Here is a 288,358-nt window from a genome sequence, read left to right as displayed (position 1 = left end):
ACTTAGACCACAACAGATTGTGTTGTTACCACAGACGTTACCTCCTATTGCGACCGGTTCAAATTGCATGCCAAGTGCAACGTGACCTCAGGATGCGGAGAATCACCACCTCATTGAAATCTGTTGGGTGGTCCCGTGGTACCAGACACCACCGACCCATACATACACACTATGGCCCTCTTGCCAAAAGCCGAGTTCATGTACCACTCAATGGGACAAGTGGGGAAAGCGTGTCCCAATACGTTTCCAACAGAAGTGAACAATTGGAAGAGCCAATGTGGCATTTTCCAGCGACATGGTCATCGTATAGCAGTCAACCGATGCACAAGGCTGGCTGATGGGCTCCAAAGTTTTTTGTGATACCACATGACTGCCGCCTCTGTTTTCAGTGATGAGATGAGTCTTTTTTTTTTTCATGTCCGAAACCGCAGTGCAGTTAGACTGAAAGTTAGTTCAGTTGGCTTCACTTCATTGTGCAAAATTTCGCACACATGAAGCGAGGACAACACGAAAAGGACACAAAGACCAGTGCAGTCTGACAATTGAACTTTATTCCTAAACTAGCACATATGTACATCTTCGAGAACCATCTCATGATCACGGCACGTTTAACATGATAAAAACATTCTGAAATTCAGCATAATCAACACACTATCTTGTATTGTTGAGCAAGTTGATTTCGCTGTCGTTCAAAGAGACAGACGGTTGGCTAACGCATGCATCTTGCAGCCTAGATGTGCCAAGCTTCTACAAATTCTCTCGTCTGATTAGGATTAGCATGCAAAATAGCAGTTTGGTCAAAGAATGGCTTACACAGGCTCAACGAGCAATGAGCACAGTGCATTGTGCAATGCATGTAGGGCCTTCCCTTCAAGTTGGCCAGGTGTTCCCTTAACCCTAAAAAAAATCAAATTATGGGGTTTTAAGTGCCAAAACCACGTTCTGATTATGAGGCACACTGTAGTGGAGGACTCCGGAAATTTCGACCACCTGGGGTTGTTTAACGTGCACCTAAATCTAAGTATGCGGGTGTTTTCGGATTTTGCCGCCATCAAAATGTGGCCGCCGTGGCCGGCATTCGATCCCACGACCTCGTGCTCAACAGCCCAACACCATAGCCACTGAGCAACCACGGCGGGTGTTCCCTTAACCTTACATGTATTCATTGGCCAGTCTGACTGATAGAGTACTGCCCACACTTGAAAGGAATCTTATGCGCTACATTTCTTTTACGTTCTTAAAACTTGTACACATGACACATTGAGCACTTATTAGTAAGATTGTAGACCTTGTTATAGTAGACGCTGTTTGCTACAGGGCAAACACGCCCTACTTTGTCTCATGCCGAAAAAAACTATAAAACCTATAAAACATTTCTGTGCCCCAAATTAGAAAATGCCACTGCCGTTTCGCATGGTAACCGTGATAACCTTATTAATGCACTGGAATTGATTCAGAATAGTGCCACACGTTTCATACTTGCCAATTATTTTTGTACATCCAGCATAACAGCAATGAAGGCCAGTATAGATTTGGCTCAGTTATCACTACGCAGAAAAGTTTTTTCGCCTAAGTTTATTTCAGAAAGTCTACCATCATCATCATCTACATGCTGAGCTTATCCCCCACCTACGTTCCTTCCATAGCGGGTTTACCACAATTAGAAAAGTAGGGTATGCATCCTCTCGCACAAACACATTCCTACACTCTTTCATACCAAACACCTCATGGGACTGGAACCACCTTGCCAATCTTGTTTCCATCATGGATCATGCTTTGTTCAGACAATCCTTATTTGCATTTTTTCATTGTAACTAACTGTGCCATATTGCGAGTCGTTTTGCTTGCATCACGCTGTTCGTTTTTTGTTTTGTTGATATTTCTTGTATTCTGCCTTGATAGTATTTGTATTGCCGTTTCTTTCGTTATAACTTTGTATAACTTACTGTTCCTTTGTAACCACTCCTCTCTACAATGCATCTGCGTTTGAGGGTATTTGGAATAAATATATAAATACTTGGCAGCAACCTTCTTGAGTTTATGCGATAAGCTATGCGCATAAGGTATTACCAAAATTTTCCTTTTCTCTTTTTGCCGTCTTTCCATACCCTTGTCCTCCGATTTCATTCTCCTCATTAGCCTTTCACTTGCAGTTAGCAGCATTGAAGTAGGCTATCCAGCCTTTTCAAGGTGATGCTCCTGCTCAAGGAACGCTTTGCTCAACTTGTGCTTGCAAATTTTTGTTAAAGCCAAATGAAAACATGCCATCGTGATTCCATTTCTTACTATCCTAGAATGGCCAGAAGTGTATTGTAACATAGGTTTGTCAGTTCTCTGGGAATATTTCCAGCACAAGTGGCCATCTTCAAAAGTGAGCTTCACATCAAGGTCTTCAGCTGACGTACAATATGCACTGCAGTTGACGTGCATATTGAGCGAGTCTTGTGAAAGGTGCTGTAACTAATTACTTGGGGTGCTTTCATGAAATTGAGACGTCGAACGATAATTATGGAGTCGGCAGTTACCTAGAAAAGCAAAAAAGAAAAGTGAAGAAAAGTGCTTCTGTCCTTACGCCTTTAATTGGTCCAAGCGCTTGGAGACAAAAAAGCAGTCCTGTCATTGACCATCTGAAATGAACCACATTACATTTCAGGTGCTGATTCCCCACCTACAGACAAAGCTACTGGCCTCAAGGGGTAAGTGTTTGCTACCATGCTTCAATTCGTGAAGCGCTCCTGCAGCATCTTTTATTAAAGGTTCATAATGTGGCTTGTATAAAAAAAGCATCTCTTCGGAAATATTTTTAAGTGAATGTTTTTTTAAATTTGCGCCTTGTATGAACTGTGGAGTTGCGCGGTAGGCCAACATAAACCAATGGCTGTTGTGATAAAGTTAACAGATGGTGACCGCAATGTCCCACGTTGTGCTAAGCTTTAAAGCACAACTGCAGCGATTTTTTGAGATCAACAGATCTTAAGCATATAACTACCAAGCCTGAGCTGTACTCGTCGAAGCCATAGCTTCACTTTGCTTGCCAGAGAAGCGCTGTACTTGTCAACTCAGCTCGCATCGTGTATTTGAGTTTCGGCCCTCGTATACTTCAATGCTCTAGATTCCTTTCATTATCTTCTGTTCAGATAATTATGTTAAAATTCCTCAGGGGGGTTACGATAGCTTTGCATTGATTCGTCTTCTTGCTCTGGCATTAGAGCTTGCATACCTGCCAACTTTTACGGAGTTACCATAAAATACCTGATTTCAACTTACAACTGACCTATTGACAACAATACTTTAGCGATTTTTCTTTTGTGTTCAGTTTAGGGTCGACTCAACTTCAACAAAGTACAATATAGAACCCTGAATTATCTTCAGGCTGATTCTTTAAAATGTTAAATATTAAATGTTTACATATATGCTGAAGCAAAGTCCTTTATTCTAGTCAGACGTCTTTCATTGATATTACAGGTCATTATAAAGGATAAACCACACATATAATATATTCCTCAAATCCAGATGCAATGTGTAATAAGTTGCTGCAATAAAAACAAAATTTATATTGTTGTTTGCCTTTTCTCTGTTTTTATGCTGCTGCTTTGTTCAATTCTAAGTGTTTTTGGTGCCATCACCTTCTAGTATCCATGAAGAATTCTATAATGATGTTTCTGGATTTGTTACTTGTTCCAGTAAGTCAGTTCCTCGTAGTCTTATTTCATTTTGTAACCTCCCTTACTCAATCCCCATCTTGGGGCCCGTAAGGTATAATGTGTAAATTGAGTAAATCAAAACATATTCGTTTCAGCACTCTGATCATCTGCACTAAATGGCACAATTGAATGTTATTTAGTTTCACCTAAATATTCATTTTAAATATGGTAATACATGCTCCCAACCCAACTCCTGCTCATGAATGTAGGATTCTTTACAGACTACCCTGTGTTCATTGACGTCAGCACGTACTAGCTGGCAATGGCAAGCGCGGAGCGGATGCTTGCGAAGTAGTCATTTTGTGAAAATGGCTTGCCGTTGCGAGGACCATTCTTCAGCCTATAAGCATGGAGTATTAAAGCACACAAACCTTTTAATGCAATAGCCCATCCCATGCAATGGCTTCTTTGGTTTGCTTCAATTTCAACTTGGTGGAAGCTTTTGGGTTCGCAAAGCCAGACTACACTAAGCACTTGAAGAAGGACACTGTGTGTGAAGAACATCAGACGCTGACGTTCTTCACATCATGTTCTTCACAGCTACACCTTTATATTTTGGTTTCAATACTTTGTTTTTTTATTATTTGTAGTTATTTCCTTGTTTCTAAGCAAATTGACCCTATCGTATGTGTGACAGGAGGATCTATGCAACTTGAAAAACTACTTATTCTAACAGGCTAAATAAGGAAATGAGAGTTGCCCATTAGAATCAAGTTGTTTCGATTCACCCTTCATTTCGGTGACTAATTCTCGCCATTCCGATGCCAGTTCTTGCTCGTGCAGAACCGGCAGGGCACAACCTACACTGGGTGAAACCAGTGGCAGCATGCAGGTGCCACTGTGTTGAACTGGGGAAGCGAATACTCAAGGGCAATACCTCCCAAACTAGTTCCGGAGGTGCAGGCAAACTAAGTTGACCAGTCGGCATGGCCTTTGGCCTCAGTTCATCACTATGGTCTTGGAGGCCATAGTATCAGCAGCACAGTGCTGTCATAGTATGCCACCAGATGGTAGCACTGCTTAGTCAAGATGTGGGAAGAAATTCTTCCAATGGCTACAGCCTTTATCCTTGTGCAATAGCAAACACAAAAAGGGATGGCGATTTCAGAAACCTGATGGAATGAATGGCAGGCAGTCTGAGCGAAACTGTAGGTTGCCTGCTGCAGCCTACAGGAATAATATTGAGCTCGCATGTTCATCGCAACATGATGTGATGTTTCATGGCAAATTTGCAGCCCCTTCAGAAGGCATAGGAGGTTGTTGTCCTCGCCCCCGTGCACAAGTCTGTGATCTTCAAGCACACATGCTGACTAAGCAGGTTTGTTTAACTCACAAAAAAAGTATTGCAGGGCTCTTAACTTTTGTGAGGACCTGATCACATGTTACCAGAGTCTTGGAAGCGTTGTCTTATGGTATTTCCACCGGCTGTATAGGAGGAGCGACCCGAATGCTTGATCCCACACTCAAATTTCACAAATTTGAATCTGTGTGATGATAATGTTATAGTGCAGGGTGTCTCACATACCCATCAGAAATATGACACTGTCAAGAAGCTCTGATTGAAACCACGCTCAGACCTGCCTACCTTAAAAAACTATACTGTCGAAGCAAAAAGTTAAAGAAACGAAGAACAAAAACATTTTGTTGCTCTAGATCTTGACTGTCCACACGCAAAAGCAACTGGAGTGTTTGTTCTGTAGGGACACTGTAAATAGTAACTCTGATCTGCAGTTGCAGCAAGAATGATCTGTGCCACAAACGGAAATGTTCTTTAAGTTCATTCTTGAAACATTTACATAACGGTGGCCAGAAATGAGGTTGCCCTTACACAGTAGTCCAGTGAGTGGGTGGGATTACTGTGGGTAGGATTGAATAATCCACCTGATTGAAAAAAAAATAGCCTGAAAATTATTCGTGGTTCTTTGTTGCATTTTGTTGAAGTTGAGTTTACCCTAAACTGAACGTAAATGAAGAATCGCTGAATTATTGTCAGTAGGACAGTCATAAGTTGAAATCAGGTATTTTATGATAATGCCATAAAAGTTGGTAGGTATGCGTGCTCTAACGTCAGAGCAAGAGGATGAATCAATGCACAGCTATCTTAACCCTCCTGAGGAAAGCATGATCTCACTTCAACTTAACTGGCGGGAAACATGTTCTGCTCTACAGAAAAGAAATACGCACTTCACGTCAACCTGTGGTACGCAGCTATAGAAGACAACTCTGCCTGTATCAAGAAAAAGCATTTATGCTAAAATTGTTTGTAGGAGCAAATTCCAGACAATCCCAATGCTGTACACATTAGTGAACGCCCCTTGACAATGGCAAAGAGTACTTAGGAACGAAAAGCTTGGTGAATTCGGTCCCTGGTTTTTAGACATGTTCAATGTACCCGCCGTAGTAGCTCATTGACTGTAACATTCTGCTGCTAGACCCAAGGTTGAGCGTTCAATTCCCGCTGCGACCGCATTTCGATGGTGGTGTAATGCATAAACGCTCGTGTACTGAATGCGTGTCAAAGAACCACAGGCAGTGGAAACTGACACAGAGTCCTCCCCCCCCCCCCCTCACCTCATAGCCCCTCATAGCTCCAGCGTTGCTTCGAGCGTTAAACCTCACGAATCAAAGAATCAGTGGAGAGAGTTGTCAGATCATACACAGAAAGTGAACTGTAAGAGAACCTTGGGTTCTAAACGTTTTCTACACTTGTGTAGGAGTGAGTCCAGTTGTCCCCACTGCCTGGTTCTTCTAGTAACACTGAATTCATCTGTGCAGGGAGACATGGCTCAGCATGGCCCCTCTCAAGATCCGCCCAGCATTGATGAGGGCCTCTATTCCAGGCAGCTGTAAGTTGACACCATCTTGGCTGGCAGGCAACTATTAATTTGAACAAGGCATTCCTGGAGCTTGTAAGAGGGGGTAGGGGGACCAATTGGCGGACCCTACAAGCACACCATATTGATGCAAGTTTGTCTTTCCTTACCTTTGTATGTAGTACTAAGTGAAATAACCTGCCCATTTATTAATGTTTCCATCTCTCACAACATTTGTCGGCAGCATAGATGGGCTCAGGGGCACTGTACTCCTTCTTACCAATGTCATGCAGTGTGATGAAAGCTGTGGGTTGGGCCTGCCAGCTGGAAAATAGATCCACATGTAGAGCTCCTGGATAGTCCGCTTCTGGTCACATGGAGTGATGCCAACTCAACGGAAGCTTAATGGAAGGATTACTATTGTACAACAGACTGGCCCTCCTCGCTTTTCCGTAACATGCAGCACAAGGCTCTTGTTCAACTTTGCTGTTGCTGTCAGTGCTGCTTTGCCTTTCGGGTGAAAGCACCAGCTTTTTTTTTTTTCAGCCTAATGCACTAATAAAAACAGAACCAGAAAAAGTTATCTCCACCTTGCGGGTTTCTGCAGAACTATTACGTCAAATGCACTCCGCACGTGTGCATTGATCCTCTGGCCTCACGTGTGCCATTGTAGCGGGACAGGCATAGCGATGGCGAGAATGCACCTCGAGCATCCATATTATTGCTATTGCAATAATAACAAAACCAGAAAAAGTACTCCTCCATTGTCTGGCTCTGATTTCCATCCAGGCAATGCAGACTTAATGGGAGCTTCATGATAAAAGGATTACTAGTGTGCAATGGGCGAGCACTCCTTGATTCTCTGGAGCATGCAGCAGCCAACTTTTGTTACTGATTGGCTGATGAGAGCCCTAGTCTTCACTGCACTGCACCCATTTTGTGACACGGAATATAGGGGAAGCCTAACTTCAAGGTGATTCTTCCTTCCTATTCTTTAATCCTTTCTTTTTGACGAGCTCACGTTACCTGCATGGTAGATAACTAAAAAGTCTGTCAACAAAATGAAAATGGATAAGAAACTGTTGTGCATTATTCGGCACCTTTAACTTCAGTGCACATAATGCTGTTCCATATTACCTGCCTTTCCTGGCAATCAACAACTCCTGAGAAGGCCTGATGCTACAAGCGAAATTTGCAGCCCCATCAGAAGGCATGGGAGGCTGTTGTCCTCGCCCCCAAGCACATGTCTCTGGTCTTCAAGCACGTCCTGAGCCATTGCATATGCATGAATTGTGAATGCGAAATGGACAAATGTGGCAGCTGATTTGAGACGCTAGAAGTAAGAGTCGAGTCAGACTAGACTAGACTAGACTAGACCATTACCCTATTGAACTTCTTTCGACATGTGCACCACAAAAAAACTTCATTGAAGAATTGCACATGAAATCCAGAGTTGAGATTTTGCTCGTGCAAATGATGAAAATGTTCATGCAATTGTCATATCAACAATGATAGTGGCCATCATTCCTTAATTCCTTCCACACATCAAGCATAGGGACAAAGCACGTACAAAACCGTATTGCTTGTGGTATGTTATGCATTTTGAGGTGCAGACCGTATGCACGGAAGGTGAGTTGAACGCAACATTGCCGGGAAGCCTTAATGGTTTCCCAACCGTTGCTTTAACTGGAAAACATGGCCTCAACCTTTCCTCGCAGCTATGTGTTGGGACATGAGGCTATGCAGCGGATGGCCCGATCTGATGTGCTCATCTGTGGGATGCGAGGCCTTGGCATTGAGATTGCCAAGAATATCATCCTCAGCGGAGTCAAGTCGGTCACCATCTACGACCGAGGAGACTGCACCTTGACTGACCTGTCTTCGCAGGTTTGGGTGCCCTCTCACTTGTGCCATTTTGTGTGCAATGCTGGAGGAAGCTTGTGCAATTGACTGCGGCTGGCTTTTGCAAGCAGATATCTTTGACCTATCGCACTATGAGGAAAGAAGGCGATACAGTCTTCTGTTAATTTGACTCTGGTTAATTTAATTTTTGGGGTTCAATCCCTGGTGAATGTCCTGGCCAACACCCTTTCATCTCTATAGACCTGAGCATAAGCTTTTGCAACTCGGCTGTGCAAGAGCATGTGCCCTTTGCATCGGTACCTTTTAAGTTTAAGGTCTAACTACCACTAACAACGGTGATAGTTGAGAGAGCCAGGAAAAGCAATTTGCCTTAAAAAAGAGCTTTATATAGACTAATTAATGCCTCTTTTTGCATGTGCAAAGGCTGTGATGGTGTTTGACGACAATTGTGTCCAGTGATAATAGGTGATCTTAAAATAGTCACCCCGAGCTGATGGTATGCCAACCAGCATCCGTTCTGTATTCTAGGGGTACACCACCCTTTGGTGTGGGGTTCAAGACCTGTGTTAAAGTCACACTCTTGCAGTGCCCTATTGGCTGCAAAAGTAAATTCTAGAAGCGGTGCTCCAGAAACAAAATTATGCACTACTACTGTCTGTTTCCGTTAATCAGACTCTGGTTAACTAGATTTTTCGCTTGACTTGATCCCAGCCGAAGATCTCGGCCAGTGCCTTCGCATCTCTATAGGTCTAAACTTATGCTATTTTGATCCTAAAATTAGCCTTCACCAGATAATTTTAACTTCACACTGTCAGAACACACATACTTGACCCCTATGGTAACCTTAATAGCGCGACCCCTTTAGTGGCTGTGTACATCTTGGTGGAGCTTAGGGTCGAGTGCATTGAACACAAGTCATCTACCTCCAAAATTGCTTCTTTTTTTGGTCGGCCCTAAGAAGATTTTCAAGCAATAACTGTAGCTCATAATGTCTGATTATGATATTCACCCAAGTCTAATGCGTTTCTTTTTTTTTTTTTGCCCCAGAAAATTGGGCTGAGAACTGCCTGCATGGTGCGATCTGATACAAAACCAAAACCACATTCGTGGCACTTGTGTGCTTTGGTGCATAACGCAGATGTACTGCGGCGAAGTTGTCCTTAAACAATTGTGTGGTCAAGCTGACTGGAAAATCGGCCGCCATTGTGCAATACATATTAGACGCTTGCCAATTTTTCTCGCTAAAAATCGGGTGCGCACCAGACTTCCACTTTGTTAAGGAGCTTTAACATCATTTCTACATTAGTTTTCTACTTTGGGACACGCAGAAAGGGGTGGACATTTGATTTGTGGGTGTGCTAGAGTCGGGCAACTACTGCCAAATGAATCAGCAGTGAGCTTTGGCATTTTTTGCTAATCTTGTTTAATTTGATCTGCTGGATAATTTTGTAAATTTCGTCATTCCCTTCAGGTTTGAAGTAATGGAAGCCGGCTGTATTGCAGTATGTGCACTTGCTACACATTTTCACTAACTAAACAGTAATAATCAACAATGAGGTCATGCATAGCTGAATAATTTATTTTTGGGGGACACTTGCACCCATGACAATCTCGGTTTCATCGCCAAGACAATTCAGATTAGAATATGCATACTGAAATCTTCCAGCTTTAGGTGTACAAGCTTCCACATCAAAACCAAACTTGAAAAGAGCGGTAATTAGACATTCAGTATTTGTCATTTACGCTAGATGTGAGAAGGCAATAGCCCACATCATCATATATTTCATGTGAACATATTGAATATAAATCAAGTCTCGTTTGACGCAGGCAACAGCCGTTGGTTCGATAGGTACTACCATGTTTATTGATTTTATTTATTTGTTTACGCAGTACTGCTAGCCTAGAAAGGTTGTCAGCAGGAATGAGAGTAGAAAAATTTATACATAATGATACATCGTCGGAAAAACAAGGCTACAATGAGGTGCAAAGCTTTTGGTGCAGCCACACTATACGCTATTAGAAATTTTGGCTAAGAGGGGGTTTGGTTGCTCCCATTTTACAATTGCCAATGGCTTTGCATGTTTCCCGCACAGTAACCAAGTTCTTTTATGTATGTTATGAACATTGTTGCATAATAAGGGCTAGCTGAAGCTTGAGATTTGACCTCTGTGCATCTCAGTTTGTCCCACCTAAATTTGATACTGGTAAATATTGTTCGGCAAGATACCTGAAACTGACTGTAGTCCAGTTTTATCTTTTGATTGCATTTTGATAGTCTTAAGACCAGAGCTCGGCCTTCAAGTGCAACATTTTTGTGCCTGCAGTACTACCTGAATGATCACTGCCTTGGTGAGAACCGTGCCGAGGCCTGTGTAGCTTCACTGGCCGAGCTGAACAGCTATGTGACGGTGATGGACCACTCAGAGCCCTTAACCAACGACTTCTTGAAGCAATTTCGTGTGAGTTTTTGGATCATTAAGCATTATTGTACAGTTAGAATGAATCTGAGGTGTTCTGTCACCTGGAATTCAGTTTCCTAAATTGTAATACAATATTAGTGTTAAGGGGTAGTTTCCTCAGTATCGTGTCCACATGTAGAAAAAAAAACTCACCATACGCGATGGCTCCAGCATCGTCGTCTTCCACAACTGGCTTTTGGCACCCCTCAGCACTACTGCATGAACACACTCGTGCCACTGCTCCCACGTTTATTGTTGTCACTAATCAATTGATTAATTGCTTAATTAAGAGACACAATGACATAACCAATAATTGAGAAAGACTAATGAACTGTCAGGATTTTGCCAGTGATAAACAGCGGGGCTGCACATTTCAGCTTCGCTGGATAACCATCTGTGCAGAGTGCTTGTGCTGATAGTTTTCTCTATGCAGTACACTTCCAGCATTGTTTGCTGCTGAAGCTGTTAATTCTTGATATTTGACACCTTAATTGCCATGCATGAGTAATGCTTGTCTGGCTTTCAGTACACACCCACGGCCATGCCTAAAATATTTTGTCAACGTGAAACATCCATAGACTGGTGGCGCCATCTACTCAAAAGTTTGTCAAACTAAAATTTTATGGTAAGTGTGTTATTATGTGGCAGATAGCATGACAAAGCTAATCGAATGTCTGTGTCACATGAGTCTCGTTTTCCGGCATGACGAATCAGCGTAAGAAGCCTGCGCATTCTATTTTAACAATGGAGACATTCAAGAACTCTTTACGTTCTCTTGTTCAGAGTACTTTGATGTCGGTCTTGAAAAGACAGTGACGAAGAGGCCTGAGAAACAACTGTAATTGTAATTAAAATTGTTTATTAACAGCATGTCCTAATATTTGTTTGAAGTTTTGAAATTGGTAAAATGTTCGGCTTTGTGTCACCGCTAAATGGTGCTTGACTTTAAAGCCTACTAATGTGCTGCTTAGATTGCACTTTAATTTGTTTCACATAAGAAAAACACCTGGCACCCATGAACGCCCATCTTCCCGCAGGTGGTGGTGCTCACTGACACTCCCTTCGAGGAGCAGCTGTCCATCTCTGCCTTCACGCACGCCAACGACATCGCCCTCATCGTGGCCGACACGCGGGGCCTCTGTGGGTGCGTCCTAAGCACTTCTTTGGTCGGCATTGAGCGTCACTCTAGCGGCCACCGTGTTGACGCGAGCATGGAGTTTTAAAGCGAAGCTCTCTTTGCCTCTTCCCTCCCACTTTGCGAACGCTGGCCACTGCTGCCTTGCCGACTAAACAACTTGGGACTTTGGGTATGTGCCCAAATTGACGAGCAGAGCAAGAGGAAAGTCACGATGTCGGCAACGTAAGCAGCCAAGCGTAGAAAAAGATGTCAACAAATAGGGCGCAATGTTTACGTCTTAGGTGAAATTGAGACACTTTAACAACATTTTTGTAAACATAGGAAAAGGGTTCGCGTACCCTTGATTTCCACATATACGGGGGATCCGCAGATTTTATTTAGTAGGCTGATCTCGCTGCATTCAGAGTACCTGCTTATCTGCCTTCCTGGCACTGCGATTCATGCAGTACACACTGCTTGCCTGCTCTACCTGGGTATAGAGCTACCTTCAGGGGAATGCCAAGCTGAATGTTATTGTGGATTTTCCAGCAAATTTTAGGGAGAGCTTGAGGGATTTGCTTAAGCACAGCAAGCATCGGGGCTTTCTCAACACATTGCACACACATTGTACTACTGGCCTGGCACATGACCAACATTAACAACAATATTCAGTGCACTAACCAAGAAACCATAGAAATTGCAGCAATGGTTGACCGGCCGGACAAGACTGCAATGTGAGCCAGCGCGACGAAAGATGGCAAGGTTTAGTTGTCCCACTCATCCTCCTCCTTAGCTGCTCATGCCTTGTGAAAAACCATTAGGCAATGGTGCCCTGGACAAGAGGATCATGATAAAAAAAATTATGTATTTTCTCAACCCCTCTCCCATTGTTAGAATCTTCTTATCCTCACCTCTCTGCCTTTTTACCTCGAAAGCTAATCCATTGGGATGGCAAAAAACGTCTCTGTGCTTATTACCATAGTTGCATACCTTCCAACTCCCAAATTTTCTGTAACATTGAGGAATTTGGGCTTGTTCTGTGGTTTTACGATTGGTGCATTAAGTTTTACAAAAGAAAAAATTTATATCCTCTGCGATAAAGTTCTGAGTGCAACCTTAAATGTCGGTGAAAGCACAATAGAAGGGTACTTGCCTTGAGCAAGTATATCCGCGAAAGTTCCTGAAGCAGAATAAATTGGCAACAATTAAGTTACTGAACATCTCACTGTGATCTAAGCAAACTGTTCCTCTTCAATATCCCCTGTTCCAAGCTTGCTGCGGCCTATATGCTGCATGTAAACGTAAACCTTTGTTAATAAAGTGTGGATGTATCCCACAGACACTGTTTGATCAGGACAAGCTGCATTGAAGCTAAGCTAGACATTGGATTGGTACACAGGATGGGGATACATTGACTGTCACCTATGAACAGAAGAACTAACCATAGGACAAAAATTTCATATAGCACAAATACAAAATGCAATCTCGGCATGCATTGTAATCAAGGCTAAATAGACGTTATTCTAAATGAATACTTTTTCTCAGTTAAATTAGCCACTATTTAGCATGCGATGGGCAATGATAAGCCTCATCCTGGCACTTTCTGGTCATGTGTTAGTCAACACCTTGCTGTAAGCTCCCCTAGTGTGTGCACAACTGGTAGCAAAGTCTCAAAAACTGCTGGAGTAACTGTAGTATAGCTGAATTCACACGATGGACTGAACTGGTATTTGAGCTTGCGGATTGTGTCTCACAGTACCATGTGTCAGCCGTTCCTGCAACGCTCACTTTTGGCAAAGCAGTGCAAAAGGCGCCCATAAGCTAGATCAGCATTGGGACTTTCGGCGAACAAGGCCACAATGCTGATGGATGAACACCTTGGTCTGGCAGCAATCATCTTCAATTTAAGTAGCTCGTTGATTGGAACATGTGAAACATACATGGCTGCAAATGGAATAGCACAGCATTTTGATGCATATATCACGCTGCTGCCCGTGTTTTTAGGGGGTGAATATGGTTTGATCGTCTATTTTGTTGGGCATGCTGTTTCGTTGTGTGAATGATAAACACGAACTGGTCCGACATACTCTGTATGTCAAGGGACTTGTTCAGTTTCGATCATATCTGTCGTGTGGACCCAGCTCAAGCGTGACCGCTCTACCTGTTCTTGCTTTGTCGTATTACAGGCAGATCTTTTGCGACTTTGGCGCGAGGTTTCGTGTGCTGGACACCAACGGCGAGCGGCCCATCTCTGTCATGCTTGCCTCCATCAGCAAGGTGTGTGCAGGCATTTGGGAACAGCTCCTTCAATCTGTTTCCCTTGTAAACTCGGAAAGTGTGAAACAAAGCCTGAAAGTTTAAGAAACATGCCTGACCATGGTAATAATCCAAATGGCTGCAAGTGGTGCTATGAGACAGTGACAGTGTCAAAGTCATGTCATCCAAGAGCACCTACTTCCAGCCTGCCCTAGGAAGATTTTATAGCAAAAGCAGCAGCTCACAATGAATGATTACAGTGCTTACACAATTCTAACACAAGCAAATATTTTTCAAAGAAAATTCGTTCAAAAATTGCCTGCACGGGGCGATTGGATTGGGCACAAAACCAAATCCTCGTTCTCAACAGCCTAACTTCAGATCCTGCATAGGATGTATCACTGTCATTACCATCACAAGATGGCAACAAACCATGTTCTTGCAAAGTAGGACGATGATGTGCCGCTTTCAGTCTTTGATTACAAAAGCTCATTCAAAATATAAGCTAGCGACAAGTCATGTCAAGCATTCTTGGTGTTCTGGAGAATTGCATACTTCGCAGGGTTGAACTAGCTGATTGGTTAGTCTAGGCGTGGACAACCATCATGTTTGAAATTGTTGCACAGTCATTTGATAAATGCAGAACACCAAAGGCTCAGTTTGCCGTATGGAGAACGACAAGTGGTAGTCTTTGCGGCAGCAATAAAATACTGTCATTTCGTCATTTCTGTCAGGGCTGAATTAACAGAAGTCAGCTGTATTAAGTTAAAGTAATATGGTTGTGTTACTAAACTATCGCTGCTGTCAGTGTTTCACGACTCTCATGAAAGTTGAATAAATGTTTATACAACTTCCACGCAGCTACCCAAGGCAACTGCGGAAAGAATATGCAGGGTTTATTGCTGTTACAGACTGCTCTCATTTTTCATTTGTGTAATTGGGCAAACACCTTTGCACATCACTCTCTATGCCCCATTGCAGGACAAAGAATCAGTGGTGACTTGCCTGGACGAAGTGCGGCATGGTCTGGAAGATGGTGACTTTGTCGTCTTCTCCGAAGTCAACGGCATGACTGAGATCAACGAGTGCCTCCCCATGAGAGTCAAAGTGCTTGGTGAGCAGCTGTCTTTCATAAAGAAGAGCTTAAGGAAAAGGAAATTCCTCAAACTCCAGCAACATCTTTTTTCCCTTTAACTAAATGACTGTGAACAGGAGTTATGTGCTGCTAGCTCCTTGATACGTTTAGGAACTTGCACGATCTGGAGAATTCTATGCTGATACTGTCTTAGATGTCATCGGATAAAGTATCCTCATGATTGTAGTCATTGTTGTTGCCACGCTGCCGCCATTAGCAGCATTGGTGTACCGTCATCTTTGTCATAGCCCTTGTTCTGCCATTATTGTAGTACTGCAGTTGCGCTGTTAACAGTTTGTTAAAGTATGTGTCTCCTTTTTTTATGTGTTGTGCTGAACCTAAACATGATGAGCAAATGAACAAGATCAAACCATTTCCTGGCTTATAATTTTAGTTTGCAGTGAAGAAAGGAAAAGTACACCTGCACAGCTTCTTTCAATAGTTGCACGTTAAATATAGTATGACCCAGCTACCAGTATAACTTGACTTCTTGAACCTCGTTGCTGTTTTACGGCTGCATCAACACCATGATGCAGATATGGCAAGACACAATCGCTCAGCTGTACTTCTTTCTTGCTTTAAAGGGACACTAAAGTGAAAATTGATTTCTTCTGCATCAGTAAATCACCATTCTACAACACCAAAAACACCACTCTTGCAACGATAAGACGTTTGGTAAGCCAGAAAAAGCGCAAGAACGAAATGCGGGTGGCGACGCCTACTTGAGTTCCCGCACCTGGGGGCTGTGACGTCTTGGATTTTTGATGGCATCTTCTAGGGCCTACTAATTATATATACCGGTACAAATTGACTACATTGTGTTCTAAAAGAACCAAATATTAAACATGCCAAGTTTCGGGAACCTTTATTCAGCCAACGCGGCCCAAATGCGAAAACAAACTTTGGAATCCCTGACGTCACGCTGACGTACCGGCGCTGGCGTTTCGGCGCGAAATTCGAATACTGATTCTTGGACCTTCATTTTCTCATCAAATATTCAAACTATTTTCTTGAAATGACTGCCTGCAGGTTTCTCAAGCAATGCTTTATTAGTCTAAACTGATTTATTGTTTCCCTTTAGTGTCCCTTTAAGCGCAGAGGCGTGAAGAACTCTAAGCCTCTGACACAAAGTGGACAGGACAAGCGCCCATTCTCTGCTTTATACTTAGCAGGCAGCAGTGCTGCAGAAGCTACGCAAGCTGTGGGGTCACAGAAGTACTACTCCATGCATTTGTCAGTGCAGTTGCTTTGGATCTACGATGCTTCCTACAATATAACTACACCATATGCATAGACTTTCGTTAATTAGACTCTGGTTAATTCAATTTCTCGGTTAATTCGATACTGACCAAAGGTCCCGGCCAGCGCCCTTACATTTCTTTGGGCCTCAAATTTTGTTATTTCAATCCTAAATTTGGTCTTCGCCGTATAATTCGAACTTCACCAGTCAGCATGCATGTGCCTGGCCTCTATGATTGCTCCATCTGCGACCCCTTTAGTAGTAGCGTACGTCGTGGCAGCGCTTATGGTACAGTGGATGGATTGAGTGCATGTCATCTCCCATCGAAACGACTGTTTTTGGTCTGCTCCCACTGTCTGATTATGGTATTTACGCGATTCTAACGCGTGTCTTTTTTTATTCTCTAAAAAAATATAAGGCCGCAAACCGCGCTCACTGCATTTGTTTTGCCACATAACACTTCTGTTCAGCGGAGAAGTTGGCTTTAAAAGCTGTGCGGCGAAGCTAAGAAACAATTGCACGTTTGACCGGCAGAACAGCGCGCACTATGGATGGTAGTATCGACAGCACACTATCGGTTATGTAAAATCAGGTGACTTAACCCACATAAACACAGCAAAATAAACATGGCGACGTTTTCCTGTTCCTGATTACATGAACTGAGTGTTACGTATGGTCATTTATCACAGTTCAGGGTGTCTACCAACCGTGAAAACACAGAATTTTCAGGGATCTTGAATAGCCTGGAAATACTTAGGGAAAACGCAGGGAGTTTGTGCTTTTATCAGGGAAAATGAGCACCAATTTTGTTGAAAGGGGACCAAAGTTGAGGTAATGCTGGCTCAAGTAACAGAGAGGAATCCTAACAAATCCTCTTTGAGGCCATGTTGTTCACTGGAAGAGTTGCCAGTGTCCAAACAACGACCAACTTTCCGGATGCCCGATAATCCGGACGGCTTCGCGGCACCACACATGGGGTCATTGTATAATACCGTCTAAAATTTCCAATGCGAGAACTCTTCGCCGTCCGATTTTCTAGATTTTTTTTCTCTGACTGCAAGACCTAAATGGCATTAATCAAAGCCACCACCACCACCGACATTTTGATTACCTTGACACCTTGAGCCATCGCTCCCGCACACAGATCTATTGGCAGCCATAGCTACCACCGCGGCAATACTAGGCCTAGCTGCTTCGCCATTCGCTATTCAGCTTCATGCCATTCAGTGCTGCGTTTTTTATTGAAATAATTAGCCACTGTCAGCATTGGCACCAACTCCGTCTCTGTAATCCACGCGATTGGCTTCAAAGCTCGCAAAGCACGGCGTCGTTGCATAATGCCAGTTCCTGAAAGTCAGCTTTGCCTCAATTGTTACATGGAAAAGCATACGTGAAGTATTGCGGTGAAGCATAACAAGTGTAGGAAGGGCAATTGTCACGGGACACAGTATGTATTCCTTAAATATACACACATGCACCCGCCACCTCCTGTCACAGTACTAGCAACATTATGCCTAATAAGTCTCCTGGCAGACCTTCAGAGCTTTTCGGATGTGCCTGTGGCGATTTGAGCCTTTAGGGGCAGTCAAAGACATGCATTCTTTTTTTCGAACTGCCTGAATTTTTTGACATTTTCGAGGCCCCTAGGGAGTCCGAAAAATTGGATGTTGACTGTACAACTGACTAAGAGGATGCTTCAAATGGTCCGTAGGGCAAATGTGTGGCGGAAGGAGAACGAAAACAGAGAGAACTGACGCATTGAGGAATGAATGGGAAAGGAAGCATGCCGCTGCTTCTTTGAAGGAGCTTGAGCTCAAAAAACAGTGTTGGCTGACACCGAGATGCATGTGTCCCTCATCCAAACCACAATAAATTCTTTAAAGCAGTGAAACATCCCGTAATCTTTCTAATCATCACAATAAAACCAATTCTGCTTCTGAGGCATTGTGCAAGGGCTGAGAGTATGTCAGGACAGTTGATATTGTCACCGGTGAGATTCTCTCTCAACAGCGGTCGGGTCAAAGTTCAGGCCTCATACCAATGAGCTTGCTATCGGTTGATGGAAATAGCTCATATTAGAAAATATTTGCTTCTGTATGCATCTTCTTTTTATTTGTATTTGAGAATGTTTGACTCAATTTTCAATGGGTTTAACCATTTCTTTCAAAGATATTTTATTCGCTGAGCATTTTACTAACCCTGCCCTTCTGTTTTCTTTTTGAACAAAATAAACACTACTCCTTACTATACTATTCAAACTAGATTAGGTAGTTTGTTTATTTTTTAACATGCTTCCTAGAGAGTGACAGCGTCGGGCTACATGGTGTCAACCCGTCTTAACTATAATGAAGTTCTGTGTCACTCAGGGAATTTCTAAAGGCACTAGGGAAAAACCTGGAAAACTCAGGGAATTTGGAAATGTCCACTTGGTAGATGCCCTACAGTTTCTTGTAATATCACTAACCAAGAAATGAAAGAAGCTATTGTTTGCACTTTCAATAGCTAACTATTGCAGTACTTTTGATACTACAAGGTTGCTCATTTTTGCTTTTTGGTTGAACATAGACATACTGAACAGTGCAGACATCAGGACTCTAAGAAGACAACAATGTGGGCTTCTTTTGCCTCATTCGGTGCCTCGTTACTCGCTGCTTTATTCTGTTATTTGTCAACTTGGCTACCTTTACTGTTTCCTGCCTTTTTCTTGTACAATTGCGAACCAATTTTCCAGACCTCGCGGGGACTAAAAAGTAGTCCAAAAAATCGAACACACCAAAAAACTTGTTCACCCCAAAAAATAAAATTTATTAGGCTTAGAGTGGCTTCAAAAAAGTCTAATGCCCTGCCTCATACTACACTTTGAGGCGATCAGATTTGCTTGGATTTCTGCAACAGTCATGTCTTCATTTACAGTCGACAGAAACGTCACCGTATTGGCGATCTTCGTTGCAGAGATCACTATAGAAATCGAAGAAACGAACGACGTTGCTTCGTAACCACTTGGCTCTTGCAAAGACACAGGAGGTGGCGCCGATCGCACTAATGCGAAGCCACACAAAGACGCAACGTCTCCAAGACACACCTGCTCTGTGGACACACCCTGTGCAAAATTGCAACCGAAACTTATAAAAAAGAAACTGATCCCGTATAAAGTGATCATGACAATAGTGTGCCGAGAGAAAAAATAAAGAAAAAGTGCCGTCCCCTGGAGCGTTTTGTCAGCTAACATAAGGAAGAGTTGGCATGGCCTCCGAAACAGGAGGATGGCACGCGCTCTCTGTTGATAGCTTGCGCCTCCCAATCTTGAAGGCTATAAAGTGGGCCACTGGAAGCCAAGCCAGTGGAAAATTCTATATGGTGGCCTCCACGATTGAGTAGCATGGCTCGGAATGAGCAATTTAGTTTTCGTACTTCGGGGCCTAAATTCATCTGAAAAATCGGTTGCAAAAATACATTAGCTCTATAGGAGCCCTTATGGTGCATTTATAACGTCCGGAATATTGATCAAGTCCGAATTTCATTAGTCCAAAATATTTGGCGGCTACTGTATGTATTCCATTCCTCGCATAAAAACACTAGTTCATAATCAGCTGCCACATTGTTGTGTTCTTGTAGCCCTGTTGTCTGCACTGTTTGTCCAGTATGCCAATGTCAATAGGGCTATTGCTAGTAGTATCATTCTATCAATAGTGGTATTGATAGTACTAATACTAACAGTAGCCTTTTGTGCACTATTGGTACTTTCAAAAGCATATTGATACTGTTGATAATCAATTTACCAATAGTTTTTGATCGCTATCATGGTGTCACTCTAACCTGACTCTTTTTCTTTTTGCAAGTAGACTGCATGTTTTCATGAACTAATGAAGGGTCAAATATTTTTGTTGAGGCAGCTTTCAAGCATACATCACCTTTAGCTTTTATGCAACCTGTTGCTGTTATCGCTGTTTATTGTTATTATTATTATTATTGTTGTTGTTGTTACCGCTGTTTATTATTTATTATTTTTCCTGCACAGAAATCACTAGGAAAGAAGGCTCATATTTTATTTCTCCCACCCCATTTATTCAGATTTAAGTGATCCCATGTAAACATTGTTATTAGACCAGCTATCACTCTTTCCGGTGCCACTCAAGTCTCTCCTTGGTATTGTCCTCTATAATATTTATGGACAGGGACGATGAACCTGGCTCCAACTGCCATTACTAATGCACATGACATACACTCATACCATCGCAGAATGCCACTTCTACAGCACTACATTCACTCCAGTCTTATTTTTGTTTTGTTTTCCTTCATGCTTCTGCTGGTTTGGTGAAGAAATGAAACCTGGGTGAAAAGTTGGTTTACATTCATCTTAAGAACAATGTATGCTGTTGTACCTGTTGACAGAAGTGTGTACAGTTTTTCATTAAATGGTTGTTAGTAGTACTGGTGGTACTGGCAGTACTAGTAATGAGTTGTGCTGGTGTTTGGTTTTCTGCATTCCCGGTTGTCCTGCAGGTGAAACTAGTTGGGAGAAGTTGTGTCTGTAAATTTAAAAGTACGATTTATGTTTTACACACCTCTGGGTTCTGTTCATAGAAGCAGACAGTTAATTTCTAACACGAATTTGCTGAAATGTCTGGGTCATTTCATTCTCTGCATTCATCAGCAAACCTTAAACTTCTTTGTAGGCGCTGTTGCTAACTTTTTTTTCTCGTTCCTCACCTTCATTTAGGGCCATACACTTTTAGCGTCGGAGACACAACTCGCTTCAATGACTACGGACATGGTGGCGTTGCGACGCAGATTAAGATGCCGAAAGACATCGAATTTGTGAGTTTGCTTTCACTGTGATGGCATTCGATCCCTTTGTATGCACACAAACTACTTAACGTAGCGTGTGAGAATATTAACCTTGTAAATTTAACCACATTTATAATTAGTTTTCTGTTTTTAGCTTAAAAATAATTAGAATAGGTGATTTGTTGTATGGTTTTCTTAGCTTCATTGTCTGTTGATCTTTGTACGGTCATAACCCCCTTCAGTCATGGTGTATGTATTTATGTATGCAAGTTGTTTTTGCCACTTCTGTCCAGTCGTGGCGAGGAAGAACACGCGGACACTGTTTTCTGGGTAAATTGAACACTGTGCTTAGGTAACATTGCTCCAGTTCAATTTAGAGAGCTGTGTATTATTACTAACGATCACTTTGCTGAAGGCACTATAGTAGCATGTTTGACAGCACATTAGACGTGCCACATTCTGTTAGCAACAGAATTGTACACGTTGCTGTAAAGGTATCTGATTGCAATTACTTCATTCAAAAACGTGACGATTACATCTACCAATTACTGCCCCACAAAAGTGATTAAGCAATTACTCACAATTGGTAACTTCTATTTGAGTTTCCTCTGAACTTTTATTAACATTTCACAAATACAGTAAACAGAACAAGCTTGCCTGGCACTTTCAGTGTGATCTTGGCACCCCCTCACACACTGTTTATCTTTACTAACAATTGCTTCTCAAAACTTTCGTCGGTCATCTTCCCTAGCTTTTGTTGTGAAGTCATCAGTAGCGACACCAATAACTCACTAAATGAGCACGTCGGGCAGCGTTATAATGTACATTTTATATTGCGTGCAATGTTGAGGGGTTACTTAATGTCTAGGTCCTCCATGAAGCGCAGCATGTCGTTGTTGCTGGCACTTAAAAAATACGCTTCCGGTTAAGCCATTGAAGAGCTGAAAAATTGTCTAGGTGTGATTTCCTGGCATTAACGCCCCAAGTGGCCTATCGCTATCGAGACATACCAGTTCAGTTGTTTGGGCAACATCTGGTGGAGCGTTAACATAAGGAAAGAAATACTAAGCTCCCGATTTTATCTGTCTTAATGTGCGAATTCACGAAGATGCTGCCTGCCACAATCTCAATCGTTTTGCTGTAGTTCTCGCCAAATTAAGGTTGTTAAATCTGTGTTGCCTGTTACAGCAAGTCTCGTCAATAAATTAACTGGTCACATGTAGTTAGTTGCTGAAGAAATGTAATTGAATTACAGTGAGCCTTATCGAGTAAAGAAGGTAATTCTTACATCAAAAAACTACCAAACTGTGTCATTGATTACATGCACTAATTTGTTACGTTCAAGTTTGGCCAGCAATGGTAAACGTATAATTATCCCTGTCACGACTTGCTTGCGGCCAGTAATTAACTTGCGCATGCACTGTTGGCAAAATGACTGACCACAACAATGATTGATACTATGCAGTCAAACCTTGCTAAAACGAAAACGGTTGTAACAAATTATGGGATATAAATGAAGTAAATATTAAGAAATTTCTCATCTATATTGGTGTGAAAGGAATATATGCTTATAAGGAATATTGGGTACTGTGGAGGTATTTTTGGGTCAGATCTGGCTTCATTAAAATGAAGTTCAATTGTATTTAATTACCCTGCGAATGTGAAGACTCACTAGAAGATGCATGAACCATCATCCTGCAACATTCACTTACTTTCAATGCAGTCCCCAACGCTTTAGAATAAAATTACGTAAATTTGACGCACTTATTGACAGCCTGTCATAATTCGTGACAGAAGGAGATAAGAAAAGTTTTCAACTGTCAGGCATAGCTGGTGGCTGATTGCGGTAGCAAAAAACCTGGCTCGTTACGGACTTCCAGAAATCCCTGGAGGACTCGTTGGTAGCCCCCGTGTTCGTATCATCGGGCTCTGCCAACCCGGATCGCCCAACCTTGTTGCACGTGGGATTTCAAGCTCTGCACACTTTCGAGAAGAAGCACTCGCGTCTGCCCCGCCCTTGGAACAAGGTACGTGACTTCGACCTATATGGCGTCATCCACGGTCACAAAAATTTATAGAACACTTATCCCCATATTTTAGCCTCTTACCTTGCCTTAATTCAGGAAAGGGCGTTGCTGCACTTTTATCAACTGATGTGGTCGCTATACTTCGGCTAAGACATTTAGTCGAATCCTGCTACAATGAAATTCTGTGGTCGCACATAAAGCTTAGTTGTTTGGCAAATTGAGTAAAAGAAAAAAAATTCTGTGCATATTTAGCGATAAATGCGAGAGAGATGCGTTACCTTAAAAAGTGCTACATCATGCCTCTTTGAGGTCTTGGATCCATGATTTAAACCACGTTGCGAAGTGTTGTTTAGTAGCTCACTTAACACATGTCCTGCTTCTTCGAGAAGCAAAGTGCGACTTACGGTGGTCCATAGCAGACTACTGTCAGTTGCACTATATACAGTAGAACCTCGTTTGTACGGTCTGGAAAAAAATGCAAGAAAAATGTACTAACTGGAAAAACATACAATCCGAAGTTGCAAAAAAAATTTGCCAACTCAAACATAATTGGCACTTAGGTAATGTGAAGTGTATCACGAATCGCTGAAGCACGGTATGCCTGCCGAACAGGTGGAGCTTAATGCGTGTATTGTCATTCTTGTGGCTTAGGCAAGCTTAACGTGTCTGCTCCTCAAATTTGGCCTCGCAGGAAGTTTTCATGTGCCCACTCGGCACAAATCGTTGGGGCACGAGAAGCCAATGCTCGAAGAACCGGTGTGGCCCAAGCGACCCGAGACGCAAGTTGTTGTTTTCCCGCTGCGTAGTGTTTTAACACGGTGATGGGAAACCTAAGCGAAATTGAGCTGGTGGGCAACGCTGGAATATGATGCTGCCAGAGCAAAACATGAAGCTTACTTTACACCGCCTGCAGTAGGGAACGGCATACAGTGTGCTTCCAACGGAATTACGCCCCGCGCACTGTGAAACCAAAAAAGGTGCATATCGCAGAAGGGTTGGCAACGATAGCTGTGAATGCAGCATGCGACAACCCGGGAGGAGATTTGCTGGTACTGGAAGAGGAAACCGAGTGTGCGCTGGCGTTTTCATGGCAAGGCAGCCGGGCAAGTGTTGGGGGGGGAGCTGTTGAGGCAGGCAGCCACTGTTCTCGACTGTGCACACCTCCAGCCTTTTCTCGTTTACGTAGGATCTAGCAGCCGGAACACGATTGATACGATTGCAGCCTGGCGATGTACCGAAAGTTGGTTCCAGGGACGTATAAACCAGTAAAGAGTGAGCGTGACTGTATGGGGTCAGTGCCCGTGCCGAGCAAACAATGTATCGCCTTGTCAAGCTTTCCCAGGTGCACCCATGTGCATGTTTGTACAACACTCTACTGAGTGAGAAGTGGCGCCGCTTCCTTGAAATGCAGTATCTTCTGCTGCAAGGTTCAAATAATTCCATGTGTTACAGTCGAACCCACTTATAACATTACCAACCAACAAAAATTTGCAAGTGCCAAGAATTAGAAACATTTGTGCGTGTGACCTTGATTCTCTGGCACGAAGCAGATTGTATGTGCTCTTACTTGAAATTTGAGCTGATTTTGCACTGTACAGCAGTTTGGTGCTTTGCAGGCACTATCATCAGTGCACGATCTGCGCACATTGCTTGTATTTACAATGCCCAAACCTAGTGAGAGGCTTTAAGTCGCGAAAATTTTTATATTAAACGCACCAAGTGTGCCTATTTCATTATTGCATCTCATTTGATAATCACTTCTTTGACCACGCAGCTGTGTAGCTGTGAAGCTGTGCAGCCAATCTTATGTTCTTGTTCGTAGTTTGAACACCTCTCTCTGTTTCCGTGCTTCCTCGCACCGCAGGGGGATGCAGCCGAAGTGGTGAGCTTGGCCAGAAAGAAGAATGCCTCGCTGTCCACTCCGCTGGCGAGCCTGGACGAGGCTTTCCTCTCCACCATGGCCTACGTGTCGGCAGGCTCCCTCTGCCCCATGCAGGCAGTGATAGGAGGTATTGCTGCCCAAGAGATAATGAAGGCAAGCTCATGTGCACCATGTCTCGCGTATCAATTGTATTGTGCACGTATCTCAACTCACTGTGTACAACTGCATGGCTAAGGAAGGTTTCTCCCAGGAATCGGACTTTCCAGTCCTTGCCTGCAAGGACCAGCTGTGGTCTGTTCATGTACAAAAGAAAGCCAGTCATTGCATGTCACTGAATTGACATCTCATCGCGAGATCGCAATTATTCCAAGGACTTTCATCATACTGTGATTGTAATGCCATCATTTCAGACACACAGCTAAGAGAATTTTAATTCACCATCCTGATGCCACCAAATCAGTTGCGGTTGTCACCAAAAACAGTATGATGTAGATAACAGGAGGGGGAGGGGAATGTGCTAATACATGGCCTCCAAGATCTTTGGCACCGTGCTTGCACAGCTTTTCAACGCGTGATCAGCTGTGGAGGCCATGCCTGATGCAGAATTTCTTCACAGCATCCTTGCAAATGGCAGCACTGGTATAGTAAGCGAATGTTTCAAAGTTTATATGGCCAATGAAAGTACTATCCTTACTTCGTATAGCTGTCTACTAATTTGTTATCACAATTGATGGTTTGCCTTTCTGGCAAAGCTGCAACATTTTTTCGCATTATTGATTTTGTTATTTATGATAATGCACAGACAAGTGATTATTTCTATTTCTTTCTGCAATGCAGCATGTGCCATAAACTGTGTCTTCATGCAAACGAAGTGTTGGATGCACAAAAGCTTATTTTGTTCTTTGCAAAGAAATGTCACATCTCAGTGACAACAGTGGCATCCTATGGATATCGCATGGGCATCCACTGCCAGAAAATGGATATCCTAGGAACATGTCGAATAGTACGTCCTGCGAACATCCCTTGCATGTACACGAGTGACTTCATGGGGACATGCTGCGTACATTTTACAGACATATGCTAAGGCCTTTTGCAGTTTTTGCTATAATCTCTAGCTATTTCATTTGCAGTGCATGATGTGTGACAGACGCAACAGGCAGAGTGCCTTTGCGTCAAGAACAGATAAATTGCATGCACACATTACACATGCAAGCGTACCGAAGTGCCATATATTCCACTCTTCGAGGCATTTTACCATGCACAATTGGCTCATTGAACTAACTTGAACTAAGTTTTCAAAATAAATTACATCATAAAATTTGCAAAGTATGATGTATACACGAGCTGTAGACCTGATAGGTACGGATTGCGATTCTGACATGCAAGAAAAAATAATTCTATTTCGAGGAAACTCAAAGACAAAGCCTCTAAGAGGACAAATATTTATGTGTATGCCAAAAGAGGTCCATATGCGATATCTTTGGGACGTCCGTGGCAAGATATCTGAAACTGAACATCCGGTAGATGTCTTCCTTGTCTCCTAAATGGTACTGGGGCATGAGTTGGATTCCTTGCAGAAGGATGTCGGCAAGCTTCGCCTAAAGCATGCATGGCTGATGGACATAGGCTTTTCTCGTGCAAGTAATGAGATGCTTGAGGCGATCTCTCCTCAGCGTTTCTTCTGTATTTCTCAAGCTGACAGGCTGCCGTGGCAGCCTTCTCACAATTCTTAAAAGGCCCCTTTTGGGGCCACCAGTGTGATGCCTCGGCAGTGCATGCATATAGCTTGCCACCCATGACACCTCTTTGCAGCTGTTATAGCAGTGTCATTCTTTGACGCCGACAGCCGCGGCTTGTTACATGCGATCGGAGCACCCAGGAAGCAGTTAAACGAGTGAACACAATCAGCAGCCAGGCGGAGGAAGGTGGTGGGGAGGGGCATTTGGCCTCCCTGCCTATATAGTTTTCTCATGTCAGCTCTGTCATCCCCCTATTTAGATTTTTTTCATGCAACCTGGTTATAACAATGGAATTTTTGTCGCACTTGAATATTGTCATAAGTGGGTTCGACTGTATGCCATTCGTGGAACCCCTGTGTTTCGTGGTACCCAGTTTCAGAACCTTTGATATGGAAGGACTAAGTATTGCATACTTGTTAATCTCCTCTACTAAAGTGCAAGCTGCTATGCTGAAAAAAAATTAATTATGGCGTTTTACGTGCCAAACACTTTCTGATTATGAGGCACGCCGTAGTGGGGGACTCCGGAAATTTCAACCACCTGGGGTTCTCTAACGTGCACCTAAATCTAAGTACGCGGGTGTTCTTGCATTTCGCCTCCATCGAAATGGGGCCGCCGTGGCGGGGATTCGATCCCGCGACCTCATGCTCAGCAGCCCAACACCATAGCCACTACGCAACCACAGCGGGTAGCTGCTACGCTGAAACAGATTTCATGGATTGGTGACAGAGGAGTTAAATACATATTTAAACCACCCAGGTGGAATCGTAATACTACATTCTATCATCTCGAATACCTCATGCACCCGTTACAGTGCCTTCTACCTCGATAGCTGCCATATCTGATGTGGACTGACTCCCACCATCGCACAGTAGTTCCATGGGGGAGGTCAAAATTAAGGTTTATGACAGAGTTGAGTGTTTGTACATTTTGTGATTGTGTTCTTTTTTACCTTCATCAGGCTTGCAGTGGCAAGTTTATGCCAATCCAGCAGTGGTTCTACTTTGATGCCTTTGAGTGCCTTCCCCAGTCAGGCAACGTTTCGGAAGAGAGTGCCAACGCATTGGTAAGTTTGTGAATGGTTTTTTATATTATTTTTTATTTTATTTTTTATTGCACCTTTAGCATTTGCTTAGCAAGCTACTAGAACACTCGTGTGGCCCTATTTTCATCTTCACTCAGCTCTAATTTACACATTTTTCCCCCCAACAAGGTCCTCAGAGTGGTGTGCTTTGTGATTGAGTGCTATACAGTAGTAGAACCTCATTGATACGATCCTGTTTCACATGATTTATCAGCAGCAACGTTTGCAATCAAGAACATAAAAGATCCCATATGAGCAAGATAAGGTACGAGACATGCACGATCGAGAACAGTAGGTACGCGCCACGGCAGCTTCTCTGCAGTACTCAACCACCCATGTAAAGTCAGAATGCCAGCATGCACCCAGTTTCCTACTCCAGTACTAACCAATCTCGCGGGTCATCGCAAGTCGTATTCACAGCTATCGGGGCCGAACCTATTGCAGTAAGCATCTTCACCTATCTGTTTTACATTTAATAGGCGATGACATTAAGGCGCTGCCATTACCTGGCGCAGGCAGTGCGAAGTGAGCGCCATGTTTCACTCTGGCAGGAGCGCATTCTGGCATCGTCTACCAGCCAGAGTGACCCAAAACACGCATTGTCGTTTTAAGACGGCGATGGCAAACCAAAATGAATTTGAGCTGGTGGGCAATGCTGGAACATGATGCCATAATGCCACCGGAGCAGCACATGATGCTCACTTCGTGCCGCCTGCAGCAGGAAACGGCGGTGTGTTTGGGTTATCTCCTATTAAAAGAGTGCATTCCGCTTTTCTATGCCACATGTACATGTTGTGAAGCAGATAAGTGAATCTTGAATCGGTTTACTGTAGCATGAATAAAAGACAGGACAAAAAAAGACACACAAGGATACACACGGTGCATTAGCACCGTGTGTGTCCTTGTGCGTAGAAAATGGGATTGTATGAACAAGTTTCTACTGTATTGGGCTACGGGCAGCCCATAAAGAATGGGAAACACATGGCTTGTGAAGTTGAGGTGATGCACTGCCTATGAAGACTGGGGTACGCGTCACCCATGGATATGAAGTTATATGTAATCTATAAAAATTGGGTACACATGACCCATAAAGATAGGGCTATGAACAGCCCATGAAGATAAGGTGCTTGTTAAGATCAAAGATGGGTTAGAATAGACTAAGTATGGTGTTTCATGCTTTGTAGTAGCAAGCCTCATTTTCACTTTTGCCCAGGCGAAAACACGATACGGAGCTCAAGCATGTGTCTTTGGAGCTGATGTGCAGAAGAAGCTGGCATCACAGAAATACTTCCTGGTGAGTACTGCATATGCTCAAAAGTAGATTATAATGGTGTCTTTTCTTTTTTAACCACACTGTGTATTTCTACTAAAAAATCCTGATTTGTGTAAATCAACGCATCCTTAGATGCATATTGCTTGCTACCTGTAAGCTGTTCTTTTTTTGGATAAGTGATAAAGAAAGATAAATGTGTGGTGTCGTAGCTTGAAGTGTTATGCGAGACTCGGCGGTACTTGGCGATTATCATGCGCAACACCACGATAATCGTCGAAGTGCAGATTGACCAGTTCGCAGATAAGCATGTACATGCGCAGCAACATGCTGACTAGTTTTGTCGGCTACTTATAAAATAAAGTCACTTACGTTCTTGGGAATCCTTTATTTCAGGCAAGCCGATTATTTGGGCTTTGAAGCAGTCCCCGTTTAAGTTGATTTGTTGGTCGAAGGCTGCATGTGCAAGTGTTATTGTTTATACTGCAGCTGACATTCTATTTTACACCCACTCCTGCAGTAGCCCTGAAGAGGACGTTGGTATTTTGAACTGTAATACATAAACGCAGGTTGGTGCTGGGGCCATCGGCTGCGAACTGCTCAAGAACTTCGCTATGATGGGTCTGGGCTCCAAGGGTGGCTGCATTTACGTCACGGACATGGACGTCATCGAACGGTCCAACCTCAACCGGCAGTTCTTATTCCGACCCTGGGACGTTGGTGTGAGCAGCGATCTTTATCGCTCTCATTTGTGCCTGTGCGGGGGCCTGGCTGTAAAGCCGTCATAGTGCCAGTCTGGTTTGATCATAGTAGTGTTTTGTGCAGACCTAAAGGCCAACTGCAAGAAAATATTGGACCGCATGAAAAGTCTAGTTTGAGACAGTGTATATATAGAGGCGCATCCGTGCAAAATTTGACATTTGAAATACTAGTGGGAGCAAAATGAGAAGTTGGCAGAAATGGGTGTTCTTGACACCGAAACAGGAAAAAATAAAACCATAACTACTACTCTTTGGTAGTGGCGCATGACATAAAACATGTGGTTCTTCGACATGGCACCCACGGCTGCCCACGGTACACCGAAAAATCCCAGAGGCAACGATGGCAACGCTAGCCGCTGGGTGCACATGTCATCTGCTATTTAGAGGCTGATAGTTGGAAAATTAGACAACTACCAGCTCTGCAGCTTTGCTATGATTGCTTCAGTAGTATACGCTACTGATTTGTAACCAGTTTAGCCTACGTGAAATTTCACTAAAGTTGGACAGCTTTAGCGGCGTACTGCTGTTTGCCAACCCAGCCATTTGTCAGCTTCGAACGCAGTACACAGTAGCTATGTGCTAAAACTGTCTCAATGGGGGCAATTGCAGCCCCGTCACTGTTCTTCCACTGGTCAAATGAACAGAAGTGGTAGCTCTAAGTTGTCTGCAATCAGGGGAAACCTGGAATTTTGGAGGAATTTGTCAGTTCAGCGAAATTCAGGGGGGAAATGGGGAATTTTCACTTTGGTTGCTCAGAATCGGAGGAATTAGTACCCAAAGTAGTTACGGTGAGGCTAGTAGCATGCCAAGATGAAGTGAATCTTTCAAGTGAATCTGCACCATCTGCAAATAATGGTGTTGCTTGCTGGTTTTGGCTGTTGAAGCTGGCTATCAGTTGGTGAAAATGTATGGGCGGGCATAGCAACTTGGCAAGCTATAAACAACCATATTTTTCCTTGCTCCTGAACCTCCTGTGTCATAAAATGCTAAGAAACTTTCATAAGTACAGTCAGGGAAAACCTGAAAAAAGTCAGAGAATATAAAAATTCCAACCTAGTAGACACCCTGGGCTTTGCATTGTCATTTATGTGCTGTAGGGCTTGACTAAAGCACGAAGACAAAGCAGTTGATCACAACACCTGTTACACAAAACTCTAGCTTCGCGTCAGTTTTCCAAAAAGAACAAAATTCAATGAGGAAAAAACTAATTAAATTTTGTTTGTCTTTTACAACACCACAGCTTGAAAGTTTCATTACCTTTTTCATCGTCGTCATCAGCCTATTTTTGTGGCCACTGCCCCCAGAGATCTCCAATTACTCCTGGCCTGCGCTAGCTGATTCCAAGATGTACCTACAAATTTTCTCATTTCATCACCCCATCCACGTCTCCATCCTCGACTGCACATCTTTCCCTTTGCACAAAATCTGTAACTCTAAAGTCATACTGCTGACTGGCAGCAGTTGTGCAACCAGATGCAAATGCTCGCTTTTCTTAAAAGGTGGCCATGTTGAGCCAGTCGCTTCCTGCTCAGTTTATTAGTCGCACGACCGCATTCACCACACTGCTGAATCAATCAGACGTGAAGGAACAGGACATCTGTATACAGTGATACTTATTTTATGTGGGGATGCTATTGTGAGCAAATAGCGACTGGCCGGTTGTACTCGCCGTTGTGAGCGTAGGTCACGTTCAGTCACTTTTTGGTCGCCAGTCGCAAATGGTTGCACAACATCCTCAAGTCGCTGGTGTGATTGAGCCTTAATTAAGGCATCGGTTATGGACCCTATGCATTAAATTGTCAACTAGAATATCGACTATATCCCCATTTGCTCGCTGATCCACACTGCTGGCTTCCTGTCTCGTAACATTACGCATAACTATTTACGTTGTATTTCTTGTTGCACAGCTAACTTCTCAATCTTCTTTCATAGCCTTCAAGTTTCCGCCCCATATGTTAGTACCTGTAGAACACAATGATTGTACTCTTCCGTTTCCAAGGATAGCAGTTAGGTCCCAGTCATGATTTGGTAATGCGTGTCATATGCAGTCCTACCCATTCTTATTCTTCCGTAAATTTCCTTCTCATGACCAGGGTCCCCTGTGAGTAATTTCCCTAGATAAACCTACTCTTGCACAGATTCTAGAGACTTACTACCAATCCTGGTTTCTCGTTTTCTTGTGAAGACCTGCATTCTGCATATTAATTTTCAACCCTTCTCATAATTTTCTCGGCTGAGGCACTCAGTCATCTGCTAAAATTCATCTCCAGCGTGCTGAGCAGGACAGTGTTATCTAAAACTGGATGCTGCTGAGATAACCGCTACATTATTACAGTTGTCTTACGTTAATTCGATCCTGACGGGATTGACGAAACTGGTCGGCTTATCAGGCGGGTCGAATTAAACAAAAGGCAGCACAAACGCCGAAACACGCCATTGACACACCTAACAGTGTTTGCCTTTAAAGTTAGCTTCGCCTTTGTACAGACGTGTTATGCGGTGAAGCATACCAAGCGAGGAAAGGAGCCACTGCTGCAGGGCATAGCATGTGTTCCTTAATTTGCACACGCACATGCGCCATCTCCGGCCGCAGTATGAGCACCGAGGCGGCCAATAAGTTCACCAACAGGCATTCAGAGTTTTATAAAGTCCCCCTCTCTTTTGTTGGCTTTAAACGTCCCCTCAACTTTCTGAGCTTCTTTTTTCTTTCACCTCACTGCCTTCCTTTCAAAACGATAGCATCAAGGGCCCTGTGTCGCAAAAGATTCGGCGTCGCCACTGGCTTCCGCGGCCAAGAAAATCGTCCCGAATTATGCAGGCCCTCCACATGGCGCAGAGGCGTTACTGAACTAACTGAATTTCTCAAAGTAAAATGCATCACAAAATTCGTAACGTACAACTTGCACACAACCTACAGACATACAGCATAGGATTGTAATTTGAATATATGAGACAGCATAATTTCATTATGCAGAAACTTAAACACAAACTCCTTTTCCACCTGCTGTGTGAGGTCTGTCTTAGTAGAAGCAGTGCAGCCCGCTTGCTTCCTTTCAACACCATCAAAAAAGAACCAGAAAGCTTGCCTTCGTGCATAGCGTTCACCACCAGCATTTCCAGGAAAACATTATCATTACATAAGCTGAAGTTGTTGGGAAGCGTGAGAAGCAGTCAGGCATCTTTGAATGCTATCGTGCTCCACTCTTAAAGGCAAAGCTTAAGTGTCCTCCCAAACATTTTGCTAGCTTTTCCAGAACACAGATGGTATTCTTCCGCTTCACAGTTCAAGGCACATGTGAGCGCATGTAATTATGGAGTGCATACTAGGCCCCGTTCTGCATATTAGGCCCCCCGACGGCAGAAATGCGCCTACAGTGCATATAATTGCTATCGCACTAAAAAAAGAGTTGCACTGAAGTATATGTATATTCCAATTCAGCATTTGGGCAGTAGTCGGCATCGGAAGTATCGCCGCTTGACTCACTTGCAGCAGACCAGCCGGCGTGTGCGCCCACAGCATAATCGAACCGTGCATGTGAATGCATGCAAGCAAACTAGGCGGTGGCGCGCGCCTCAGAAAAACCAAACAAGTCAGAAAGTTGCAGTAAACCTTGATCCCATTGCCAATGAGGGGCAGTCAGTTTCTCGACTTATGATTGGGTGGTTGATGCGTTTGATTTTGTATGTGCTTATTTTCTAAAAGCCTAGTCTACTTCTATGACAGAGCCTGCCCCGTTTCAGCAAAGCCTCTTGAATTTTCACACCCTTGTTGGCGTAATCTTACCTCACGATAATAACTCTCATCAGTCTCCTGCATGTTTCCTTTGTTGAACACTACGTGCCCAGCACATTCCTGACAAGAAAGGGTTTCCCATGCACTCTGCAAAAGTGCTCGTGCACTTTGATTTCGATGCACGTTAGAAACCCCAGGTAGACATATCTCATTTGTTGTCCTCCATCAGAACTTGTGTATGTCCTCACCATTTTTTGTGGGTCCTCGTTTTTTCAAGAGCGCTGTTTAAACAATTCGTGAATTGCCGACAAGCCCATCAGTAGTTTCTAAGCAATGCCACTGCAGCCTGCGTAATAGCCCCTATGTTACTTGGAGATGTTGAACCCACTAAATCAAAATTTTCGCTCCATACAAGGTATGGTGCGCAAATGTTGGTATGGTTGTATGGTATGGTGGTGGTATGGTATGGTGGTGGTATGGTTGGCATGGTGCGGAACACAACAAAGCGTGTCGTGTTCTTTGCCAGACCTTCACACGATATTGTCGGCATTTTTGTTGGAAGTGAGAAGAGCGCAGAGCTGCAGTTAGAAAAACATGCCCGCTGCATGCATGTGACTATCAGCACCAGGAGCGTGCTGTCAAGATGCACAGTGATGAAGTTCACTCAGCATTTGTGTGCATATAAATTATTTTGCAAGTGTACACATTCAAGCACCCATTGGAAACTGTCCTTCAGTATGTAGCTACTAACTGTGCAGCTGTGATCAGCAAAGCAAGAGTGATTGAAAGATAGACTACAATATTGACTAGGAGGAGAGAGGACACCAGGCACTAGCCTTCCTTGTACCTGTTAATTTTATGCTCGTATCGTTCAAGCATGTACCAGTTCACCCATTAATGCACAACAGGGAACTGCGTGTGTGAATAATTTATTTTGGTGCAGTATATTATTAAATATATAGGTGTTTAGGTATGATGCTACCAGTTTTGCTTGCTTCTTTCGTGGGAAGAGTAGGGCTTTATATCTTCCATGTTGTTATCCTTGAAAATAGGATTTTCTCCTTTTTTCTTTCTGAGATGCTTGTTGTCATGATGTGTGTATTATACTGCGCTATTTCTTTTTCCTTCCTCTTTTTTCTTTGTCTTTTCTCTACTTTTTAAGCTCAGTTGCTCTTGGAATGCACTACTTCTTTACTACCTTAAATTAACACTCTTGTAGTGAAGAAGAAATGGTGGGGCTGTCGCTGTCCACGAGATCAGTGCTTGGGCTTGGCTGGCACTGCTCGGCCTTTTATTGGTGCTTCATAGCCTAAAGAAATCGCATGCAACGTTTGGTCACCACATCTTGCAGACAGTGACAGCCATGAAACACTTCTACACTGCTCTTATTTGTCTGCTTGCATGACTGTATTGAAATGGCGAACTCCCCACACAGTATTTGACTGCGAGAAGACTACACTCTTGTAAAGACTTATGTGAAGACTCGTGTGAAGACTGCACTTGCGTAAATATGTTAAAAATTATTGATAAATTTTTTAGCACTGCAGCTAAAAGCTCTTTTGGGTCTTTAACCTTTCTCTCTGTGTGTGTCTCTCTCTCTCTCTCTCTTCCTTCCCCAGCAATTGAAGTCGCGTGTTGCTGCAAGGGCTGCGGGCAATATGAACCCAGATGTCGAGATTTTGCCGCACTGCAACCGAGTTGGCCACGACACCGAGAATGTCTACACGGACGACTTCTTCAACTCCCTCAATGGAGTGGCCAACGCCCTCGACAACGTTGAGTCGCGTGAGTTCCATCTCGCTTGCATCTGAAGGAAACTTCTCAAAGCCTGGCTAATGAAGCTGGTGTGCTCTATCATCATTTCTTCTTGTTCTGTTAAAGCAATTAACACTCTTAGCCTACTTCACCCCCCCCTCCCTTGGCATGCTTATGCTGTTTGCTATCTAAAACCAAAAACATTGCTGTCGCTAGCAAAACAGAGAGGGAAATTGCCATCTCTGACTGATGAAAGTGAGAATCTGCGCTCTCCTAGCTGGCAATGAAAATTAAAGTTGCATGCCTGAAAAAGATGCCTACGCAATTGTACCGTAGTTCATTCTAAGTCAGATATGCTGAACTCCGATTCTACAGTGCCAGCAGGACAAGACTGGCTACAGTTTGGAGACTGCATTTAAAGAAGCTTTCTTTGTGCCATCCGCGAGCCTGGAGCAAGGGAGATCTCAGAATGACCTCTACAGGTTGTAAATGAGCATATCTTCAGCCATACGGTGTGTCACTACATTGCTTGAGTGGTAATCGCAGTAACATTGGCAGTTGTCGTGAGATGGGCTCTGTCAGAATTACAATAGAACCTCATTCATGCAATGCCGTTTCTTACGATTTGTCACCACCAATGTTCGCAATTGAGAAGGCAAGAAATTACCCAGTACAGTTAACGTTTATCTTTTACTGGTTAATACATTCCCAGAAATCACTCTTTTGGCACCAGTGTTCAGTATTTCGCCAGAGTGTGATCGTACGGTGCATTTTCCAACCACTAAATCCCGTGTAAACAAGAAAAGGTGTTAGCCACACGCGGTCCAGAGCAATAGACAACCGTAATGGCAGCTTTCCCGCAGTACTCACGTGTGCCTGTCACGAGAATATGGCGCCAAACACTTGGTTTCCTATTCCAATAGCAGCAAATCTCCTCGCGGGTCTTTGCATGTTGCCATTGACAGTTATCACCGCCAACCAATTGCAACAGACATCTTCACTTAACAACTTTGCAGCACGTACGTGTAGTGTAGGAGAGTGTAATGCATGCTTTTAGTAGGCGATAATCCAAGCATGCCGCCTTGTCCTGCTGGAGGCAGCGCGAAGTGAGCGCCATGTTTTTTAATGGTGGCAACGTGGTTTCATGTTCCAATGCTGCCCACCAGCTCGATTTTGTTTTGGTTTCCCATCACTGTCTTAAAACGGCAATGAGCGTCTCGGGTCGCTTGGGCCCCTAGAGCTCAACACACCTCGGCTTCTCGTGCCACAACGACTCTCATCAAGTAGGCGTGTTGAAACATTCCTGCCGAAATGGTCCATCCAAAGAAGCTGCTGACCCAGTCCACATGACCCAGGCACAAACGCAAGCTTGCCAAAACCGCAAAAACGACAATGCACGTCTTGGGCAACGCCAGCTTGGCACCAGTCACCGTCGCCTGCTACAATGATTCGCGCAAAGTTTTGCATTACGTAGATGTCAACTATAGTTGAGTCTGCTGAATTTTTTAGTGACGTTGGATCATACTCTTTCCCTGTTAGTATGTTTTCTTTCTCGCATTTTTTTTTCCAAGATGTATGAACGAGGTTCCACTTCCTTCCTTTCTTTCTGTCTTTCTTTTTAAAGAAATACTGTTGAATGGTGCTAAGTACCCACCATGGTCGCGGGCTCGAGCCTGACTGTGGTGGCATTTCGATAGGGGTGAAATGCGAAAACGGTTGTGCACTGTGAATTCGGTGCACATTAAAGTACCCCAAGTACTCAAAATTAATCCATTGTGACCCCTATCAGAGTCCCTTATGGCATGCCTCGTAATCAATAGTTGTTTTGGCACATAAAACCCCTGGTTTTATTTATTCATTCATTGTACTTAAAGTAAGTGGTGGCACATTTTTGAAGTTAGAAATCCTACAACATGCTTTTTTTGCACATAAAAGGATAACACTTGGCAAGTATGAATGTTGGTAAACACTTATCAACATATTATGCTAAAGTTGGTTAGTGACCAGTGACTTTTTTGCGACTTAACAGCACAATTTGGTGGCATCTCAGCAAGTTAGAAGTTAGAAAAATTGCTTTCAAAATAAGTGTCTATAACCACCTTTATAATTCAAAAGCTGCAATTATATTGTGCCGTACAATTAGCCAGCTAGAATTAGCTGTACGATGCAGCACATAATCACGTTTGCCGCTTTAACAACATGAACAAGTCTACGTCGCAGAATTATTTCTGTGTTCATGGACGCTGTACACTGGAATATTTGGTCATAACATGTACCGAATTGTTTTTTGGGTTGACAAAATCGGGCTTCACGTTTTCTTTTTTTCCACCTGTGCTGAATTTGTCAACTCAACATATGAAGGCAAACAAAATTTTAGTTGTCATCGTAGTTGTCATGGGATCAGTGCCTCCAGAAGAGGCACTGATCCCATGGCATTGGATAGATATGTTAAGGCAAAGCAAGAACTGAATCTTATGTTGCGAAATGCAAAGGATTTCTTTTTTCGCGTTCGCCTGCACAATTTGTTAAGAACTAACCCACGAAAATTTTGGTCTTCTATTTTACCTCGCGATTCTTCATCCACTTCTTTCAGAATAGATAATGACGTCACCAACGACCCGGCGGTGATATCCGATGCATTCAACAAGTATTTCCAATCCGTGTTTGTTTGCGATAACAACTTCATCCCGACACTTACCACTATAGTTTCTTCTGAAGCAATCAGTGACGTTGAGATAAACTGCGAAGGCGTCCTCAACCTTATATTAAACCTGGATGTTAAGAAATGCACCGGTCCGGACGGGATACACAATGCGTTCCTTGTTCGTTATTCGTTGTGGTCATCAAAATATCTGTCCATCATATTCAGAAAGTCCTTATCATCCTCTACTGTACCTTCTTCATGGAAGTTAGCCAAAGTGCTCCCTCTTTATAAATCTGGAGATAAGCAGTGCTTGTCGAGTTACAGACCAATTTCACTGACGTCACAGTCATGCAAAATGTTGGAACACATCATTCATAAGCACATCACGCTCTTTCTGGAATCAAATAATTTATTGTCTAACAAGCAACATGGGTTTAGGCGCGGTTTTAGTACGCTAACGCAGCTAGTTGAGTTCACGCATGACATTTCATTTAACCTTGACGTAGGCAACCAGGTCGATGCAATTTTTATAGATTTCTCGAAGGCATTTGACACCGTTTTACATTCTAAACTTATTGCTAAACTTAATGCTGTACTGAATAACCCTCATTTGGTTAACTGGATTTTAAGCTTTCTCTCATTTCGCTCCCAGTTCGTCTCTTACAGTTCGACTGACTCCGCTACTGTTGATGTGACATCAGGTGTGCCCCAAGGCTCCGTCCTTGGGCCACTTCTTTTTTTATTATACATAAACGATTTGCCACTTCACTGCTCTTCTAACATCCGTCTCTATGCTGATGACTGCGTTTTATATGAAGTGATTAAATCTTCTAATGATCATTATCGCCTTCAAGAGTCGTTTTCTAGGTTTTGCGATTGGTGTAACACTTGGCAAATGAACATTAATTTCAATAAAACCGTTCTGATGTCTTTCTGCAACAAATCTTCCCCCTCCCTTTTCAGTTACTCGTCCAATGGCCGTACAGTAGATAAGGTTTCTGAGTATAAGTATCTTGGTGTCATTTTTACGCATAACATGTCATGGTCCAAACACATCGACTACATATGCAGTAAAGCACTAAAAAAATTAGGTTACTTAAGACGAACGCTAACCCGATCTCCTAAAGACACAAAGGTACTAATGTATAAATCTCTAATCCGCCCTGTTCTTGATTATGCATCTGTAGTTTGGAGCCCGCATAAGCAGTTAGAAATTAATAAACTAGAGGCTATACAGAAAAAAGCTGTGCGATTTATATGTCATCGTTACGATCGAGACTTTTCGCCCTCTTTAGCACTTTCTTCCTTGAACCTAAACACGCTCTCTTCGCGTCGCCGCGTCGACTCATTAAAATTTTTGCACTCCATTGTCAATTCTTCAGTTAGGCTCTCAAATGATAATTACATTAACTTCACGCCGGGATCATCAACAAGAAGACATCATGACCTAAACTTAATACCCTACTACGCACGTACTAACATGTTCAAATTCAGCTTCTTTCCCCGCTCAATCGAAGACTGGAATTCATTACCTGGATCCATTCGCTCATGTTCATCCCAAATTTTTGCAACCGCCATCCCAGATGCATAATTATGAGTATGGGTATGGGCATAATCAGGCATGGGTATGCCTGGCAGCATTTGTATAACATTTGTATAACTTGTGTATTCTTTCACCAGTGCTCTTTTGTAAAAGTGTTCACTTGTATTTTTTTGTATTTTCCTTTTCATCTGTGCTCTTTAATAGTGTTCACTTGTGTTTACCGCTGTATATTCCCATGCATTTTCTGTACATTTTCTTAACCCACTCCTGCTATAGCGCAAATTGCGCTGCAGTATGTATAAATAAATAAATAAATAAATAAAATGTAAAAGGCCTCTACACCTTGCCAGTAATTTCACTATTCACCACCTGCACTATACGAATGGGGCACTAACAAACATGAAACATTTCAGTAAATACTTTACGTCATGCCAGCAAACATTACAGTAAACCAACTACAATTCTAGCAACTTTGCAACAAAATTTAGCAAAGCTTTAAGGAATCCTTGGTCTCAGTTTAGTGACATGTTCAAACAGAGTTGGCAACACTGTAATTTGCTGTGGTTTGGGGGCACCAAACCTTATTTTATTACAAGGAAAATTGGAATTTTAAAACGCCCTGTCAGTACTGCTTTAGTTGTTCTTGTTTGTTAGGTCAGAATATTTGTCATTCTTTCCACCCTCTTGGTGAACTTGCGAGCTTGTTGCAAAAGAAAATCTGGTAGAACCCATCCCACGACGTATGTTGACGTTACTGCTATTAGCATTTAAGCAACGTGTCAACACACCGTATTACAGCCGCCAGAACGCACCGTGTGTAAGGCGTGTATGTAGCTGGGATACTCTGTCACGCTTGACCTGGGGAAACGCTGCGCCAGCCAGTGCCACTGCAGTGAAGTCTCCGCATGGTACATTTGCGAATTTCAGACAAGACTGTCTGAATATTTGATGCGGGACCGACTCTGCCTACCACCCATGAAATTTATATTATTTGTTGTCTTTGAAGAGTGGCACGTAAACAGTAGCACATTCCCAGTGACCCAACTTGGCATCAGTGGCGCTCATTGAAGGGAAGAACGTACCCAGTTACACATAGCTAGTGACCCAAGTCGACATACCCAGTTACACATAGCCATTGCCAAGTCGACGTAAAAGACATTCATTGAAGAGTGGCACATAACACGTAACCCAGGTTTGTGGTGACCCGTACCCGCCGTGGTTGCTCAGTGGCTATGGTGTTGGGCTGCCGAGCACGAGGTCGCGGGATCGAATCCCGGCCACGGCGGCCGCATTTCAATGGGGGCGAAATGCGAAAACACCCATGTGCTTAGATTTAGGTGCACGTTAAAGAACCACAGGTGGTCAAAATTTCCGGAGTCCTCCACTACGGCGTGCCTCATAATCAGAAAGTGGTTTTGGCACGTAAAACCCCAAATATTATTATTATTATTATTGGTGACCCGTGGTTGCTTAGTGGCTTTGGTACTGCGCTGCGAAGCGCAAGGTCACAAGATCAAATCCCAGCCATGGCGGCCGCATTTCTATGGGGGTGAATTGTAAAAACACCCGTGTACTTAGATTCAGGTCCACGTTAAAGAACCCCAGCTGGTCAAAATTAATCAGGAGTCCCCACTACGGCAGGCCTCATAATCAGAACGTGGTTTTGGCGTGTAAAATCCCATAATTCAATTAAAATTTTAAGTTTGTGGTAACGAGGCTCGTTGAAGAGCGGCACATAAGTAGTGGCACGCACCAGTAATACAGGTTGGCAGGAAACGGCTTGGTTCCTGGTTCCTGGTTCCCTAATCACAACAGTGTGATGCTCTAACCACTAGACCACAGACTACGCAGTGGCGCAAGTTGGCAGGCAAAAAAGGTTATAGGCATTGGCAGACAGGCAGACAGCTCCCAGAAAGTACCCTAATAATGCTAAATGAATTAAAAGTCAAAGACGTGCAGCAATGCCTGATGCGACATCATCTTGGAGGCCATTAGTTTCGAGTGCTGCAATCGTTGCCGCTTGCCATCAAAGAAAAGGGGCATCCTCAAAACTTTTTCGCTACACTAAGTTGATTGCAAGTGCTTAATTTATTCCTCCACTTGAAAATTTTCGCCATAAAAGTTGCAGCCAGAGACAAGGAAACACAAAGACAACTATTCACATTCGCACACCAGGACAACAGTAAGCGCCCCTGGTTACCAGACATGCCCAAGGACATGCCATGCCAATGTCTTGGGACTTTGTCCATGGATACCACTCTGTTGTGTACAACACAGTCCAGTGTGAAAGTGAACTCATGAGCATACGGCGCATGCGAATTTTTCCCCCTGGCAATTGTACAACCATTTGAATCTGCAACATACAACTTGTGGTTGGTGCCATCTTTTTACACACAACTTTGCAGCGCACCGACAATAGCATCGGCTGGCACTGGCAGCTAAAGCACCAGCAGAACGAGAGCCACACATTAGAGGTTTTCCTTCAGCAGTGGACAAAGCTGTGCACTCTCTGCCAGTATAAAAGGGAACACCAGATTTGTGTTCAAAGCCGACAATTTTCCTTGTGTGTGCTTGTGGTGAGGAAAAGTTCCATGAGCAGAATTCTTAACAAGAGCGCAACGTAACTAATACCGTGCGTACATACTCGCTCGAGAGCCACACTTCTTTTTGCTAACTTTACGAGCTGTGTCCCTTACACAGGGGTAAGCCATTACAGTCCAGTTTTTTCCGGTTGTGCATAATACGCATATTTCCTTTGTGCAAAAAGAGCAAACACTATAGTTTCTATAACGCATTTCTTTGTGCACTCCATGCAGCTGGTGCCCATCTAGTCCTCACTGCTGTCTGTGTCACTGCAGGTTCGGTTCGGCAGGACACTTGTGAATACGGTCGTCCTCAGTGGCCTACAAATGGTTACGTATGTGTAGATATGGCTGTGATGTCAAAAGTTTTTGCAATAGTGTTTGAAGAGAGCACACACAAGCAGCAGCAACGGCTTCTTCAGTCGTCCAATCTGCATCTTCAAATTCTTTTCATCCACTTTCTTTTTCAAATCTTTGGCTGCCAAGCTGGGAGTGCACCACTTACATAAGCACTTAGTCCCTGAGTCCCTTAGCGGCCCTTAGTCTAGTACAGTTTGTTATAATGAACTGAACATATAATGTATAACTGTGCATAATGAATTGTCTAGTTCATTATAACGAAATCGCATACAACACAAAAATAGCTTTGTTTTATCCAATATGCATTATAAACAACACATATTTTACGCTGTGTAGAGGTGAGACCTGTTTTTATTTAATTCGTTATATCCAATAATTTGTTATATTGAGGTTTGACTGTGTATATGGTATCAGTGAGGTTCTGACTTGCACGCTTGCAAGAATCACTGTTTGAACACATATGATGTGGTGGTCCATTTAACATTGGTAGAGAGAGTACGTGCACTGCATGGCGGAAACACGAGAAGTGAACCACACTGGCGTCGCAGGCAACTATGTGGACAGCCGCTGCGTCCGGCTCGGCAAGCCGCTGCTCGAGTCAGGCACCCTGGGCACCAAGGGCAATGTCCAGGTGGTGGTTCCCCATCTGTCCGAGTCATACTCGTCATCGCATGACCCAGCCGAGATGTCCATCCCCATCTGCACGCTCAAGCATTTTCCCAATGCCATCGAGCACACATTGCAGGTTCGTGTTGACACCTTGCTCAGATTGAGTAGTTGAGTTTACTACCCCGGTAACTATGTGACACCCTCATAGGAACCCCAAAGGGAAACACTAAATCAGTTTCCATTGACAAGGTTAGCATTCTTTAAGAACTCTATTTTCATTGACTTGGTGGCAATATGTTGATTATTAGAAGAGGAAAGGAAGGTCAAAGTTCCATATCTTGAATTTCGCACCAACACAAGTGGCGGAACTTCAAGAGCGGCGTCATAAATTTCAAAGCATTCTATCGCGTTTGGACCATCGTGGCTCTGTAAAAGTTCTTAAAACTTCCACTGTTTAGTCTTTGGCTCTTTTGGACTTTGATGTAGTCCATCTTATCGAACAAAAATTTACTAGGGCTGAGCAGACACCGTCAAAATCATAGCATCAGGGCAAGCTGGTGCAGAAACTTCAGTGCAGCGTCACCACTTCATCTTTCTTTCTTTTTCGTATTTTCTGGCTTACCTTGCCTTCTGTCAATATAAGGGTGGCATTTTGGGGGTTCTGAAAACCTAATTCACTAACACCTCACCTAACCTAATTTACTAACACAGCTGAAATAATTTTTTCTTTGGTGTCCCTTTAAAAGCTAACTTGCAACAATGTCTCTCAGTGACTAAATTGTTTCAGCTGTGTAAGTGGTAGATAGTGGCTGACATAGCCTCATTCTGTCCTATTTCTTTTCCGGGGTATCACACCAAAATGAAAATGGTGCTTGATCAGGCCCCCGCACTCTCGCAGCAGGCTATAGCCTGCAAACTAAATTTCTTGACATTTGTCTCCTATGCCATGATTGGCATGAAGCGTGAATGATTCGATTTCTTGCATAAGTCGTAATGTGCTGATCTGTAGTACTCACAAAACAATGAATCAGCGCCACACACAATATCTTGTGTCGGTTAACTATCCGGTCCCGACGATGACCTCGAAGCAGTTGTGGTTCATTTTATCACAGAAATGTATTATCGTTAAACGTAGGTATGGTGGCATCAACATTCATACAGTGTAAATGGATATTTTACTGCCATTTACTGTGCATAAAGAAAGCATGCGCCTATATTTTGTGCATACAGAGTTCATAAGCACGGTAAGAATTCACTTGTTGCCTGCACCTGTTTTGCAGTGAAGGCACAGTTCATTCTCGCCTCAAACAAAATTTACTCGAAGAAATTTCTGGATCACAAGACAAAAGTTTGTTGCATATAATGAGCTACTTCACGTGTATTTATATGGAGTGCCTTAATTCTTAATTTATGCCTGAACATCATGATAAAGTGACTTTTTGCCATATTCGGTAGTAATTTTATGGAAAGATACTTTATTTCATACCCGAACATTATTTTTAGCATAAGTTATTGCAACAAGGAGAAATAGAAAAATATTGGGGCTGAAACATTTACGATTTTTATGTGCAGAAGTTCTGAAACCGCAAAATTTTTGGTTTTTTACTTAGCCAATGAAATGTAGAAAATTCTTAAATGTGTTCAGCTCTATGATGTCGCACAAAGGAACCAGGCTCGTAGAATATTCCAAAATAATTCTTGTCATTGTGCCTTGTTTTATACTCTAAAAAAAGAATTTATCTCCAACCAACTTTTTGCTTCTTTATGAAAACTTACACAGCTGCAGAATGCTTACGCTGCCAAGACTTCTTTTTTTTTTTGATAGTATACTGTCAGGAAACTTCATTCACACTCTCGCCAACTAGCCCGATTTTTCCTAAGAGAATCGGCAATAGTCACTTTTGGGGTCTGGGACATTTCTCGTGGAATGACCCTTATACAGTCGAACCTCGATATATCGAACAGCACGGTGATCATGAAGTAGTTCGATATAGCCAGAATTCAATATATAAAATCATGTAGAAAATGTGTCACGCAAAACACATAACAGACATGTAAAACACGCAGAAGAAAACACGTAGAACATGTAAAATAACATGTAAAAAACCAAGGGCGCAATCGGGGATCGCTGTTTGAAGCGCACGCTTGGTTGCACCACGCGCAGTTGGCCTAGGCCGCGCTGACTCCATCAGTTGAAGCAATTTGAAGCACTGTCAATAACGAGTTATTAAATGGCATCTGCCAAGGCGGCTATGAGTGAGCCCAGTGCTCACTGCACGCTCCATTGAGCCCAGTGCAACTGGGCTCAGTGACGCACTCAGTTGCCCAGTGACTGGGCAACTGCGTGCTCCTGGCTGACGAAGTCAGCCAGGAGCGCACAGTTGATCGCACTGCATATGCTGCACCTATTTCGTCAGCTGCATGAAGACGGCACCCCTATTGTGAAGCAGTAAATACTCACTTGAAGGTTCACACAAAGTACTTATTTGGCTGAAAGTACTGCAGCAGTGTAGCCAGCTTCTTATTGGCAGCCACATTCTTAAACAGAGTGCTCAACGTAGTCTAAAAGTTCCACAAGCGATAGGTTGCTGGCTTAGAAGGACCAAAGCAGCTACAGCCTCAGTTGTAGTCAGGAGTGGGGCAACATCAGCGCTTGCGGGCTCAACCTCGGCAGCGTCTTCATTTGGCTGCTACTTCTGCTGCGATCCCCACGTCCGTCAGTTGAAGCAATTTGAAGCACTGTCAATAACGAGTTAAGTGGCATCTGCCAAGGCGGCTATGAGTGGGCCCAGCGAGCGCGCGCTGTCGCACGTCTTTGCAGATGCAAACCACCAGTTCTCATCTAGGCGCGGCAGGCGCAGAGCGCGGCACCAAAGAGGAGTCAGTGCGGCAAATGTAATGCTTCTTTGACATTGTCGAACTAGCCAACTAGCCATTCAAATGGCACCCTTGACACAATCGATGTGTGCAGCTATAGTGCGCAGCAGTCGGGAATGCCTATTGTGACGCCACTATCTTTGAGGGTGTTGTGGGAAAGCTTGACGCCTGTCAACAGAGCACACGTGGTTTACGGTGGTGGAGTTTGACATATCCATTTTACGTTCAAAATAAAAAATTAAAGATGCATGCGATTTTCCAGGTGATATAGAAAGTGTTCCATATACGCAATAATTCGATATATCCATGTTCAGTATATCAAGGTTTGACTGTATGTCAGTACTGTTACCCTTATGATACTGATACCCTTATGTAATACCACTACTACGGGGTCTTTAAGGAAAAAAAATTAAATGAAATGTTATACTATGTATACTGTCAAAGCAATCAAGCATTTGCATATGTCATTATGACTGTACACACTGCATAAAAGGAGGTCCTCCAGACAACTACGTCAGGACCTCCTAATGTAGTGCTGCAAAAAATGTGTACAGTCGACTTCCATTAACTCAACGCCGGTTAGATTTTTCAGTTCATGCGATCCGGACCGAAGGTCTCAGCCCGTGCCCATACATTTATATGGACCGAAACTTTAGTAATCTTAATCCTGAAGTTGTACTTTGCCGAATAATTCGAACTCGATCAGTCAGCAGGCATGCACCTAACCCCTATGGTGACCCCAACAGTAACCCCTTTAATGGCAATGTCCGTCTAGGCAGAGCTTAGGAGACAGGGAATGCGGTGAGCACACTTTATCTTTCGTGAAAAATGACTATTTTCGGCCTACCTAAGAAGATTTACAATCAGTAACTACAGTAGCTTGCAATGCCTCATCACAGTACTTGCCCCATTCTTGCCCTCTTTGTTTTTGTTTTTCGTTTGTTTGTTTGTTTGTTTTTCTTCAAGAAAATCTATCTGTATATTGCCTGCGGGGTTCAATTGCACATTAAACCAAAACCACCTTTGTAAAGTTTGCGTGGTTTACCGCATAACAAGTGTGTGTTGCAGGGGAGGCTGACTTTAGGAAAGTGTTCACTGTGCAACATTTATTAGAACCTCTCCCTATTCTTTCTTGCTAAAAAAAATTAACTGTGCTTTAGACTTTTACTTTGCTGAAGAGCTTTAGTGTCGTTCCTACAATATTTTTCTACATTGGACACATAGAAAATGGGTGCGCATTAGGTTTGGGTGCATGTTAGAATCGAGCAAATACTGCCAAATGAAGGAGCACTGTGTTTCAATATCTTTTTCTGTGTTTTGTTTCATTCGACCTGCTAGATAATTAGATTTCATCAGTCCCATCAGAGTCTAATTAATGGAAGTTGTATGTATTTTTTTTTTCTGTGCTATACGAATAATCTTCAAATTTCAGTAGATGTATTTTTTTTCTATTCACAGTGGGCCCGTGATGAATTTGAAGGCCTGTTCAAGCAGACACCTGAAATTGCACACAAGTACCTGGAGTGAGTCTCTTCTGATGCACCTGCTGTTGACTTTTACACTATTACAGGAAGCTTTGGCTTGGAGTGAACTCGGATTTCGCTATTCAAATACAGTTAAACCTCGATACAACGAACGTCAATGTAACGAAATTCTTTATACAAAAAAGTATTTAACTTTTCATGACCTCTTGTCCATAGAACACCATGTATTTAGAACCACAATATAACGAAGTGTGTTTGTGGTTTCAATATAAAGAAATTTCGCTTCCACAGCAAGAGAATGCCGAAATAATAAAACTTCTATCAACCCAGATGGTCAAATGATTAAATTACAAGCAACTGCTTGCAAACGCACCTTTCAAATCACGCGCGACGCGACAAGAGCAACCGCCGAAGTGAAGCCACATCACATTCCCTGTAAAGTCGAAGTGGAATAAGATCCTACCGCGCCCCACGCATTTATGCTTTAAATACAAGTGAAAGTGTCCAAGGGTGAGAGAGAAAAATGGTGGCTTTACGCACAAGTGCCTCCTCCTTGCGCGAGCAAATGGAGAGAGGGGCAGGGGAGCTAGCTCACGATGATGCCATCAAGTGCACATGAGGAAGGAGGGAAAGGAAGGGGGTAAACGGGCAGGTGTCTCGATTTTTGGCACGTGTTTTCCCGTGGCTGCGCGTGGCTGTAAAGCGCGGCTTAGTGACACGCAGCCGCGCACCCTGCTTTATAGGTAATCTGCCGCGTGGGCAAAGAGTGGGTGTACCGAGACGGTGGGACATCATGTAAGCTGTCTTCGCACGCATCTAGTTTTGAAGATCGCATAATATAGCGTTTTGGTAACCCGTTGGTGGAAGAAGTAGATGAAGCCTTCGCTCCCCGCTGTCGGTGCTTTTCATGATAGCGTTGTCCCAGTGTGGGAGACGCTGTCGGCTGCGAGGGCGGAGTGCACGCGAGAGCATGGCTGGCTTCGCCTAATTCCTTCCACCTATGGGAAGATATCGTTGACGTGGCATGAAATCGTATCATTCGTCACCGGCTCGCAATTTCATGAAATTGTTTTCTCATCCAAATTTACTTTTTTCGATTGCACGATAATTTGCTAAATTCTGCGGCCCCTTTCTGTGTAAGAAAAATTGGTCGGCGATTGTACTTATTTACATAAAAAGGTCGAATTTCAATACAATGAAATTTCAATATATTGAAGCAAATTGCCAAATTTAGCCTACTTCGTTATATGTAGGTTTAACTTTACATGCAAAATACATCTCTTATGAAATAACCATTAAACCAGTTTGAAATAAATCTGCCTCTACCTCTACCTACCTCTCTACATGCCTGCCAACTCTCCCAAATTCTTTAAGTTTACAAATTTTGGCTTGTTCTACGGTTTTAGCAATGTTGCATCAAGCATTACGAAAAACAAATTCTCTTCACTAAAAAGTTTCCCTCGTTTGTCTCCGACCACATCCTTGGAAGTCGGCAAAAGGATAAAAGGAGGGTCCTTGCTTCGAGCAAGCTTATTCAGACTAAGTTCCTGAAGTGAACAAAATTGGCAGCAGCATAGTTGGCGAAGAAGTCAGTGTGATCAAAAGCTGTGTTTCTTGTCAATATCTGCCGATCTAAATTTGCTGCTGCTTGTGGGCTGCATCTTAAAGCCACTTCATCTCTAATAAGGTGCGTACGTATCTCACAAAAAGGTGTGTGCTTGAGGTAAACATTTAAAAAAAATGGCACTCTACCCTCCCCTCCAATTTTTTATCGTGTCAGCAGGATTTTTACTAATTTTAAAGTTTGCAGTTTGGTAAGTATGCACATATCAGTGTGTCACCTAATGTGTTCCGTTCAACAAGCCACCATTAGCGTTTGTGTTGGACCCTTTCCGATTTGTTAAATGTTTGCCAGAGATCCCGTATCATTTGTGAAGAAGACGCTGAGCCTCCCTGGTGACGAACCAGTAAGAATTATGGGTTTTTCTTCTACTCCTTTGTTCTTCTTGTGCAGTATTACTAGTTCGTTTTTTTTTTTTTTTTGCACCAGACCAGTCATTAGCCATTTTGGCTATCAGTCCAAATATCCCTGTATTAACTTTTCCTAATCATGTAGTAAGGTTTTCTTTTGACTGACTGATTGATTGCTTAGGTAGTTGACCATTGGTATTCCCCCAGAGGCGACAAAGATACAAGCATGCAAAGTAGCAGTTGTGTTCTTGTCTGCATTGAATACGACCATGAGGGAAGACACTAGTATTGACAACAATTACTTTATTTTTTTTTATAAATAATAATGAAGTTTTACGTTCCTGTTAAGTATGTTGCACCGATTTCAAGTGTGTAAGTACTTTCGGTTCAGGTGAGTTAGTTCATGAAAAATTGACATTTCACATCCATTGTTTGAGACCACAATGGAAATTACAAATGTCGTCTCGTATTATTTCTAAGGCATGATTGATAGCCTATGAGTAAGAAATGAACTTCTGGAAGCAGTTTTTTTTTCTCTTGTTAGCTATTTGTGGTCCATCGAAATTAGGCTTTCAATATGTAGCAGAAGTGTAAAGTGTAATTAGTAGTTTGCAAGATGAAAGCAAGAAAAAAACGCTTTCTATATTTTAGGTCTCATTTTTCGGCTGTCTAACCATGCTTTAGAAATACAACTTCCTTGTGGTGCCATTTTATTCCCCGTTGTGGTCTAAAGCGTTGTAAGTGATGTGTGAATTAGGTTAGGAACTAACTGACCTGCGCCAAACCTAATTGTATATTTGAAACCATTGCCAGAAAATGAATGCAAATGTAAAAAAAAAAGAATGTAAAGTTGACGTAAAGTAAAAAAACGAAAACTAGTGAACAGTTTCAATACCAATGTTTTGCATCCTCTATATGTTATGCAGCCCAAATTGCTGAGTCACTGGCTCCTAATGGAATCAGTGCACTGCCTGTAGCAGTGCACAAGACTGGAAGGTTAAAAGTGCATGCTGCCAGGAAAATTTACATATAAGCTACAAAAGCTTTACAAAAGCTACATATAAGCGCTGTTGAGATATATATTTAGAAAATAATGCAAGAGAGCAGAGCAGAAGCAACGGTTTTATATTGGAGCTTACCGGTCTGTTGGGCCGTTTCCAAGGTAATGATCGGATAATTGGCAGTTGCATGTAGGAATTGTAATTGCTTGTGACATATCGCATTACTAGGAACAGTTTGTGCTGTGTTGCTAATCGCTGTTTATATTGAACCAATCACTAGCTGTTTAGGCTGTTAGTCCAGACATCTGTGAGTTTTTTCAAATGAATAATGATGTAATGATGTCTCTCTTGATTAACTGATTTGTCCCATCTTTGCGCCAGCCATAGCAATATTATTGTCATGTTGCAGTGACAGGGAAGAATAAAATGCTGCAGAGAGCAATGTGTGTGTGTGTGATATGTCCACTTGACTCGCGCAATAAAATATTCCCGCTGGGAGTTTTCCTTCGAGGGCCTTCACGAGTTGCATGGGGTTGTGAGGTAAAACAGCAGTTTACTTTTTTACAAATCTGTACTCATACAAGCGCACGCTTGCAGGAGTTTTTTATCCTGCTCGTTTTTTGCATCCACGTGTCCTCACCATCTCCGTCAGCGTTCCTTTTCAGTGCTACTTTGCAATATCACTGATTATTACAAACTGCAGTGATGTGAGTAATGTGTGGCGAGGAGGAAAGTGTGTATACGAGCGGGATTCTGCAAAAGTTTGTCTGCTACAGTTCTTCTGCTACAAGTGTGCTGTCGCAAAACTAACTGCGCAGGCAGAGGTGTTTACAAGCGTGAAGAAGCAGCTCGTAGATGAGCGGCCCACGTCTTTTGCCGACTGCGTGGCCTGGGCCAGGCTCCACTTCCAAAACCAGTACAGCAACCAGATCCGGCAGCTCCTTCACAGCTTTCCCAGGGACTACGTAAGGCCCGGCCTCTTGGGTTTTCAGTGGACCAGTTGCGATGACTCGATGCCTATGGCATACTGCTTGCTGAGCTGAATGTCACAGATTGAAACGCACAGACGAACACTTTTGCACAAATTATATCAACTACACATACCTTTACACCCTGCTCTAATTTTCATTGATGATTCGCTACTCCCATGATGTGACGTCCGTAAATTGCTAGATGACACTGTATTTTTACATAAAATATAGATTATTAACAATATTTTCCTTCATAAACTGAATTTCAAAACACCTCGTGTTTGGCGCTGCATAGCCTTAGCCACTTTTGCGCCATTAAACCCCATTTAACTAACTAACTGAATGTCACAAGCTAAATTCCGGGCCATGGTGACGGCATTTTTATAGAGGCGAAAGGCAAATATCGTATTCGTTTGGTTCCAGGCCGTTCATTTTTTTGGTTTTGTTTTCTACATGTGTGAAGAAGCTCTTAGGTCGGCTTATCTTCGAGGATTTCACTAGAAGCTGTCGCAACTACAAAAATTTCACACCACTGACGTCAATGCCAAAAGCAGTACTGAAGCCATTACTATCCGTTGCCGCAGCTGTGCAATAATACAGCTTACTGTAACGGTGCGCTATTCTGACCACATTGAATACATACACACACACAAATGCATACATACATACTGTGGTGAGCAAAAGCTTGGAGACTAGGGCATCAGCAAAAAATTATAATATATTCAAGCGCAGTGCCTGCGGCGTGGAATTTGTTTATTACATTGTATTGTACTGGTCAAACATGTGCATGTAGGCTTGTGCTCATGATTTCAGCCAGAATGCCCAGGCTGCTAAAAAAAATGTGGCACCTTTGGCCCCCAAAGTTTTTCTCGCAGCTGTGCATTGATTGATTGATTCATTCATTCATTCATTCATTCATTCATTCATTCATTCATTCATTCATTCATTCTTTCTTTCTTTCACACACACACACACACACATACATACATACAAAAACCTTTATTTTCAATCAGCACAACAGTGAGGATTGTAGGCCAGCCAAAGTCTCAAGGGCTTGAAAGGCTGTGCCTGGCAGACAGTAAGGGACCACTATTCACTTGTTAAATAAAGGTGAACAGAGATTGAGATATAACAAACACATTCGTAAAGAAAGGAAAGAAACGCCAATATATGATGTGGAACATGTAATCTCCAAAAGCTATATGAATCGTCAACTAACACACATATGAGTAATCGTTTGTGCTAAAACTGACTTAACATGAAAAATGCAAGGGAGTAACAGATGAAGTTGTTGGAAGCATAATATCTATGCATATGTTTCCCATTTTGCGTAAAACTATGTGATTTTATGTAACATACCTATGGTCTGAAAGTAATCTATAAACACTCACTGTGGCATTTATCATAGGCCCACTGTCATTTTGGGACTGCAAGTTACTGCCTGCTGCAAGTTACTTCTGAGGTAGTGTATAGTTGGACGTTTGTTTTTGTCACCACTGCTGTGTAAGCTAAAGTAAGTGCGATAGACAATTTACCGAGGTGTGCTTTCACAGTGCATTCTTTTTTTCTCTTGTAGTTATTGTGTACGTGAAGAACAGCATGCTTATCTTTCTTTTTTTGTCTTTCCATGCAACTCAGGAGTGCTGTTGAATTTTGTACAGTGTGACCTTATGCTGTTTTGCCATAATTATAAGAGGAAGCTTTAGCTCGAGGATTGCTGTCTAAATACATGAGAATTGAAAAATTGATGTTTCTCGTCAACTACTTGACCAAATTTGATGAGGTTTGCTGCATTTAGTAGAAATAGTAAAAACGTAGTGACTGTTGGAAGAGAATTTTTATTTAGGGTGTCTATATTTTAATAAAATTGTCAAAAATTGCACATTTTCAGAAAGTTAAACTCTTAAGTTTACAACTCTGTGACTCAGCAATAAAAATTATATCACAGTTCAATGAATTGCATCTAATAGTACATCTCAAGCAAACATAACTGTTGTATTATACGTGGCTCTTAAATGCACCACTAATATGTGTGTAAAGCTTCTGCAGAACCCTTGTAAACATTGTAACAAATTCCCGTAAGGCAAAAATTAATATATCAAACTAGTCCTCTTTGGATGTTTTAAAGGATGCAGTTTACAGAACTGTGATGCCCATTTTCACTGCAGAGTGATGAATTTGTAAACTTCGTGCTTCTATTTCTTTTTTTAAACATACTGACTCTCAGCGATTCTTCTTATAAATTCAGGCCCTAATTCGAAATTCCAGTTGTAACAGTCACTAGAATCTAACTTCCTCTCTCAAATGCAACAAAATGTCATCTAAACTGACCCATGGATTGTCTCAGAATCGTATGTCTACTTTTTACATGTATTTGAATAGGCGGCATCGGAATCGGGCCTGAGCTAAAGAAGCTTCCTCTTAAGTAATGCAGATGAACGTGAACTGGTTCCAATTGGTTTGAACCATTATTTTTCCGCTCTAGAGTCGAACTAGACCTCAACCATTTTCTCTGAAGCTGAACAGAAACTCGAATTATAAAAGCTTCAATTCGATGCTTTTGTATAGCGGCCACTGTTTGCCAATGTAATCAGTGGTGGCAGCCAGGCGAAGGTAAGCTTTTTCATAATGTGTTGTTGGAATGGTCAGTCACATCACAGAGTGTGATTGAAAATGCTTCATGTTTCATTGGCTGCTTTTGATTATAAAACCATTCATTTGCGGCGAAATGCAAAAACGCCATGTGCTTTAATTTTGGTGCAAGTTAAAGAACCCAGGTGGTCAAAACTAATACCGAGCTTCCCACTACTGCGTGCCTTATTACAAACAGATTGTGGTTTTAGCACGTAAAGCCCCAGAATTTAATTTCACATTTTGTCTTGCTGAGATATGTTGGTGGAAAAGTTATTGGTTAGCTGCAATTGTTAGTGCTACGAGGCGTATCGGTGCTGTGATGTTCACTTAAATGCCTCCAAGATTGGCCCGCCTTACAAACCGCACTACAACCCTCCCTCAAACGCACACCGTGCCCCCATCATTGGCTTCATGAGGCAGCCTGGTCGCATGACATTTGGGACTCTCCCGTGTATGACATCACCAGTGGTGTTTTCAACACTGCTCGGTGTGATTCTCTTTCTTTCTTTTTTTTCTCTACTTTTCGCAGTGTACCACTACGGGGGCACCATTCTGGTCTGGTTTCAAGCGCTGCCCCCACCCCATTGAGTTTGATGCCAGCGAGGTGCGTACATCATTTCGGGGTCTCGGTTCTGGAATTACTACTCTTGCTGCTACTTTCACTTGAGCATAATGTAACATACCCAACATACCTGGCATGATGTAGCACAGGGTATAGTATGCGCATACCTGTCAATTGTTAAAGTTGCAGAATGCTACAGTTGAAGCCGGAAAATACTAAAATTTGGAGAATACTTCATTGTCCAATGAGCAGGAAGAATAAGGGGAGCCAAGGGGCCTGGTTCTTGTTAGTTTCAACTGCATGAAGCCAACAGGCAGTAAAGCGAAGGAAGGCATAGGGCAAATAACTATTACGTTTAATTGAAACGTGTATGTAAATGATAAGGTATAAGGGGGAATGAAAGTCAGTGAAAAGACAACTTGCCGCAGGCTGGTGCCGCACCAACATCTTTCACATTACGTGTGCAATGCTTTACCAATAACTAAAGGAAAATATTTAGTCCAAATATATTGAAATATTGGGCTTCTGTAATCATGCATTCATCATTCGTAGCCTCAACATAGCTTTTGTAAGCCACAAAATGACAAAAACGAAAAATTTCACTGCCACCACCTACAGTCGCTGACCCATAATTCTAGTTAAATGGAGCGCACTAAATAGTCGGAATAATTGGAAGTCAGAAGAACTGTGTTCACCCAAAAAAAATAAGTAAATTTATTCCACAAGTGGCATAAAAAATTCCCCGACGATTACGATACTCCCTAATGCGAATTTTGAGCGCAGCTGTTTAGGTGTTTTGAATTCGCCATATATTGTGGCAAAGAATTTGATTCTGAACGACAGGGTCCTCTCGGCGGTGGCACTGAGCCTCTGTTCTGGCAGCTCGTTTAGCAGCAGCAGCAGACAAAGCATTTCCACCGGTTGCATCGCTCATTGTTCAGAAATAAAGCGTGGACACACGAACGCATCTTCATAGTCTCCTCCTCCACTCTCCTCCTCATGTTTCCACTGCGCCCTTGTCCTCCGCTTTCCTTCTCACTCTCTCTTCGCTCTCACCGTCTTTCATCCCGCGCTGCGCTCCACGTTCCCTCTCTCATCTTTCACCGAGGACACTGAGAGAAGCCGGCGCTCAATGCACGAACAGGCACCGAAGAGCTGTACTCTAAGAGGTGCGCCATATTCTCGAATCATTACTTTCGGGGATAACTTCAATTTCGCGGGACACGCGCAAGACACATCAGCGCCTACGAGTGATGCCATTCTTAGCGCAGTGCCAAGCACGCTATGTTATCACACTGCGAGAATGCTGCTGCCTGCCAGCTCTGGTGCTAGTCATGCTAAATATTGCGAGAGTGTAAGTACCTTCCAAAGGGGTTGCCCAAGAATGCAGCCCAAGTTTGTCAATGCATTGTGGTGCGCACATGTTTCCATTTGGCCTAGATGTTCCTTGGCCACAGTTTTCTAGTGATGCCTTTTATGCTATTTCATTCCATGCTTTTCACACTTCGTCAATGGTCAGAGCAGGGCTCCGCACACATTATCAGTGAGATCAGCTGATCGAGGAAAAGGCACTGCTACAAGATTGCCACCTGAACCTCCTCCGTTTTCATGCTGTCACTACAGATAGATTAAACTACCGTCAATGCATGCCCCGAATTCTCATCGGCAACTGCTATACTAGTTATGGTTTCAAAGAGATGCTGGCATCGTGTAAAAATGATAATATTGCTATTTCTGCTCGACTTGGTGGCCAAATTATCACGGGGTCGTACAGTCCAAATAACGGCAAGCTGTAAGGTGTGTGAAATTTCGGTTGTCCCTATACATAAGGCCAGGGGGCTAATGGTGGTGCTGCGGAGGTGTCTGAATTATTAAGCTTGTCCAAATTATCGGTAGGCGACTGTATATTGGACTATGGTATCTCTCTTCAGAGAAGTCGCACGATAATTACGTCAACTTGTTTGTTTTGGCACAGGTAATTCAGGTTAAGAAACAGCAGTGGGACTTGGAGGCAGTTTTTTATAAAACAATGTCGGTGGCACAAAAAAAACGGTGATAGACTTCTAGACAAATAATCTGTTGATCTAACTTGGCGTAATATTTTTCCCTAGTGTTCCTTTAAGCTTTCATAACGGCCGTCCTTCCATCAACTGTTTTGGGTATTAGTGCCGTGTGTTCTAGATATATGAAAATAATTCATGGGCTTTGTTCTTTAGGAGTGCTTTGTACAGGCACCCTGCTCTCTAGCCACAGCTAGAATGTATAAGGGGACATTGCACTAGCGTGTAAAAAAGGACACAGACAGGAAGATGTAAAAGACACACCAAACGCCAGTATCAACTGGCTTTATCCTCAGGAGGACACAAATCTATAGGCAAAAAGACGCGTGCATCATGTTCCTGTATGTGTCCTTTTTTACGGGTTAGTGCAACGTCCCTTTATACGAATAACCACCAACTGGACCAGCTTTCTTCCTTAAACAGCTAGAATGATGGGCACCAAAGACAAGTAGAAATAAATGGTGATGAGATATCCGTGTGACGACTGGAATTTTGGCTGGCGCTTTGTAATTGTTCTGTGAAATGTGTGGCAGCGATGCAGGTTTGTCTGAATAATTGAGCAGGTTAAAAATAAATTGTGCTTGTTCTCTGTCCGAATGTATTCAACTCCCACAATCTCCCAAACCCGCACCACCCTCCAGCAAACTCTTCCTCACCTCCTCTCACCACCTCCTATTTCTTCTTACATCCCGCTTTTTGGAAAAACTAAGCCCACCAGATCGACAAGGCTTAGTTACACATGAAGAACCTTCTTGGTTTTTGTTGCCCCTACCTCTTGGAAGAACCTGCAGCATACCCTTCCCCACGCCCCCATTATCTCATTGTCACAGCTCATCACTTCCTTGAAAAGTTTTAAATGCCCTTGCTCAACCCTCGACTTAGTCTATGTCCTCTCATTTGGGAAAGGGGGAGAGTTAGCTATTTAATCCATGGGCTACCAAATATTGTATGCACTGCGGTGCCCTCCGACGAAATTATTATGCGAGCTTCTACTGTCACATTTGTGCTCTACGATGATAAATGCTAAAGAAATATGAACAGTTCAGGACCCTAACTGCTTATTTCAGATTCGTTTATGCCTAGAAAAGCGTGAAACACTCCTGTATGTAAAGAGCAGCAATGCACAGCACATTCCCACCTGCTTTCACTTCTTTTTTTTTCTTCTTTTTTTCATTGGATACTTTGCGCTGCCATAATGAATATTGTTTGCTACAGTTCAGCAGAATCTAAGGTGGGAATGCAGCCACTGTGCTGCTTCAAGGTGCATAGGTTTCGGAATGTGTGTGCAAACATTCTTCAGATATGAGCTAAAAGTGTTTAAAATCAAATCTCTAAATTGAACACCCAATGCCATCTGCTGATAACATTTCTAAACTTACACTTGCACATTGGCTGTCACATCGTTCGAAAATTGCTTTTAAATACTCCAACCTGGCAGATTTCCGAGTTTGGCAGCCATTGCATAAAACTATTCAATCTATTTGAAGCTATTTGATCTATCCTTCATTGTTTACACCTGCCCATCAAGGTCACCACATATAAAGTCAACGTAAATATCTGGGATCTCATTCTCTTTAAAAGTGCTTAGGTTAACATAGGCTAGGGCCGTAACTTCACTGGTTGCTGTGTGTATTTGTAATGCCTAACAAATCACTATATGATTTCACTGCTAAATGCCTATGCAGTCGACTTTCATTAGTTAGACCCTGACATGACCGATGAAATCGTTCAGTTTATCCGGCGTGTCGAATTAAACAAGATGCAAAAGAAACGTCAAAACACACTACTGATTCATTGGACAATATTTGTCTGATTCTAATGTGTCCCCTAATCAAATGCGCATCCGCTTTCTGCGTGTCCAAAGTATAAATTTAACGTAGAGATAACATTAAAGTCCGTAAACAAGGTAGAAATGTAACGCGCTCCAATTTTTTAGCAGTAGAAAGGAACAACAGCCACTGTGCAAGTATTGCACAGTGGCTGCCGTTTTTCTAGTCAGCTTCACCGCAATACACTTGTGTTATGCGGCAAAGCAGAAAAACGTTGCGAACGCTGTTATCGGAGCAATTTGCATAGGGGAGAAAACGTAAGAATCAGGTAAATACCATAATCAGACATTGTGAGCTACCGTAACTGCCCAAAAATCTACCTAGGCCAGGCCGAAAATAGACGTTTCCGATGGGTTGGAACATGTGTTCATTCACTGTCCCCTAATCTCTGCCGAGACGAATGAGGCCGGGGGTCACCATAGGGATCGGGCATGTGCATGCTGACAGGTCACATTCTAAATATTCAGCAAGACTAATTTCAAAAATGAAATAACGAAAGTTTCGGCCCATATAAATGCACCAGCGCCATTAAGGACTTTCGGTCGAGATCGAATTGAGAACGAAAGCTACAAATGCTTCTTTCACTGCTCGCATTCGTTCTCTCGCATGCGTCTCGCAAACTTCCTGTGACACTCCTATTCTGGCGGACAACTTTCTGTGGCTAGAAGGGGTAGCTATGGAGGCAAAGCACGCACAAGTGAGAGCACTCGTGAAGAGCGTCCTGTGTTTTAATACACGTTAGGTTAGGCTGGGGAAGAGGAAAAACATGTGCGCCTTATTAGCAACAGTTAAATAAAACAGAACACACCATTGAGTGCAAAAGATTACTTATTTTGACGCTTTCCCCTTCCACATCTGGGCAAGCATGAAACCGTCGCACATGGAAGTTGCATCCATCCAGCATCTATTCCGAGCAGCCAAAAGCACAGTCAAATGCTGCCGGACTATTTGGCATGGTAGCACATGGGCAGCAGCCATGCCCCCATAGCTTTCCCTTCATGGCCACAGAAAGTTGTCCATGACCATAGATTTCAGAGTCATACAGGTGGGAATTAGTGCCAAAGCTGACAATGAAACGGTGCCGACAGTGCATGCTCTTTACACTCGACGCTGGCTACGCCTGGAATGGTGATCGAGTTACGTGATGCACAGTCCTTTTGTCTTTCGCACAGGTGGGCCTTACGATAATTCGACAACCATAGGGTTGGGACAGCCCTTCAGTGTATTGGGAAAAAACTAGAAAGCAAAACTTTCTATGCAATAAAAAAAAGATTGCCGCAAAACACAGGTTCACTATTAAACTGAGAACCTTACTAGTATTCGATACGATGGAACGTCACGAATTCATTGGTTTCAGAGAGAAAAAGAAACCTTGATTCTTTGCAACAAAATTTTATTAACAAAAAAATATTTTCCAGACGTTCATGTACTAGAACTGAGCCTGCATACTAATTTGGGGGTCCCTTTATTTGATAGTCCCTTTAATTAGAGTAGACCGTACTGTATATCTTGATTTCTGCGTGCATTAGTTACTAATAGCTTGCTACATTCTTTCTATATAATGCTGGGAAACTCCCAAGCATGTACAGCACTGAAGTTTTCTTGCGCGAAATTTGTAAGCATTAGATTTTGTGAAAATTCTTCTAATATTCTGTATTCCATTCAATATTCGTCTTTTTTTTTTATTGATTCAATTTGAAGTTTATAATTTGGTATTCACACTCCCCTAGTAACTACATGAAGTACAAAGGCACAAAGTGTGACTTCTATGACCAGACTACTTGTGTAGCAGTCTTCCCGTGCTTTTAGCACTGAAGGTTGCATAGTCTTGAGTTTTGAATACGTGCTATTTTTACATGCTCTTTATTCATTAGTCTTATGTTTCGGAGATACGTTCAAGCGAGAGGCAGAAGTGTTCTCAACCTTCGGCCTGCATTCTTCATGCTGGCGTCATCCTTCTACAGGTGACACTATCAGCCACGGGGATGAAGTATACACGAAATTGTCATAGGCTTTGCTTTGTACTGCCAATGTGAAGATATCATCAACACGACATGAAACTGCAATTTTGGTTGTCGCTCTCAATTTCAACAAAACGATTTTTTTTCCTCTCGTTGAAATTTGTTTTTTCAGATTGCCCGATGATTCTTGAAATTTTTCAGTCCATTTCTTGTAAGAAAAGACCATGGGCAGCTGTACATATTTGCATAGAAAGGTTGAATTTCAATACGCCGAAGTAAAATACCAATTTTACAGACTTCTTCATATTGATGTTTAACCTATGTGTACGTAGTTACTATATTGATGTCCTGCTGCTGAAGCTGCATCTCTGTTAATATCATTACGGTTTTCAGTACTTTGTTTTTTTTATGTTGTATTCTATTCTCACCCTTTCGTCCCTTCCCTCTATAATGTACTGTATGCACCTTAGGGTGTCACAAATAAAATAAACTTTGCCAAAAAGTAGTTGCTCAAAGGAAGACTAGTCCCCTAATCTCGAAACATTAACTCTATACTGAGGCTGCCTTAATTCAGCCACTGTTAATCACTCGAAGTTTTCATTACCCTATGGATCTCTGCCTCATTTAAGTGTTCTTCTTTTATTTTGCATGTTTGCACTTGTGTGGTTCACAGAGCCTTCATATGGACTACATTGTGGCTGCGGCCAACCTGCGAGCAACCGTCTATGGCATTGCCAACTGCACGGACAGACATGAAATCAGTCGCATCCTCGGGCAGGTTACGGTGCCCCTGTTCAGGCCACGGTCAGCCGTGCGAATTTCGGTTACCGAGAACGACCCATCATCTGATACTGGAGGGCATGCTGGTACGTTCGCGATCGTGAGTTGTGCTCACATCTGTGGCTGCGGTTGCAAGGTATGGCTGTGTAGTGGCTATACCGCAGGGTCCTCTCATCAGCGAAAACTTTGCCTGTTATGTGCAATCAAACAACATTATACCAAAGTGACATGCCAACACGAAAATACCTTCGTTATGTCCAACATTTTTGTCTGCTTTTCAATTCTAACAAACTAACAGCTTTGGCATAAGTGTATGCACTTTTTGTGGTTTCGTTGAGGTTTTGCAGCAAGACTTTATTTTTGGGTTTGCACCATTCGATAAAATGGTCGGCATAGTTGTTTGCCAGCCATAGCCAACTAGTGTGCAAACGCACTACCAGGTGAAAAGATTGACATGAACGAAACGCTACTATCATCAAAAGTTAATTGCACGGTGCACACATGTGAGTGTAGCTTCACAGCAGCACTGCCGTGAAGCTTGCTTCACATGTGTGCACTGAACAGACGGCCGATTCATTTGGCAGTATTTGCCTGATTCTAACACGCTCTCAAATCAAACGTGCGTCCCCTCTCTATATGTCCAAAGTAGTAAACTATATAAATGGCATTAAAGGTTCTAAACAAAGTAGAAATCTAACGTGCACCTATTTTTTTAACGAGAAAATTGTTGGACAGTGGCAGCCAGTTTCCTAAAGTCAGCTTCGCCACATTGTTTTTTTCGCTGCAGCGCACTGCTGTTAAATGGCAAAACATACGAACATTGCGAAGTTGGTTTGGTTCAGTGCCCGACTGCGCCGCCCCGCAATTTCCAGCCCGGTATTCTTTGTTAAAAAAAAAGGCACTTGTTAGAATCTGGTAAATACTGACCATAATCAAACATTGTGAGCTATGGTTATTGCTTCAAAACCTTCCTAGGGAGGCCGAAAACAGGTGTCTTCAAGAAGAGATGACGTGGCCTTAGTGCATTCACTGTCTCGCTGAGACAGGTGCTACCACTTGAGGGGTCACCATAGGGGTCAGGAGCACGCTGACTGGTCAAGTTCAAATTATCTGGCGAAGGCCAATTTAGGATTGAAATGAAAAAAGTGTTGGCCTATAGAAATGCATTGGCACCAACCGGAGCCCTCGGCTGGGATTGAATTAACTGAAAAGTCTAATTAACCAGAGTTTAATTAGCACAAGTCTGCTGTATCACTTTATATTAGTGCACATAGATAAGTTCATTTTCTTGGGTCCCTCAACTGCACCATCACCTTATAATATGGACCACGGACTGCTTTATAGTAGAATAAATATGGTGTACACAGTAAGCCCTCGTTAACTTGAGTTCCTATATCTCGAAATATAGATCAAGTCAAAATTTCTCCCTGGCTCGGTGTCAACTCCGTGTATCTTTCAGCACTTATCGCGAAATACTTAAGCGCCGTACTCCGCATATCTCGAAACCCCGACTGACAAGGCCGCAAGTTTGTAGCGAATTCCATTTCATTCTGTGCCATTCTTATCATCCACCGTTCACAGCCAGCTGCAATCCCATTGATAATGCAGGCAGAGTGTCACTCTCACCCCTGACAAAGTGCAATAAAGTACACATACTTTGCAAAATACATGGAAACGTAGCTTCGTCAGCTTGCTTCTTCGCTGTGCTCTGCATTTCTGTATTTGCAGATCTGCATGCTGTGTCAAACGTTCGGTATGTTTTTTAGCATTTTCTTAAGGAACAAGTTTAAGGCCGCGATATTGTAGTAATGATTTTTTTCAGTGCCATTTCTTATAGTGCTTCATCAGCGGTCATAGCGACGCTCCGCCCACGTTGTCAATGGGCTATGTCAGCAGAGAACACTAGATCTCTGCTAGAACGATGATGGCAGAACTACGCCTGGAGTGTTGCACTAATAAACCACCGAAGTGCAGAACTCTCACTTCTCCGTACAGTCTGTTGGTGAAGCACATTTCCAGGCACTACACGCACACCGCCGAGACATGAATGAACAATGTGCTTGTAAAAAATGTCCTTGGCTACTTTTTGTAATTTCGGACCCAATATTGCAGAATGCATGTTTTTTTGTGATTGCTACCACAAGTTAAAAATTTACAGGCACTATTGCCAATATTCGCATGTACTAAGTGTTTTCAGTATTGTAATAATCAGCTTCAAAATTCATCTTAAGGCGTTGCTTATGGCAGTTGCAGTACAGCGCTGGTGTTGGTTTATTCTACTGCATCACGGTTTCCAAGTGCACTGACATATTCCTCATTCCATTGTTCCACCAAAATTCACATTGGCCTGCTCCAAGCTGCTCCAAAACGCAGTTTTATTTGCTAAAAAAATTGCTCCAAAATGACTTTGGGCAATCCCACCCCTGACGGTGACATCACTCTGCCCGGTCTTCTTCACTGAGGATCTGTTTCAACACTATTTTTATCCTTCCATTGCATGCTGTCGCGATATTCGAGCAGCCACCGCAAGCTAAGGAAGAGATGGACCAATCGCTGATGCCGGCACCGTTCTCCTTATCCACTGATCTACTTTCACTGCGCTATCCCAGCCCCACTGAAACCCTCTCTACTTCTGCATCCTCCTCACCTTTGTTGAGCCAATTAGATAAGAAAAACGAGTCAAGCTAGGCAATGCTATTCGCTTTGAAATGAAGTAAAAGTGACCTCCTATAAACATGGAGGGCACTTGATTTGGATGTTCAAACAATGTTGCATCTCACCGCCTGATGCTTGCATCGGCGGTTATGTAAATTTGACGTCAGGAGATTGGAACAAAATCAGAATGGAACAGTTTTACGTTATACGGCCACAGTGTTGTTCTTCGTTGTCCGGTGCTATGCAAAGTGGCACTCAAGAGAGGTTTGCAGATCGTTGATATAGGAAACGGATGAGGCTCGCCCACAGTGCTCCTCTACGAGATTAGAACAATTGCCCTCATATTTCTCTGTGCCAAACGCGCACCAGTGGCACTTCACAGTTCACTCCAAACTCAGTAGTTCTGCGTGGATCCAAAAGCAAATTTCCCTGTTTGCTTCAAGTGAGAAAAAAAAACCTGACACTACCCTCGCTTGCCTGATTCAGAGTGTCAAATTTATAGATAATGTTTATGCTTGCCTGTGACAAAATGTTAAGGAGATTAGTTTCTTTGCTTCAGAGCAAGTGCATATTTCTTGCGAGAGAGGAATGGGGGCTTCACTCCTTGTGCTTGTATGTCTCTTTTGCTTATGAGGTGACGAGTTTCATTTCACGCGGAGGCCCGGGTCTCCCTGATGACCTATCACCCCCCCCACACACACACACTTTCCAGAGGGGACCTTCTATCCAGACTTAACAAACGATCCCTGCTTGGCAGGAAAGGCAACAGAATTTCGTGCTGGTGTCTGGGCACCTTGACGAAGTTGCTGCTCCAGAGGGTGGTAACTGTATCGCAATCACTTCATTGTTGTGGTTGGAAGACCTGTCACATTTGCGAATCCACTTTTCATGTGCACCACAGCAGTGGCCAAATTAAGCAACAATGCCACTTTATTATTTTTTAACAATTTCCATGCCTTTGGTACACCACATCTGAAGTGTACATCAATGTGAATATGAAGAATTGAGTGCTGTTCAGAGTAGAAGCTGCCAGAGTAGTCCGCTAACACTGATCTCTCTCCCCAGTTGTCTCGCCCATGTAAGCGGGAAATGTCTACAGGGAATTTTTCGCCACAGCTGACGTCACTTGACTTCACCCATGTCTCCCGCGAAAATGTCCTTCGCGTGAATACCTCTTAAGGCGGGAGGTGACTTTGAGGCTAAGAACTTGCGGAAATAACCTCACCTTATATACAAATATAACTATGGTACGTCTGGGTTGGATACAAGCAGGTTCAACTCCAGTAATCATTTTCAAGCCCCGAGTTAATTGTCTCTGCTTGACCACTTGCTCTTCCAAGACCCAGATCGGTTCAGCAGCCTGATCGAGGAGCTGCCTCAACTGTCGTCACTGGCAGGAGTGAGTGTGACACCCCTAGAGTTCGAGAAGGATGACGACACAAACTTCCACATGGACTTCATCGTGGCAGCGTCCAACCTGCGCGCCTCCAACTATGAGATCCCGCTGGCCGACCGGCACCACAGCAAGCTCATTGCGGGCAAAATCATCCCCGCCATTGCAACCACCACGTCCCTGGTGGCCGGTCTCGTCTGCCTTGAGCTTTACAAGGTAAAGTGGGTCTGGGTCAGACGCTCATTAATTGTAACGAGCACATAGCCTGGGGCTTTTTTTTTGTTATTACACAATACGAGCACCAAGAGACTGGGCATGAAAAGGAGGGTGCCTTCATCTCGTGCCAACAAAGGAGCATGGTGCTGATCTCGCTGTGGTGACAGTGCCATGTGGTGTCATCGTCGTTCGGTGTCCCATTCCTTGATGCTAGTATCACATCACGGCAACAAATTAGCGGCACAAGCGTAAAGAGCAACACAAACAGCACCAACTTTCAATTACTGAATTTTTTTTAGATCGACATTACCTGCCCATTTCTGTGTGTTGTAATCCATATCTGGGCTTTCATGTGTGAAGCTTATTTTTTTCCATTTGATTGTTCTAACGTTCTTTCCTTGCTGTGTTAGTATGCTGAGATTGTTCCGTGTGTATTTATGTGACATCCTAAATGACTGATCACGCTTGTAAAAGCTTATGAGTAGTTAGAAGTCAGTGCTTTCTATGGCCCCGTCTCACTCGTAGTGATAATCTTTTTCTTTCAGTCGTCACATGGTAACTGAATAAAAAAATGAAAAGAACAAGAGAATGCATATCTCTGTCTAAATTATTTACGTTAGTGTGGCATTTTGCTAGTGAGGGAGAGGATAAAACATTTTATTATGTTTGTGATCTTTTCTTTTTCTATGTCCACCTAATGTTCTCCCCAATTGAGCTTTTCAATCCACCTCTTACCAGTAACAAATAATGTCTTACTAATTCAGGGGGTCTACCAACCAGGAAAACCGGGAATTCTCTGGGATTTCGAATAGTCTGGAAGTACTCAACGAAAACTCGGAATTTGTGCTTCTATCAGGGAAAGATATGTGTAATTTTATTGATAGGAAACCTAAGTTGCGCTAATGCTGGCTCAAGTAGCAGAGAAGAATCGTAATGAATTGTCCTTGATGCCGTGTCGTTGGCTGGAGGAGTTGCCAGTGTACAGTCAACAACTGATTTTCCGGACCCTTGATTTTTCACACATGACCGGTAATTTGAACCGCTACGCGGCACCACCACGTATCCCATAGGGTCAGTGTACAAGAACATCTGAAATTTCGGACGCAAGAACTCTTCGTCATCCGATATTGAGGACCTTTTTCAGTGACCGCAGGGCCGAAATGGCATTAATCAAAGCCACCACCACCGCCATTTTGATTATCTCGCCGCCTCAAACCGGCACTCGCAAGGCGCTCTCCTCTGGCAGCCGTAGCCGGCTACGCTAGGCCTCTGCTTCAATGTTCGCTATTTAAGGGACCCTGACACTGCTCGGCCAAATTTTGTAGATGCGTAGGGTACAGCTACAGTTAAGCATTCGCACCCCAATTTGTGTGAAGCATCTCATATTAAGAGGGCTACGAACGATTACAAGTTACCCTCCTCCGTAGGCATGAATTTTTTCCTGAACTTGTTCGCTGAGTGATCAGGGCTAAGCTCCACCTTCACTGGCTCTGTGTCATGATGGCACATCATGTCGTCTACTTCTGGTTGTCTAAGAGCAAGCACGCGAAGCCTCTCCAACCTCTCCGTCAGCCACTTGGCAGTCGAAGCAGCAAAGCATTGCGAGCATTCTTTCGCAGCACCAAGCGTGTCCGGTACTTGCATCAAATGGTCAGGGGCGGCTGAAAATTCAGCCAAGTCACGTGCTACGATCGGTAGCGATGTACGTTTTTAAAACCTTATAATAAATTACAGGCTTTACGCGCAGCGCTTAGAGGCGTCAATTAACGATCATAGGAAGCTACCGTAACTACTCAGTGTGTTTGTACGGAATCATCATAGTCATTTCAGAGTCCCTTTAAGCGTCTTGCCTTTCGGTGCTGTGTTTTTCATTGAAAGAATACGCCGCTGACAGCAATGGCACAGACTCCGACTTTGTAATTCTCGCGATTGACTTCGAAGCTCGGAAAGCACTGCGTTGCATAACAGAGGTTCCTGAAAGTCAGCTTTGCTATAATAAAGCGATAGAGTGTTTGAGTTGAGCGTCTTTAGGGTACACTCCACTCCGAGTGGCCCCACTAAGCCAAAGCGGAGCGGCGGGCGATTTTCATGTTTTAGTTATACGTTAAGCGGAGCGGAGTGGACCTTTCGTAGTTACGGCGCCCTCTGGCCAAATTCAGGGTAATGAAAGAAAATAAAAAAACCCATTGATCACTTTTATACAGTAAAACGTCTGTATGTGTATATATATATATATATATAAAACTTATTTGTCCGTGAAGTATCTCTGCGTGTGCTTGTAATGCGTTACCGGTCCATTTTATCCAATGGAAAATAAAGCGCCTTCTTGGAGAACGCCTTGGATAGCCAACACTAGCCAAAGCACTGCGCAGCACGCTCCTCTCAGGCAGCTTCTAAGCAAACTGTGTTCCTCGCTCCGCTAGCCCGCTTAAGGCTAAGCGGACGGCGCATGCGCATTCACGCATCCACTCCGCTCAGCTGCTGAGCGATGCGTAAACACGCTCGACTAAAACACTCTAATGTTACGCGGTGAAGCATACAGGAAGTATTGCGGTGAAGCTTGACAAGCGTGGGAAGAGGGCAATTGTCTTGGGAACAGCATGTATTCCTTAATTATACACGCATGCACCCGCCATCTCCTGTCACAGTACGAGCGCCGATATGCCCAATAAGTGTACTGGCAGGCCTTCAGAGCTTTTTTTGAACGTGCCTGTGGCAATTTGAGCCCTTGAGGGCAAAAAAAGACAGGCATTAATTTTTTCTGACTGCCCGATTTTCCAGACGTTTTCGCAACCCCTAGGAAGTCGAAAAATCTAATGTTGACTGTACAAGGGACCAATAGGATGCCTCAAATGGTCGGCGAGGCAAACGCGCGGCAGACGGGGACGAGAACAGAAAGAACCGTCGCACTGAGGAATGAATGGGAAACGAAGCATGCTGTCACTTCTTTGAAAAAGCTTGAGCTCAAAAAACAGTGTTGTCTGATGCTCAGATGCAGCTGTCCCTCACACAAACCAAATAAGCTCTTAAAAGCAGTGAAATGCAACACTGAGGCATCGTGCGGGGACTGAGAATATGTCGGGACAGTTGAGGTTGACTTACCAAATGTTGAGAGAGAATCTCACTTGTGACAAAGTTCAGGCCTCATACCAATGAGCTTGCTATCAGTTGATAGAAATAGCTCATATTCGAAAACATTTGCTTCTGTATGCGTCTCCTTTTTATTCATATTCGAGAATGTTCGACTCAATTTGCAATGGGTTTTACCATTTTTAAGAAGAAATTTCATTCACTGTGCTTTTTACTAACCCCTCCTTTCTGTTTTCTTTTTGAATAAAATAAACACTGCTCCTTACTACTCAAACTGGATTAAGTCTTCCTTTTTTACATGCCTGCTCATTGGGCGACGTGGTGTCAACTTGTCTTCACATAAAACAAAGTTCTGTGTCAGTCAGGGAATTTTGCAAAGGTGTTCGGGGAAAACCAGGAAAACTCGGGAAACATTGAAATGTCAAGTTGGTAGGCATCCTGCTAATTACTTGTGCATTCACACGTTCATCTGTATGCGTTTACCTTACTAGGAGCCACCATATACTAAGGATGAATAATATGTTTAATTATTCAGGCATATGTTCGTTTGCATGAGTGAGCATGTATATCTGTTTACCTTGTTCTCATTTTGCTCATGTATATCTGTCATTCAGAATTGCATCTTGGCCACTCAGCTACTAACTTTTCTTCTGGGATCATAGTACTGTAGTTTAATTAAAGTGCCAAATACATGACAGTTGACTCAGAAAAGGCAAACACTGATTTGATTTGTTGTTGTTGTTGTTGTTGTTGTTGTTGTTGTTGTTGTTGTTGTTGCTGCTGCTGTTGTTGTACATGCACGATTTAAAAATGGGGAATGGGGAGAGTCTTATTTTTCTGGGTTCCTTCACTTTTTTGCCATCCCATAAACTCCTGATAACAAATCAAATTGCTTGAGTTTCATTTATTCCGGAACAATAACATTCTTGCTGTTTTGTTTGTTTGTCACTACTCCGTAGTTGGTACAAGGGCACGACAAGTTGGCGCTGTACAAGAACAGCTTTGTCAACCTGGCATTGCCGTTCTTTGGTTTCTCTGAGCCCATTGCTGCAAAGAAGATCAAGGTGAGAAGGCTATTTCACCCTTCCCTCCCCCCACTCTTCTGGTGCACCTCTATAGGGGCTGTTAGTACAGGATTATTATGATTTTTAACACCACCATTTGTTTATTTACCTGCATCACCTTTACAGGCATTACCGCAAGGAAAGGTCTAGTTAACAGGATTACAATAAGCTACTTTCGTTACACATAAAATATAAGTTTCTTTGCTTAAGCCCTATTAGCAGTACTGTTTAATATAATATATAGCCAAATGAGTTGTGGCAACCACATGAGGCTGCAAATGACAATAGAGTAAATTTCATTGTCTGTTCGCGCGTGAAATGCCATTAAAACCTAAGGCATCAGGCAGTTAGGGTCAAGTTTTGCTCGTGTGCGGCAGGGTATTCGATATTTAGGCTAGCACGTGCAAAGCTTGCGAATACTAGCTAAATCTAGTGAAATTTTAGAGATGCTGCCTTTTCATGTTCTGGTTAAGTTTCTAGCATACGTAGAATGAATGAAGACATAGTATCAAGTAGTGTCAGCCCCTTAACGGATCATGATTACTTCAGGTCATCGAAGCCCACCTCTGGAGATAAACATTCTGTGGTCACCACTTTTATATAATTAGATTTATCACCCTATCATCAGGCACATTTCTGTGTTATTAGGGATGCAGACTTTTGGCTAGTTGGATTGATACAGCTATTAGGAGCATAGCGCTTGGTTGACAAGCAGTAACAACAAGGATGGGTGCTAACTTTCATTTCAGTTGAATGTTAGCACCCGTCCTTTTTCTTCCTTGTCCACATCACGTAAGCGCTACGGTCGCAATAAATATTACGAGGGCATATGATACCAAAAATAAGCCCTTAACGGGTTGGTGACAAATTAAAAAAGAAAAGTTACACTGTGTTCTGCACTGTTTGCACAGGTGAAGAATATTGGCATTAGTTTAAATGCGACAACATTGTGGTGACCACGTTGATGCACCGCCGTCGATGCAGTCCTAGCGCAGCACAGTAACTTGTTGTGTGCAAGGTGTTCATAATGGCAACATGCCACTGCATCACAAGACAGCTGTCGATGCTGATGGGAGGGAACGTAAGCGAGCCAAGGCTGCACGCGATTGACGTCCCAAGTAGAGGACCGACACATAGTAAGTTCATCTCACCAAAGCACATGCCAGATACGGCAAGATGGTAAAGCTCACAAGGCCCATCTCATCCTAATGCACGATTTGTATCATGCCCGCCAGGAACAGCAGCATGTTGAGCAGCATTTGGAGGCCCTGGTGCAAAAAAGTGGTTGCCCAAGACATACGCATGGCTACCGAGACTTGTGAAGGATACGAGGGCCGCCGGCGTTGCAGGGTAGACGTACAGTAAAACCTCGTTAAACCGTACCCGCTTAAACGGTAGTTTCGTTTTAAAAGTAGTAAAGTCAAATCCCCGACTCGGCGGCTGTTGAACATCAAGGGTTTTGTATCCACATAAACCACACCAGCTTATTGCGTACGTATTGGTTAGCACATAGTGTTTCCACTTTTTGTCGTGCAAACACGGCCGTGCGTCGTGTACATTGGGCAGCCTGGCAGAACAACAAGCCTCAGAGATTGGAACAACGGCTTCCAAGTGCCCTGTGCGTTGGCGCGTGAGGCCACATCAACATCATTTCGGCACCGTGCCAAAGAGTGTTGTGGCGTCATGCAATCAAGGACTCGCGTCATACCGAAGCTTGGATAGAAAAGATGCCGTGTGCTCAGCATAGAAGAAAAATTAGACATCGTTCGTGCCATCGAACCTGACACGAAGAAGTCGGCGCTGGCATGCGACAGGGATCTGCTGTTGACTACGGTGTGTGGCATTTGGAGTGCGAAGAAGTTGTTCGGCAGCGCTGCTGTCACCGCGAAGAGATGTCGGTTATGAGGTTCGACTTTTCGCCATCTTTGCCTCCGTTGTTGCCGTAAGTGTCGACTAGCGTCAGTGATGAGGATGACATGGAAAGCGACAGCAGGGGCAATTCAGGCCTGACAGTGGCAGAAGCTGGACGTTATGTCAGCCTCATGAATGCAATCGTCGCGACGAGAACAGCACCCTGCGATGAAAAAGGCGCCCCGCGACTTCTCCAGCACTACCGCGCTCGTGCACGAAGAATACATAACATAATGCCAACGAGGAATCTGCCATGCAAGTGTTTGCCAAGAAGAGGGGGCTGTCTGAAAAGCTGGCTCGCAGCTTCAGTAAGTTTGAGGCCGTTGTTGTCGCTGCTAGGCCGCTGCGGCATCAAACGAAAATACCACTTTTGTCGCGGGAAGTGAATAAATACTGCATCTTTTTTTTTCCCCTTTCATCACAGTCTCTCTGAGTTCTGTTTTTGACACGTAAGTGGGCAATCTCATGCTATTTTGGTTAAGCAGTACTACCGTTTAGTACATACTTTTCCCAAGCTCTGGCCAAGTACGGTTTAATGAGGTTTCACTGTAATTGCATGTGATATATGATAAAATTAAGATATGAAATAAGTGAATCAAACATGAGGAAGAGACAACAGAAACATGTGCTGTGTTTTCCGTGTATAACTCACCCCCAGTTACGTAAACCGGGAAAGAAAAGAAAAAGTCTGCAGTTATAATCCAGCATAAAAATATTGCATATAACAACACTCAAAGCTTTGCAAATGCAGTCTCTAGTCACGGACCCACAACTCGTCCACATCATGTCTTCAGCCAGCAGCTCTGTTCCCTCCCCCCCTCTTTGATGATACCTACTGATAATGCTGGATTCACACAAAAACATGATCGTGGACAAATCAGTCATGTGATGTGAATTGACTCTCGTCCCAGCTAGCATTTACACAACAGAGGATGACAGTGCGGACGAAGCAGCCCTCACATGGGCAGTGCGAATGGGCAAATGAAACCAAGCCGTTAATCCCTATGGTTTATTGACTCTCCACCATGTCGTACTTTGTCGAAATGAGGGATCGTTACGGGCATGGTTGGCGTATGATAACCTTATACGCAACCCGCAAGTTCAAATCGCGATTTGCTCCATCCTGTGAATACAGCTTTATCTTGAGCTTCTGCTGCACCTGGACCGCCATTTGAGCGCAGCTCATTGTGATTTGAGTTGTAGTTTGCCAACACCACGTGCCCTATTCGCTAACTACTGCTAAACCCGAAATCGTGACCTGCAAAGGAAAGGAGTATCATGCCACTAGGGCTGAAATTTCCGTTGCCAAGTCCAGCATGACTAAAGCAAGGACATCAAAATCATCGCAGCTTACCGAGTAACATCCCCGTTAGATTCTATGGCGGTCAGCCCTAGAAGCATGACGTTGCAAAGCGGAGTGTACAGGCCTTGTGCTGTCTGGGTGGCTTTTCTTGAAACAAGCAAGGGTCGGGAGGGGGTGGGGTTTCCTGGGAGATAATGAAACACTGATGGCAGAGAACCTTGCCTTGAGGTGGAGCGTCACAACAGTACAGTGCACGCTGCCCTGAAGACGCATCTCAAGGCAAAATTTACACATAATGCACACCCTGACTTTACTGTCAAATGTTTTTCATTTTTAGTGTGAATTAGTGTGCAAAACTGCGGTAATAGCCATTTAATCATTGAATCACTTGATCAACCATGTACATCTACCTTGTCTTCTTTAGTGTGGACACTGGGGTAACCCTTTCTTCTTATTGTAAAAGAAAGAAATGACAAATTGTTCTCCTTTTTTTCTTGAATTAGCGCAACTCATTACGAGAAAAGGGAAACAAGACACAGAAGAAAAAACAAAAACTGGAGACAGGGGAGCACCCCCCTGTCAAATGTTTTTCCTTATGTGTTATTTCTTATGTCTCTTCTTTCTTTGCTCATTCTGAGTTGTGCTAATTCAGTAAAATGTCATGGAATACGAACTTGCTGTAACGGCCATCCTTGTTCTAACTTGAAAAAAGAAAGGTTACTGCATGCAAGCCACAGTAGACTGCTGCTTCCAGCGTTTGTAGGAGTTTCTGGCACCCACAGTACAGCAATGCACAGCGTCGAAGTTGGAAGGTGTCATTCAAGATTGGGAGGTTGGGATTTCACACCACCTATAGCAGTTTTGGTTTCAGTTCGATTCTAATGCGAATTTTGTCATCTTAGTGAGCCTTTATGGAAAAAAGTGTGCATTAAAATTGAGTAAATATGGTACATTGTACATGTCTGTTAGTTCTTGCTGTTCGTGGTTGTTGTTCGAACCTGTTGAAAACTTCTCAGATGCAGTTGCTCATACGACTAGCCATGCATTGGATTGCATGTCAAATCGCACTGTGTATCTCTGCTCAACTCGAAGTGACAGAGTACGAGTGTTGAAAATAAATTAAGGCACGTATGTGTGTTTCATTTATTTCATGGTCAAACAGTTCAACGGCCGTGATTTCACCATGTGGGACCACTTTGACGTACAGGGAGAGCTCACCCTGAATGAGTTTATCGACTATTTCAAGGTGGGTGTTTTTGCGATACATATATACCGTAAAACCTCACTGATACAATCCCGCTTCATATGATTTCCTGACACCAGTGTTTGCTATAGAGAAACAAAAAAATGACCCAATACAGTTCTGCTTTATTTTTACCAGTTATGTTCCCAGAAAACACTATCGTTTGACACCAAGGTTAAAGGGACACTAAAGTGAAACAATCAGTTTAGACTAATGAAGCATTGTTTGAGAACCCTGCAGGCAGTCATTACAAAAAAAAATAGTTTGATTATTAGATGAGAAAACGAAGGTCCAAGTATCAGTATTTGAATTTTGTGCCAGAACCCCAGTGCCGGTACGTCAGTGTGACGTCAGGGATTCCAAAGTATGTTTTCGCATTTGGGCCGCGTTAGCTGAATAAAGGTTCCCGAAACTGGGCATGTTTAATATTTGGTTCCTTTAGAACACAGTGTAGTCAATCTGTACCGCTACATATAATTAGTAGGCCCTAGAAGATGCCGTCAAAATCCAAGACGTCACAGCCCCCAGGTGCGGGAACTTAAGTAGGCGTCGCCACCCGTATTTTGTTCTTGCGCTTCTTCTGGCTAACCAAACGTCTTATTGTTGTAAGAGTGGCATTTTTGGTGCTGTAGAACGGTAATTTACTGATGCAGAAGAAATCATTTTTCACTTCAGTGTCCCTTTAAGTACAGTGCCCGACACTAATGAGAGTAGTAGGCGCCCACGCCAGCAGCTTTGCAGTGGCAATTGCCTGCCTGTGTCATGTGAAAATGTCAGCACACACTTTCATTTCCTCTTGCAGTGCCAGCAAATCTCCTTGCGGGCAGTCGCACGTTGCATTCACAGCTATCGCCACCAATCCTATCAGGATAAGTGCGTGGGGTGTAGGGCCATTACATGCGTACTGCATGCTTTAACAGCCAATAACCCAAATGCACTGCTGTCCCCTGCGGAAGGCGGTGCAATGTATTCCTCTGGCAGCCTCGTATTCCGGTGTCGTCCACCAGCTCAATTTTGTTTCAGTTTCCGTTTGCTGCCTTAAAACGCCAAGCAGTATGAAAATGACAAAGCACATCTCAGGCCAACAGCTCAACGTGCGTCAGCGTCTTGTGTCATAATGATTCTCGCCGAGTGGGCATGTCAAAACTTCCTGCCAAAATTTCTCCTCCCAAAGAAGCTGCTGACTCACGCTGAGGAGTGGAAGCGCAAGCTTGCTGAAGCCGCAAGACAAGCAATGCGCAGTTCAGGTCACTTGGAGAACTGGCACTTGGATTACTGGTTAAGAAGAAGCTTTAGCTCAGGGCAAACTCCACTTACCTTATTCAGATAGATATGTTTAAAACACAATGTATGAGTCTGGATCAGTTTGAATGAAACTTGTTGCATTTGAGAGAGGAAGTTATATTTTAGTGATGTTACCAAGCAGATTTTAGAATTTGGGGCCTGAATGTCTTACAGATATTTGTGAAAAGTGGGAAGCTTAATAAAAACTGAAGCACAATGTTTACAAATCCATAACCCTGCACCCTAAACAGATACATTACAGTTCTGTAAATTCCATATTTTATAAAATTTAAGATGGACAAATGTGATATATAAGGTTACAGCTTATGTGAAATTGTTACAATGTTTGCGAGAGTTTTCGAAACCTCCTACTCACAAATTAGGGTATATTTCGGAGTGGTGTGTTGTATGATCCCCATTCCCTTTTGTTCTCACCATATTTACTTTACCAGCAGTTCTGAAACCCTCCTAGTACATGCATGTTCTGTCATGGGTGTAACCTTCATCATGCAATGCCATCTCTAGAACTTGTGAGTTGCTCCAAATAAATATCAGTTTTGTTCACTTTATATGTATTATTAGGTGCAGTGATGTCATTTCCTTGCAAGAACTTTTTTTTTTAAAGAATTGAAGGCCTAACTGAAGATCTACTGTAACTTCCTACAATAGGTACATTAAAATTTTTTTATATATATATGCAGGGGTGAGCCTCCTGCGCCAATTTTATACAAACACTTTGTTCCTGCGTCATGCTGTGTCAGAACAGCTTCAGCATGTGTGCTCCAGCAGTAGAGCACACATGCAAAGAGCGAGCGAATTCGTTCTCCAGAAAAGATTGCAGCCGTTCACATTGCGCAAACCGTACGATGGCGCCTCCCGCGCAGTTTTTCGTCATTTTTGCACTTATAACACCGGACCTTTGGGTGCTTCCGGCAAGTGGCCGTCCACTCCTGGCTGTCATCGCTGCTGTCGGAACGGCCAGGATACGGAAAACGACGAAAAGTAGACGTGAGGGCACTTTGAGCGAGCTAGAACTTTCTTTAACTGTGTTTTCCCTCACGTCCAGTGCTTCATTATCTTTTTGCCACCGTGACCTCTGGGTTTGCTCCTGTGCCGTTGGCATGAATACAAATGCGCACTGTAACGAACACCTTTTATCAGTGATTACAGTCGGCGACCGATTTTTTGGACATGTCCGGTAGTTTGAACGCCTTCGTGGAACTTCCACATATACCCCATAGAGTCAATGTATAAGGACGTCTGGAATTTAGAATGCAAAACTTTTTCGCCATCTGATTTTCTCGACTTTTTCGCTGTGACTGCAGGTCTAAAACTGCATTAATCAAAGCCACTGCCGTTTGGATTATATCACAGCCTCGAACCAGCGCTCTCACAGGCCGATTTGCTGGCAGCCACCATCATGGGAACACTAGGGCTATCTGCTTCAGATGCTCGCTGTTCGGTGCCGTTATTTTCATTGAAAGAATTCGCCACTGTCACCAGTGGTGCCGACACCACCTTTGTAATCCTGACCGATGGCTTCGAAGCACAGAAAGCATGAAAGCACAAAAGAGTTAATTATACACGCAGGCACCCACCATCTCCTGTTGCGTTACAAAAACCGATATGCCTAATAGGTGTATTGGCAGGCCTTCAGAGCTTTTTCAGACATGCCTGTGGCGATGTCAGCTTTTGCAGCAGTAAGGTGCATGCATTCATTTTTTTTTATGTTCTCGCGGCCCCTAGAGAGCGAAAAATTGGGCCGTGTGTACGTTTTAAAGTCTGAATTAAGCCACTGTTACAAATGTTCTCAGTTTTACCTAAACTGGAAACAAGATAACACGTTGGAGTAGTCTCGGAATAGCTTGCATTTTAATTTATGTTGACCGTGCCTTCATGTGATTATTTCCTGCGTAGAGTGAAACCACCTCATAAACCCATATTTAGAAAGAGAATGATAAAGTATATGACGATATGGTAGTTAAGCAAGTTGGGGCTAACTAGAATGCATTGTTTCCTATCTGTTTTCACCAATGTGTAATTTCGGCATAATTTTGGCTTCAAGCTCAGTGTGAGACCTATGCCACCTTTGTCAACCGGGTAAGTAGTGGCGTGAAATCATGCTAGCGAGTTATCACTTAAGAAAGGTGTTATACTTTTGCCATTTCCTATTCACATTTCATTTGTTCGCGATGGTACATCTGTTTATATACAAAGGTGTAGCAGTAATTACATTGTGGAAATGAAGTGATGGTGAAAGCTTTGGTTTCATGGAATGCAAAAGAATCCTGCATTAGGGAGGCAGACGCTTCAGTGGGTTCAGCGGGCGGGTGTCTTTGTCTCCCTGTCTCTGTCTGGGCTGGCGTAATGTAAAACTGTTCCAATCTGTTTTTGGGCCCATGTGGGAGAGGCTTGAGCCATTTTAACCTATTGTGCAAAGCTAGTGGTGGATTTGGAATAAAAACAGATTGCAATAGTTTTACGTTGTACCAGCCCAGGGTCGATTGGGGGCTCTCTGGGCCTGCAGTGACATATGGTGACCCAGAGATGATGTTACCGCGTCGACTGGACGGCATAATTTGAAAACCTTTTCCACTGTCATCATGAGCATTGGCACGGGGATCATATGTTCTTCCCAATCTAGTCAATAGTAGTGCCACCAATGTTTTCGGCTTCATAGTTGAGCATGCACTGTGCCGCCGCTTGACCCGCTCTTCCGTATTCTAGTACACTACAGCTACAAAGCACACTTCTACCACCCCGCATTCTGATTGGCTTTTGGCAGGGTGAAAGTATTTTTGTGCAAATAGCTTTCAGTAAACTACAGGAGTTCATAACTAGGCCTTCGTACGGTCTGCTGGTGAAGTGCATTCCCAAGCACTGTCGAGACATTACACTTTCACTACGAGACACGCTATCGAGACATTGAAGAAAAATGCATTTAAAAAAATGTATTGTTACTTATGGTAAATTTGAACTCGCTATTGCAGAATGCATGTTTTTGTTGCTACCACGAATTAAAAATCTACTTGCACTATTGCCAAAATTTGCATGCACTAGACAGTTTCAGTATCAGGGTAATCTGCATCAAAATTCAGCGTAAGAGGTTGTTCAAAACAGTTGCAGTACGGCGCTTGTGTTGGTCTATTCTGTTGCAAAATGCAATTTTCTCTGCTCTAAACTGCTCTAAAACGCAACTGTACTTGCTCCCATCATTGCTTCAGAATCACTTTTAGCATTCCCACCCCTGTGTATGCAAGAAACCTTATCATAGTCAGTGCAGTGTATTCTGAGTAAAGCAAGTTCTCCATTCCCCGTGTACAGTAGACTTCTATGCTTTTGACTCTGGTTAATTCAATTTTTTGGTGAATTCGATCCCTGCTAAAGTTCCTGGTCAATGTCCATGCATTTCTATAGTCCCAAACTTTCATTATTTCGATCCTAAAATTTGCCCTTGCTGAACGATTTGAATTTGACCAGTCAGCGCACCCGACCCCTATGGTGACCCCGATAGTGACCCCTTTAGCCGCAGCATCTGTCTCGGCGGAGCCTAGTGAACAGTGAACGTGTCCTGTTTATTTCACCTCTCGTCGAACACGCCTATTTAGAACACTGTGGGAAGTTTAGCACAGTGCAATTTAGTAAATACTGTGTGGAGTATTAAAAAAAAGAAAAATTCTGTTAGCAAAAAGAAAAGGTTCTCTTGCTGATCTCCGACCAGGCCGTTGTAAGTCTCAAGATGGAAAAACACCAGACGGTTGCTTCTAGCAAGTTTTCACAGACATGTTCCCGAAGCGGGAAAAATTGGCAACATCAGAGTCACTGAAAAAGTCCAGGTGAACTAAAAACAACATGTTGCCTGCCAGTTTGTGCTGTTCCAAGTTTGCTGCTGCTTGTGTGAATTATTTAGAGCTAAATCCTCATTAATGATATGCGTGTGTATCTCGCAAAAGGCTTGTGCTGAGAGAGAAGTGGTTCTTGAAGGGGTAAGGAAAGGTTGACACTGTTTTCTGCAGCCCTTGCGGGAGCTTGTGCTGAGGGCAAACTTAAGAAGAACATTGTGCACCATTACCCCCTCACCCCACTTTCACCCTTCCCCTCTCCTCAGTGTTGTGTGCGCAGGATTTCTTACAACGGAACATTCCACAGGCTGCCGGGTACGGTAATCGGTCATTTACTCGTGACTACCAGTTTACAAAATTGACAAGCCGTGTGCCAGATCCCGCTGTGTCCACAGTAGTTGTCTGCAGTAGCTTTTTCATCACGTTTTCATTTCTCATGCTCACAGAAAAACCACGAGGTTGAGGTCACCATGGTACTCCAAGGAGGGGCCATGCTGTTCCCGCCGAAATTTAAGGAATGCCTTGATCATCCGTGAGTACTGTCTTTGTTTGTGGCACAATCCAATTTCATTCCCACTTTATTTATGTTCACCCTCAGTGGATTTACAGCATTAAAGAGGGGCACAGGTCTAAGAAAAGTTAGATCTTAGAGAAACATGGTTGCAGGCAAATAAAGAATTCAAATATACAGAGTGACATGAAAATGACATAGTAACAGAGATGGGAACTTGCTACTAAAAAACTCTTATGTGTAAATTTTGGTGCATGTTAAAGAGCCTCAGATCAAAATGACGCTCAGATGTTTGAAATTGGCAACGTTAAAACCACTTGTGCTGGCGACACTGTCCAAATAAACAAAGATGGCTACGACGTCCAGGTTCACAGTGACTATTTCGCTTGACGCTGTGCTCAAGTTTCTCGTTTGTGGCGTCGAAACGAGGTGTTTTGTCAAAGCCGAAAAGGTCCTTGCTGCAGATCACATTATTTTGATCGGTCTCAGGAATTTCAGAGAGGAAACTACGTAGTTAAGTGGTGCGAGCAAACATCCAGCCTGTCTAGTGAGCTGCTTAAGATTCTTGATGCGTTAGCATGAAGAGTGTGAAAACGGAAAATATGTATTTGTGTGAACTGTGGGAAGCCGGTCACGTGGTAGAGGCAAAGAAGCGATGAGAGAGCTTAGAAGAGTGTGTATGTATGTATGCGTGTGTGTGTATGCATGCACGTGCGTATGTGTGTCTATGCATGCATGCATACATAGTATATACATATATATACAGATATACAGTTAAACCTCGATATAACGAAGTGTGTTTGTGTGTGATTTCAATATAGCAAAATTTTGCTTCCGCCGCAGAGGAATGCTGAGAAAATAAATGGAAACTTCTGTAGACGCAGATGGTCAAATGACTTAATTACAAGTGGCGGCTTGCAAATGCAGTTTTCAAATCATGTGCGGTGTGTGACAGGAGCGTCCGCCAAAGTGGAGCCACATCATGTTCAGTATAAAGTTCAAGCACGATAAGATCTTATCACAGCCCACACATCTTGTGCTTTAGGTGTAAATGAAAGTGTGTGGGGGTGAGACAAGAAAGATGGTGGCTTCACGAGTGCTGCCTTCCTGCACTTGCAAACGGAAAGAGGGGGAGGAGAGCTTTAGACATAATCTGCCATGCGTGCAAAGAGTGCCCATGCCGAGATGGCGTGGCATCATGTTAGCTGTGTTCCCACACATTTGTTATTGGATTTTGCATAATCTCGAGTTTGGGTGACTCATTGGAGCAAGAGGCAAACGAAGCATTTGCTCCCCACTGCCGGCGCTCTTCATGATGGCGTAGTCCCAGTGCGGGCAACGCTATCAGCTGCAGGAGCGGAGTGCATGCTGTGAGGTCTTAGGGTCTCACAGGAGTACCGACCACCGCGGGTTTGAGCTTAGCGAGCCACAGGGCCACGTCAGCCGTCAGCCTCTAGCCCCGCTGCACGTGAGCTCAGGCTACAAGGGGCTACCGAGCGACGCACGCAAGAACACAGTAATGCCCTAAGTTGACGGAAACCATTTATTGTCTCCAACGGCACCCAACACTGCACGAACGCCCGGTCCCGGGACGGCGGGGAACCAAAGGGGTCCCACACCAAGGGCGAAAAATACAGTTAAGCCTGGGATACATGGAGCGAAAAACCGGCGTCCAGGCGGCGAAAAACGCCCGGCGTCGAACGCTCGCCCCTCGGCGTCCAAAAATTTGACGCACGCCGGCTATCCGGACCGATCGGAAAAACCGACGCCCAGCGATCGACGCCGGCGGAAGTGGCGGGGGTGCCTCTCGTGTTCACCAGGCGTCGCGACGATCGATCTCCCACCGACTTCCGGTAGCCGCCGAACGTTTTTGTCTGTTTTTCCTTTTTTAGCTGGTGCCTCCGTGGGACCGTCCGTCGCGCGGCCGCGCTGGAGCGACGGAATGTAGGCGTTTGCGCTTGTTTGGACGCGCACTTTTGGTCTCTCTGCGCGTGAGAAGGACACCATCGATCGTTACAGCCGAATATTGAATGTTTCAGAGCATTAAATGAAGAGTACAAATTTGTGTATACATATTTTTCGTCTAGAAACTTAAGTGACGTGCTCACGAAAGAGATAATTATATATGCGGTACAGTTTTCTTCCCAACCCTTTAAAAAATTGCAATTACTGTGAAATATCCTGCTTAAAACCTTTATTCTGCGTAAGTGTTGATTATTACTCGAAATGCAGGAAAATAAGTGACAGCAAAGGTAAACCTTGCCCATATTTACAACGTCATTGCAAATTGCAGTAAACTCGGCGGACTCCAATAAGTACACCATGGAAGTCTAAAAAAAAAGAATTGGTGCCGATGTGCTCAATAACATTTCCTCGTTTTAAGAAGTTAACTTTCGTCGGGGGTGATGGGGTATTAAACTCTGAATTTACTGGTGACGCCAGCGTCACTATAACCGCCGCGTGGGTGCTATGAGCTAGCACTGGCTAATCTGAACAATATTTCGTCTTTTCGCAACTCTTGGTGGTGCTTGATCACACAGATTGCGCTCTTTTCTTTTCCAAGTAGTAGGCTTCCACTCATACTCTGGAACATCGGGGAAGATTGTTGATGGCACCGCATCGTTTTTCGACTGAGGCACATCGCCAGAAATGGCCGGTAGCAAGAACGAGAAAAGAAATTAAACGTACGAAAGCAAATTTAAAAAAAATGCGTACACTAAATAAAGTAACGTTTATAAATTGCTGACTTCCGCGTCACAGCTTGCACATGCTGTTGTCGGCGTACGTATAGAAAAGGCGTCGCTAGCAAAGATAGCATACAAAGGGACAACTGAAACTGCAGCATGCTACGCTAAAAGCCTAATGAAATCCAGAAGGGTACGTGGCAAGCTGTATGCCCTGAGGTGAGCGGCAGACGAAACTAATGAGAGACATATGGTGACGCACGGCACCGGGGAGCGTCCAAGGAGCGCACATGGGAAGATACCGAAGGATTTTCCACGTGAAATGCCGAAAGGCGTGAGAATAGTTTACAGAGAAAGTGGGTGTTCCAGACAAGCCAAGCGTTGGTACGAAGAGAAAGCGCCCACTCGGTATACGGTTGTCGCGGATACAAGAGGTGCGCGGAGGCTGCACAATATCCAAGTGCTCTAGGGACAGCACTGTAACCATGGCAAAGTCATCGAAAGCAGCGAGACTAGAATACAATGATAAGCTCATTACAGCAGTGCAAATGCGTGGCATAATTTGGGATTGTGGTCGCCAGGACTACAAGGATCAGCGAAAGAAAGCTGTGGCATTGGCAGAGATCATCGCCGATATCGGAACCGATCCGGGAGGTAAGTTCACAATGTTGGTACTGATGAAAACAAATTTATATGCGCAATCGATCACTCGATGATACCACCCTTTGTGCTTTCGGTACACGACCGCGTTGATTTATACATTCGTCGCGCCAACTTATTGTCGTTCTAATTGTAGGATAGTTACATAATTCTTGCGCCCTTGATGTCCCATCAAACTCATTCCTCCTGCTTTCCTGTTGTTGTTTTATTTCTTTTTCATTCCCCTTTATCTCGGTATATAGTTTTCAAAACCAGTGCGTGATCGATGTGTGCGTGCACACACAGAATGTTTTGGGCGCCAGGACTCGTGTTTGGGTGCAGCAGCTTCAGGCGCTGCTTACACCGCGCGTTTAGATTAGTAACTATTCTAATTTTTTTTTTACCAAGTTACTTTAGGATCACGCTCGGAACGAGAGCCGCCCATTTCATGCCAAATGTAGCACAAAACGCTAGTTCTTGGAGGAGGCTTTAAAACAGGAACTGACACTGAAGTAAACATCAATAACCACAATTTATTTTTACGCAAAGTAAACGTCGCTGTTGGAGATCCACAAAAGCTTCTGCAACGCCTGCACTCCGCGGTGATCGCAGGTGCCCGCTCACTCAACGTAGCCAGACCCGCCAGACGGCGCAAAGCCAGCCCGCTAAAATGCTTGCAGCTAAATGAAATGTGTAGAAATCGTTCGTAAGCGCCTCTATGAAACTTTTTTTTCGAAGTTTAGTCAGTAACAATAAATAATACAATAAAAATTCTGCTTATTCCTTTTTTGTTATCCAGAAACACATTCGTAAAGTCTGTCAACAATGCGGCGGGCGCGCGGCGGCGTCCGCCCGTTTGTCGCTGCATGTAAGCGAAGCCAGCGAACCGCCGGCGTCGTCCCGCCGCGTCTATTTCCGCCACGCGATGTTCGCCGTGAAAGAACGCTCCATGTATCCCGCGCTTTAGGGGTGCCTGTAGCACGTCACTGCGAGAGCACATGCTCAAGCTGGGACGCACCGCTAGGAAAAGTCCCGGCGGCTATGCTACTTGCTTTCGCGATAACCGATGGGCCAACTCGCGAGATCTCGGGCAATCTCCTTCGGCTTGGGCCTCCGATGAGTGCGGCTCGGCGTGGTACGACCTCGCTAGCACTAGGCACCCGTTCTTCGTCTTAGCATCGGGATAGGAACAACACGAGGTACGCGCTCCCCGCACGGGCAAAGGCACTGTGCGTGAGCTCAGTCCTAGTCACAAAGGCGTCGGCGGAAGAGAGGAAGCATGTATGTACCGGGCGCCGTCCCAAGGAGCAAGAGAGACGCTATCGTCATGGCAGTAGCCACCAGGGGCCACTCCGTGACGTCACTAGCTCCACCCTCACCGAGAACCACCGCGAATGGAGCGCCACCGCTAAAACTGGTTCGGAGCGAGAACGAACGTGGCGTAAGGATTGCAGGCATGGGTAAAATGCGCCCGCGCAATGGCGCGTCGAATTCCCCAAATCCTCACATCGCGGAAGCGTGGCTCACCTTGCTTAATTCGTGCCACTGGTGTGAAGATATTGTCGATGTGGTACGAAACTGTGCCTGCAGGCAAAAGTAGATTAGTGAAAATATTCCTTCTGCTTAAAGCATTAGTGACTCTAATGCTGGGGCAGAAAACTTAACAAAACCAAGTTAAGCTTAAGCGTACATCACTATAATTTATTAACGTGCCTGCCTAAATGAAAGTAAACTAAACAATTTGAGATATATGTGAAATATATAAAAAGAAAGAAATGGTTTACTCACCTGGAAACTACACGTCATCCCAAGTGAACAGTTTCGAAAAAAACAGCATAGTGTCAGTCACCTTTGCCCAACGTGCAAGTTTCTTATACATGTCACTCTCCGGCGTGTGTCTCGTATGCTTCTTTCCGGAAGCGATGAAATGACACGTTGCTGTTTTTCCGCTGCAATGACGTACATAATGGTACCCAGCAAAACTCCTTTGACATCTGTTGCTGTCTCTTTTGGGGGGAGTTTGTGCATCGCAGCATCACATTGATATTGAGAACATCGAGGCATTCATGGCATGGCGTGAACAGAGAGCCTCTAACACTCTGAGCCCGAACCTGGATCACCTGGATCTTGGCACAGCCACTAGATGACAGGCAATTTCTTGGAAGTCTCAAATTAATCCAGAGACTCCCCCTCTCCTGGTACAGCATCTCTCATGGCAGTCTTGTTGATTTGGCGCATTAAAAAGGCACCGACAAAAAAAATTTTGACCTTGTACAGTCGCCGACCAATTTTCCGGACTCCAAAAATTCGGACATGCCCGATTATTCGGTCAGCTTCGCGGCACCGCCATTCTCCCCATAGACCATAATGTATAACAACTGCCGAAAGTTCGGACGCCTTGCAACCCCTCGTCTGATTTTTTGGACACTCCTTGAGCCAACTCGATCGAGGGCATCATGCACCGACTCTGACCGCGGCACATAATTCGACTTGCTGAACGCCATTTTTCTTTTGAACGGAGCCTCCTTGCTGCCCCACGAAGTGGCGCTACTGGAAATCCACGCTCATCATCATCGTTTCTGCCTGGTTCGATAGAGTGGTCGTACAGCAGTTCCGGTTTCAGCTTAGTAAGCCATGTCAAGACAATCCAGCAGCTGATTTCTTTCTTTCGCGCATGACGCTGCGAGCAGCACGTTTTTCGTTTGTGCGACTGGTGTCGGCACGGTGGTGTTTGCTTTGAGTGCTGTATCGAGGTTTCGGTGATCCAACGCGGCGTACGGAAACATCGCGTCAAGTGTCTAATGGCGCCGACAGTGCCCGCGCAGACTGCGCTGGGGAATGCCGGCAAGCGGGTGCCGGGAAACCTAAGATTTGTTGCCTTCCGATGTGCTCCCTACTGACGCGGAAAATATTCTGCCGAGACTTGCGCAGTGGTTGCATTGCGATTCCGGACACCGTCTCATTCGACAGTTTCACAGGTGCTGACACTGCTGTACTGACATGCGCATAACTCGACGACGGCGAGATCGTTCGTCAGGTTTCTGCTGCTCCGCGACTGTATTAGTACATTACTAGAGCTGGGCGAGTATCCACTTTGTGGATACGGATCGAATGTTAATAGTAAGTATAGAATATCTAATATCAATTGTTGTATAGTCAATGTAGGCACATATAGTTACAACAGGAATATTTATTCCAGTGTATTTAGACACCACGCCTGTAATGACTGGTGTGATAAAGGCAGCTAGCTATCGGGGACAAAGGATAAGTTTACAGTGTGAGATTATTAATTATCATATAAAGAACTGCACAAATAGCCTCTCAAAACTAAAGAGCATGGTTGCAAGCGAGCGTTCTACTAAAATACGGCTGCTGCATGGCTTGCTTTCCAGAAGTGCTAAATAAAGCGTTACTGGAAAAAGACAAAAAGTAATTTGTGGAAAATAAAAAAATATGTTTCTGAAGGACTTGTGTACCTTAGACAAAGGTAAAGGGCCCGTTTCAAGGAAAATATCACAGTTTGTAGCGTAAGAAATCAAAAGCTTTCTCTTTTATCAGTTCTGCTGCGTGACTAGACTGGCAAAAACACTAAAGACAGATTATAAGCAGAAATTGCAGGTTGTCATGTATGCTTCTATCGCGAAACTATAAAACAGGGCTTGCATTCCCCATTTTGTCTGCATTGCTTCAAAAATTTTTGTCGTTTGACGTCCTATAATCTGCGACATAGTTTTTAGCAGGCAGAGAACAGTAACCATGCTATAACAGTCAGTTGTTGCGAAGTATTTGGTTTTAATGATTTAAAATACCGAATAGTGCCTTTTCAAATATTAATAGTTATCATGTCAACTCGGTTCATATTAGAAACCGAATATTCACCCGCCTCTATATAGTAACATTATATGATACAAAGAAAAGGCACTCTTACTGTTAAGGAAGGCTTGGTCAGCCAGTAAACACACTACCGAATGACAGGTATTGACATTGCCACAATTTGCCACACCAGATCACCATTTTGTCATGGATTTTCCGACGCCTGACAGCATTAGAACAAATATTTCGTCTCGTGCGCCTGCATTTCAAGATCCCATCTCTGCATTTAGCGGTGTGCATATATGTGAACTTCTACAAGAGTGTAAACAGGAGTTTGAAACGACCGCATTACGCACAGTCCTGCTGCGCAGGACTGCGTGTAATGCGGTCGTTCCGGAGTGTAGTGGCTCAGCCTGCATTGAGCAAAGATGCGATGAACACTTCTTCCTTCGAAGCGGGGAAGTGACTGGTTCAAACAACTCGCGGTGTATGTTGTGAACCCACTACCGGTAATACCTTGATTACGTGCAGCTGTACTTCGCGTCTCTGTGCGGAGCACGTACTTAGCCGCCCGGCAAACTAGCCCTGGAGGTAGTTGACTTGAGGGAGACGTGGGTTTTAAACTTACTTGTATTAATTTTGATATGAATTGGATGAGATTTAACAGTAATGTGCAGTTTTTTGTTTTCTTTTTGCCAATTGCAAATATCCATTGAGGTAGTCTGCATTAGAACAAATGATACAAAGCTTCTACCACAGAAATTCAGTCGAATGTGCCAAACAAACAAGTCTCTCTGTGCATGTCTTGTCCCACAGCCTGAGCAAAGTGGTGGCCGAGATATCGAAGAAGCCGATTGAGCCCCACGTGCGCAACCTCGTCTTGGACCTCCTTTGCAATGACAAGAATGGCATGGACATTGATGATGTGCCACCCGTGCACTACTGGCTGCCCAAGTGAAGCGCCATCTGTATGGCCATGGCGCAAGGTACTTGTGTTGTCGTGGCCCTGGGTCTCCGTGTACCGCTGTGTGTCGGGCATGTTGGTGCACTTGCTTGGATAACATTCTAGCGCCAGCAGACCAGGGCAGAAGGAAGATGTAGGCACCACAATGCACCAACTTCAACAGTTTATTTTTGGGAAACTTCGTACACTCATAGTACACCGTGCACAACTGTGCCCCTACTGGTCAAGACGTCACACTGCTTCTTCCATTAAGGCGTCTTCTTTATCAAGCGGCTCGGCTGGCGCAGTGACAGCACACCTTTCCACCACTCCTCCCGATAGCTTCTTCCTGTGTAATTCCTCATGTTTTATCTCTGTGTCTGGCGGGACACACACAATCGTAGAACAAGTATTTGCTGCTGCATTCTTGACAATGGCTTTGACATTAACAATATAATGGTGCAAGGGCCGTACATGGGCCTTGCACCATTAAACATCGAACATTCATTCATTCAGTGGCTTTATAGATGACCATTGTGGTAACTGTTAAATGTAGCGCGTCATGGCATCTACGTCTCATCGTTATTCTTGTCTGCTGGTGCTAAAATGTTGTCCATGTCTTCGTGCAGTTATTGTTGCAAAAGACAGTGTTTCCTATGCTTGGCGGGAACATGTACCTTCAAAGCACAGTGCAACGAATTATTGAATATACAGTAAAAGCTCGTTAATTCGAACTCTTGGGGGACTGAAAAATTGTTTGAATTAACGAGCGGGCGGCAAAAAAAAAAAAGATGGCCATTGCATTTGGCTGCTAGGGCCGAAGCCAAAATAGCCATATCTGGGATCGTCATCGAGGAATACGCACTACTACTCTTTGAGGTCGGCGATTGCAGGTATTAAAATCATGCGAGTCCAAACACCAAAGGAAGTAAAGATATCCAATCAATTTATGCGCCTGGAACTAATGATAAATGTACCCACGTGAGCGTCAGGCTTAATGATGAAATATGACACTATTTATGCTTCAAAAACATGTTTATTAACAAAAGAATAATGATCGAAGCATATCAACATGAAAAATAATCGGTGATTTGCATTTGCTTGCGCTTTCTTCGCCGCGACTCGAGAAGCATTGTCTGCAACTTGCCCAACATCTCCAGCGCAGCATCCGAATTCTCATCGGTGGAGAAATAGCGCACAGCCAGATCGAGTCCCGATGCTGCTTCACATCGATGCTTCTTTCCTCTTATCTTTGAACTCTCCTCTATCTGCACGCGGCAGCGGTGATGGCTCGGCCTGAGCCAATCGGCAGGCCCGTGCACTTTCCTTTTCATCCTTCCCTCAGTCGCAACAACAACAACGCCGGAGGCTCTAGCAAGGAAATTGGCGGCTTGCCTCGTGCGTGCAAAAATGCGCGCTGGCTTATTTATTCTCGTCGCTGTGCATATTAAAAAAAAAATTTCAATGCATTGTACTCGTTACGAGGCGACTTCTATTTACGAGAAGCAATGTCGGCTGCCGGCTCCTAGTTCAAATTAACCGACGTGAGTACCGGTACGTTCGAATTATCGGGCATTCCGGCCCATTGATATACATAGGGCTTTGCAGGGACCCGGGCATCAGTTCGAATTAACCGGCGGTTCGAATTAAGCGAATTCGAATTAACGAGCTTTTACTGTACTGCAGTAAATCAAAGGTGCTATTTTACGCCAGTGTTGGAACAAATGCAGTTAATCCTGTTGATATATTTCTCAAAAGGACCATATAAAAGAACAACAGCCAGGAAAACATCACATTGAGGAAGGCCGCAAATCACCACAGCAATGTCAGAAACAGCTCCGAATGGCTGCCAGAAAAGTTATTAGATGTCTCAGCACTTATAATATGATTGGGAACAGTGCACGCACATGTATAATTAAACGACCCAAACAATCTTCCGTGACAGTAGGCCCCTTCTGTTCTTGATATGCTGCACTGCGCAATATTTTATGTATACCTTATCACATAATGGCTCTATTGTGGCGAAGCTGACTTAGGAAAACCAGTCATTGTGCAATGCATGAGAGACCCTTGCCTTCTCCTAAATAAATGTAGCCCTATGCTCGTCAGATTTGGCCCATTGTTTATGGTTCCCATTAGGTTTTAACCGACGCGCACTTTTTTCGGGTGCTCCGTGTGCGTTTCCTCCCAGTATGCTTGTGCAACTTGTAGCTTGCGCAACTTTGGTTGCTTGTTGCAACGAACCGTATTTACTCAGATCTATGCCGGCCTCGATTTTAAGTCAACCCCCGAACGTCCGAAGCGAGAAAAAAAAATTTTTTAACTTATTGCGAATGTAGGCCGAACAAAAAAGTGAGGACAGCGTTCACAAATTGATAGCAGCATTTATTTAATATGAACATGCCGAGCTCGCTCTACATCGTCACCGTCATTAGCTTCGTTCCTATAGCCCAGACCACACGTACACATGCGGACGCATGCAAGCTTGCCTCCACGTGCCCATGCATGTGTAGACAGTGTGGCATTGCACGCGTCAAAACACGGTGCAATCTCAGTGAACAGCTCCTCTATGTTAGTGCGCATTTCCATATCGCTGTCATCTCCTCGTTGCAGCACACGCAAAAGCGTCTCCCTTTGTTCCTTCCAACGACAGACGTTTTTCTCGTCGATGCTGAAGTCCCACCTGGCTTACAATGTTTCTGCGGCAACTCAACTTTTCGTTCGAAGGTGGCACTATAGTGTGCCGTTACGATAACACGTCGCCGCCTACTGATACCATAGAACCGGCTCTGATGCGACCATGGATACGACCGGATATGTCACAGGTCAAAGTGATGACATCGCTCGTGTCCTTCAGTTGGCTACTGGCCCAGCTAGTAGCGGCTATGATACCAACTTTTCTAGATGGCACTAGCTATGGACCGTATTCATCATTTTCAGTTACAAACTGGCGCGTTCTTTGAAATCCCCGAATCTAAGCTGACCCTAGAGTTTTTTATATGATTATTTGGAAAAGACTATTGGCCTAGAGTCGAATAAATACGGTATATATTTGTCCTCTTCGTAGCAACATATGAGAGCAAATTTCTTTCTGCACCACTAAATTTACGTAACCGCCATGTATCAGATAGAAACATAATCTATGTATCAAATAGGAACAGGATACATAGGAGTCAATGAGATTTATGTCAAGACCACTTAAACCTGACATAGTAGCTGGGGAAATGTAACAGCAAAGAATGTATTAATGGGGTTCCACTCTATGTGCTTACGATGAATATTGGACATAACGACAGTATTTTCATCTCAGTTGTGCCTTTGTTATAATGACATCGGACTAATTATTATTAAAGGGAAATTGCCTTTTATAGTCATGAACAATGTGACGAGAACTGGCTGTAGTGACTCGGAGACAGTGGCATTCAGCTGCTGTGGTCAAGGTTGCGGGTTCAATTCCCAGCCCTGGCAGCCTTGTTACGACAGCAACTGAATGCAAAAAATGCTCGTGTTCTTAGATTTAGACATTAATAGAGTGCTCCTCACTACAGACTCCCTCACAACTCAAGAGTTGCTTTTTTGCATTGGATCCCATAATTTGACTTTTATTTTCATGTGCGAGGGCATACCGAATTCATTGCTAAGCAATGATTGCTCATGATACATGTACTTGAATCTCGCAAGTTAATATGCGATGAGACTCTTTCCTGTTCAACATTTAGTCTCATACATAACTTCTGTGCGGAGCATGTATGTTCCACAAGTGTGGCTTCTGAAAAGCCATCTAGGTGCCTCGTTTCATACTGCTCATGGGAGTACATGCATTTGTGTATGGTAGGGGTTTATGTGGGGAATGGGTTATCAAGAGGCCTGCAAGGGGGTGTAGAAAGGTTCATGAAAGGAAAACCACCACCCACCGATCCACCCGACTTTAGCATGAATCTGCAAAGGAAATACGGACAGGTTTCCCAGAAAGAAACCCATATCCGTTTCCTTTGTAACTTCGTGCTTCAGACAGGTGGATCACAATTTTTTTCTTTGACATGGCTAAGGGGTTCTTTTAAGGGCTGTTTGGACAGCAGAAGTAATTGGTCAGGAAACAATTTCTTTTGGTTCACCTAAACTAGGTTTCTTGCGCAAATTTCTTATGTACATGACACGTGTGCTCTAAAGTCACGTACTTACGTGTGAAAGTGAAAACATACTGTTTTGCCTAGGTGCCATATCGCAAATCATTGATGTTTTGAGCATCTATAGGACATAGTGAGCTGTTGCCAAGGCTGCAAGGCTGTTGGCAGCCACTAGAAATAAATCATATAATCTATGAATGGCTATATATATATATATTTTTTTGTCTTTCTAGTCCATGGAGATGGCAGCCAAGGTCCACAACTCATCTTCATCGGGCTGGAAGGTTGTGCTACTGGCGATCCAGGTTCTTCATCGGGTTTAGTGACGAAAAAAATTTACCTTTAGTCTTCGCTGTCTTGAGCCTTCTCTTTAATTTCTGCCTCATCAAATTAAACCAGGAGAGAACCAGTCTGTAATGTGCTGATTATTTTTTGGCCCCTCTCACTTCAACAAATTTTTAAATCTTGTCTGTGAGCGGTGAAAATAAAAAATTTTCATGGATTTTCGAGCGATTGCTATCTCACCAAGTGGTACTCCCCGGGCAAAAATCTAAACGTACTCGTGATTCATCACTGCTGGCATGATTTTAGTACTCACTGGCATTGGTAGTTTGGTGCAGTAGTAGTGTAGCGTAACAGTGCAGCACAAGTGATACATGTAGTCACGTGTGTACCTTAATTGTAGAAAAAGATAAAGTATGACAAGCATTATGAAGCCTGTGGGACAATTGAGGAAATATGATTAAACTAGGAGGCAAAGGCGCAGCTGTGATTGTACTTGACAGGAGTTGTGGACAGGGTGGTTTCCAAGAATTGAGCGATTCGAATTTTCACATAAAGCTCTCAGGTAATCTCATTGACCAGTTTAAAATTGAGACTAAGTATGTGTTCACCCATCTTTTTGAAGAAGATAAAGGCAGCCAGTGATATGCTGGTAATGGTGTTTCCTACAAAGGTCTTGTCCTGGCAGCCTTTATTTACTCCAGAAGGATGGTTTGCTGGGCAAGTGCATATTGTACGCTTCAGACAAGCGCAAAAAATTTGGAGAACGCTTGAGCGTCGCCTTTAAGAGGAAGGTTTAGCTCGGGCCCAACTCCGACGTGACCTATTCAAATACATGTAAAACGCAAGAACATTTTTCTGTGGTCACCCCTGTACCAATTTTAATGAAATTTGTTGCATTTGACAGAGAAAGTGAAATTCTAGTGACTCTTGGAAGCGGAATTTCGATTTAGAGGCTGAACTTTGTTAAAAAGATTTTCAAATATTTGAAAGTTTGAAAAAAGATGGAAGCATAAAGTTTACAAATTAATAGTTCTGCATCAAGAACAGATATTGTGGTTCTGTAAACAGCACCCATTAGACCATTCAAAGCGGACAAATTTATTATGTCATTTTATATCTTACGTAAGTTTGTTACGCTCATACGAGGGTTCTGCAAAAGCTGTATTTCCATATTTAATTTTTTTATATTCATGTGTAACATCCATTTTGTTTGCTCTAGATGTACTATTATATGCAATTCACATAATTGTGATGTCATTTTTCATTGCTGAGTTGCAGAGTTGTAAACTTGATAGTCTCGTTTTCTGAAAATTTGCTATTTTTGCCACTTTTTAATAAAATGTTGACGATCTAAATCAGAAATTCAAAACCAACAGGCACTAGATGTAAAGTTTTTCTTTTAAATGCAACAAACCTCGTCAAATTTGGTGCAGTGGTTGCTGAGAAAAACGAATTCTCCTTTTACATGTATTTAGATGGGACCACCCGATATAAAGTTTCCTCATATGGGTGGAACGCGATAGCATTCAAAGATCCCTGACTGCTTTTCACCCTTCCCAGTAATTGGAGCATATGTAGCGATAATGTTTACCGGGAAACACTGGCCATGATCGCTATGCACGAAGGCGGCCTTTGTGGTAGAAACACAGCGTCTCGTGTGGGCCATGATAAGGCGGAGGCGAGCACCAGCTGGCGGTATTGCAAGTAACCGGGTGCACCGCTCCATGGCCCCCAAGACACCCACGCGCTGGCGTGCGCAAATGGCAGACACCGCGATCGGTCTGTGAATTGTGGACGAGCTGGAAAAGGGGTTTCTGGGAGTTTTCGTGTAACGGAATTACGTTTTCTCGTGTAGTTAAAAAACATTCTGAGAGATATCATGTCTCTAGGTTTGTGTATGTCGTAGTTTATGATTTTTACACATATCTTAGCGTGAAAAATCCAATTCAGTAAATAAATTCCTTGCGTCACATGGGATGGCCTGAGTATGAGTGGTTCAAAAATCTTATAACCAAAACAACGTCCGATGTCGGACGCCAACGCCAGATTTTCTGCTACACGGGCTCCTTAACGTTATCGTGTTAAAGTTCGCATGATAAAGAAGAGACTGATACAGCCTTTCTCCCGCGGTACTGGAAATACAAAATGCCGCCGGTCTCAACCAGCCTAGCGTTTTTTTTTTTAGCTGTGAAGCTGTTACTAAAGACTATCCAGCTCATAGACTCTCTTGTTAAGGCCATTACGCCTTTGTTTACTTAGTGCGTAAAATTCATTAGCCACTTCCTCGAGAAGGCGTTAAACCTTGCTGTGCCACAAGGCAACTAGAATGTCACATCTTTGTAAGCCCTCCGAGAGCACAGTTGTCACAGTCTCTGCTTGCACCAGGTGGAAGTTGTCAGCCCACCAGGAACAAGCTGAACTCTGAAACTCTTCTCAATCAGGCAGCACTCAAATACAACCACTTCGAATTGGGTAGAAGGCGTTATCTGCAAGTTGACAGAACCGGTATGGGAACCAAAGTCGCTTGTGAATACAAGCTAACATCATAGTGGTGATGGAAGATTCCTTCCTTGAAAAGTCCATCATAGAACACGATTTCTGGGAGAGAAGCAGGTTCAGGCACAGCACAGTGGCATTACACTTTACCAAATAGTGCACGGTAGCAGCCGCAGTCTCTGGCAAAACAGTGCCTGTGGCCGTCTGCGCCACTTACACTCCGCTTTTGTTTTGTTTTTTTTAATCTTCGCAACACTGGAAAACTGGTCAGCATAGTTTTGAGAATTTTCAGACCCCGGATTATGTGAGGGGAGCTTCGCACTTGGACAAGAGACAAACGGCCTAATGTTTGAATACAGTTTATGCGACGCGTTTGACGGCGGCCCCGCCGGGCAGCACGAGCGACCGGATTAGCCGAGTGAAGGTGGCAGTAAAGGACGAACTTCAAGAATGGCAAAATGTCACACAGTCAAAACAAAATGACAAGTTTGGCCGATATTTCCATTGCGATGGAGCTGAAGAGATAGGACACCTGCTGGAATATGGTGTAATAGCAGCACAAAATTCACTAGTGTCTTCAGCTGCCAAAAGTATTCTTCATATACAGCTGCCACAAGCGCAAGCCATTAAAAATGGTTTCAGTCCAGCTGTTCGCACTCTTTAAGAGCAGATCTGTTTAAAACAGAGTTCTTGGACAATCTTTTCATTCTGCGCAAAACTATTTACATTAGGCAGCCATGGATATTGTGGCACCTTCCATAGCCTTGCCCATTATCATTTTATATTAAGAGTGGGTGGAACAAATGAACCACATATTGAACACATCGAGAAATGAAATAATTGCTTAATGTAGCAGCAAATAAATCCTGAAATATATGCTCACAAATTATGTTTCACGCTAAAACATGGCGCATCTTGCTTCTGGTTGCCATTTACTTTCTGTATTCCTTGTTCAAGGGAGTTGAATAATGTGCCATAGTTTGTCACAGTCAAACTTAATTCAATTTAGACTTGTATACATAGTTCAAACCAACACCAGTGCGTTGGTGAAGGGGGGGAGCTCGAGCTTTCAAGCTCGTGCTCCCCCTCGAAACACTCGAACGCACAACCAACAAAGGCCGTGGGTTCGAGTGCCGTAATGAACTCTAGCTTAATAAACATGCCTTAATTAAATTCACCTCATTTCTCCCTGCCTTAATTGGTGTTGCCTTAACTAACTTTGCCTTGATGTCACCAACTGCCTCAATTGGCTCACAACTTTTTGGACCATCGGGGTCATGACAACGCCGGATTTTCCGCCTCATGAGTCATATAATGCTTCCGCATCAATAACCAACATGAGGTACAGGTGTGCGATGTGGCATAGTAGAGGGTAAAAAAAATAAAACCCAAGCTCGTTCAAAACCTGTACAAGACAAAAAGAGCACTTCCAGTCAAGGGTGAGCAAGAACAGTGAGAACAAGTATAAACATAATAATAGTCACAAGGCAAAAGCAAACAAAAGGAAAAAAAATAACCATATGCGAAGCATGTGCCGGTGATGTGATGCAAGGAAATGATGCAGTATGTAAATTTAATATTGCGTGTGGTCAAGGAGAGCAACTGAATATGTTTTGACATTAGATAAAATTGTGGAAGTATGTTCCACTCCGTGATAATCCCGCTCAAGTAATGAAGCACACAGTCAAAGCAAATTATAAACAGAATAATGAAGAACCTTTAGAAAACTGTGTAAACAAATTACAGCACACAACATCTGATGAAATGGCAAGAGGTTCGTGAATAAGAAGACAAACTATAGAGAAAGAAAAGACAATTACAGGGCCGCTGAGCGTGCGTCCCCGATGTGACGCAATGTGTGAAATGCAATTATTTTCATCATCTCATTTTCAAATGTTCTAGCTTTTCTTTCTTTGCTGCCCTTTTGTTATTGAGACTTCGGAAAAACCAGAGACACAGAAGACGTCACTGGTGACGAAAGGAGCGGAGGCACTGCAATCGCTCCCTCTTGCATGTGGTGCCTGTTGTGTGGCTTGGAAGCGCTTGACAGCTGGTGTTTCGCCCGCTTTCTGTGAATGTCTGCTACTTTTAAATTCGTGAACATTATAGTTCGCATCAACAGCAAGGAGGTCGGCGGCTGATACTACGCGACATTGTGCGTTTCTGCAGTTCTTATTTTACAAGGTCTCACTTAATGTGCTTTTGAAATGTGTGCCAAGGAGAGAACAATCGTACACTGTAATTGCTTAATTTAAACTTGTGTTGTTACCGGGACTCGGATTTGCTGAAACAAAGCAAGCAGCGGACTTTTGTAATGCAGGTTATTTGTTCTTGTGCTTATTACCATACCAATTAATGCTGTCATTGCACTGGTGTGGAAAAGCATTCCAGATATCATTCTTCAGTACCCTACCGGCTCTTGTGTGTTTCCCTATACTGTGTGATGCCTGTATAGCACATATTTAGTAACAGATTACGCAGACTATGGGATTGTGCCGCATTTGTGAAATGCTGTACCCAAACCTCTAGTGACAAGAATTTTGTCCCATGGATATCCTATCCACATCCACTCCTAGGACATCGATATCCTAGGGATGTGTCGAATACGTCCTGCAAACATCCCTCACATGACCGTTTGGTTGTACTTTCCACATTCTACGGTCATCCATTGCATATCCGCGAAGGACATTATGTGGTCATGCTGCGTACATTTTGTAGACATACAGCAGGGCCTTTTGCATACTGTTCGCCATAATCCAACTTACGCGCGCAGCGCATGGTGACAGATGCATGGGCAGAGCGCACACACATATACATTGTGTATAGGTAAGTGACGTGGACAAGCACATGTGCTGAAGTGCAGCATACTCCTCATTTTTCTAGGCTTTGCACCAAGTGCGATAGCCTGATTGAAGTAATTGAAATTTTCAAAATAACTTGCGTCAGAAATTCGTAGTACGATTTAAACATGAGCTGCAGGCTTGATAGCTTTGGATTATAATTTGAACATGCGAGAAAAATCCATTCTGTTACAAGGAAACTCATGAGAGATAGCTTCAATTGAAGGACAAATGTTCATGTGTGAAAAAAAAAAAGGTCCATTTGGGATAACCTTAGGACATTCGTAATGGGATACCGAGGACTGATGTCCAGCAGATGTCCTATTTGTATCCAAAATGGTGCATGGACATTGGGTTATGATTCGGATATCTTATGGATCAAATGTTTTCACTGGGTCATTAAACAGCTCGCTGAAGCACAATGCATAAATGCAACAATTAGCTGCTTTTCCGTTTCAGCGAAGCTACCGCTTGGCTTCCAACATCATTGTTGCTAGTCCTCTTCTGCTCATTCGTGTTTACTGTGCGGGCGTGACATGATTTCTGCCGGTGAATTTCAGTGAATTTTTCAGAATAAGTGGCTTCTGTGGGCATATGTGACTTCAATCCGTGCATGCAATTTTTCTCTGCTGCTTTTCAATTCGTGAGCATTTGTTTGCGTCAGGAGCAACAAGTCCGGCTGTTCGACATTATTCATTAGCGCAGTCTCTGTTTTCATCTGAGGCATCATCTATAATGTGTTGTTGAAAGATGTGCCAAGGAGAGAATGATTGTGCAATGTAATGGCTTAACTTTTCGATGTTGCGGGGACTAGTCACTTGATCACGATTATGTACGATCTGAATCTGCTCACTTGAGTTCATACCGACTGCCGTCTGTGCCCTCAAGCTTTAAGCTATGCAAACTTGAGCCTACTTGCTGAACTTATAGTAGTGATCGTTTTCTGTTGTGTTGAAAGAGTTCATCCGGATGGGACTCGATTGGGATCAAAAGTGCCCGTGTTCTAAACAGTGTGGCTGGGTTCGAGCGGCAAAGACAGACGTGCTATAGTAATTTCAAGAAACGCTTAAGGATTTGTAGCAAAAAAGCAATATGCATTTCATTGTCTGATTGTAAGCAGAGAAACGGACAAAATAAACGAAATGCTTTGGGCAAAATTCTGAATCTCCTGCGCTCATCAAGCATATAGGCATGTTGCAGTGTATGCGAGCGTTTCGTCTGCTGCTTTTTCAAGATTGGTCATCACAGCGCCGCCACTACTGGTGACGCCGCTAAAGCCATGCAGAAAGTGCCGCCCCCTGCACTGCCCCTGCTAGTATAGTGTACTAGATTAGGGCTAGTAAGCCATGGGAAGGCTCGGCGGTGAAGCAGTTTTCCCAGAAATGTACAGGTGGCGCTGCTGCACCTTTCACTTGGGCCCTTCGTGCATACATGCTCGTTGGATGTCTCCTCGCCTGGCTGAAAAAAAACGCTGTGTTCTCTATTATACAGAAGAGAGATAAAGAAGGGAAAGAAACTGAGTAGCTTCATTTTCTTGTTCTTTTTTTCTTGCCAGGACACTAGCTCAAAATGTTTTGTTCGTACATGCTAATCCAAGCAAGCGCCGGTGGCGCGACTGGCTTATCGGAACCTGCACTGAAAAGAAAGCATTTAGCATACACACAAGTTTAGTTCTGCAGAGCGCGCTATATTTTAGAAAATGGGCTCCACTCTATGCTGTAAAGGTGGTTGGACAGCAAAGCTTCAAACGACAACTAGAATTATTACCCTTTGTGACGTAGGTTGAAATTATTCACGTGGCGACATTCACATGCACTTTACCTTATTACATTTTGATGGCCTGCAAATTGGCTTGCGCCGCTACTTTGTGCACCTACAAAGAGTGAATGAGAGGTAAGAGAAATTCGCCGTGCCTCGTATGCACGCTGCTCTTCAGGAGTCCTCATATGTGCATGTCACAACACAAATTATTTACTAGGCAGGTTCTTGTAAAAGTAAGTTACGTCACTCCCTGCTTCGTATGCAACAGTCAAGCTGCCGTCGCTGCGGCAGCTTGTGCTACAGTAATCATTATTGGGAAACATGCGTGGAGCGGATACGTGCTGCGCATTGCGTGTAAGCTCAGGAGTGAGTGCCTTATCATCAATTATGCATGTGGTTCGGATGCTTGTTTTGAACTTGTTCTTTATTGAAACCTATGCTGTTCTTTGTTGTATACATGATTCCAGAGAATGTATGCACTATTCGCTTCACTTAGGTAAGTACTTGTAGCCTCTGCCTTACATAGATATGAGCCATAGTTTATAGTTTTCTGTCCACGTTGCACCACGAAGAAATACTGGGTTGCTAGCCATAGACAGCTTTGCTCTAAAACAGGGTGAAAAGAGTCGTGCAGCACATGTTTCGCTTCTTCCATGGTGTGCCGAGAGTGGTTTGATATTAACGTACGGCAAACATATGTCCAGCAGACAATGTCGCCTTGTCTACTTCCGGAGTCCATGAAAACAGTCTTTTTGATAATGACAGCGTGAGACTGAATGTTAAAAGAGGCGTGAACATAAGCAGCACCACGATAGTTGGGAAATTTGTGAGCAGCGCACTGCTCTCTTGATTGAGACATTACATAAGTCAAATGGCATGTACTGCTCGTCGATTGCTGGCCCATCCGTTTGAAGCTCATCAACTTACAAGCAAGGTTTCTTAGACAAGCCACACACTGCAGGTTCTGCGCACACCTTCTTCTTGGAGGTCTTTTGCATGCTGTCACCTTCGGCTGGTACTTGGGAACATTTGGCAGAATAGTCTGTACTGTGTCCGGTGAAAGCTAGGGCTTTCCACATGGTATCCGTACTGCCTTTCCATCAATGACGTGAGCATAGTCTAGAAATACATACTTTTCCTTGAACTGTAGCTCACGCACAGCGTCAGTTAGCTCGAGGCGCTTATCAGCACGGTGATTGTTCCGATTCCAAACACAGCGCTTATCGTTGTCCTCGGGGACATTAAAAAACTTCGCATGTTCTTCACGCTGCTATACCCACTTCCGCAACCAGGAGCGAAGTACTAGTTCTGACGAGGCTTCGTCATGTTGCCTCATCGATCAGAGAAAAACTGCACATGAAATAAAATATGCATGCACAAAACAGAACAACACATACGTGGACGAGTGCAGGCGACCGGCCAAGAGAATTTTAGTGCATCCAGTATTCCGGCAAGCATGGGCTGTTGGCCGGTTGAGCGGGTGCGTAAATGTGAGCGGCCAGATTGGTGGCGCCAGCTGGTGGTGCAAAGCCCAACCACACAAACACAAAGCCAATTACTATATTCCGCTTAGCTGCTGGTGTAAATTTTCAGCAGCGGCGTGATCGTGTTCACCATTACGCCACTGCCGAAAATTTGCACCAGCACAGCGAAGCAAGATATAGTGGGTTACTGCAATTTTAACTCTGGGTTTGTCTGGTTGAACTCTACGCCACCAGGTGGCTGCAGCGCTCCGGCCACTCACGTTTACGCCCCCGCAAATCCGGCAATCCGCCCAAACCGCCCCCGTTTGCCGGAATGGCGGACGGCCTAACTCCATTCTCTAATGAAGCGGATTGCGTAATGCTGAAAGCAGACATCATCGCCTTGTCGGAGACGCGGAGCGCCGGCCCGCAGCCGATTGCCGGTTTCGAACGAGTGTACTACTGGAAGCGCTGGAGTGGCAATTCAGAAGAACGAAATGGCCACCCGTCTATCCATTGGATTGACAATGTTGTCCTTGCCACCAAATTGTGAAGCCAGGTGCGCAGTGGTTGACGGCGTTGCTGGCGCATGCGTTCTGCAACTCAAGTACGGGGGCGTCGACGTTGCTCTGGCCGCTGTCTACACCAGCCCCTCGGCGACGCAAAAAGGAATCAAACACTTCCTTACGCTCAGGTTAACTAAATATGCACCCGGGGCATTGATCCCTGATTGCGACATTACCAATGTAAATACGATGCCGTTGGTGTTGTTACGAACGGCCTGCAAGGGTACCGATCTAGAAAATATTCCCAGCCAGCCGCAGCGGTGGGGGTGGCAATACTCGGAGAACCAGACCTTGGAATGCGCCCGGCCCGCAGCGATGACTCGTTCTGGGAAAACAATACACCGCGTCCCCAACCAAGCGCCACCGCTATGATTAAACGGGGTCGGCGGACCAAATATTGTTCGTGGACTCGCCGTAAACACCACGGGTTGTTAGAAGCAGTGGAAATCCGGGATTTTGTAGCAGGTTGAACGACCGTTTTTTCCCTCACCTAGGGATCTAGGGAGGACAGAGTACTTAACGAGCCGATGGCGGCTCCTCAGAGCGCATTCCTCTTGCAGTCATGTTAGACTGATGAACTGCAACGTTCTCATGTAAATAGTGTAAACAAACCCATATTCCTCGTTCTAGATGAGAACAAGTCTTTCCCTTCAACAACGTCCTCAGCGTGGATAAGTTGGACGACGGCATGGTCCAGCTACCATCTATTTCATGACCGACTCCAAACATGACAGTGTTCACCGGGGGACTTGAGCGTCGACTTGAGGAAACCCGAAAACCGCTAGGCAGGGATCCGCGCCTGGATGACTATATAACCGCGCACACTAGGAGAGCGAATGTGGTGAAGTCGCTGCGACGCTTCAGCTCCAGCCTCTGATGGCATCAGTACACCTGTGATGCAAATGCTATGCAAATTGTCTAAGCTAGATTTCTCAACCTTGTAAAAAAAAAAATTCCGTGAACACGCGTGGATTCATTCGGATTCGCAAATTGGAAAAACTAATTCCCATACTTAATTGAACAAAGCTGAGCACCAGTAATGCGTTTTGATAGCATTGTACTTCTTTGCCAGGCTTCGAATCACGTAATGCTAGCAGAGAGAGAGAGAGAGAGAAAACATTTATTCGGACCATCGAGGTGGTTGCTCTTGAGAATGTTAGCAGAGAATACTGCTTAGTATCCAATTACGATTTGAATTCCTCCTGTCGCGTTCATCGGGCAGGCAGAAGAAACAGCCGAGAGGAAGAAGACTCGGAGGGCGCGTGTCGGCTCGTGCTCCAGCGCGTGAGTTAAAAGAACAAGAAAGGCCGTGGAGAAGAAGCTAAGCCCCGCGCGTTCCCAGCGATGCATCGCCAAGCCCTGCGCTCCAAATCCGGCATCTCGCCGTCGGAGTCGCCCACCGCGAGGCCTCCTCCCGAACCGGCGCGGGCAGAACCCCTCCGGCCGGCGCCGCCGCCCAAGGTCGAGCCGACGGGCGTCCAGGCGCCCGCGTTGGAACGCCCCGCGGGTCGACGCTACGCCGGCTTCCCGGGAGTCGGCGCCACCCAGGTACCTTGACCCAGATCACAGCCCTCTAATTTCTTTTAAAGACATTACTGAGCACTATCGTGCCGAACACCGCCGTTACCCGGTTCCTATGAAGGGACTGGGTAAAGCTGGCGAACGAACTCTCCTCAGGCTCTTTACAAACACCCTGCTGTGCCCGGCAGTTCTCAAGCACTTTGACCCTTCTTTTGACGGCCGCTGCTCTTTCTGTGGGGAGGTGGCCGACACCTTCCACATGGTTTGGGCATACAGGCAAAATCCTTCTCTCCCCCCCCCCCATCACCCCTTCCCGAGAGGACTGGGAGGCGGCCCTACTCGGCTGCCAGGAACTATCGGCCCAACAGGGCCCTAGTTCGGCGGACCTGCGTAGCGGTCAAGACCAACGGGGTCCCGGAATGAGAGACTCCGCCCGGCACTGCAAGGGGCGCGACCAACTAGAGGTCTGTCCCCGAGCACCTCTCTGTATATATAGCCCAATAAATGCTTTTCACCACCACCCAGGTCGCGCCCGACGTCATCCTGTTCGCCCCGCGACGGACGCCGCTGGGCAGCGTCGGCACGGCGAGCGTCGGCAGCCCGGCCGCCGAGATGCCGGACGTGCCGTCGCCCGAGCGACGGGCGGTCCTGCCCGACCAGGAGACGCCCGAGGAAGAGCGCCTCTGCATGCGCAGCTGGGCCGTGTGCGCCGCGGCCATGGCGCCCGTCGTGTTCTCCACGTGGATGCTCCTGCTGCCGTTCGTGTTCCGAGGCAACGGCACCGTGGTCCGGCTGCCGCCCCTGCCGGCGCAGCCGTCCGCGACTTCGCCGGGGCCCGCAGGTGCGAGGTTTCTGGGGGAATGCTACAAGTGCGATTGGCGTATTCTCGGAATACTTCGCGTTTCTGGGCGTCTCACCGTCTTTCCCGCCAAATTGGGTTTCTGGGTAGTACGCGCGGTCTGACGAAGAGCATCGGGCTGCTGTGCTGAGGGAACCGTCTTCAAATCCAACCATTGGGCCAGCTTGGGCTACCTATTGCGTAACAGTGGGCGTGTGCCTTCAGGGCGCGTGTGTAACAGTGGGCGCGTGTGCTCTTCAGGGACAAAAATTTCGGCAGAACCCATCTCACCAATGGCTGTCATGGTAATGCGTTCAGCATTGAATCAGTGTAGCGGGATAACCTATTGCCACTGTCGAAATGGGTTATACGTGAAGCGTCTACGGCAGCGGGACTCCTGTTTCGCGCTTCCCTAAGAACACTCGACGCCATCTGGCGTCGCCGCCGCGAAGCTTGCGCGTTGCCAATGCATGGCGCGCTGTGCGTGCGAGATCTGATGCGCCGAATGCCGACATATTATTGCCACCGCGTTTCGGCGGTGGAAATGGGCCACTGCACGCATTGCTTCAGTGACAATCGCGTTAACGTTGACATTCATCGTGAGATGGCTTCGGCCTGAATTTTTGTAATTTCAGGAAAAATGGAAATAAACTAGGTTTCACATTGTGCACTACTATTTGTAGCAGCTATAGTACGATGTACCAGTAAAAAATATAAACAGGATGTCAATATATATTTTACTCTTACAAGTAGAAGATCAAGTGGATCTGCCGCAGTAAGGTGGCACCAAAACAAATTTTCTGCGCAAATGTTTCAAAAACGCAAACAACTAAAACAAGCTAGCGCATTATATATAATCCGCGTCGGTGTATATCGCTACTCTCGCTTGGGTCCTCTGCCCGACATTTTGGAACTTAACGTTGTTTAAGTGATGAAAATTATGGCCAATTTTTTCAGGCACTCGGCAAAAAAAAAGTGTTTCATTGTTTATTTTTCTCCAGTGATATTTTTTTCTCCTCAACCATTCCCAGCCCTACCCTCAGGTCCGACACTGGCGAAGCCGAGTCCTACTACTCAGTCGTCCAAGTCGTCGACCCCGACCATCGACTGCAACATCGGACCCGAGGTGAAAGACGTCTTGCAACCGTTCAACGCGACCGTCTACAGGGTGAGCGCCTCCTTGGGCGAGTCGACGCCGTCCGAACTGATGTGCCTATTCAACAACACGCGCGTCAATGCGTGGACCGGCCAGGCCAAGTACTACTCCGTCCAGTCGCTGCCCCTCCAGATCTGCTCGACGCTCGTCTACTGGTCGGTCGGCTTCCGGGACGGCCGAATGCTGAGCCGGATGCCCGTGTTCGACAAGAATCACGGCATGCACCGACTCCGGCGGATCACGGACCGTCTCGCCAGCGCCGACATGAAGATCCTCCTGGCGTTGGGCGGATACCCCGAGGACGGCCCCCAATTCACCGCGACCGGGCGTGACCCGAGCACGCTCGACTCGCTCACCGCCCACGTCCTGGCCACCGTGAAGCAGCTGCGCCTGAACGGCGTGGCCCTGCACTGGATGCAGCCGCACCCGGGCTGCCGCAGCGGCGACGACCGCCTCGCCTTCACCAGGGTCGTGTCGGGGTTTCGCAAGGCCTTCGCCCAGGGCGCCGAGCCGGAACGGCGCATCGTCTCGGTGATCACGGACAGCGAGCCCGTCAGCATCGAGTACGCGGTGAAAGTGGCCCACGCGGTGGACTACATCTTCGTGTTCGCCTACCGGATGCCGCAGCGGCTGCCGGAGCCGTTTCGGCTGTGTGAACAGTTCACGGAGCAGACGAGTGCGACGCTCCACGCGTTCGTCCGGGTCGGCACCGTTAAAGCGGGCGTCAAGACGGGCACCCTGTGCCTCGTCGAGTCGGTGGCGCCGGTGACCGCGCGCGCGGTCTGGGACCCGGTCGCCAAGGAGACCCGGCTGCCCAGCGAGGGCAGCCTGTACGGCCCGTTGCCGTTCCACACGGACTGCAACAAACCGAGCTTCTGCAAGGACGCCCGCTCGAACACGTGCATCGTGCACCGCGTCGGCGAGGAGGCGCAGACGCTCTTCTACCTGGTCCCGTCCCTGGAGCAGTACAACGCCCGCTTCAACTTCACCACCTTGGGGTTGGGCAGCGGCAGCGCCTGCGTGCTCATGGCGGACTTCGATTTCGACAACTACGACGGCGTGTGCGGGGCGCCTTTCGTTCGCTACATGCTCGTGAGGAACCTGCACTACGGCACGCAGAGCGCTTCCAGGAAGCCCCTGTACGGCCTGTACAGGCAGCCGGACTGTCGCTACTAAAACGCACCACAGGACGCGTTCTCCCCCATTTATTCATTGTTTCTTTGTCGACGCCTCACGTCGCCCACTCACTGGTTTTTGAAGTGATTTTCGAAAAAAAATGAGGCTACCTATATAGTATAAAGTTTCTTGTTCATGCGCTGCATTGGACTCGCCTGTTTTCAGGACAAGAAATGTATTGCTGCCGACGGCACTTTTTCTGTGCCTCCGCGAGTCGTTTCGTTCGTTTCGGAGTGCCATTGATTGATTGATTGAAAACATCTTTATTTACAGGATATTCGTAGAACTCGTGGGTGGGCCGCCTATTCCGGTAGCCCACTGGTTACTGCTGCTGCGCTGGCCCTCCCCACCAGCCAGTGCTGACGGTCAGGATCATCGCTGAGCAGAGTAGCCTCCCACTGCTCTTTTGAGGGATTTGGGATGAGGTCAACTATGGGATTAAACTGGCAAGCCCACACCATGTAGTAGAGGTTAGCTACCGCTCCCCAGTGCGGGCATTGCGGGGAGTACAGTGAAGGGTACCACTGGTGTAACTTAGCCAAAACTTGACTGCAATTCGAAGCGTTTGTGAAACGCGGCGTGGCTGCCGCACATGTCTGTTACGGTTATTTACAAAGTGAAGATATGGCGGAGCAAGGATTTCACTGCCAGAGCACTATAGGCGTTGCGGTAATGCCGAGTGACGTCACGAGAGTTCGACGCCATGAGAGCCCAAAGCTTTCGTGGCCTGCAGGACCTGATTAAAGTTGATTTCCTTCCTTCCTTTGTAGTAAAACAACCTCTTATTTATATAAATAACTTCCGTGGGCGCGGCGCGAGCCTCTTGGCGTCATTCTTCCTTTCAACGCAAATTGCCTCGAGTGGCCAGTCGCGCGGAAATTTTGAGGGCTGCTTTCACAATCGGGAAAAAAACGCTTTCATGTTGCACGTATTGAGCAACAGAAAGGTGTATGAGGAGTTTTTTCATGTCACTCTACGAGTTCCTTGTGTGAACTTCATCTGTATTTAGTTTTTTTTTTTGAAAGACGCAGCGATCCTAAACGAAATATATCACAGAACTACTAATTCTAAAAATTCTTACCCAGTTTTTTTCACGCATCTTATGATGCACCTCACTCATTTTCTCAGTCCCGAGAAGAAGGCTGAGGTCTCCATTTGATTTGTTGGGCTCCTTAGAGTCCTTGTCCGGACAAGGACCTACACTGAGGATGCCCAATTTTTGAAATAAATTATACCATGTGCTTGGCGCATGATAGCCTGAGTTGCTTATGCGCCATAAAACCCAATACAATACAATACAATGAAAAGTTGCTTAAGGATATTTATGTAATTAGGCGTAATGAAAAAATATCTAAAACGACGGCAAACATTACCTTTGTTCTGTCCAGCAATCTGGCCTGTGCGTATGTTGAAATCTTTGTGCATGATAGTTGGGACACCCTGTACATATTCACACAAGCGCCACCCGCGCCGAATGACCCAGCATGTCTAAAACCCCTTAAACTTCGTAAAGTAGCGACACTCTCCTCCTGCGCCTTCACACGTTTCTCCTCTCTTTCGCGCTCCCTCCTCCACCGTGGCGCCGCCTACACTGCTCGAGCGTAGCAACGGTGCAACATGTGCTCCTCGCCACTCCGTAGACGCTTCTCGACCGAAAATGGCGCTGATGCACGGCGCGAGGGCCCACGTGATGCTGTTAGGCCAATAGCGACACGGAGTCGGCCTCGGCCAGAGCGCGCGAGGAGGAGGCGGCATTCTTCAAAGCGTATATCTTTCAAGAATGCCGCAAAGGGGGCGGTTTGCCGGATTTGCGGAAGCTAATTTGCGGTGCAGCCACCTGGTGGCGTAGAGTTCAACCAGACAAACACAGAGCTAAAATTGCAGTAACCCCCTATATCCTTCTTTGCTGCTGGTGCAAATATTTGGCAGCGCCGTAATTGTGAACACGATTACGCCGCTGTCAAAAATTTACAATAGCAGTGAAGCAGAATATAGTAATTAGCTTTGTGTTTCTGTGGTTGAGCTTTGCGCCACCAGCCGGCGCCACCAATCTGGCCGCTCCCGTTTACGCCCCGGCTAAACCGGCAAACCATCCGCGCTTGCGGGAATACCGGACGCACTAAAATTGGATGATAAAATCGTACCCTTTAAAACCCCACACCTATCTGCGTTACACTGACGATGTATCTATAACATGGGAACACGGTACAAGCGCGCTGACGGTCCTAAATAGCCACTTAAACCGCTTTCGCTCGATTACAACGTTTAGTGCTCACCAGTCTCCTAGTCGAATCAACTTCCACGACATGACGGTCTAGATAGAAAATTCAAAACTGAGAATGACACTTTACCGGAAGTCTACGGACAGCCAGCAGTATTTAAACCACACCAGTCATCACCCGCGGCACTGCAAGCGAGGGACTTTTTGTCGGACAAGCTAAACGAATAAGAATCTGCAGTAAAGGCAGTGATATGTCACCACCTAAATGACGTTAAAACAATGCTAGCAGAACGAAACTATCAACAGGTTCCTCTGGACAGGGTTTATGACGCCTCGCCAAGATTGAAGAGACAATATTTCTCGGATGGAGCAAGTCTCTGACCGGAGACTCGGCGGAAGCGGGCCCTTACAGCAGCCATCACTTGTACCTGGAGTAAACCATGCAAAGATAACGTCCAATAGATGCTCCGTTCCTGTGTCTGCAACATCTACTTCGGGCGTGTCTTAGGTCCAAGTCCACGAAAATTTACTTGAGGATGTGCACTTGATAACTGACCAACTTGAACACTGCGAAAGAACGCTCATGGACGATACATTTCGTAGTTCTCTTTTGCAGTACATGCATGCATGAAACGGGCCTATGCTTACATTACGCCCCGTGGCAACCCAGGCGAAAAATAAACAAGAAAAAGGCGACGCATGGGTCGCATGCTTATCGCGTAGTAGTTTTTGCATAAATGCGTGCGCACCTTATTCGGTTCCCACTATTCTCTGGCTACACCAAAAAGGGTGTAAATGGGGAGTTATGGACTAATTTACGCCGTTATTCACGTTTGAGGGTGTAAATTATCTTACATGTACCTCGTGCAATTAGGTACGAACAATCGGATCCAAGTCAGCACGATCTTGAAGCAAAAAAGAAAGTATGTTGAATGTATACGTAAATATACAGTGGACTCTCGTTAAACGGAACCTCAAGGGACCGGGAAATTATGTTCCGTTTATCAGGAGTTTCGTTTAGAGAGAGAAGGTTCAGGATTTCGCAATCCGTTCCAGACTGCTTGGTCCCGACGAGGCAGGCGTGCGCGCAATTGGCAGTCTCCGCTGAAGCGGATCTCAGATGCAAAATCTAGGTATTAAAGAGGACGGTACGGTCAGAACGGTCAACCTGTCCTTACTCAGCTTCCCCCCGGTGCATTTCTCTCATTTGAATGACAAGGATTTTGAGGGGAGTAAATTGAAGAACAGTGCTGTCTCATCTACACTGTAGATGTTCTTTGCGTCGTACGCCTCCAGAATTTTGGGGAGCCGTGTTGCTCGCCAGTCGGCGCGTGCCGTCGTGTCTGAAACGGCACGACACACTATGCCATTCCGATCTTTAATCTCGTCAGCCATCCTTCGCTGCACGAGAAACCTTCGATGCCGAGCTGCAAAACAAATTCTTCTGGAATGCTTCACGGCGGGCTCTGCGCAGCCAAACCACCAGGCACTTCTCCAGATCTTCGTGGTTGGCCACCCGCAGCCGTTTTCTTTGAGGGCCAAAGCGTGACGTCTCGAAAGCCTGCCGCAGCTTATCCTTGTCCTGAAATATCTTCGTGAGGCTGCTCTTGGGGACGGCGTGCTTCATCGCAAGCGCTGTTTTTGTGAAGCGACCACTCTCGAAGTCGTTGATTATCTCCATCTTCCTTTCCAACGTAAGGGCATTGTGAGGTCGCTTCTGCGCTGCCATCAGGTGCTGACTTCGCGACGAAATGTCGCAGACGACACTAAACAGCGGATGTAAGGCTTAAGCCTAACGACCGCAAGCGCGCCGTGACAGAAAGCAAGCGATGCGGTTACAGTGTGCGAGAAAGAAGTGGGGGAGACAGTGATGCGTACCGCGATGGGGCTCTGCGTGAACGTCTAGTTGCGGTTTCGAGTCTATTTTCGGTTCCGTTTATACGGTGGTCTGAAAATTCGAGTTCCGATTAACGGGATTTTTTTTACATTGACTAAATACAATACCAACCAACTGCGAGGCGTTTGTTCCGTTTAAGCGTTGATTCCGTTTAACCGATTTCCGTTTATTGAGATTCTACTGTATATGGAACCGTCAAAGTGACGTGAGAGTTCGCCTGGAGCGTCCAATAATTGCTATCGCAATAAAAATATATCCAGCATCCACAGCGTTGCACGTGATGTATGGATGGATGGATGGATGCAAAACTTTAATAAGGTCCTGAGGTGCGCGACTCAGCGCGCTGCGGGCCGCTCCCACGTTGGGACAGTCAGGCCTTGCCCGACCGCCGCATCGTGGGCCCTCATCCATCTCACAAGTCGTTCGCAGCACTCTGGAAGCTGCGTGGCTGTTTAGCCAATAGGAACGCGGAATGGCCATCGAGACGTCTTCCTCCGAGCCGCGCCGACGTAATTTGTGGTGATACGACGTGCATACACAAAGGGCCTAACATGTCACGTATCGCTGTAACGTATCGTGTACCATGCAAGGAAGCGTAGAGCTCTCCAATCCCACCAATAATGAGGCAGTTACGCCAGGAACTACATTCCGTTGCGCAAGGGCACCCGTGCACGCCTCGTACCTTCGGCCGTGCTGCACACGACTTCTGAACAGCCTTAAAAACCCTATGACGAGCGATGCTCATGTCGATAGCAGGCGCATATGATAGACTGAACCAGCTTGTCAGAATTAGAACGAAATGAGTTGCAGCCTATGCTGCTGCCATTGGAGCCAAATTCAAGGTACATATAGGAACTAAATGCTGTCCTAATAAACCTCAAAAACTGCTCTGGTCATTGCACATCGTTTCAATGAGTATATCTGTGTGCGCAGGTAGCAAATATCCAAGCCAACAACATCAGCAATGACAAAAAGAGCAGCGTATACTTTTTAAACTAATGTCTTTAAGTTAAACAATTAGAAGGCGCGAGATGAGATTTTGGGCACAGTATTTTCAGAAGATTCTCTTTGTAGGGGAGGCTGCAAGTTGGGACAGACGAGTGGATACAGGGGGAACCCGCGATATTATGCCATTCTCAAATGCCCACGCATTTTAATTGGCGTACCATTCGACTAAAGCTACATGCCGGCAATTTGCTTGCCCTTGTTATTAGTGGCAGTCAGGGTGTCGAACCAAAAATACTAGAACGATAGCTCTACTACTCCAGGTACAAACCCAGAAAACGCCTGGTTCCGTAAATCTGACCTTCAAGCTCAGCCAAGGTCGAACTGGGACTGCCACTACCGGCGGCTGCTGCGTACGCCGCGTGGGCGCCGATATCTTGAAAGCGATCTGCGATGTGTACAAAGTGCGTCGAGTACTGATAGCTTCGTATGCGTTGTGTTTCCGATGCATAGTTCGCGTGTTGAAGCGAGTCGCAGCGTGAAGGGGAATTCGCTCGCTGCTGCTGCAGCGCCGAGAAGCGTCTGTGTGTTGTGTTGTGGTGCAGTTGTAGATGCGGTAATTGCTGACGGCGCCGACCAGCGTCCTGTGTCCTTTTTCAAAACAAGCAAAACTGTTATATCGCTCGACAACCTATGTCTATGCCGTCTGATCTACGTTAAAACGACGGTGGAATTTTTACTCGCACGAACAAGTGCTAAAACGCGCAACTGTCGTGTTATACAGGCAGTACAAAGATTAACCGTTTTTTTTCACCATCTTTTTGTTAGGTCTGTAAGATTTGGAGTCGGGCTTGTAGGACGATTGGAGGAACTTGGGGCGACAGGGCTAGGTGAGCAGGATTTATTTCCAGTATTTACATTTGAACATGGGATACAATTTACACAGTCTAGCGAGACTCCCAAATGGAGCCCGCAAGACGAAGCATACAGCAAACGAGCACACAGCTCACGAGTACATTGACGAGCACAGAGCACGACGACGAGCACCCTATAGCCGCCGACAACAGCTGGTTTTATTCTCTTCGTGTTCCCTAGATCCCTAGGTGAGGCAAAACGTTCGACGTCAGCGTAAACAAGCCGCCTCTCTGCGGGACGTTTTACCTCTCTGCGGGATGTTTTACCTCTCTGCGGGACGTTTTACAAACACACACACGCACACACAGGTTTCAGTGCCCCCTCCGCGGGCAGACGACCTTTGCAGCGCACTCGTCGTGGTGTCCATTGTCCTGCGTCCCCGCAGCCAGGTGGTCGCGCCCGAACCCAGCCGGCGCCTCTAAATTCCAGAGCTGCCGTAGTCCGCAGTTCTCCAAAGGACGTTCACGGTTGGTTAGCGCTGTCCTCGCTGGTTCTCTGAAGGGCGCCCCCACCACGGGTGGATCGAAACACGTGCAGAGGGCACGTTGCCACCCCGGCCCGCCATTCCTAACAGGTCACAGACACATATGATTTCCATTTATGTAGCTCGAAATCAACAATAACAGTTTTGCTGATAATGTTCTGGCGATCATGAAACCAGCTACTAGTGGGCTTCGCTGCTTGCAATGACGAACGACATTGTGAGGCCGACAGCAAGAGATTTCTTACATTTCTTGACAGTTTTTGTTAAGAAAAAAGTTCATATATACAATATGCGTGAGTATGCGCACAGGTAAAGCACTTTTCCACGTCTTTGCGCGAAATGAAGCTCAACACGGGACAGCGGGCACAGTACACATGCCGAGTCAACGTATACGTCAAGATATACGTCTAGCAATCTGACTAGGTTGCCTGCTGTCTTCTTTACGGAATTACGCAATGAAACGACGAAGGCTACCTCAATAATCCATCAAAAGTTAGGTATAATAAACCGAATTCGTTTTTTGGGGATTTTCTGCAGCTTTATGTGAATAAATTATTTTCTCTTTTCTTTTTTTCCCCCGTTTTCCTACTCGAATGGGAGTTTTCATAGAGGAACGCCAGCTGGCTGTGTTTGGATAAGGGCAGTCAGAGGGGTGTCCCGACTGCATATTCTATAAAAGAATTTTTATTTTTTCTATATGGCACAGCGAAAGCCCTCACCTTGAAACCAAGCTCATTCTTTCAGCGCACGCCTTTGTTTCAGCATGAAAAAAAAAAATCTTAGCTTGAACAAGGTAGAAGATGCGGCTTATGCAATTGCGCGATGCTCTTATATGAGAAAGCCTAAAAGAAATGTGTAACATTTTCTGTGATTTCGTAAGTTTTGTACCTACTTTACGTAACTTTGTTAGTGGAAATCAAATAGATTCAGCTGTCCGCGCAAGCCCGCAACACGAATAAACAAATGGAAAAACTTGACTCTTGAATACGAAGTTTAAAAAAATGGCAGTTGCTTAGCTCGGCTATGCCAGGATGTACGTAGCGAAATCTAAGGCATAACATGGTTAGCCTTGGATAATCTTGATTGCAAGTCCAGGTTAGTCTGGTTGTCTAGCTATTTTGCGGCGTTTAGCCAGTCGTTCGGCGCGCTGTTCGTCTGTTTCCTGGCCAATTCTCTTCCTCTTCATCTCGTTCCGATGTCGATTCCAGGCCTCCTCCTGCTTATCAGAATTGTCGCCGTCCATACTGCCGCCTCAACTGTAGTTGCAGCGAACGCGAGCTCTCCTTTTCAATCCTCCGACATGTTATCAGGCATGCGACGCAGCTGGCGAAGCGAGCGGAGGCGACCGCAACGGCGAGGAACGCGTTGTGACGTCATGTGCCTCCTCGTAGCACGGCCAAGGCGAAATCGCAAGTTCGCGGCCACTGAAGCTTTCGCTTTATAATACGGGCCTGTTCGGGCTATCATTCGATGTCATTTTACCGTGAGTTTTTTCTGAAATCCTTGTCTCTGCATACTTTGTTGCATGCTAAACGCGCAGCAAAGTGTATTATTTAGTCCTTCCTTAAGTTCCGTTATTATTAATTTTGGTCCCAAAGTTTCATGTATCGCAGAACGTCAAGAATTTTAGTTTTCGCGCATGATTTAAAAAATACAGTGACCTCCGATTACGCTCAAACTTCAACAGGATTATCTCCTGCCATTGGTTATCTGTAGCACACAAAACGTGTTGCATTATTTTGTTCTGAGTACAAAAGAAAGGAATGAATATTGTTACATAGGCTGTGGTGTTCGGCGCCTCGACTGGGCTGTGTTACAATATTCGCCCTAGAGTGAGAATTAATTGTAGCCAAGCGGGACAGCGGCCATCTTAAGCCTCGTTATGATTCTGACGAAGCCGGCAATGTAGAGACGGCTTCGCGAAGACATCATCGGTCAAAAGACAATGCGGGCTTCTTTGCCAAATGTCGCCATTGTGCGAAGCCTCGTGACTTTGACGGAGGTGCATTTGTCAGTGCATGCTTCGGCTGTCATTGCATATTCTCGCCTTAAAAGACGGCACAACATTCATACGTTTACTGTTGCAAACAACTCGGTGCAAATCTCCCACGCTAATCTCGGTGCAAATGGCACCGAGATTAAGAGGATACTTTAATTGTGGACCCAACTCCGATGCCGCCTATTGAAATACGCGTTAAATGCAGACGTGCCACTTGTATGATATAACTCACGGACCTATTTTAACGACAGTTGTTGCATTTGAGAGAGAAAGTTAAATGATCGTCACTCTCGTAAACGGGATATTGATTTCGGGCCCGAATTATTTTACAAAAATTGCGGAAAATTGTTGAGATTGAATAAAATGAAGCACGAAGTTAACAAATCCGTAACTATGTACCGAAAAAAGATATCGCTGTTCTGTAAACTGAATCCGCTATAATATCCAAAATGGAGAAATTTAATTCTTACGCGAACTTACGTGAGTCTTTACAAGGTTTTCGCATCGTCCTACTCATATATTAGGGATGTTCTTAGGAGCCATGTATAATGCATCGACTTTGTCCACTTTAGATGTACTATTTAATGAGATTTACAGAACGGTGATATAATTTTTCATTTCCGAGTTACACAGTTCTAAACATGATAGTTTCGCTTTCTGAATATGTTTGATGTTTAGCAATTTTTATTTAAGATATCGATGGCCTAAATAAAAAAATTGGCTTCTCGCAGTCATAATATTATAACTTTTCTGTTTCATGTAACAAACTTCATCAAATTCGGTGCTGTGGTTGCCGAGAAAAACGATTTCTCCGTTCTTATTCCCGTTCCCTGTTTACCATCTTTTGCGCTGTTTGCAATAGCATGCGTATTGCACCAAAAAGTCCGGCCAACCATTATTTTACGTACGTGCGTTCATTTCCACGGTACAGCAGAACAGCTAGACACGGAACGCTGGGCTCATGCGTCTCGAGATCGTAATTCGCGCTTTCGTATCGGTTGTCTGGTGGTTCCGACAGATGGCGGCACCAAACTGGCGTGGACGCGCCGTTTCGTTTTCGAGAAATCTGTTTCGAGCCACAATCCGCGCTCGAAGCCGCGCCGAGCCTCGTTCCGCGTCGTTCGGACCCGCGGTGTGTAGTTTTGTTTATGGGCGTGTATGCGTGCCAGCGTGCGCAAGTCGTGTGTATCCAACGGGCTCGGTGTTGACGCCAGCGCTAGCTAGCTAGCGCGCTCCGCATCGAAACAGCAAGTGCCTGCGAGGGTGTGTCAGAGAGCGAAAGATTCTTGGCCGATTCAACGCTCGGCCTTGACTAACCGTCCGGAATCCGGCGTCGCATGGCCGCTGCGGATCTCCCGACGGCTCGGAAACGCATGGAGGAAGTTTCGACGAGGTGACACGGCTTTGATCCAGTCGTTGGTCGGGTAAGTTGATCCTCCTGCCGAGTTTACCGAAAGCTATGGGGACAGCTGTGTTCCGCGATTTCGCGCTGATCGAATCGCCCCGTTCGCGAAGTCGCTTTGAAAACAGCGCGCCCTTCCATACGCTGAATGCGGCGCGCTGGGTTGGGTGCGTAACTTCGATTTCGCACCCCCCCTCCCCCACCCCGGGGGGGGGGGGGGGGCACGATCTCCGGCGTGTTGAATCGTAACACTCGAAATAACGAACGGTTTCGCGTGTTTCGACCGTGTTGCGTTTGGAATCGAGACAGAAGGAGGTACCGCGTGTGTGTGTGTCTGTCTTGTTATCTTCGAGATAACGACTTTGCCGCTTAATTGTCTTAATTGTGTGGCGTGTTACCCGGATTCTCGGCGTATGCGCGAAACGCGAATGAAAAGTGAGCACCGGTAGGCGCGGCATTTTATCGCCGAGGAAATCCGCACGCTCCCATTCCCGGCGAGTTAGTTGCCTGGAGCGCATCCTTGCCTGCTTTGCAGGAGTGCGCCGATCTGTGCTTGTTAGCTGGTCGCGTTGAAGGGTATCGAACAGCACAGTGAGGACAGCAGTGTCCTGTGACGAATTGGTGTTCTTACGCATTCTGCGTAGATTGTCCTTCCTGTATATTGCACTTGATGCGCAATGAAGACTGTAGACAGACGTGTCTGTCGTCTACACCGTCTTTTGGGTTGTTCGATTTCCTTGAACTTGCCTTCCTTGTTTGTTTGTTTTCTTTTCGTATCTATTCTTATATGCAAAAAAAAAAAAAGGAGTGCAGCTTTCTTTTCACCTCTCGAGTTTTGCCTGTGCCGGGCGACAGGACCTGCGCGCCGGCTTCGAAATTTGCACAGAAAAGCGCTTTTTTTTTGCCGTCGCCTTAAGAAGAACGACAATGTTGTCGCAACAGCTGGGAAGCGCAGTTACGCACAGGCGAGAAAGAATTGCCTCCTTTTTTTTTTTTTTTCTCGTGTCGCTATTGTGCCCGTCTAGGTGTGTGTTCGTGCTAAATCTATACTCTCCAGTGCCAACGCGATGTTGTCTGGCGCGGATTATCGTGTGCGGAAAGCGTTCGCGAAGTCTGGGAACGTGGTTATCGGGGTTATGTAGCGCAGAGGGCGACGTTATCGTCATGCCACCTCAAGAGTCTGACGATGCTTGTTATTTGGATTTATTTATTATTCTTCGTGGCGGCGGCGTGCCGTGCCGAAAGTTGTTGCGCTTTCAAGGTCGACTCCCTCCCGACGTTCTTATGCGTCACGTTGTGAGCTTCCTCCCGCTCGCCTAAGATCCTAACTGTTCGTGGCTTGGTTGCGCAAGAAAAAAAAAAAAAGAATCGCATAGGCGTGCAATCGTCTGCGCAGTTCGTTCGGAATTTCAGCGTGTACAAACATTTATCTGGGTGGCCTTTACGTGTAATCCTACGTGTTCTTCAACGCACTCGTAATACATCGTTCGCTTTTAGTGTTTCGTCACGTAGCAGACGACATTTTGATTTGCAGAAGTCTGCGGAAAGGCTGAATGTAGAGGTGAACAAGAGAAAAATGGCAGTTTTATTTCACTCGATTTGCTATAACTGCGCCCGGAATGTGTGAGTTATAAATTTCAATCTGTCATCACAGCGTGATGCAGCAAGAAGTTGAAAGGGCCCCTAACAACGTGGTGTTATTAACTCGACTACCATATAGCGAGGCGAAAAAAAGAAAGCTGCTGTGAGACGGAAACGGACATCACTTTGTCGAAAAAAAAAAAACAAGGCAAGGTTTTATTCTTTTTATTTTTTGTTCGCAGTTTAATGTAAATGGTGCACCTTTAAAGCAAAGGACAGGACAAGCGAATGGCAAACACATTCGTTTGTCCCGTCTTTTGCACTGTTCGCTTCAAGGATGTTACCTTACCAACAAGCTTGGATTGGGACCTTAACATAAATGCTACGAATACAGTTGAGAACGTTTTGTTTTTTTAAGCCCTCTGTTTGCATGCGCCCTCGAACGTGAAGTGTTAAGGTGCGTTCACGTCAATGTGTTCCACGAACGATACCTTGATCATATTGCCGCGAGGTATGTTATGCGGGTCGGGATTAAAGGTCGCTCTGCAAACAGAGAATTCGTTTCTGGAGTCTTGATTGAGATTCGGGACAGCCTAGCTACCGTTACGTCTGGAAATGGCAATTCAAACTTTGAAACAGAAGACCGCAGGCATAAGACCCGCCAGGCACAGTCGGGGTTATATTTAGCTCGAAAAACGGCGGTGCCATTAAAGTTTCGCGCCGCTTTACATATGCTACTTTCTCTTTTTTTTTTTTTTTACGGGCTGTGAAACGTGAAGAGTTTGGCCACTGAAAGGACCGACTTTCCCGAAATCCTAATAGCCAAGAACGAAAAAATGTGCAATGAAATTACGAGACGCTTTCAAAGCAACTCTATTATTATTATTTTCTTTTGTTTTGCGATAGCACATATTCATGGCTACGCATTTCCTTATGTTTATGTATTTCTCTGGCACTTGCATCCGTGTTAGCGAGTGTTGTGCAGCGCTTGAAATGTGTCACTCAAAAGGGGACCTCATTTGCACCTGCCCGCAAAATGTTCAGTTTTACGAACATCTATGTTTTCAAAATGCGTTTAGCAGTAGAAATGACGTCACTGTATGTGTGTGCTTGTGCGTGTGTTTTCTGATCGGTGCTTCTGTTACGGCAATAGTTTTTAGCACTCGTATCGTGTCATAGAAGGGAAGTAACTGGCGCCTCCTATAGGCACTAAAAACGTCCTTATATAACCCCGCATAGTGCGATGTATCATTTTTTTATAAGCCCAATTTGACACCTCCAAACTTCGATAGAAGCGCCGGAAAGTTAATGCGAAGACCATAATGGCGTTTTTTTTTAAATTTCATATTCTGGAGCACGCTTTCGACTGTAGGTAGCTCAGAAAGCCATATATTAACCCCTTAATTACTGCGCTAATAATGTTTTACTCAAACACGTTTAGTCGTTCTCGCGTGTGTGTGTGTGTGTGTTTACGAATGTGCTTCTCTCTGGGGCCCAGAAATAAAACGTGATCTGATTTTGTTTCATGTGGAATAGAGTTTGTGCTCTGTGCCGTGAAGTGCAGTTGGTAAAAAAGATAGCCCTTGGATCGCTGAGAAAAACAGAGAGCTAGAGAAAAAAAAATAGTGTTACCATTTGGGTTAGTGGGTTGAACATCGACATACTGAACAATGAAAAGGACACACAACAGGACTACATGGGAAGACCAATACACGGTCGCTCGTTTTTCTCGTGTATATTTCCAAAAAATGGAAATATACACGAGAAAAAGAGCAGGAAGCAAGGAAGATAGCCAACGTAAAAAAAAAAAGAAATGCTAGCTTCGGGTTCATCATCATCATCAGCCTAGTTACACCCACTGCAGGGCAAAGGCCGCTCCCATACTTCTCCAACAACCCCGGTCATGTACTAATTGTGGTCATGTTGTCCCTGCAAACGTCTTAATGTCATCCGCCCACCTAACTTTCTGCCGCCCCCTACTACGCTTCCCTTGGAATCCAGTCCGTAACTCTTAATGACCATCGGTTAGCTTCCCTCCTCATTACATGTCCGGCCCATGCCCATTTCTTTCTCTTGATTTATCCGGCACCAAATGAGGAAACAAGTACGGCCGGCCAGCAACTATCACCAACTGCATCTATAACACGGGCAACCTGAAGGAACTTGTAAGAAAAGCAAAAGTAGCAAAAAAACACACACGCGCGCGCAGAGACACAAGAAAGGTGTAAGGACAACAGACGACACGTTTAAATAACCCATAGGTAAACACTTAAACAACAAATAAGAGAAACGTTTATATATTAGTACAGCAACAACACAAGCATGAAGGACGAGTCACGTGGGAGAACCGAGCGCTCAAGTTAAAAGCGCACATGTAGTGAGTCAGACAGGAAAACACAAAGCAGCCGTCTGCTATTGGTCGTAGCTTCCTTTTGTTTCGCATTCTGTATGAGACAAGATACCGGGAGAAAAATAAAAAAAAGACAGGAAAGAAAGGCGTTTCCCTCTGTCGTCTGGTAGTCCCGAACGATATGTTTATCTCCCGCTTCGACGCGGGCCTGTCGCTAGCATTGTGCGCGCCTGACCTCGGTAGGCCTAGATTTCTTGAAGCCTAACGAAATTTCTCCTGCCATTACGCTGAGGCATGCGTATAGTGAATTTTGTTTCCTGTCTGCGGCTACAATGTGATCGAGAAGTATGTGTATGTGAAAGAAGTTGTGCAGATGCAACGCACATTTTGGAATCCATGCGAAGCGAATTCTTTCGCGAAGCTGTCGATGCAGTGCTTCGCATCTCATTCCCTGCGTCTCTTGGTGCGTATGTGAAACTGGCGGGCTACAAGCAGTGTGACATCTGATAACTGTGCTGGCTTGTACTCACTAATTTCTTCTTATTTATTTCAAATGTACTGGCCGCTTCTTGGCCTGTCTCACGTTGTGGTTATGGGCTTGTTGGAGTCGGCAGGATAGAAGCATACGTGCGATTTTTGGAGGGCGGGGGTGCGCATCAAGCTTGCAGCATCAGAAGGGTCGCATAATAGGCCCCCTAAAATGCATGTCCCCCCCCCCCCCTCCCCGCTGCATCCTCGAATGTTGCGATGAGATCGGGTGGCAATGCTACAGCTCGACTTGAAAAAAAGGCCTTCGACCGAGTTCTCCCCCTCGGGTTTCGTTTGCGCTTCTCAAGCGCGTCAACGAATTGTCTCCATAATTGAAAAGGGCGTCCAAATGGCATATGCAAATTGCACCACGCGGATAACGTCGTCGCGAACTGGAGCTCGAGCGACAGCGTGCCAGTTCGTTGCTACGCGTGAAAATGTGGCACGTTGCCCCCGCGCCGCTTCTCTCCGCAATGTACGTATCCAGAAATTTTCTACTCGAAATCGGTGGCTCGCGAGACAACGCGGGGTTTCCCGCTGCAGGCGTGTGAGAGCAATGTCAACGTCCGCTATGGTTTTTTTTTCTCTTTCGTAATCGATGTGGCTGCGTGCGTTTGCGTTAAAGAAAGTCACGTGAACGGAAATTCCAGCGTCATTGCGCATTCATTGCCCTGAAATCGCGTGTAAGTAATAAAGAAACAAAAACGATTGGGGCCTAATGATTAGAACATGGGGGCTTGCTGTGCTTGGGGGCCTAAATTTGATACCGGCATTGGACGTGTAGTTCATTCTTTTTTCCTTTTTTTTTATTTAAGTGTGACCTGTTTGTAAAGACCGGAGCAGAATCCAGCTAACCTGCAGCCACGGTCATGAAACTCCGGGAGCAATCGCAGAGATAGCTCGGCTTTAAAGCTTCAATACCTGCAAATTATTATCCATAGTTGGGACATACAGTACGAGATTTCGTAATTATGGCTCTGTTTGTTTTTCTACGAATGTTCTATTTAGGCGCCCTATAACTTTCCAGTTACGCTGCTTATAATTAATTAGTTTAGAAAATAATCTAATGCGCAACATTATGTAAAAGAATAACATGCAAGACAGCGTATGCCATAAAAGGAATCATTTGCTTTTCTACGCCCAACGAAGGAAAGAAAAAAAAAACTAGAAGCTAGGTAGAAATTACAGTTGAAACAGGAGATAAGACGTAGAAATCGTTGGAAACTACATAATAGTCTTAGGTTTGATTATTTTGGTTATTTTCGAGTTAAATAAATAGGAACAGGAGCACGTAAAAGTCTACGTTCGACTAGCGCTAGTATATTTAGGTTGATTAAGGAAGCAGCCCACGGATGTGCATCACTCCTGTAATTTAATTGATGTTCTGAATCGCACTGAACTTGCAGCTATAACATACGGCCATTACTGTATCGCCAAAGAGCGATGCTGAATCATGCAGTATTAGTAGATAACGCTTGTGAAATTGCTCATGAATGTGCTGTAGGTATACATGTCATACGCTAGAAAGGACCGTGGAAACTAAAGATACGTGGCTACCCCACTTGGCAATTTCCGCACCGGCTTCCTGTGACATCATTGGTCTTATTTGCATTGTGGTCGAGAATATAAGTACTGAATTACATACACTTTTAAGAATTGCGCATAGCTCTAATCCGAATGTCGCCAAGAAATCCGACGTATCAACCTCAAAAAATGTCGCAGAATTTGTGACGTCACACTCCTCACGGCGTGCCTTAATTGTGCGCGAAGTTCGAGCTTTTTATCTTCTCCGGCAGTTGCCATTTTTTTATTTTGCTGTCTGACATATTCAAGGACGCTATTGAAATGGCGATATATCACTTCATACTGGTAAGGTGCCTTAAGAAATAATTAGGCAACATTAGTTCTGTAGATAACCTCTCGTAAATGGAAACTATGTTGATCTTACTAAAAAAAAAAAAGGCTCTGTATTGACCACTAGCTGAACTGTCAGGCCGGCATTTCTCTCTCTCTCTCTTTCTTATTTGGGGACGCGCAATATGGGCAGTGTTCTATAATGAGACGTTCCTCTTGCCACAAATCCATAGCGTAACTGGAAAGAGAAGACTATAGACAGCGCTGAATCATTACTCTAAGACAACCCATTCACAGAAATTATGAAGCATACCAAAAAATTTACTCGTCACATTAAAACAATATTGCCGTAACAATATCGTGTGCCACTATCGTCTGTTTAGGGTATTTGCATCCTGACATTTCTCTGGAATTTGTTGCTTCTATTCTATACCTTTGCTGGACAATTGTTTATCACTTTCTTTAACTTCGTTCGCAGTTAAATAGCAGAAGCAGCCAACCTCCTGTTCCGTGAAAGCGTATTTATGGGTACGTCGCTTTTTTTTCCTGTTTTGCCTTCCTGTCGCTTTAGAATCTGATAACCGGTATAGCACTTACTAGCCATTTTTGCATAACGCATTTTTTTCACGCCTATCTGTACGTACCAGCACTCATTTAATGCCGTATTCTGTTCTGTGTATTTAAAAAAAAACGCCGTAGTTTCAGACACTTCGCGATGTCCCCTTGAGATATCCGAATCGACTTTTTCGACATCGCGGTTGTGGCACCGTCACATTTGGCAAACGTGACCTAAATGAACAAAATCCAGAATTCAAAACAAAGATTCGATATTGCTTTCGAGAACCCATGGAAATGCAATGTAGCAGCTTTTACTTACTCTTACCGTACGAAGGTTACGGACTGGATTCCAAGGGAAGGGAAGCGTAGCAGAGGGCGGCAGAAAGTTAGGTGGGCGGATGAGATTAAGAAGTTTGCAGGGACGACATGGCCACAATTAGTACATGACCGGGGTTGTTGGAGAAGTATGGGAGAGGCCTTTGCCCTGCAGTGGGCGTAACCAGGCTGATGATGATGTTGACCGTACGAAGGAGCGCGAATTTGCTATACTGCAACACTTTTAGATATCGGGTCTTCGCGACCTCGTCAGCGTCGCCGGTTAATCGTGCGATGCGTCGTAGTTCAAGAAGGCAAAAGTTCGAGCCCGACTGTCTCACTAATTGTGACGTATTTTGCATACAAACAGACGGCGAGGGAGCGCAATGTGATCGCTCTGACGGGCTCGTTTACGCTGTAAAATCATTTACACCCTAAAACGTGAAAAGGGGTGTAAATGTGTCTATAACTCACACCCTTAGGGTGTTATCTATATGATGAACACCCTAAGGGTGTGAGTTATGGACACATTTACGACCCTTTTCACTTTCTAGGGTGTAAATTATTTTACAGTGAATATTCCTCGAAATTCACGTATATACCTCGGCGACCGAGACGTGGTGAACGTTTTCTCCAGCGTCGCTTATTTCTTTCGTCGGTGCTTCAGCATTTGTGCCGTCGCAAATTGGCAAGCGCGACGCTAATTGTGCCGCACGAACCGCGGCAGTTTATTATTGTTATTATTAAATGTCAGACCCGATTTATTGCTTCCGCGCTTGTCAGCAGGTCGAGTTCGAATGAGGCTCTTTTTTTTTTTTTTTTTCTAGGCGGTCACGGCACGATAACCTATAAACTATACGCATGTAACAAAGCGCTTAAGACATCGATGCGCCGTTATAAAAGCACCCTCATCAAAGCTTTTTGCTTCGTTCTTTTTGTTTGTTATTGCTTCTCTACAGGCTTTACGACCTTGATGTATATTCGCCGGCTTGAACGGCGCTATTAACATTTAATGAACCGCTCTTTTGAAGTGTGGGTACCCGCCGCGGTAGTGCGATGTCTATGGCGGGGCGCTGCTCAACTCGAAGTCGTGGGCTAGGTTCCCGACGCGGCGACGGCGTTTCGATGGTGGCGAAAAAAAAAAAAAGGAAAACTACTCACGTGCACTTCGATTTAGGTTCGCATTAAAGGGACACTAAAGGGAAAAATGATTTCTTCTGCATCAGTAAATTACCGTTCTACAACACCAAAAGACCACTCTTACAACGATAAGACGTTTGGTAAGCCAGAAAAAGCGCAAGAACGAAATACGGGTGGCGACGCCTACTTAAGTTCCCGCACCTGTGTGCTGTGACGTCTTGGATTTCGATGGCATCTTCTAGGGACTACTAATTATATATAGCGGTACAGATTGACTACATTGTGTTCTAAAGGAACCAAATATTCAACATGGCAAGTTTCGGGAACCTTTGTTCAGCCGACGCGGCCCAAATGCGAAGACATACATTGGTATCCCTGACGTCACGCTGACGTACCGGCGCCGGGGTTTCGGCGCGAAATTCAAATACTGATACTTGGACCTTCATTTTCTCATCTAATAAACGAAGTATTCTTTTGAAATGACTGCCTGCAGGGTTCTCAAACAATGCTTCATTAGTCTAAACTGATTTATTGTTTCGCTTTAGTGTCCCTTTAAGGATCCCCGCCTCCCTTAGGTGGTCAAATTTAGTCCGGATTGCCCCCCACTACGGCTTGCCTCGTAATCATATCGTGGTTTTGGGACGTAAAATTACAGAACTAAAAAAAGGGAAACTCTAACGTAGCCCCAACGGCCAAAATAGGAGAAAAACAATTCAAAATCCGTGACGTCATACTAGCGTATACAGATCGCAGCAGTTTTGACGCGACATTCTAAGCAGTGCAAGTTTCTCGAGCAAAAAGACATATATATATATATATATATATATATATATATATATATATATATATATATATATATATATATATATATATATATATATATATATATATATATATATATATATATAAACACGTGACACGTGTGCCGACATATCCAATAATCTCGTACACGACCACGTGAAAACACACGACTCGGATGTGTTTGCCTGTAATCACACGAGATTAACGCTATATTTATTTTTCCTCTAGAATTGACCTTCATTATCTCTCCTAACGGCCTTTTACCGCGAAATTACCCAGCATAGTGTTTGGAAAGAATATCTTATCAGTTCAAACAGCTTTGTTGTTCCTCTCAGCGTGTCGCTTCAAAAGGTCGTCTGCCAAACGCAGCAGACGACTGAACGCCGCCGTCGGCAGCCGTCTGCAGCCGTCTGCTCCACCGTCTGAAGTTCAACGCGGCATGCTGAGCTTCGCCCGTCTATTATAAGTGATAGCTCAAATCGCGCCCGCCATTGTGTTTACGAAGCTTGTGGGCGCGGGCGCGTTTTCATCGCGGCTCGTTAAATTTAATTGACTCAACTTCGGTCGTTCAGCGCGCGCGGCTTTCGCGGGGGTCGACGCGGAGATTGATTGATTGATTCTTTATTCGTTTATCACATAGATGTGATGGGAGGCGAAGGGAAAAGCCATTCAAGGATGGCTTGACGGAGTCCTTCGCCCCCATACTGGCAAACAGCAGAGACACACACATGTTGTTCACGTGGTCGTACACTTTAACAAAACCCATCATATTAAACACAACATGGTCATACACTTTCACAAAGCCATAAAATTAAACACATTAGTTACTGTCCTGGTGAGATGTGGCGAAGGGTCGCGTAGGTGGTGGTGGTGGTGGATGGAGTGAATGAGTCACTCCTTTTAAAGTGGCCTTAAATAGAAACTGCAAATTGGTTCTGTGAGAACTATGTTTACCTTCATTTCGCGGTATAGGGTGAACATTGAAAAGGAAAATTCGGGTCGAATCGCATTTTTTTGTTTCTTTAAAATATATCGCGCCGGAATTCCGAGCGTTTCGTAAACGCCAGCGTGACGTCACGGATTTCGGCGTTATTTTTCTCGTATTTCGGAGGGTTTGTGCTTCGGTAAGAGTTCTCGAAACTTTCAAAGTTCGACCTTTGACTTCTCTAGAATTCGACGTAGCTCAGCGCTATACCGATAACTGCGCCCAAGTAGACGTCGCGTCAAGGTCATTGACATCACGAGGGGCCGGGGCGGGAACTTGACCGCGCTGTCGCCACCCGTCTGTGGACTTTTGTGCGTGTTTTTCCGCCTGCCAAGGTTCTTTGGTAAGATAAAAAGTGTTTTCTTTGTTTTTAGTAATTACTTATAATCTAGTAATACTAATTTACTACAGAACACCTCATTTCTCTCTTTAGCGTCCAGTTAATCGTATGGCAGACAAGTTTTACCCGTTCATATGTTTAACGTGTTGCTACATATAACACGAATGGCACGTGAAATATTTGTTGTTATTATCATTGTCGTTGTTATTGTTATTATTATCACTGACATGAACATAAAAAGAAATGGGCATGGGCAGGACATGTAATGAGGAGGGAAGGTAACCGAGGGTCATTAAGGGTTACGGACTGGATTCCAGGGGAAGGGAAGCGTAGCAGGGGGCGGCAGAAAGTTAGGTGGGCGGATGAGATTAAGAAGTTTGCAGGGATGACATGGCCACAATTAGTACATGACCGGGGTTCTTGGAGAAGTATGGGAGAGGCCTTTGCCCTGCAGTGGGTGTAACTAGGATGATGATGATGATGATGATGATGATGAACATAATGGAAGGAAAGATGCCAGCGCGCGGGCATATGGGGCAGGCTTTTTCCTGGTTTCATGAACAAGTGCTATTGTTAGTTGCGCTTCGCACACTTTGCACGTGCCGTGGTTCCAGCACGAGAACGATTACACGAAAAAGTTGGTACACGCGCAACGTAGCTACAACAGCGTCACGGTCATAGCAACACGGGGACGTTATACGAAGAAGCTCTCAAAGCAACTATGCGAACAACAACAACAAAAAAGCAACAATATCATGTAACGCACGGGGCGACTAGGGTTGCCAACCGTCCCGAATTTAGCGGGAGAGTCCCGACATTTAAGACCATTTAGTGACCATTTTAGTGTTGGCTGAATGCAACGTGAGGGGGAAGCTTTGAAGCATATGTCTGGCAACCTGTGAGAGCTTTTAAAAAAAGTTCGTAAATATATCCCGCAAACGGGGATGGACTCGGCGGATGTGGCGCACATCCTGGAGCACTTTGCCTCGAGTTTTACTTATGGCTTGAATTTTATTGGGTGAAACATTATATATATATATATATATATATCATCAGCCTGGCTACGCCCACTGCAGGGCAAAGGCCTCTCCCATACTTGTCCAACAACCCCGGTCATGTACTAATTGTGGCCATGTCGTCCCTGCAAACTTCTTTATCTCATCCGCCCACCAAACTTTCTGCCGCTCCCTGCTACGCTTCCCTTCCCTTGGAATCCAGTCCGTAACCCTCAATGACCAGCGGTTATCTTCCCTCCTCATTACATGTCCTGCCCATGCCCATTTTTCTCTCTTGATTTCAACTAAGATGTCATCAACTCGCGTTTGTTCCCTCACCAAATCTGCTCTTTTCTTATCCCTTAACGTTACACCCATCATTCTTCGTTCCATAGCTCGTTGCGTCGTCCTCAATTTAAGGAGAACCCTTTTCGTAAGCCTCCAGGTTTCTGACCCCCGTGTGTATATATATATATATATATATATATATATATATATATATATGTGTGTGTGTGTGTGTGTGTGTGTGTGTGTGTGTGTGTGTGTATAATAACTTCCACCAACTAGCCCAACTTGGCGCTTTACTGGAACGCGTATTTGCACGCGCTTTCTTGTCCGTTGAACTTCAGATGCAATGCACAGAAACAGCGGCAGCCAAAACTTGAAGAAACAGAGACTGACAGGCAGCGCATTCTCGTTTGCGCCCCGACTTTTCCAGGCTCTTTGTCGGTGCCGATATGTCGCCTGCTTCGGAAACTGTACTGAATTAACTTGCTAAAAGCAAGTGTGAACGAACGAATATTTGATGTTTAATGGCGCAAGGACCAGAGTGTGGCCAAAGTGTGTGTACCCGCATACGGTGTCTTGCAGAGGTGCCTCGGGAAGGCGGCGCACGTGTGACCTAATTCCTGTCTTGCCCGCATTTGTTTTGAAGTGATCTTCCTTCGCCCCCATCCATCGACACGTCTAAAGGTATCTTTTTTGGGGGGGGAACATAACTTATTGTTTATTCGTGAAACGTAACGGAACATTCGTAAAATCGCAGAACGAGCCCAGATGCGTGAACTTCGCGAAACACATTCGGGAGAGTCGGCAGGTGTGCTTTCAGGTATACAGAACACTCCGCAGGTGCGGCTATACTCGAAGAGTATACCAGGTCGCGTCGCTAGTGATCTGGTCACTACACAAGGCTGCTTTGACGCGCGCCGGCCCCGATCGCTTAATCAGTCCGCATACTAGTGTGACGTAAGCAAGTAATTTGTTGTTCGTTCAATGACGACACGAATAATACATAACTATGAATAGAACGGAAGCGAGCGTTCGAGGCAATGCGCTGCCGACCGCACCGTAACCACATGTGAAGAAACTGCGAACTTTAGCCTCATTCTTTTCGTCAACGGACAACCCTGTACTCCTCCGAACTCGCTCGGCGACGGGCATCCCTATCGAAATAAAGTTAGTTTTTTTGTTCACCTCAAACGAAGCAGTCGGTTCTTTTTTGACCTACCATAATTTCCTCAACATGCATGTCTAGCGCAGACACCTGAACTGCGGTTGCAGTGGGGATAGGGGAGTGAAAGGACAGGGAGAGAGAGCTAGGATAACAGAAAGGAGAGGGTAACTAACGGTACTATAATACACGTACGTGCAGCACAGTGATTGTAGGACGGAGTTACCCATAGCCCCCTCGTGGAGTGGCTTCCTGGAGTAACTATAGGCCGCATGACTAGGTGACAACTGTAGACCACGCAGAGCACAGCCCCGCTCCTGCGTGTACGCGTTCTTGCGTCCTCGTTTTTGTCGGCGCTGGTTAATGTTTGCAGCACGCAGAGCAGTCGGGTGGCGAGGCCCGACTGCCCAACGTGCTGACGGATGCCCGGGAAAGCGGCATCGTCGGTGCCTTGCTCTTGTGCGACGCAAATTTCGGCGGAACCGAGCCATGCCCGTCTTAAATGTGATGTGAGCTGTGGTGTATAAAAATATACAGGGAAAAAGAAATCGAGACGGCGCCAAGAATTTCGCTGATCGGCGCGTGACGTAGCTCAGTGCCGCCCAATCACACCGCATCATGGAATGTACGTGAAGCGGTCGGTGACTAATTGAATGTTATAGAAGGAAGTGTACATTACTATACACTTGTCTTTATTTCATCTGTGTAACGTGTAATGCGGATACTATTTCTTCTTCTATTTCGACATTCTTTGGTGGCGCGACCTGCTGCGACTGGTCCGACTGTGTGTGACCCGTACTGTGTGTCCTGCTTAACTCTGAGATTGCTCATCTCTCTCCTTCTTTCCCCTTCCCTCCCCTTCGTCCTATCCTCCGTTTCTACGTTTCTGTCTCATTCTTCCTGAAGAGCAGGCAGACGTTGGGCCCCTTGCGGTGGCCGTTGCCAGCCTGCTCCTCGCTTTCGCTTTCCTGTCTAGTGTATATACGTTTTCAAAACAAATAACCGTAACATACAATGGGACAAAATGTTTATTTGTATGCGTGACGCCGTTCACAATCTCAGCCGAGATGCAAGCACGCAGTTCGTGCGACTGCATGCAGCGAGGCATCGACGTCACGAAGGTGACGGCGATGTTTGTCGAGGAAAGAACGGTCAGGACTGACGTATGCCGAGATATACGACGCGAAATACACGGGCAAGGTTTACATATGCCGTTTCATTCCTGCGTCCGCTGCGTATAATGGAAGCCTAATTGCGCGGAGGACGGGGTTGAGGTTCGCATTCAAACAGCGAATGACATTGCTGAGCGCCCTTGTCTTCTGGCTGTGTGCCCGTCGGTTGCAGCCGCAGTGATCAACGCGAATGGAGTGAATCAGCGCGTCCTGAAGTCATGATGCACCAGCCTCGTGGGTAACGAAACCTAAACTAGATGGCTCGTAGAAGCAAGTATATAGTAAACTATTTAGGGGGCTAGATGTGCAACTTGCCGGTTTCTCTCTTTCTCTTTATTCCCCCCCCCCGCCTCTTCCTTTAAGGTTTATAACATTTCGGCCTTTATTTAGCCCGAAAGTAAAGAATGTCATGACAGCGCTCCTCTAACCATATCGGGCCTTTACATGACTCCGACAAAACAACAACAACAACAACAAAAGAACGGGTCGAGTCAACACTAGGCCTGTTCACTCCAATCCATGACGTCCCCGTGCTACTGGCCAGAAATTTCCATTTCCAACGCTGGCATAACGAAAGCGGTGATGTCAAAACCACCGCGGCATACTCGGCAGCATGCCCATTAGATTGTGTGGCTGTCGGGCCAGTAGGATGGCTTCATGGATGGGAGTGAACAACCCTCAGTACTCTTGTCGGGCTGATATTCGCCTGTCGCGCTCGTGTAAACGCTAGCCGGTCGGGCCGAGTCAGCCCGACGGCAAGCTGTATAGGTTGATCTGTAATAGCTCTATATGTTATCCTAACTGTAGCCGCATACAGTAACTCTAGGCCCGACCGATTTGAAGCGCGCGTGTGAACCGGCTCTACTAGTCGGGTATACACGTGGACGCAGTGACGTCACGAGGACGAAGGCGACGTTCGTCGAGCAAAGAATGCCGAGGACTGGCGCGTGCTGAGACGTACGACGCGAAAGGCACGCCTGCGAGTATCACGGTGGCCCGCAGCAAGAAGCGATCATAAAACTGGACGCGTTTGTCTCATCTAGTGACCTCGACCACTGCCTCGACCTGACCTCGACCTGACCTCGACCACGGCCTCGACCCCGGCCGGACTCTTCCGCGCGCGTTCGTTCCCCAGGGTGAATGCGCGCGTAGAGGTCAGCGGAGCCGTGCCGCCACGTACAGCCTATCGCGACAACAATCTCGACCCGTCAGGTGTCGAGTTCGTGTGAGCGCTGTCGAGTCGGGTCGTCCGAACTCGACTCCCGACTCGACCCGCTCCCGTAGGGTTCGTGTAAGCGTATACGCGCTGCTTATAGCATAGACGAAGGCAGGATGCAGCATGACTTCTGCGCGCCCATGCATCGCACTCGGGTGTGAATTAAGTAGCGACGCGTCACGTGATCCTTCCGCTCTCGGCTATCGTCGCCGCTTGATCACCGTGACCCTTTTGTTGTCACGGTCGTCACGCTAGGCCGACTCCTTCCGTCCACGCCGCGGTGCCTGTTTTTGCTTGCTACTATGTATGCGCCTCTGCCACTAACGATGCGACGAGGAACGCCGTTGGCGCGCGATATATATATATATATATATATATATATATATATATATATATATATATATATATATATATATATATATATATATATATATATATATATATACACACACACACACTCCGAGACTGCAGCGGTGGCGTGCCTGTGCGTGCTAACCCTGATAACCAATCCCTGCCTGCCCGCCTGCATTCTCGACGCAGCGCGCTATACAGCCTCGTGGAACTGTGCTTCAATAAACGTTTACTCTCTCTCTCTGAAGGGGTCAGTTTGATGCGGGCTTGATTCCGCCCGGTACCGGATAAATTTTGAAGTTTTTTTTCCCCCTTTCTTGCATTGAAGAGCAGCGTAAATATTCTCGATATGTTGTCTCTTAAGTGGCCGGAGAAGTGTAATCGCTATGATTACATAACTATATAATGCAATAATGCTGGCCGTGCACACTTTTCCGGCCGGGGCTCCCGTACGAGACTCATTCACGCCGCCGCTCGCCGAGGGTCGGACGACCCCTAGTGTCACGCCCTACTAAGTGACGTGGCCGAAGTAGCGCCTCGGCAAGCAAGACCCGAATTATGCCCGCAAAGGGAAGTTTGTCGGCTCACTTTAATAGCGACAAGCGCACGCAGGTGGCCGTCGCTTGGATAACCGTGCGCAGTAATACTTCGAGGTAATGCAAGCAATTGCTCCGTCCGTCCGCGTATGGTCACTATGTGAGGCATATCACATAGACAGGGAGGGTGATAACTGTGTCAGCAGGGCTTCACTTGCCTTGTCCAGAAAAGAAAAAATGTATTTACAGAACAGTCTGCCACATTTTGATTAGAATGAGTTTGTACTATTTTAACACCGTGTGCGCATGCACCAACGAAATGTATATACGTACCTTCTCTCGCTGTAAAAAACCAGTTGATGTTTAGCGCTCGTCCTGTCGTATTCTCGGTCTTTGTCCCTGCTACTTTGCGCTAGTCTTTTGAATAATGATGAATCACCAACTAGCCCAGCTTTCTGCTTTGATTGCTTTGGTCACTGGGCGTCACAGCTAGGCTTGATATCATTTCAAAGGAACCAAATTAAATCGTTGGCGTTCTTTCTCTTCGACCGTGTCCCAAGACGCGCCGCTGGGACTGCCCGCTGCTGCCTCGCTCCCGGTCGACGCCGAATCCCGCACGTGTCCTAACTCTGTGAGCGTATAGCGTACGAAAGCACCCGAAGTTTGTATTTGAGAACTCCACTGGTGGCTTTACACCTGTGCCGAACATATAAGGTCTATTCGATTCAGCCAAGTTTTTCTCTGCACCTTCTGCACCTATTCACGGTGCACTGCACCATGGCCTTCGATTCCCCGAGGTGCAGCATGCAGTGCACCCTGCACCCCCGTGCTCGATTGAACGGGGTGCAAGGCAAGGTGCCGCCGCGGTGCACTGCACCCTTGAACCTTGCAGCGAGTGGGTGCAGTCCGGCACCACCTGCAGCTTTTCGGTTTGTGGTGCCGCGCACCTTTTTCTGAATCGAACACAAACCTATAAATGTTTCGCCGGAGTTCGACATTTAGCGAGAAAGCCACTTTGTGCTCATCAACGTGTCAGGCTCGCGAATCGGCGTCCACTGCAAAATAATTTACACCCTAAAAAGTGAAAAAGGGTGTAAATGTGTCTATAACTCACACCCTTAGGGTGTCCGTTATGTAGATAACACCCCGAGGGTGAGTTATAGACACATTTACACCCTTTCTCACTTTTTAGTGTGTAAATTATTTTACAGTGTCGTCGTGAATAACGTCGTTGTTTGACGAGTTAGGTGATCACTCACGTATTGCTCGCTGATGCATACCTCATGGCTCTCATCCATCTATATGTTGCCACTGCTAGGGTTACGCTGTTGTGATCTCAAACTCTGTATCAGAAGGGGACGTGTACTCCCGTGAGTAAATTTATCTATGGTCACGCGGATGCCTTGGCTTCTTCCATTATGAGAGCAGTCGCTTTGCACGGTTAACCTGCAATGTTGTACTAGTAGCTCGTCGGTAAAACTAGCTGCATTGACTAGCCGCTAGTAGAGTGCGCCCACGGAGGCGACCTCTTCGTCGCAGAAGGCTCTAAAACAATCCTTGACTCGTGAACCTATAGCTTCTGTGAAAGCGGAAAATTGTCATCCGCACCAACGTGGCACGAATCTACAATGTTTTCTCAGAAAGAGAAAAACTTCGCAGTTCAAGAAAAAAATTCGTCCTTGTCCGGGAATCGAACCCGGTACCAACACATCCTTTAGGACACTCGATCGCTCTCCCATCTGAGCGATTCTTTATTGCATGGAACTATGAGTAGCTTCATGCGAAAATTAGTTAAATTACAACTAGACACACACGAAAAACAAATGCGCACGTGATACGCATGTCCAACGAAAATTCGGAAATCAGGCGAACGAGCACGATCGTCCAGATGCGAAATCCATTCGGGAGCTAACCAGGAGGCTATAACAGATCGCAGCTCGAGGGGGTCGAATTTTGGGGGCACTGAATTTGGCACATCAGTCCTGCGGAATTAGTAAAGGCAAGGCGCAGAAGACCAGGACTCAAGAAGAAGAACACAGACAGGACCGGCGCCACTCGAGACTGGCAAGCTGAGACGGCGATTAGGTTGACTACTACTACTACTACTACTACTACTACTACTACTACTACTACTACTACTACTACTACTACTACTACTACTACTACTACGAATTGCCTTTGTACAACTACAACTACAACTAGCCCAAGCAAGAGTTTTACCAGTTCTGCGGATCGCCCGCAAGTTGGGGCAAGGTTCATGAAAGGGAAATGTTGACTTCTAACTGTCTTGTAGCAGGAAGCTAGACCGAAAGCTGAGCTTCTGCAACGAACGACGCCGACTTGTTTTGTTATATCCTTTGTGCAAACTGTGCTCGGGTAGCGCGTTATGTGGTCTTACTCTTCTTGCGTTGTCCGTCACAAACAATAATGCTACTGTATTTTCTTATTTGCTTGATTTTCCCTCTCACATACATACATACAAGCGCTTGCCAGCCAATACTCTGTAGGTCGACTATAGATAGAAAGCAGTACGCCATTGCTTCGGGGGGAAAACAAATAATGACAGCCTTGTTAGACACTTTCTAGTTAATGAACTTGCGGGAAGAACTTGCAGTGCATAGAAACGAGGGCGGCGCACACAGTGCATAACAATTATGTGACGTAAGTAAAAAAAATGCAATACATCAATCTCGATAAGAGCCTCGGGAACGTAACTAAATTACGGCCAGATAAACGACCATGGGAGCCTACAGACCATGACGCCAAGGAAAGCACAGTAAAAGGGATCTGTTGTTTAGGGAAATGAAGTTGCATGGATGAGGGTTAAGCTCCAGATAATATTTATGTTGTTGTTAAAGGAAAAGATGAATATTCCACTTTCAGTTACCTTCTCCATTAAGAATAGCATGTACGCGCACGCACATGCGCGCATTATTATTATTATTATTATTATTATTATTATTATTATTATTATTATTATTATTATTATTATTTGTTTTGAACACATACGCACAGTTAACAGGAAAGGGAAAGCGAGGAGCAGGCTGGCAACTGCCACCGGAAGGGGCACAACGCCTGCCTACTCTTCTGAAGGGAGGTGAGCGCGCATTATGTAAGTTTAGGCAATAACGCAGCCACCACAGACACACGCATGCACCTAATATAAGCTTATAGGCAACAAAGCAGCGGAGTATAGTATATTTAACGTTGGGCGCATTAACTCACTTGAACAGTTCTCTGACAGTATTGTATTAAACAGCAGCATAACCCCCCCCTCCCCCTTCCCTCCACTTCACCGGTAAGCGTTCGATGCCTCATTTCGTGGGGTGGACACTTCGATGCTTCGTCGCCTTCAAAGTGAAACAATCGCTTCCCAATAAGGAGCTTACCCGCCGCGGTTGCTCAGTGGCTATGGTGTTAGACTGCTGAGCACGAGATCGCGGGATCGAATCCCGGCCACGGCGGCCGCATTTCGATGGGTGCGAAATGCGCAAACACCCGCGTACTTTAGGTGCACGTTAAAGAACCCCAGGTGGTCGAAATTTCCGGAGTCCTCCACTACGGCGTGCCTCATAATCAGACAGTGGTTTTAACCCGTAAAACCCCATAATTTAATTTTTTTTTCAATAAGGAGCTTAATGGTGTTCACCAGCGCTTCTAGCCACGCGTGATATACCAAGAAAAAAAAGAAAAATCGAAACGGTGAAATTGGCGATTGGGGCCTGAACAGTATCACCGGCGCGTGAGTCACCTACCATGCCGCCAAAAGGATGACGTCATCCGCCGGTTCCTCACTCAACGTGCCGATTCTTTACAAAAGCAGCACCGTTTGTTTTCGTGCTGTCCGAATCAGAGGAATCTAGGGAGACACGTGTTCAAACGACACAGGCGCGTCGCCCCAATTGCGCCGCGCCTGACTATAGGAGCAACTCCGCGACACTGCTATGTGGTTCCCGCGTATGAAACACGGCGCTTTCGGATTGCATCAAGGTCGACAGACCGAATGTGGGAAACCGCAGTCACGTGTTCGGCTTTCGTTTTTTTTCCCCGCTTTCCCCGGGTTATTTTTCTCTCTCTTTGTTTTCGTTTTGTGTGTCTGTGTGTGTGTGATTGTGGCTGCGGTAGAGAAAGAACGGGGGGAGTGGCTGTGAGAGGTCGGGAAGTTTGCGGGCGAACCCAATGGGGCGAACAAACGACGTTTCCTGCCTCTATTCGAGAGCAGCTGTGCGCGTAGAGGAGCAGCTCTTCATCATCGTCATCGTCATCAGCCCGCCCAGGCGGTGGTGTGCCGGAACTTCACTGCAACTGGCTCCAGTGGAAACGCTTTATGGGGGAGTACGCGCTGCAAGAATGATTATATATATATATATATATATATATATATATATATATATATATATATATATATATATATATATATATATATATATATATATATATATAAAGGGTGGCAGTATAAGCCGGTACTGACTCATTCGCCAATATTTTCGCACACTAAGCACACGCTAACGCTGATGTGTAGTTACACTGGATGGCTCGCGCTCGCGTCTCTTCCCGTTCACCGGTACTCTTTGTCTCTCTCTCTCTCTCTCTCTCTCACACACACACACACACACACACGCGACCCACTCCTCACGCTCGCTTAACAGTCAGTCACGTCCACTCAAGTTCGCCGTCACTGGCCATTCGTTCGTTCTCGCGTTAATCGCCACTCACTCCCGTTCGTATACACCCCTATCCACTCACACCCTCCGGCACTCGCTACACCGCAAAATTTACACCCTCTGAAGTGAATGAGGGTGTAAATTGTTTTGCAGTGTACAGCTGCACCGCCACGCCTGCGAAATAAGTGTGGAACGAGTATGGCCCAGTCCACTGCTTTGGAGTCTATATATATATGCCGCGCAAGAATTGTGCAGCCCAAATGAACAAGAAGCAGTAAAAGAAACTGCAATGTGCTTTCTCAATGGCGCCACGCCGAGTCGTAGATCATCGGTCTATCGCCCGCGGTTAGACTGAACGAATACATCTCGACATTTCCCCCTGGTAATGTCAGTATATATTCCATAGCACAGTTTTACGCAATGTATAGTTAGATTTTGTTGTTGTTGCGGCATGCCACTTGTGTGGCAACTCCAAGCGAGCTTTTGCAGCCGGCGTCGCTGTGGGCTTCCGTATATATTTAGGTCTATGCATGCTAAATGCCACGTCATGCTAATGACATGCGGCATGCGCAAGTTGTGTTGCCACACCATTCTATCGCTAACGTTGCTCATACCGGGTCTTCCATTCTTGACAAGTCATTCGTCAGAATTTCGGGCATGGCAGCCCACAAACAAATTTCATGAAACAAAGCACCGATAGCGCATGGCTTTTATCTTAAATCTTATCAGACTTAAATATTACAAGTGCGAAACAATAACAGAGCTCAAACATGAAAATGACGTATATTAATTGGCGAGGCCGGCTGTGCACTACCTCCGGGACCGGCCCAGGAAAGAGGTTTAAAGCATACCCAATACTTAAACATTGGTGGTGAAGTCGGTAAGAAAGACGTTGGCTTTAATTAATGAACATTTAACCGGAGATAATTTAGTTAACGCATTTAATGATTACTTTACAGACACTGATTCCCATTTATCACTAAGCCCACCATGTACATTTCAATTCCGTGCAACCATGGACACTATTTTTTTCCAACCGACAACACCTACCGAGGTTTGTTCAGTTTTTCTCAAACTGAAAAATTCATGCAGCTACGATGCTGATGGCCTCCAAATAAGACCTATTAAACACGTCATTTGTGACATTGCACCTGTGTTAGCTTATATTTATAACTTATGCATAACATCAGGTACTTTTCCCGAAAAAATGAAAATTGCAAAAGTAATTGTGTTATATAAGAAAGGTGACAAGCTTGATTTAAAAAATTACCGTCCGATATATATTCTCCCGCAGTTTTCTAAAGGTCTTGAAAAAATCATTCTTAACCAATTAACATCTTTCAGCAATAAACATAAACTAATAACAGACGCTCAATACGGTTTTCAACAAGGTAAATCAACAGAATTAGCACTAGTAGCACAAAAAGAATATATACTGCAGAACCTCGAAAATAAGTCACTTGTAATTGGTCTATTCATAGATTTCACAAAAGTATTCGACTGCATAAACCATGACCTCCTAATACTTAAGCTTGAAAGATATGGCATCAGAGGCCTTCCTCTTCAGTTACTGACATCCTACCTTAGAAATCGACAGCAATATGTGGCTATAAACACTAACATATCATCTACACGAAAAATACAAACAGGTGTCCCTCAGGGAAGTATCCTTAGCCCATTTTTGTTTAACATCTACATAAACGACATAGTTCTTATCCACCGAGAAGCAAAATTCATAAACTACGCAGATGATACGAGTGTTTTTTTATCAAACAACTCTTTTACAGGCCTCATTAGTGCAGCGAACAACCTACTAACCCATCTCTCAAAGTGGAGCCAGGACAACTTTTTAAAAGTAAACTCGAATAAAACACAAGCAGTCATCTTTAAAACAAGAGGTACATGTACTCCATTGACCCACAACATATTTTATAACTCTGAGAAAATAGAGGTTGTTGACACGGTAAAAGTACTTGGCGTATATTTTACCGACACATTGCAATGGGACGCTAACGTGGATTTTGTACTGCAGAAACTGAGCCGCGTAACAGGTTTACTACATCGAAATCGCTACCTTTTACCAATGTCAGTTAAATTGATCATTTATAATGCACTATTTGCCTCACATGTAAATTATTGCCATCTTGTATGGGGCACGACATCAGCTTCCAATCACTCTAAAATACTATTGATGCAAAAAAAAGATAATACGCGCTATCGCAAATGTGCCATACAACTCACACACTGAGAATCTTTTTACCAAGTACAACATAACAAAAAGTCATCATCTCTACAAACAAACCCTCCTACGCACCTATTACTTTCAGGTAAAAAATAGAAGCAACTTAATTACAAATATAGCAAACTTAAAAGAGAATACACCTACATATGAGACGCGCAGCCATGAAAAATGGCTCATACCCTTCTCGAGGACAAATTACGGCCATCAAATGGTCGCAAACACCTTGCCACGGCTATTAAATTATTACCTAGAAGCCGGCATTGACATCCATGCCTTGACACCATCGGAGCTCATCTGTCTGGTGAAAACTACCATTTAAATCGCCATGATTCCGTAAAACCATATGCATTGAATGAAAGAAATGTTTTTATTTTGATGTAACCCACTGTTCTTTATTTTTTTCATTTCTGAAAGTGTTCTTTGCCACCGTTCCGCCAATATGTAAAGGGGGCCAGGGACCACTCAAGCTGCCAATAAGCAGCTTTTACCTTGGCCCCCTCCATTTGCTTGTAAATGGGCACAAATAAAATGAAAATGAAATGAAAGTGAAACATAAATGAAATTGTCCGATTGCAATATTTAAGCACAGGACCCATAACAAAAGAGCTCGTTCTTGCCTAGCTTACGTTCACTTCGATTCACGCTGCCACTACAGCTACGATTCTTACACCACCTCGTGTAATGTTCTGACATGTTCCCTCGCATTCATTGCATCGCCGTTATGGCGAAGGTGTGAATCTCTTATACTACCCTGGGCCTTCCATTAGAGGCGCTTTTTAAACATTTTGTTCTTGCGTTGATATACCTGCATATATTTATCGTGCCTGTTTGCACGTCATCCGATAGCCCACCTTCCACCGGTCCTCCTATGCGGCAATATACTGACTTTACGGAGCTCAGGACCTTCGTCAGGTGAGGACGACCTAGGTACAGTTGATAAATAAATTGCAACGCCGAAAAAAAGGTGGCGCCTCTTTTAATCTCATCGCCAGCGCCTGCATCGCAAGCAGGAGAGAGCTCTTAGAGCCGGAGCATCAATCATCGAAATTTACCGCGGCATCGTTTTTTGTTCTGCGCGTGTTCGTTAAACGGTATTGCATTTGATGGGGGCTTTGTCCTTGCCCTGAACTTTGTAATTGGAAGTTGCTGCCGCCCGTCATGCTTTCCGACGCCAGCCAAACAACAGCGAACTGATTCCCCTCGCCAACAGGATCCTGCTGTTTTCATTCGCTCTATTTTTCTTTTTGTATTCTTTACCTTACAAAATAAGCAACTTGCAGCTTTGTACCAGTCATGCATGGCCTTTCTGGCTTTCCGGATTGCCGAAGTCATATAATTTCGACCGGTAGAAGCGAAGGGCAGAATAGGTGGTATTCGGACATTGTCGTATTCCGGCATACTGTTTAACTCGCCATCTTGTCAGCTCCCATTGGCCAACACGGCTGCTGCGGCCGCTCCGATTGGCTCGGAAAGACGTCGCCATTGCAGAGTCTGACTTACTGCGAAATTTTCCAGTCCCCAAAGTATTGAATTTCGCTGAATCTTTTCGTTGTTTATGTTTCCTGTTTTCCGCGTATATAAGCCTACCTACAATTTGTCGAATAAAATTTAGTTTTAATACAGCGCTTTGTCCTCATTTCCATCGCGTTGTTTTTTTCTGCCAGTTGTTCGGCATGGTGCGCTATTCGCCATAATCTCTGCAGGAAGATTTTCGCGCATATATCCTTTCGCGAACAAAATATGGCGCATCGCATTATTTTGCTTTGACCGTCTTTACGAACGGACGGACACGTACGTCACGCTAAACACGACTGTTCCCTTCGTGTCGTGAAACTAAATAAATAACGCTGGCGGCGACTTTGGGAGATGTTTTACCTTGGAAGACCGACTGGCGATGGATGTTTATTTTACCGTCAAGTTCGATCGGCTTTCCGGCGCGCTCAGCGAGGTTATTACATGGTGCCCACTGTGTGGGATTCCCTGTGTCTCCCTACGGAATCCGTGACCATGCCATTATGCCCTCGCTTTTTTTTTTTTTTTCGAGCGTTCTTCACTTTGATGTTCGGACCGTTCGGATTGTTACGGCGTATTCTTTTTCCCGCTGCCTATTTTTTTGTTCTTGTTTCTGCTTCGTGTGTGTGTGTGTGTGTGTGTGTGTGTGTGTGTGTGTGTGTGTGTGTGTGTGTGTGTGTGTGTGTGTGTGTTTTACTTGCCTGGCTCAACGAACACTAATGTACACGGCGAGCCCAGTAAGGTGCCAATAAACAGTGTTGCCCTACCCGGAAGGGAAACGCCTTAATTGGTAACCGAGAAACGGTTATTCTAGCATTGCGTGTGAAAGCCGCACCTTCTCCGTGGCTCTTGCTTCGTTTCCGCACAATCGCTCAAGGATAGAACTAATTACTCACCGTAATTCACCTTCACTAAAGAAAATTCGAAACTTGGGCAAACGAGCACGAGAGTCCAGATGCCAAATCCACTCGGGAGCTGAACAGGAAGCTGTAGCTGATCGCACCGCGCGGGGGACGAATTAATCGAAAAACTCGGAAGGACAGCTGGAACACTGAATTTGGCAAATCAGTTCTGCGGACACCCGCAAGGTGGAGGAAGCTTCATGAAAGGGAAATGTTGACGTCGGCCCGTCTTGTGATGCGAAGCTACACAGAAAGCTGGGCTTGTGAAACGAACGGCGCCGATTTGTTTTGTTATTTTCTTGGTGCTAACTGTACTCGGGTGGCGCTCTGTGTGGTCTTACTCTTCTTACGTTGTTCGACGCAAACAATATTCCTACTGCATTTTCATGTTTGTTTGATTTTCCCTGCCACGTACAGAAGACTACAAGCGCTTACCGAGCAATAAATACTCTGTGGGGCCGACTAAGTATGTAGCAGTACGCTATCGCTTCGGGGAATATATATATGGAGGGTGTATATATATATATATATATATATATATATATATATATATATATATATATATATATATATATATATATATATATATATATATATATATATATATATATATATATATATATAGCACGAAAGAGAAAGCTCCACGTACATGACAACACGTTTTCTTTTTACTGTCAAACGTTTCGGGTAGTGGACCAGCCTACGTCAATGACGATGGCTAGCCCACCAGCCGAAACGTTTAAAAAAAAAATAACGTGTTTTCACGTACGTCGTGTTTATTATTTTGTGCTATGCCAACGGAGCAGTATGCTTTTCTTACACAACTATATATATATATATATATATATATATATATATATATATATATATATATATATATATATATATATATATATATATATATATGCTACCAAAATTGTGAATGCTCTGTGCCAGTTGCGAACGATGTGCTTCTCGAGTGTCTCGTACCGCGAACAACACTCGACATTCACATTTTCCGCCTATTCCTTTTCGAGTTCCCACCCGAAAGTGATTTAGAACCTCACACCACGTGTCAGCCGTCCAGTTCCTCGCCTCTCGCTATTAGATGCCCGCGGCCCGGGGAAATCTGCTGCCGTCCTTTTGTTTTGCGTAGCTCCGGGTTTGCCGCGATTCATGTGGCCCCAGCCGGGCCCGAGGCAGCTGTCAGGGCGCCGGAGAGAAATGCACGCGCGTACACACACCACCGTAGGAACTGTGGCACCCTCTCTCAATACCCTCTCCCCCACTACGCATAGAGAACCGAGGTTCAGGGGAGCGAATTGGAGAGGATTTCGTGCGCTCTAGGTGAAATGGATGCAATGGCGGCGGAAGGGGAGAGAGAGGGGAATAGAAAAGAGAAAAAAGAAAGAGGGAAACAGACTCACCTCCGGCGGCAGCACGCCTCCTGCGCGGCCCAACAGTTGAGTCTTCTCTAGCGCAGTGAGGGTATCCGCGTGTCGGCGGAAACAAGAAAAGAAATATCGCGCCGAGTGGATCATCGGCGTCCAGGGAGTGCTATGCAGGCCGCATTTACCTCTAGCGTTCTTCAAATGCCGGCCTAAAAGATCATTATAGAACGTCGGCCCGATTCCGTGTGTGCTTGGGCGTCACCTTTGTTTTCCTGCGCTCTGTCGTCTGCTTGTGTGCCCGACCGACGCCGTGCGTGTAGTTGGTTATCGTCTGCAGCTTCTGCGCGCCAGCTTCGTCTGCCTGCGGGAATACTATGGGGTGAGTTGTACACTTGTTGTTGTCTGCTCGTTTTTTAGGCCTCGTAATCAGTTATACTCTGTCAACGCATCTGTTCTGTTGCGGCGTGTCGATCTGATTCGTGGCGTGTGAGCTCGCTCGCGTGGCCTTGCCACAGCTAAGGTGTGTGCTTACACATCGCAGGCATGCTTGTCGTCTGGAACTTAATCCAGGTGGCACTACAGGAGTGTCGTCTGGGGTAAGTTGCAGACGACACGCATTCCCTCCATGCAACTGTTGGCTCCAGTCGGCTTCATTGAAGACAATTGACCTTAAGGTCATTGGTCAACCTTTGTCGTTGTTTGGAGTCGTTGTTCAGCGGCTATCTGCGAGAAAAAGAAAACTAAAACGGTACTTCTCAATCGCGAAGCTCTCTCTGATTGGAATAGCTTCACGACCCGCCGTTTTGGCGTAGTAGGGTGCACGTTAAGGAACCTTTAGACGGTCAAAATGAACCCTGAGTCCCCCCACAACGGCGTGCCTAGGCTCATAGTGGGAACGTAGTTTTTGGCACGCACAACTCCAGAATTAAAAAAAATGGCTGTGGCTTAGGTAAGGTTAAGCCCAGGATGCGAAGCATACTAGCCTTTATTTTAGTTGTTGAACCACTGTTTAGCCTGGTGAACTGCTGTTGCTTGGCTATATTTGGTTCGGCTAGACGAAGAAACAACTCATGCATTACTGCTTCGCCTTCACGAGTGGAGCGCGACAGCGTTCCCGTCGACCCGCCAAGGGGTGTAAGACAATGGGCTACAGGGCAGCGACTACGCGCCCCGCATTGGACGCGGTGAGCGTCGAGCAAAGCAGCGTTCGGCGCGGCAACGAAATGTGCGCCTGAGCAAGAGACGCACGCCTTAGAAACAGCTCGTTTCTAAGGCAACACCGCATTCACTAGAGGCGCTTTTGTACCGCTTTGAAGCGTCGTACTCGTGGCTCAGTGGTAGCGTCTCCGTCCCACACTCCGGAGACCCTGGTTCGATTCCCACCCAGCCCGTCTTGCAAGAGTTGAGCCAAAGCCACTTCTCCTCTGTCGTGACGTCACGGTGTCACGTGGTTTCATGGCGACACCGCCGCGCCTGAGGAGCTGGGTTGAGCTCTCGTAATATGCTTCGCATAAAATTGATAGCTTCGTGGAGGAATGCGGCCATGCTGCGTCTGCTCAACTAATACTCTGATGCGGCATATGGAGCCGTTGCCCTTTCGAACTTTCGTGGAAAAAAGCTCGCGAACGAAATGTCGCATTGAACAAGCGCCGCTCGACCTTAGTCTGTTTTCGTTTAGCGTTTCACGCGTCGGCAACAGCACATTCGTTGTTTCTCGAGTAAAAAAAATAAAGAAGAAGAAACAAAGAGGACGCCGATCAAAAGGACGAAAGGTTAATAGGTTTCAAGCGTTAGGGCTTCCGTATGCGAAAGCCTTGTTCACAAAACCGCCGTGGCTGGCCGGTAGCTCTGGCGCTTTATACTGTTGATCACGAATACGCGGGTTCGAATCTCCGCACTTCCAGAGGGGTGACATGCAAAAAAAAAAAAACGCGTGTGTACTCAGATTCAGGTGCACGGTAAGCAACCACAGGTGGTCAAAATTAATCCGGAACTGCGGACTATACTCTCGTTCCTCCTAACCCACCATTGCAGTATCGCTACATTAAACCTGCAGTTTAAATAATTGGTCGCAAAAATATATGCCCTTCCGAATGGCGAGTAAAAGAAAAGGATGAGTTATCTCAGGAGCTCCTTTATCTAAATAACCGGGAGCCGGGGAAACACCCGCCGTGGTAGTTTGGGGGACTACGGCGTCGCGATGATCATGCTCGAGGCCCCGGCTTCGATCCCGGCAATGTTGACCGCATTCGGATTGGGGGTAGGGGGGGGGGAGCGAAATGCTAAAACGCTTGTGTGCTTAGGTTTAGCTGCATGCAAGAGAAGCCAAGGTAATCCAAATTAATCCGGCGCCCTCCCCCTTCGAGAATCAACCCACAATCAACGTTTTTTAACGAATAAATTGGTGTTCTTCAGCCTTCACTGACCGAGTTTAAGTGGGTTGTATTTAAAAATAACCGTTAAATCTCTGCTGAATGTATGAAGTGCATGTTTTATTACGCCGTCAATCTTCTAAAAAGGAATGATGAAAATCACAAGAAAAGAAAGAAAGAAAGCCTGAAGCATCAAGCTTATCGCAATTGCGCAGTCTTTCAGCTGCATAGTTAAATACTTAGGTGGAGAAAGAAAGGGAGGGGGATATAAGGAATGCAGGGATGCTAACCAGTCAAGAGCCCAGTTGGCTACCCATAGCTAGGGGAAGGGAAAAGGGTAAGAGAGGTGGGATGTTAAACATAAGCTATACTTTTCGAACAGCTCAATGTTTATGGTGCATATGTGCACCAATGTATGTGCATATGGGCAGGTCAGCGTTTATGAGCGTCTGAAACTTATTAAGCATACATTTTTGGTCTGTGCCCTTCGTTTTCACATGAACTTGCGACCCGACCAGACGAGATGTTCACGAATCACCGATATCGATCGCTGTTTTCTTCCATTCTTTCATCTTGATTCATTCCTTCGTTCATTGCTTCCTTCTTCTCTTTTCAATCAATCCCTCTCTCCATGTCACGTTGTATTCTCGCGCTGTGGCTACATATATATAGATTCCGCTGTGCGAGCATGGTCATATGAAGCTCTTGCGAACATCGAGCGGTGCTTAACGAACTACAATCAACTTCCCTATCACGACACAACGGTCCACATCAAACGAGTGTCGATATTTCTCAAAGGCTGGCGTCAAGAATACGATTAAACCTACATTTGGTGCGCACAGTTCCGCCCAAATGCGACACATCATATCCTGGGTGAATTTCTTACGTAATCCATTCCTGGTTATAACCTTGAGGAGCCAGGAACACAATGTGCAGTACAATGTACAACCCACCGCCGTAGCTTGGCGTCTAAATTGCGTCGCTGATCTCCGAGGCCGCGGATCTCACTCTGGCCTCGTCGACGGCAGTTCGATGGGTGGCGGAGTGCATTGCGCAATGCACCGTGCTTTGGGTACCCGTTAAAGAACCTCAAGTGATCAAATTTAGGCCGGAGTCGACCCGTACCCACTACGGCGTGTTAAGAATGGCCAGCTGCTGTGTAGGATTGCCAACCACTTACGACTATAAAGGCTACATCCCGACGCTGTTAAGAATGGCCAGCTGCCGTGCAAGATTGCCACCCGCTTACGACTATGAGGACAACATACCGGGAGCTTCGCCGCCAACTTCTAGCCACAGCGGGACTAAATCGACTTTGTGACGGAATGAGTTCGGCGGGTCAACTATTGTTCCCAAACTCCCCAACGCGCTACCCGGAACGTGCTCCGAGTGCTACGGGGCCCCTCTGACGTCGGCTCCGGACATTGGAACGTGTGTGCCTTTGTGTGCCTAGGCCGTCTTGCGGGAGGCGGCTAGGTTGCGTTGACGAAACGAACGTTCGCCGCCTTGTATGGCCAGAGGACCGAGTGTTTAAAAACTGCTGTTGTGCGGATGCTCGACACACTTCTCTTGAGCAGTCATGTTGGACTGACACTCTCTCTCAAGCAGTCATGTTAGACTGATGTACTCTCTCAAACAGTCATGTTAAACTGATATAAATATTGTAAATACACCTATATTCCTCGTTCTCGATGAGAAGCAGTCCTTCCCTTCATCAACGTCCTCAGCGTGGATAAGTTGGACGACGGCTTGGGCCAGCTACCTTCTAGTTCATGCCGGACTCCAATCTTGATAACGGATCACGAGGGACAGGATTGAGCCCCCAATCCTGACAGGCGTGCCTCATAATCGTATCGTGGTTGCGGCACGTAAGACTCTCTGAATTTAATTCAGTTTAATATAACGTACAAGGGGGTCTCCAGAGAATATAACAGCGCTCTGCGCTGAGATCTCCTTGAGTACCGCACGCTCAACAATCCGGAGTGCGGGTTGCAAGCGGGTCGTCTCGTTTATCAAAACCCGCACTGTCGACGATTCCGTTTCAGCGATTGTAGTACTTTATGCGGCGGCCTCCGCGCACAGTTGCCTGGGCCGTCTGAAAGAGCATGAGGTATCGAGTCATCGTTCCGTTTCCTACGCTTTTCCTTTTTTTTTTTGTTCTTTCGGTGACTGACGCATACGCCGATAAAGTATCTCCGCACAATTGAGGCTTCACGTTTTGTAATGCTGTGAAGCCGCACGGTCGTCGAGGTTTATTCGAGACACGGTTGGCCCCTATCAGCCCCAGCTGTGCTTTTCTTTCATTCAAGGAGCTCTGGATTAGAAATAAAGTAAAAAAGTAGTTGCATACGGCACACAAATCAATAATAGGTCTCCGTAACACTATACAAATAAATAAATAAATAAATAAATAAATGTGTTGTTCTTGTGCGCGTTGATTAATCGATTGTATTATTATTATTGTTCATCAGACATTCGCCTCTCAGCGGAATGCGAACTCTTTACTACCGTCATTTTCTCATTGTCGATGTTTTTCGAAGCGTGTTGTCTTCTTATTGTTCCGAGCTTCGCACTTCATCTTGAGCATTATTTCTAGCCGAGCTCCTCTCCTGTCTTCTCGTAGTTTCTCTCTCCTTCCATACGAGTTTCCCGTCTCTCAATTGTGTGTTATCGCTGTATGGTTGTTCATTAGGTAGCTGTTTATTCCAGCTCCTTTGTGTGTGTGTGTGTGTGTGTGTGTGTGTGTGTGTGTGTGTGTGTGTGTGTGTGTGTGTGTGTGTGTGTGCGTGTGTGTGTGTGTGTGTGTGTGTGCGTGCGCGTGTGCGTGCGTGCGTGCGTGCGTGCGTGCGCGCGCGCGCGCGCGCTTTTCATTCTAATTTTTTTTTTATCCCACAATTTTAATCGTAATTGTAAACGTTCTTACTTTCCGTGTTTATTTTTTTCGTTTTTCTGTGCACCAATGCCCAAACCTGCCAGTTTTTCCTGGGTACATCAAACAAATTATTTAAAAGCACTTTCAGAGGGCTTAAGTTGGGTCATACAGGACATCATTAAAGTGCGCACAAAAAAAGCAAACATGGCAGGAATGAAAGGGGTACACATGAGACAAGCGCTGCTGTTAACTGTTTATTCCACAACGTCTTCATGAAATATGTCTATATGTGGGTGTACAATACGGTTGTGTGTGTGTACAATACAATACGGGCTTGCGCACACATCGTAATGGAAACAGAAAAAGTGAAAAAATTTGGCTACCTGACATATATGCCTCGAGGAATCTGATTTATTTCGCCATGAAAGTAACACACAGCTCACTAAGGCAGCCCTCTCCCACCTTTCCTTCTTATGTGAGATTCTTCCAGTTACTGAAATTGTTACTGGAAAGAAAAAAGCTCGAGAACAAGTTGAATACCGCACAAAGAGGGATGGAACGAGATATATGTTAAGCGTAACGTTTAGAGACGGGAAGAGCCGGATCGGAGATTGAACGTGGATAGCCGGTACCCTATAGTCGACATTTTGCCAAAGAAATGGAGCTGAGCAGGCCATGTAACGAGTAGGGTAGACAACCGGTGGAGCATTGAGTTGCATAATGGGTGCCAAAGGAAGAGAAATTACCTGGGTTGACGAAATTAGGAAATTTGGAGGCGCGAGTTAGGATCAGCTAGCATAGGACAAGGCCAATTGGAGATCGCTGGGGGAGGCCTTCGTCACGCAGTGTACAGTCGACCCAAAAAGTTTACGGACCACGGGATCTCAGAAAATTCAAAGTGTACGAGCAGCCTTTAAAAGCAGCCAGTAAAATTGTCCATCACAATGTTGTTCGCATATGCCGCAAAAGGCTGGAAATGGGAATAACAGTCTGTGTTTTGTGACTGAGGAGATATTCAGCTTTTTGTCAGATCTCTTGGTCCGTAAACTTTTTTGGTCGACTGTACATAAAGATGGGCTGATGAAGCTTTTATCGGTCACGAATTTTTTTTTCCGATGTGTTCTAAACAAATCAATAAAAGTGATATATCAAGTTCCGGGTAATTATTTCGTGCGCCGACGCCATTCGAAGAACGAAAATGTGCTTCGAAATCACTGACGTCACAGTGACGTATGCTTTGAAATCCATGACGCCACACTGACATACTGGCGCTGATGTTCACTGTCGAAATTCCAGGACGTTCAGCCTTCATTTTCTCCGGTGTGGATTTACGTCTTTTTCTGCCAAATGATTAAGGATTTTGAAACTGCTCTGCCAGACCAAATAGATGTAGCGTTGCTTTGTAGGGTCCCTTTAACCCAGTAAGGCCCAAGAAAAATCTACCAATTACATTTTATTTTTCGTGTCAGATGATCTTCTCACCTTGTAAATACATTGTGAAAGTATTGTGAGTGGCTCTTTATTCTCTGAAACGTTACGACAGTGTGCTTTATAAAGCACGCGGGGCCTTTATGGGAGCAGAACCTGATGTAGGTCACGAAATGTATACGCTATATTTTGAAGCTTCCAAAAACAAAAAGGCTTGCAGCGAAGAGTCAAACGAAATTTTGTGCAAGCCCGCATACCCTTCTGGTAGCAAAATTAGCATTTTAGTGGGAAATATTGTTTGTTATGGATCTGTTTTTACTTATTAAGTTTGTAACATGACTTCATCAAGTAACAAGGAGGGGCTTTGCTGTTGCTTTCAGAGGCGCGCGCAGCGCAAATATCTTGACGCAGATCTAGACGCGATAATAGGCGATGAATAACGATATTCAAAACTAAAGCATTCAGCATTTGGTTCAGTGGCAATTGAAACATTCAAGGGACTGGTGACATCTCCTCCAATGACAGTCGGTTCTTGCATTACAGTCCTGTTTTATGATTGCTAGTTGTCATTTTCGCTAGAATTTTCTGTCACTTCAAGAGGTGGGGTCTATGCCTTGTTCACGAATCTGGGTTGCCCTACTTTTATTGCATAACGCATCTCCACTGGCATAGGAATACACATAGTCTTTGTTGTTTTCTGTTCCCTCCCACTCATTTTCCAATTTGTAGTATAGGATGCATGAATCGTCTTTCTTTTTAAATATTCTTCATGTGATGTCTAAATAGTTTCTATTTATCTAAATTTACTTTAACACTGCTCGCTATCTTATTGACTGAGAAGACAAGAGCATCGTCATCTTTGTCGGTAGCAAGAAAGGAACCAGGAGGAATAATAACAATGTTGATGTAATTCTAAATACATTTCTTTCCTTCAACAGTGTCTGAAGTTCTTGTAGCCGGCAAAAAATGTTTTGACGAAGTACAGCAAAAAAAAAAAAAAAACACGTGTGCTTCGAGATCAAGCATACCGCTCTGGCGTACACATAGGCCCAGCGTACTTTACAACGTACACCTGCATTCATTTTCTTGCGACGGTATAAATATGTATTGTATATGGAATGTCATGCGTTCATAGCTTACATCCTTCTTTTCGAAAACTTACCCAAACAATTCAGCTTCGAGAAGCGTATGCTATGCTTGACAAATTATAAAGAAGTTGTATGTAGAGTAGCACCTGCTATGTTCAACACTTTTCCAAGTTTGGCGATGAATAGATCAAACACATCGTGCATCTCGCAAAAAACTACAATGCGGTCGTCTTCGCAGGATCTTTTTTAGCAAACTGGCCTAGCAAGGAACACTGTATGTTTTGTCTTTAATTATCCACAAATGAAAATGGCACTACACTTTCAGAAGTACACCGGGCGTTAATGGGTGAAGGAAACGTTTGCAGCATTTCAACGTAGCCTAAAACTTCGCCTGCACAGACAGCAACGCAGGGCCAGCGGTAGCACACGCATTGTTACTTGTACTACGTTCCTCGCGAGTTTTCGCAGCAAAGTATCATTGGAAAAGCGAAACCTCTCCCCTGCCAATGGCTCCGCCCTCGAATTGAAGTGCGCAGTTAACCTAAATTTCAGGCTCTGCGTCCAAGTGGCGAGGATATTCTTTTTTACGTTTTTCGCAGACACGGTGCAGCGAAAATTTTTGAGCTCGCCTGCTCAACCCAAATCGCCGGAATTTCCAGTGGTTATAGAAAAAAAAAAACATTCGCAGCTGTACTCGAACCATAGAGTTCCCTGCAAGAAATTACACTAGGGGGAATTGTGGCGCTGTCATCGTTCAGCCATACGACGGGGATGATGGGGAGTACGTGGATTTGTCTGATCTTCGTGCTTACGGCTTCAGACGTTCTTACGGCTTTGTTTACTGCGCCTTATCGGTCTTCATCGGCCGAAATTTCGAACCGCGCTTCAATTTTTTTTTCCTAAACATAGAACGCGACGGAACCCTTCACGCACATTCGTAATCATCGCGAATTGTACGTAAACGCAATATTTCATTGAAAACGATCGAATTGTCGAAAGTAAGCAAATGATGAAAGCCGTTTGCATCCGGGTGGACCAGGTCATATATAAGCGAATCCGTGCATGCTGCCCATCACTTCCACGTTGGCTGTACCGCAGCGCTGCGCATGCCTGCAGCTGCAGCAGGCAATTGAGCAGCACGGGGAGTTTCCCTCGCGTAAACTCTGCGGGAAAACTATGTTGGCGCGAAACTGCGGCTCGTCCACTTCCTCCTCTTTCCACATCCAGTCTTCCAGTTTGAACTGCCGACCTGACTGAACTCATCCCACCGCCGGGATGGTCAAACAGGCGCGTCGAGTACATCCGCCGCTTTGCATATTTCATTGGGAATGGCCCCGTAGCCGTCATCTGCACATCCTAACTCGTTTGAAATGAAGTCTTTGATTTGAACGACTCTCTTCCTAGCACCTGGGAGAGATGTGGAACGACGGAGGTGCCGAATAGCATTTTTTTTTCTTTTGTAATGGTTTCTCTCAGTGCTCTTGCATTTCTGTTTTCTGTTCATACTTCTTTTGTACCTAAAGTACACTAAAACAACTTTCTTTGTTGTTGTTTTCTATAGGTCTATAGGCTGTAAGACGTTGGCTGTTACGATGTAATCTTTACCTAGAGCAGCCGCGCGAGACAGGTATGAAAACAAAGCCAGAAGGGGTGATGATAAGCTTCACAGATACAACGTTCTGCGGTGCCAGTATAAGCGCGTTGACCGGACCTATACGTACGCGCAGGCGTACGCATTCTTCTGTCGAGCCTTGTTCACTCTTGCACCACAGCCGCCAACCTTCGCGTCCTCGTGTCTCTCGAGCACACAGATAAGGTTACCGCAGTAAGTGGGGTTCGTCCCTTTATCACTCGCAGCAGTAGCAGCTTTATTCACATCCTCCCGCGTGGCTGTTTTACTTGATACAAATGCATCGGCCGTTTTAACGCGATAGCGTTAAGGAGCTCGTGTCGCAGAAAAGCCGGTGTCGTCGGCGTCGGTGTCGACGTTTGCGGCGTTGACCGTGAGCGATAAATCACGGCAGGCGCTTCATAAATAAAAAGCAACTTCCAAGATTGGCCCGGTGGGAATCGAACCAGGGTCTCCGCAGTGTGAGACGGAGACGCTACCACTCAGCCACGAGTTCGATGCTTCCAAGCGGTGCAAACGCGCCTCTAGTGAATGCGGTGTTGCCTTCGAAACGAGCCGTGGAAAGTTATAATGCGGTGTATATCGGTAATTATGAACATGTAACGTACAGAAGTCGCAATTACACGAGTTGCGAAGTGAATTTCCGCTGCATTTCTTCTGCGCTTTCCGCACACGCAGAGCCATCTTGCGGCAAACACAGAAGACTCCCTCCTCTCAATGTATGGCGCTGCCCCGACAGGAGGCGCGCCGCGCCCGCATTGGGACCACTGCCAGGCGCGTCGCGGGACTCCCTCTCCCCTGACGACGCTTCGCCGTGCTCCCGGTTTAGATTACTATCTATCTCTCTGCCCGTGCCGATCACGACGTTTGGCTGGCGTAGATCGTTTCCCCTCCGAGACACCGAGTTCTTTGGTTCGTTCCGTTCGCTCAGGCGCACGTTTCGTTGCCGCGCCGAACGCTGCGTTGCTCGACGCTCACCGCGTGATAGGTGGGCGCTAAGTCCGATGCGGGGCGCAGCGTAAGTGATCGCTGTGCCGTAGCGCATTGTCTTATACCCCTTGACGGGTCGACGGGAACGCTGTCGCGTCCCACTCTTGAATGCGAAGCTTAAGCGTCCTCCAATTTTTACAGCGCTGAGAGACAGGTGATGTGCAGAGTACTGGACCAGTTGGACAATCGTTCACTTTCAGAACTAAAAGCTTTAGGCCAATGCTCCGAAAGAACATCTGCGTTGAAGGTCCTACTCGCGCTATTAAGGTTCTTGCGGTCTACGGGGCTTCACGACAGACTCTAAGAATGCCGCCCCCTACCGCTCTGTAGTGTACGCGCTTTGTTCGTGCTTGTCTCCCTTTCTTTCTATCTCCCCCTTCCACTCTGTTTCTCTTTTTATCCCTCTTAACCCTTCCCCCTGTGCAGGGTAGCCAACCGGAACTACCTCTGGTTAACCTCCCTGCCTTTCTCTGCATTATTTTCTCTCTCTCTCTCTCTTGTCAAAAGCAGGAACACTGCACAGCTGCCGCTAACGTGCAAGGTGCTTATCGTGCGTAATCTGAAGCACAGCGCGTCCAGTCTGTGATGACACGTTGCCATGAAGGCACCGAAGACGGGAAGGATATCCCCACGTCGTCCTTCGTCCGTAGCGTGGTGTACGGGGTTGCGTGCGCGCTCATTTCACGCTTTTTTACGTCTTCCAGTCCCCACCTGGCCGCAACAACAGCTGGGGGAGCACGATCTAGATAACACAGCGGAACAAAACACGGAGACTGACGCAATCCTGCGCGCAAGACGCCTTTGCCAGCGTTCTAAACCCACGGAGCAACACGTGTGAGCGCAGACAGCCGTAACAAATCCGCCATTGTGGTCCGATAACATGACCGCTGCAGCGAAAGAAAAAAAATATACGTCACGTCATCCGCACTTTTCTCCTGGCGCGCCGATGGGATCGGGCCTCTCGATTCTTTTGCTTCCTCCATGATTACATCGCTGCTGACGCTTTACTTCGGCAGCTAAGTAAAACCTGCTTGGTCTCTGTAGAAATAGCTCTGTGCCCTCTTTTGTCAAACTGCGCACACAAGGTGGCGCCACTAACGCGACCTCCACCATCGCATTGGCCGTCGACACGGATTAGAGGAAGAGGTCGACAAACTTTCTAAGCAAGCGCAGGCTAATTCAAAATGCAAATCGGCGACCCGGAGTCACAAGAAATGAAGTGGGAGAAACAGAGATGATTAATTAAGGACAGAGTACTTGAACTAGGACTCATTTAGAGGGACACTGAAGGGCGATGACCGAGTCACGTGTCACCTTGAGCGGGTGCGCGTCGCCGTTTACAGCGTCCTTCGCGGGTTGTCACGTGGAAAGGTTTTCGTCGTTCGTCGAACTCGCTCCGCTACGTCCAAGTGTCTAGCCTCGACGGCAGGGCTTCAAGAATATAACATTCCACGCAGGATGGGCACTGTCAATCTCAAACCACTTTTCTTCCTCCTATGCGTTTCCCCTCGCGATTTGCGACTGAAATGGCCAACGGAAACCGCCTATGCTCCGCCGTTCTGATCACTCGACTTCCAAACGCATTTGTCTTTCCAAACGCAGTTTTTTTTTTTTTCAAACGCAGTTTTGTCTTTGCACGGGACGATGGATCGGGCTGTTTTGTAAATATTGCCTAATAACAAACATGTGGGCTATAACAAACATGTGCGCTGTATCGCGAAGCTACAAAACGAACATCGACACTTGTTTCTGCGAAAGTTCCACAGTTGAAAGAAATCTATCCTGGGGCCGTGTTCTCAGACGGTAACTCTTGGCCATGTCACTTTCAGTGCGCGTTTATTATGCGAAGCATATTACGAGAGCTCAACCCAGCTCCTCAGGCGCGGCGGTGTCGCCTTGAAACCACGTGACACCGTGACGTCACGACAGAGGAGAAGTGGCTTTGGCTCAACTCTTGCAAGACGGGCTGGGTGGGAATCGAACCAGGGTCTCCGGAGTGTGGGACGGAGACGCTACCACTGAGCCACGAGTACGATGCTTCAAAGCGGTACAAAAGCGCCTCTAGTGAATGCGGTGTTGCCTTAGAAACGAGCTGTTTCTAAGGCGTGCGTCTCTTGCTCAGGCGCACATTTCGTTGCGGCGCCGAACGCTGCTTTGCTCGACGCTCACCGCGTCCAATGCGGGGCGCGTAGTCGCTGCCCTGTAGCCCATTGTCTCACACCCCTTGGCGGGTCGACGGGAACGCTGTCGCGTTCCACTCTTGAAGGCGAAGCAGAGTAACGCATGAGTTGTTTCTCCGTCTAGCCGAACCAAATATAGCCAAGCAACAGCAGTTCACCAGGCTAAACAGTGGTTCAACAACTAAAATAAAGGCTAGTATGCTTCGCATCCTGGGCTTAACCAAGCCACAGCCATTTTTGGCTGGTCGAGCAAAACCGGACGAGCTGATTGGCTGGTTGAGCACTGCGTCCCGCCGAGGCGATGGTACCGCCGGAAGTAATCGTCCGAGACTACGTCCTCTGTTTCGCGGATCGAACCCGTTATCAACGCCTTTCCGAAGGTCGTCGACCTGCCATCTGAGCTAGGCAGAAGGCTAGCAGACTGTAGGGCGATACTTGAATCGATGGAGAGCTCGAAGCAGTGGGTATACTGAATATGGGAGGTCAGTTCTGCGGACGCTTCGTGCTCCTTGTGCTCCTTGCGTGCGGAAGGGTATATATCCGGCTTCTTTCAGCTGCGTCACCTGAAAAGCCGAATGAGGGCAATCCACTACAATTCCTCTTTCTACAAGTTTGGAATGGGCGCTGTTAAAAGGCAGTAGCCCCTTCTTAGACCTCGGACTATGTTGCCAACATATGCGGTCGTCCTTAAATAGTATCGTTAGGACCTGGAACTGTAGTTGGCAATTTTTTTAGAAATTTCCCAAGTGAAGCTAAGCCAGGCGTTGTTGGAGGAGAACAGCTCAATAGTATCGTGGATAACAGCCTGCAGATCATGGTTTAAAACACCTCTGCCGTGTGCTGACGTAGCACATGCCATGCTTATGTGCTTATGACGTCATTTGCGACGCAGCATGCAGAGGCGTGGCCTTGTTTTCTGTCACTTACTTTGAACTTATAAATAAACATCAGCATTTTAAATTATGCATGTCGACATACCTATACTCCATAATATCACTCACGGGGGACTAATTGTTTCCTACACACCTAATTACGATACTATATGTCGTGTGCGTGTGTGTTGGAAAGATTTTTTTCTAAAACAGATTTTTTTCTAGAACAATCAAGCGAGTTAGAGTCCAGTTGTGATATCGCCTTTTTATTGCTGAGTTACAGTTGTAGACTTGATACTTGTGTTTTTTTATTTCTGATTTTTATGATTATTAAAACGTTTACTGCTTATATGCAAGAAATGTGCTTCCTATTGGGGGCGAGCTCCACCACTGGAAAAGCTGGCGCTGCCGTCGTCGTGACGCGGTATGAGGGATCACGTGGACACATCGGCCGCGTCGGCTGCTTCGGAAGCGCCGAAGCGAGCTGAAAACGAAAGTCCCACCTGCGCTGCGGTTCTTATTAAGTGGAGAGCTTCTCCCGCTTTGCGTCTGTGCTTGACAACTCTACAGAGCACTATAATAGGTAATGGCTGCCTTCGAAGGCGTCCAACATGGTAGGGCACTATTCGGTGCCGCAGTGCCGGACGTAAGCAACGGAGCCCGGCGTCAGCCTTATTCGCACGTAGCCGCAGGACAAGAAGCTGCGTGAAGCTTGGATCGCGAAACCTAGAACCGGCAAGCAGCCATCGGCTAGAACTCGGGCGTGCAGCAAGCACTACCGCGAGGAAGATTTCAGCTACGGCGTCGGGGCTGCTATGTTCGTTGAGTAGCAGAAAGCGTACACTGAGACGCTCGCCCGCGCCCGCTGCACGGGTAATGTCTTGAAGCTTTGACATGTGAACTCGTTTTGTTTATACTAGATACTGGCAAAGTAACTGGAATGGAAAGGGAACGTCAAGAAGCACATTAAAGAAAAGGCATGACATATGCTCATGTTTGTGTTAGCACCAAACAATTAATGTGTACTAGATTAAGAAAAAGAAGTAGCGGGGAAATTGCTCGCCGAGAAGACCGATGAACATACAATGCGACGCAACTTCAGAAATAATAATATTGAAAGTCCAAGAATATAGAAGAAACGAAAAGGAAAAGAAAAGACTGAATCGTCGCGACGGTACATCAGAAGTTGTCGTAGACGTCGAAGGATCCCTGCACACTCGCGGACAACTTTCTGTGGCAATGAAGGGAAAGCTACGGGTGGGCGCGTGCCTGCTGCACATGTGTTACCGCGCCAAGTAGTCCGGCAGCGTTTGACAGTGCTTTTACCTTCTCAGAACAAACGCTGAATCGACGCAGCTTCCATGTGTGACGGTTTCCCGTTTCCTTATAGATGCGGAATGGAGAAGCCGTAACATAAGTAAACGTTTACATTCAGGGGTGTGTTTCGTCCTAACTGTTGCTAATGAGGTGTTTATGTTTTCTCTTCCCCAGCTTAAACTATACCGTGGAATACCGTGAAAAACACGGTACTGTTTTCAGAAGCGCTCTCTCCTGCGCGCATTTCGCCTCCGCATTCCTTTCATTGTCACAGAAAGTTAATTATCCGGAGTTGTCCCGGAGTATAGTGATAACGAAATTGTTTTTGAACAGCTCCGATGGCGTCCACGCAACAATGGTTGCTTGTCTGCTGTTAACTGCTCACATGCTACGGTCTAACGGCATGGTGCGAAAATGCGCTCACAGCGAAAGCAAAACATTGTGCGCGGACATGCATTGCATGCGGTCGCTGCGAACCCGTGCGATCGCTGCATTGAGGCTCCATTCTGTAATGCTCCATTTGGTTATACAGACAGCCCACTATTAGCCCCGAGAACGAACACGAGCGGCGCTGCGAGCGCCGCTCGCGTGACGTCAGGGCACGGACTCGCGCCTGTCGTCTGCTACAGTTCGGGCGTTGTCCGGGCGCTTTCTGCGGTGTTTTCGTTTGTTCGCCCTCGTTCTCTCTGCTTGTATACTTATGGTGGTCGTCTCAAATATATTTTTACGACGTCTTCCTTTGCGAACATTTATTCAAAGAGCTAATTTCTTAGACAACAATGCAGCTCTCGAAGGCAACGCTACAGTGCCAGCCGAAGCTACGCAGACCAGCCCATTGCGGGTTTTTCATACGCGGATAGACAATCGCAAGAGCATAGCCTATAGGAATCCAGTTATGATACCATACCTGCCGCGGTGCAACAAGTATGTCACAAAGCTGGCTATATATGACTTCTACAGCAGTTACGTTGATTTTATTCCGCTAAAACAGGTTTGCTGACGACGAGTAGTTCATGGTGTAATATCGAATTTTCGCATTTCCTCACAGAAACGCTCGGCAGTAGCACGGGGACTTAACTAATACTGGAGCTTAGATTCTACACGCCTCACTTGCTTCTTTAACTGCTTGTCAACATTAGGCGGTTCTTCACGTGTTCATTTTTTTTAAACGGCGGAAACTGGAAGTAAAGTTAATGAAGGCTTACAGCTATTTACAGAGTACAAATAGGAATGTACCAATATATATTCCCTTTTCCGTGCTACACGTTCAACTCACCTCTTTAGAGCGCGTTTGTTAATGATTAATAATGTATGTTATGTTCCTCTTTTTTGTGTATGTTACCTAGTGTATATCATTTATTTATTTCAATGCCGCCGTGTGTTTTGCATTGTTATTGTGGAAATATTTCACTGTTCTTTCATATATTGTATAACTGCAATGTTTTATGGCCACTATATAAATGTAATTTATATGGCGCTTGATGTGTTACCCCATGCAGCCATATTGTTCTTAAGGGGGTGAGGTTACCTCAAGCCGCGTCTGTGCGACTTTTTTCCCTCATCCACCTCCACTTACGACTCCTCTGTACATGTGTGTGTCCCCGCAGGGGCGTCTGCGCAAGCAGGCGTTTGGTGCGTTGCGACACCACGTACCCGAGCACACGAGGGTCGGACCCTCCCGCGTGTAGCCGTGCGCGGCTTAGCCGTGTCCGGGGAAAAGAGGATCCTGGGGGTTGAGCCGATGCCGGGTGTTCGGACCTATAAGGCCCCCCGGCGGAGGCAACACACCCCTTTGGCCTCGGCTTCACGCAGACGGCACCCCCGGACTGACCCACCCGGGGGAAATCGGTAGTTGCCTTTTCCTGTCTCTCTCTCCCTCCAGCCTTCGTCTTTCTCTCACTTTCCACCTTTCCTGTCTTCTCCTAGCTTCCGTTTACTTCCAATTTTTCCAGGCAGCAAGGGTTAACCTTGTGTGAATAACCAACCTAGGTTATCTCATATTTGGTTATAGCGATAACGTACAGCTGGCGTTTGCAGGACCTGTTTTTACAGTCCCTGTAACGTCCCCTTGTAGGGCTCCACGGTGGGTGGTTGGCGTTATCGCCGAAAATTACATTATTCTATGGCTAGTTCCTTCCCTCCCCTCCTTGATCGCCCTCACAAAAGAGGGCGCACCGAAGATGTGTTCAAGTTCTTTGGTCGTGAAAGACCCAACTTCCCACGGTATCATGTCATCCACTCTGAAAAATCCGATAAGCAAGTACGAAATATCTCCCCTTTTCTAGTTTCCAAGTCCTTAACTGATGTCCTTGGTCCAGGCTACAAGGTATCAAGGCTGGCAAGTGGCGATCTCCTGTTAGAACTACATGACCAGAAACAATACGAAAAGTTGCCCAGTCTAGTGTCATTTGGGGATGTTCCATTGACAGTAACTCCTCACCGCACTCTGAACACCACCCGCGGCGTTGTGTCTGATGACGATTTGCTCCAGCTGACAGAAGCTGAGCTCTTGGAGGGCTTCAGTGAGCAGAACGTTGTCAATGTCAGAAGAATTAAGATCAGAAGGGATGGTAAAGAAATTCAAACGAAGCACCTAATACTCACATTCGGTTCAAGTATTCTGCCCGAGTCTGTAGAGGCCGGGTACATCAAGCTCCGTGTCAGACCATATGTACCGAACCCCCTAAGGTGTTTCAAATGCCAGCGTTTCGGCCACAGCTCGCAGAGCTGCCGAGGCCGCCAAACATGTGCGAAATGTAGTGCCCTTGAACACGCCACTGAAGCATGTAATAACTCTCTCCACTGTGTAAACTGTGACGGGGATCACGCCGTGTACTCGCGGTCGTGCCCCTCATGGAAAAAGGAAAAAGAAATTGTAACTATAAAAGTAAAAGACAATATTTCGTTCAAAGAGGCACGAAGGCGGGTATCATACCTGCCCAAGAAAACCTTTGCCGATGTGGCGCGTCAGGGGGCAGCGTCACAACGGCCTCCGGCGGCTGTCCGACCCTCAAGCAGTGAGTTGGCAGTTACGCCATCTGCCCCCGCGGCGGTTGCAGCTAGCGCTGCTCCGTCAACCGAGGAGAAGGGATCATCGACCCCGAAGGTGGGTGCAGCCGAGGCTTCCTCAACCTCCCAGGTCCCTTCCAGCGCTGGCAACGGCCGGCGCAGCCAAATCCCCCAGGGAACCCCATCGACCTCCGGGCTGGTGGGCGCAGGGGTCTTGCCCTCCAAGGCGAGACTCTCCCTGGTGACCTCTCGCTCGCAAGAGCAGGTGTCCGGCGCCTCACAAGAGGCAATGGACACTACACCTATCCTCCAGGGGCGCCAAGCGCCTAAGGAGCGGCGAGGTTCACTCGAACGCTCCAGAAAGGGCAAAACTCCCGTTACAGGGCCTCGAAAGGGCTCTGTAATTTAATCACAGTAATTTCCATAAACACTACTTCTGTTTCTGTACACACAGCACATATTATCACCCAATATGGATACACAAATAATTCAATGGAACGTCAGAGGTCTTCTCAGAAACCTTGATGACGTGCAAGAGCTCATTCAAAAACACAATCCAAAAGTGCTGTGTCTACAGGAAACACACTTAAAACCAAAACACACAAATTTTCTTCGACAGCACATTACTTTCCGCAAAGATCGCGATGATGCTATGGCATCATCTGGCGGTGTTGCCATTGTAATTCAAAAAAGCATAGCGTGTCAATGTTTACAGCTACGAACGGCCCTCGAAGCAGTAGCGGCTCGAGTTGTCCTGCTGAACAAACTCATCACTATTTGTTCGATTTACGTACCCCCGCATTACCAACTAAACAAACATGAATTTCAGTCCTTGATAGATCAATTGCCAGAACCTTATCTTGTTCTTGGCGATTTCAATGCACACAGCAGCTTGTGGGGAGACTCTCGTATTGATGCGCGAGGTCGTCTCGTTGAGCAGTTCCTTTTTTCTTCTGGAGCGTGCCTTCTTAATAGGAAAGAACCCACATATTACTCTCTTGCAAACAGAACCTTTTCTTCAATAGATCTTAGTATAGTTTCCGCGTCTATACTGCCCGAGCTCGAATGGGAAGTTACAAATAATCCCTACGGAAGCGACCACTTCCCCATACTATTAAGAACACTTAAAGAAAATGAATATCTACCACAGGCTCCTAGGTGGAAGATTGACACAGCAGACTGGGAGGAATTCCGAAATTTAACTAGTATATCATGGGATGACATGTGTTCTTTAGAAATCGATGCTGCTGTGGAATACTTCACAGCCTTTATAATGGATGCCGCATGTAAATGCATACGTGAAGTAAGTGGCTCGGCATGCAAACGGCATGTCCCGTGGTGGAACGATGAATGTAGAGTCGCACGTAGGAATCAAAACAAGGCGTGGGGGTTGCTACGTGCTTCGCCCACTGCAGAGAATCTTGTTAACTTCAAGAAAGTTAAGTCTCAAGGCAGGAGAACCCGCCGACAGGCCAGAAGAGAGAGTTGGCAAAAGTTTTTATCGAACATCAACTCGTTTACAGATGAGGCGAAAGTCTGGAACCGCGTAAATAGAATTAGAGGCAGACAAACATATTCACTCCCTCTCGTAAACACACAGGGTGATACGCTGCAACATCAGGCAGACTCACTTGGCGAACACTTTGAGAGTGTGTCAAGTTCAAAACATTATTCGAAATCCTTCCTAAAGTATAAACAAATAGAAGAATGTAAGCCACTCAAAGGAAAATGTCTACAAAATGAATCGTACAACTGCCCTTTCAGTATTGCCGAGTTCAGAGCTGCCTTGAGCTCATGCAAGAGCTCTGCACCTGGATCAGACAGACTCATGTATGAAATGATCAAAAACCTACCCAGTGATACCCAAGTTACACTACTCACACTTTTCAACACCATTTGGGCTGCAGGATACCTCCCAACTGCATGGAAAGAAGCCATTGTGGTTCCTGTTTTAAAACAAGGCAAAGATCCTTCCTTAGTGGCAAGTTACCGCCCGATCGCCCTCACGAGTTGCCTTTGTAAGGTATTTGAAAAAAATGATTAATCGGCGACTCATCCATTTCCTTGAAATGAGCAAAATGCTTGATCCGTATCAGTGCGGCTTCCGAGAAGGGCGGTCCACAACCGATCATCTCGTACGTGTTGAAGGAAATATCCGGGACGCATTTATACATAAACAGTTCTTCCTATCGATATTTCTCGATATGGAAAAGGCGTATGACACGACGTGGCGTTACGGAATCTTAAGAGACCTGTCAGAAATGGGCATCCACGGTAATATGCTTAATATAATAAAAAGCTATTTGTCAAATCGTACCTTCCGGGTAAAAGTCGGCAATGCACTCTCACGGCCTTTTACGCAAGAAACGGGTGTACCCCAAGGAGGCGTTCTCAGCTGCACACTCTTTATCGTGAAGATGAACACGCTTCGTGCTTCATTACCACCCGCCATCTTTTACTCTGTCTACGTCGATGACATTCAAATAGCTTTCAAGTCCTGTAACCTCGCCGTCTGCGAGAGACAGGTACAGCATGGTTTGAACAAGGTGTCAGGGTGGGCAGAGAAAAATGGATTCAAAATCAATCCTCACAAGAGTTCTTGTGTTTTGTTTACAAGGAAGAGAGGCCTGGTTCCAGATCCCTGCTTAGAAGTGTGTGGACAACAGATACCTGTAAACAAAGAACACAAATTTCTAGGTGTCATACTTGACTACAGACTCACTTTCGTCCCCCACATTAAACATCTTAAAGAAAAGTGTCTAAAAACAATGAACATAATCAAACTTCTATCCCACACTACGTGGGGTAGTGACAGGAAGTGTTTATTGAAACTCTATAAAAGCCTCATTCGATCACGATTAGACTATGGTGCTGTGATTTATCACTCTGCCGCCCCGAGCGCACTAAAAATGCTAGACCCTGTCCACCATCTAGGAATCCGACTGGCCACAGGCGCTTTCAGAACAAGTCCCATACAAAGTTTATATGCAGAATCAAATGAGTGGTCACTTCATCTTCAGAGAACATACATGAGCCAAACATATTTTCTGAAAGTCCACTCAAATCCTCAACATCCCTGTTTTAATACCATTAATGACATGACATATGCTACACTCTTTCGCAATCGTCCTTCCGTAAGACAGCCTTTCTCGCTGCGTGTGAGGGAGCTTAGTGAAGAAATGCACGTTCCACTCCTCGAGCTTCCCCTAATGCATCCAGCCAAGCTACTGCCTCCGTGGGAGTGGCAGCTCATACAATGTGATATACCTTTCATGCAAGTTACAAAACACGCTCCAGAGATTGAAATCCTAATGCATTTCCGGGAACTCCAGCACAAATACTCGTGCACGGAGTTCTACACAGACGCATCGAAGTCACACGACGGGGTGTCCTATGCAGCCGTCGGTCTATCCTTCTCGGAATCCGACGTACTGCATCCGGAAACTAGTATCTTTACGGCTGAGGCCTACGCACTGCTGTCGGCCGTAAAGCATATAAATAAATCACAACTCCAGAAATCAGTTATATATACGGACTCCCTCAGTGTTGTGAAGGCCTTGATGTCATTTTCTAAGCACAAAAACCCAGTCATCAACGAACTCTATTCCGTCCTATGTAAAACGTATATATGTAACCAGCATGTCATCATATGCTGGGTGCCCGGTCATAGGGCCATTGAAGGCAATGTTCTGGCGGACCAGATGGCCACATCAGTTGCATCGTATTCTGTAAATCCTACCGCAGCAGTCCCTGTCACAGATCTGAGGCCCTACTTGCGCAGAAAACTGCGGAACTACTGGCAACGCTCGTGGGACATGGAAACAAACAATAAACTGCATGTAATCAAGCCACAATTAGGTTTCTGGCCTCCCGTAACAAAATCCCGCCGGACAGATGTCCTATTCTGCCGTCTAAGAATAGGACACACTTTCGGCACACATAACTTTTTACTCACGGGAAACGAGCCTCCAACCTGTGGTAGATGCGGGGAGAGGCTGACCGTCCTCCACGTCTTACTGGAGTGTCCGAAAGCCGAATCTGAACGAAAGAAACATTTTCCCGTAGCATACCGCCAGCACATCCCCCTTCATCCAGTAATGTTACTAGGCCCAGAACCTTTATTTGACACCAACGCAGTACTAAGCTTTCTGAAAGATGTTGTCTTGCATGTTTTTAGCCCGACATGTTCGTAGCGGGTCCTCTCTCCAGAGGATGCCGCTGCGATAATTATTCTGAATAGCACATGCCTCTAGGCCCTTATGGTTCAAGGGCTCTGGCGAGGCAGTAGTGCTGCAAGCAATTTAAAGTCTCGCATATTTTAAACATTGCATCATTCTTTTACGATGGATTTTAAAGTTCATAGTATTCGTCATCAGTCATCGCCATAATTTTATAGCACGTAGATTTTACGCACTTTACAGCGACTATTTTAGGCCACTCTACAGCCAAGTCACATCTTCCATAATACATCCTTAACACTACCACCAGTCATGGCGCTCTTTGGCCAAACCTGGCCCTTGCGCCACAAAACAACACACATCATACATGTGTGTGTGTAAATGGAAATTATTAAATCAAATCAAACTCACTTGAGAAATTTACTGGTGCTTGCTGCTTGAGGAATATACATGACGAATCTCTTTGGCAAACTGACACAGGCTGCTCGGCCCAATTTTTTTAGTGAAGTATGCGTGCTGGACCGCATCGCTGCAGCCAGAATGAAGTCGAAGCGTCAATGATTAGTAGTATGGGACATATTGAAAATATCGAAATTCCCCCGGTGGAGGGTCAGAAATCAAGTGAAAGCATATGCAAGGCTTGTGGTGCTTTCTTTATTAATGTTTCCGATTGTATTGGAGCAAACTTAATTTGCCTGCAAGGTTCTCTTTTATGTACCGACGAAGCGAATAGTTATCAGTTTGTATAATTGAATAACGCTGGATCGAGACATGGTGAGACAGAAGGTGCTTGAATTTTCCTTTTGTATACAGGAAATCTAAGCTGCGGTGTAGTAGCTCGAGAATACTTTAGCCATTCCAGTTGGCGCTGTAAAAAACATGCTTTATGGTTTTAATTCGAAGTTGTAGTGAACTGATGGGTTTCGCGAACATAGCGTGCATCGCCATACGGACAGTCGATTGCTACCGTTACGTGATCAGGGGTGTGCCATATTGTCGATAAAGGCTACTGAGGGCCACTATGAAACATTTCATCACTTTCAATTGAGTGGCTCTCGATCTTAACAACGAAACTTTTCTCTCAGGTGATTGCTACTATGGTGTTTGTGAATTAACTATGTAAATACTCTACATGACGCGCCGTCGTGTTAGCAGCCATGAGCAATTCGTTTTTTTGGAGGCCTGTTTCAGAGGGGGATGAAAGTAGCAGCAAACTTTTTCATAAGAAATGCGCGCCTAACTATTTTTTTGCGCATTAATGAATGGCCATATTTGAATAGAACAACACACCAGAGTAATAGGAATCATGATGAGAGCTTCGCTGGGCAGTGTCTTTCTAAAATCAGATAACATGTTGACGCCAATTACCAAATTTTTCTTCCACGTAAAATGCAATGCCTCTCATAGCTAAATACTAAAGGAATGTTAATTGTTTAGTGAAGCATCATACACAACTTCGCGCGTTGAATTTGCAGATATTCTTTTTTTAGTCAAAATTTACCGATAGACACGGCGCATATATGCATTGCGAAACCTAGTAGACCCCTTTAACGCTACTTAGCTTGCGATATTCAAGCCGCAAAGTTTCTCGACTCACACGCTTTTGAAGAAGAAACTGTGGTTAAGGTATGGCAGCTGAAAGAAGCCGACGTATTTTTCAATACGTATGGCTCGAGCCACCCATACCCCAAGCATACACGAAGGGAACGAGCGCGCGCGGCAGCCGAGCGAGCCGGAGCGAGCGGCGTCCTGGCCGTGACGTCACTCGCGAGAGGGCGCCACTCCCAATTCTCGGGGCTAATAACAGCGTATTTCACATAGTTTCCCGTCAGCGATTGCCGACCTTTCACCCGACCTTTCCATCGCGGTGACCGCGGCAGTGGGCGTTCACTGTCCGTATTCGGTAAAGAGACAGCGTTTGTAAACGATTCTGTGCTTACTGTTCGCCCAAGATTTAAGCAAAGGACGTCTGTCGTTTCGAGAGTACTTACAGAAATGTCCAGGGGGGCCCCCGCCGTGCTGTTTATTTATTGAGCGCCGAAGCCAAACCTACGAGGAGCGCGTCGCGTTATCCCTCATACTACGTAAGCGAGGCGCTTCCGACAGATGGCGACTCCGTAAGTCCTTGCCGCCAATAGTGGGTAAGGTTTACTTTTGCCTTTAAGTGCAATAAACATCGCCGAAAATTGGTGAACCGGATGCCGAGAAAAGATTATTTCTCCGTTTTCCACGTGTTTTTAGATGAAAGCCCTTGAAGCCTCCCCCCCCCCCCCCCCTCACCGCAAGCGAGTGCCCTTTAGTAATAAAGGAGATCTACTCAACACGATGGAGCTTGCGGCATTGTAAACCTCGTTCTGTTAAACAGACTTGGCATTGCTGGATTTTTTAGGGGGCATATGTTCGGTGTAATGTAGCGGGCATCTCTTTGTATAGCGGGAAAATGTTCTCTCTCTTTCTTTCTTTCCTTCTTTCTTTCCTTCTTTCTTTCTTTCTTTAGTTCTTTCTTTCTTTCTCTGCATTAAAGCTAGCCTAGCCAACATTGCCAAAATGGCGGTGTCCGCTTTGTCGGCTCACTGCTATAGCTGTCGCTGCAAATGAGCTCCCAACCCTTGGTATTGCCGAATTCTGGTGATCTTTCCTTCCTTGTTTTCTGCTGCAGAAGGCTGGATGAAAAAAAGGAAGAAAGAAAAACTTGTCTTCCGGGATTTTTTTTCCATATAACGCTGATATGTCTTTGTACCGCGTTTACCTGATATTTGAGCCATTGCACGCGCGTGTTATTTGCAGATCCTGGAGGCTTTGGCCTCCGGAATGCACGAAATGCGCGAACATTTACGACACACTGTGTTCACGGCAGTATACATTATACGCTGATATTCGCCTGCGAGTCTACGAAATAAACTGAAGATGCAGTCAGCCGTTGAAGAGGAAGCCTTGTGTCAGTATGCCGCTATCTAAATACACTGAAACGGGGAAGGCGTGTTGCTATTCAATCACTGCATTCAACGTGGCGAGGCTCGTTGCATGTAATAGAAAATAAAAGTTAAAATCTAGTGACTGTAAGAAGGAAATATGTTTCTTTAATTTTGGCCGTCCGTTCCTTTAGGATAGCAGTGGTTGAATATCGCAAAATGAAAAGGAAAGCTCTAGTATCAAGTTTACAACTATGTAACGCATTAGTAATATTAAAGAAAGAAAACGAAACATGTCGAAATTCCGCGAACAGCATCGCTTGAGCCGTCTGAAGCACACAAACTTGATTCGTATACACTTCTTTTGAATAAATGCAGTAATTTGTAAGTGCGGCTTTTGTTGAGCTGCCGTTAACATTCTGAAAATGTCACGCAAGGTATAAAATGATACATCCCACTTGTCCGGTGGAGATGCCCTGACAGAGGCAATTTACAGAACTGTGACACCAGCTTCCGGTGCAGTGTGTTTAGATCTTACGGATTTCCGACAATTTCTGTTACATATTTGGGGCCCTAAATAAAACGTCTTCCAGCTGCAGCTAGTAAAAGTCATACTTCTTTCTATATTGCATGCAGCAAATGTCATTTAAATCCATTCTGCGGTTGTCTATTCGGAGCTTTTCTGTGTTTCACGTGTACTTCGGCGAGCAAGAAAAGTGCGACGGACCAGAGATTCTGCTATAAAGCTGTCTTTTTTCGTTCTCCGCCTATGAGTGTAAACTTGAAATTGATGACTACAGAGTCCGAACTTGGCATTCCAATATGTTCAGTGCACCTGTCTCGATATCAGTGTATGCGTTAGAATTGCTAATAAATTCAGTTTTCATTCCTTTCTTTCTTTTTAGAGCGCAGCTGTTAGGCGCCCGTTCCCGGGTTGAGCGTCGGCGTTGGCGTAGGCGTAACCGCTCGTGGCACGGTTCGCGCGTTCGTCGTCGTCGCCGTCTTCCACAGCTGGCTCCGATGCCGCTCAACATGCCAGCTTTGCCATACTGCCCCTGAATTTCTGTAAAACCACACGCGTCAGCGAACTTGCCGCAATTTCCTTCTTTCCTTCCCTCCTCTCTCTCCCTGTGATCTTTGCTTTCCCCTTTCCCATTCCCCCGGTGTAGGGTAGCCAACCGGACGTTATTCTGGTTAACCTCCCTGCCTTCTTCTTTTCTCTTTCCTCCTCCTCCTCCTCCTCTCTCTGCGAAGGCGCTGACGTCACTGACCTACTGCCAGTCGGGGCGGTGATGTCGGTCGGAAATTATTTGCCTCAATATATCGCGAAATGAAAACACGCAAAGGCTGAATTCAAGTTTCTCATTAGGGAGTATCGTAATTGTCGGACTTTTTTTTCATTTTGTGGGAGAGCCGGTGGTCCGTATACTTTTGTTCACGGGTGTAACTTGAGCAGAGGAGGTGTAGTTGGCGCCGAGGTAAAGTTTCCTCTTAGACGGTCTGAATCCGAGATAGTTGCTAGGGCAGCAACGTTGGAGAGAACTGTGCGAAATACGGGGACTGACGGAGTGGCACTCTTGACCCCAGAAAGGACAGACGCCATTTTACACCGAAGAAAATAAACCAGCTTGTCAATTTCTCACCATGCGTACTAGATTCGAATGACAAAAAAAAAGTTGCTGACGCGTTCATCCTCTGGGGATTTGCGAAACCCGCCGTGGTTGCTTAGTGGTTATGGTGTTTGGCTGCGAAGCACGAGGTCGCGGGATCGAATCCCGGCCACGGCTGCCGCATTTCGACGGGGGCGAAATGTGAAAACAACCCTGTGCTTAGATTTGGGTGTACCTTAAAGGACCCTTCCGGAGTTGCCGGATTCCGGAGGATTCCGGAGTTGCCGCACTATGGCGTGCCTCATAATCAGATCGTGGTGTTGGCGCGTAAAACCACATAATTTCATTTTCTTTATTCTTGATGATTGGCGAAATTAAGGCGATTTCTGATCGGTCAAATAAAGGGTACGTAATTGGTGTCGATATGACTGATATGGTGTAATGATTATGATGATTAGTGCGATGATTGTATTGATGGAAGTAGCAAGACAGAGACGGAGTTGTAATAAGTACTAGTGCAGAATGTTCATTATTGAGATTGACGAGGCACGTAGAGTGGACAGGGCTCCTTTCTGCTTTTGTTTTCTGTTTCTCTTTCTTTTGAATGTCACATGGCCCAAGTTGGCTTGGAAGAGGCCAAAACGGTCATCATACTGAAAAGTGCGTGCAGTTGCCAAAGGGTAGTAATTGCATTAAAAAACGAAGAAATGTTCTTGGGCAAAAATAATTAATATAAATATATTTTATTTTCTTTCTCAAAGCACCCCAAACGGGAAGCTTGCTGCGGTATATCAAAAAGAAAATATAACAAGCAACTATGTGATCTGCCTTAAAGGGATAGTAAAGAGAAAAATAAAATAATTTCAGCCGTATCAGTAAATTGCGCTTTTACAATACCATAAAAAATTACTCTCATCGTAAGAAGAGACTGAGTAATGCCAGAAAAAAAAAAACGTGAGAACACGAGTGACGGGTGGCGACGCCACCTTCGAATTCCCGCACCAACTCACCATAATGTCATGAAATTTGACGGCCTCTGCTCGCGCATAGTAAATTTTCAAAAATAGAGATAAAGAGGGACTGCATTCTATTCTGAAACAACCGAACAGTGAAGCTTGTAAGTTTCGGCAACTTCTGCTGCACTATAACAGCCCAAATATGAAAAATAAATGCACGTCGGAATCCGTGACGCCACACTGACGTACCGGTGTATGGGTTTCGGCGCTAAAATAAAAGAAAAGGGAGTAAGTTCGGTCTTCATTCATTTGTTTTCTTCTTCTATTAATCAACCTGTTACCGGGAAATTAACAAGTATTGAGTTTTGAAGGATTACGTTATGATTATACACTCATCTAATGTTTCGCTTCAGCGTCCCTTTCCCGCGCTTAGATCAGTTTCGAGGTACCGAACTGAACGTTGAACGATACATTGAACGATACGTTGAACGATACGTTGAACGATACGTTAAACGATAAGTTAAACTATACGTTAAACGATACGTTAAACTATACGTTGAACGATACGTTAAACGATACGTTAAACGATACGTTAAACGATACGTTAAACGATACGTTAAGCGATACGTTGAACGGTACGTTAAACGATACGTTAAACGATACGTTAGACGATACGTTGAACGATACGTTAAACAATGCGTTAAACGATACGTTGAACGATACGTTAAACGAAATCAGGCTTTACGCTGACGACTGCGTTGTGTACGATGAAATAACAACGGAAGAAGACCAACTTAGGTTAAACAGGGACATTAATAAGGTAGTTGAGTGGTGTAGACAATGGCAAATGAGCATTAATTTCGAAAAGACAGTATATATGCGGATAACATTAAAAAAGAAGCCACTGGTATGATACATTGAACTATATCAAACGACACGTTGAACGACACGTTGAACTCCGTGGGTTTACGGACACGGCGGCATCCCTCCAGCAGCGGTGCCGACGGCATATATATATGCCTCTGTTTACCTTTGCTGTCACCTGCTCCTGATTCCTCTCATCTCTGCTCCCGCTTTCGCTGTTGGGATTATTTGTGCGACGCGGCGTGAGTCACTCTCCTCTTATCTGCTCGCAGCGTACACGTATAACCTCGTGATACTTCTGCTAACTGTACGTATATACAGCGCCGTCGCTGATGACAGCCGTAACCTACGGGTGACATTCCTGCGCGCAAAGGTTCGTTAAAGTTTGTGGTTTCCCGCCACAAGGGCCGGATAGCGTTGGTTAAAAGTTCACTGGGGAGCACCTTCGAAATGTAAGTCCGTAAGGAAACCCGTGCTAGCGCTGTACTCATAGTAAAATCAACGTCAAGTGTTTAACGGTTGCTTATAACAATATAGATTCGTGCTGCACTTGGATATTGTAACCGCTACCCGCTTTCATTATTAATGTTTGTGTGCAGTTGTACATTATCGCTGTTGTAGTTTGCGTTTGATTATTTTTTATTGTCTTGCGTGATACAAAGTCCGTTTTTGACTGTCGGATCTCTGTGCATGCGTTTTTCGATATTTATATCTTCCCCAGCTGTGCACATGCTCATCTCGGGACTGCATGGCGGCCTCGCCTGTAATGCGTTTTGAACTCGGCACACGCGTATATGTTGGGACCCGGCACGCTGCACCTATTTTATTCGCCTTTTATCTATGTGTATCTTTTAACTTATCTGTTGTTTCGAACTTGTCACGTCGTTTCTTCCTAACTCGTCCTAGCCGTAGATAGCTTCGCTGTCTATGGCCAGGACCTCGGGATTTCTTCGTGGCGTAACGTCGACAGAAAGCTCTCATCATCAATGGCTCGTACCCGCGTAAGGCAGAGTCTCCAAGCACTAGAAAAAAAATGAAGCAAACCGCGCATAGATTCTTTGGTACCACGCCTACAACATACAGAACTGCCACCCGCCGCGGTTGCTCAGTGGCTATGGTGTTGGGCTGCTGAGCACGAGGTCGCGGGGTCGAATCCCGGCCACGGCGGCCGCATTTCGATGGGGGCGAAATGCGAAAACACCCGTGTGCTTAGATTTAGGTGCACGTTAAAGAACCCCAGGTGGTCAAAATTTCCGGAGTCCTCCACTACGGCGTGCCTCATAATCAGAAAGTGGTTTTGGCACGTAAAACCCCAGATATTATTATTATACAGAACTGCGTACGTTTCGATAAAGGACAAGCTCAAAACGAGCATCCGAACCACATAATTGATAAGGCGCTCCCGCCCCTACATGAACTGCGAAGCACGTAGCGCTCCCCGCATACGTTTCCCGCTAAATATTACTGTAGCGCCAGCTGCCTCGGCGACGGCAGCTTGACTGTAGCATACGAAGCAGGGAGTGACGTAACTGCACTTTAGCGCGTAAAAGAACAACAAGCCTAGCGACTCAATTGTGTTGTGACAATGCTATGGGAAGTCCACGTACAGTGCGGACTCCTGAAGAGGCGTGCTTACGAGGTGCGGCTGATTTCTCTTCTCTCTGGTCCACTTTTCGTAGGTGCACGAAGTAATGGCGCGAGCCAAGTCGCAGGCCGTCGAAACGTCTCAGGCTTATAATTAGGTAGAGTGCGTGTGAATGTCGCCACGGGTGAATTATTTCAACCTACGTCGCAATGGGTTATCGTTCTAGTTGTCGTCTACAGCTCTGCCGTCCAACCACCTTCACAGCGTGCATTGGAGACCATTTTTCTTTTTATGCGGAACGCTTTATTATGCGAAGCATATTACGAGGGCTCAACCCAGCTCCTCAGGCGCGGCGGTGACCATGAAATCACGTGACACCGTGACGTCACGACAGAGGAGAAGTGGCTTTGGCTCAACTCTTGCAAGACGGGCTGGGTGGGAATCGAACCAGGGTCTCCGGAGTGTGGGACGGAGACGCTACCACTGAGCCACGAGTACAACGCTTCAAAGCGGTACAAAAGCGCCTCTAGTGAATGCGGTGTTGCCTTAGAAACGCGCTGTTTCTAAGGCGTGCGTCTCTTGCTCAGGCGCACATTTCGTTGCCGCGCCGAACGCTGCTTTGCTCGACGCTCACCGCGTCCAATGCGGGGCGCGTAGTCGCTGCCCTGTAGCCCATTGTCTTACACCCCTTGGCGGGTCGACGGGAACGCTGTCGCGTTCCACTCTTGAAGGCGAAGAAGTAATGCATGAGTTGTTTCTTCGTCTAGCCGAACCAAATATAGCCAAGCAACAGCAGTTCACCAGGCTAAACAGTGGTTCAACAACTAAAATAAAGGCTAGTATGCTTCGCATCCTGGGCTTAACCTTACCTAAGCCACAGCCATTTTTATTTTAAAAGGAACTCGGTGTCGGTTTTGCAGATAGGTTTTGGGACCAGGCGTACGTTAACAGAAAGAAATATGCCGACAATAATATCGCTGGTTAACTGTGTAATAGTTGACGTCTGTTGCTTATTTTTTTATGCGAAGCATATTACGAGGGCTCAACCCAGCTCCTCAGGCGCGGCGGTGACCATGAAATCACGTGACACCGTGACGTCACGACAGAGGAGAAGTGGCTTTGGCTCAACTCTTGCAAGACGGGCTGGGTGGGAATCGAACCAGGGTCTCCGGAGTGTGGAACGGAGACGCTACCACTGAGCCACGAGTACAACGCTTCAAAGCGGTACAAAAGCGCCTCTAGTGAATGCGGTGTTGCCTTAGAAACGCGCTGTTTCTAAGGCGTGCGTCTCTTGCTCAGGCGCACATTTCGTTGCCGCGCCGAACGCTGCTTTGCTCGACGCTCACCGCGTCCAATGCGGGGCGCGTAGTCGCTGCCCTGTAGCCCATTGTCTTACACCCCTTGGCGGGTCGACGGGAACGCTGTCGCGTTCCACTCTTGAAGGCGAAGAAGTAATGCATGAGTTGTTTCTTCGTCTAGCCGAACCAAATATAGCCAAGCAACAGCAGTTCACCAGGCTAAACAGTGGTTCAACAACTAAAATAAAGGCTAGTATGCTTCGCATCCTGGGCTTAACCTTACCTAAGCCACAGCCATTTTTTTACGGTGCATTTCGTAATATCGAGATTGAAGCAGAGCAGCGGTGATGTCATTATTGTCTGCACATCGGAGATCCTTCATGAGGCTAGCGTTTCACTCTCGAGGTGTGCATCTCGAAAATCAGCTAAAAAATGCCTCGGGGTTCCAATTAGCATTGTGCCTAACTATTATGGGCACGCTTTTGGAAAACCGTTAACTGTAGTACGATGTGTTTCGTAGCATCTTTGGAGCTCAGATATCTCGATCGACGCGACGCTAGTCTTAGAATGTATGCCCTCCCCCCCCCCCCCCCCCCCCAATCGGACATGACTTTACTATTCGTCAGCTTGAATTTTGCGATCCGCTCCCTCGTATCGCAGCTCTGTCTCCATCGTCGTGTTGTTGCCATGGAGAAGGGATGTGCTGATTTGGGCATTATTCGGGACACCGCCAAATTCCACCATATATTGCGAGATGCACCATAGGGTCGACGCGAACGTTTTTGCGTTATCTCCGGAGTTTACCAAGCGTTCCTTTACTGTAAAAGGTGAAGGTAACCAGCGTCATAACTTCTTACCAAGCGCCGGGAAAGTAAATAAATAGCTAGAAGGAAGCAATGAAACCGGAAACTCCATGGACACATTGCTCGACAAGGCATTCCGCGTTTGCCTCTACGCCCAAGAGGCCCGGCGCCAGCGGGAAAATCGTGTCCATTGTCTCTATGCGGTCGTGTCACTGCCCTGGCTACGTGCCCCCACCCCCCCTCCGATTGGGGTAAATGAGAACGTGGCGGAATGCGACAATGGGCCGAAATTTAGGCGGTATCCAGAATAGACGCCCGCACTGAACCGGACGTGGTGTTTTGTTCTGCGCAGCTGGCAGGAGTGCAAATTGTTCCCGCATAGCTCCGAAGATAGCCTGGCGTGCAACACTACTGAGATAACCGCTACACTGCGTAGAATGTGTGCCCGCCACTGCCCCTGGCCGATGGACCCAATGCGGTCGCGGTCAGATTGTATAGGGCCACGGTGGCCTACCCTATATAGCTCTAGTCGCGGAGCGAAGTTGACGCGAATGTCGTCGCCGAAAGCATGACATGAGCAACAGTCCGTGTCCAAAGGCTCCTCGGCCTTCAATTAACAGGACAGAGTACGGAACGGATTTAATAAAATTCATTATTTAGGTAACCTACGTAGCAAAATTTTTAAATGAAATAAATATTCAGCCCGCAAAGCAATATCGCTTGCGTGCGAGCTCCTGGACAGTTCGCTGGTAATGCGTACAGCGAACCAAGCTCGCACGCACACGCCCGAATACAGGGTGTCCCACGTGACTGTAGCCAAACTTCAGAAATGTGCAAATGCCACGTAGCTGGACGGAACTAAGGTAACGTTGTTTGCCGTCGCTCGGACATACTCAGATTATTTTTTCTTGCACTCCGTGTAATTACATAATTAGTCTAAATAATCAAGTTCTCAAATTTCTTGATTAGATGAAAAGTGTCAATTATAAAATTGTAGAGCCACATGAAAAAAAGACTTCTGGTACAACTTTCTGTTGCTCAACACATGCTACATAAAAGTGTTTTTCCGAGCGCGAAAGAAGCCCGCGAATACAGGCAAAGTGTTTCGAGCGCCAGTCGCGCGGTAATTTTGCGTGCGTAAATAAATGTTTCTCTCTCTCTCTCTCTCTCTCATTCGCGGGCTGCGGAATGCGGGTGTCTGCAGTTGTCGCCACACGACTAGCTGGCGATAACGTTACTACGTATCCCTTCTCTCCAGCACATTCGGTGAGTCTTCAGTGTCGCGTCAGATGTCCTGAAAAAAAAAGGGGGACGGAAATAGAACTAGGGTAATTTTTGTTAAAATTCGGTAATCTTTGCTCTAGGCAGGGGCCATTGCACGTCTATCACAAGGGCGTTCATTAAGGAGACATAAATAGGACGAGGACGACCGATATCCGCCGCGCTTCCCTCCCACACTATATGCACAGTTCGAGCGCATGCCAACACTCCATGCATAGCACGATACGAAACAAAGAAACGCAGCACGTGATGAGCTCCCGCTGACTGTTTGCGCGTGGCTCGAAGCGGGCTTGTGCACACGTGACTGTTTGTTTCGGCACCCGCCGTGGTTGCTCAGTGGCTATGGTGTTGGGCTGCTGAGCACGAGGTCGCGGGATCGAATCCCGGCCACGGCGGCCGCATTTCGATGGGGGCGAAATGCGAAAACACCCGTGTGCTTAGATTTAGGTGCACGTTAAAGAACCCCAGGTGGTCAAAATTTACGGAGTCCTCCACTACGGCGTGCCTCATAATCAGAAAGTGGTTTTGGCACGTAAAACCCCAAATATTATTATTATTATTATTTGTTTCGGCCTGTGTATACGTACAGTCGCGGACAGAATATTACGGACCATGAAATCTAAGAAAAAGCTGAATATCTCCGCAACATCACAACGCAATCTGGTATTTGCATTTTGGACCTCGACTAGAATATGCTAACAACGTTGTCGTGGGCAGTTTTACTGCATACTGCTACAGGCTGCTCGGGAATTGAACGTTTGCGGAGATCCCGTGGTCCATTTTATTCTTTCCGCGACTGTACGCTACCTTGGCTTTGCCATCGTCCTCGCGTGCGTGGTCGCGCGCAGGGGTTCATTAATTTTTTTTCTCTAATTAAATTTCTGGAATTTCGCGTGCCAGAACTACGATATCATCGTAAGGCACTCTGTAGTGGGGAAACTCCCGATTAATTCTGACCACCTGCGGTTCCTTAACGCGCACCAAATGCACGGTATAGGCACGCGGGCGTTATTGCATTTCGCCCCCCCCCTCCCCCACCTTAGAATCGCGTCCGCCGTGGCCGGGATGCGATCCCACGACCTTGAACTTAGCGGCCCAACGCTAAAGCCACCCAGCAACCACGGCGGGCAGTGAGAAATTTATAGAGCATCCTGGAAAAAATTCCCCGATCCATCATTCTGTTGCTTAATACGCACTACGTAAAAGTTATTTTTACAAGCATGAAAGAAAGCCCCGACACACGAAAAAAAATTTGGGGGGGGGGGGGGGGAGTTGGAGGGGTTAGTAAGCTACCCTTCCGAGGTTGTTAAACGTGAGTAATTCGTTGTAAAATGAAAATTCTTACCGACCAAGCTTTACATAGTGGTGTGGGACATAATAGGCTGCCTCATTATAATCACCTCCCCTGTGCGTTTCGTGCGTTTTCGAAATCAGTCTGTTAGTTTGTGCTTTTCAAGGTCGAACGTCACCTTCGAGCGATTGTTTTGACTGTATGCGAAACGATTTCGAAACTAGCCGCTCGGAAAACACTGAATCGAGAGCATCGCTTCTTCAACAATAATTGTTCCCTTCCGGGATAAATGTACGAATCGGTGGCATTTTCGGTAGGAATCGGAGTTTTTCAGGGGCAGCCAGGACAAAGGCATATCAACCTGCGCACAGTCGATGTTAATAGATTTAAGTTATTCAGCGCTGGGCTGTATCCGTTATGGTAATAACGCATTTCAAAATCAGGCAGGCGCACCTACTGGAGCTTTCCTAAAGAGCTTGCGGCATTTTATGTTAGATCGGCTACATCTGACCGTTGCGAATCTCGAATGTGATTGGTTCATTCACCTTCAGAAAGGTGACTGAAGCTCCGTCTTTGCAATACAATGAAAGTACATGAATGGTATTTGTGCTGGGGCATTGCGCTTAGCGGAGTGGTACGACCTGTACTTAGCGTCTTGTTTTTTGCTCACCATGACTGAGAAAAGAAAATTTTGCAGAAACCATCAGAGCATATATCACTCGATTTTCTATAACCGAATTTCTGTAACCCGCTTGCCTCAGCACTGGAGCCCGATGCATTTATAGACCATGGCCCATGCATTTGGCCATGGTCTATATATACTGACCGAATTTGGCGGGAAAGAGATTAGGCGTGGGCAGACATGCACACCGTAAACTGGGGGAAGTTCCCAAATAATACTATTAGCATTGAATAAAAAAAAAAGGGACGAAGCGGCGGGGAAAGGAGGGGGGTACGGTTTACCGAAATGGGGGAGAGCGGCTGGTGGCAGGAGCTCAGTCAAGCTGCGATGAAGCAGCTCTTGCCACCTATTTTCGTCGTAGAGTGATGCGTAATACGGAAATAAACCTATTGATTGATTGATTGACTGAATGATTGATTGATTGATTGATTGATTGATTGATTGATTGATTGATTGATTGATTGATTGATTGATTGATTCGTGGTGACACAGCGGTACTTTATCGCTGAGGTTATGTCAAAGCTTTGACGCAGGTTACAAGGGCGCCCGTTAGCGCACTTTTTTTTTGCATGATATCTATTCGTAATTATTGGAATGTGGCTCGATTCGCTGAGCGGGAGAAGTGGTTCTTTATTCGAGGGGTTTAAACTTTATTCGGCAGCCCTTAAAGGGTCACTAAAGGCAACTACTACGTAGACTGTTTAAATTCCTTTCCAGGAACCTCGCAACGCTTGTTTCTCGCAAAGAAAATACTTAGTTTACGAGAAAATTGTGTCCGAAGGGTCCGATTCGCTTTTTTGAAGTTCGAATCTCCCGCCACCGAACCCGGGGAGTGATGACGTTGCATACGCCATCACCGTCCTTTGCTGCCGTCCATGAGTAAGTAAGTAAGTAAGTAAGCAAGTTTGTTCCTAGTCTCTTTGTAAAACGGCACCCAATAGACGGCGGCACCGAGCCAAGACAGAGCGGCGGCTTCACCGCTGTATAGCTACTTTTCGGTCAAGGGGCGTAGACCATTCGGGCATCTCGCGACATCGCATGGAAATTGAATCCTCTAATAATTGCAGTTTGTGCGAGTTTCGCGAGCGAGCAAAACCAGCGCAGCACTACGCGATCAGGAAAGTACTGAAACGCGAAAGCGTGGGCGGCTTAAGTCGAGCGAAAACGAAACCTTTCGACCGCCCGCGTCGTTGTCAACGGTAATTTCAATGAGCTATCGTTCTTTTTTTTTCCAAACACGAAATGGAACTGGACAAGTAGCATTTTGTTTGATCTTATAATACAATACGAGGATGTTTTTTTTTTTTTCAGACGAGTAGTTGAGTACTAGCGACAGAATTTAACCGAGGAATGCTTTCGTCATCGGGCAAGTGCACTTAATTGAATGTCCCGGGGCAGTCTCCCCTACACTGTAAAATATTTTACACCCTTAAACGTGAAAAAGGGTGTAAATGTGTATGTAATTCACACGCTTAAGGTGTCGGTTACACAAATCACACCCCAAGGGTGTGATTTATAGACACATTTACACCCTTTTTCACTTTTAAGGGTGTAAAGTATTTTACGGCGTAATCGTGTCCTGCATTTTACCTCGGTTTCTCGATTATCAAGGCTCTGTTCGCGATAGCATTGACGCCTTGGAGATTCTCGAGCACTAAATCTATCACTTTAGCTTGACTTAGCATTTAGCTTTAGTGACTTGTAAGGGGAGTACGCGGCTCAGCGCCAAGCGGAGACAGGCGGCATCACGGTGTCGTGACGCGAACATTTCTCTGACGCGCGCAGGAACACACGCACACAGAAGAAAAGAAAAGAACAGAAAGCGGTAGTTGCCCTTCAATGAGCCCAACTTGAAATAAACAGCATCGCAATTATTAACGGACACGATGATTGAACGTTTCCGAACGCTGCGCGAACTGCGTCGATTGGTCAATGGCCTTTTCAGCTGCCTCGCAGGTTCATCCTATCTGCATATACGATGTCGCTGAGAGAATCGTAGTTAGAGCATCGTGTAGTTAGAGCATCGTAATTAATAACGGACACGATTTATTGAACGTTTGCAAACGCTGCGCGAACTGCGTCGATTGGTCAATGGCCTTTTCAGCTGCCTCGCAGGTTCATCCTATCTGCATATACGATGTCGCTGAGAGAATCGTAGTTAGAGAATCGTGTAGTTAGAGCATCGTAATTAATAACGGACACGATTTATTGAACGTTTGCAAACGCTGCGCGAACTGCGTCGATTGGTCAATGGCCTTTTCAGCTGCCTCGCAGGTTCATCCTATCTGCATATACGATGTCGCTGAGAGAATCGTAGTTAGAGAATCGTGTAGTTAGAGCATCGTAATTAATAACGGACACGATTTATTGAACGTTTGCAAACGCTGCGCGAACTGCGTCGATTGGTCAATGGCCTTTTCAGCTGCCTCGCAGGTTCATCCTATCTGCATATACGATGTCGCTGAGAGAATCGTAGTTAGAGAATCGTGTAGTTAGAGCATCGTAATTAATAACGGACACGATTTATTGAACGTTTGCAAACGCTGCGCGAACTGCGTCGATTGGTCAATGGCCTTTTCAGCTGCCTCGCAGGTTCATCCGATCTGTATATACGATGTCGCTGAGAGAATCGTAGTTAGAGAATCGTGTAGTTAGAGCATCGTAATTATTAACGGACACGATTTATTGAACGTTTGCAAACGCTGCGCGAACTGCGTCGATTGGTCAATGGCCTTTTCAGCTGCCTCGCAGGTTCATCCGATCTGTATATACGATGTCGCTGAGAGAATCGTAGTTAGAGAATCGTGTAGTTAGAGCATCGTAATTAATAACGGACACGATTTATTGAACGTTTGCAAACGCTGCGCGAACTGCGTCGATTGGTCAATGGCCTTTTCAGCTGCCTCACAGGTTCATCCTATCTGCATATACGATGTCGCTGAGAGAATCGTAGTTAGAGCATCGTATAGTTAGAGCATCGTAATTATTAACGGACACGATTTATTGAACGTTTGCAAACGCTGCGCGAACTGCGTCGATTGGTCAATGGCCTTTTCAGCTGCCTCGCAGGTTCATCCGATCTGTATATACGATGTCGCTGAGAGAATCGTAGTTAGAGAATCGTGTAGTTAGAGCATCGTAATTATTAACGGACACGATTTATTGAACGTTTGCAAACGCTGCGCGAACTGCGTCGATTGGTCAATGGCCTTTTCAGCTGCCTCGCAGGTTCATCCGATCTGTATATACGATGTCGCTGAGAGAATCGTAGTTAGAGAATCGTGTAGTTAGAGCATCGTAATTAATAACGGACACGATTTATTGAACGTTTGCAAACGCTGCGCGAACTGCGTCGATTGGTCAATGGCCTTTTCAGCTGCCTCGCAGGTTCATCCTATCTGCATATACGATGTCGCTGAGAGAATCGTAGTTAGAGCATCGTATAGTTAGAGCATCGTAATTATTAACGGACACGATTTATTGAACGTTTGCAAACGCTGCGCGAACTGCGTCGATTGGTCAATGGCCTTTTCAGCTGCCTCGCAAGTTCATCCTATCTGCATATACGATGTCGCTGAGAGAATCGTAGTTAGAGCATCGTATAGTTAGAGCATCGTAATTATTAACGGACACGATTTATTGAACGTTTGCAAACGCTGCGCGAACTGCGTCGATTGGTCAATGGCCTTTTCAGCTGCCTCGCAGGTTCATCCTATCTGCATATACGATGTCGCTGAGAGAATCGTAGTTAGAGCATCGTATAGTTAGAGCATCGTAATTATTAACGGACACGATTTATTGAACGTTTGCAAACGCTGCGCGAACTGCGTCGATTGGTCAATGGCCTTTTCAGCTGCCTCGCAAGTTCATCCTATCTGCATATACGATGTCGCTGAGAGAATCGTAGTTAGAGCATCGTATAGTTAGAGCATCGTAATTATTAACGGACACGATTTATTGAACGTTTGCAAACGCTGCGCGAACTGCGTCGATTGGTCAATGGCCTTTTCAGCTGCCTCGCAGGTTCATCCGATCTGTATATACGATGTCGCTGAGAGAATCGTAGTTAGAGAATCGTATAGTTAGAGCATCGTAATTAATAACGGACACGATTTATTGAACGTTTGCAAACGCTGCGCGAACTGCGTCGATTGGTCAATGGCCTTTTCAGCTGCCTCACAGGTTCATTCGATCTGCGTACGATGTGGCTTAGGCTCACGGCTCTGCGCATTGAACCGTTCTGCAAGAAATTATAGCGCAGTGACACCAGAACTGAAAGAAGAAAGAAATGTGGGCAGCTTGCATATAGTAGTGCAAGGCTGGGTCACAGCGGAGCTTGTTGTAATCACTTACTTCTCATGCAAGGTGCAACGTCTGTGCTTATTCGCCACAACGTTCGCAGCTTCGATCGCACACAATTTTTACGTTTATGCACTACGCACTGTAAAATAACGTACACCCCTAAAAAGTAAATAAGGGTGCGAATCGGCGTATAACTCATGCTCTCATACGCGCGAGAAGGGTGTAAGCTCTCAAAGCTAAGCCTAAATGCGAACACAATCTCGCGGATGCATAGTGCGAGGCGTCTATGCAGTGGTGTTACGAGGGCGAAGGCGGTGTGTTGATGCCTGAGGCGGGAAGAACGGCGGACAGCTGCGGGCATAGAGAATAGCGACACACATTTAGCCAAATGCCATAGCAATTCTTGTACCTCTGGCGTGTCACAGTGGCACGTGTCCATTCTGCAAGTCTGCCCAGTTGGGGTATTCCGTAAGTCCACCTAGTGGGCGTGTCCATTTTCTTCTGGCGTTGAAGCCCTGATTGGCTGTGCTCGGCTGCGCGTCTGCCGCAGAGAGGCGCCGCAGCCAATCAGCACTTGAGGAGCGGACGAATTGGACACGTCCACTCAGTTGCGTAGCAACAGGGGGGGCCGGGGGGTCGTGGGCCCCGGGTGCAAGGGGCCAGTGAGGGAGGGGGGGTGTCATATACGTCTGAAGACACCCCTCTTACCACAGGCTACACCCAGCGAGGGGAGAGGTGACAGAAGACCTAAGGGCCCCGGGTGCCACATGACCTACCTACGCCACTGCGTCCACTAGGTGCACTCTTGCGGAACTCCTCCCCAGGAATGGGCACACGCGGAGTTACACATGTCGAATGGCTAAGTCAAATGAGGTCAAGTAAATCGGATAAGCAGTTGAGAATAGTGAGCTGCTTTATTAACACATCAGTGTGCTTTAGAGATGCCTGTGAGCCGCCATTATATGGGCAGGTTTTATGAAGCAATCGTTTGTTTGTTTGTTACTCAAAACAGGTGGCGCTGATTCTTACTGTGGTCCGTATATTGTCGGTCAGCGCTCAAGGATTGTATAAGCCCGTTCGCTCAGTACTCGTTTGGCGCACGGATAATCTTCGTATATATATATATATATATATACAGTAAACGCTCGTTAATTCGAACCGCAAGGGGAAGCCACTTCAGTTCGAATTAACGAAAGTTCGAACTAACGTAAGTGAAGGGAGGGCAACAGTACACTGCGATTTGGAAGCAGTAGGGCATGTCAGAAATTTGGCGTGTCAGAAAGTGATGGCGTGTGCCCGCGGCACACGCCATCTTCAAGTCGAATCTCTGGGTCCAACTGTGCCACACCGCCGATGTCCACCGAAACGAACGTTAGCCGAGGCTTAACACCATCACAATGAATCGCGACGGCCGATACCTCCTACGCTGAAAAGAGAGGTGGACAACCGATGAAGACTGCCGAGACAAAGACGCTGAACATGTGAAAGTGGCGAAAGCCCTGATTTGTTGGTTCTTGATTGCAAGCGCAGCTGCGACGTACTTGATTCGCTGTGTGTTGGAGCTTGCAGTGCCATCTCCGCACAACATTAGCAGCTGTACAAGATTTGCAAAGCCTCCGAGATTCGCAACGGGCAAGAAGTCTCGGAGGTTACGTAGAACGGGGAGGCGGCAGCCGCCGCTGCCTTCTGGCTGACCCCGCGTCGGTTAGATTTTTGTCCGATTTTGCCTTCTCTCGCCGTTCTCTCCGTTTCGGAGGAATACAGCCTTGTGTGTAGGCAGTAGGCGCGTTTCTCTGGCCGTGAGGGAACCTTCTGGCGTTCGAATTAACGGACTTTTTTATACATAGACTTCTGTGGAGCTTGGCCGGACCAAATCGTACAGTTCGAATTAACCATAAATTCGAAATATTGAAGTTCGAATTAACGAGCTCTCACTGTATATATATATATATATATATATATATATATATATATATATATATATATATATATATATATATATATATATATATATATATATATATATATATATATGTTGTTCCGTGAAAGCACAGTAGGGAAACTATTTACAGGGTGTACTTACAAGCGTGGCACAAACTTGACCAGCTTGGAACGTCGTAAGGCCGGTCGTCGTCATCAGATGAGCAGTATCCGCTTATGGGCGCGTTCCACTAAATCCAAGGGTCGACATTTCGTCTTCGAGCAGCACCACTGTAGCATCCACTGCTCGCGCCTTCGTCGTCGTCTTCTTCCACGTACAGCTGGCACCGATGCGCCGCTCATCGTGCCAGCGTTCCCGCACTGTCCCTCCCTGGTGGTGGTGGTGGTCAACTTTATTGAAAAGGGGAAAGTGAAAGGGGGAGGTGGCTAAGGGATCCGGCTCAAGTAAGGCCCTGGGCCTGCTTGGCCTTCTCCGCCCAGTCTACCAGTTCAAGCTGTCAGTCGACGTCCCCGGAACTGAGCCAGGCTGTCCAGTCAGTCTCGCTGCTGACGGGGGGATGAGAAAACGGGAGTGAGGTATACATTCCCACATTATGTGTGTGAGTGTCCCTGTTTGTGAACAGAGCCTACGTAGGTCGCTTTCCTTGCCCCCCTGTGATTTGTTAATGTACTTTTGGTGTGCGTATGTGTTTGTCTGGAGTCGCATAAACGCGACTGCTTGCGTTTTATCTTCGAAGGCGCTGCCGGCGCTGGCCCAGTACTAGTCGGTGTGGTGATTTCGACCTCAAATTCTTTGCCTCAGCATATCCCGAAATGAAAGCACATGCCCAGCTGCACTCGAATTTCGCATTAGGTGCGGTATCGTGATCGTCGGGCATTCTTCGCCTATTCCATTTACCGGAAATCATTGAGCAGGCGTTATATCCGCCCGAACGATCACTCTGGTATCCGGCGCCCGAGTTTGCAGAACGTGTTACCCAGCAACCCTCCGCGTCGCGATGAGGTCCCCAGATTATGCGAGTTTTACACCGCGAGCCACTGGCTCGAAAAGCGATTCGTGCACTAGTGCGGTACTTGAAGTGCACGGGATTAACAGACCGTTTATGGTGTCCTTGTGCATGGTGTCCCTCCTACACGTACTCAGTGGTTACTCTCTCCCTTTCATCCTCTTTCTATTCCCCTTTCCCCCACCCCCAGTGTAGGGTAGCAAACCGGATGCTGTTCTGGTTGACCTCCTTGCCTTTCCTACCCTTGTTTTCTCTCTCTCTCTCTCTCTCTCTCTCTACACCGCGAGCCAATTAAGGGGGCGCCGTCTAAGCGGGGCAGCACGACAACTGCGACGCCGACGGCGCAATGCGCCTCGACCGTCCACGTAATTGCCGCCGGAATGATATCGTGCGCTACTTCCTTGAGAGCGTCTGCGCGCCTTGGGGACAACCGTGAGCCGACTAAACACGTGCACAGTCGCGTGCAATATTGACTGCAACACCGTTTCCGCCGTCGGAAGAAGTGCGCTTCACTACACTGCACGGCTGCTCCGGCGTGCGACACATTGCAGACCGACACAGAACATTCTTGCGTGGTATTTGGTGGACCAATAGTTCGTTTGTCAGAGACTCTTTGAAATCGTATATGTTCTTCTTTTCTTGTTTTCTTTTGTTATGCGGAAACTGCAGAGAAAAATACTAGCAAGGGAGCAAACATTACAGCACAGGAAGTGCTAGGAGTTATATATAAGGAGGCGCGCGTCCGGTCTGCTACCCTACGCATGAGAGAGCTATAGGCAAACAGAAAGCGTCGCTTTAAGCATGTTCGTAGACATAAACCAGTTCGAGCAACTTAAACGTAAAAGACAGCGAAGCTACATGCAAGCCACTTCTTCGCGCCCTTCGGTAGTACTTGGGAGATTCGTACTTGGCGTTGCCCGAAATCTGCTGAAGACTTTGCAAGCGCCTTCACTGTACTAGGCGGGAATTCCTTCGTCGAACCCTGCAGCCATTTCGAACGTCCCCACCGCTCTTTGACCGTCCACCCGGCCTGTCGCTACCCGCCGTGGTTGCTCAGTGGCTATGGTGTTGGGCTGCTGAGCACGAGGTCGCGGGATCGAATCCCGGCCACGGCGGCCGCATTTCGATGGGGGCGAAATGCGAAAACACCCGTGTGCTTAGATTTAGGTGCACGTTAAAGAACCCCAGGTGGTCTAAATTTCTGGAGTCCTCCACTACGGTGTGCCTCATAGTCAGAAAGTGGTTTTGGCACGTAAAACCCCAAATATCATTATTATTATTATTATTGGCCTGTCGCTCTCGAGCGAGGGCAGTATATATATACCTGTCCATTCGGCGAGCTTTATTTCTGGTTATACGTGACTGCTTCTTCCAATTCGTCCGACGCTTGTCTTCCGCAAAGGTCAAGGTGACAATTCGACGGAGGACGAGCGCGTCAGCTTCATCCGTGACCTTGGTCGCCATATACGTCTTGACTTTGGTACGAGTAACGAGTGCTGCGAATTTGACGTCGCTGTGCAGTGCGCCTGACGCGCGGATTCGCCGGCTGCTGTGCGGGGACGACGCGCTGACGCTGCAGCGCTAATTAGCTGCGTCGCGGCAGTTTACTAATGACGTGCGGGGGGCAGCTTTATTAGCGGGAAGTGTGACAAATATCAAGTCGGCCATTGTCTCGCGCTGGAGGCTTCGCACTTCGCGCAAGTTTTCGATGGCACATTGGCGCAGTTCCTGTCCTCATCGCCGTACTGTGTGACGTAGGATTGTACGGTGACACTGCGTAACACTAGGAACGCCTTTGCGGGCTGCGTGACAGTGCCCACAGAAACAGTTCGCGTGTACGTGCGTGTGTGTTTAGGTTGTTTCTCATTTTTTTCATCCTTCTCTCCCACCTATCGCATCCCCTTGCCCCTCCCCCAGTACAGGGTAGCCAACCGGAGTTCATCTCCGGTTAACCTCCCTGTTTTTCCTTTGCCTCTCTCTCTCTCTCTCTCTCTCTCTCATCACCGTGCCGGGACGCGCCGCCGATTCTCGTAAATAAAATTATGGGGTTTTACGTGCCAAAACCACCTTCTGATTATGAGGCACGTCGTAGTGGAGGACTCCAGAAATTTCGACCGCCTGGGTCCAGATTATCGGGGGGGGGGGGGGGCTTGATATTTTAGTCCGGCGACTTAATGTCGCCACCGAAATGAGCCAATCCGAGTGCAGAATCTTTGGGTCTAATTAAGATGTAGTAATACCAAACGAATACGTACGTGCACCTAATACTAAGTACACGGGTGTTTTCTCATTTCGCCCCCATCGAAATGCGACCTCCGTGGCCGGGATTCGATCCCGCGACCTCGTGCTCAGCAGCCTAACACGATAGCGACTGAGCAACCACGGCGGGTGATTCTCGTAAAGGAATCCGGATGAACGGCGGGGCGCGTAGGTTGGGCTCCTTATTTACGTATTCGTTTCGTATTACTACAGTTTAATTAGACCCAAGGATTCTGCACTCGGACTGGCTCATTCCGGTGGCGACTTTAATTCGCCGGACGAAAATATCAGCCCCCCCCCCCCCCCCCCAACCAATAATCTGGCCAGGCCAGATCGGCGATCGGCGTCAACCTTTCTGATGCCGTCACAAACTTCGTCGCTCTGCCCGCGCACGCCATGCAGGCTCAACAGGAAGCCCACTCCGTGCAGGAGCAAGTTAAACGTCCGAGTTCGCATCAGGACCCTCTGTCCTACTGCACGAGAAGTCTCCAATTTTTAATACCGCCCTCTTGCCTAGGCGAGTCGATTAGAAAGTCTGGAGACTTTCTAACATCATCATCATCATCATCAACCTGGTTACGCCCACTGCAGGGCAAAGGCCTCTCCCATATTTCTCCAACAACCCCGGTCATGTACTAATTGTGGCCATGCCGTCCCTGCAAACTTCTTAATCTCATCCGCCCACCTAACTTTCTGCCGTCCCCTGCTGCGCTTCCCTTCCCTTGGAATCCAGTCCGTAACCCTTAATGACCATCGGTTATCTTCCCTCCTCATTACATGTCCTGCCCATGCCCATTTCTTTTTCTTGATTTCAACTAAGATGTCATTAACTCGCGTTTGTTCCCTCACCCAATCTGCTCTTTTCTTATCCCTTAACGTTACACCTATCATTCGTCTTTCCATAGCTCGTTGCGTCGTCCTCAATTTGAGTAGAACCCTTTTCGTAAGTCTCCAGGTTTCTGCCCCGTAGGTGAGTACTGGTAAGACACAGCTGTTATAGACTTTTCTCTTGAGGGATAATGGCAACCTGCTGTTCATGATCTGAGAATGCCTGCCAAACGCACCCCAGCCCAATCTTATTCTTCTGATTATTTCCGTCTCATGATCCGGATCCGCAGTCACTACCTGCCCTAAGACCTTCTAACAGCAAATCACAATCGTCGAATCCGTTGCGATACCACGCCCAGGCTATCGCAACGCTCCTCCGGAGCCCGGTGGTATGGGATATGCGGCAGGATAGCAACCTGAGAATCCAAGATCGCCGTCGTTGTTCGGCATCATTTGATGTTGCCCTCCCCTCATCATTAGTTCGGGCTGTCAGGTAGTGATGGGGCAATTGGCCTTTTGTGGACTCGTTAACAGTCGGTGTCCGCGCTGCGTTGGCGTCTGTATAGGCGCTGATGGAGAGGTGGATGTCTAATTGGGCCGTTTTATTTTTCGTTTTTTTCTTCATTGTGTAGCGCTTTTTACTTGCAGTTTTTCGTGTCTGTGCGTTTTCTTTAAGATTGGTCTATCACGCAGTTAACAAACTTTTTATTTCTATAGTTAACTATTATCACTGTTATCGACAAGTTATTGCTGCATTAGTATTTATTATTTGTTTGTGGTTTTTATGTTGCCATGCGAAAAAGTGTTTCTGTTTCTTCTATTTTGTACTCCGGGGAGCTGGGAACTAGTCAAGCTGACTTGTCAGCTTTTTTTCCCGCACTCCCCCACTTCATGAGTGAAATAAAGATTATTATTATTATTATTATTATTATTATTATTATTACTTCGGGGAAAATGTCTAATTAACGCTTTTGTGAGTTGAGACGTAACAGGTCACTTACGCTGTAGCGTCAATTCAAACCCAGGTAGGACAGGTTCAAGTTGCAGTTAGGTGATGATTTATGATGACTGCGATTTATTGGCATTTCCTTTTAAACGGGGCAGGGACATATACTCACCTAGACTGCTTGATTTAATCAAGTATCCTATACGTATTTTTTATTCTAGCATTTTTGCATACATCTAATAATTTTATTACTTCGTGATAACTTCTTTGTCGGTCTTCTACCGCTACCTATGCCATGCGTGTAACGGATTCGGCCCTGTCAATCTCCTCCCTGCTTTTTTCCATCAATACTCTGGTGCATCTCTATGTGCATCTCTACTGGACTCCGCCGAAGAGAGGCGACTCTGCTTTATCGCTTATGGCTAGGGGTGGCTTTCACGAAATCGTACTCATTTCGCATTGGAATGGCCGAAAACGCTCTCTGCAATGCCTGCCTTTGCGAGGAGACGCTGGAACACATTCTGTGCGACTGTCCTGAATGTAATGTTCAGCGACAGTCCCTGGCATCCGTTCTAGCGCACCTCGACGCTAGACCATTGTCCCTCGACACGATTTTCACATGCCGCCGACAGAAGACATCGTAGTTGAGGGCGACGAAGTGACTACTTCGGTTTTTTAAAGGGACCCTGAAACGATTTTGGCGATTTTCTACAAACGTAGTAAGTCGTTAGAGTAGGTCTTTCTGATCATTAATTGACACATCTAAGTGCTCTACGTAAAGCGTGTAATTTATTATAAGGTTTTAAAAATGCACATCGCTGTCGATCGCAGCGCACTGCTCGGCGGAATTTTAAGCCGCCCCTACCCATATGATGCAAATAACCCATATGACGTCACATGGGCGAGCTATCTGATTGGCTGACCAGGGCGCGTGGTCGATAATTTTTCCAACTTTATGGTGAACAAATGATGCTCGTAATAGTTGGAATGTTAGTTACTTTGTTTTTGTAAAATGAAAATAACTTAAAGAGAATACACAAGAATAGTTTTTTAGTACACTTGAGCACTTCCGGCACACAGCAAGTGTCGTCTGCTTGTGTTACAACGCGCGCAGTCTTTGACGAGAGCTCCGTCGTCAGTGTCGATCAGTCTTTTCGTGAGCACGATGAATCACCCTTGTTGCGTTGTGGGCTGCAGACGTAGCGACTGGAAAGATGTGAAGTTGCGAAATCGTGTCTCTCTGCAAGGCAGCATACGAGCGAACTGGCTGCTGCGCATCGGACTGCGGCTATCCGATAGGCGCCAGGATTTGCGCGTTTGTGGCCGTTACTTTACAGCGGAAGATTACTAACGCAATTGCGTTTCGCAAGTCCGGTATTAGGGCAAACACAAGCGCAAGGGGACAGGGTCTGGCCGCTCGACTGCGCCGGGATGAGCCATGAGATGAGCAGAAAGGTAAATGTGAATGGTCTGCACGGTGCAGCCACCTGGTGGCACCGAGCTCAACCATACACAGTAGCAGCAACGAAGTGCATTCTTCTTTGCTGCTGGTGTGTATTTTTCGCAGGAGTGTAATCATCAACACGTTGTTCTTATAAATGTTTAAAATGTTTTACACTTGGTTAAAGCAATATTAGCGCTTCGTTTGACTGGTTAAGCGCTGCGCCAACAAGTGTCTGGACAGTGCAGACCGATCAGGCTGCTCACGTACGTCTACTCTGAAGTTCCTTCATCAGCTTGAGTTTATGCCTCCAGTCATTTGCCGAAATGACCAGCTTGCCTGTGGTTACCGGAATACCGGCCACCTTCGGCGCTACGACAGAATGCTCGCAACGCACGCTGCTTCGATGGCTCTCGGTCGACGGCCAAGCGGCCAGTGGAGAGGTCTCGCGCGGGAGGAGGCGTGCTCCAATAAGCGGAAGTGGACGATGTGATGTCGCATCGTGACGCAGGACCACTGAAGGCGGAGCTTAGCGCCGCTCGCTCGGCGAGCGAGTTGAGGAGGAAAGGCATGGCTAGGGAGGAGGGTAACTTCTGATCGCTTGTAACTCCATTAATACGTAACGCTTCACTTAAATTGTGGTGCGAATGTTCTACTTAAGCTGTACCCTATGCGCCTACAAAATTTGTCCGAACCGTTTCAGGGGCCCTTTAAAGAGACGGGATTGGACAAGCGGCTGTGACAGTGGTATCACGTACCATGCCAGATTGATGGACTCTAACGGGCGATGTGTGTGTGCTGTGCTATGTGCTCTCTCTCTCTCTTCCCCATCTCTCATCGCCCCCGTCCCTCTCCCATGTGTAGGGTAGCAAACCGGTTAAGCTAAACTGGTTAACCTCCTTGCCTTTCCTCCTCCACTTTTTCCTTCGTTCCTTCCTAAAATTTCACTTGCTCATCTCGACTGCTGACCGGTTGAAGCTTCCGTCCACTTGAAGTCCAAGCGCTGCTGGAAGGTGCACGTTACCTACGGGTGTCACTGGGTGAATCCTTTCGCATTCTACGTATTAGGATGCGCTGAGTGGTCTCCGGATGACGTCAGCCAACGCACGATCGCCTTGGCTACGGTGAGGCAGTGTGTGCCTTCGGAATTCGGTGAGGTGCGTGTCTGTTTACGTGCCGGGTGCGACGCGGCGTCACTTTAATTCCGGCTGCAAGGTTCTACTTTGGTCTTTAGATTTGTCCTGTTGCTCTCCTTTCCTCTTTCCTTTTTCCTCCCCTCCATCCTATCTTCCATTTCTGTGTTGCTGTCACCTCCCTTCAGAAGAGTAGGCAGGCGTTGTGCCCCTTCCGGTGGCAGTTGCCAGCCTGCTCCTCGCTTTCCCTTTCCTGTTACCTGTGTATATGTGTTCAAAACAAATAATAATAATAATAATAATAATAATAATAATAATAATAATAATAATAGTAAAATGTGTCGTGCCGCGTTTTGCAACAATACATGGGTATGTGAAGCAGCCCCCGGTGCTTCATCATCTCCCGAGGCTCGACATCGGGGAGGAACGACTAGCCGTGTCTCGCCTTCCGTTTATGTGCATACGGCGTTTGACGCACGCCAACGGACAGTTCGCCATTAAGGAGCCCACATACACAGCTTCGTTGGTCATCCACCTTCACGGAGTGGAATGGCACTGAATTCTTATTCAGAATTACGCAGTGATAGAACAAGCGGTACTAAATATCTTCATTGCCACGAAATATGCGTCATTAATAGGACGATTTCTCCAGTAAAGCCGAACCTTTCTACGCCTACCCTTTCTCTGGTTTGGGGGGTTTCGCGCGTCTTCGTGGTTGGTCTTTCACCAAGTGCAAAGTGCAACCTTCTGTTGGACTAACTCCGAAGAGAGATAGAGAGGGGTAAAAAAACCTCTTTTTTTCTCGATATTTCGGCGACGTCTTGTCCGAATCTTCGGTCACTGTCTCAAGAATCGGCCCGCTCTATAGTCGGCGGGCTGACCCTGGTTACCGCGTCATATAGCAAAGGGAGCCAATCCCGGAAACAATGGTCTTGGGATTGGCCGGAGACAATCCCGGAGACGAACGAGGTGGCGTTGTCGCGTCTTGGCCGTGCAGAATGTAATCCGCTGCAAAGTAATCATATAACCGCTTCACCAAAGCTTCGCTTCTGATTCCTACATTTGGCTTGGATCTGCAGAATGCTTTTTTTTCTTAAATGTTGGCGAGTAACGTTTTTAGATACATTCTTGAAGGTCATTCAGAACTTTAAATACAACCTAAAGTGCGAAGTTAACATTTCCAGCTCGGGAATAAGAAACTATATCACAATTCGGGAAACTGTTCCTAATTAGGCGACGGTTCATCATCATCATCGACATCATCATCAGCCTATTTTATGTCCACTGCAGGACGAAGGCCTCTCCCTGCGATCCCCAATTACCCCCGTCCTGCGCCAACCGATTTCAACTAGCACCCGCGAATTTCCTAATTTCATCGCACCACCTAGTCTTCTGCCTTCCTCTACTGCGCTTCCCTTCTCTTGGTACCCATTCCGCAGCCCTAATGGTCCAACGGTTATCTACCCTACGCATTACATGGCCTGCCCAGCGCCATTTTTTTTCTCTTAATGTCGATTAGAATATCGGCTATACCCGTTTGCTCTCTAATCCAAACCGCCCTCTTTCTGTCTCTCAAGGTAATTCCTAGCATTCTTCGTTCCGTCGCTCTTTGTCCGGTCCTTGTTCTCAAGCTTCTTTGTCAGTCTCCAAGTCTCTGCCCCATATGTCAACACCGGTAAAACGCACTGATTATACGCCTTCCTTTTCGATGATAATGGTAAGCTTCCGGCCAGGAACTGACAATGTCTGCCGTATGCGATCCAACCTATTTTTATTCATTTGATTTTCTTCTCATGATCAGGGTTCCCTGTGAGTAATTGACCTAGATAAACGTACTCCTTCACACACTCTAGAGGCTGACCGGCGATCCTGAACTCTTGCTCCTTTGCCCTGTTATTCATCATTATATTTGTCTACTGCATATTAATCTGCAACAAACTTCGCACGAACTGATTTCGCACTTGTTAAATGAGAGCCTTCCGGCGCGTCCCACGTACTTGAACTGACGTAACTGGTGTTTTCCCAGTTAGGTCAGTTACGTCAGTTACGTCAGGGGTAGTTGGAGAAGTATGGGAGAGGCCTTTGCCCTGCAGTGGGCGTAACTAAGCTGATGATGATGATGATTATGATGATGATGATGATGATGATGAACTGGTGTTTGCACCCCGAGCTTAAACTCTGGATATGCGATCTAGCTACATGCCAACGGATAAATCCATTTACTCGGCAACAACGCTGCACTGATGTTAACGAGGTCTGTTTCATTTAAGGTGAAAAAAATGAAAACCTAATGACCCTAGGAAGCGAATTTTCGTCTAGACCCTTTTTTTACACACACACACACACACACACACACACACACACACACACACACACACACACACACACACACACACACACACACACACACACACACACACACACACACACACACACACACACACACACACACACACACACACACACACACACACACACAAAGAAAATGGTAGAGAACGCAAAATTTAGTAAAACGCAAGTATCAAGTTTACAACTTCGCACTTGCAAAAAGAACTTTTGCAAAAGAAACAGAGAGAAACCCCTAGTAAACACTAACAATGTAACGTAACCTGTCCCCAATTTATGAAATTTGTCGGCTTTAGATGGTCTAACAGGTACACTTTACAAATTATACCATGTAGTTCCGCATTTGTGAACATTGCTCTTCAATTTTTTTTTCTAAACGTATTGCATTTCGGATTTTTTTCTATAAAATTGCAGACCCGCAAATTAATTTTTTTTTCGCTTTCAAAAGTAACTTGAATTCTGCCACAAACGCAATAAATTTAATTCAAATCGGTCCGGCTGTATAGTTCTCATAAGATCATTTCTGCGTTTCTTTTTTTTTACGTGTCTTTGAGATGATCAATCTGAGTCGACCAGATTAACGAGGACGCGCGTGATCAGCCCAGACGCTCTACGTCGCCGATGGTTCACGCGGAGACAGCCGCGTCAGGTTGCTGACGTTCTTCCACAGAGAGCATGATCGTTAACTCCGCATTGGCACCTGCAAAATATGCGCGTCATCGCAGGCGCGGTCCAATTGTCCTTCCTTGTCGTATCTGTCGGGCGTCCCCCCCTGCGCATTTCCGGCCGCGCACAGGCGCCTGCTTGTCATTTAAAGGAAGCCAGTTCCGCTTCCGGTGCGTCTGGGCACAGCTCTAGCTGTACTGCAGCTTGGCGGTTTCTTCGTTGTAGCTCGCCGGAGGTTGTGTCGCCTGTACGGACTTTCGGGTCCGGAGAGACAACGTGAGTACGAATTTGTTTTGAAAAAGGAAGCCGGGCTACACGATTTTAGAGTCTTTTGTGTGTGCGTTAAAATTAATTAGATTATGGGGTTTTACGTGCCGAAACCACTTTCTGATTACGAGGCGCGCCGTGGTGGAGGACTCGGAAAATTTCGACCACCTGCGGTTTTTTAATGTGTACCTAAGTCTAAGCACACGGGTGTTTTCGCATTTCGCCCCCATCGAAATGCGGCCGCCGTGGCCGGGATTCGATCCCGCGACCTCGTCCTCAGCAGCCAAACACCATAGCCACTGAGCAACGACGGCGGTGCGTGTGTGTGTGTGTGTGTGTGTGTGTGTGTGTGTGTGTGTGTGTGTGTGTGTGTGTGTGTGTGTGTGTGTGTGTGTGTGTGTGTGTGTGTGTGTGTGTGTGTGCGTGCGTGCGTGCGTGCGTGTGTGTGTGTGTGTGTGTGTGTGTGTGTGTGTGTGTGTGTGTGTGTGTGTGTGTGTGTGTGTGAGAGAGAGAGAGAGAGAGAGAGAGAGAGAGAACGTTATGCATGCTCGCATGTTCATACAACACGAGCGTACGAAATATGCACGTGCCAACTTTGATTGGTGGCGTAGGCCGGGTTCCATTTAATTTCTACTTATTGTTGCTTTCGCAATACGTATTTCCGGTACATAAAGAGCGATACTTTCTAGTTCAGCGCCGCGGTTTTGCTAGTCGCTTGTCTCTAAAGTAATCTCTGGGTAAATCTGAGTATGCAAAAAACGCTCGTGCACTTGGATATATACGCACTTTACAGAAGCGCAGGTGGGCCAGAATTAATCGGGAGTTCACCGCTATGGAGCACTTCGTTACCCTATCTTGGTTTTTCGTGTAAAGCTTCAAAATTACTATTTTTTTTAAATGCAACAAATATTATAGAGTGTTCCAACACTGGCCCTTGGGCCAAAAAAAAGAAAGAAAAATCATTATTGGACAATTTGACAGTTTTTTTTTGTTATTTTGTCGGCGCTCCAATCTTGAACTGCTGTGTGGACAGCTTCTCAAAATTTTCGCCCAGTGGCGCCAGATCAACAAACACGTGGGCGCGCCCTCTATACGGCAATGCAGTTCGACAGCAGTGCACCGCGCATTAGTTGTTATGGTTAGAAAGCACGGGCGTTAACGTCCAATGACTATGGTATTACAGTGCTTCCGTTAGCTTGAGTAACAGCCACGGGAACAACGAAGAATAAAGACTAAAGGAAAAAAACTACTAGTGAGCAACGCATCACGCGTCTCAGAGCAACTCTCCGTTAAAGACATACCAGCCCTTGCTTTACATATATGTATATATATATATATATATATATATATATATATATATATATATATATAGCTAGCTGCTACGGGCTCGCTGCCCTGGTCGTTTTGACGTCTTTTGGTGCCGTCGCTGGAATCCAGAAATCCCCGTCCTGTGTGCTTCTAACGCTGTGTATTCCGCTTTTCGCGCCGCTCAATAATAAGTACGAATCCTTTTGCAACTCGTCCATCTTCCCACCTCACTGCCGTAAATCCTTTACGGGAACACATGAGAAAGAAAGGTAAATTCTCATTGTGCTGCGAGGGTTCGAACTACATGCGAACCAATGGATTGGCACTCGACGATTGTACCTCTCAGCCACCACGCATACCGATGTTACCACGGCTGCGGAGGTCTATACTGGAGAGTGCGATCGTGCCAGCGGCTGCCGTCATCGGCTGCAACGGCCGCTCGACATACGGGTCTAAGGACCCGTACGGCTTCCGGGTTTGCTCACCGACGTAGCCGACAAGGAAATTTATTGACCCGTAGGCACGCTTACAACTGTGGTATGAACGAAACGTACAGCCCCGCTGAATCTAGCGATCAAGAGAAGCATCGGCGGTTACTCCGAGTAGCAGGACTGCGTTAAAATCTAAGCCTAGACATTTTCAACGCTTTCCCTCTGTACATAACGCCAATTTTACAAGTGGAGGTTGCCGTATAATTATACGAGATATTTTGCGTATTGGTTTTAACGTCTAATGCGTGTGTCTTTTATCTCAACGCTTTCAAAATAGACTTTTCGCACAGCGGAAGAATATGAAACTGCGCTTTGTGTTCCGGCGCAGCGGACTGGTAAGGCCCGTTGCCGGAAGTTTCTTGGGGCCGCTCTCTCGCTGCTGTTATCACGCGAGAGCTGGCGTACGCTTCCGTGCGCCTTTGCAGCCTGGAGCGTCGCGAGCTCCCCAAGTTTCGGAAGCCTTCTCACAATTTTTCTGCGTGCAATGACGCTAATTGAACGCGTCTGCTATACTGTCGTGCCATTCTCGATCAATTTCATCCGATGCGTACCGCGGGGGGGGACGAGGGGAGATGATCTGAGCCGACGATGATGGGATGAAATGTCGCACTAATAGGGCACCCCAGAGCGATTTGTCGAGAGCCTTCTTTTTCTTGCGTTCGGTTTATTTTTTGTTCTTACTCGTGTTTACTGAATGGTAATGCACGTCGCCTTATTTTCCTCGAGGTTAGCGTGAAGCCTCTAAGAGGCAGCTATATAGCTGGGGCCGAACTCCCGTGCGGCCTATTCAAATACACGTAAAACGCAAAAGAAAAACGCATTCCTGCCATAACCCCTGGTCTGATTTGAATGAAATGTGTTGCATTTGAGAGATAAAGTTAGATTCTAGTGATTGTTGGAAGCGGAATTTTGACTTAGGGCCTGAATTTCGGTAGAAGAACTTTAAATAATTTGTAAGTTCGAAAGAAAATAGACGCACGACGTTTATAAATTAATAGCTCTGCATCAAAAACAGAAATCGCGGTTCTGTAAACGGCATCCATTAGATCATTCAAGGCGGACTAATTTATATGTCAATTCATATCTTACGTGAACTCGTTACATTGTGTACAAGGGTTCTCCAAAAGCTGTATTTCCGTGTTACTGAATTTGTTACATTCATATGTAATCTCAAGTAGTCTCAAGTTCTAATTCATATGTAATGTATCAATTTTGTCCGCTTTATAATGTACTATTAGATGCAGTTCACATAATTGGGATATCATTTTCCTTGCTGAGTCACGGAGTTGTAAACTGGATAGTTTCGTTTTCTTAAAATTATTGATTTTCGCCAATATTTAATAAAACATTGACAACCTCAATCGACCATTGCTAACTAACATTCAATAGTCTTTAAGATTTTCCTTTAAATGCAACAAAGCCCGTCAAATTTGGTGCAGTGGTTGCCGAGAAAAACGAATTCTCTTTCTACATGTATTTAGATAGGAGCACCCTTGCTAAGGCTTCCTCTAAGTGTTGAAGGCCGAAAATAAATTCGATAAAAGCCGGACGAATCCGGCAGTAAGAAGCTAAAGTCTTGTTTTAGTACAGGACTCAATTGCCACCAACGAACACGACTCGCACTTACCCGCCGCGATGGCTTAGCAGCTGTGAGGTGGCGCCGGTGAGTACGAGGTCACGGGATCGAATCCCGCCTGCGGCTGCCGCATTTCGAAGGGGGCGAAATGAAAAACAAAAAAGAAAAGAATGTCCGTGTCCCGTACATTGGGGGCACTTTCACGATCCCCTGTTTAACCCTTTCGCTGTCGGGCCTTTCTGACCGTGACGCACCCCCAGTGTCGGCTTGGTTTCAGGGAACGAGCATAACAGGGAATGAACATAGCAATTTATTTTTGATTATGATTGGTATACAAATAACATAGTCAATGTAATATACGCATTTCAGTGTTCTGCAGCTGTTGTTAGTAAACATCATCATCATCATCAGCCTGACTATAAAATCCCTTCAACATCCGAATCCGACGATGCGGAACCCTCTTCCTCGCATGCGACTTGTCCGAGTCCGAATCCGAGCTCGGCTCGTATTCTGAATCGGAATTGAGCCACCGCTCCAATGAGCAGACGAAGGTCCCGCGCGCTGAGCCATCCGAAAGTAACCGCGCGCAGGGAGGATGCGCTTTCAGTCGCCCGCACAACGGAGATAAATGGGACGTTGCGTGATCAAGATGACATAGAGAGATGGAAAAATGCTAAACAAAGTTCGAAGGGCTTTACGTTTACTGCTGCAAGTCGAAAGCGAGGGTGCGGCGAGAGAGCGAAAGCAGCAACGAATCGCTCTTTTCGCAGAGGCAACGGCACGTGCGCCTGAACTTGACGCGCCGTAGCAGGCACACCAACAGAAGAAAAATAAAAACCTTCAAACCAGCGGCGACGGCAGAGCAACCTTGAACCCATAACCACACGCGCGCGACGCATGATACAGCGAACACGGAGCCACCGTGCCACTCAGCAAAGAGAAAGTGGGGAGTGGCCGTCGCGCCGTACTCTTCAATACATGGAGTAACACAGGTCGGGGCGAATATACGAACTTGTAGAAAGAGTCAACAGATTGCGTGGCCAATCCAGAAGCGCCAGCTTTGCGCTCTGGCGCGAAATTTTGAACGCACGATAGAGAACGTACCGGTACGTCAGTGACACTTTTGGGGGGGAAGCGCGATGACGTACCGGTACGTACGTGACAGCGAAAGGGTTAAGCGAGTGGCAGCCCGAAGGTGAATTTGCTCGCTGCTGCAGGCCATCTATCTTGAAAGAGATCGTATCACGTGACGGACGGACGGACAGACAGAACAGAACAGAAATGCCTACGCATTTAAAAAGTAGCCGATGTTCGTTTTCTCGCTTAGAAATAATCTGTTCTCGCTAAGAATGGTGAACTCGTTACCACAAGAGCCTAATCTTTCAATCTAGCTCAACTTAATATTTCCCTTTTGTGTCCCTTTAACAGAGCTCTTGCACTAGGAACGCTTGAACACCGACTTGGGTAATAAGGTCCTTCAAGAAAGCTCACGTGAGCAGCCTTGTTGGCTCATCAGGGGCCATGACCGCATGATCTGCAGAGCTCGAGGTTGAGGGTTCGGTGCCGGTCGCGGCGGCCACCTTTCGATGGGGGGGGGGGGGGGAATGCAATAGCGCTCGTATGCTTTAGTAGTGAACATGTTTAGGCGCGCGTTAAAGAGCCCCAGGTAGTCAGAATCAATCCGGAGGCCAAAACTACGGCCTGCCTCGTGGTTTTGGTACGTGAAATCGCGAAGCCTTTTTTCTTGAGTTCACGTGCCTCGTCTTATGGCTTCACTGTTCATGACGCGTGAGCGCTGGCGCTCTGTTTCTGAAAACGCGAGTGCAACGCACTTCGCCTTCCACGACCCGACCCCGACAACTACGTCCCTTTCCAGCGATCTGCAGATACTGTGACAAGCACTCTGCCACAGTATATAGGCTGCGGCCTCGAACGTTAACTCTGCGCATTTCGGGAGCTTATCTCAGCCGGGAACGCGCTACAACACTCGCTGGAGGCCGCTGGTTTCCCCTTTCTTTGCTTAATAAGCGTTTGAAACAACGCTAGCTGGTTAAAAATTAAATTATGGGGTTTTCCGTGCCAAAACCACTTTTTGATTACGAGGCACGCCTTAGTGGGGACACCGGAAGCTTCGACCACCGGGGTTTCTATAATGTGTACCTAAATATAAGTACACGGGTGTTTTTCGCCCCCATCGAAATGCGGCCGCCGCGGCCGGGATTCGACCCCGCGACCTCGTGCTGAGCAGCCCAACACCATAGCCACTGAGCGACCACGGCGGGCAACGCCAGCTGGTTGTCACGCGTCATTCAGACGCTTCCGGGGACGGCTCACTTTTCTGTTTGTTTTCCCAATCCATCCTCGACGGTAGTACAGGCGTAGTATAGGGAAACGTGCTGACAGCAGACCGGAGGAGAACACGCCTTCTCACAGTCTGCACATCAAATGCGCTATGCTCTAAGAAAATAAAAAGAAAAGGAAGAAAAATAAAGAAATGGGGTGGGGGAGGGACGTGTAGAAGAAGTAGTAAACGTAGTAAAAAAAAAGCGTTAACAGAAAATCGCACGAGGCATGAACGCGGAGGTCGCGCGCCCACAGCAATATCGCCGAGCGAATTTACTGCGCCGACCAAGAAAGCGTACGAACTTTTTTTTTCTTTTTTTTTTCTGTCGGAGAGAGAAGTGGTTCTTTTGGGAGGGTTCGCACTATCATCCCGCAGCTCTCGGGAGAGGGAGGGAGAGAGGGAGGGAGCACACACTCGCTTCGCGGTGCCTTCAAAGGGATGCACTCCCCCTCACTCCCATTAATCGCCACCACGCATGCACTCACCAACTGTGAGACCACTTCGTTTGCGCACAAAGTACACTCTCCGCGCGTATGCTCATCACCACTTTTTTACGACTGGATGAAAGTAAACGCGCTCCGTGGAGCTTTTTGATGCTAGCGAAGAGCGGCGGCTACGGCAAAAAACGCCAGGCGACGTGCCGCACGTTGTCTTCTCCGAACGCTTGTTATAACGGCGCCCCTCCGCAATGAACGAAGGAATTAAAGGACCTGGGTGTGCGGCTGTCTACGCGTCCGTGGCGTGCCGTGAGTCTATAGCTTGGCGTGCCGTAGTCTGAAAAGTCGAGAGAGAGAGAAAGGGAGAGAGAGAGAGATAAATAACTTTATTTACGTCATCTTAAAGGGAAAGGGGCTGCGAGAAGAATGCGAGCGAGGTTATCCTACTCCCAGTAGGCCTCCTCTACCACCTCAGCCCACCTCAGGAGAGCTTCCTGAAGTTCGGGGTTGTAGCTGCGCCTGGCAGCCTCTCACCAGCTCCCTACTACTTAAAGCTCTACAAAGGTTAGGGAGAGGGGAGTGGTTCTTGCATCGCCACATAATGTGGCTTACGTCCGCTCTGCTAGCAGGACAAAACTTCCAGGCTGAGGAAGATGTGTTAAGTTTATCATTTGGAAACGAAAAGCTCCCTCTTAGCGAACGGATATTCTCAGTTTCGTGCGAAAGTTACTCTAATTGCGCAAAGGTGGAAAAAAAAATAGTAATAAATAACGTTCGCCCATGTCCTGAATACGGGCTTACAAGTGACCGAGGTTTCTTGCTTCCGAGTCGAATTTTTTGCCCCTTTGCGCGCCGCGGGAGTTTGTTTTCTCTCTCCAAATTGGCATGGCTATTTCTCCATTTGAGCGTGGAAATTCCCGACACGCGAAGCAAGTATAAGCTGCCTGGAAGGACACAGTCTTTGCACCGCGATGCTAAGTGTAACGCGGTAAAAAACAACGACCGACATGAGAGCGAGCACGCACGGTGCTAACTTCGAAAGGTTCCCATCAAGAAACTCGTAGACACACAAACACACACACACACAGACGTGCGTGCGCGTGTGTGTGTGTGTGTGTGTGTGTGTGTGTGTGTGTGTGTGTGTGTGTGTGTGTGTGTGTGTGTGTGTGTGTGTGTGTGTGTGTGTGTGTTAATACGAAGAAAGCGGTGATACGAAGGCGAGAGCTCGAAGTCGCACCCCTTGCGTGCGGTGTCGACCGATTTTGCATCGGCCTCGGCAAACGTATACGTATTGCGCAAAAAATAGCGCATTCCGAGCCCTCCGCAGACACGTACACCCGGTTCGTGGCTGAGCTTTCCTTCGTAGGCGGGCCTGGTCTGAGATATCGAGATCAGCGAAGCGTGCTGGGCATAATTCCAACCACGCTCTTCGGTTCTGATGTGCTTGGAATTAACCGAAATTCCGAAAGACATAGTTTGGACTCGCTCAACGCTGGGATCGCGTAAAAAGATATTGACATTTTGGACGCGGACCGACCGACCGACCGACCGACTGACTCACTGATTGACTGACTGACGATGTTTAAGCAGAGTGTGTTTCAGCCTGTCTGTATATCAGACGTACTGCAGACGTAGTCGATAGATACTTTTTGTTTGCCCTTGAACTTGTTTACCTTTACGGATTACTGGGTTATCGCCGTCGCGGATTGCAGTGGAAAGGCTGGTAGCGACATCTTGCGATGCCTCATCCAACTGCAACGCGTTTGAGGAGTGTTCTCGTCGAGTGACATCACAAAAACGCAGTGTGTCAACGATTGTGCCGCCACCGACGCTTTGCACCAGCGCTTAAATAGAATAATAAACCGCACTGTAACTCAACATTACAGTTCGCATGAAGGAAATGCTGGTAATACAAATCACTCTGAGTTGAATGGAAACGCTTATTTGCGAAGTCCACCGACTGCCTGAACAATGTGATTAGGTGGGTCAGAATAGTATATGTATTGCGGATCCAAATGAAACATTTGGTATTGTGTTGCATGCATTGTGGTTACCGCAAATGGCTGGTCACGGGTTTATTAATTAACTTGGTTTGCTCTCTGTTTAAACGTAATCTGTCACTAGCATCGTTGTTAGTAGTCGGTATTCTGCGAAGTCTGATACCTCTACGGACAAAGTTAATGGAGTTTTAGTTTGTCCGCAAACTTCCTATCGTTTGCGGATTAACGGTTATTGGAGCCGTGGATGGCCGTGTAACTAGGCTGGTAGCGACATCTTGTGCCGTTTCTTTTAACTACAATGCGCTTGAAAAAATGTTTGTTTCGAGTCGTTGTTCTTGCCGAAGGAAAACTATAAATGTATTGCACGTTAATGATTATCTCGCTGCCAACGCCCTACAGCAACAGCCGAACCGCGTATGTAAGTCATCGCGGTGTTAGCTTTGCGTGCTTTCTGGTTAAGCGCTGCGTCGCCAGATGTCGCTAGCAGCGTTGTTGCTGCTTTATAGCTTTCCGGGAGCCCGGTAGTCGGCAAACGGCAATACATTTACGGCGTGCTAAAACTCTCTAGTCTCTCTCATACCCGAACACCGGAAACGTGGACGTCGGCATGGATGAATGGGTGTATATTGTGAGCAGGCACGTACCCAGGATTTTTTTTTCGGGGGGGGGGGGGAGGGGGCACCACCTTCATCATCATCATCATCATCATCCCATCATCATCATCATCAGCCTGTTTTATGCCCACTGCAGGACGAAAGCCTCTCCCTGCAATGCGATCTCCAATTACCCCTGTCCTGCGCCAACCGATTCGAACTAGCGCCCGCGAATTTCCTAATTTCATCGCTCCGTCTAGTATTTTGTCGTCCTCGATTGCCTTTTCCTTTTCTTGGTAACAATTCTGTAACCATAATGGTCCAACGGTTATCTAACCGGCGCATTACATGACCTGCCCAGCTACATTTTTTCCTCTTGATGTCAATTAGCATATCGGCTATACCCGTTCGCTCTCTGATCCAAACCGCTCTTTCTCTCTCTTAACGTTATGCCTAGCAATCTTCGTTCGATCGCTCTTTGCGCGGTCCTTAACTTGCTCTCAAGTCTCTGCTCCATATTTCAGCACTGGCAAAATGCACTAATTGCACACCTTACTTTTCAATAATAATGGTAAGCTTCCACTCAGGAGCTGGCAATATCTGCCGTATGCGATCCAACCTATTTTTAATCTTCTGTGAATTTCCTTCTCATGATCAGGGTAGCCTGCGATTAATTGTCCTAGGTAAACGTGCTCCTTCACAGTCTCTAGTGGCCGACTGGCGATCCTGATCTCTTGTTCCTTTGTTGTTGTTGTTGTTGTAGCCTGCGGCACGTGTGGCTCCTACCCACGATGTGGGACTGGCCAAGAAATGGGTGGATTATTTCAAAATAATATAGAGCATAAATTTTCTAATATCTATGCGAATAGCATTGAATAGAGTTGAATTTCCGGCTAAAATAAAATCAGGAAGCTGCTGTTGAATGAGGAATAATTAATTTAAAAGTAATAAAAAATAGAATTTAGCAGGGCATTCGTTCAGATTATGTGAGGAATGTTTGGACAGCGAAGCATGCATCCCTGTGGCTGAATCCCAAAGTGGACGCCCCAAACAAAATAATTGCACGTTCTGTCAAGTGCAGGCCAATTCTTCGAAAAGGTATCTCCAACAATCTTTTTCTTAACGCAGCAAAGCGGTGGCAAGATAGAAGAAAGTGCTGTATCGTCTCCACTTTCTCACAAAAAGAACAAAGGGGAGAGGAAACCAAACCCGACCTGTATAAATTAAAATTTAGGGAGGGAATGCGGCAGCGTAATTTGGTGAGGCAGACCTCAAGCATCTTTGTGTAACAAGATTCGCTATGCCAGGGAAATGCCAGGTGTTTATACTCTGGAGAAGCTGTCAAATGTGGGTTTCCGGGTTTCTGTGGGTTTCAAATGTGGTTTCTGTCAAATAGCAGTTTCTGTATCCTGTTCATTACTGTTTCTAAGTGAGGTATCGTGACTCCTCTTGGTACTGTATACAGGTCAGCTTAGAATTTTTTCCGCTGCTTTTACTATATCTTCGAGATTGCTGATGATATTCCCCTTTTTATCTTTTAGTGCATACATCATGGTTTGTCCTATGCCAGGTTTCTTGTTTACTGATTTCAGGCTGCGTTCATTTTTTACGGCTTCTTCAGTGCTTCTCATGTTATAGTTTCGAATATCAGTTATTTTCGCCTTGTTGATCAGTTTTGACAGTTCCGCGAATTGCGTAACGCTGTGCGGCCGCCAGTCCCATAGAGAGAGAGAGAGAGCGAGGGCTCTTCATTAGAAGAACAGAGAATTTTGCCGGCGCGTATATAACCGCTGGCATGCTACTCTGCATAGGGATGGGGAATGGGATTAAAAGATTCCAGAAGAGTGTGGGAGAAAAAAAAGGATAAAAATAAATATGAAATGTCCGAGTGGACCTGATACTAATTTTTACACGTGACATGGCGGGTGAATTTAGGCTTTTGTATAGGAAGGATGCAATTTTTAAAGTTTTCCTATTTGACCAATTTCTGTCAGGTATTTGAACAATAAATCCAAAACCCGTCGCTGTTTTGAAGGGCCGGGCATTGGACCTAAGATGCTCGGTAATGTTAACGGTTCGTGGCGAATCATGTCCATTTGGTGCTCAAAAAATTGTCTCTCGTCGCGGTACGCGGGGCATTCTAGTAATATGTGCTCAATTGTCTCTAAGTTGCGACAGTTATCACAGTATGGGTTAGTGGTAAGTCCTATGCGGTACAGACAATTGTTCGTATATGCCACGTTCAGTCGAAGACGATGGTACAATGTCTCTAAGTGTCGAGGAAGTTGTCGTGGAATTTTCGGTCTCATTTCTGGGTCAATGTAACGTAGGAAGTTATCTTGGTGAAGCGGCAGATTCAAGATACGGTTTTTTTCTTGATAGGCATATTTTTTCGCCATGGTTGAAGCGTCGGCTTTTGTAAAATATGTTCTTCTGAACTTGCGGTATTGAAGTCCATTTCTGGCAGCTTCGTCCGCTCTTTCATTTCCCGAAATGCCGGCATGGCCAGGTATCCACTGGAACTTTATGCAATGCCCAGCGATCTTAGCCCTGTGGTGAAGATAAGCAATGTCAAATGCTGCTGGTTGATTATTGCAACGCTTGTGCCTGTTCCATATACTTTGTAGGGCTGCTTTTGAGTCTGTGAATATCACCCATGTCTTTGGCGGCTGCTGTCGAAGTATATACACAAGGGCCTCCTTAATGCCATATAGCTCCGCTGAGGTAGATGATGTCGTTCGCTCAAGACGAAACGAGAATCGTTGTCCTGTAGAGGGAACAAAAAGTCCGCATGATGAACAGTGTGGAGTTGTAGAGCCATCTGTGAAAATGTGCGTTGCGGCTGCGTATTCTTTGTGCATATATTCTAAAGCTATATTATAAGTCGCTGCTTGAGGCATTTTCTTTTTCGCACTGATCCCAGGTATGTATGGCACGATTTCCAGTGGGGACAGTGTCCATGGTGGAATGTTTCGCGGCATAATTTGTGACGCCTGAGCAGGAATCGAAATACATATGCTTCCGACGGCCTGCCCTAAGCTAGATGTAGCACGGGTTCTGGAAATATCCTTTAAAAAGTGAGTCTTCGTCCCATACAACCGCGTAGAGTGCAGGACTCTGCGATTCTAGACGTACTGCGCTCACCGCGAAAGGTTAGAAAAACACCCACATAAGCACAGCAGAGAAGTGGCTACGTGAGGTGGTTCGACCGATAACTGTAGAAGCGTCATTCAAAACAAGTAATTGTTCTCCACTTCCGGCGGCGTTTTCTCTACTTCCTTTTTCAATAAAAAGATGTTGATCCATAAATAGTCTCATAAACAACGCTTAAATTTTTTATTATTCGCTTTTGCTTGCAGTTTGGTGGTTGCCTTGGCTCTCTCCCTTAGTTTATCGCTTAATATCTCAACTCCTTGCGATTTTTGTTTCCAGTTGCGAATTTTGCACGAAAAGTGCTATACAGTTAGGGAAAAACAGACGAGGTAACGGGCGACAGTCATCTTGCTTATGGGTTTAAGGGTTATTGCAGGGTTTCATGATGGACGCTCTTTCACATTATTTTATTTCCCACCTTATCTAACCCATATCACGTGTATATGGTTCCGGGCATCTGCCAGCGTCGCGGCGAGCCGTAACTCAAGAAAATAATGAATCAAAGGGAAAACTTAAACGCAATTGGCGTTTTCTCCGGCCGCAACTCGTTCCATGAGAGTACAGACCAGCTGAGTAACAGCCGCATCCCTCTCCTGGTCCCAGGATCAGCCTAAACAAAGAAGGTTGAATGAACAAAAGCAACAGCTATGCGCGTGATGGTTGAATAGATGGTGACAACTGAACGCATCGCTAGTTAATCGCGCGGGTGCGGAATCTATAAGAAACCTGTCCTTCACATTACAAGAGGTGCGGATAACTACCGCCGTCTAAAAGGAGTGAAAAAGGCAGCATAATGCTGACCGATGAACAGCTGTCAAGTCTCATTATTGATCTGGTGGCGCTTTAGGAATGTGTGAGGAGTGGTCGCATGGGTGGTGAGGGGGGGGGGGGTATGCCACATGATTTCGGGGGGGGGGGGGGGCCCGGTCCCCCCCGGGCCCCCCCTGGGTACGTGCCTGATTGTGAGCATTCGCTTTGAAAACGGGGCGGGGGGGGGGGGTGGGGTTGAGCTCTTTATCTTTATCTTTACCTTTTGTCGGCATTCATCATTGAACTATATAAACAGCGATTTGTATAAAATAAAAATTGTCGAACTTGATAGAACGGTGCCCTAAATACGTAAGTCTTTTTTTATTCTGCATGTCCCCTCTCTCCACACCTTCTCCAGCTATGTTTCACTTCATGGACTGCAGGTTTATGAACTACTTCTCTGTTAACTTGAACGCCCAAGGCCTCGGACAGGGTCACTGCATGCAACTACACTTTAATAGGTGATGATGATATGAATATCCTGTTTCATATGTGGCGATGACACATACCGTCACTATCGTTCTTTAAAACATTGTAGTGCATTTCAGTCTTCCGATACATTTATCCTGTATGCCGTAATATTCACTGTACGAAGTTCGCTTCACCGCTGGTTATCCATACGCGTGACCAATATTCCAGCCGTCTTTTATTACAACGTCCCTGGGCTGCACAGCATTTTTATCTATGCTTGTGTTCCAATTCTGGCCAGCATTGGAGACAGTCTACTTTGACAACCAAGAAGACAGCTTCGAGCCCAAGTAATGTAATACATCTGGAACCGCCTGGAAGACGTCCCTGCGACGTGACACCACCTCGCGTCGAAAAGAAAGAGCTAAGAAAAGCACGTATTATCGCTGTATTTTAATACTTTGTGTGCGCGAACCTATGAAAAGCTCGACGTAGCTTACATTAAGTGCGTAAATGGCTGCCTACGTGTTTCTGTGAGCAGACTACTTTCCATCAAGATGCCAAACCTTCTTCTCGGTCGCTATCTTGTCAAAGCAATGTAGTCCGCACTGCTTTTAACTATGAAGCTGTTTTCGCAATGATATCCTCATTACCGACTTCGTCAGAATTGGAATCCGACTTACGATGGTCACAGTTTCCTTAGCTGTCTATTGAATAATTAGGCTTGACTAGGCCATACATTTTGAGGGCAGTAGGAGAAACGTTGGCTGTTTTCCAATACTGTTTTCCAGCGCTGTGGAAGAGACGTGTTTATCTGAAAATATTATCCTATAGCTTGCCTTCACGGGCACCCTTCAAACAGCAGGGCACTGTCTTTTGAATTATCGTAATTGTTTTTTTTTCTATTCATTCTTGCTGTTCGTTATTGCTCTGTCCATAGCTAGCTTAGTCTACATTGCTCCTATCACGATTATTTATAATGGCATCCACTTTGAAACAAAGTGGTTGCAAATTGTCACCTAGCCTTCTTGAGCGGATCAAGTCTATACTATACCGATTTCAGTCCAGCATTTTCCTGTCTGTATTTTATCTTGTAAGGTTACCTATGCCTGTAACGACCCCGGCCCATCTCTTCCCGGTTATTTCTTTCGTATTGATCCTCTAAACGTATCTTGCTTACCTCGACTGCTGATCAGTTACACTGCCATCAGCTTTAGTTGACGCCTGACGTTTCGGGAAGGTGGATGCTCTTTTTACAGTTGTTGTGGGTGAACGACTTGGCATTCTGCTACAACGTGTGGAGTCCACTGGGGATTGTTTCTGCAGTAGACGCATACATCATCCTGTTTCGAAAACTTGCTCCGGTGCATTTCTTTTTCGTTTCTTTTTTGTGTCTTCAGGCAGCCAGTTGAGGCCTCAAATAGCGAGGCACTGTTTTCGTACAAATTTTCTTTCCTGGTTTTTTGCTTGCCGCATATGTAAACGTTCACGAAATGTTTCTGTTCCAGTCTTCTGCATCCGATTTACCGTCTATGTTTCTCTCACTTGCTTTTTGGTGACTCTGTGTTGTCTGCTTGCACTTCCATTTACCCTGTGCTTGGTTGCCAGTTTTCGTGTCTTGTCCACGCTTTCGAGGCGTACATGTTTGTACTCTCTGGTCGCCCATTTCTTTTCATCCATGTTCCCGAGTCGTTCCTAAAAAAAACTCAGCAGCTCTGGTGCAATGGTATCTCGTGGTAACTGGTTCAACCGCAGAGCGCCCAAAATATTTTTTTGTGTGTGTTTCTGCTAGTTCTCGTCTTCAATAAGGAAAACTCTATACATTCGTGATTATGCTGTTGCCGGCGCTTTCACGTCGGCAACTGAATAGCACATAGCTTATCATTACATTCGAGCAAAGTCTTATGTAGGAGCATGTCGCTCTCATTGGAGGCTTTATTCGAATTGAGGTGACGTGCTCATTGGCCGATCTACATGGAGCAAAGCAAATACTCAGGGAGCGTCACGGGACAGTCTTGAAACCTAGTCATCAGAATTGGGGGCGCATCCATCATTTAGAGTTGAGTGACGACATCATAAGGTGATTCTCAGTCTGTCTTATGATGTGTGTGTAATGGGTAATGATGTATTTATACGATGTTACTCAGTGACACATACACAGCGATCAGTTCATGGGTGTGTAGGACTGTGTGCTGTGGATTTCTGACCATATGACATGGTTTCTTTTCATTTTCTTACACATATATTTTATATTGTTGTTTCCGCTATGCGAAAAGTAGCCGTTACCATTATAAGCTGACTACGTATCTTTCTTTTATTTTCATTTCAATAAAGAAAAGAAAAAGACATACCCGTTAACCCAAGCTGGCGTGAAACATGTTCATTGAAGAGTGGCGCATACCCAGTGCCACATGCCGAATCACCCAGGTTGGCGTCAAAGATGTGTATTGAAAATCAGCAGATACCCGCTGGCCCAAGTTGCCGTGAAACGTGCTCACTGGAGAGCAGTGCATGCTCAGTATTGCATCTCAACCACTGCGTGATGCTCTATTTAACCACCGACTACTCGGTCACCCAGCTAGGGTAAAAGAGGTTTGGCACATATATACATACGTACGTACGTACGTACGTACATATATACATACATACACACACACACACACACACACACATACATACATACATACATACATACATACATACATACATACATACATACATACATACATACATACATACATACATACATACATACATACATACATACATACATACATACATACATACATACATACATACATACATACATACATACATACATACATACATACATACAAACCGCAAACTAGAGAAAGTTTCCAAAGAATGCTAATCACATTAATAAAGGAACAGGAGGTATCTTGGGAAAAGCATCCGAGCCACGTGATGTATATAGTCACTCCGCTCGCCTGCGCTGGGTTCGTCGGCTTGTCCGCTGCGCCGCTCGGATGTTATTGTAACGCGCGGCTGATCGTATCAGCTGGCGCTCCGCGTCGAGTGTTGCTTTCGGCAACAGCGACAGTGCTTCCTCATTACTCGAGGCCCAGAACAAAGGGCATCGAATGCGGCAAGCAGAGAGGGCGGCGACTGCTCTGTCGGACTAGCGGTATGTACTGAAATATGCGACGAACCAGGGCGTGCTCTGTTCCCAGGATTCGCCGGGCAATTTGGACGACCGTTAGAAACAGCAGGCAACGGCGTAAGCTGAAGCTGCCTTGACGTACACACACACACACACACACACACACACACACACACACACACACACACACACACACACACACACACACACATACATACATACATACATACATACATACATATACATATACATATATGTATATATATGTATATATATATATATATATATATATATATATATATATATATATATATATATATATATATATATATATATATATATATATATATATATATATATATATATATATATATATATATATATAAATCCTCCGTGGCAATTTCCTCTTCGAACTAACAGTACTGTCCTTAGCACAATCGGATGCTTACATTCTCGCTTCTTGGCACCGCTGCACGGATAACGCTTTCTGTGATGGCAGTCAACTGCTCTCTAAAAACTGAAATAATTTGCACCTTGTATGTAAATGTTGTATGTATGTAAATCGATGCAACTGGCGCAAATTTGGCGCACATTGCGCCATTAACGCCCAAAATGTGCGAGCGGGAGTTAGATGCATATTTACGCTGGTATTCATTTCTACGGGTGTAATTCATTTTGCGGCCTGTGCCCCAAGCACAGGTGGCCATCTCGCGTTATGCAAACGAGGCCCTATTGTGCGGCATTGTGCGCTGTGCGACGTTCTACAAGTCTCCGAATTTTATTGACGCCGTGTCAGATGATGGTGTCGCACGTAAGCTGATGCTCCGTCTTATACGACTTGTTCAGGTAATTACGTTCGGAGCTTACACGTGGGCTGAGGGAAAGACATCTAGTCTTTTCAGATAGAGATGTCTTTATTCATTGATATTTCGAGTAATTAAAAGAGATGAACCGCACAAATGTATACATATATACTTTTTTCCAGGGGCGTTGCAATTGTGAAATTTCTGAATGGAAGCGAATACCAATATTCGAATAACGAAACCACCGAATACCAAATCGAGTATCGAAGGTGTAATTTCTAAAGCAATATTAAATATGAAGTTTGCACTAAGTTCCCATAGTGCAACTGGAAACCAGCCTGATATAGAAAGGTACGTGCACATTATACCGTTCAGGATTACACGTCCGGGCAACTGAGAGGCTTGCAAACGATAAACTGTTAGCATCCGGGGCACCATGACAATGCCAGTCATTACGCAGGACAATTCAATACAGTCATAACCAACCTAAGGCGTGTTACCAAGGGCACGTGTACAACTTTGTATTCGCTGAGAAAGAGGCAGTTGATGCTACAGCTCCTCACATTGTTTCACAGGGATACAGACACGGTGAGACTCGCCGAATAATAAACTGAAGTAAACTCGTATATAGGATGCCCGAACGTGAATCGTGCTTGTTGAATTAATGAAAATTATTGATGCGAAAGCATCAAATGGCCCATTGAGCGAAAAAGCCGCGTCTGTAGCGGCGAAACGTCACCTGAATTCAGAGCAGGCGAAACGGAATGAGCGCAAGCTGCTGCGTGAGGGGAAAGGGCATCGCCTCGACGCCACGTCATCAGCGCGCCGCATATATATATATATATATATATATATATATATATATATATATATATATATATATATATATATATATATAATCTGTCACTGGCCTTAGCTAACGCCCCTTAAACTTCCTAAAGTAGCGTCACTCTCCTCCTCCGCCTTCACTCCTCCTCGTTTCTCCTCTCTTTCACGCCCCCCCCGACCGTGGCGACGCCTACATTGCTCCAGCGTAGCAACGGCGCCAACATGCGCTCCTCGCCACTCCGTAGACGCTCCTCGAGCAAAAATGGCGCTGATGCACGGCGCGAGGGCCCACGTGATGCTATTAATCCAATAGCGACGCGGCGTCGGCCTCGGCCAGAGCGCGCGAGGAGGAGGCGGCATTCTTCAAAGCGTGGCACTACTTTACGAAGTTTAAGGGGCTTTAGCCTTAGCTGCTGCGCGCGCCGCCCGGCCTTGGTGGCCGCTGCTGCTCCCTCGTTCTCTCGTCGCGCAGGACACCGGTGGTTGCGCGGCGTTGGCACCGCAGGCTGCTGCTGCTGCTTGTTGGCTCGGGCAGCACGTGACCTGCGGTGCCAACGCCGCAGGCTACCCGCACCGGTTTAATCGCAAAACTCGAAGGGGACTGCTCGGTGGCGTTCAAGGGGCCATTAATGATTTCGCGTTTTACAACTCCTGGGAAATGTGGCTTAGAAGAACTTTCTGCGGGCCTAGTTTGTGCATTCATGACAAATATCTCAAAATGGCTAGCAAGAGACATCACGCACAAAAAGGAAGGGTCGCACACGATTGAAAGCAGTTGAAAGTAGCGCCTGTCCTGTGTGCGACCTTCCTTTTGTGCGTGGTGTATCTTGCTTGCGCTTTAAAAATGTCTATCCTAAGAAATGCTTTGGTGTCCCCCTGAATTTTTCGAGCGGGCATTGTCTGGCCTGTGCGTATGCGTTCAGGAACCGGTGCCCCTGCCTAAAAGCCGCAGCTCTCCTGCAGCACAGTCATCCGAAACAGTGTCATCCGAAACATCGTTATGTCTTCCTCGAGACTCCCTCGTAGCGTTTGAACAGAGAGGAATGTACGACAGCTTTGAATACCGAAGTCACGAATCGAATAGGAATCGAACAGCAGGGACTGTTCGATCCGCATTCGAAATTTCAAATATTCGCATACCCCTATTTTTTTCTCTCTTCGAAGCCGTATGCAATATGCAATAATTCCGCTAGGATAATATATATATATATATATATATATATATATATATATATATATATATATATATATATATATATATATATTCAATGTCTTTTTTCTTTTTACGGGAGAACTTGAGAATTAAAGCTTTACGTGCGCTGACAGACAACTTAGCGCTGTGTGTGTCCCTGCGTGTCTTCTTTTGTCCCGTCTTTTAATCGCGCTAACGTACACCCCTTGAAGATGCATTGCCAACAAGCCCACATTGCAACCCTCGTGCACTGTGGGGTACCGTAAGTGTATACGTCTTTGCCTCTTGGAAAGCTGGCGTCGCTCGTCGGCGCATAGGCTCGACGATTTCGAGCAGCGCTTCCGCCGTTTCGCAGTCCGGCAGCGTTAACGGTTACACTGCAAGGAGCACTGCCCCATGAGCCCCAAAATTGCGTTCGCAGTGGGCCCGCAACCTTCGAGCGCGTGGCACCCACGATGAGAGAGAAGCGAACGCTATAGGAAGTCACATTGCGCATTTTCGTCCGCGCGGTCATTATAACACTCTGCGCGTATTCGCTTGTATATTCATTCTTTTTTCCCCTTCTGCTCGCAGCAAATTGGGAAGGGTCGGGCCGTCAATTCTCGCCATGCTTCGTGAAGCGGTGGCCGCGAGCTTCGAAACGGGCGGCGACGAGCCTGGCTGGGGGTCATTGCCGGGCCGTCGCTTTATTGTGATAGAAGAAGGGCGGTGGGGAGCTCGCTGCCAGTCTGGCGGGAGCCAGTGTCAGAGCCTGCGGCATGGCTTTCCTAGTGTACACTCTTTATTTATTTATTTTTTACTTGTGTGTGTGTGTGTGTGTGTGTGTGTGTGTGTGCGTGCGTGCGTGCGTGCGTGCGTGCGTGCGTGCGTGCGTGCGTGCGTGCGTGTGCGTGTGTGTGTGTGTGTGTGTGTGTGTGTGTGTGTGTGTGTGTGTGTGTGTGTGTGTGTGTGTGTGTGCGTGCGCGCGCGCGCGCGCAAAGGTTTTGCGGTTTGTGAACTGTTTTCGCCGCAGTGCTCGGTCGCTCTGCGGGAAAGTGGCCGCAGCTGGTGCATGAAGTCGGCCGTTCCGCTGGTGGTTTTTCTTTCAGAAAAAAAAAGTGTGCGTCTGTGTGTGTGTTTGTGTGTGTGAGATAGATGGATAGATGGATGGATGGATGGACGGACGGACGGACGGACGGACGGACGGACGGACGGACGGACGGATGTTCACAAACTGTGCCAATAAGCTAGCATGTGGAACTGGTAGGATTGTTGTCTATTCGCGACTGTGCGGGCTGCAGCGGAAGTGAAGAAGCGTTTTTTTCCCTCGTTTTCTTCTTTTGAAACAAACAGTTCCCGGCGACAGTCATGAGGGTGTGTGCTAATCACATCTTGGTGGACTTACAACATACAGCCAACTTCTTAACTGCTTTAAGTGGCGTGTGTTGTATGGGCGACAATGAAACGACTCTCGAGAAATACGGGTGCAATACTTTCAGCAGAATGCCTGTGAAATTCAGGTGGTCTTCGTTTCGGTGAAGATTTTTCTATATGCACGTCCATACCAACATATCATTGCAAAAAAAAAAAAATAAGTCACTTTGGCAACTGTAACAGCTATGCATTTCACCGCGGATTGGTCCTAAACTTTTCGTTAACAGGAAGCTTAAGTTAACAGTTAAGTTAAGCTTAATTAAGAGTTAAGTTAAGCTTAATTAAGAGTTAAGTTAAGCTTAATTAAGAGTGAAGTTAAGAGGAAGCTGAAGAGAAAGTTAAGAGGAACACAGGGCAACGGAAAAATGCTGTTGCCGAGCATCGTCACTGACTATGTAGCGCGTTACGGAGAAGGACACCAGAAAGAAGCGAGAAATTCTGGGGTCTTACGTGCCAAAACCACGATATCACACGCCGTCACGGCGGACTCGTTAGCACTGGCCTGGCGCTCTTTGGCCATAATTTTGGCCACCTGGGGTTCTTTAACGGGCAACTAAATCAAAGTACCACGGGTGTTCTTGCATTTCGCCCCCATCGAAAATCGGCCGCCGTGGCCGGGATTAGATTACAGTATTACATGTTCCATAAACTTTCATATGAGACTAGTTAAATATATTGGCCTATAGTTAAGCGGAGAACAATGATCACCAGGCTTAAAAATCGCTATTACTTTGACAACACGCCGGTCACGGGGAACAGTATTAGTTGATAATGATTGTGAATGAAGAGCGGATAGGAGAGAAGCAAGGGTAGACGACACTTTCTTTCATCTTGTTATTAAATCAAATGTCATGAGAAGCAGTAAAAACCTTAAGTTTATGCAGCAAATGGAGCACGACGTTCTGTCTAATAATTACCGCTGTCATAGAAATTCTTGCAAAAAAAAAGAAGCAAATATCAGGAAATGAAATAGTGTCCTCCGGCGTCAAGACTGATGTGATAGCAGTATTCAGATAATCCGCGCAGTCAGACTCCGAGATTATTATGCTGCCGTTATCGTTGAGTATGACATCGGGATGCCTGTGCGGATTAATTAATTAGTCGCCAGAACTTTGAGCGAGTTTATTTGAAGCATGGATGACACGTCGTGGTTAAAAAGAAGTTACAGCGCGTATATCTTAACAATTATTGGTATTCCAATTATTAGACTTTGCATACTTGAGCCAGGATTCTGAAAGACGGTTTTCAGCGGAATTTCGGTAAAGTCGATTCTTTTTATTGTTAAGACGCCGCAGTTTTTGCTCACACCACGACTCGATGTTATGGTGTTTTGTCACTATCACCTGAAAAAATGCAAATATTTTATTTATTGATTGAGATAGCTTGTGCTTGAAGAATGTCCAGTTCTCTTCAATCGTGTGTGAGGAAAACAAGCCTAGAAAGCGCTCAGCAAGCATAACTATATTTCGGAGTTTGTGGCATCGTGGTTGGCCTCGCTGTGTAACCTCATTAACTTCCGTCTAGTCTCCCGTTAGTTAATGGGAAACTGGCAGCTCAAATCAGCAGCTCGAATGATAGCCGTGTTCTATTTCCTTCCTCGACGAGAACAGTCGTGCATCGCGAAGGCGGCCTTAAACCGCGTTGCCTCCGAGATCGCAGTGAATGCCCGCCATCTTCTCTCGGCAACGTTCGCAATACTATTTCAACCTGGCTCCAGTGCGTAATCCGAGATAGTTGTACTTATTGTTTCGCACGGGCGCTTGCGTATACCTCTTCACGTTTACAATCGTTGTCGACGCGAGTGGCGACATTTCACCTGTTTCCACATTTGCATACCGACCAGCTGTGCGTGAGCTACATGCGGCTTGCGCTGCTTCCAAGAAGTAACGCAGTTGTCGTACTCGCGGATGAACGTAGAGTCAACCGCAAAAGTTTGCGGGACGCAGGATCTGCCGAGAAGCTGAATCCTCGCGAAGCGTGGTCACACAGCCTCGAATTAAATGTTCCAGCAGGTTGTAGCCTTCGCCACCTACACAGTGATTCATTAAATAGGAAGTGTCATGCCTTAGCAGTGCAATATTCACATTTGAAGGGGAAACCGGATCCCGTAAACTATTGCTGTTGACTGTACATTCAACATACTATGTTTTTTTTTGCTTCAAGATCGTCTTGATTTGGATGCGGTTGTTCGTACCTAATTGCACGCGGTACACTGTAAAATAATTTACACCCTTAAACGTGAATAAAGGCGTAAACTGATCCATAGCTCCCACCTTTACACCCTTTTTGGTGTATCCAGAGAATAGTGGGAACCGAATAAGGTGCGCACGCGGCCATGCAAAAAGTAGTGCGCGGGAGGCATGCGACCCGTGCGTCGGCTTTTTTTTTTGTTTTTTTTTTCGCCTGAATTGCCACGGGGTGTAATGTAGGCACGAAATTGCATGTAAACATAGGGCCGTTTCATGCATGCATGTACTGCAAAAGAGAACTACGAAATGTATCGTCCATGAGCCTTCTTTCTTTCGCAGTGTTGAAGTTGGTCAGTTCTCAGGTTCGCATCCTCAAGTAAATTTTCGTGGACTTTGTCCCAAGACATGCCCGAAATAGATGTTGCAGACACAAGAACAGAACATGCATTGGACGTTATCTTCGCATGGTTTACTCCAGGTACAAGCGATGGCTGCTGTAAGGGCCCGGTTCCGCCCAAAAGTCTCCGGACAGAGACTTGCTCCATCCGAGAAGTTAAAAAAAAATGATGGGGTTTTACGTGCCAAAACCAGTCTCTGATTATGAGGCACGCCGTAGTGGAGGACTCCGGAAATTTTGACCACCTGGGGTTCTTTAACGTGCACCTAAATCTAAGTACACGGGTGTTTTCGCATTTCGCCCACATCGAAATGCGGCCGCCGTGGCCGGGATTCGATCCCGCGACCTCGGGCTCAGCTGCCCAACACCATAGCCACTGAGCAACCACGGCGGGTATCCGAGAAGTATTGTGGGGAAGGCAGCAGGTAGACGTCGAGGCAAGCGTCTCCCGCTGGTTGATAACTTTTCGCGGCAATAAGAACAGAGCAAATGGGGGGGGGGGAGGGGGGCATCAGCGGGGAGAGAAAGAGGGGGAATTACAGGCGACGAAAAACGAATGAACTTTGCGGTCCTCAAGGTCATGGTCTTGTGGTCACAACCGAGTTCCTGCACCCATCGAACATTGATGTTCGCACGCGAATACTCGTTAAGTATTTGAATCTACTGACAAATTAAACAACACTGTAATGCTGTACACCTTTCTGTAATGCCTTCGGGCCTTGAAAGTATTTTAAATAAATAAATACATTCCCTGTTTGAGCTGCCTAACTGCGCTGGAGGTGTTGGTGTTGATGTGCGTTTCCTTGACGTTAGGCAATTTGACGAGGTCTTCGATCGCAACGCGTACAGCGCGAAGCTCAAATAATAACGGATCCCGTTTAAGGGGCACTGTGGAGGGTTAATAAGTTAAGCGTTATTCCGCATTAGCTAAAGCGGCCACTATTATACCGAGTGAGGAGCGCATTAGGCCGTTGCACGGCCCCGTGTATACCAGCGCGACAGCCGACCGAGTGGGTGCCAGCTAATTAGGTTTTAATACATAATTTCATAATTTGGATTTTTTTACTTATAATATATTTTGTAATAATCATTGTATCCGCTTTTCAATGATGGCGTTTTCTTAATTTTATTAACATTAGTGTTAGCATTAACATTTTATTTTTTTTCAAATGTCATTAATCTCCCTCCTTATAGTATTAATAATTTTACGAGGAATACTTATTATATTCATATACATAATTAGATTGTGTCCTAATGAAAAAATAAATTTATACAATAAATTAATTTTTGCTTCAATTTTACTCATAATTGCCATTTGAAATTAAAATTCAGTTTATAGGAAAAATTTGAGGAATTAAAGAACACCTTTAAACCTTCACGGTATTCCGGTCCCACGTGACCATCTTCTGCACGATGACGTCACGACACGTGCAGGTTGGAGGGGGCGTGTACAGATAACTCTTTGTATCGTACACGTCGTCCACCTGTGCCTTTCTACTAACGTTCCATTAAGCTGTCCTAAGTTTGAACTGCAACAATGCCCTAGGAAGGCAGTAATCAAGACCTCTGATGATTGGGCTTTCGGCATACAAGAGGTGCTTCGGCCATTGGATAACGCGTCTTTAGAGCGATCAGCTCTGAGAGCTTTATTAACCTTCTTTACTGAAAGTAACATTGTATCTCAGTATTAACACTTAGTATGTCCTTGTGTACTTATTGCAGAGTGTGCTGTTACTACTGCTCTTTTTTATTATTATTATTGACTGTTATGTTGTGTTTACGAAATGGGCCTTATTGCCTGAACGTTCTTTCATACCACCTATGTGTTATCGTCCTTTGATCATTGGAGAATGGTTTTTTGTTTGTTGAGAAGCCGGTGACAAAATAGTGGCCGGCATTTCCAATTTCATTCCAATGGATCACTCACCCATACACATCCTGGGAAGCTTACCCGGAACTTGTTCGTAGGAAAAACTTTTTGTAGATTTGCCAACGTGTCATGCTGCTCGTCAGTGCTTCTTTTTCTTCCTTTCTCTTCTTTTGGGGTTTTTCATTTCGAGAGGCTTCATTTAGGGCTTAAAAAAAAAGATTGAAAGCAAGAAATGTCGTGTCTGAACTCCAGGCATCTTGAACAAGAAACCTGCAAGTAACATTTTTCTAAGTAGCAAACGCGTGCACAGCCGACGCCTCCTAATGACCTGTTCTAGGCCCTAGATCACCGGATAGGTAATAACTTGATCTAGCAGGTACTGGCACAGCAGTCTAGGCCTGTACTGCTCACGTATAGTTCAACCACCCTCTCTCTCTCTTACGTTCTTGGCACAGGAGCGTCCTCGGCAAGCAGCGCCGGGGAGGGAGTAAGAGGAAGAAGAAAAAGATGGCCGAGGCGACGTCACAGGACGCCCTCGCCTCCGGAGGAGAGGAGGAAGAAGAGGAGGACCCGGACTTCGAGGAGCTGCGCCCACCCGAGGTGGACCCGCTGGCCGATCTGCTCGACCAAGGCGGAGGAGAGGACTGCACCGTTGAGCAGGACGGGGGAGACTCGATGGACGGTGAGCGTTGGCGCTGCGGTCGAGGCGGCCATCTTTCTTTCCTACCGCCACGGTAACAAAGGAGACGTTCGTTCAAGGGCCCCTCGCCTGGTCCGGCCATTTTTAACTGGCAAGCGCAGCGCATGCAGTGCGAGCTCGCGATCGTGTCTGCTAAAAATAACATCGCTACGCGCCGCGGGAAGAGCCGAAATTTCAAACTAGACGCCGTTCGCCCTTCTCTTCGCGGGCGCCGCTCTCCAAGACGGGGTGACGACGTAAATCAGCAAGTGTGCCTTGTGCCTGCGTGCATCTATACGCTGTGGCGTCGCTTCATTGTGACCCGTGACACTTCGAGAATTATTCGGGGCAACATCTGTTATTGGTGTGATCTGTTGCTTCAATAGGCGCATTAGAGTTCAGAGAAGTAATAACACGCGCCCAAGCCGAATGTCTGCGTGTCTTCGTTTCCGACGACGCTCTCTCTCTCTCTCTCTTCCCTTTCACGCAGTGTTGCCGCGCGGAGGGACGTGCTTCTCGTTCTCTCGCGTGCACGAGCCCAGCTGCAGCCTGCTGACGCCCAACCGGCTGCTCACGCTGCCCGACTGCCCGCTCGAGGTGAAGATCGTCTCCGTCGAGCGGGACCACAGCAGCACGCACATCCTCTACCCCAACCTGTAAGAACAACCGCGCTCCTATGTAGCGTTGCCATTGCTAAGGGCGGAGTGCGAGAGAAACGCTATAGAGTATGGTGGCTGTAATAAAACTTGGTTATATCGAGCGCGCTATGTGACTGCTTGTCGCCGCCCTTAGAACGACAGAAAGCTGAGCTAGTTGGTAAGGATTCATTATGCAAAATATAAGTGAGGCGTGCAGACAGGACACAAGAGTAGAGAAGTGGACAACACGAACGCCGTGTTGTCCACTTCTCTTCTCTTGTGTCCTGTCTGCACGCCACACTTATATTTTTCATAATGAGTCCTTACCAACTAGCTCAGCTTTCTGTCGTTCTAAGCTTCATTTCTAGTACTCTGAGCCCTTTTCCTTCTCCCCTACTTATCTGCCCAATCCTGCTTCGTTAAAAAAAACGGCGTTCGTGTTGTCCACTTCTCTACTCTTGTGTCCTGTCTGCACGCCTCACTTATATTTTGCATAATGTCGCCGCCCTGTTTCGAAGGGGAAACGAATGCCAACACAGCGTTGTCATCTCGCAGGTACGTGATCGAGCTGCGTCACGGGGACTTCCAGTGGTCGATCCGGCGCCGGTACAAGCACTTCCAGCAGTTGCACCAGCAGCTGCAGATGTACCGCGCCGCCATGTCCATCCCGCTGCCGACCAAGAAGCACCGCGAGCGGCGGCGCAGCTACCGCGAGGACAACAACGCGCGCAGGCCGCTGCCTCGCTTTCCCAAGAAACCCGAGAGCCTGCTGTCGCAGGAAGAGGTCCAGCAGAGGGCGGTCAGTGGCTGAAACTCTGTCGCGGCATCATTGGTCATCGTCATCAGCGTCATTGTCATCATCATATCCGCGTCCACAGTGCAAGGCCCATCTCCAACTACATCCTTGCGTGCGTGTGCCGATACCATCGTGTGCCTACTACGAATCCCCCGTTCTCATCACACCACTCAGTTCAGGGCGCCGTCATTGACTGCGCTTATTATTGCAATGGCAATTATGCGGACACTTCAGGCGCATTTTCGACGCCGTCGCGCTGTCCCGAATAAAGTCCATGTGCGCGGAGATAGAGCGGCCGCATGCTGGTGATCACGTGATGGGCTGCGGGTGCGAGAATGGAGGACGTTCTTTCTTTCCTCCGTGGATGCGAGGGAATGCGTGCGAGTGCGAGTCGAGTCGAGAGTCGTGACCTCCAACATTGGGTGGGCTTGCCGCCCACCCAATGTTAGAGGTCACGTGATTGAGCCAGCGCTGCCCTGCGGCACCGTGGCTACCTGCGCGGCCAAGCGTGTGTTTATCTGCCGCACTTGCCAGGGCAAAGGGCAAGCACTTGAGGGTGCACCGATAAGGATGTTGGCTTGGCGCCCACCCAATGTTCGTGGTCACGTGATTGAGCCCGCGTTGCCCTGCGGCGCCGTGGCTACCTGCGCGGCCGAGCGTGTGTTTATCTGCCGCACTTGCCAGGGCAAAGGGCAAGCACTTGAGGGTGCACCGATAAGGATGTTGGCTTGGCGCCCACCCAATGTTAGAGGTCACGTGATTGAGCCCGCGTTGCCCTGCGGCGCCGTGGCTACCTGCGCGGCCGAGCGTGTGTTTATCTGCCGCACTTGCCATGGCGAAGGGCAAGCACTTGAGGGTGCGCCGATAAGGATATTCGCTTGGCGCCCACCCAATGTTCATGGTCACGTGATTGAGCCCGCGCTGCCCAACGGCGCTGTGGCTACCTGCGCGGCCGAGCGTGTGTTCATCTGCCGCACTTGCCATGGCGAAGGGCAAGCACTTGAGGGTGCGCCGATAAGGATGTTGGCTTGGCGCCCACCCAATGTTCATGGTCACGTGATTGAGCCTGGGCTGCCCAGCTGCACCGTGGCGTTCCTTTACTGACCGAAACGCCACCGATCTCTGAAGGCTCATGTGCTTCGCGTCGCGCAAGCAGTCGGTTAGTTGATAAGGATGATAGGAAGTGATGAAGTGTTGTATGGGTCTCATCATGGTTGACAATGGTTCGACGCAGATGGGTAAGCTGTTAAAGAGCGATAAGGGCTTATTATGATCGGAGCAATTCTGATAAGGTTGATAAAGGTCGTATCGTGCCCGATAAGGATGATAAAGAGAGATAAGGGCTGATAACGATCGGTTCGATTGCGATAAGGTTTATGACGAACGATAAGGATTTGTAACGGTCGAATCTTGTCCGATGAGGTTAACAATCGATGAGGGTTAATAAAGGTCGAATCGAGTTCGATAAGGCTTGATAAGTGTTTATACTGGTCGGATCAAGTTTTATAAGATTGGTAACGACACCGGGTTGCGTGGAGACGAGTAAGCGGCACAATGCTCACACATAGAGAACTCCGGTGGAGTCCCCGTAGAATTTCTTCTTTCAATATCTGTTGCTAATCGATCGTTTCATCGTGCCAGGCTTTATGACAGAGACGTAGTTGGGAACCCCTCCAGCTAAATTTACGCCACGTGGCGCGTTTTAACGTGCACACAGCATACGGTACACGAGCATTCTTTCACTCCGTCCGCCAGTAATGTGACCGCTGCAGTAGGGATTCGAACGCGCGACGTCAGGCTCCGCTTCAGAGCGCCGGTCCAAACGAACCGTGGTGGCAGGCGCCAGGTTTGATCCTTTCTCATTATCGAGACTGCAGTCGTACATCGCTCGATGCGCGCTCGAGCCTGCGCCGCTGGCGTTGTCGTGCTGTCCTGCTATCGACTGCGCATGCGCCCCTCGGTGCGCGGTGGGTCGGAAGGTCTCCAGAGACGCAGCGCCAAGGCTCCGCTCAGTCGACTCGGTGGCTGAGCCAGGAGAACCTTCTGTCTTTCGCGGCTGGCACGATCGAGCGATATGCACACGCGCAGTATTAGCGTTCCCGGTTAGCAAGTATTTGGGTGTAATGCAAGGGTCCTTTCTGTGCACGCCCTTTCCATCCTCACCATGTACATCACAAAACAGCAATGGCGATAAGGGGCACCCCTGCCCCAGTTGGTATCAACTTTCTCCTCGCTCCTCACCCCTTCCCATTCAATGCAAACGGTATTTGCTTAGTAAATCTCTCTCAAAAACGCTATACAGTCGTCGCCTAAGCCTTCCCCTTCCACAATAACCAGTAAAACGTTGCGGTCTACGTTGTCACACGCTCCTGTAATGTCTAGAAAAGCCGCATATAACGGTCTGCTTTCTGCTATGGATATTTCAATACACTAAGTAAGGACAAATAAGTTATCATCCAAATGCCTACCTATACTGAAGCCAATCTCAAGTTCTCCAAAAATGATATTATTCTCTGCCCATGCTTGCAGCTTTAATTTAATTTGTTGCGTTGCTAACCTCCATATTACCGGCCTGTGTGAGTGCATTCTATATGTTCGCCCTTTATCTTCATAAATTAAATTCATTTTACTTTGTCTCCAAATTTCTGATATTCTTCTATATTTTTTTAGTTTTTTCTACTGCGTGAAACAGTGCTTCGTTACTTTTTGTTCCTAGTTCATTAATCAATCTAACAGAAACATCCTCCAGCCCTGTGGCTATGCGGTTAGGCATTTTCCCTTCGGCTTCCTTTCAGTTGAAATTTGTCAGCACCAGCACCTTTTCCATCTGGTTCTCTCTCACGTTCTTTTTCTTCTAAAATACAACCTCATCATTTCCAATTAAAGATTCGGCTGGTATTTTGTCGGATGTAATTTAATGCCGCGTTCCTTTCCTGTTTGCTTCCATGGTCGCCTAAGGTATGGTTCTTGTATTGTGCCAGAGTACCTGCCTAATAAGTTTATGTGGTTCCAAAATATGTGCGGCCTTCTTTTTCTCATATATTTCTGACAAGCAATGTTCGCTTTCACGTTTTATCTTTGCTTGAACCAGTATATGAACCATAGATCTTTTATGCATCATTTTCAGGCTACTTCACCCTGCGGCAACTGCGCTTTTTGTTCTGTATGCCTGTGCTCTCGGAATGCTTTCTGTCGTTCAGCGATCGCTTCTCATATCTCCCTGTTCCATCAGCTTTTCGGTTTCTTTTTTTCCATTCCTATGGACATGCTGCTTCTCTTTCCCCATTTCTATCGTTATTACACTTAGAAGATCTTATTCCCGCTCTTTGTCTGGCCATTTGCCAAGTTATTCATCGACTCTTGTGGCTATATTTCTTATTTGTTCCGCATTCATATTTGGACTGGCCATTCTGCACTCATTGCTCTCTTTCCAAACTACATATCCCAATTTCAAAATGATGCGTTTATGGTCAATCCCTATGCTGTCCCTTCCTCGTCAATGACCATTTCTCCCAGCTTATAAGTTAATCTTGTCATCAGACAGTAATCACTGGTCAATTGCCGGTTTCCCACTTAGCATGTGGTTTGCCCGTCACACTTAGGTCCTGTATTCGCGATAAAGAGGTTAGGTCGCTCACAAAGATCTGGCACTGACTTCCCGTTGTTATCGGTATAGCCATCTAGATCCTGTATGTGGGCATTCGTCTCACCTAATATGGTAATTTCGGCATTATTCCCGATACCCTTAATATCACCTCTTAGGCATTCCACTAACTCTTGATTCTTCTCTCTGCAATTATTTCCTGTCCACAAATACGTTACGCCCAACCACGTTTTAACGCTAAAGCGTTAAGGAACCCGTGTCGCAGAAAATCCGGTTTCGTCGTCGGACGCCGCTTCGGCGAAATGATTTTCGAACCACCTATACCAAGCCTCTCCATGTGACGCAAGAAACTTACTGAACTAATTGAATTTCTTAAGCTAAAATACGAGGAATACTCGTAAACTTTAATTTACGCACAGCCTACAGACATGACAACCCTCGGATTGTAATTTGACTATATGATAAAACATAATTCTGCTACGCGAAAACTCAAAGAAACGTATTTTCCAGCGTTTCTACCATACACAAACCAGCCGCGGCATCGCCATTGGCGCGCGCGGGTGTCTCGGGGGCCACGGAGCCACGCGCCCGTATGCTTGCAATACCACCAGCTGGCGCTTGCCTCCTTGGCATCGCGGCGCGTGGCATGAAAGGAAAACATTTGGCTCGAACGAATCCTCTCACTATCCTGCAAAACCAAATATACACGAAACACAGCTGCACACACGGTAAAAAACAAATCTAGCAAATTATTTTTTGAAGGCAAAAAAAAAAGATTGGCGAATAAAAAATAGAAGCAAGCTCGGAGCATGCACAAAGAGCTTATGTTTTCGTCGCCGCCACGGAGACCTGGAAAAACACGTCCGTCCGTGACAAACATCACCGCACTGCCTTTTATACTCGCGCCAGCGCCGTGGTGCGTCCCCTGCGGGCGCCATATTGAAGTACCCGTGGTATTACATTGTGTGTGCACAGTTCATTTCTACATTGGATTACATTGTGCGTGCACTGAATGTTGAGTGGAAGTTTATTTCAACAAGATTAATAATAAAGATACATGCTGACATGATTTGAAGTACACGGGAAGAAACATCAGCGACAATATTACATTACACCAACAGCTAGGGCACATTATGATGAAACGGCAAACATTTAGGTTACGCACAAGTCTGGCAAGTGGTGTTACCTGCCGCGAATTAAGTTGCCAGTGCGGTAACAGCTGCGCGGTATAATTTTCACATTGCGGAGCTGTATAAAGATGTGCCACAGGAACTGGTCTTCATTTAGGTTGGTCAGGTCCAGGCAACCCTGCTCGCACATGTGTTTCTGTAAGCAGTGTTGTAAAGGGCATGTCGGTTTCCTTGGCCGGCCCCTGTAGCACCTCGTTCACACCACAACTTCGAAAAAAAGCTTCGCCTTCAAGAGTGGAACGCGACAGCGTTCCCGTCGACCCGCCAAGGGGTGTAAGACAGTGGGCTACGGCGCAGCGACTACGCGCCCCGCATCGGACGCGGTGAGCGTCGAGAGCAGCGCCGCGTTCGGCGCGGCAACGAAATGTGCGCCTGAGCAAGCGACGCACGCCTGAGCCTTAGAAACAGCTCGTTTCTAAGGCAACACCGCATTCACTAGAGACGCTTTTGTACCGCTTTGAAGCATCCAGCTCGTGGCTGAGTGGTAGAGTCTCCGTCTCACACTCCGGAGACCCTGGTTCGATTCCCACCCAGCCCATGTTGCAAGTTGTTTTTTATTCATGAAGTGCCTGCTGGGATTTATCGCTCACGGCCAACGCCGCCGACACCGACGCCGACGACACCGGCTTTTCTGCGACACGAGCTCCTTAACGCTGTCGCGTTAAATGTACTCGCGGTTGCGTTCTCAGTTCTGTGCATACATTGAACATGCGCCACAGTAAGAACCAAGAAGTTTCTTTTTTCTTTTTTTGAACAGGGCACGCTGCAACATTTCTGTTTGTGGGCAAGTTTTCGCAACGATATAGTGCGGTTCCGCACGGGAAAATGATGCGCCAATGGCCCACTGCCTTTGGAGCCAAACTCATCGTGGCATCGCCACGTAAATGCCATCCTGCATCACCTTCACAGCTGTTCTGCTTATTGCAGAGGGCTTCCGAGCGTACTTCCCCGTGCACAAACTAGCAGCGGCTGAACCAAAAGCTGCGTCAGTGCAGCCTTTCGCAGCATACACTTTTAAAACTAACGTCTCTAACTTAAGCAGTTACAAGACGTGAGACGGCATTTCGTGCTCAGCATTATCAGATCCTTCACCTCGTAGGAGAGGCTCCAAATTGAACGACGGGAGCGGAGACTGGCGCACACGGCCGCTAGATCTTCCATGGAGCGGCCTACCCTTACACCAATTGTTATAGAAGTTACGTTGCGCTTCTATTGAATTTGCGTTGCCTTCTATATAACGTATGCTGAGGTGCCGTTGAACTTCATGCATTATCTCTCCACGACTGCCGTGAGCGCTCCTCCGCCCGTAGCCTTGTTGGGTAGGGGGGGGGATAGTTCGGCTCTTCTCCGCAACGCGATCCGTGGCGCTAGTGATGGGGCTGCAGGGCGACCTGCGTTGGGCCTCTTTTGAAGCCGGAAAAGAAGCGCGGAGCAAAATTAGTTTTGAAGTCTCGGAAACATGCATGAAAAGGATTGGGCGGCTACAGCGCACGAATATCTGCACTTTAAAGGCGTGGACGCGTAATAGAGGAAGAGGTCAAGAAAGTTGGCAATCAAGTGCAGGATAACTGAAAGTGCGAGCAGACGACCCGGGGTGGCTTGCAAGGACATTTAATAACAAAAATAATAACTAATTCACGCACGCATTCTTGAATGTTCCGTATACAAGGTCTAGTCCGCGTAAGAACGTTATTATTCGTTATTATTTTGGTTATTAAATGTTCCTGCCAGCCGCCCCCGGAGTCTTTAAAAAGAAAGGTCGACTTGGAGCATCCCTACTGAATACGAAGGGAATTCACCCTGCGAGACGCGTAAGAAACATACACGTTCCAGAAGCGCTGGGATTCAAAGCGGACGGAAGCATTAACTGGTAGGCAGTCGATGCAAGCATGAGACGCCTAGAGTACTGGTGGGGGAAAATCGGGGAAGGTATAGATAGAACGGGTGTCTTTACAAGCATCGGTAACTGTGTACAGCATAGTGACATAACTTTAATCGAGGGAGTAGTTCAATGAGGGATATGCAAGACGCTAGAGCGCTATGCATGTAATATGTGCACCTGATTAGCTCAAGCAGGCTAGGTGACTATTTGTCGCCGTACCGTTTCGACGGGAATGCCAATAAAAATAATCGTCATCATTATCGTCAGGAAGCAGCCCGAAGGTTCGGCCGCTCGATGAATGACTGACAGCCGCTAATTTCGCCAATTTAATCAGGCGCTCGAATAACTTGTCTGCCAGTGAACGGCACTCTATTACGCCATAAGACGCAATCATTTGTTAATAACAAATATTTGAGGGAGAGCGCCTGCTAATTCTAATAGCAGAAACGCGGCGATGAGTAGCGCAGGGAGGTAGAATTTGAAGAAAAGCCAGCGCCAGACGTCGCACTTCAAATAGGTTTTACCGGCCGCGTACTCTTTGTAAATTAAGCTTTGTCTTACTTGTGCTATAGTCAGCTCGGTTGTTATAGTGGTTGTTAACATATCATTGTTCATGTCGGATCCAAGTAAAAGTACAAATTATGTTCATTTATAAACGAAAAGAAGACATGCAAGGGCACAAAAGTAGCGTATATTAGCATGTCCAATACATTACATCATATTGACCACTAGGCATTCGTCTTCTGTCGGCATTTAGCTGAACCAAGAAGCTTTAAGTGTTGGGCTAGTCTGAACGGAACGGCCCAGTGAGCGCGAAGACAAATCTATGAGTAGATATTCCGATCCGTTCTTTGGTTGCTAGAACGCCACCGAGTGGGAAGGAAACTAGAAGAACCGCGAGTAAGAAACCTAAGCGACCCAGGAAGGGTGCCGGAATCAACAACCGACTTTGTTTAACGGCGTCCCTCAGGACTAAACTCGAGCGTGCGCAACAGCAGGGTAATTCTCTTCAAGGTGATCGCGCTTTCTTTGGGGCGCTGGCGCGCGCGCCGGCGGCTTACCTTCCGGTCTTTCCTCTCGTTGCACCATCGAGGTGCGACGCCAGTGGCGCCACCTGGCGACGCCTCCCGTAACGGCAGCGTTGTGAAACGCGTTCAGCGCAGCGCTCACCCTTGCTATGCTGCTTTCATTGCTTCGCGTTCGGGTAAAACTGGCAATTTATTTATTTTCTCATGCATTCATTCATTGATTCTGGATATTTAGTCTCCCAGGAGTCTTCGGAGACAAGCCCAACCTCCTGGCCACGCCCACTTATCAGATGTATATATATATATATATATATATATATATATATATATATATACATATATATATATATATATATATATATATATATATATATATATACGTGTGTGTGTGTGTGTGTGTGTGTGTGTGTTGCAGTTTACTTATTGCGCATTCAGCGTATAAATGTTGGACCTGACCGACGCGCACGGGTATCGTAAATTTTCTCTAATTTCCTCTCGCTATGCAGGAGCAGCTAGAAGCCTACCTGAGCAACCTGGTCATGGTTCCGGCCTACCGGATGAACCCGCACACGGTGAGAAACGCCATAGAGGCTGCCTACGGTAGCGTGCCTTATTCTCGGAACCATGACTTCGTAACTGGCGTTACGTCCTCTAGTGAAGGGTCTTTCTGCGCGGTAGTTCGCAGCCCACCAGCCGCATGGCACAGATTTACGTTAATTTATGGGGTTTTTCACTTCCACGGCGCACAGAAAACGACGATGTAGAGGCAGCTGGCGGCTGCTAGATTTGTTGAAACCACACGAATTCGTCTTTATCTTTACTATAGGTGACACCACTGCGAGGGGCGACAGAGTGAGGACGAGGCATTTTTAAAGATAGAGGCGGAGCAAAAATGGAGTGTCCCAGCTAACGCTAGCAAGGCAGCTTAAAAAAATCACGTACGTGTTATGATTATAAGATGTACGGTGGTCTGTCATCATACCTTTTTCACCGTGAGGGTAATTTTCTGGTACTAATCGTCTCGCTAATTAGGGAAGGATAATTTTACAAACATTTCATTTCTGAATAAGGGTCTGACACGCGATGGGAAAGCTTTTATCGTGTTTTGAAACGACACGTTCAATCGTTTTCAGCGTGGTACGTTCTTCGTGATTATATATTTCTTTTTACCCGCTTAAATCGTTCCGCACCAAATGTGAAAAGTTCTGCCTAACTACGTACCCTCCATTGAAAACCAATGCCCCCCCCCCTCCTCCCAAAAAGAAAAGTGATCTGAAGGAACCGCGGGTCGGTGACAGCCTGGACACTGCGTGTGCTGCGGCGGTCGATCACGCGGTACGCGCTGCTCGTTATCAGCGGAAGCCAAGGCCCACCAACATCGACATCTTGCTGCTTCCAGGCGATAAGCGCTTTCCCGTGGGATATGTCACGACCTCATTTCGAATTGAATTCTAGGCCCGTACGTGCCAAAACCACGACTTCATTATGAGGCACGCCGTAGCCGGGAACTTCGGATTAGCTTTGACCACCTGGGGATCTTTAACGAGACCCCAGTTCAAGGGACGCGGGCTTTCTTGCACTTCACCTCACCCCCCCCCACCCGCCCCATCGAAATGCGGCCGCCGTGGCTGGGATTCGATCCCGCGACCTCGCGCAGCAGCGCATCGCCATCGCCGCTAAGCCACCATGGCGGGTTAACGACCTTAGTTCTAAAATTGTTAAATGTTAGATTCTCTAATCACCCCTAAAGTATACATCAAAACGGCCCTGGTTTCGTAAGTGGACTCATGCCCGAACGCCCGTTAGCCCCATAATCGTATGTTATGTAATGTTTTTAGCAGCTTGGCTAAATGCGACACTCTGTATGTGGCTCAGCCACCAAATAAAGCCCCTCAAACTTCGTAAAGTAGTGCCACTCTCCTCCTCCGCCTTCACTCCTCCTCGTTTTTCCCCCCTTTCACGCTCCCTCCTCGACCGTGGCGCCGCCTACATCGCTCGAGCGTAGCAACGGCGCCAACATTCGCTCCTCGCCACTCCGTAGACGCTTCTCGACCGAAAATGGCGCTGATGCACGGCGCGAGGGCCCACGTGATGCTATTAGGCCAATAGCGACGCGGAGTCGGCCTCGGCCAGAGCGCGCGAGGATGAGGCGGCATTCTTCAAAGCGTGTCGCTACTTTACGAAGTTTAAGGGGCTTTACCACCGAATGCAGCACAGCGCCGCCTCTCGGAGAAGGCGGCACTCATCCGTAGTAACGCTTATCTGTGATACCGATGGTGACGATAAGCTCAAGTAACACACCTTTACTAGAGTCCATTCGAGCAGAAGGCAAAAGCACCAGATTACGAAATTATTTCGCTCGCGAATCGCCGTGGAGAATAATGGATGAGGTGCGGCCGCTTAATTCATGGACTGCTCTGGGAAGTACTTTGTCTTAGTCGAAGTAGAATGTCCAATGGACGAACGCTCTGGAATTGGAATCCTGATGTTAGTTTTGTTCTAGCTCTAGTTTCATTTTTTTTACTTTTTGTTCCCTCGTTTTGTTCTCAATGGATGACGCAGCAATCCGTCAAGCCTCGCGATGCGACACGCAGTAATGTATTAAAATAGTACCGGATAGCGTGCCACTTAAGGGCCGGATAACATTTGTTCGCGCGAAGCGCGTGCCGACCACTTTCCCGTTGATGACGCTGTATATGTGCTAATCTGTTGCTTGCCAGCGTTGCCACTGTGACTCACACAGTAGGAGGTTATAAACGAAATACGTTTCGAGTCCACGATTGTTTACACACACTGCCGCTGCACGTGCTCGCAGATGCAGTTCCTCGAGGTCAGCCACCTTTCGTTCGTGGGCGGCCTCGGGCCCAAGGGCCGCGAGGGACTCGTGTACAAGCGGTCCGGCGGCCACCACAGTGCCAGGGGCTGCGTCCGGCTCCACTTCCTCTTCTACCAGTGCTGCAGCAGGTGGCGCAAGAGGCGAGTTGCGTGCAGTTCCTCACCCTGCCCCGACTGTGGAAACTTATATGTTGAATTCCAATGGTAGATCGCGAACGAACGGATCACGAACGGAGCGCGTCACTCCGACTGAGATCGCTCTCATCTGCTCACACCATATCTGCGAAGGGAATGCGTGCGCTCCCGCGGGGGCACTTAGTACAGGAAAATCAAGTGAGAGGGCGCCAGAATAGGGAGAGGAACAATCGCTTGGAAGCGCAACCCACCACCCGATTTCACTGTCCGTGTCAGAAGAATCAACCCTCGACTTGGAAATCGTACTGTCCGAGTCGGCGCTGTCTAGGAGCGCGAACAAAATCGCACCGCGCGAAGCGGCGTCCACGTTTCCCTATGTCCATAGCTGCCCGCGACCGGAAACAGGCGACCGCGACAGGAAGCAGAGGCGGGTGAAGGAAATACGTCACGTGGCCTTCCGGTCAAATCTGCCGACTTCGGCGGAGCAAATATTTTTGCTCCACGTAGCAATCCGGGATCAGCGGCTGGTCCCAATCTGCCATTGGAACACACAGCTCACGCTCCCATTCTGCCATTGGAATAGGATTGCTCCATACAGAGCAGAAAAACTTGATCTGGATCTGCCATTGGAATTCAACATTAATGCAGCAGCGCGCTCCCTTAGTTCGTCTCCCCAGTATCGTGCAGTGGAGCGAAGGCTAAGGCCGATGTCAGCCAATCAGCTGGATGTGTGTTCCAGAGAAGGCAGGAATGCTCGCATTTTGCGAATTACTAATCCTTCCGCGAATATTCCGTAAGGAAAGGACTAATCACGTGGAGCGTGGTCAGATGCAGACAATGGAGCAGCCCTTCTTCCGGTTCTGTTCACTGAATGGCTGGAGCTATCCATAGGTTTTCGCAGCTCCGCGCTTATTTGGTCAGATGGAGTACGTGCTCAGGCTTGATAGAGCTATGCACTTGCTGGCTAGTAAATGAACGGAGACGCGCTTTGTAGGTCTTAGCGTTGCAGGCGGGACTCGCAGTTAATTGTGGGCTCCTGACTTCGCTCCTGACCTCGCTCCTGACCTCGTTCCATGACCTCGCGGAACCCCGCAGGTGGCTGATTGCGAAGGACACCTGCGTGTTGTACGTCCGCCCCCGCGACGGCGTCATCAAGTCGGTGCTCCTCATGGACCAGGGCTTCCAGGTCCAGTCCGGCTTCATGGCCACGGGGGTCAACCACGGCCTGCTCGTCACGAACCTCACCAGGTGGGCCACGACCTCGACTTGGCAGGCTCCGTTCGGCTCCGCTTGCAACGTGCTTTTCGATACGGGTTCACTTTGAGCGGGAAACTGGTTTCGCGCTGTGCGTGGTGTGCATATATATATGTATGTATATATATATATATATATATATATATATATATATATATATATATATATATATAGAGAGAGAGAGAGAGAGAGAGAGAGTTTCCTGTTGCCATCTCATTCAATCTCTTCTAGATGGGACCAATTCGAAGCGCGAAGACCGCAGCGATCAGCATGTCATATTTGTTGCCCTTGCTGTAAACGAAGTTCTGTCTGCGAGCTTGATATTAGAACCTATTAGGGTCTGGAGCGTGAGCTAGTTAGTACGATACGCTCATGGTGAAACAGTGTTAGATGCGCACGGACGAGCGCTGACCGTGTATTTTTTTTTTCTTTTGCCCCGTTAGAGGCACGGAAACAATTTCTAGTACGTGATTCAATAAAATGTAAACACGTATAGTGATCCAACTAAATGGGATGCGTCTCGTAGATGGTTCGTGCCAATGGAATTTCGGGGACTGAGGGGTCTCCCGAGGTGCGTGAAAATTAGACACCTTGCGAGAATGAAGTCGGTTGCAGCATCTGTGAAAAAAAAACACATTAGAACACACATTAGCGATTTCTTCGGCTCCGAACGCTTTCACTGCCACATCAACATTCTCCCAAAGCATAGCGTAGTTGTCACTTTTTAGCAAATTGCGAAAGTAAACTTACCAACGAATCCGTATACTAGCGAATGTCTGCTTCAAGGAAGGATGGAAAAGAAGCTCAGTGTTGACCTTTAATGTTCTTTAAAAAGTTGTTTCTGTGGTTACGTTACCCGCGCTTGCCTTGCTTGTGTCGTTGAGAGATCTCAATCCCTCTCATGTTATGTCCACCCCCACCTCCCACCCTCCCTCTTTTCTTTCTTTTTTTGTCAATTCTTGGATAGCCACGTAATCTATTCCATTTAATCCAGTGTTAGCTGATTCAAAACTAATTTGAATATTTCTCTTCGTTAAACGTTTGCAGTGCCGGCATCATTAAGCAGTCTATTAGAGTCTCTGACACAGTCTGCTTGAATCCTCGTGCTGAATTGAACAGACAGCTCACGTTGAGAAGCCGACTCCCGTTCAGTAACGGGTCCGGTACGTGCCTTGTGCACTACAGGGCAACTCCGTATAACAAATGGCATAGCGCATCCGCGCTTTGTACTTTCTTCCCGCTCTGCTTTCTTCCTGATGCTGTATATAATATGTAAGCCCGTTTTTTGTACATGTCATAACAATAAACTTGAACTTGAACTCTTGTTCTCCCTCGGGCTCGTGTATTTATTTATTTTATTTATTTCAAGAAACCCCTAAAGGCCCTCACAACGAGGGTATTACATAGGGGGGTGACAAAAATTCTACAAATATCTAGAGAAGCGTATTCAAGGAATAGGCAACAAGAATTAAAAAAAAGACAGAACAACAACACTCAAGGAGACATAATTGAAAAAAAACGCAACATGATAAACAGAACACATACACACAAATATAGTGCTTGTGCACTCACGCCCCGTATGCGCGTGTCTTCCTCGTCAGGAACCTGCTGGTGAAGTGCTGGACGAAGCGTAAGGAGCGGGAGTGGAAGGACCACCTGCAGGAGCTGGCCAAGACGTCGGGCCGGGACTTCACGACCCCGAACCGATACGACGCCTTCGCCCCGGTCCGGTCCGCGAGTCGCTGCCGATGGTACGTATGCACGCAGTCAAAAGTTGGTGTAACTCTGCCGTTGTCGGTTAGTTGGCGCCCGAAATAACAGTTCCATAGGGTCGGGAAAGACTTCAGTGCCGACCGAAGCGTCTGTATATAGTGGGCCCTACGACATCGTCGACTTTCAAAATAACACGTAATGCCAGTAATGCCAACAAATGATGCCAATAAAAGCTCTTTCGTTCTTTATTTCTTTATTGTACCTTCAAGGTCCGAAGGCGTTACAGAAGGGAGTGGAGCGTAATACAAAGCATGTGCAGATAGCAGGGAATATAAAAAAAAAATTAAAAAGTGCGGATTAACAAAAGTATTCTTCAATAGTAGTTCTAAAAGCAAATGTATCGGTTATGTTAACAGTAGAGGCCGGCAGCTAATTCCACGAGCGACGCCAATAAAAACCCGTGTATGCGAGTGGCAAGCGTTTCGTGAGGCCGTCTGCATGCAGTGCCGGCTCCGCTGACAGCCGCCCATGGTTAGGAGCCGTCAGGCCTAGCTCGCTGGGCCGTTGGATCCGAGGCCGGTGGCGTTTAGGATACGACTGCATGCAGCTCGTAATAAAGCGCTTATATACAGCAGCACAGCGTGCACGTGATTATGTCGCGCATAAATTACAATACAGTTGGTTTTCTCGACGCTGACGGTAACGAAGAGCTTGCAAGACAGGCGACCTGGCGATCGTTGGCAGACGCTAGGCCTAGCTCGCTAGCCGTCGGATCCGGTGCCGATGGCCCTTGGGATCCGTCCGCAGTTCGTAATAAGGCGCCTATATTCGTCAGCACAGTCAACGCCTGCACACTTATGTCGCTCTTAATGTAACCAGCCGGCGTAACCTACACGCCGACGTAGCTGACGTAATGTAACCAGCGATAAGAAAACACGTCAGCCAGGCGATCCACTTCGCATAGACGATGGTTGCGCGGCGGCTGCGCTGTCCGCTCCCGTGTTCAAGTCACGCCAACAATTTACTGTTTCGCGCAACGTTTTGTGACAGACACGCTTTCGAACTTTTGAGGTCACTTTACGCTATTACTTCGGGTCAGAAACAAATTGTAGCCCATTTAAGTTACGCCGTCAGTGGAGAAAAAGGCGAGCGTCTCGGCTGGAGAAAAATATAGTGTCAGCTTTTAGTGTCGCTGCTAAAAAAGACAAGGTCAATGTACGTGATTGTGCGAATGAGTTGATAAATAAATGTTAATTACACATGTCTTAGTGTAGAAACATGTTCTGACATGTCTCTATACTGAATTATGGCGAATTATGACGAATTAGAGACGTTGGCAGAGTGATCCGCTATAGGAATTGAGCAGTTCGTGCATATCAGTGTTCATCGGAGCTGCATCCGACACCACAGGTCGTACATATGCCACCGACGCCTTGCCTCTTGTGTACAGTTCACTGTTCACTTATACTTGAAGCAAATAAAAAGTTAACTGCACATACTACCAACCTGAGAAACCACTGGTTCCTGAAGTGAAATTGCATACCACTACTTAATCGTAAATGCATTGTCCTTTAGTAACACGCGAAGGTGCTAAATTCGGAACCGTCCGCTTCGATCGCTGTTCTAAATGATTGCTTTCCAAGCAAACCATGGCAGTGTAACTAAACCTGTACTCTGTGCAAGGATATCTGGTATCTCGCACCGTGAGAGGAAAGCCTTCGCACACCCCTATTCCATACCGCAGGTACATCGATGGGTCCAAGTACTGCGAAGCGGTGGCCAACGCCATCGACCTGGCCCGGGAAGAGATCTTCATAGCCGACTGGTGGCTCACCCCCGAAATCTACCTCAAGCGCCCGGTGGTGCCCAACAACCGCTGGCGACTGGACCAGCTACTTCAGAAGAAAGCGGTGGGCTGCTGCTTTATGAGAAATCGAAGATCTCTTTCCGCAAATCACTGGTTTATTTAGAGGCATGTTGTCGTCCGGCTGTCTCGCCGGGTGAACCGAGCCGATCCCGGATACGGTGTAATCAAAGCTGTGCTGATCCCGGAGAGATTGTAATCGAAGTTGGTGATTCGGTGGGCCGAATCTAGCTTACACCGATGCACGATGGTGAATCGCATTAAATACCTCTCAAAGGTGTTTAGTATGATTTCTATATGCGAGCCGATTCTCGAGACAGTCCAACTTCGATAATTGAATTGAATTGATATATTTATTCGAGTGCCCCACAACAGCGTACCTATCACATTTGCAATCGCTTAGGTGTATACTATGTAAGCCTAGCTTCCTTGCCCCTTTATCCCGGTTTGGCCTCGGTTTCTCCCCTAATAGACCTCCCGCGCAGCTGAGGCACGGTTGTCTGAAGCACGAACAATATTACTTTAACCTGGAGGAGTTCGTAGAGGAAGCGCTTGCGTAGTGGGGCCCTTTTATACGTCACAAATGGCATTCGTATAGTTAACTGCGAATCTAAAGGGCATTTGCTGACGTTTACATTGGAAAGTGCAGGTCATCGTATCTTTGCAATGAAATGGGGACGCGTTAAACACCAAATATTACGTTGCGTACGTCTCACCGAACACTCGCCCGCACTTGCAATTCTGCGAGAATCTGTGATGTAAGCCGTCAGGAAGATTCGCGTCCATCCGATTCCTTCATAGCGTGGGACACGCACAACTTTCTTTTATTGCGTTGAATGGGTATACTCCAGGCGAACTTTCGTAGTTAGCGTCGCCGTCGCTGTGGTGTTCCGTATAAGTACACGTGCGATAAGATCATATCGATCCCCGCGTTCCATTTGCTTTGGATGCGAGAGAAAGCGTGCGAGGGTGAAAGGGTAAGGGCGCCATGCGTGTCAGCTACCATCTCGCTAGAGGAGAGGGGGAGGAAGAATGCGTCTCTTCCTCTAGCCCAGCTGTGGCTGCACATGGCGGGCCTGAGCGTATATGCGATCCCTGCGCCCGATCCTGGAGGCGTTATGCGGCGGGTGCAAAAAAGTGGCGAGCCGAAATGGCTGGTGGCTTCATGTGCGCTGTTTTCCCGCGCGCCTAGTGTTGGAGGTCACGTAATCTGAAGTTTCGGGAATGCGTTGAAGCGAGAGATAGCACACTGCGGCCGCTCCATCTGCCGGCGCTCTTCGTCGCTTCAGCGTTGTGACGGCGATTATTTGCGGTCCTCGAGTGAAATCTGTGAATGTTAGCCCGTGTGCGCGTGACACCATTATCGGTAATTTAAAGGGTAAGCGAATGTTGACTGCAATTTGTACGACCGATATGAAACCATGAACATTACTTCGTTTTAGTTGTCTAATATATTTCTGTCGCTATATGCGCTTCCCCCTTCGGACGAAGCAGCGACTTTTATTTGTTCAGAAGGTTGCCCTTAGGCATAGTACAATTTGCGACACAAATACAAAAATGGGGCGTCAGATTTATGCAAACAAGTTAGTTCTCCTGCATAAACTCGAGCAAGGACCTATGAAACGGCCCGTGTATGTTACATTGTCTATTTTTTTCATATTACACTGTCACGCTTCCCATTTCATCACTCCCCTCTGTGATGTCCTCAGGCGTCGAGGCTAACATAATTAAATAAAGGAAGTGTGCAGCCAATGCTGCAGGCCGCCAGGACAAAGACCGGGAGCTCTGACGTGGCGCAGACGCGCTTGTGGCATAGCCCCGGCCCCGACCACAGCAAGTCTGTCAGGTTCACTGCGTTAATGGATATGGCGCAAGGCGGTTTATGAAGACCCACATGGCGGCGCGATACTGTTGTCACTAGGGGGCGCTCACTGCCCGCTGAGGCGCGGCATCATAGCGCAAGCGCAGTCCCGACGCGAAGCCTCCGAAGCGTCACCTCCTCTCGGCCAGTGAGGCCAGTATAGGTGTTTGGAACCTCGTGGTACCCCCACCACGAGTACCCCCACCTCTCTCTTTCTTTCCTTCCTTTCTATTCCCCTCCTCCCTTCACCCAGAGCAGGGTAGCCAACTGGACTCTTGACTGGTTAACATCCTTGCCTTCATGCTCTCTCTCTCTCTCGTGAAGGTATAAGTGCGCGTCCGCGTGTTGCACCGGAGACTTTCCGTTTGGCGTAGCAGTTGCCCGCAGGCATCTTCGGGAAACTGCAGCGTACCGGGGGAGATATGGTGGGCGGGCGACTGGCAGAATCCGTCGCTGTAACCGGCCAGGAACGAAGCCGCACGCGTGGGAATCACTGGAATGTGGACCGGAATGGTGGCATTCCTCGCCAGCCGGTGGATACAGCATCTGACCGAGGGGATAGATCGAGCTGATGCGGCGGACGTCGGGAATCGCTAGCGTGGCGTCGGCGCGGACGACGAGCTTCCTATGCTGCGCGCGACTTCGGCGAAACGCGTCCGAAGGCTTTCAGTCCGTCTCGTCTATGTGGCGCCGAGTTCGGCGAGATAGCCGCTGACGGTTCCTGGTCGTCTATACGTGTGCACTGTTTCTTCCCTGTGGCGATTCCTCCGTCCCTTTCTCCATGCTTTCATCGCCTAGAGTTCTCGCAATAGTATTTTTTAGAGCGCAGCTCTTTGGCGTCCGTTCCTGGGTTTCGCGTCGTCGTCGGCGTTGTCGTCGGCCTCGTAACCAGCTCCGCCCCCCTTCGCTGGAGTGGGAGACGAAGGACGCGAGCCGCGAATGGCGGAGACCAATGAGAGCGGCCCCTTCAGTGACGTGCGCGCGCGATGCTGGTGTCATGCGGACCCTCCTTACGGCTCGATGCGCACTCGTGTCTGGTCTCAGCCGATCCGCTCGTTTCGTACTATCGTCTGCTCGCGCCACAGCTCTCGCCCGCGCCTGTTTGGTTCTGTTGGGTCGGTCTCGTTCGCGCTTGTTTTGGTTGTTATTTCGACAACAAACGGTTACAAATATCCCTCGAGGCCAGCGCACCTTCCACAACTTAATGCGGTGAGTGTAAGACTCGTATCTCCGCGAATCCCATTCATGCAAGTGCGACGACTGATGCACGGCGGAGGCCAATATGGCATTAAGGGCCCAGTTGTGAACGTCTTTGTGAACGTCTTTGAGAATCAAGCATTGGTGTACCAAGTCGAACATATATCAGTCTATTTCTCCGACCACAAAGCTTCCTTCATGACTGTCAAGAACTGTTAGTGGAGTCTTTGTTAAAGGAATACGTGTGAAAAATAAAAAAAAATTCTGTGATAGCGCATACATGTGTTGCTCGATTTCTTTGCCTCAATCTATCTAAAAGGTGAAACAGCTTATTTGCTGCGCTCAAATTTCGCATTAGGAAGTAACGTAATCGTCGGTAATTTTTTTTAATAGTTCTCGGCACTTTGCCTCCTTCCATCACCGCCGCGTCGCGTTGGTTCAGTGACTACGTGAAGCTTTGATCACGAGGTGGTTGGTTCGAATCCCAGCTGTGGCGGCCGCGTCCCGATGGGTTCAAAATGCGAAAAGAGCTCGTGTATCTACGTTTAGGTGCACGTCAAAGAACGGTGGCCTGTCAAAATTATTTCGGAGCCCCATGATGCTTATAACAATACAATACTAATATAGGCCAGTGCTGCTTTCGGTCGTGAAACCCCATGAATTACTCCTTCTCCTTTTTTTCAGCAGTACGTATACAGAGTACACTAATGATGAATGCTTCTGGATGGCAAACAGCATCCGACTTATTTCTCAATTTTGTTGCCTCAAGTTATGGTACTTTATCCATACCGGACATCTAACTTTTCCTGTTTTATAGTAAACTGTCCGGTTTTTAGCGCTTGCTTAAGAAAGAACACTTGCGTGTTTGGGAGGAGGGCTTTGAAGCTGGTCTATTTGACGGGAGCCTTGTCCTGGGGAGAGCGAAGGTTTTTTTTTACCTCTGGTCTACCCTATATAGAGACGCGATGTGCGCGTCATTGGCCACTTACGTCGCTTATAGCCACCGGTTTAGTGTTTCTGTGTAATTGGCAACGCTTTGCGTGAGATGCCCGAGTGACACTGATAAAGAAGAGGTGGCGAATCATTTCATATCGCCTTAAGGGTGCAGACAGTTATGCACCCCTCGTAGCTTTTGCTTATCGGTAATATCTAAGACGCCGCTCCGACCCTTGCACAAGCAGGGCCGGCCCACACGCGTTCGTTTTCTATGGACTTCCAAGAAAACTTATTTTCATTTTTCCCACATGCTGCATGTCGGCATGTACGGGTTAAATAAAGTACCCGCGAACCTTACGGATAGTCCTTACATATTGGAACATTTTTGCGGAATCGGGCCTTTTTACCGAGCATTATTAAATTATTATCACTTTTTTTTAACTGCAGTCGGCATACGTGTTAAGCAGACAATTATCACTCTATTTGCTCCAATAGTCCTCGAAGTTTCGTTCGTTTGTTAAACTCAGAATGTGAACTCTATTGTCACTTACAATTCGTCAGCAAATGCCCCTTGTGCGCTAAGACTGTATGATGTGGTCGTGTTCGACAAGGCTCATTTTCTTCTTCCACATTTCTACTCTCGCCAGGAGGAAGGCGTGAAGGTGTTCGTGCTCCTCTACAAGGAAGTGGAAATGGCGCTCAGCATCAACAGCCTTTACAGCAAGCAGAAGCTGGCGGCCATGCATCCCAACATCAAGGTAACGGCGGGTTAGAGTAACTTGTGCAGTGACATAGGCAGTAACTCTTACACGAAATTGCCGTTCATGCCATGCATCCCAACATCAAAGTACACGGTGTGGCACACTAACATGTACAGTAACTTTTGCATCGAGTAGCTTTTTATACCGCCTCGCCTTTTGCGTTTTTCTTGGTTTCTTTTCGCAACGTGGAAACGCGGCCATGAAAACGAGTTCAGGCATGTACCGCAATGAAATTACTTCTGTCATAGTAGCGCGGGACCGCGCACAATTATTTTCTCGTGGCCATAGAGCGGTTACGCTGCCTTCCACGGAAGCCGCAGCTTCGTAGGGCATTGCGCGCGCAGAAGTGACACCAAACGCCCCCAACGTCTCGAAGCAGGGTATTATTTTCTACCGCTCACGGCAGCTAATTAAGCAGACGAGCCTATTAGTAGTTGTGCAAAAAAAGAAAGAAAATCGCGCCTGCAAAGCCGCGACGGTGCGTGATGGGATCGGATAGGCGAGACGTGCGCATTGCCTTCAGCTTGCGCCTGTCTTCTGCTGTCGCCTGCTTTTGACACAGTGGTGACGCCACCGGGAGAGGGCGCCTCACTGTGGCCTCGAGGCGTGGCCTACGGCGTGCGTCGGTGCGATCTCGGAGGCCACGCTTATATATTCGTATATATATATATATATATATATATATATATATATATATATATATATATATATATATATATATATATATACATCCATACATACATACATACATACATACATACATACATACATACATACATACATACATACATACATACATACATACATACAGAGCCAGATTTAACTCAATTTCTAGCAATATATATATATATATATATATATACTGCTAGAAATGTCGGAGTTAATTCTGGCTCTGTTTCAGCTATTCTGAGAACTTCGTGTAACAGGTGGATTTGTCTCGTCTTTGTGCTTGTGGCTTCAGACGTTCTTGTTGTTTTATTTATTGCGCTTTTGCTTTTCTATATATTCGTGGAATCGTGTTTTTTCCCAATATTTCTCTGTGCTCACGTGTAATCTTTGAGAACTGCGGCACTTATAGCATAATATTTTGTTGCAACTATTCAAATTGCAAAGTCACAAAGCCTTTCCAAGCTAGAAGGAACAAGTTTAGGAAAGTACATGTAAATACATGCTCAACTTGCAGCTTGCGTGAAACGGTCACGATGTTCACGGTGGTTTCGGAAAGGTCATTCTCACTGAGTATTGGTATATTTCAAAGCAGTGCATAAAGGTTTGATTTCTTTTCTGCCTTAGATGTCTCCACAGGGGCAGTCCACATAATTGTGATGTCATTCTGTATTTGTGAGTTGCATAATTTTAAGCTTGACGCTTCAGCTTATCTTTTTTCTTACTTGCAATATTCTTCAATTTTTGTCTTAAAGAAATTGATGGCCACAATAAAAAAAATCTGCAGAAACAACCGACAATGATTTTCAACGTAAGCCAATAGCCTGAACGAGAGCAAGAAAGCGAGCGAGAGAATGAACGAGAGGGTGACTGGATGAACGAGCGAACGAGAGAGACACTGTCACACAGCGAGAGAGCGAGAGACAAGATAACGATAGAACGAACGTTTTCTTTGCCGAGTTCAACTATCAACTATCGATCGACCACCCACCAACCTCAAAAATGACCTAGAAAGCCAAAAAAAGCTATTCGCTTTTAAAATTCGCTGTTAGTAGTGCTTAATTTTTTTTCTGGGCACATTCTTCGACCAAGTACTTATCCGGGCTCTGGCCCTCGAAGTTTCATTGTTCCCCACGCCCGGACATACAGTACTACAGGGGACCCCTATAAAAGTTGTCAATTTATTTGAATCATTTGGTCATTGATTAGGTTTGCGGTACTGGGTGAAATCAGTTCTCCTAATTCTCTCAGCATTTCTCCGTCATTTTTTTTCCTTCGCACACCACCTCTGTGATAGATGGATATAGATAGATATAGATAACTTTGTTTGAATGAAGGCAGATGAAGGCAGGATGAAGGCAGCTAACGCGCTCTAGCCTGCCACTCTGCACAGGGGGAGGGGGAACCGGGACATAAAGGTGCGATGAGGGATTATGATGACGTAGAAAGAGGGACGCGCAACGGTGAAAGCAAGTTCAACATTCTGATAATAAACGTTCAGAAATCCCATTCATGAATCCACTATCTGGTTCCGTATCTAGTCAGTGGTCACCATTTCAAGTGAACTTAAAGGCGCTAGGACGAAGCTGGGTGTGTGGGCCTCCCCTGCGGGAGCAGCACAAGCGCCAGACAAAAGCTTTATGGCATGCGTGATAAATGTTGGTGGTGGCTCCGACTGCAGATCCTGAGGCATCCCGACCACATGACCGGTGGCATCCTCCTCTGGGCGCACCACGAGAAACTGGTGGTCATCGACCAGAAGTTCGCCTTTCTTGGGGGGCTGGACCTGTGCTATGGACGCTGGGACGACTTCAACCACAGGTACGTGCGGTTACAGTGTTGCATATTTCGAGATACAGTGCTGGCCCGCTTGCTGATCAAGGTGTCGTACGGATCCGCGCTCCACAGCCTGCATTAGCTGCGTCTGCGATGTGGCCTCCGTGATCGGGCGACACGTGTGTGCGCTGGTCTCGGAGGAAATGGCACCCAGCCTATTAGTTTAGTTTGTGTGCAGTCCGTAACCGAATGCTTGGGCTTGCCAGCGCAACCTGGGCTGTTATTCTGGACACTGTCAAATCTCGCCATCTTGTCGGTACTGATTGGCTGATAGGGTAGTTACGCCTTCTCTGATTGGCTGGAAACGTCGAGGTGGCACACTTTGGACAGTGTCCGATAGAGCACCTCTCGAGCAGCGTCTCCTCGCGCCTCTGTCATTCAGCAGCAAATGCTGTGCAACATGCGTCCCGGCTCCTCTAGACAGTAAAAAATGTTGGCAGCCTTAAGGTGCTGGTTTGTCCTGCGGCTAACACTTTTAATGCTTTAGAATTCTTAGGGTACTTCACGCACTTTCCGGGGGGCTATGTATAAAGCTGAAGAACACAACTTCGCGGTTATCTTCGGTTCAGTTGCCCAACAGTTTCGGTCGGTGGACCGACCTATGTCAAGGGCTTGAAGAAAGGTCGGAAGCGGTACCCGTCGCCGCATAGGTCTCTCACTAGAGAGGACCCCGTAGCTTGGAGGCTGCTACAGACGGGTGCATATCCGAACTTAAACACCCTCAGCAAAATACAACCCACACAATACAGTGACAAATGCCCATGATGCCAGGACACACCCACGCTCTACCATATAACGTGGGCCTGCCAGAAAACAAATGCGGCACCAATAATACCAAACCCGAGTGCGGAGCAATCGGAAGGAATGCTCTCCAGCGACCGTCAGGACGTCCAACTAGGGCTGATCCAACGGGCCCAGCTGGCAGCGGCATCCAGCGGAGCCCTGGACTAGGGGCAGACGGCCATTGCCAAGAAGATGGAAGGCACCATCTGACTCCGCGAAATTCATAGAATTTTTTAGAGCTAAATAAACGTTTTTCCTCCTCCTCCTCCTCTTCGGTCCACCGACTGAAATTGTTGGGGGCACATAAACCGAAGACGAGTTGTGCTTCAAAATCCAGTCGTTATATATATATATATATATATATATATATATATATATATATATATATATATATATATATATATATATATATATATATATATAATATAAGCAACCAACTAACATAGAAATGTGAAATCTTCGCTAAACAAACGGAAAACTCTCCAAATTTCATGCCTGTTCAGTGCAGTTAGATATGGCCTCCATTTGCCGCCCTATACACGTCTAAACGATATTCAAGTTCTTCCCACGCATGGTTAATGACGTTTGGTATAACAGAGTGATTCTCTGTTACACACACATACACAGAGAAGGAGAGAGAGATCCCTCAAATTTCTCACATGGTGAGCGAAATCGAACCCACGTCGCAAGGATTCCTCGAGAGCAGCAACCCGACCCATCTGCAGGCTGAGCCACAATTGCACTATGTGAATTTCAATGAGGCCCTCGCACTATGTGCTTCAATGAGCGTCTCGCCAACTTGGGTCATCGAATGCGTGCCATCAAATTTGCGGCAAGCGAGGAAATGAAGGGAGACAATATCAGGGTGATGTGTACGCAAAATGCTATATAGTCTGCTGTGCGTTTATATAAGACCCGATTATATCAATCACGCTGTATGTCGCCGCCCATTTTCGGAAGGGCTGACAGTATGGAAAGCGTCGTCGTCGCTAAGCGCTCGCGCTAGTTGTCTCGAGATTTGGCCTGCTGCAAGCACGCACATTTCTTTACGCTCTGATGTCTTATCGTTATTGACGCTTGCGTGGTTTTTCTTTCTCTCTCTCTCTCTCGCAGGCTCACAGATGTCGGCGGAATTCAAATGCAGAGGCAGATCTCCAAGTCGGAGCAGCCTGAAGTGAACACATCTATGAGCGAGGTGCGCCGCCTTGCACTCTCGCTGCTTCGAAAGCTGTTTCCAAATGAAATTCCTGGTTTCGCAGTGACAGACGCTTAGCGTGATCTAATTAAAATTGTGTTATCTCGGCAAGCTGGTGACCGGCTAGAAGTTTGCACTTATCAGTTTTGTTTTTTGATATGTGTTTTCTGTTCTTGCTGCTTTTTCTTCTGAGACAGGTGGCGAACAGACTTCTCGCGTCCCACCGGCTACGCAAGCAGAGGGAATCCGCCGGCGATGCTGGGCTCTCCGAGGGGTACGGCACGACTGACACCGGTGAGGGTCCTATCACTACATGCTTAAACATTAAATTGTGGGATTTTACGTGCCAAAACGACTTTCTGATTATGAGGCACGCCGTAGTGGAGGACTCCGGAAGTTTAGACTACCGGAGGTTCTGTAACGTGCACCTAAATCTAAGTGCACGGGTGTTTTCGCATTTCGCCCCCATCGAAATGTGACCGCCGTGGCTGGGTATGGATCTCGCGACCTCGTGCTCAGCAGCCCAACACCATAGCCATTGAGCAACCACGGCGGGTCACTACCTGTTGCTGGTCTAGTTATTAACGCCTTTTATGTCGGATAAGACGCGATACCTTCTGAAGAAACCACCGGACTGGAAACGGCAGTACATAAAAAACAGCAGTCCAATGCCCTTTGAAAGAGCGACAGTCCGATTGCTCTTGTCTGGTCGTTGCTTTCTTGCAGTTGGACGTCTTTTGCGCCATAGTTGTAAGCATCGCTTCAGCTCCACATTGCCTTTATTTTGCGATTTTACTGAAAGCAGCAGTGTTTCTCGTTGATAAATGGGTTGAGTAAGTCTGTCAATCCGTTCGCAACAATCCTCACACGTGTAACCGTTGTTAGATACGGGACCTTTTCCTGAGGCTCCTTCGAGTTCACCAGACCACATGCAATCGCGTCACAGCTAATTAAGGAGCGCAGAAGCACATCTACCCCGTCCCCCACTTCGTGCACCGCAGGTGGAGCTATTCACTGCTTGACTCTTCCCGAAAGTGTAGCGGGAGCCTGGAACGGTTTCAGGTAACGTGGGTCCCGAGCCAAGACGCCTGTAAAGCACCGTGAAGCCCTGGCAGCAATCCCCCCATCCACCTTTGTGAAGGCAGTTGCAGACCGGGTTGGCAATACCGCAGAGAGAAGTAATCACTCGGATAATTAGGGCCCAAGGAGCGACCCTCGGCGCCGGGTGTGACACAATCGCACGGGCGCCTACCATTGGCCGAAAATGACGACATCTGAGCGGGCTCGCCGATAGGCCGAAAATGGCGTCACCTGAGCGGGCTCGCCAATTGGCCGAACGTGACGTGACTTCGAGACACCGAAGGGCTTAAAAGCCAGAGACCGGGAGCAGCAAGAGAGCATTCCTTCATCTCTTTCGAGCTTCTTGCCACGGGCCACAGCGTCCGAGCTGCTGCCGGCCCGTAATGACTTTATGACTGTTAAGTTCTCTGTACTCTCACTGTAAATAATGTAAATAAACCTCCAGTTTTCATCTCAAAATCCTCCTCAACCCCAACAACTGGTGGCAGCCCTAGGCATGAACCTTCGTCCAAAGAGATCCAACAACTGGTGGCAGCGGTGGGATGAACCTTTGTCCAGAGAGATCCAACACCGTTCAGGAGCTGATAACGTATAGACGACCGCACACTTGTAACTTCCGTAGACGCTAGCGACACCTTGAGTGCGACATGCTCGATTACATTAAAAAAGGAATAATGTTATAACTTAATGTACGTTTCGGTCTCCTCTTCAAGTGGACGGCGGCGGCGGCGACGCATCGCCCCCGTGCGCCGTCACCGACTCGGACGCCAGGAACCGCGGCGGGCGCTCCCTGGCGGTCGGCAGGCTCTCCATCGGACCCGCCGCCATGTCCAACGGCGGCGCCGTCTACGTCGACCAGGAGGAAGGCAAGGTCGTCGTCGGCGACGACGGTTCGTCCAGGATCGCGTCGAACTTGATGCGCGCCCGACGCGTCTTCCGAGCCGTCACGGTGAGTCGCAAGAGGCGCCCGTGCACGGGCTCCAAATGAGTGCTTAGCGCATGCGCACGAGCTAGTTGGAAAGCATGAACTGACCTACAAGCATTTTTTTTTTGTTCTCTTTTGTCCTTTTTTTTGTTTTGTTCTTGGACAGCGGCCGGTATCTCGGAACTGTTTCCGTGGTAGTTCTAGCCTGGCGTGCACGTATTTACAGGTACCGCGTATACATAGGTCGCACGGGCATCGCAGAACGGAACTCTGGGATTAGGTGCCGCCATTGCTGAGCACGTCGGCGCAGTATAGATGGCGAACTATCGACATCGTCGCAGGATCGAGCTTTCTGACCTCCTCCGTTCCCGCCGTCGCAGAGGCGATTCGTGCGATATGCGTGATATTTTTAGTCTGCTGAACGAGAGGGAAATACAAGTGGGATGAAAAGGGTTTGCATGCGTTTGCCGAAGGTGATAAAAAAAAAGCAGTGCCACCTCGCCAAGGTGTGTACCGAGAAGTAGTCAGCCACTTGCATGGTTCAACACGGACTCGAAAACACTGAACGTCGTTCGTGCCTGCGGGCGTGAGTGTTTGGAAAGACCAACCAGTTAGCAACGTAACCAAGCCTAATTTGTTGACAATTTGTAATGTCAACGTGCGCGACAATTGGCGCAGTAGGCTCGCGTTAAGTGCGGCATCAGTAGAGAAAAGGACTTGGCATGGATGGACTTTATGTTGATGCAGATGGACTTCTCTCTCTGCCGAGTTCATGTTAGTACGAAGTTTATGAAGGTATGCCGGACACAGTCCGGAGGGGTTGGGTGGGCGACTGTTCTGTAAGTGTCCGCCTAGCGGACTGTCCATTTCGGCGTGCACTGATTGGCTCGAAGCCGGAAGGGCAGGCGCCAATCGTCACCCCTGACTCTCAAGCCCTATCCATTCAGCGCGCGCTGCAGCGCAAGTAGTGAACACTTTAGTCAGCGGTGGCGGGTAGCGCATGAGGCGGAGCTCGGCGCGGCGAGTCACGTGATGCGTTGCCAAGGCTACGGCGCAGCTGCGGTCAAATGAAGGTCAAGTTGCTGGCGACGGCGAAACTCGGCTCGACTAGGTTAGTAAAGCCTTCGCTCGAAAGAAAAAATCCAACTGTAGAATTCTTCATCGCCGTGCGAAACGACGAGACAAGTTAAACAAAGTGCACGATCCTCCGCGCGGTCGCAAACAAGCACTCGCCCCGCGACGATGTGTGCTCGGCAATGGCGGACGTATGATCGAAACTTCCGCCCCGTGCAACCTGTAGGTTCAGGCAACGTCACGTAGTACGAATCCGCTTTCGATCTGGTGTTCGAAATATCGTGTCAGCAGTCGTATCGAAGAAGTGTTCAACAGCAGCAGCCGGACAGTCTTGAGCCAGCCTACGGACGCAGGATGCGTCCACGTTGATAGGTTAGCTTGACTTGCCAGACCCTTGCCGGACGCTGCGTTGTACCATGGTTGCGTTCCTCCAGGTGGTGCCGTCTGCGTGGTGGCCAGAGCGATAGTGTAGTTTTCTTTACACTTAAATATTACCTTCTCGCTATCTGCGTGTCGTCATTACTGCAGTGTTTCGCAATACGCGGCACAGTCTGTGTAGTTCACTATATACTATGTGGATTTAATTACAAGATGTCCGCTGCAGTCGAAATGACAGTTCCTGATATTCTTATTTTGTTCTGTATTTTTTTTGTTCTTCTATAAGTGAGCCGCTGTGTGGACATTGAAGAAGAAAATACCTCGTGTGCTTCAATTCTATCTGTTCTACAGGAACAAAAAATAAACAACAATGAAAAGGAGGCTTCCGTTACAGCGTTTCATCTATATCCAACTTGGGTCCATGCCGTTGCGCTAATGTATAATTTTCTTTTTAATGACTACCCGTGTACGCTGAACCGAGTTCAGTATTCGTAAAACCGTTTCCTGAACATTTGGTTATCATTCTCGTATAGCTGGGGTTCGTTACAAGTACTGTGCAACATGACATGACGGTGCACATTTGAACGAGACTGCGGGATGGACGTTTCCATCCGGCTCTGTCCCGTCCAAATCTGCGCCGTGAAGTTATGTTGCATAGCACATTTAATGAGCAAATGTTTCGAACCTACATTACTTTACATATTAACATTACTACGGAAGCATTAGTATTACCTGATCTCGCAAGTACTAAGATTGCCAAGAGATCGTGTATTAGCAGATTTCTTCTCCGAGCCTCTGCACAGAGTGTGTTTTCATTTGAAAACTGATGTCGAACAGCTGTTTATCGTGCATCCGAGTGAAATATTTGTGTTTCGTATGAAGGTAAGTAATATGTGGGACTTTGTTTTTTTATAAGCTAACGGTCACGTTGCAATTAACGTGCATGACTGTGATTAACCTGGGCTAAGCTTACGGCGCCACTAAAGACACCGATCACCCAGAACGTTATGACCACCCTCCTGTATATACACCCCTTGTTTTGACCCAACTTAGGTCTTCGCATATGATCTGGAAACCCTTCTTCGTTTGGATAATGCGAGGATAAAATGGAAAACGATTCGCATACTCAGTTCGCGTAGTTTCAGTTTTATGTACGAACACGTAATTTGTAAATTCCTTAAAAAAAAAAGAAATGGGTGCTGTCGCGTCAAGGATGTATATTCGATGGAAATGCGGTGACATATAAAGCCTAGCCGTCAGCAGTAACATCGCTTATGCGCTTCCAGCTATTGTAGTAGGTATTTTCGGCAGCCTTCTCCGCCCCCCCCCCCCCCCCACGTAAGTCGGGCGCGTTCATTACGATAGTTCATAGGTGGTCATACAGCTCTGTCTGATCGGTGTACAGTCATCGGCGTGCGGAAAGGTGAACGGGACTACCGAATCTATTAGAGTTCTCGATGTCAAAAATTAAAGAGCAATATGTTCAACAGTTTCCAACAACAACAAAAACATGGAGATGTGCTACTCGTCCTACATACATCCAAATTCGGCCATAATATACAGTGTCTCCCACCTATGGTGCAAGCTCCTCGTTTTCGCTGCTCCGGTTTTGTCATTCTTCCCGTTCGCTATTCCTTCACGCGTGGCTGTACGTCGTCCTGGCAACCGTTCTTTTCTTTTACATTTCTTTTTTTTTCTGTGGAGGTCGACTTTGCCGTCGCCTCCTTAACCCGGCCTGTTTGTTTTTTATGTTTTGTTCGGCGTATGGCTTCGACCGATGCCGCTCACACCCGGCCTGTTGTTTTTTCGGGGCTCTGCCACGGTGCTGCGCAGGCATGCCAGAAGCTAAAGAAGCAGCAGCAGCAAGATGAGGTACGATTCGTTCTGGGTTTAACCGCACGCACTGCAGCACCACACTGCTCGCACATCTTTCTGCTGCAGCCGCAGCGGCAGCTGTTTGCCCGTGCTTCACTGTCCTCTGGCAACGCTGTGCATTCTGCGATCCTGCATGCTGCCTTCGATGTTGGCCTGCCTGTCGATCTATACTGCGCTTGCTTTTTGTTGTCTCGCCGCTCGCCTAGAGTCACTCGTGCTTTCATTGAAGCGACGCTTCGATGCGACAATTGTGAGACTATACGGCGGAAACCAGAAACGTGCTCTGTGTTGCTATCGAAAAATCTCGTATGCCCCCATACGCCCTGTACCGATAATCCCGTGTGATTCTTTTATGATCCCGTATGAAAACCTGCATGTTCCCGTATGAGGAGGAGGAGTAGATTTTAATGGAGAGAAAGGAGGAGAGGTCTGCCTGGAGAGCGTGTCTCTAGCCTGCTACTCCTCACTGGGGAATGGGGAAGTGGGAAATACAGGGAAAGGTAGGTGGCGGATGATTATGATATGGTACAATGAGATACTATATACACGTTGTCCAATATGCGGATGCAATTCGCACAGTTACGTAGGACTGGGGTAGATGGGGCCGTGTGGGTCTTTTCCAATTGGGTGAGAGACACTCTTGTGTTCCACATATGCAGTCTTGCATAACAGCAAGGTGCCCTCTGTAGCGTGTGCCGAAGAGAATACTTTGACGTCGTTCGACGTGTATATATAGCCTGCTTTGGCCAGGCATGTTGTTTCTGCACTGGATTTGCATGTGGCAATAAAGGAGGAAAAGGAAAGAAAGGGAGAAGACGGGTATGCTAACCAGGAATGCGTCTGGTTGGCTACGCTATACCGGGCAATGAGAAAGGGGGAATGGAAAGATTAGGGATAGAGAGAGGGGGTGGGGATGGGGAGGAGAGGGAAGACGTGGTGAGTTCCCACACGCGCACGGAGGGTCTCACCAAGACTAAGGCGTTCACACAGGCCAGTCGCCCCCAAGAAGTGCATTCACAGCTCTGGGGAGCGGCGAGCGATGGGGACGGTCTTCGAGCGGCGCCTGCGTGGACAACGGCCGGCCGTCCAGTCGTCCCGATGCGACGGACAGTGTTTGTCTTTCGGACTGAAATCGACGATACTGGCGCAACAAATGCTCAATGTTCTCTTTGCTGTCTCTTACGTCCCGCGCACCACTGTCGTTCATTCCAGTCAATGCAGTGTAGGCCTTCGTGGCCTTGACTCGATGACCTTGACTATCACGAAGTGGCCCTCAGGAACGCGCTGTCGTCAGAAGTAATCCGCACTCGTTAATGTGCAGGTAGCGTCTAACCTTTCTCGCGCTTTTCGCCTCTGTTTCAGCCGCCCCCCAAGTGGACATGACCAGAGCTTTTCCCTTTCGGAGTCACTGGCATCCGGCATCGCTACTAATCTCTGAGCAACCTGAACTAAAAATAATTTAACTGACTACCTGCCGACATACAGAACTCCATGCTATACTCAATCACATTGCTGTCGTGTCAGCCCGATTGCAGCGTACTCGTAGCGTACTCGTAGCGTACTTCGTAATTTGCCGTATCACGATCGACGTACGGCTACGGCCGCAGTAGATCGAATTCGCTCTCGCAGAGCTCGATCGCTGCAACTCGGTGACCTTAAAGGCCTCAACGGTGGAGGCCTTAGAGCACTGCATCTATTCCGCGCGGCGGCAGGATTGCCGAAGTCTCGGGATGGCTTGAGCGACAAACCGTGCGCTGTCGCTCGCTTCGAAATACTGTGCTTTGTGCCACATCTTTCCCCCGTCTTGGCAAAAGAAATTTTCATTGTCGTAGTCATCATCGTCGTTCTTAATGTCCTCTGGCGTCGGGACGATGGACTCTGGCTTGTGTCGGCCGACTTCATGCGATGCCTGAAGATATACGCACAAAAATAAAACCGATAACAGGCACTATGGGCAAAAAACAAATCAAAATCACGTGGGTGGTTAGGTTTCTGTACTAAACTAGACGTATCACTTGCATCAATCATGAAAAAAAAAACACAATTGACTCCTCGCTACACGTTTCCCTTCTTTAGCAGTGTCTGCCATGCGCACGTCCTGATGCACTTGGAATTCTTTTTTTTTTTTGCCGGGATCACACCGGCATTTGGGATAATGCTCAATTTGTGCACTACTTGTCTGCCCGTGACGTGGACGCGAAACGCAGTTTGAAGCGTATAAAAAGCAACAATGTTTCGCGGCCACTCCTGGGATTCGAAACAGGTTCCTCTGGTTGACGCCAGTGCCATAACCAGCCGGCTAAAGAAGCGTCGCAGTGGTCCCGTGCTCATGGTACGTCCTTGTACGTCATGCACCGCACAATCATGGTGGCACTGCGGTCGTATCACGTGTTTCTGCGACGACTCTATCGGCATATGCGTGCAGGGTGTGTCGCGACTCGCATGCGTCGAGATTTAAACGTATGCAAATGCCGCGTAGCTGCGCAGAACCAAGGTAACGTTGTTTGCCGTCGCTTCGAAATACTCAGATAATTGTTTCCCATATCGAATAATTAGACAATTAGTCTTAATTAATTTATCAGCTTGTCAATTATTATAATTAGATGAACATGTCAGCGAGGAAACTGAAGAGCGACATGAGAAACTCCCGATGCAGCTTTCTGTTGCCCAAGGCGTGCTATACAAAAGTGCTATACAAAAGTGATACAAAAGTGCTTTCCCGAACGTGAAAGAAGCCCGCGAATACGCGCGAAATTGCCGCGCGACTGGCCGCTCGAAGCACCCTCCGTGTATTCGCGGGCTTCTTTCACGTTCGGGAAAGCACTTTTGTGTAGCACGCCTTGGGCAACAGAAAGCTGCATCGGGAGTTTCTCCTGCTGCTCTACAATTTTCTCAATTACACTTTTCCTGTATATATAATATTTGAGAAGCTGTTTAATGACTAATTATCTAATTATGCAGAATAAAGAAGAAATTTGAGCATCTCCAAGCGACGACAAACATTACTTTGGTTCTTTCCAGCTAGGTGGCATTTGCATATATTTAAATCTTGGCGCGTGGTAGTTGGGACACCCTGTATATGAAATGTTGGATACGAGGCGAGATTGTAATGTTTAGTGAACAAACGTCATGGCAGTGGTGGACATCACAATATGCGCGATATTCGCTGGGGCCATTATTAATCAACTATTTTCTTTGTAAACTTAACATTTATGCCACAGACGCCGACCGCAGACCTCCTTGCCCAAAAAATTTTCGTTGAATGTACCCATCCGACAAAATCGCCTGATGATCGCAGGACCCTTGTCGACTACTTATTCAGGGAGGGCTAGCAGATGCTAGCAACGAGCAGATGGAACTACGTCCCATTCCTACATTTTTCATCGAAACTTGTTTTCTCTTTCTCATAAATTCTTTTACAACTTTAGACGGCATCTTGTTATCGCAGAATCGAAGTCAGCTAATACTCATACGAAACAAGTTTCGAGAGGTAAGTGCTCTAAATTCCAGTTAGTATATATGTATATGGGGAATTCAGTGCGAAAAACATTTTAACTTGAACGGCAATGCTTTCTGCGGCACATTTTGAGTTCGCGTTTCTTAAAAGTTGTGCTGGTAGCAAAGGTTCCTAGCAAAAGGTTGTGCTTTGAATACTGGCTGATTTGAATTCTGCGATTACACTGTAAAATAATTTACGCCCTTATTCACTCTTAGAGGCTGTAAATTTTTTTACAGTGTACTACATGCCCCGTTAAGTAATTGGTCAAAATCTAATTAGTGACTATTTTTGATAAACTATTGGCGATTTTCGTGCGAAATGTTGATGTCCGTCACTGCTCTGAACTTCGGTGGCAGCAAACGTTATTTTATCTGGAATACCGTTCTTTTTCTAATTTGAGACCGTATTTCCAGAAACACGTGGTACTATGGTTGCACACTGGAGTTTACGTCTGCGCACATCTTTTCTAATTTATTTATGAAATTAGCATGTCATTCAAGAATTTACTTGCGACATTACTTGCTAAATGAAGTGCTTAATGAACTTGAGCTGGCAAAAAATTACAGGGTCTCTTAAAATCTCTCTCAAGAGGTGAACGCCGAAAGCCCACTCTTCCTCCTCTTGTCATTCGCCTCTTTCTCCTTGCCTGTTCTCTTTCTCTTTTTTCTTTTAATCATTACTGCTCACTAATAAGCATTTTTAGTCATTTGTAATCAGTTGTGGTCATGTCTAGCCGTCGTTAGACATGTTGGTCATATCACAGTCATTTGTAGTCATTGGTCATTTAAGTCATTATTAGTCATTACTGGTCATTACTAAGCATCTTTAGACATTTCTTATGAATTGTAGTCGTTACAAGTTGTTGTTAACATATTGGTCATTTCGTAGTCATTTGTAGTCATTACAAGTCATTTCAATCATTATTAGTCATTGCAGGTCATTACTAAACATTTAGTCATTTGTAATGAATTGTAGTCGTTAAAAGCTGTCGTTAGACATATTGGTCATTTCTTAGTCATTGCTAGTCATTACAAATAATTTCAGTCATTATGAGTCAATACTGCTCAATAGTAAGCATTTTAGTCATTTGTCATCAATTGTGGTCATTACAAGCCGTCGTTGGACATATTCGTCTTATCGTAGTCATTAGTAGTCATTACAAGTGATTAGTAGTCCTTTTACTCATTTCTACTCATTACTAGACATTTCTAATCAATTGTGGTCATTACAAGCCGTCGTTGGACATATTGGTTCTTTCGGAGTCATTGGTAGCCATAACAAGTGATTAGTAGTCCTTCATAGTCGTCATTAACCTATACCAATCTCTATTATAGCGTTATCATTCACTAAATGTCACTATCAATCATTTTGCTTCCTTTAATCTCTCTTTAAAAGGAAGCTTTAGCTCGGGTGCTCCAATCTAAATACATCTAAAAGGGGAATTCGTTTTTCTCGGCAACCACTCCACCAAATTTGCCGAGGTTAGTTGCATTTAAAAGACAAACTTAAAATTTTGTGGCTGTTGGTTTCGAATTTTCGGTTTAGGTCGTCAATTTTTTACAAAGAAGGGCAAAAATCAAAAGTTTTCAGCAAACGAATTTACAACTCTGTAATTCAGCAATAAAAATATTACAGTTATGTGAATTGCATATGATAGTACATCTAAAGCGGACAAAATTGATATCTTACACATGAATCTAAAAAAAAATAGATTTGTAATATGGAAATAAAGCTTTTGCGGAACCCTTGTGCACGACGTAACAAGTTCACGTAAGATATCCAATGACATACAAAATTTGTCCGCTTTCAGTTGTCTAGTGGATACCGTTTACAGAATCACGATATCTGTTTTGATGCAGATATATTTATTTCTAAACTTCTTGCTTCTATGTATTTTTCAAACTTTCGAACTATGGAGAATCTTTTTAAAGAAATACAGGCTCTAAATCGAAATTCCGCTTCTAACAGTCACTAGAAATTAGCTTTCTCTTTCAAATGCAACAAATTTCATTAAAATCGGTCCATGGGTTATCTCAGAAAAACGTTTTTGCGTTTTACATGTACTTGAGTAGGCCGCGTCGGAGTTGGGGCCCGAGCTAAAGCTTCCTTTTAATCTGTCTTCATAAGGCGTGATGGCGCTTTAGTGGACAATCCGGGGGTCAGGTCTGCTGACACAAACTTCACCATGAGCCTAGAAAGGCTTTCGCCTTAATACGAAAAAGATGTGTGAGCAAAGAAGCTGCCCTCCTGATCAGCTTATCAAAACACACCGTGCGATTCATGTGTATAATCGCTTAAGTAGCTATGAGCAAAACGAGAACAAGCTAAAAGCGGGAGCCAACGTTTCAACAAGCGGACTTTTTTTCAAGGCCTTGGCAAAGACAAATCAACTTGTCGAAACGTTGGCTCCCGCTTTTACCTTGTTCTCGTTTTGGTCATTGTCTTGAATGTCCATCTCCCGCCGTCACTGTGTTTTCGCTTAAATAGCGCGACATATAAGATGGCGCGTAACCTCAAGTCCTGTGTATAATCCAGTACGCGTGGCACACCAAAATGCGCAGAATTGAACTTTTGCTAAACCTATTTCAACGTAACTTTCTGCACAAGAAAAGAAAGTGAGGTCTGGTGAGTGTTTCCTGCAAATAGGTTATCTTAGCTTTAATACTAATTCTATGATCACCTAAAACCGGAAAGTTTTAAGACGTTGAACCATGTCGCTTAGGACTCCGTAGCTTGTCACCAAAACAGTGACCACAATTACGCCAACTGCATCCGTTTTCGTGTCTAAAACGGACAAAATCGATATATTCTGTATTGCTGTCGTGAGAAATATGTTTGAACAGGACATCTTTCTGCAATACTACCTTGTACAGAATAACGATTTTACGTAAAGTGAGCACTCCGGCATGGTGCATTACATTTTTTCACTTGAAGCACTCTAATACATACAGTGCGCGTAATAGTGATGCCTGTTGCGCGGAGCTTGAAGATCTCGTGCTCCAATTTTGTGTAAACTTACGCCTGTTTGCAAAATACCGAGAACAAAAGTTTGAACGCTGCATAAATAAAAGTCTGCACCGTTCACTACTTACTGGAACTTACCGTTTTGGATGGACAAATTTCATTGAAATTGATACGGCGCTTGTCTGATGAGTCAGTTGGTATATCTCGCACGTCTACGAACACGCAAACGAGAGAGGGCTGCGAGTCGTAGCGATTAAAAAAATGGCTGTGGCTTAGGTAAGGTTAAGCCCAGGATGCGAAGCATACTAGCCTTTATTTTAGTTGTTGAACCACTGTTTAGCCTGGTGAACTGCTGTTGCTTGGCTATATTTGGTTCGGCTAGACGAAGAAACAACTCATGCATTACTTCTTCGCCTTCAAGAGTGGAACGCGACAGCGTTCCCGTCGACCCGCCAAGGGGTGTAAGACAATGGGCTACAGGGCAGCGACTACGCGCCCCGCATTGGACGCGGTGAGCGTCGAGCAAAGCAGCGTTCGGCGCGGCAACGAAATGTGCGCCTGAGCAAGCGACGCACGCCTGAGCCTTAGCAACAGCTCGTTTCTAAGGCAACACCGCATTCACTAGAGGCGCTTTTGTACCGCTTTGAAGCATCGTACTCGTGGCTCAGTGGTAGCGTCTCCGTCTCACACTCCGGAGACCCTGGTTCGATTCCCACCCAGCCCATCTTGCAAGAGTTGAGCCAAAGCCACTTCTCCTCTGTCGTGACCTCATGGTGTCACGTGGTATTCAAGGCGACACCGCCGCGCCTGAGGAGCTGGGTTGAGCTCTCGTAATATGCTTCGCATAAAAATTAAGTCAAAATGTGCCCTGCGACTCCAGTTATTTTCTGTGTATAACCACGTTGTGCTCTCTACTTATACAGCGCGGAGAATTTTCTCTGAACCTGGCTTTTTCTCCTTCTTTTAATATTTTCCTCCCCTTCCCCCAATTCGGAGTAGCCAGCCGGAATCAGTCTCGGCTAACCTCTCGCAAGGAGTTCTTATGCGTTTTATAACGGTTTCACCGCAGCTTACTTCCGTAATGCAGGGAAGCATGTACAGTGTACAGGAAGAGACAGTTTGTGCAAGCACAAAATGTAAACAACTTGCCATTATTTAGTACACTTTCGGCGGCGCCTCCAGAACACCGAAGGGTCAATGGGGACATCGAAATCTGGAACTAGGACTGGTGCGTCTGTTGAGAGGATCGCCGAACCCTCCGCGTGCCAGGGTCGTACAAGATCGACTGTCCGCTATCGCGGGGAGATCTCGTAGGCAAACGAACTCCGGCAGGGTCCGGCCTTGGTGGCCCCAGCACACAGACAGCCCTGGTTCCAGCTTTGTTGTCCCTGTTGTCTACTGGGTGTCGTTAAGATCCTGCGATGTCCGCTTTTTTTTTTTCAATATAATCTCACTTGCTTTCCGGCGGCCTTCGTCTGCCGGTATCATTGTTTCCGCTGCTAAGTGATCTCACCGCAATACACATCTGTATTGCGGTGAAGCTCACGAAAGCTCAGCGCCATTATGGAACGCGTATAAGACCCATGCCACCTTCCCTGCTTTTCATTTGTCCTACTCTCTCAGGCTTTCCATTCTCACTTACAATAGTAAACTGATAATAGCTAGACGATCACGTCATGGCTCCTCTAACTAGCACCTAAGCAGACGATGCGGGCAGCTGGTGGTGAGCGGATGTGACGCAGATACCAGCACATGGCCTCCGTGACTTTCAGCGCGCTGCCGGCACCGCCCAACAATCCCTGAGGCAAGGCCGAGGAGCCACGCCTGGTTGTCATCGTTCTAGGTTCTGTGTCGCTTCGGGCGAGTGGGAATCCCTCCTTTTTCTTCTCTATTTTTAAAAATTTCGGAATAAAAATTTGTTTCGACCTTCTCTCGACGCATCCATTCGTATTTCGAACGCAAAGTTTTGCGCTGAGGCTGCTCTATATTTTACGCTGTCCGAAATATCGTTGCAATTATCCTTAAACACAAGACAGCACTAGCGCGAAAATTGCACTACTGCTTGTTACATACTACCTTTTTCGGCCCTTTGCAATGCATGTCAGCGCACGACGCACTTTAGCCGTTATTATCACCTCTCCGCCGCATTTTGTCTTTTCTAAGCTACTTATTTGCTAGAAATTGACTAATTTTTTGTGCTAAGGGCCTCATAGGAATGCCTTAATTGCGTATTTTACTCATCAGCAATGCATTTAGCACTGTCGTGTTCTCTGCAGGTACGCATAACATTTTAACGCTGTTCTAATGCGCCATTTTAGTTTATTTACGGTGCATTATGTTTGTTTGTACTGGCTCGCCGTGTTAGCTCCCTTGGAAATGCTTTCCCTCTTAAGGATTTTTCTGCTTCCTTGAAAGTTCTTGTGCAGGCTGCAGCAGTACTTGACCTGGCCCAAAGTGTGGACACATCTATGATCCATCGTATGCTTTATAATTGGCCACCTAGACTGTCTAACCTGTGCAGTTTACAGAAACGCGACATCTCCTTTTGTTCTTTCTTTTTGGCACGCAGTAGCTGTGTTGTACGCCTCGTGCTTAAATTTGTTTAGCTTAGACCTTTGGTGTTACGTATAACCATAGACTCCTAATAAGTGAGCCAAAATTACGTAAATTTATTCCAACGTGCTGCAAGCTTCGTCGAAAGAAAGGCAGTGATCTCACGCGCATATTCTGGTGAGTTCTCGCACTTACAGAGTCGTCAAATCAACAGGCTCAGCGCGCACTCAGTCACGTGGCGTTATTTCGTAAGAATAAATGACTTAATCACCGGGGCTCGTGACGCGTACATGTTGACCGTTTCCTGCGACCATTACGAGGAATACAAAGCTATATTCCTTCCAATGGCTGTCGGAACTCTACGCGTGGAGCATACGGTGAAACACGATAGTGCTTTCATAACAGTGTTCCTGTGTAGCGACACCCTGAACAACCAAAGTGAAGTCGAGCTGCTCTGTGTAATCTATTGACCTGTAGATACGATGTCCGTGGTTTCTTAATTTCTTGCCACCCCTGGATAGGACTAGCAAAAACGAGTTGCGTAAACAGATGTGTACACCGACTGAACGGGTTAGGGAATTTTTCTCAATATTTAGGGGTTGGGGTGAGGGGAGGAATTGGAGGTCCCAAACAAAAATGAAATGGTGCCGTCGACGATAATTGTCGATGTAAAACGAATAGCCAAACCGCTTCCAACAAAGACTATTCGCTTTCTTAAAGGAACGATGCGCGTGCACTCGTAAATTAGTTACAGGGAGGTTATTCGGCCGGCGCTTGTTGTTTTATTGCGCAGTTTCGTAGACAACGGAGCCGTTAATCGACGCATCGGCAGCGGTAGCGCGCGGCAGCCCGCGCACGTCTGAAGCGAGCTGCAATAGGGAGTTTTAGGTGAGGGGGACGCGAGGCGTTGGGGCCCCCTAGCGCTTGAGGCCACGGTATACACTGCGCATGCGCAGACCCCTATCCTAGAACTCTCTGATGACTCGCTTTCGGCTACGACCGCGAACCGCAACTCGGGTTTGCGCGAGAGGCGCGCCAGTCGCATCTGCTTTGTATCATTTGTGTTGCCTCTGTATCTGCGCTGAAAGTCCAGCCACCACAGACCACCGCGAAAATGGGCGAACGAGGCAAAGAAAGCTATTCGCTTTCAAAATATCCGCAACTAACACTGCAATTGAACGTTTCCGTTTTTCATTACAGCAACATTAGTTGAAGTCAGTTTAGTGGTTGCCTCACGCAAGCATGTCTACGTTTGACGTGAACTTGAATAGTGAAGGCATGCAGAGATCGCGATGGGCTGTTGTTTCCTGATTAGCCTTGTAGTGTTGTGTTCAATGTGTGGGAAACCGCCGTCTGCGGCCCTTCGCTATGCAGTTTAAGAGTGCCGCCTGCTCTGTTTCTCTTTTTATCTCTTTTTATCTCTTTTACCCCTTCACCCCGTGCAGGGTAGCCAATCGCAACTACCTATGGTTAACATCCTGCCTTACTATGCATTCTCTCTCTCTCTCTCTCTCTCTCTCTCTGGGAAGGCACCTATGGGGAAGGCATCGTCCTTCCCCATATTTACCCTGCTATCTGGGTTCACCATTTCGTGATAGACTGCTCTCCTCCTATCGGTATTTCTCTCCCCCCCCCCCCTTTTCTTTGAATTCTATGAGAAGTTACGGACCGTGCTCAAAAAACTGGACAATCGCGACTTCACAGAAGAAAAAGTTCTAGAACACTGGTCCAGACGGGTTTCGGCACTCAAGGCCTTTAAGGCTTAGATGTAGTTTTTAACGACATGCGAATTGGGCGACCATCTTTGAATGTTGTAGCGCGTAGCATCGCGATGATGTGGGAATTTTTGTTTCTTTTTCTTCTTCTTTCTCCTTTTATTCCCATCGCGCCTTTCCCCAGCACAGGGTAGCCAGCTGGTAATTACATTGGCTAACCTCCCTGTCTTTCCTCCCCTTTTCGCTTTCTCTCTACGAACTAGGAATCCCGATTTGTCCACCACATACACCGTATAGCAGTCATCGTGCAGTCGACGTTCATGCAGAAAGCATGCTTAAAAGTTTCACGCACGGTAAAGGGTTCCGAGAAGATTCACTCCGCGAACAGTGGGGAGCTTTGAACGAAACTGCCTTTTTGGCAAGGATAGTGTAAGCGGACTGTCTGTTTCGTTTGCCCCGACTTTATGGTTCCTTTTTGTGCGCGACTTCATGTGCCTTTCTGTGGCGTCACTTCGGTTTTTTTTTCGTTTTTTTTTTTCATGCGACCTGACCTTAGGTTGCAGTGTGCTATGTGACCTCTGTCGGGAGCTGTCCTTAGCGCATTTGTCGCCTGACCTCGTGTGTGACTTTTTTTTTTTCGTCCCTGTTACCTTTCAATTGAGTGCTGACTCCTTATTTCAGGTGTAGCGTGCGTATTCAATTTTGCGTCAAAACGTAGTAAGGCAGGGACGCTTATTGGTGCCAGCGTCTCCTAAACATTGCGTATTTTTCACAAATGTCCACGCTCGCTTTCGTCTTCGATGTCGTCCGCCTCGACAACCTCGCCTCTGCTTGTCGTACTGTATTATAAGCGCGCGTTACGTTGCCATCGTCCATTGCCGTGACTGCCAAGTGGCTGCGTCATTTTCGCGAGCGCATGCGCTGTTACCGTTTCCCGGAATGTGATCGCGGCGTAAGCAGCAACGCTGTGCTCATGCATTGCTTTGTGTCGTCGTAACCTTGCACTAAATGTATGCACGACACACGCCTTGCCTTCCTCCTTCTGTCCTGCCGTTCTGGTTGCGAGCGCTGCGGTGTTTTTCTTTATCTTTCTTTTTTCTCCTTTTTGCACTGCTGACGCTTCTCTCTGTTTTGCAGGGCATGCAAGCCTTCCATCGGCACACCCGAAAGGGCTCCCTGGACTCTCTCGATGACCTGTAGGTGTCCAGCGAGCACTACACCTGCTGTTATTTTGCTGCTGTTATGTTGTTATATGTGCTGCCAGGTCTTATTCTCACTGCTTTGCTTAATCTATGTATTGGCGATACTGTCAGTCTCAAAAAGATATGAGTTGGAGATTATTTCGAATACGAATCGAATAAGTTTTTGCGATTCGATTGGCGAGGAAATAATTCCTGGGTATTTCCGTAACAAAACCAAAATTATGAGGCACCCCGTGGTGGGGGGTGCCTTACATATATATATATATATATATATATATATATATATATATATATATATATATATATATATATATATATATATATATATATATATTTATATAGTGAGAATTTGGTGAGGTTTGTTGTGTTAAAAGAAATAGGTCTTAGTGAATGTACAACTTACTTTTAAATTTATGGCACCAATTTCTTTTAACTGTCCTAAGTTCAAAAAAAACTCTCAAGTTCTTTTTTTTTTTTGGTACGCGAGAGTACCAAGTTTACTACTCTGCAACTCAGCCATATGAAAAACGATATCACAATTCTGTAAACTGCACCTTTACATATATCTTAAAGTGGAAGGCGTATCACACCGCTCTGAAATATATACTTATTGCTTGAATGCGTAGGACTTTCGGAAAACCCGCGTAAAAATTGTAACAAGTTCACGTAAGTTGTCAATTCCTGAATCAAATTTGTTCGCCTTAAATGTTCTAACAGATGCCGTTTACAGAACTGCGAAATTTCTTTTTAGTGCACGGTGACTTACGGATTTGTAAACTTCGTGCATCAATTATCTTAAGCTTCCCGACTGCCGGCAATTTTTATTAAAAATTCGGTCCTAAATCAAAATTCTGAAAAGACCGGGCTTCAGGACGCTAATAAAGTTTTTTGAATGAATGAATAAATCAAAATTATGCTTCCTACATGGTGGAATCCTACCTTGTTTCACGAATGCAAAAAATATTACTCAAGTCGGTATAGAAGTTGTCTCACAGAAGTATATTTCTTCGTTTTATATGTATTTTATCGAAAAGAGAATTCGGAGTCGGCCCAGAGCTAAAGCTTCCTCTTGAACACGTGTCCGTTAAAAAAACAAAAAAAAATCACCCAGCACAGGCGGCTGCACGTCTCAGCGTTTGACGCACGCTTTTCGCGCGTGGTCCCACAGATCCGACGTGCCCCGCTCCGAACTTCGGGCCAGCTCACTGGAAGACGACATGGGCCTCCAAGGATCGGCCAAGTACTGGCTCGGCAAGGACTACACAAACTTCATCTTCAAGGACCTCACCGAAGTGGACAACCCTTTTGTCGGTGCGTCCTCCTGTCCTTCGCTGGCCGCGTTAAACGCGCCCCGTTCTGCTTGCTCGGCGGTTATCCACTAGAATAGAAAGCTTTAGGTGGCCTCCAGCCGCATTTTTCAGGCCTGCAAGGAACTTTTATGTGTAGCGCGTATTGAGCAAAAGAAAACTTAATCGGGTTTTCATCGAAATGATCTGTAGTTTTCTCATTGACACTTTTGCTCTGAGTACTGTAATATTTAATAAACTCAATATTTAATAAACTCCCCCCAGCCCGAAACTGAACAGGGCTCAGGCTGTTACTTTCAGACATTTACAGACGAGATCCTACCTCACCCCTAGAGCGCTGAGTTGGATAGACCCGAACTTCCTGCAATCGTGCTCCAAATGCGGTCACGCGTGCTGCTCTTTCGACCACATGCTCTGGCTGTGCCCGTACAACGCGGGCTCCGACTTTCATAACAAGTCCAAGTGGGACGCCTTGCTGAAGAGCTCGGATTTCCCAAGCCAACTACAGGCCGTCCAGAGGGCCCGCGACGTCGCGGAGAGTCACCACCTCCCTGTCCCGTCGCGGGCGGAGCCACCAACTTGATCGGGGAGCCTTCGGTCCCCCCAATCGAGTTCCTCAGGACATACTTAATAAAGTTCTTGTCACTTGTCAAGAGAGAGAGATGCAAATGGGAGAAAGGCAGGGAGGTTAACCAGAGTTAAAACCTCCGGTTTACTACGCTGCACTAAGGGAAGGGAAAGGGGAATGTAGACGGAAAGAAGAGCGTGACAAAAAATAAAAGCGCGAAACAAAAATATGAAAAGGGGCGGAATGGGATCATCATAGTCTTTCTAATAGGCCACTGTCACGTAAAAAGGTGAACAAAGTCCAATCAATAACGAATTACTAAATATGTAACTAGGCGAAATGCGAGGGACACAGTACTGAGTCGGTCTCTCGCTGCCCACCGCGCAGACATCGTGGACCGCAACGTGACCCCCCGGATGCCGTGGCACGACATCGGGGCGGCCGTCAGCGGCGCCGCGGCGCGGGACATCGCGCGCCACTTCGTGCAGCGCTGGAACTTCACCAAGGTGCGTCGCCTCTGTGTGTGCAACAGGCGCGCTTGCTCGTTGCGTGCAGAGAGAGTGCGTTCGGTTATCATTTTTTCAAGAAATGGCATTGACTGTTTCATTTGTGAATTTATTAGTGCGTGCAGCGTATTAGGAGTGTCGTAAGTGAACAAAATAAGTGTGTGTGAGGTTTGGGAAACCGGTCCCGTATAGTGCGGTAAATTATGTGATGTATAAATATATATATATATATATATATATATATATATATATATATATATATATATATGTGTGTGTGTGTGTGTGTGTGTGTGTGTGTGTGTGTGTGTGTGTGTGTGTGTGTGTGTGTGTGTGTGTGTGTGTGTGTGTGTGTGTGTGTGTGTGTGTGTGTGTGTGTGTATACCGCGTCTATATAAAGCCAACAGACAGTGACGCCAAGGAAAAGATCGGGGAAGCTAGCTGTGGTTGAAACTGAAAGGGGGGGGGGGGGACAGAACTCATATATATCTTGACGTAGACGCGTGTATAAAGCGATTTATTGACAATTCATTGACGTGTGGACAGTCCACTCTCGTTTGCACGTGTCGTTTGCGCTTCGGCGCCTTTGTAACCAGCTCTGAGAGTCCGTCCAGCAAACATTAAAACGGCAGAAAGAGGAGAAAAAAAAAACGAAGGTTGTTCGCCTTAAAAATTACACTCGGAATGGCTAAGCGCCAATGAGTAAAAAAAAAAACATGCTGTCGCCAAAATTTTGTGCCCTGTACTCCGCTCGCCTTCGTCTTCTTTATTTCCAACAAACCGTATACAAGCTTCCGCAGACGGCTACGGGGAATTTTAGGCCGCATGCCAAGGCTTCGCAGAAATTCAAATTGTGTTGCGGGCCTGGTTAGCTTTCGATGCTGATCGATAGTACCTACGTATTCCCTCCTGTACGGTTCAAAACATAAATCCTTGTAAGGCTTTACCATTTTTGACATATACCTTTCCTGTGTTATTCTTTCTTTCTACCTTATGCCGTTCCCCTTCACTTCCCCGTCCCCGTCGACAGTTCGAGAAGGCCAAGCAACACGAGAACTACCCTTGGCTGCTTCCCAAGTCCTACAAGGACGTGGAGCTGGAGTCGACGTTACCGGAGTCTGCCGTCGGCACCCTCTTCACCGCAGACTGCCAGGTGCGTTTGCGCATGCTTACGCGAATGCGGCTTAGTATAACGTGTAGCCGAGCCAGCAGGTTCACATATTTGCAGGTTAAAATAAGCGCACACTTTAGATGAGACAGGAGGCATCTGTAAAGTTTCGCAGCCGTGAATAACAGTTTTCACTAACAGTGATTCGGTCGTTTTTTATGCATTGCGATGAGACCACGATGAACATGTCCTCTTATCCGCGGTGCGGTCAGCGCAAAGTTCCTTGGCATCTCTATATGTGTGTTCTGAACAGACTGTAGTTGTGAGTTAGCAACGTCTGCGTTTGTTCACGTCCAGTATGAACGTGGCTACCGCTGGCTTCAAGTACACCTACGTGTTTTTGAGTAAATACATAGTAATATCAAGTGTTAGGTGTCAGGTGAGCGCATCTTCAGGTGACCTCTGTATAATGATCTATATTACGAGCTTGAGCAATCAGCTTATCTTCGAACCAATCTTGTAACTTTCTTCGTTGCAGATATTGCGCAGCGCGAGCAACTGGTCTACGGGTATCAAGGCGGTCGAGTCCTCCATCCACTCCGCTTACATCGACAACATCGTCAACGCCAAGCACTACATCTACATCGAGGTCAGTTGATCATCGCTGAAGCCACAGTGAACACTCGCAAGATAATTTTCAGCGATAACTTTCAGCCACTTTCTGTGGTCGTTGAAGGGCGTTTCTAACCTAAAACCAGCTGATTGGCTGAAACATGTGGTGAGGGTGTTGGAGGAGGTGCGAACACGAAGGGGTGGTGCACTCAGGATAGGGAGGAGAGAGGAGCAGGCGCGCACGCTACTGGTTGGAGCGGCGCGGAGGAGTGGGATGGGGAAAGCTCAGATGCACTCACTACTAAAACCCCTTAAGCTTCGTAAAGTAGCGACACTCTCCTCCTCCGCCTTCACTCCTCCTTGTTTCTCCCCTCTTTCACGCTCCCTCCTCGACCGTGGCGCCGCCTACACTGCTCGCGCGTAGCAACGGCGCCAACATGCGTTCCTCGCCACTCCGTAGACGCTTCTCGATCAAAAAATGGCGCTGGTGCACGGCGCGAGGGCCCACGTGATGCTGTTAGGCCAATAGCGACGCGGCATTGGCATCGGCCAGAGCGCGCGAGGAGGAGGCGGCATGCATTCTTCAAAGCGTGGCACTTCTTTACGAAGTTTAAGGGGTTTTACTCGCTACTGGCTGGAAGCGGCGTTCTCAAAGGAGAGATGGGGCTCGGTGGAGTTCGGTGGCACCAGCGTGCAGTTTCACTTTGGCGTTGACCCGTGCTACCCACCTCGAGGGCTGCAGAGGACACGGGCAAACTTTTCCCTCTTCTCAAGAACCACGTCTACATGCGCGAGCGGTTGAGTCACTCGTTAACACGCCAGACTCAGTAGATGTGCCGCGCCCTTGGCATCGTTTGCCATCTCTGTCAATGCATTATCCTTCAGGCGTAAATGAGAAATTTCGTTTTGTTTCTTCGGTTGCCAGTGTGCATTACCCGTCATGTACTAACTTCTGGCTGCGTGTTTAGTACGTGATTGTATAACTGGGATGCGACGCGTAGACACAAAAAAAGCGTTCGTTTACTGACACTCCTCCACTGCATTCGTCGCATTTAGCGATGATCTTCGTCAAAAAAAAAAAAGATTTTTTGAAATTTAACTGAAAGCGTTCATTTGAAGTTCAGCTTAACTCCTAGACGTGCAGATTGTATCGAAGACATGGTAACGCGAATGCAAACCAGCGATAAAGAGACAAAAGGACAAAAAATCTGGCTTTACAATTTATTTCTTGTCTGCCTGTGTCTAAGATTGATCTGCGTAGCCTAGCAACAGATCATTTCGGAGGTTGGTGTAAGTGCGCTGGTAACCTGCCCCGCGACAGCTTAGTGGCTATGACGTTAATTCTACTGTTCAGTGATAGGCCGCGCGTTCGAATCTCGCGGCTGCAGTTCCAACGGGGACAGAATGTAAAGACGCTATGCTGCCGAGATTTGAGTGCAGGGGAAAGAAGTTCGGGTGGTTACAATGATACGGAGCCTTTCGCTGTGCCATGTCTTTTGACAGCCTAATGTAAGAGCTTGATGCTATAGGCTTTTTGAATACATCGCGTAATAAATTGCTCACACTGAATAAATCTTTTCCCTTTCTCTTGCTCTCCCATAGCCCCATGTGTTTCGTTACGATGTGAAAAATCACCGTAAGGGGTCATTTGAGGCCCTATAGAAGTCTTACTCGAGAAATCTTTAACTCCAATAGTCATCTTCGGGTGTCTATAAGCTGGAACGCGAGGCTTTGGGGCGTTATTTGTTTTGTTTCTCTTTATCTTTTCTCAGAAATAGCGCCAGTGTGCGTGATGCGACGTGCGGTCCGTGTTCTTTCTTTTCCAGAACCAGTTTTTCATCACACTGGAGCAAGGGAATCCGACTGTCGAGAACCAGATCGGCGAGGCCCTGTTTCAGAGAATCCTCAAGGCACACAGGTCTGAGTGCACTTGGTGCTGGTATAGCCTGGATCGATGCTGTCTTTGAACCTATAAGTCGCACGTGCTCACTCAATTTTATGTCGACTTCAGCTAAAACATTTTTCAACGTTCCACCTTGGAATTCTGCTTTCGACAATTAACTATTTAAGAAATGCATTCGCACCTAAATTACATTTACCTTGATAAATTTGCTTTAAAATTCTGCCTTAAGTGTATTAGATAGCAGAGAAGCCTTGAATTATGCCATATACAACCATATCGTGTGCGAGATTCCGCAGTTACGTATGCAACATCTTCCCCGATTCATTCGTATAGCTGCGGCACGGAATTCGCGAGCGTTCTTCTCATCTAAACAAACCAGGGGCCGTACTCTTTCCAACATCATACAGGCAACCAGTCTGTGCTCGCGTCATCCGCTATACTGCTGCTACCTCGATAACTCGAGCAAGCTTGCCGTCCTTTGAGATTCCAACATTGTGTTAGACGTTCGAGTTCTTTTTTTCTTCTTGTTTTGTCTCGTTACACCTCGCGCAAGCTGGTTTGTCAACTTTCAGAAGAGCCATTGCGTAACACACACGTATGCTAGTGGTTTTAGGGTGCACCCGTCTCGCTAAATGCGGCCGCAGAACGCGCTATAGACTTCTCTGCTCGGCATGGGCTGCGCTTGCTGGGTCACTGACTGTGATGCTTTGTTTCGCGTTTCTTTCCTTGCGAATTCCGTTTGCGCGTGGCCAATGGTGCGCATGGAAAATGTTGGCACATGTGCCACCGCCCCGTTTCAGAGCCGTGTGTACAATCACAATAATAATCGTTATCCCCTTCGTGCAGGAACAAGCAGAACTTCCGGGTGTACGTGGTGATGCCCTTACTTCCGGCCTTCGAAGGCGAAGTGGGCACTGACACCGGCACGGCCATCCAGGCCATCACCCACTGGAACTACGCTTCCATGTGTCGTGGGGACTCTTCGATACTCGAGCGCCTCAAGGCGGCCGACGGTGAGCGCGCGATCTGTGATTCATTCGCCTCCGAGATTGGCCCGCGCGCGCTGTCGCGCCGCCATATCTTGGAGGCCATGTATATGCGCTACTCCGCGATGCCAAGCGCGGTAAGCACGAAATTAAGCAGGAAAGAGTTTCTTCGTCAGAGATCGAGATATTTTCCCGGAATAAATTAAAATACAGCTTTGACAGTATATCACCAGTCTAAATATATTTCGTGTTTATTATAGCTGTTTTAGGCAATCATTATATGCTTACAACAATAACTATGAAGGGTACTTTAACTGTTTTGTTTTTGGGTTAGTCGCAGCTGTCGTGATTACAGATGTCATCACTGGTTTCCTTGGTAAAAGTTTGCAGAAACCGAAGCTGTGTACTTGTTCTCGCCCGATAACAGTAGAGGTTCGGCCTTGGCCAGTTTGACGTTTTTTTTACAGTAATATCGCTAAAACCAGGGAGACAGGCAGGAAGGGCACAGGGCGAATGCTCTGTGGTTTTGCGCTAGAAGGCTACGAGAATTTCCCCGCAGCACTTGGTTCCGTGACTTCATCAAGCCGTCATCCTCGTCGCTCGTCGTGCCATTGACGTCGTGCTTTTCATTTTGTCGTCTATTGGTTTCGGTGGCACTTGGGACATTCTGTTCAGTAGTACTCTGCAACTTTATTGCGATAGCAATTATATGGACACACCAGGCGCATTTCTGCCGTCGCTGTGACGTTACCTATAAAGTCTATGGGCGATAACACTGTCGCTGCGCGCCCGATGCTATATGTGCGAGTGAGAGTGCGAGGCGAGCCGACTATCGCGGCTCAATAAAACCCCTTAAACTTCGTAAAGTAGTGACACTCTCCGCCTCCGCCTTCACTCCTCGTTTCTCCTCGCGCTCCCTCCTCGACCGTGGCGCCGCCTACACTGCTTGAGCGTAGCAACGTCGCCAACAAGCGCTCCTCGCCACTCTGCAGACGATTCTCGAGCAAAAATGGCGCTGATGCACGGCGCGTGGGACCACGTGATGCTGTTAGGCCAATAGCGACGCGGCGTCGGCCTCGGCCAGAGCGCGCGGGGAGGAGGCGGCATTCTTCAAAGCGTGGCACTACTTTGCGATGTTTAAGGGGCTTTAGAAAGTGGGAAGTGCGCCCCCTTCCGTCGCGTGCGAGGCACCGTGGGGTGGGGTGGGGGGGGGAGGGGCGGGTTCTACTGCGACTGCAACTGCGTATGCGGCGGTCGCGCAGCCGTATCTTGAGAGCGATATGCGTTTGGGGCGGAGTCTAGGTACGTCGGTGGCCAGTAGCTTTGTGCGTGCTCCGTGTTCTATGCGCTCAGTTTGCGTTGGAGCGATATACAGCACGAAGGTCACTTCGCTCGCTGCTACTGCCGCGTTTCCTCACGCTAGCGTTTCGACAGCGAGCGTCCGCGGTCATCGAGTATGATGTGTTGGCTGTGCTCGCTGACACAATGTTTGCTAATTTAATCAGCAAGCGAATGTTTACAAGTTAATACGGCCGATAAAAGTATTATCCTTACTTCGTATAGCTGTCTGCCAATTTGCTATCCCAATCGATGCTTCGCCTTTTGGGTATAACTGCGACTTTTTTTTTCTTTTGCTCCTTGTGCAGTTCCTGACCCTACCAAATACATCGACTTCTTTGGACTCAGGAAACACGACGAACTGCACGGAAAGCTGGTGAGCCTCTGGTCATCATGAGAATTATCATCATCAGCGTGTCTGCTTTATTGCAATAGCTATCGTGTGTATACTTCAGGCGAATTTTCGTCGTCGCCTTGACGCTCTGAATAAAGTCCTAGCGCGATCAGACAACGCACCGCCCGCCCTATACAGTCTCGGTGCGAAGTGAAGCGCGTGAAGGTGAGCCGAAAGAGATTGTGTCTTGGTGAACGAGCTGTGTCAGTAGAGCGCGCGTCTCCTTCACTAGTCCGGCCCTGGCTGCACTGGCTGTCCGCGAGGCGGAGCGCCAACCCGGCCTGCGTGCTATATTAGGTTTGTTCGATTCAGAAAAAGGTGCACGGCACCTCAAACGAAAAAGTGCAGGGGGTGCTGGGCTGCACCCACTCGCTGCAAGGTTCAAGGGTGCAGTGCACCGCGGCGGCACCTTGCATTGCACCCAGTTCAATCGAGCACGGGGGTGCAGGGTGCACTGCTGCACCTCGGGGAATCGAGGGTCTAGGTGCAGTGCACCGTGAATAGGTGCAGAAGGTGCAGAGAAACTTGGCTGAATCGAATAGACCTATTGTAGAGGTGATGGGCGGCGGGCGCAAAATTTAAAGGCAATCCGAAGTAACTTCCCGCGCGCCTTGTGTTCGAGGTCGCGTAGTCTCAAGTTTCGGTGACGGAGTCATACGAGAAGCAGCACGGAGCGTTTGTGTCTCGCTGCCCGTGCTCTTCATCACGCCAGCGTAGAACGCCTCGATATACCAAGCCCTTACCAAGCCCGGCTTTCAGGGTGGGGACAGGGTCTCCGCCGACGCCATATTGGCTCTCAGCTGCGCCGCGCCGGCTTGGAGGGTGTACGAACGCCGTCGCGATTGTGGCGAAAGCATCCGCATTTGTCCGGGGAAGCAAGTTAAAAGTTGGAATACACGCAGTACGTGTACATATATACACTTTCCAGATACGAAATATAAAATGAAGCACGCTAGAAACACGAGTATGATGCATAAGCACACTTCCACAGCATTCCTAAATGCACTCTACCATGCAGGCATACATTAGTAAGGGAAACTATAGCAAAAGGATAACTAATACATTCATTGACAAGTTTAGAAAAAGTTATTCTGTAGGCCTGCTAGCCTTTGTAGCTCAAAATTCGTTGGCGTACACAGTGAAAATGAATAGACATCAATAACTTGCCGCCTCCCGCCCCCGCCCCCCACATTATACGATAAACAGCGCTAACGGGAGACAAACGCTAGAAATATGAAACACGGACACTTACTTTCAACTAATGTTTACATCTATACAGCGCAGTATAGAAGCAGAACCGATGCGAAAAAAGAAGGGATGTGTTGTCCGTTTATAGTCTTTGTTCCATGTTTCCGCTTTTTGCCGTGTCGTGTAATTTTTACCAAGCCCACTGTCAACCCTCTTGCCACCACATTGACGTTCGTGCCCGCCAATGCTGTTGCAAAGACGCATACACGAAGTCCGCTTCGCGCAAGAGTTTGCTATCAGGAACGGCCGGCTTACGTAATTGTGAAGCTGATCTAAGCAATCGGTTGTGCCCTAATCGACACCCCAGTCGCGGCTCCCTCCGTGTAACGGAGACGGTTCTCGAAGGCCATGCTTTTGCTGGCTGCATGCACCGGACGCGATCGTTGGAACCAGAAACACGTCATGGTCGCCACGTTTTGTACGCCACCTGTTCCTCACTTCGCTTTTGTACCAGCCCACGGGTCAGCTCTATATATAGTCCGAGTATGCGACAGACGCCATATTTTGCAAACACTAGCGCCGAGAAAGATAAGCAATACTGCAGACTGGCGCAACTGTGTCGACGGCCAAGAATAGAGAGCTTTATAGAATTAGGGGACGCAAGAATGCAGCCTGCGAGAAGAAAAAAAAACAGGAACCTTTTACGCCTGTTTGTCTAAGCAAATGGTCGGTGAACATGCCTGCGCTGCAGCACACCCTGGTATTTAAATTCGTAGCTTTTTTTTTTGCGATGATCCGAGCTTGATCCAGACCTTCAACGCGTCCGCGCATGATTCTTCAAAGCATGGTCGGTCGGGGTTCTAACTTTATGCAGCTGGATGTGGAGTAGTGCAAATGAGTGTTAGTGGTGTGAGATTTGGGGACGAGCCCACCGCTGTCAACCAGTTGTAGGAGTTGTCGGACGATCTCGCCGCTACCACCATTTGTAAGCGTTCAAGGTCGTAGAGAGGAACTTGGGAGGAACTAGGTGAATAGGGTTTATTTACATTATTTACATTTGAACATGGGATGCATTTACACAGTCTAGCGTGACTCACAAAAGGAGCCCGCAAGACGAAGCATACAGCAAACGAGCACACAGCTCACGAGTACATAGAGGAGCACATCAACGAGCACCCTCTAGCAACCGACTACAGCCGCTTATAACCACTCCGTTCGACGTCATCGTAGAAAGTCCTCGTGGTCGCCTTTGAGAGAAGGGGGTAGGGATTTTACACACACTTGCCGCACAGGTTTCAGTGCTCTCTGCGAGGGCAGACGACCTTCGCAGCGCAGTCGTCGTGGTATCCATTGTCCCGCGTCCCCGTAGTCAGGTGGTCACCCCAGCCGGCGCCGCTAAATTCCAGAGCTTCCTTTTTCCTGTAGTCGCCACGTTTGTCGGCAGACTGTGACGAATCCTGGGGCCCCCGTACCGCAAAGAGACCATGACGACCCAGAAAATAACCAACAATGCACGGGGCGCCAAACGTGGCCAGCCCTGCTGTCGTCACCGATCCTCAAAACGCGGCGCATGGTCGGTTAGCGTTGTGGTCCTCGCTCGTTCTCTGAAGGGCGCCGCCACCGCGGGTCAGTCGAAGCACGTGCAGCGGGCTGAACTAGCTAACAGTGGGGATGTGGCGAGGCGCGCACGCTGTGGAAATCTCGCGCTTTGGCTCACCTCCTCTCGCGTCAGCATGCCAGTCACTGCGCGTCACGTCACTCTTCTTCCTGGTGTGTCGCATCCTTGTAGAACATTGTTTCGTGCTTCATGTGTTTTTTAAATAAATTCAGATGTATATCACTGATAATTATTGTCATAATAGTTAAAAAAATTGCCATGAACACTCAGCGGAATTCGAGTGGATTTTAAGGACGCACCTGCTGCCTTTGACATTCATTATCGATGGCTTCTATACTGCCATCTTTATCTGTATCAGCGTCAATGTAGTTGTACTATTTGAGCACACAGCCATTGGGCGTCCTGTAGGGACACCATATCATCGTTTACACAAAAGCAGTAGAGCGCTGTATTGATGCGTAAACCGTGATCACATGCACTAGGGCGCCGCATTGCCTTAAAGGGATGCCTCCAAACAGCTTTCTTTAAAAACTGAAAACGCACTGGAGCAAATGCGATGCCTTCCAAGGAATATATTCCTGCAGAAATTTTTGAAGAGCACCTAATAATAACGGAGATAGAACATGCTCAACGTTTACTTTCTCCATTCCTCCTCAACAGAGCGTTTTCTATGAGCTGAGGTTACGCGAAGCACTTACGGTAGCGCTATACAAAGCTGGCCTCTGTCAGAGGTTCCCGATAGTGACGAAGGAGCGTTGACAAGAATGGCGCGACGCGTTAACGGTTTCCGCTGACATGTTTGCTGAGCGCACAGACATCGCACTCTTTGGCCAAACCTGGCCCTTGCGCCACAAAACACCACATATCATCATGTTTGCTGGGCGATTGGAGGCATGTGCCTCCGCGTGCGAGGAAGTAGCACTTGGTGATCAACAATGGTCGAGTGGCTGGCGTCTGTGGGCTGTCGCGCGCGGCTATGACATCATAGGCGGCACGTAAGAGAGACGGCCTTGAAAACTGCAGGATAGAGTGAGTGATCTTCTGTGCGAGATTGTAGGCTCCCTGCTGCATGTAGCGGAACAGTATTTGTCTGGCACGTTCATTGTATCGTTTTCTACACGTTACGTACGTTCTGCTACAGTGTTAAAGAAGGATGCTCCAATGCTTCTGTGATTCGATGGCCAACGATTAGCGAGTTCAGGCCAACCTTTAGCGAGTTCAGGCCGACGGTTAGCGCGCTTTGCGTGGAGGGTGATGAGGAAATTATGGCAGGTGAAAAAAGAACCGACTGCTTCGTTTGAGATGAACAAAACAACTAAACTTTATTTCGATAGTCATGCTCGTTGCCAAGCGAGTTCGTAGGAGTACAGGGTTGCCCGTTGACCAAAACAATGAGGCTAAAGCTCGCAGTTTCTTCAGGTGATAGAAGGAAAACGGATCATCCAGCATGCTATAGCGCCCCATCCTCATCTGCGCTGTCTCCGCATTCGTCGTGCGAGACTCGTGTTGATCACGTAAACGCTATAGCGCTTGATCATTGGAGGACGCACCTATGGTCTGCCGACGTGCCTCTGCAAACGCGGATGCGGTCCCGATTGCCCACGCTCGCTCTGGTGCGCGCCTCGCAGACCCAGGAGCTGGTGTACGTGCACAGCAAGATGATGATCGTGGACGACGAGGTGACCATCATCGGCTCGGCGAACATCAACGACCGCAGCCTCCTGGGCAGGCGCGACAGCGAGCTGGCCGTGGTGGTGCACGACACGGACCGCGAGAAGAGCGTCATGGACGGCTGCCCCTACTCGGCGGGGCGGTTCGCCGGGGCGCTGCGCCGCACGCTGTTCCGCGAGCACCTGGGCCTCCTGGAGGGCGACGGCGGCGCCAACGGCATCGACATCAGGGACCCTGTGGCCTCGTCGTTCTACGACGGCGTCTGGAGGACCACGGCGCGCCGCAACGCGCAGATCTTCGAGAAGGTGAGGGCCCGGTTCTTGTTGCTAAGTTGCGCCGTCTTTCCAGCGAAGGACCCAACTGGCAACGGTGCACGAAGGCGGTCGCGGGCGCTGTGTTTGAAGTTTAAGTAAACGCAGCAACTTAAATGGTTTGAATAACGCGTAACTGCTCTCTGAAGGAACTGGCCCGACAATGCACAGCCTTGAACGACGCGTATTGGCTGCAATCCATACACTTACTGCTGCAATAGCTATGCAATTATTTCATAAGATTCGTTTGTAAGACCCATGGAAATATATTTTAATGAATGCGACAGCGCATTTTTTTTTCCATGTTTTTCCTCGGATATGAAATCCACATTGAAGTATGCCTTGTATAGATTGGCAGTGGATTGTTTAACACGTAGGTACATGTTTATACACTGTGGGATACCTGTATGTAAAGTTGAATTAGTGTATGATGTTCGAATACATTTCTAGAAACGTAAAGAAATATTATGCCGGGAGATATTATGCGTTGCATATTGCAATCACTCAGTTCAGCCCTTGGGCGCGGCCGGGCAGCCACCATTGAGGGTATGAGCCATTGTTCAATGCTGCGCGTCTCATGTGTGGGTCTATTCTCTTTTAAGTTTGCTGTGTTTGTTATTAAGTTGCTTCTATTTTTATGCGTTGCATATTGCAATCACTCAGTTCAGCCCTTGGGTGCGGCCGGGCAGCCACCATTGACCTTTAGCGCTACCACGTGACGTGACGTCACGACAGCCGGAGGAAAAGCTGGGCCCCAACTCGCGCAATATGCGACGCATTCTTGGCTTAACCAAGCCAAGCCTGGCCATTTTTTTTGTCCACATAGATTGCCATGCAACGTAATCTATAAGCAAGCTTGGCAGCACCTGCTTAAAGGGGCCCTGAACCACCCCTCGGGCTTGGCGAAATAACATAGTCTGCTGGTAGCATACGCTGCTGCGAACATCCCAGTCAACTTTTGCTGTCGTACGCGGTGCGTGGAGCTTTCATATAACAGAAGGCCCTGTCCTCACTCTCTTCTAGATGCACTATTTCGTCATTCCCTTAGACGGCTTCTATTGACCGATAGCTGACTTCAAGCTGCGGTCGGCTACATAGCGTAGATACGGCGGCCGCCGCGGGGTGCCGCCACGAGTCCACTGGCTAAGCGCACTGCGGCTCGCTGGGGAGAACCGCGTTTGGCTGATGTACAGTAGCTGATGTTAAGCGCGTCGTAGGCACCAAAGGCGGGAGTCGTGGCGCCTACCCTAACATTCAAAGTGAAATGAGCAAATGCGCGCCTCGGTGAAAATTAGGTGGAGCGTTGCGGGTACGCCCCACCATGCCGTAGCCTTCGCAGTGCAATGCACCGAACAAAGAACGGGATCACTGAGGATGCCGTGTTTGATACTTCTGCTGAACGCATCGAAGTACTTTTTTGCGGCAAAGTATTTCTGAAATGGCCTATTTTAACTTAAGATTCATATCTCCACTTCGATGAAAAGTTACCCGCCGTGGTTGCTCAGTGGCAATGGTGTTGGGCTGCTGAGCACGAGGTCGCGGGATCGAATCGCGGCCACGGCGGCCGCATTTCGATGGGGGTGAAATGCGAAAACACCCGTGTGCTTAGATTTAGGGCACGTTGAAGAACCCCAGGTGGTCGAAATTTCCGGAATCCTCCACTGCGGCGTGCCTCATAATCAGAAAGTAGTTTTGGCACGTAAAACCCCAAATATTATTATTCGATGAAAAGTGGTTCAGGGCCCTTTTAAGGCAGAACGCGTGACTTCGTGACTAAGCAATAAATGCAACTGAATGAGCCGCGTAAATCTTCCACAATTGAAGCTGCCCGCTAGGTTTCCCACGCAGAGTGCCCGCGTTGTGCCAGTGATCTCGAAGCTCATACTCTGCTGGATGCTTACGTACTTCTGGCGTTGATACAGTGGTGCAACCAGAGAAGGCGCCACACTGTGCAAACAGCACCTACAGAGTGGTGTAAAGAGCTGCCTGGAAAGTGGAATAAAAATGTCCAAATTACGTTTTTTTTTTTATTTTGAGATGAGGCAAATTTCTTTCTCAGTGGTTGTTAACAAATATCAATGGTACTTGTCATCGAAGCCAGTACTGTGCTTTCACAGCGGCGGCGGCAACCCAACCCTGCTCCCTGACTCACGAGTGCTCCATTTTGTGTACATCCGCGGTTTTATTTATACCTACTTTTAGTGTGCATTTAGGTAATGATGCCTGTGCATGCCTACTTCTTTATACACAGGTATTCCGCTGCATCCCATCGGATAGCGTGCGTACATTCGCGGGCCTGCGGGAGTTCACGGCCATTCCCGGTCTCGCCGAGACTGACCCGGACCAGGCCCGCGCTGAACTGTGCGAGGTCAGAGGTCACCTGGTTGACATGCCCATGGATTTTCTTGCCGAGGAGAGTCTTACACCGGCATCCGGCACCAAGGAGGCTCTCATGCCTGTTGCTCTCTGGACCTAAAGGGTGCAATTTGATGTCCTGCACAATCGGCCCTTGAGTCCCAATGTCTGTGCATCGAAATGTTTTCTTTGTCTTCCCGCTGCGTGGGCTACGAAAACGTGGCATCTGAGCTACTACCTATATGTGTAAACACCTCTGGGTGATGCTGCGTTTTTTTACAGTTCACAGCGTGAGCACGGCTGTGACTGTTGTTCCGACAGTGGCCGCAAATCTCTGAGCACTGAAACGCAAGGCCACACAACTGTGCAACAGCCGTGGTGCCTACACAGGCACCAAGTCTGAATGAAGGAGCACGAGACTACAAATGAAGGTTGCTTCTAAATTGTGTGTTGGTTCGCACCAGGCTTCTTCTTAGTGGTGCTTGAATTAAGTCAAAATTTAACAAAAAGCTCCATCTCCAAAGCCCTGTGCAGGTTTCCTGCTTATGCCAGAACTTCAAATTATAATTTTTATACACTCGTGCTAGGCTGCCTACGCACACGAAATGGAGGTCTGCTCAATTTTGAAGATGCCTGCATTTGAGTTGGGGTATTTTCAACAACAGCAGTGAAAATTCTCTTGGATGAGCACTTATCTACCTATGCATACTTTGTTACCTGTGGTAGGTTCATTGAGTGAGGTGTAAGAGCATGAAACATTACCTAGCATCATTGTTTCGTATTCTGACTCTTTTCGCAGCACTGTCGTGAATATACAATCCAAAGAAGTTTAAGTGTTATCCCCCGGCTGTACTACTCTACAATAGCAGCTCTCATGATATCTGGTGATAATGTTAAAGATGACTAGAAGACCATCACCTGTGTAGGAAGATTGAGGAATACGAAGATCACCATTGTAATCGTTTAAGTTACAACTTTTCTCTAACACATTATTTGTGTTCGTAAGTATACGAGACAGTGGCACAGCTTTCTGGTGGGACTATTGCTGGAACTCGGGGCTGTTCGCTACAATGTTTTTAGTTTATTTCATGTTACTCTGTCTTTATGAAGCATCCACTGCTGTAAACACCAGTTATGAGATGTGTTTTATTGCTGCTGCATGCATTGAACTTGTGCTACTTGGTTCATTAGGTCCAATACTACAAACCGGTATGTGCCATCTGCCACCACTTTTTTGTTGTCCTAGTGTGTCAAACATATTTTCTTGTTATGTACCCAGAGTGCATTATTAGAAAAGTTTACATGTGAAACAAATTAATCATTGTGAGTGCTGCGGTGTTACAGATATGAATGATAACCAAGGTCACATGTAGTGCAGTCTTTAGGGTAGAGACAGAGGCATCAGATGTGCTTAGAGGTACGAAGGAAGGAAAAGTGGGAGAGGAATAATCGCATGCCAGCCATTGCGTTGTCTGGCCAAGTGTTTCAGGGTCAGCTTTCTTGCTTTCTTTTTGTAAGGGGGGAGAAGCTGACCCCTCACCTATTTTTAATGGCAGTGGTTGTAGTTCTTGATGTGTGAGGTCAACTTCAGAAGTCCACTCCTAATTATATAGTGCCTGTACTGCCTAAACATTAGAAATGTGACGGGCTATAGCTGCTCTAAATAAATGAGGTTAAAGGACTCTTTGCTTGTTTTACAGGAATGTGCTTGCTGTTTCTGTTTCATAATTGTGCCTCAGGTCAGGAGCTTTTTCAAAAGAGAGTATACAAGCCATTTAGTCTTTCTGCTGCTACTTACAGATGACGAGTCTGAAGTCAGTGTACCAGACAGTTGTAACACAAATAAAAGCAAGTTATAGGTACTATTTTTTCTGGGATGCATGAGGATAGCCTGTGAAACATGAAGAAATGAGTGCACATGCAAGCTTTCACTGAGGCTACCTGTTTCCATATTCTGTGACTGTTTGAGCAAGCTACCCAAAATGTGTTTCCTATGGCCTCTCAACAATGGGAAATCATATAGGGTTGATAGAACGGAATTTCGAGGACTGATGAAATTACTAGCTAATGTCACGTTCGATCTGTTTTGTTACATTCACTCTACCAGGGCCAGTTCTTTTGTTTCTGTTAGATAAATGATTTATCTCACTTCCAAGATCTTCAGGGATGTACACTATCAAATACGTGTGACATTTGTTGCCTCTTTTCATCAAGTGCTTTGTGCGTCATCTTCTTGTTTGCTACGCAACACTATTATCAACATTGTTAATAGACAGCTTTAGCACAGTGCTAACAGGCTGCCCCACTCGGACCAGTGCATCCTAATAATGTGCACACACCCGCTCTGCAAAACACCAGTGGGAATACTAATGCACGCCCATGCAACACTCTTTCTGGCACCACAATGTAGAAGGCTGCCGATGTCCTGCTACAAAACCAATTGAGTAGAGCATGAGGCGGCATCTACTTGGTTTCTTTGTCGTTTTATAGCCAAGCTGAGAGCGCATTGATGGTGTCTCTGGGAGACGCGCTTGTTAAACAACTTAAATCAATGCAGTTCATGCAGCTACTGGTGCACGTGAATGCAAGCGGAGTATAAGCAACACTCTGCTAAAGCTGTCTAACGTAATGAGTACCATGCTATAACAGATCACCCTGACTGCAGCAAGAATTATTTCTCTCTTCCCCTGAACATTTATGAAACATCCAGAGAAGCTTTGATAACCAATTCTTAAATAAGAAATTGGATAGAAGTAAAAGCTACGATGGCAGTTGCTGTTTACGTTAGGCTGTCAGTCTTCATCAAAGTTTTCAAAATTGTTTCTTGTGATATGTAAGGTTGGTCGCTTGAGCATGGACTTGCTCTTTCATTCTCAATGTCCATCATGGCCAATGTTCTCTTTGTTCTTTACTTTGGTAAGGCCGCAGCTGTCTTCTTAGTTTCTCAGCTGATTTGTTAAAGTATCTGTTGAATGACATGCCTATATGGGAGTGCAGAATTGCAATGATGGAAAGTTTTTTATTGTTATTTGCTTTGTTATGAAGTTTATGATGTGCCTTGAGTGTGAAAGGCTGTGTAGAAAGGCAGCAAGTGCTTCTATTGTGAGAGCATTGCTGCGTTTTTGCATGCACACAGGTGAAAGAAGGCAATGTATTGCTGGGAGGTACAAATGTGAGGATAAATTGTGTAGGTGGTACTTTTATCCATGTTTCACTTGAAGTTTTGTAGCATTTCTTGTCAGCATGCCACGAACATCGAGGAACTCCAAGTGCATTAATCCCTAGGGGTATCGCAGTATCTGCTCAGTGTATTTGCTAAGCTCTCTTTTATGCCTTCTTTTTTATAGTTCAGCTTGCTTGTTAGCTCTGCATCGTCACTGCTGAGCTTCAGCAACATCACTGTGCGTGTTGTGTTGACTTAAGGTTGGTGAACATTTGTGGCTCTCAGTGAGCATATACTCAGGAATGTCAGCCAGAATGTTATTGCTGCCTGCCCGTATGTAATGTGTTTCCCGTCTCTCTGTCGGGGAGGTCGCACTAATACTGAGAGCATTGATGTTTGATGGGTGTAACAGCATGCTTACAGCTTGGTGTGATGGTTGCTGAGACAGCTAGGCTAACTTCATATTGGACAGTGAATATTTGCTAGTCACCAGGAACATATGCTACGTGTGGTGCAACTAGCACTGAAGTGCTTTCAGTATGCAACATCAACTTTGCTAGTATGTGTGCATAATACAGATTCCTTACCGGTGAAGTTATATAGCATGGCGGCTGAGAATTTTAGAAACTGTGTCCTTTCTAGGGTGATGGGCTCTGTATCTTTTTTTGTGTTTTTAAATGCTTGTGTGGGCTATGTTTCTTCACCTTTTTGGCTGGGGAGGATAAACTGTGTCAAGAAATCGGGATGTCTTTGAAGCGCTACGACATGACATTTGTCGCAGTATGAAGCATAAGTGTTTTTTTTTTAATCGGGACATTTCACTGAACCTCATTTATCGTTTTTCAATATTTCCCCCAATTTCTTATTGTTAAGAGGTGATAACGCATTCTATCGGCATTGTTGTGCTGATGTGGAATGCAGTCTCTTGAAGTGAACATTTGCATACTAGAACAATGGAAATGTATGGAAAGTGAACGCTGCTATTGTTATCTAGTCTTGAAAGAGTTTTAACGTTTGTTTTCTTGAGAGCCATGTGCTGGGAAATTGAGGTGTTATTGCTGACGTAGGCACTTTTTAATGAAATATCCACTTACTTTGGAAGTCATGCATTTCGCACAATCAATTTTGATGCGGTAATAATGGCTTGTTTATTTTCACGCTACTTAATTGGCCGTTGGCGTTTCATGGCATTGTGACAGATCTTTTATTCGCTTTTTTTCATAGCACACTCATAATACCTTTTTTTTCTTTTGGTGTAAGTGTTGCTCGAGACAGATAACTATGATCTATTCTATCTTAGCACTTCTGGTGTGCTCCCATTCTTAGGGCAGGCTTTGTTCAGGGCTTTATCCCATCGTAGATTATATGCTACTACGGAGATTATTTTTCTGCTATAGATGAAGGAGCATATGAACTTATCATGTGAGGGAGCTCTGAATAACTGTAGTTTATTTAGTTATGAAAAAGGCCGCCAGTTGTTTAGGTTACGTGTACGACCATCGTATAAATTCTGAAACTTTAGGCCATAAACGTCAATCCCGGTGCATGTCTGATTCATACATCGTTGAGTACAATGATGGACGTACTAGACCTCTATTAAAGGACCCCTCACCAGGCCCGAGAGCAAATTTTGGTTATGTACCGGAAGTTGTTGCGCACCCTCTAGCGAGCTATCGCAAGAATCTTTAAAATGTTTCACTTACAGCAGATGCAGAAATATTTGAAGTGTCGCGACCCTGTGATTTCAGGAGGCGAGCTTCACTGCCAACACAACACTGTCTCTCCACTTGCCCCGTCTAGTCTCCGGAAGCAAACACTTTTTTTTCCACCTCTTCCTCTCCACAATCACGCTTTCATTCTCTTCCCTACGTTCTCCCATACCGGAGCCGGAAGCTCGCGTATCTCACACGTCACGGACCCCGCCCTTCTTCCGTTTTCTCGCATTCTTGCAGCACGGCGCACTTCCGGTGAAGGTCTCGCGCGCGAACTAGCCGTTGCGTTTGTCTCCATTCGCTCTGTGCACGATTTTGCATGCCGTGCACGAGGACACCTGCACTGTTGACTGGCTGCTTCTGCGCTAAATTGAAATGAATCCCCTGCACAATTGCAGGTAGTTTCGTTTTCTGCGCCCGCGACTGCACGACGTCGGAACAAGCAGAGGAAGCGGCAGTATGTCCTGCTTGCTACGGCGTATAGTAAAAAAAGAAAGACTCGCAGGCATTCTGTTTGTAAATTTTAATATTTCTCTAAACTTTAGGTCATCTAGTGAAGGAACAGGTCCAAGATATGGATGCTGTAGCCTTGAATAATTCTCGAAGTCATGTTTCATGGCGAGTGACGTTTCAGCAATGCGAATTACGTAGGCACACTTGTGCGTCTGACCTCGACTCCGGCTGAGGTCGAAGCTCCCTCGATAAGAAAGGCGCGCGGCGTTCGGTTTGAAATCTCAGCAGTTTTGGCAGAGGGCACGCAGCGGTGCCATAATCACACGATCGCCAGCGAGCGTTGTATAAACTACGCTTGTCTGTTTAAAACGACCATACCCGGTGAGGGGCTCTTGAGTATACTTCACTGGACAGTTTTAGTATTTCATGGCTCAACATTTCTTGAAGCGTTTAAGTGCCTCTGTGTTGATCTAAGAATGAAGAAGTCTGTCATGTCTGTTTCTCTGTATATTGTTCATCACTTTATGAGTTTTACAAGTGCCACATATACGCAGCCATTTCTCTTCGGTTGGAAGCTTCTAAACAGATGACATCGTATTCTTAACTGATGAGTCGAGTTCACTTTGCATTTCAGACAGTGCTGAGTGACATCGGTAGACGGTGCTTTATGCCTCCAAATTAACCCCTCCCAAACTTCTGACATGCGTACATATATTGCATGTACGTGACATTTAGGAAAGCCTTCTGGAAGTAATGTCCTGGGCCAGTTTTTTGTCTTGTCACAAATGTCACTTCAAAGCTGGTCAATTTCCATACCCGTATATCATTTCGTTATCACATTTGCCTTCCGGTTCATGTTGGTGAATCTTTTTGTGATGTCTCAATGAAAATGTTTCTTATGATGACCTCATGTATTCTTGACTGACTTATCGACATCATCTTATGTGTCTTTGTGCGTTCTGAGTCGTAATAACATATGTCAAAAAGGCGTCCAAATATGTGTCAAATGTGGGGATCTATTTGTCTTTAACCGTTTTCTATGGCAACATTGGTGCAACCACCATGTTGTGACACTGCCCTCAGACCATGTGCATGTCGCTGCTGTCAAGTGCTCTGGCATGTTTCTGTGTGCATGCTTTCATCTCTTTGTCAGCACGCTGGAATAAAGAGCTCAAAAGCAAATAGTTGTCCATCATGTCCAGTCGCACGAATTGTGCAAACTGTTTAATCTTGTAATCACTGCACTTTATTTAGTCGCGCGGCACCGACTGTATAGTGCTCCTGACAGTGAGTGCAGCTATAGTTGCCACAGCATACAGGGGGCTAATTTTTGTTTTATGGAACTTTTAAAGGGACACTAAAGCGAAACAATGAATCCGTTGAGACTATATAATAAAGCATTGTTTGAGAACCCTTCAGGCAGTCATCTCAAAATAATAGTTTGATTATTAGATGAGGAAATGAAGGTCGAAGTATCTGTATTTGAATTTCGCGCCGAAACCCCGATGCCGGTACGTCAGTGTGACGTCTGGCATTCCAAAGGATGTTTTCGCATTAGGGCCGCGTTGGCTGAGTAAAGGTTCCCGAAACTTGCCATGTTTATCATTCGGCTCCTTTAGAAGACAATGTAATAAATCTGTACTGCTATATAGATACGTAGGCCCTGGAAGATGCCATCAAAATCCATGACGTCACAGCGACCAGATGCGGGAACTTCAAGGAGGCGTCGCCACCCGTCTTTCGCTCTTGCGCTTTTACTGGCTCACCAAGCGTCTTATCGTGGTAAGAGTGGTGTTTTTGGTGTCAGAGAAAGGTAATTTACTGATGCAGGAGAAATCGTTTTTCTATTTAGTGTGTCCCTTTAAGGATCGCCTGTCGCAGCATGATTCTCGTCTTCGAGTTGGATTTTTCGTAGAGGCGGACGTTGCTAGCCCGAGAAATCGAAACACATAGGCTCCGTCCAGTCACCCGGCGGCGCCGCTGAGCAGCAGCGGAGGTGCCGCGCTGCTCTGCGCCACCTGTGGCGAGATGGCGCGACACTGGGAAGGTGGGTTTGTATAGCGCAAACAATGACGCCGTGAAGCGTGAGCAGTGCCTTCAGTTAAGCGCCGTACGAAAGCACAACGGAATGCTATGCGCCTGTAGCAGACGACGCGCTGCCTTGGCGCAAACTTCGACAGCAGCTCCGCGGTGCCTGGTACAGAGGCGGGCCGCATGATCGCTGGGGGTGCCGCGAGGAGATGCAGAACTGAAAAGGGTCTATAAACGGTGGTTTAGCCTAGGTAGGACATTAGGCAGTACAATAGCAAGAGCTTGGTAACGCAACCCACCGCCCCGTTTCAAAGGGGACGCTCATAACATCCATCCATCCATCCACCGGTAGGTGGGAAGAGCGCGAAAGTTAAGTTATACGTGCACATGTCTCCGACGGACGGAAAAAACTTTAATGGAAAAAGGACCTGCGAGGTTGCAAGCCCGGGCTCAGGCCACCCGGGCATTGTGTGCGGTGAGGCATAGCCTTTCCACCACTGCCCGGGCCCGCTGGATAGCCCATAATTGGTCGTGTAGTTCTGAGCTAGTCAGAGCGCTTAGCCATCGCTCCTCGAGAAGGTCCGGTTCTATCTTGTCCTCTACGTATACTGAACCGATCTGTGTGCACTTCCACAAGATGTGTGCCATGTCTGCGTGTTCGTGTTTGCAGAGCTTGCAGCTTGCGTCTGGATA

At 46.3% G+C, this 288,358-nt stretch overlaps 3 protein-coding genes across 9 annotated transcripts in view; all 3 read left to right on the top strand.

Annotated features, from left to right (window-relative positions):
• The window catches only part of LOC135907653 (ubiquitin-like modifier-activating enzyme 1), a 93,634-nt gene extending 1,010 nt beyond the window's left edge, over positions 1 to 92,624 (top strand). Inside the window, exons 2-27 of the mRNA XM_065439348.2 lie at positions 2,654 to 2,696; positions 6,480 to 6,550; positions 8,236 to 8,404; positions 10,705 to 10,839; positions 11,877 to 11,983; positions 14,143 to 14,233; positions 15,194 to 15,326; positions 21,308 to 21,405; positions 23,256 to 23,402; positions 25,267 to 25,437; positions 27,985 to 28,089; positions 29,321 to 29,401; positions 29,947 to 30,099; positions 35,491 to 35,656; positions 43,304 to 43,500; positions 47,700 to 47,764; positions 49,641 to 49,692; positions 51,516 to 51,662; positions 54,832 to 54,906; positions 61,388 to 61,580; positions 65,490 to 65,758; positions 69,808 to 69,912; positions 74,289 to 74,372; positions 79,942 to 80,027; positions 87,959 to 88,128; positions 92,446 to 92,624. Of these exons, the coding sequence (XP_065295420.1) occupies positions 6,486 to 6,550; positions 8,236 to 8,404; positions 10,705 to 10,839; positions 11,877 to 11,983; positions 14,143 to 14,233; positions 15,194 to 15,326; positions 21,308 to 21,405; positions 23,256 to 23,402; positions 25,267 to 25,437; positions 27,985 to 28,089; positions 29,321 to 29,401; positions 29,947 to 30,099; positions 35,491 to 35,656; positions 43,304 to 43,500; positions 47,700 to 47,764; positions 49,641 to 49,692; positions 51,516 to 51,662; positions 54,832 to 54,906; positions 61,388 to 61,580; positions 65,490 to 65,758; positions 69,808 to 69,912; positions 74,289 to 74,372; positions 79,942 to 80,027; positions 87,959 to 88,100 (3,036 nt within the window). The 5' untranslated portion in view covers positions 2,654 to 2,696; positions 6,480 to 6,485 and the 3' untranslated portion in view covers positions 88,101 to 88,128; positions 92,446 to 92,624. The remainder of the gene's footprint in view (positions 1 to 2,653; positions 2,697 to 6,479; positions 6,551 to 8,235; positions 8,405 to 10,704; positions 10,840 to 11,876; positions 11,984 to 14,142; positions 14,234 to 15,193; positions 15,327 to 21,307; positions 21,406 to 23,255; positions 23,403 to 25,266; positions 25,438 to 27,984; positions 28,090 to 29,320; positions 29,402 to 29,946; positions 30,100 to 35,490; positions 35,657 to 43,303; positions 43,501 to 47,699; positions 47,765 to 49,640; positions 49,693 to 51,515; positions 51,663 to 54,831; positions 54,907 to 61,387; positions 61,581 to 65,489; positions 65,759 to 69,807; positions 69,913 to 74,288; positions 74,373 to 79,941; positions 80,028 to 87,958; positions 88,129 to 92,445) is intronic.
• Positions 92,625 to 102,836: 10,212 nt separating this feature from the next.
• Positions 102,837 to 106,438, top strand: LOC135907691 (uncharacterized). Of its 2 annotated transcripts, none has more exons than XM_065439393.2 (3): positions 102,837 to 103,171; positions 103,670 to 103,985; positions 105,014 to 106,438. In XM_065439393.2, the coding sequence occupies exons 1-3, from the start codon at positions 102,968 to 102,970 to the stop codon at positions 106,312 to 106,314; spliced, it is 1,821 nt and encodes a 606-aa protein (XP_065295465.1). In that variant the 5' UTR covers positions 102,837 to 102,967; the 3' UTR covers positions 106,315 to 106,438. The 2 variants fall into 2 exon arrangements, with proteins under 2 accessions (XP_065295465.1, XP_065295466.1); XM_065439394.2 differs by having other exon boundaries at positions 102,838 to 103,171; positions 105,026 to 106,438.
• A 9,441-nt stretch (positions 106,439 to 115,879) lies between these two features.
• Positions 115,880 to 286,816, top strand: Pld (Phospholipase D). Of its 6 annotated transcripts, none has more exons than XM_065439352.2 (26): positions 115,880 to 116,199; positions 220,782 to 221,008; positions 221,496 to 221,661; positions 222,199 to 222,442; positions 230,650 to 230,715; positions 232,959 to 233,119; positions 234,209 to 234,361; positions 235,969 to 236,118; positions 237,825 to 237,990; positions 242,586 to 242,696; positions 245,047 to 245,186; positions 247,098 to 247,179; positions 247,377 to 247,473; positions 248,973 to 249,208; positions 252,470 to 252,508; positions 254,775 to 254,843; positions 264,380 to 264,438; positions 265,613 to 265,755; positions 266,707 to 266,825; positions 267,853 to 267,975; positions 268,469 to 268,579; positions 270,369 to 270,460; positions 271,292 to 271,458; positions 273,078 to 273,145; positions 277,598 to 277,945; positions 280,203 to 286,816. In XM_065439352.2, exons 2-26 carry the CDS (start codon positions 220,834 to 220,836, stop codon positions 280,425 to 280,427), a joined length of 3,510 nt encoding a protein of 1,169 aa, XP_065295424.1. In that variant the 5' UTR covers positions 115,880 to 116,199; positions 220,782 to 220,833; the 3' UTR covers positions 280,428 to 286,816. The 6 variants fall into 6 exon arrangements, with proteins under 6 accessions (XP_065295424.1, XP_065295422.1, XP_070383542.1 ...); XM_065439350.1 differs by lacking the exon at positions 115,880 to 116,199 and adding an exon at positions 171,748 to 171,769; XM_065439353.2 differs by lacking the exon at positions 115,880 to 116,199 and adding an exon at positions 195,291 to 195,402.
• Positions 286,817 to 288,358: the final 1,542 nt, after the last annotated feature.

This window comes from Dermacentor albipictus, chromosome 10, assembly GCF_038994185.2.
Source record: "Dermacentor albipictus isolate Rhodes 1998 colony chromosome 10, USDA_Dalb.pri_finalv2, whole genome shotgun sequence".
NCBI lineage: Eukaryota > Metazoa > Arthropoda > Arachnida > Ixodida > Ixodidae > Dermacentor > Dermacentor albipictus.
This window is presented reverse-complemented; position numbering and strand designations above follow the sequence as displayed.

Excerpts from the sequence above, each read along its gene's own strand:
- LOC135907691 (XM_065439393.2), top strand. The coding sequence starts at position 102,968 with ATGCATCGCCAAGCCCTGCGCTCCAAATCCGGCATCTCGCCGTCGGAG. Across the intron at positions 103,172-103,669 it reads CGGGAGTCGGCGCCACCCAG|GTCGCGCCCGACGTCATCCT; the intron begins GTACCTTGACCC and ends ACCACCACCCAG. Across the intron at positions 103,986-105,013 it reads GACTTCGCCGGGGCCCGCAG|CCCTACCCTCAGGTCCGACA; the intron begins GTGCGAGGTTTC and ends AACCATTCCCAG.
- Pld (XM_065439350.1), top strand. Across the intron at positions 249,209-252,469 it reads GCGTCTTCCGAGCCGTCACG|GCATGCCAGAAGCTAAAGAA; the intron begins GTGAGTCGCAAG and ends GGTGCTGCGCAG. Across the intron at positions 265,756-266,706 it reads AGTGGACAACCCTTTTGTCG|ACATCGTGGACCGCAACGTG; the intron begins GTGCGTCCTCCT and ends CCCACCGCGCAG.